Source organism: Peromyscus eremicus, chromosome 8b (genome assembly GCF_949786415.1).
Source record: "Peromyscus eremicus chromosome 8b, PerEre_H2_v1, whole genome shotgun sequence".
In the NCBI taxonomy this organism is placed as follows: Eukaryota; Metazoa; Chordata; class Mammalia; order Rodentia; family Cricetidae; genus Peromyscus; species Peromyscus eremicus.
In genome coordinates, this window is record NC_081424.1 from 55,306,982 (window position 1) to 55,556,383 (window position 249,402).

The 249,402-nt window shown below is 45.8% G+C and overlaps 2 protein-coding genes across 4 annotated transcripts; one reads left to right on the plus strand and one right to left on the minus strand.

The window, feature by feature from the left end:
- Positions 1-59,462: 59,462 nt before the first annotated feature.
- Positions 59,463-154,209, plus strand: Slc22a3 (solute carrier family 22 member 3). The gene is made up of 11 exons (XM_059272841.1): positions 59,463-59,897; positions 103,347-103,450; positions 109,793-109,947; positions 111,542-111,710; positions 112,517-112,634; positions 138,800-138,897; positions 139,018-139,232; positions 146,291-146,399; positions 147,106-147,218; positions 149,378-149,477; positions 153,441-154,209. The coding sequence occupies exons 1-11, from the start codon at positions 59,484-59,486 to the stop codon at positions 153,499-153,501; spliced, it is 1,656 nt and encodes a 551-aa protein (XP_059128824.1). The 5' UTR covers positions 59,463-59,483; the 3' UTR covers positions 153,502-154,209.
- A 1,437-nt stretch (positions 154,210-155,646) lies between these two features.
- Positions 155,647-196,989, minus strand: Plg (plasminogen). 3 transcript variants are annotated; one of them, XM_059272402.1, is made up of 20 exons: positions 196,941-196,989; positions 193,211-193,346; positions 190,597-190,703; positions 186,182-186,296; positions 184,073-184,212; positions 182,585-182,705; positions 181,127-181,245; positions 178,583-178,745; positions 177,705-177,827; positions 175,662-175,862; positions 173,576-173,757; positions 172,371-172,519; positions 171,208-171,305; positions 168,275-168,279; positions 166,843-166,954; positions 165,330-165,407; positions 164,749-164,889; positions 162,165-162,271; positions 156,157-156,302; positions 155,647-156,015 (listed from the first exon to the last, which is right to left on the minus strand). In XM_059272402.1, the coding sequence occupies exons 1-20, from the start codon at positions 196,987-196,989 to the stop codon at positions 155,854-155,856; spliced, it is 2,454 nt and encodes an 817-aa protein (XP_059128385.1). In that variant the 3' UTR covers positions 155,647-155,853. The 3 variants fall into 3 exon arrangements, with proteins under 3 accessions (XP_059128385.1, XP_059128387.1, XP_059128386.1); XM_059272404.1 differs by lacking the exon at positions 168,275-168,279 and having other exon boundaries at positions 166,843-166,960; positions 171,212-171,305; positions 175,662-175,812; positions 177,682-177,827; XM_059272403.1 differs by lacking the exon at positions 168,275-168,279 and having other exon boundaries at positions 166,843-166,960; positions 171,212-171,305; positions 175,662-175,821; positions 177,682-177,827.
- Between the last annotated feature and the right edge of the window lie 52,413 nt (positions 196,990-249,402).

A 249,402-nucleotide genomic window follows, 5' to 3' on the forward strand; every position in this document is an offset into this window, starting at 1 on the left:
CATATCACAGCTGGTTAATCTTTCTCCAGCACATTAAGTGGCCAGAAAATGAATATATCCTCAAGTCACCTACACAGCCAGCCTCTTCTGCAAGGTGTAACAGAGATGGCATATGCATTTGGTTATGCACGCCAGGGTCTGGGGTCACCTCCAAGCACTTTGAATGTTCTGGATACCTCGGAAAGCAACGCACTTGAGCGCCGTGCTGGGGCAGCTTGCTTTGATCTGCCTCACACTGAATCATTCAAAGGGTTCACTCCAATTTGGCATTCTATCCTTTCAACCCTGATGTGTCCTTTCTCTTCATCCGCTTGTGAGGAAAGAATAACACGTTTGTCTCCTCTACAGGTCAGGTGCTAATGAGGGGCACGGGTGTGTTGGTTCCTTTGTCATTTTGTTGTTTTAGGTTACCCCATCTGGGTTAGGGCTAGGGGTGCTCCTTCAGGATGCTGACGAGGACCTCCAAATGCCATGGAAATAGGCAGTCTGTCTTTCCTATTGGACAGACGGATCCCAGGGCACTGTGGTGCTGCCAAGCAAAGTAGAGAAGGGTGGCCTGCTGACAAACCTGAGTGATAAAGCAGGAATGTAACCTCTGTCTGTCTGTCTGTCTGTCTCCCCCTTTCTCTTGTGCATACTCCCCCCTCACTCTCTTTCCCTCTTTTTGCTTTCCTACCTCCATTCTCTTCCTCCTCTTCCCCCTCTCCTGTTGAATAACCAGTGGGTATAACAGCTCAGTCCAAAGGCAGTGACCCACGGCAGCCCTCCTCCCCGGAGCCGCCGGCTGGACAGATGAGGATGTCTGTGACTGCCTCCCATGGCCTTGACTGGCTCCCAAGGTGCTCCACGGCCTGGGCCCCTGCAGCCCCTTGTCCATCTGCTGAGTGAGTGGGTTCAGAACCATTTAGGGATTTCCTCAGTGGTGTGCAGGCCACCCTAAGTGAGTACGTCAGAAGCGGAAGCCACGGCTATTATTCACTAGGCAGGCTGTGGGAGTGGGCTAGTTAAGAAAGCAACGATGATTGTCAAGCCTCCCTCTACATCCAGGGACCAGCTGTGGTCCTGGCTGCCTCCTACTAGGAAATTCACAAGCGCTCACACCTGTGATTGACTCATGGGTACAGTCCGTATCAGGACGCCAGATCTTCACGCCCGTGAGCGAGAGGCCTCCAGGTGAGAGTCAAGGAGAGCATTCTGTGCCAAGGAGCGATGTTGAAATCCTTCCTGAACTAGAAGGAAGGATCAGATAAGGCAAAGGCAAGTGCTCCGATCACTTACAGCATTGGCTCCGCCCGTCATTTGACACGTTCCCGTTGAGACGTTAACACAGAAAAGAAGCCCAGAGCCGAGCAACTGTAAAATCAATGATATTTGGTGACAGACAACAGAGTTGAGTCCCACAGGCAGGCAGCAGCTCCATGGTGCCCCACAGGGAAAGCTACAGCCAAGAGCTACCTCAGGGCTGGGCATTTCAATCGGGGCATCTTGTGCCCTCCTCACTATTTGTGGGCTATCTCCATATTCAGAAATGCGACCCGACAGCAATCTGGGATGTTGATCATTTAATCCATGTAAATGGATAATTTATTGTAAAATTAATGGCAGAAGTACTTCTCAAGCTTCTATCAGGTTCCTTGTAACATAAATAAAATGTTGTTCCCAGGTTTCTGTCTTCTGTTTAGTACTGCAGGAGATGGCCTGTGGTCATGCCAACCTTAATTTCCCCAGATTGTCTACACCGGAGGGCAGGGTTAGTCAAAGAAGGACATTAGAATAGAGGGGGCCTTTCCAATGGTCAGCCAAGCCACAGGCACTTCGGTGACAAAGAACAGAGCAGAGAAAGGAGGGCTTGGGGTCGTTTGTCACACAGGTTTCAGGAGATATCTGGGCATCAATGCGTCCCTTAGCCACTGGACTCAACCTGAAGCAAGAGTGCTGGGAGCAGATGGCCTCACAGAGACAGAGACTGTGTGTCATCACTGCAGTGAACAGGGTTGACAGCAGACAGCCACACAGGGTCAGGAAGGACACAACAGTCCAGCGTGGCTCTCCTATGGAGCCATGTCATCAGGCATGCTCTTGACTTCTTCGGTAAACTAGGTGATTACACCCGAGTCAGAGCTGTGTGTGTGTGTGTGACCCCACAGGACTCACCAGGTTGGTTTGCAAGTCAGTAGGCATTCAGTCCCATACTCCTCCCTTCCTCCCCTCTTTTCTTCCTCTCTTCTCCTGCCCTGCCCTTCCAAGAGTAGCACAGCCTGGTGGGACCTGCAGATGGGCACAGCTTCTTTGATTCAGAACTATGGACTTAATACGCTACTGGATGTGACTGGTTGCTTGAGAAAGCTTCTTTGTGGTATATCAGGATTCATCCTCTAGAACTTTCCACTCATTGGGACATTATTCTCCCAATGTAGGCTGAGTAAAAAGTTGTAAAAATTCCTGTAGCTGAAGACCTCAGAATCTTGCCTTTCCAAAGCAGGTGTTGCTGCTTCTCCGCAGCTGTGGGGCAGCTGTGGGGCAGCTATGAGGCTGGAATCTGCCTGTCTCCACCTCTCCAGCATTGGGATTATGAGTGTGCGCCACCACATCTGACTTTTTGTGTGTGTTCTGAAGTTTTACCTCGGGTCTTCTTGCTTGTACAGTAAGCATGTTGCTTGGCTGTCTCCCAAGTCCCTAACACACATTTTACAACGTAGATCTAGATTGAATTAGATTGACAAATTGAAAACTTCTAACCTACAGCTATCTACGAACCATCTAGGGCTTCCTGCCTCTCATGCTTCTGGCAGTGTCCTTGGCTATCTTTCAGTGGCTTTTTATTAATTTCAAGAGATAAATCTAGCCAGCTCTCTTTATTATCATTTTTTTAAAATGGTTTCTCGAAACAGGGTTTCTCTGTGTAGCTTTGCGCCTTTCCTGGAACTCACTCTGTAGCCCAGGCTGGCCTCGAACTCACAGAGATCCACCTGGCTCTGCCTCCCGAGTGCTGGGATTAAAGGCGTGCGCCACCACCGCCCGGCTATTATCATCTTTTTATAGCCTGACCTGTCCTATGATATGAGTTAGCACACATGAAGTAGGGTTTGCTACTTCTTCCTTGTAGTTTGGGAAAGGAAAGGACAAAAGGATGGGAACGAAGGACTTCTGATTCACTGTTAGCTACAGGGTCCACTCACGTACAGAACTTCAGCTATGCTAAGTATGGTGACAATTGCCAGGGAACTTCCATATGGACCAAGTCCCTGGAAACATGTTTCCTAGATTCATAAGCACAAGGAAACTAATAAAGAAGAGGTGAAATATTCAGTCCACTGGTTATTGATATCTACAAGAGTCAAGGAAATTAAAGAGCATGCTGAGTCCATCCCTGATGCTAGACCAAGCTCTGATTTCAGTGAGTCTGAGCTTTGGTACCACTGGTGTTGTGACTTAAATGTGAAATGTCCCCCACAGGCTCACATGTTTGAATGCTTCATACCAGCTGGTGGTACTGTCTGGGAAGGTAATGGAACCTTTAGGAAGGGAGCCTCAGTAGAGGGTGTGACTCACAGGGAGTGAGCCTTAGTGCCCACTTTTCAATTAATTAATTAACTAATTTAGAGGCAGGCTGTAGCCCTGTGTAGCCCTGGCTGTCTTTTGCTTTGTAGACCAGGCTGGCCTGGAACTCACAGAGATCTGCCTGCCTCTGCCTCCCGAGTGCTGGGATTAAAGGGAGCATCATCACACCTGCCCTCCACTTCTTGTTTAGATCATTTTCTGTATTTGGGGCTTATGTTAGCCGCCAGCTTCCTACCCCTCCATCAAGCCTTTTCCGCCATGATGGACATATCCACAGCCGAAAGAAGCCCTTTCTCCTCTGAGTTGCGTTTGTCGCCGTATTTCCCTCCAGCAATAGGTAAAGAAATGAAGACAATAACCAGTTTCGCTTATAGCAAAACAAATTCAGTGACGTTTGTTAAACACAGAAAGGAAGCCTTTTTCAAAATCGTCTTCGTGGATGGACCAGAGAAATGGAGTTTTGCAACTCTGAATACAATATGTTCAGGTGGGAACTTTCCCGCCCATCTAAAAAAATTATTTTTTTGCAATTTAAAAAAATTAAAAAATAACTACATCATTCCTTTCCTCCCTCTTCTCTCTCCAGTCCTTCTCATACTCCCCCCTTCTCCTCAAATCCATGTTCTCTTTTCTTTAATTATTATTGTCACACATACATACATACACACATGTATATATACATAAATACATAAATACAACCTTACTGAGTCTGGTTAGTGTTGCTTGTATGTATGTGAATTCAGGGCTGACCACTGGTATTGGATAACCAATTAGGTTATCCCCGGAGAAGCCTAATTCTCCCTCTCAGCCTCCCCTAGTTGCCTGTAGTTCTTTGTCTATGGGTGGGGTCCCTTGACTTCCCCTCCTCACAGTAGCACATCCATTGGTGTTGCCACTGCTCAGATCTTGTTTAGGCAGCCACATTGTTGAGGTATCATGGGTGTAGCTTACCTGTCATTTCTAGGAGACACAATCTTGCTTCAGACTTCCTGGTCCTCTGGTTCTTACAATCTTTCTGCCCCCCCCCCTTCCATGATGTTCCCCGAGTTTGGGGCTTAAGGGTTGTGTTGTAGATTATCAGCTGGGGCCGGGCACCCCACAGTCAGTTGTTCTCGGCATCTTGACCAGTTGTGGTGTTTTGGAATGGTCTCCATCTGCTGCAAAGAGAAGAGTCTTTGATGAGGGAGGGAAAGCCACACTTATCTGTGGTTATAAGGATAGGTCTTTAGAATATGGTTAGGAGTGATGCTGGCCTACCAAAGTGATGGTAGTAGGTCATGGTCTAAGATCCATGACCTCACTAGCCCCAGAGAGCTGACTAGGTTTACATTGCGAGGCATTACACCCTTCCTATTGAGTGGGCCTGAAGTCCAATTAGACCGTTGTTGGTTACCATCAGGATAGAAAAGCCAGTGTTGTATGTTTAGGGACATCTTACCATGCTGGTCACAGCTGGGTAGGGTTAGGATTCCTCCTTTCTTGGCAGTTTATGTTGCACCTTTTTGGTACTTTGAAAGAAGCAGGGTGGGGGGAATGGATAGGACATTACTGAGCCATGACATCAAGCATTAGAGGCTCAGCACTGTGGTTTAGCACTGTGGCTAAAGTGATTTAATGGGCTTCATGTTGAGGACAGATCAGGGTGGCCAGATCTCACCAGCTAAGCTAAGATTGACAGGAGGGCCAGAGTCCACTGCCTAGACCCTTCTCTCTGGACCTAAAGCTTTATACTTGCTAGTATAAAATGGCCAAGGGCTAGTAAAGGTCCCAAGACTCCTTGATACATGATTCCATACTCACTGAGGTATTAGTACCCTTGATATGTGATCTCTACTCACTGAGGTATTAGTATCCTTGATACATGATCCCTACTCACTGGGGTACCAGTACCCTTGATACATGATTCCATACTCACTGAGGTATTAGTACCCTTGATATGTGATCCCTACTCACTGAGGTATTAGTATCCTTGATACATGATCCCTACTCACTGTGGTACCAGTACCCTTGATACATGATTCCATACTCACTGAGGTATTAGTATCCTTGATATGTGATTCCCTACTTACTGAGGTACCAGTAACCCTTGGTATGTGATCCCTATTTGTGGGAGTCCAGCTCCCACCTTTTAGAGGGTTCTTATGAGGAGGAGAGAGGGATAAGAAAATAGTAGATAGAAAGAGAGACCTAGCTGACAAGAAGAAAGACAGAGACACAAGACAGCTTCGGGAGGGCCTGGATCAATACCCAGTAGCCTCAAAGGTTTATTCAAAAGGCTTTTTATAACATGCCAAGGGGAGAGGCAAAAGACCTTCCCCTTGCTAGATCAAAGCACACTGCAGAGCCAAGTGTAGACCTTTCTAAACACCTGGTAAACACACCCATGACCAAATCACCTCCTTACGCAGCCTTGTTGGGTAAAGCAAGCTCAGATTCTCTGACCCTGAGTAAGTTCTTACTAGATAGCCTCTATGGGCCTCCACACCTATTCACTGAGGTACCAGTACCCCTTGATGAAGACCAGACTTGGGCTAAAATGCGATAGAACCATTTTGTGCCTTATGAAAGTTAGGCTGTTTAAGCAAGATTTGTGTAAAGAAGCTGTGTTTCCTTTGTCCAGATGGTTTTATGGAGATGGATACATGTCTGTCTGCAGGAGCATTCATCCTACTTGGTACTGGAAATGCAGACCCAATGACAAACTCCTAATAGAACTCATAGTTTGTCAGGTAAGGGAGATGGAATCCAGTGAGATTTTAGGAAAATGGAGATGTTTGAGCAGGCCCTGTGTGAAGCAGCTGTATCCCCTTTACCTGATTTTGTTATAGAGTGGGCATCACATCTGACTGGGAGCTTGAGTCTATCATCCTTACTATGTTAATTGGACATGCCTGAGCTCCACGGTACTGACTTGAAGCTAGGGTGCTGGTATAGACGAACTCTGTGTGGTGACCCTTTGTGGGGTATAGTCAGGGGCTTAGGGCCAAACCCTGTGAGTGTCTCCCAGCAATGAAGACTGGACTTTTTCTGCTGGAGAGGCATTGGCTAGCTTCCCATGAGACATTAATTAAAGCTACTTCGAGGATTGAAGACTCATAAACGGAAACACCCACGATGTCTTGGGTGGTGTCAGAGAAATTTTCTAGTGGGGTGGAGGTACCCAGGGGAGCTCCATAGGGAGAAGTGGCCTATGGAACTTCATGAAGGCAAAAGGGGGAAATAGAAGCAGGGGAAACCCCCACCCCAGGACCGACTCTAGGACTACAAGAGCTGCTTCTGTACCCAGTCATCACTCTGACAATGCTCTGTACACAACTGTCAATCAACCACTCGGTTCATGAGTGACTAACAGTTCCAGGGTGAACATATGACATTTGGTATCACTCTAAAAACAAAGGAGAAAAAAATTAAGAAAATAAGCTATCCTGGTGGCTGCATTGTATGTTTGAGAATTCAGCAATGGTAACACTCCTGTGTTTGGGTTTTATGGCCTCATGGGCAGTGACCAGTGGGCCAATGGGAAATCTAATAAGAGCCAATCATATGAAACACAACCTTATGGGAATTATCATGGGAATAGTGGGTGTATGTTAAAACAGAACATTTTGGTACCCATCAGAAGAACCTCCTTCCAGCCTCAAAAGGTACCTGTGATCCACAAGCAGATGTCACTGTGTGTTCACTGTGGTACTCACCGAGGCCCCTGAGATGAGTGGACACAGGCAGCTCCAGCAGGGCTGAGATAGACTGATAGGATCACATTGCTCTTGTATCCTCTGAGGCACAAAATGCGAACAAGAACTAGACTGTCTGCCACCAAAAGACAGGGACTTTTGATGACTCTGTGACATGGTCCCTGCAGGTAAGACACTGGACTGTGGTGGTATTGTGTTCCCCAAAATACTGTGTACCCTAATAAACTTATCTGGGGTCAGAGAACAGAACAGCCACTAGATATAGAGGCCAGAAAATGGTGGCACACACACCTTTAATCCTATCACTTGGGAGGCAGAAATCCATTCAGATCTCTGTGAGTTTAAAGCCACACTGGAAACAGCTAGGCATGGTGACTCATGCCTTTAATCCCAGGAAGTGAGCCTTTAATCCCAGGAAGTGAGGGCAGAAAGCAGAAAGGTATATAAGGTGTGAAAACCAGGAACTAGGCTGGTTAAGCTTTCAGGCTTTTGAGCAGCAGTTCAGCTGAGAGGCATCCAGTCTGAGGAAACGAGATCAGCTGAGGAATTGGCAAGGTGAGGTAGCTGTGGCTTGTCCTGCCTCTCTGATCTTCCAGTGTTCACCCCAATATCTGGCTCAGGTTTGATTTTATTAATAAGGCCTTTTAAGATTCCTGCTACACTGGACAGACTTAGCAAGTCAGAGCGATGCCGGTAGAGGCTACAAACGGGCCTTGTCGGGAGTGAGCCCTGACTCTGGACTGAACTTCCTTGAAGAAGATACAAGGACTCAGAATGTCATTGAAAGCCCACAATGGGGATCAATGCACCAATCTGAGACGTTAGTCATTTATTTAGACCAAGAAATGCAACCCACAGTGCCCCACAGTGGGCAAAAGGCTATCCTCCTGTGAGTGATAATTTGATAAAGAAGCCAAATAGGCACTTGAGACATTGATTTTTTTTTAAATAGGGAGCTAAAACATGAAGGGCTGGCTCACACCTTCGCAAGTGTGTGTTCACACACAGCGTGAGCGGCACCGAAGGACAGTCCCCACTAGCTCGTCCTCTGTTTCTCTGGAGGACCGAGGCGGGGCTGAGGAGGATGCTGGTATGATTACTGTTGCTCAGGAAGGAGTATGCTGATGGAATGACCATACTGTTGTTTTCCTTTCTTCCTCCCATCACATCAACTGTTTTCTGTGTGAAACAGTAGTCTTAAAATGAAGGCTATGATTATAAGTGCTGAAAGCAAACATGAATCCTAAGCAAGAAACCACTGTTTAGGGCAGAATTCCTCAGAGCCCAGTGAGGTGGGCTGTGCTGTGCCTTCAACCCCATCTGGCAAAGTCTGAGCCAATGCTGAACATGACTTGGGGTCTGTGGTGCACACAGGTTGCTAATTATCTGCTCATGCTGACCCTCACATCAGAATGGGAGTGGACAGATGGGAAGCCCCTGCTAGACGACAGTCCAGATCAGCACACATCCTAATGGTCCCTTCACAGGTGGAAAAGTTTGGGTATTTAAAAAGTGATATCTGGGGTGGTTGTTCAGGAGTACTGTTTCCTAGTATATAGAGCCCTAGATTACATCACAAGTTCTGAAAATGAAATGAAGAATGAAAAAGAGAAATGTCCATAGCAACTGCAGGCAAAGGAATAAGTGAATAGATTATGTAAAGGAGAAGCCATGCTCTATTAACACCTTAAAAATGGCCCAGGGTGGGAATTAAGGGGCTCAGTGGTTAAGAGCACTGGCTACTCTTCCAGAGGACCCAGGTTCGATTCTCAGCACCCACACGGTGGCTGACTTGCTGACAACCATCTGTAACTCCAGTTACAGGGGACCCTATGCCCTCTTCGGACCCCTATAGGCACTTCAATCACATAGTACACGTACATACAGGCAGGCAAAACACCCAGACATAAAAAGTGTCAGAGCCAGAGGTGGTACTGTCTCTTAGCTCCATCACACTAGACACCTGAGAGGGGGACATTCTGCTGAGGTCACATCTGTTATGGGAGCATGGCAAGATAGAGCAAAGGTCTGCAAACCTGTCTTACTCCAGTAGACATTTACACTTGTTGTGATGGACGGACTATAGAGCAAGAATGGTATGAGGTCCTCATAATGCGTCTGTCTTTCTTGAGTTGTGGATCGCTTTACCATAAAGACCCAGTGGTCTAAGATCAAGGGTGGACTCTGATATTCTAACACATAAAGAAATATCACACTGGGAGATGGCTCCGTGGGTAGGAGGACCTGAGTTTGACTTTCTGGAACCTATGTAGGCAGGATCACAGCACTACACCCTTCATCTGCTAGATCTGAGGTTGACTCCATCATTGTCAGAACCACTCTGTGGAAAGTGCTCTGGGATCAGAAGGTGAAGCAGGAGAAACCAGCGTGTCCTCTACCACCCACCTTGTATTGGGGATTCCTCTCTTGCAAATCTGATGGGCAAAGAGTACTCCATTTCCTGGAGTGCTCCATTTCCCTCGGTGCTCCCTTCTACAGAATGCTTTCTGTTAGAAAGCTTTTAAACATAACTACCATTAAAAAAAAAAGAAAGGATAGAGGGTTACTGTTACATTCCCTCCAAATATTTGTTGAAGTTCTAACCTCCAGCACTTCAGGATGTGACCTCATTTAGAAACAAGGATGGCACAGACCTACCTAATTGTTAAGATGAACTCATGCTAGAGTAGGTGGGCCCTGTCCAACGGGACTGGCATCCCTCCCGGAAGAGGTGAAGACTCACGGATGGAGGCCGAGACTACGTGCTGTGGCTACAAGCCAAGGAAAACCAGGAGAGTACAGCCACTACCAGCAGTTGGCAGAAGTCATGAAGGATCCCCCTGCAGGTGTGAGGGGTGGGGATGGCCTGCCAACCATGACCTCAGCCTGCCTGTAGAACTGCACTAAGGCGCTTCTGTTGGTTTAGGCTGCCCAGCTGTGGCGTTTTGTTACAGCAGCCACAGGAAACTAATGCACCCACTAATGCACCCACTGGAAGGGAGTGAGTGGGTCCATCACACTTAGTCTTGGGTCTATGTTGCGTAAATGAAGGGAGCTCCTTCCTGATGGTCTTCCTGTGAGAGTTTCCTGGAGGTTCACAGTCTCAGCTCTCTACTTCTGAGGGTAGAGCCTGCCACGGTCGGAATGTTGGTATTGTCCAAAACTTCACCTGTCGGAAGTCATTGGCACTCCTTGACTTGGCATGGGGTTACACCCTGGGATGGTAAATTTCTATTCCATATAACTGTAACCTTGCCGAGCCTGTCTAGTGTTAGGTTAAAAGTGCGTTTAAAGGACTGGAGAGGTAGCTCGGCCAGTAAAGAGCTTGTGGCGCAGTCATGAAGACCTGACTTTGATCCCCAGTGCCACATAAAGTGTCCGATATAGGGGCTTGTAATCACAGGGTCCCTGCGGCTTCCGGGCCAGTCAGCCTAAGTGAATCAATGACTCCAGGTCTTAGGGATAGACTCTGACTCAAAACAACAACAAACTGAAGCAGTCCCCTACCCCCAACAAGTTGGATGGTGCCTAAGGAGGAGTGACTCCTGAAGCTGTCCTCTGGTCTGCATGCCATGGGCACACACATGTGACCACCCGCCTTCCCCCTCCTAAAGTGCATTTAATACTCTGATAAACCCATCATAAAACTGGAACACTGTATGTTGGGTTGAGATCATCTTAAGTCAGGGGCTGTTCAGTTTGAGATTCGAGAGCTTCGGGAATCTGCTAAGTTCTGAGGACTCCGCTCTTGTGACTAGTAATATAATAACAACTGTACCATGGAGGTTCCCGTGTGTGTCCTTGCTCCTGCTGTGTGAGGCACACAGCAAGACAGTTCACCTGTGAAGCCTCCTGATGATGACTCTGCTAGCACCTTGAACTCTGGCATCTTGGCCTCTAGACCCGTAGGGGATAGATTTTATTTCATTTGTTTTATAATTGACCTGACCTTGGACATCTTGTTATAGGAGTTGAAAGTGGGCTTCTACTTCCTTACCTTCTCCTCTGTGTTTTTCTGTCTCCTTATTTCTGTGCTGAAGGCTGTGCATGTTCTCTTGTTTGTGTGCTCAGCCTGCAGGCTCACTTGCCCAGGGCATTTTATTTAGTGACTGAATTGGTATTTGGAGACTTTCCCATTCTCATTATCTTTTTGTTTTCTCTTTAATTTTGCATTCTTGGATTACACATTGAAAACCTTCCTTCAGACTTCGGAAACATCCCTGTGGTGGTATATTGTGTGCCCCAATAAACTTGCCTGAGGATCAGAGGACAGATGCAGCCACTAGATTAGACACAGAAGCCAGACAGTGGTGGCACACACCCTTAATCCCTATCACTCAGGAGGCAAAGATCTTCTGGATCTCTGTGAGTTCAAGGCCACACTGGAAACAGAGTCGGGCAGTGGTAGCACACACCTTTAATCCCAGTACTGGTAAGCATACACACCTTTAATCCAGGAAATGACAGCAGGGTGGAGAATGGTATATAAGGTGTGAGGAAACAGGAACTAAGGCAGCTGAGACCCCTTTGGGTGAGGACTCAGAGGCTTTCAGTCTGAGGATTTGTGGAAACAGGATCGGCTGAGGAGTTGTTGAGGTGAAGTTGGCTGTAGCTTGCTCTGCTTCTCTGATCTTTCAGCTTTTACCCCAATATCTGGTACCAGGTTTTTTCATTAGACCATTTAAGATTCGAACAACACTTCCCCATTGTGTTAGTCAACAGCCTTGTCAACGCACCAGAATACATGACGAAAGCAACTTAAATAAGGAAAGACTGGTTTTGTCAAGGTTGGAGGGGGTAGCCAGTCATGGGGGTCAAGTCACCGTGGCAGGAGCTTGAGATGGTCATAGTGTCTGCAGAAGCAGAGAGAGAGAGACGAATGTGGCGCTCAGTGAGCTTTCCTTTTTCATTCAGTTTGGGACCCCCCCCCCATATGTATGTCACCACCCACATTTAGAGTGGATTGTCCCATCTCAGCTAACCCAGTCTAGAGACTCCTCACTGGACAAGCCCACAAGTATGCCATCTGGTGATTCCTAATCCTGTCAAGATGACAGTTGAGGTGAACAGTCACACTCATGAAGTTATTTTCAAATCCCCTTACTTCTGCATTCATGGGTCGAGAGGGGAGATCATTTTGTTCCTTGATTTTTTTTTCTGGGGATTCAGTTTCAGCTACTCATGTCCTATATACAGGCTTGAGGGTACATATTTGTTCCCCCCTTGGTCATTAAACTCCAGCACCAAGAGGCCACCACACTCATGAGCCTGGAAAACCAAAAGCCATCTATCCAATCCCAAGTTCTTCTACGAGCCTGGCTCTTTGAGCCTTTTCTGCACTTGAGGTCTCCATCCAATGATGCTTTATCCAGCAATTTTTTTTTTTTTGCATAGAGATAGCATGGTCTGTCTGCCATAGACACCAGTGTCAGCTGGCATTGATAATGCATCTACTGTATGTTCTCTGTGGCTAGAGTTCACTTCATGAAAATGTCCCAGAAAGCTAGAGACGTGAAGTAGTATGTGTGATAAAACATAAGCATGCTGAGGTCCCGAGGAAGCCTGGGGGAGGAGCTTCCCACTCAGGCTTTGGGAGAGGTAGAGGATGAGATGTGGGGAGGTTGGAGGAGAAAACACATACTCTTTCAGGCGAAGCTACTGGGAAAGACACAAGAACGTTTTGTAGGGAACCCATTCCACCTTGGCTTTCTTTTTAAGGAGTGTGTATGGCGACCAAGACCTCACACAGCCATTCTTGCTGCCTCCCTCCCACTGGATGGGGCTTTAGTGAGCTGAGTGCTTACTTTCAGCACCAAAGAAATTATTATTTGATGAGTCATTTCTTGGGAAAACGTCATCCCAACAACTATAAAGGAAGCTCCCCAAAGACTAATGCTCCCGTCAGGTATGGGTTATACCCCAAAGGCGGAAAGGAGGCACCTGCATTGCAAAAGTTTCTTAGAGGTCTGCTCCCAAAGTCTTAAGATGTTTTATTAAAACTGAGTGTTTAAGCCACATATTTTTGGTAAGGTATAAAAATTATTATTTATATGAAAAGAAATAATTTGGGACAATTTCAAACCAAGAGACTTAGAAGAGAAGACATACATACACTGGGTAGTCTGTAGGGCTGTCAGACATCTGGATTGGATGTCACCTTGTTGGAACATCATCTGATGTAGTTGAAACTAGAGCTTCCTAACGTCAGTGAGATTTGAGTTCGTGGCTGGGACACTCTGCCCTGTAGAGTGCTTTATAGTTTCTCTGCTTCCAGCTGATAGGTACTAGAAGCCTCTTCCCTTGAGTCAGAACACATGTATGCCTTTGTATGAGGCTAAGTCCTTACTATAGAGAAAACAAATAAAGACCCAGAGAGGGCAGGTCATGTGACTAAAATGGCACAGGACCTCCATCCCTGTCCTGATAAGCAATCTGCTAGGTAGTGTTTAGTCCTCTTTGAATGGCGTCCTGGGCTCAGACTTCCAGAGTAACAGAGTAAGAAAACCTGTCTTGGAAAGCTGAATGCAGCCAGCCTGTGCTGGTTGCCTTTGTCTCTAGTTTGCTGAAGAACTGAGATTTCTTGACATTTCACATTTTTTTTTTTTGAGTTGATTCAAAGACACCAGCCTATTCCTCCAGGCTCACTCCTCACTCTTTCTTTCAGGACAGTGTCTGCTTACCTTGCCGTCTTGTGAAAACACAATCCCTTGGGCGGGACCCACAGGGTTTTCATGCACTGGATCGGTCTCTGTGGTACTGGTGATCGGGTGACCAGATGCTGGCCAAGCAGTAAGTAGATCCGTACGCCGCCTCTCTCTTTTGATAACAGGGAGTAATCCGTGTAAGGCCAGAGTTCACTTCGTGAAAACGTCTACTTTTATTTGAGGTTTTTTTCTTCTGGTCAGTATATCAGGTGTCTAGGGGGTTAAAAGAATGATTTCCCTCATTTGAAACTCTGTGCTCCCTGTCATTTGCCTCTGAATCATCGTCTTGACAGACAAGTGACAGCAGAGAGAGAATGAAACCAGCCTCTAGAGTGTTCTTTTGAGGCTCGCCCTGCCGAGCCCTAGGAGACTGTCTCATCTACAGGTTCTTCAGGGTCACCGGGGAGGCTTGGACTCTGACCCTACAGACCCGTTGCCACTTCATCTGGAGGCTTGTGTCCCAGAAAGACCACCCAGCCAGCGCACAGCCAGTGACATTCAAGCTCTGCTCAATTTATGTCAGTAGACCAGTGACGAAATTCACAGCTCCGTCGTCCCTTGGGGCTGCCAGTGTTGTCTGCTGGGATGGATTCTGGAGGTGGCCTGTGCCAGGGGCCACGGCAAGTCCTTCTCCCTGCCTGTCGCTGTTGATGGCCAGCAGCTCCGAGAGATAACTCGGGAGTGCTGCTGACGCCATGAGCCGCCTCAACACCCTGACCCACCTGTGCTAAGACCCCTACAGGCATCAGCGGCTGCCACTCAGGAGGAGGAACCGAGTCCCCATAGTGTGAGCTGCCTGTTTGTAGCCAGAGGATGAATACACCATCAAGTTTGGGCAGAAGCCAGAAATACCCACAGGGCAGCTGAAGATGTCGTAGAAGTGAAATCAAGCCATGGATATCTGGTGCCTGCACAGAGTTCAGACCTTTGCTCTGAAACACTGTCTTCTGCAGCCTTACCGGAATTGTGTTCCTGCAGAAGCTGGACATGCCCGCCTACTTACATACTGACTCCACAAAGGCAGCCTGGCCTTCTGGCCCTCATGTGTGGTGCCAAGAGGGTTGTCACAGGAGCGCAGAAGAGCCGTTAGACTGTGTTCAAAGCTCTTGGTTCCAGGCATGGCTCTGACATTTTTTTTTTTGAGCTGGGACAAGTAGCTTGGTGTCTGGGGGGGGGGGATCCTTATTCTCCTTGTGACTTCTGAGAAGTAATTCAGGGGGTTCACCACATGTATGTGCTGTGGCTGCTCCCAGGGGCATGGATGTAAGATGGGGACACTCAGCATGCACACACACCCCTTCCCCAGAGCTCTGTTTCCTTCTGAAAATCTGGCCAGCATCTCAAGCCACTCCCTCAGCTTCCAGGACTCTGGTAGATCAGGTGGCATTCTAGCCCCCCCCCCTCCAGTTGTGATTCAGCTGCTTTCTTTATGGAGGAAGGAGCTGCTGCCCTAAGTAAGAGCTTGCAAGTTGGTGTGGTTGAACTCTAAGTTAATGGCCATTCCACTCCTCCAGTGCTCAGAAGAAAAACACCCAGGTGCCTTTGAATCCTGTTTATCTCATACACCACTTCAGCAGACACGCAAAGCTGGACACCTCGCCCTCTTCCACCACGGTCCTCTGGTCTAAGCCATCACAGGCTCTCGTGGGGTAGCACAGAGGATGCTCACCTGGCCTCCCCATTTAATTTTATGTGCCTCCAAGATCTGTTTCCTACCCAGCAGCCAAAGGGACCAGCCCTGCTTCCTGCTTCTCCTCCTTGGCTCTCTCTCTCTCCTCTCTCTCTCTCTCTCTCTCTCTCTCTCTCTCTCTCTCTCTCTCTCGTTTTTTTGAGATGGGGTTTCTCTGTGTAGCTTTGGAGCCTGTCCCAGAACTCACTCTGTAGATCATGCTGGTCTCGAACTCACAGAGATTCCCCCTGCCTCTGCCTCCCGAGTGCTGGGATTAAAGGCATGTGCCACCACTGCCCGGTGGCTCTCCTTTTCATTCAAGTACAAGATGTGGGCCAGCAAGATAAAAATGCTTGTTGTGCACAAAGGATGGAGCCAAGTGTGTGGTGGTATTTTACTTGTACTGAAATGTGATTTTAATTGTATGTTAATAAATAAAGTTGCCTGGGGGTCAGAGTTTTAGAGCCATAGCAAGTGCGTGGCGGTGGTGGTGCACGCCTTTAAGGACCTGGAGGGCGGTACATACAGGCAGTGACAAGGTAGTCACGTGTTTAGGTTTACAACCAATGAGAAGGCAGAACAGCTAGACTATATAAAGACATACACACAGGAAGTAGGCCCCTTTTCGAAGAGCTCTCTTGGCTGAAGCAGGAAGGGCAAGGCTCTTAGTTCTGACCTCTTGGCTTTCTTCTCTGAATCGGCTCTGTGTTTCTTATTTAATAAGACGGTTGGTTACATCTACACAAGTGACTAATGAAACGTGTCCTCTTAATCTAGACCTGAACTGTGGCACAAATGTACATACACACACACACTTATGCATACATGTTTTGTTGGTTGCTTCTGTTCTTTGACTCTTTTTTGGGGGGTCCATCACCCAGCTCCCAAATAAATCACACACAGGGGCTTATTCTTAATCATAAATGCCCAGCCTTAGCTTGGCTTGTTTCTTGCCAGCTTTCCTTAACTTAAGTTATCCCATCTACCTTTTGCCTCTGGGCTTTTCCCATTCTCTTACTTCTATAAATCTTACTCTTACTCCATGGCTTGCTGTGTAGCTGGGTGGCTGGCCCCTGATGTCTTCCTTCTTCTCTGGCTCCTAGATCTCTCTCCTTCCTCCTCCCAGATTTCTCCTACTATTTATCCTCTCTGTCTGCCAGCTCAGCCTATTTCTCTCTCCTGCCTCACTATTGGCCGTTATGTGTTTTAGACAGGCACAGTAACACAGCTTCACGGAATTAAACAAATGCAACAAAAACGAAAGTCACATACCTTAAAATAGTATTTTACTGCATACATGTGCACACACATACATGCACATATGCACACTTATGTACACATACCGACACAGCATCCAAATCCCCATACACACATGCACACATACACACCTCACACACACACACAAAAGCATATGCACACCATACATACATAATCACGATAAAATGTAAAGAGTTAAGGCTTGTAAAAATAGAATTAAAGAAGAAGATTTTTGTGGCCAGCCTCCTTCCACACCTCTGCTCCTTCAGACACTCATCCTCCCATCCTTTCCCTGGTGAGGGCCCTGCTCTTCCCTCTTTCCCTAGCTCCCTCAAAGCCTTTGTCCTCACTGTTTCCTCTACCAGAATGCTTCTCTCTGGCCTCAGCATCTCCTCAGCTCTCCCCTCCTTCCTCAGACCCTCAGTCACTCTTTCAGGCACTTCTTAGTTACCCTGTTCATTTTCAGTTTTCCTCCATTAAAATGTAGATTCTCCAGAACATGGGTGTGGGCTCCTTTGTTCACTGCCCAGAGAACCCAGCACTCAGTAGGCGCTGTAAATATTTAAATGACTCCATGAATAAGTCTCCTCCAGGGCGGGACCCATATCCACGTTTTTGGTGTGGATCTTGGCTTCCTTGGCCATGCCCACTCTCTCTAAGGTGATATGGATGCACCATGGAGACGGAGGTCTCAAATTCTGTACTAAGTTTAAGAAAAACACCACCACCACCACCACCACCACCACCACCACCAACAACAACAACCTTTTGATGTGTAAATGATGTAAAACAAATAGTGTATGTTTCAAGTGTGAAATGTGTTATTTTAAATCGTATTATTTAATTTCTAGCTCTGTGGGGACTTTGCAGTGATCTATTGTTGATTTATAACCCACCTGCACTGCGGTCAGAAGCCACACATTGTGTGAACAGAATACTTTTGAACTTAGTGAGACTGACTTTCCGGAATATGACTATCTTGGTAAGCGTTTTTGACTGTACTAGAAAAGGGGTGTCTTTTTCTCTTTGGGGGAAGAGTGGGAAGAAACGGCCAATCGGTTGTCTGTCTAGCCCCGCTGTCCGTGTGTCCCAGCTCCTTGAGCTTCTGCACGCCTGCTCGTCACTGGTCTCTCACTATAACCCCGGGGCCTCGTTCCTCCTTTCACATTGGCTCATGGTTTCTGCAGCTCTGTTGTTAGGTACACAGACTTTCAGGATTATTTTATCCACTGTATTGAAGCTAGGGGAAGTCTTTTGACACATGTTTCTTACTTGGTCTATGTTTTTCTTTGTTGGACAGAGACTCCAGGTTTTTTTGTCTCGTGTTAGCATGTCACAACCTTTTGCCATCCTTTGCCTTGTAACCTGGTTTTTCTTTCTTTGTGTTTATTTATCTTTTTCTGAGAAGCAGCATTTACTTGGATGTTACCGTGTTTATATGCTGACAGTTTGCGCCTTTTCTTCCTTCTAACTGGGACCTTTGGACTCACTGTCTTAGTTTCTGTCCCCATCGCTGCAACAAAATACTGTGAAAAAAGTGACTTAGGGGAGAAAGGCTTTATTCTCACAGTTCCGGGGGTACAGTCCATCCTGGCGGGGAAGTGGGGTGGGAGGAGCTAGCAGCATCTGGCCGCAGCATGTGCTTTCTCGGGGAGCAGAGGATGGTAAATGCCCTCGGCTGCTCAACTCCCCTTCTTCGCTTATACAGTTTGCTAATGATTTATCTTAATGTTTAAAAGGCTTTATTTATCTTTAATAAATGTGTCTGTGTCTGTGTGAATGTATGTGCACGTGTGTGTGTGTGTGTGTGTGTGTGTGTGTGTGTGTACATACAACAGACATTTCTTGATTTCTTGTGAGCAAAAGAGACTCTAGGTTTTATGTTGGAACTGACCAGATGAGTTTGTTGTGGGTTTTGTTCACCAGGGAATAGATGCCAAATATTGGGCAGATGTAGGGAATTGTTCCCTCGTCGATCTCTCACTAGCTAGCATTCAGGCACCCCTTGTTCTGTGTCAGGAGAGGCTCCCCCATCAGCTGGGGTTTTGTGGTTCCTGTGAAGAATCCCTTGAAAGTTGGCAAAGTTCATTTCTTTAAATCCTGTCTTTTGTTCCCCTGAGAATTTTATGACCCAAGCCCCCACGGTGTTGAAAGTTGAAGGAATACAGCATCTGAAAACACCCCTAATGTGATGTGGTCTTTAGACAATGGAATATTTTGATTTTTCCCTAGTCGTTCAGTAATGGTTCTGAGTCTGTGGTAGAATTTCCATACACGGTCTTCTCATGTCTCTAGTTCATGGGTTCACAGAGGCCAGAAAGACAGAAATGGGCACAGGCAGGCCCCCAGCCACCCAGAAATAGCCTGTCCTTTAACAGAGCTGAGAACAGCACAACACTGGTGCATTTAGGAACCTGGAAATTTGGACCAGCGCTCCCTCCCCCTCCCATTTATTTTTGGTCTTTGGCATTGTAAGAGCTTTGATCTACAAATGTGGCCAACATTTTAATAGTTTTTAAAAAAATTCTATTGCTCTTATAATTTGTGATAAGATTGAATTTTAATATAGACTATAATTACTGTTGTATGGGGGTATTTTTGATTAACTAGTCAGCATACGAAGTAACAGACTGTGGGTTCTCAATCATGTTTTCCCTTTTGCTGATCTTTTTCCTCCAAAAGATTCCATTTCTCTCATGTCACATGGGGTCCATCATGCTCTCTTGGTCCCCTGTCATTCCATTTAGATCTCCTCTCTCTAAGGATGACATTTCTATTTCTCCGTTCATGTCACACACACATACACACACAGACACACACACACACACACACACAAACACGCATGCACGTGCACACATACACATACACACACACACCCACCCACCCATGTTTTAATCCAGATTCTACATATGAGAGAAAAATGTGACGTTTGTCTTTCTAAGTCCGGCTTATTTTGCCTAACAGTTAATTCCACTGCTGCCCATTTTCCCGAGAATGCCTTAATTGATGATATTCCATTTTCTATATGTGCCACACTCTCTTTATTTACCAGTTGCTGGAGCTCTGGGCTGGTTTCCCACCTTGGCTGCTGTGAATGCTGCAGCAGTAAGAGTGGCTGTGAGGGTTTGCTGTGTAAGAATCCTTCAGGTGTACACCTTGGCATGGCATACCTGGGTTATATGGCTTTCTGTAATAGCTTTTTTCAGAACTTCTGCAATGGCATTCCTTAGTATTCCAGCGTGGAAACTGGCGCCTGAGTTTACATTCTCTCCAGCACTATATAAGTGTTCCTCTTTCTCCAACTCCTTGCCAGCATTTTTGTCTTTTTGTGAAGATTTATTTGTATTTTATATGTACCCATATTTTGCCTGCATGTACATATGAGCACCATTGTATGGGCATGCTGCCCAGGGAAGTCAGAAGAAAGTGCCAGACTCCCCTGAAATGGGAGTCCTGGATGGTTGTGGGCCACCACGTGGGTGCTGAGAACTGAACCCAGGTCCTCTGTAAGAACAAGTGCTCTCCACCCTGAGCCAGCTCTCCAGCCCCATGTTTCCTTCCTTTGTAACCCCCCTTGGATATAGCCATTCTGACTGGGGTCGGATGAAATCTCAATGACATTTCCCCAATAGCAAAGGTTGTTGACCACTTTTCAGTTTTTTGTTGACCACTTTTATTTCTTCCATTGAGAATGGTCTATCTAATTCATGAGCTCACTTACTGATTAGATCTTTTGAATTTAAAATTTCAAGTTCTTTACAGGTTCTGGAGATTGATCCCCAGTTGGATGTCTACCCGGCATGGTCTTTCTCCGGTTCCGCAGGCAGGCTGCCTCTTGGCTTTGATAATGTGTTCCTTTGCTGTGCAGAACTTTTAAAAAAATTTCAAATGATCCACGTACAAATTCTTGGGCTTATTTTCTGTGCTCTTGCTTTTCCAGAAATTCAAGAGTTTTAGGTATTGTGTTAAGATGTTTTATTTATTTACTTGTGATTGATTTTTGTGTCTGGTAAGACGTGTAGACCTAGTTTTGTTCTTTCACATAGTTTTACTCTTTCGCAACACATTCTCAGCAGCATTTGTTGACGAGGCTTCTTCCCCCCATGTATGTATTTTTTTACGTCTTTGTCAAACTTTATACAGCTATAAGCTACGACTGCTCCTGTGTCCTCTAGTGCATCCCACTGGTCTTTGTATCTGTTCAGTGTCAGGGCCATGCTGTTTTTGTCACAGTAGCTCTGCAGTATAGTTTGGGATCTGGTGCTGTGTTATCTCTGGTGTTGTTCTCACAGCTTAGAATTACTTTGTTTGGGGTCTTTTGTGCTTTCATGTTGATTTTCAGAACTCCTTTTCTATTTTTGTATAGAACATCACTGGAATTTTAAAGGGAATTGTGTTTTATCTATAGACTATATTCAGCAATACAGTAATTGTTGCAACGTTAAATTGGCCAGTCTGTGAGAACAGGAGGTCTCTGTCTTCTGATGTCTTTAATTGCTTCAGTGTTTTAAGGTTTTCGTTGTAGAGGTCTCTCTCATCCTTCCTCACCTTATTTAAGGATCACATCATCTGCTGAACAGTACTTGATGTCTTCCTTTCCTCTGGGTATCTCTTTGCTTTATTTTTCTTATCCTATTGCTCTATCTAAGACTCAGAGCACAATATTGAGTAAGAGATGTGACAGAGGGCTCTTTGTCTTGTTCCTGCCCTTAGAGGAAATGCTCTCAGTTTTCCATTTAGTACGATGTTATCTATTGGTTTGTTGTATATAGCCTTTATTGTATGGAGGTACGCTCATTATATTCCTAGTTTCTTCATGGATTTTTATGATGAATGGATGATAAACTTTGTCAAAAGTGCTTCCTGGGGTCTGGAGAGATGTCTCAGCAGTTAAGAGCACTTATTCTTACGGAGGACCTGGGTTTGATTCCCAGCACACACTTGACAGCTGAGAACAGTCCATAACTCCAGTTCCAGAGGATCCAGTGCCTTTTTCTGATCTCTTCAGGCACCAGACATGCACATGATGCACAGACATACATGTAAGCAAAATCTCATAAATACAAAATTATTTTAGGTGCTTCTGTATCAACTACAATGACTACAAAATTTCTGCCTTTAAGTTTATTTATATGTTTTATTATATTTACTGATTTGTGTATGTTGAACCATCCTGGTGTCCCTGGAATGACAGCAACTTGATCATTACCTTAATATACATTCTTGAATTTGTTTTGTAAAAATTTTATTGAGAAAATTTGAGTTTATGTTTTATTCCACTATAATCTGATAAAATATAAGACTTGGTTTGTTAAGATTTCCTGGACATGGAGAGACAGCTCCACAGTTAAGAGCGCTGTCTGCTCTTCCAGAGGACCAGGGTATGATTCCCTGCATCCACACGGCAGTTCATAACCATCTGTAACTTCAGTCCCAGGGTAGCTGATGCCGTCTTCTGGCTTCCTCAGGTACCAGGCGTGCACATGGTGCACAGATACACATGCAGATGAAACATCCATACATAAAAAATAAACAAATGTAAAGAAGACTTCCTTTGTGAGCTAGAATGTGATCTATTTCAGAGAAGTTTGCATGGGCTGCTGAGAAGAACGCATTCTTATTTGTTGGGTGGAATATTCTGCAGATCTCTGATGTGGTTATACCCTTAAGTTTCTTTGTTGATTTTTAGTTTGCATGACCTGTATAAAGACAAGATTAGAATATTGAAATTGCCTACTGCTGTGGGATGTCTTTCTGTATGCTGGGGATATGTATGGCTCCCACTGGATAATAAATAAAGCTGCTTTGGCCTATGGCAAGGCAGCTTAGAGGCAGGTGGGAAATCCAAGCAGAGAAAGAAGAAGGGTGGAGTCAGGAAGACACCAACCTGCCATCCAAGGAACAACATGTAATAGGACACAGGTGAAGCCACAGAACACACGGTGATACATAGATTAATAGTAATGGGTTGAGTTAAGTTATATGAGCTGGCTAGCAAGAGGCTATAGGCCATACAGTTTGTAATTAATATTAAGCCTCTGAGTGGTTTTTTTTTTTTATAAGTGGCTGCGGGACTGTGGGCCCAGGTAGGACTGGAGAAACTTCTGGCTACAGCCTACTTTTATTTTATCAGGACCGTGTGACCTTTTGTGTCCATTTGTGTCTGTTTTTTATAAAATTAGGAAGCACAAGTTTTGGTGCTTATATATTTACAGTAGTTGTGTTTTCTTGATGAAGCATTCCCTTTATGAATTTGTAGTGGCTTTCTTTATCACTACTGACTAATTTTGGCTTCAAGTCTACTCTGATATCTACTTTGTTAGACATCAGAATAGCTATGCCAGTTAATGGTAATTTTGTCAGTTTAACAAAATCTAGGATTACCCAGCAGTTGGGTCTCTGGGAGGCGGATTTACTTGATTGCTTTAATTGAGGCAGGAAGACCTGTACTCTGTACGTGGCGCAATTCCCTGGATGAGATTTTAGACCACTTCAGTGGAGAGTGAGCCAAGCAGGACGCCTGCACTGGTTGTTCTCTCCTGCTGACGGCAGATGCTGTGTGATGAGCTGCCTCCAGCTCCTGCTGCTTTCAGGTCCCCACCATGATGGACCGGACCTTGACCTTCGAGCTAAAACACTTCCTTTCGTAAGCTGCTTTGTCAGGACATTTTATCACAAAGAAACTAAGACAGATGCCTTCTCTTTTGGCTTCCGTTTGCCTAGTTAGTGGACTCTAGACTTGGACTCCCAGTCTCTGGATGTCCTTGCTAGTCAGATATATTTCTTGGGGGACAATAGAGAGCTGCATCTTCCTTTTTAATCTAGCTAGCCAGTCTGCATCTCTCCCGGTGAACTGAGTCCCTGCATGTTTAAGGGGATTACTATGAGACTTATTAATTCTTGTAATTTAGTTGGTTCTTTCTCTGGTTGGTTGGATCATACCACACAGCTCTCCCCCTGCTCACTAGAGTCTATTTTCCTTGTCCTGACTGCTCTTCTTCACTGGGCCATATAGAAGTTTCTAGTCAGCCATATAGAAGTAACTTCCAGTCTCTAGTCGTCCATCTTACCCAGAAGTTGATATGTTCTTATTTCAAGGGATTGTTTTTTATATGTTATCTCTTAATCCATCAGGAATTCATGGAGGTATAAGACATTAATATTATTCATTCCAAAATTAAAATAACTTTTCTTACAACACTTATCTAAGACATCCATCTCCAGTAACTTGTGACATCACTTTCACTGAAACATTTACTACTGCTGTGTCATAAGATCTGGTTCTGGGCCCTCTGCTCTGCTTTATTTATCTTTCTGTTCCACATAACCTCTGCCATGCAGCTCTAAATCATTCTAACAGTGTGTATGTTTATGTGTATGCAGAAGCATGTGTGGGCACGCACATGTGGGGTTTATTTATCTTTCTGTTCCACATAACCTCTGCCATGCAGCTCTAAATCATTCTAACAGTGTGTATGTTTATGTGTATGCAGAAGCATATGTGGGCACGCACATGTGGGGTCCAGAAGACAGCCCTGGCTGTTATTCTCAGTAGCTAGCCACTTTCTTTTAGGAAACAGTTTCTTTTACTGGTCTGGATCACACCATGTAGGCAAGGCTGGCCCACCGCAGGCCAGGCTGGCCCACTGCAGGCAAGGCTGGCTGGCCATTGAGGCCTAAGGAGCCCTGTCATCTCCCTGGTGCTTGGAATACAAGTGTGTTGCCATCAGGCCCAGCTTTTCTAAGAGACGAGACTCAGTCTCCACACTTGTGCAGTATTTTTTTTTACCCCTGGGCTATCCATTGTCAGGGTGCCAAATCATTTTAACTTTAAAATAGCTTTCAAATCTGACAGAAAAACTCTTTTGTAGAGAAGATCAATATTTTCCTTATCATTGTTTATGCTTGATCATACAACTTTCCAGATAAATATTATGTGAACTTCGTTGAGTTAAAAAACCCAGCTGTAGGGGCTTGAGAGGTGGCTCATTGTACTTCAGAGGACCTGGGCGGTCCACAGCATCCTTTAACTCCAGCTCCAGGGAGAGGAGCCTCTGGTCTCTGCAGGCACCTGTACTCATGTGCACAAATCCACAGAGACAGATTTAAAAATAAAATATTTTTTTCAAAACCTAGCATTAAACTTTGTGTGGGATTAGTAGAAACTCACAATCATTTAGGGAAAAAACATTTTTAGAGTACTTTAATACTCTCATTATTTCCACTCATGAGTGTCTTATTTCTCAATTTAGACTGCTCAGTTACGTCATTCAATGAACATATGCATATATAAAGTTTATGTATGTGCATACATATTTATGTATATTATGTGTGTGTTCTAGGCAATTTTTGTTATATTTTTGCCAGTCACCAATTTTTTAAATTAGGTTTATTTAGTTTGTGCGTGTGGGTGCACATGTGTCTGGGCATGTACATGCCATAGCACGCATGTGGAGGTCAGAGGACGACTTGCAGGAACTGTTTCTTTCCTTCCGCTGCGAGGACCCTGGGAATTGAACTCAGTTTGTCAGGCTTTGGCAAGGACCTTTAACCACTGAGCAAGCCCACCAGACCCCAGGTTTTTTTTTTCTATTGTAGCTGGGAACTTGAAGCATTGTTACTGATCTTTGCTGGTTACTAGAACAAGGAGTAATGTCTAAGAATCTCCGGCTGGATCACCGTTCATCATGATAGGTCCCTGTCATGTCTACTCAGTTTTGAATGTTTTCCTAAATGAACAGTCATGGGATAGTCCCAGTCTCTTGATTTATAATTCTACTCCAGGAGTCTCAGGATGTCCTACGAGATGCCACACTGTACAGAGGCAGAACATAGAACCCGAACTTCCAAAACACCTATACCTTGTGATTATATTTTTGCTTTAATGATGGTTAGGCAACTGAGTAGAACCTCAAATACACCACAGCTCTCATTTCAGAGAATGAAACAGCCACTGCCATGCCCTCACTGAGGGAGAAATGAGCATTAGTACCACATTGTAACATGCAGTCATCAAAATTCCAACATCATAGCAATACTACTCTTCTGTGATCTGTAATTCACCCTGTAAGTGATCTCCCCAGAGCCTCCTTTTGCCATATAAGGACATAACTTATTTCAAAGTAAGGCAGGAGCAGAGGGTTGACCTCCTGAGCTGTTTTTCTAAGCTGTTTTCAGTGCTGGGCCATGCTGCAGCAATGGCCCTCACCTCAGGAGAGTCTATGAGGGCAATACCGACGTGCATGAGCTCCATTATGGGAGCTCTCTACTCTTGAGTCACCTTTGTCTGAAGGGGCACCGGCAGGGAGGTGGAACGAGTGGCCTTGCACAGCAACGCCCCCGGCAAGAACTTGTGTTTTTAAGCGAACTATCTTTGAAGTATTCTGCAAACATATGGAAAGGTGGGGCTTCCATCTGATCTCCTGTGGGGAGTCAGCTTTACAGAGTATGTGCTCTGAGTCCAGAGGTCAGAGACCAATGACACAGACTCCTCTGCCATCAGCTTGAAAAGCTTTTCTGCTCCTCAGCTGTTTGCACTGGTGGTGTAACTTAAAAGCTCTCTAGGGGTAGTGCTTTGAGGTAGGAAAGCAGCTGAGTTCCCAGGTGCCCGTGCAACCAGCCCACTGTACCCCAAGACTGAGAACAGTCTGCTCTTTTCCATTACCTCCAGAAATCTCATCTGGGTGATGGGGGATACAGCTCCATCTTTATTTAAAAATTAATAATTAAATAAAAAATGTGTAATGAGCTTGCTCCTCCCTTCCATGGAATGCTTCAGACTTACAAGGACAGGATGCTTTATGAAGTGCTGTCATCTCCTGGGCCCCCATCCACATGCATGTGTATACATACACATGGTATACATACACGTGCGTATACACACACACACACACACACACACACACACACACACACACACACTGGGGGGGGGATGACTTTATTAGAATAAGGACAGTATTTAAAGATAATCTTGCTTACAGGAGTGCCTGAATGCAACATTGTCTAGAAGGACGAACCTGGGAACAGGGCCAGGAATGCTTCTCAGTGCCATGTCCTTTTCTCCATGAAGACTCTTCTCTCCTTTCCTTTTTTCTTCCACAAAATCCCTCAGGGCTCACTGATGGAGGGGGAAGGGAAGGTTTCAGAAAAATAAACCAGAGCAGTATAAACAAGCTGGAAAGCAGACAGCGGAGTAAGAGCGATGAAGAGAATGGTCCAGGAGGCACCAAACGCAACACAGCACCACGGGATGCAAGAGTTCGAGGACCCCACTCCACTGCTGCAGCGCAGGGAGGGGCTTCTGCCCACGTGACTCACCCATGTGGAGCCTCGCGTGCCTGTCCCAGCAGGCAGGGTTCAGAGCACAGTGGGCAGCATGAACTGTTCATGTTTGTCCAGAGAGGCCTGCACGAAACAGAATCTGAACTCAAGAAACTAGATGTCAAGAAAACAAATAACCCAATTAAATAACAGGGCTACAGGTCTAAACAGAAAATTCTCAAAAGAGGAAGCTCAAATGGCTGAGAAACACTTAGAGAAATGTTCAACATCCCGATCCATCAGGGGAATGCAAGTCAAAACTATTTTGAGATTCCATCTTTCATCTCTCAGAATGGCTAAGATCAATAACACAAGTGACAGCTTATGCTGGCAAGGATGTGGAACAAGGGGAATACTCCTCCATTGCTGGTGGGAGTGCAAACTTGTACAGCCACTATGGAAATCAATATGGCGGTTCACCAGAAAACTGGTAATTGATCTACCTCAAGACCCAGCTATACCAATATTGGGCATGCTCCATCCTACCACAAGGACACTTGCTCAATTATGTTCATAGCAGCTTTATTCATAGTAGCCAGAAACTGGAAACAACTTAGATGTCCCTCAACTGAAGGGTGGATAAAGAGAATGTGGTACATTTATACAATGGAGTATTATTCAGCTGTTAAAAAATGACATCATGAAATTTTTGAGCAAATGGATGGAACTACAAAAAGTAACCCTGAGTGAGGTAACTCAGAACCAGAAAGACAAATACAATATGTACTCACTTATAAGTGGATATTATACATCAAGTAAATGACAATCAAGCTACAGTCTGTAGACTCAGAGGGGTCAGGTAAAGAAGAGAGCTCTAGGGGGAGTGCATGAATCTTCCTGAGAAGGGGGAATAGAATATACTTTGTGGGTGGACTGGGACCACGAAGGATCAAATGAAGAGGGAGATGGGATGGAGGCAAAGCGAGCAGGGAGAGATGACTGGAATTGGGAGGGGCATTTTGGGGTCAGTGTGGAAACCTAGTGCAATGGAAACTTCCTGAAATTTATGGGGGTGATCCTAGTGAGGACTCCTAGTAATGGGAGATAGGGAATCTGGATATCTAAACTGGCCATTTCTTGCAGCCAGGTGAGGCACCCAGTGGTAGGACTGGGTTTCATTTGGTTGAGTTGTTGGTGGAGGGGGTCCCATGGAGCTAGGACAGAGGGCTGCTCTCTGCAAACTGACAGGGGGGCCCATTGCTGAGGACAACATCCACACAGCTCAGTGAACATGGACAGGCTGAGCTGGTGCCTGCATGGAGCCTTCACCCCTACGTTCTAGTCTCTTTGGTGCAGGAAGGTACTCTGCAGGCTATGGAAAGAGAAACCTGGACACCAACCCAGCCACAAAACCTTTGACCTACAACCTGTCCTACCTGGCAGCACATAACTTGGGGAGTGGCCACACGATTTCTGATTTAACTTGAGGCTCCTTCCGAGAGAGGGAACCCATGCCTGACACTGAGGAACCTGAACTGCATAGACCAGAGACCCAGGATAGACACAAATACAACTTGTCAAAAACAAAAAACAAACAAAAAACCTCCCAAAAAACCAAAACCAAAAACCAAAAAACCAATATAATGATTCCTAGTGACATCCTGCTATTCTCATAGATCGGTGCCTTGTGCAGTCGTCATCAGAGAGGCTTCCTTCTGCAGCAGATGGGAGCGGATGCAGAGACCCACAGCTAGACGTGCAGAGAGAAGGTCTAAATTGGAAGTCTCCATTGGGTTCCTCCCCTTGGAGCTATGTGGGCTCACAGAGCCTGAAGCAGCAAGCACAGGGCCTGCAGGGGTCTGCACCAGGTCCTCTGAGTACGTGTTGTCGCTGTTAGCTTGGTGTTTTTGTGGGACTCCTAACTGTGGGAGCAGATGTGTCTTTGACTCTTTTGCCTGCTCTTGGGGATCTTTTCCTCCTGTCCTGCTGCCTTGTCCAGCCTTGGTGGGAGGGCTTTTGCCTTGTCTTAATGTATTTTGTTGTGTTTGGTTGTCTCTTGGGGAGGGGAAGTGGATCCGAGGGAGAGGGGAGATGGAAGGAGAGGAGGGAGGGAACCTGTGTTGGGGTGTATTGTATGAGAGGAGACTATTTTCAATAAAAAAAAGAAAAGAAGAAAAAAAAGAAATAAAATCTGATGGTTCATTTTGAAAAATGCCTAGAGTCAACTTAGGTCCAGCTACAAACGAACAGAAAACGCTAGACCCCTGCTAATGCCTGCTAGTCCAGCTTCCTCCTGCTAATTCTGCTAAGATGCCTTTCCCACCCAAAACAGAAGAATAGAGTGGAAAATCACTAACAGCCCAGCTTGCCTTCCAAGTCATAGCTGATAATCTTTAAAATAAGTTGTGTAAAATGTACAAGTAAGCCCATGTGTGTTTTCTGTTGAGAAAAAGAAAAACAAAAGCAATAGAAAGGTAAGACTCAGATGATGTGTAGAACACACACACGTTAATAATAATAATTTTAAATTAAGAATTGGTTTTTAAGACAACTGAGAGTCACAGAGTTGGGGATCTCTCTGTCTCTCTGTCTCTCTTTCTCTCTCTCTTTCTCTCTCTGTGTGTCTCTGTCTCTGTCTCTCTCTCTCTGTTTCTCTCTTTTGATGAAAGACTCAAACCAAGATGAAAATTCTAAACAACAGCAAGAAATAGGTCCTGCCCTGGGTCAGCAGCTCTTGCAAGTTTTGTCAGAAAGCAAGACATGTGTGTACAGAGCCAGGGGAGAGATGCTGTCCCGCTGCCACCTAACCTGGGTGTCACGAGGACCCCACTGGGGACTGAGCCCAGGGATTCCTCCACTCCTTGTCCCCGCTCCCTTCGCTATCAACCCTATCAACTCCTGGGAGGCAGAGGAGACAGGGCCTTGAGGGAGGCCAAGCTACAGAGCTGGGCATCCTGTTCCAAGAGGGTCCTTCTGGCTGCTGCCCCCAGCCTGGCTGCTGTGCTGTGTGTGCAGGGGAGGGGGTGACAGCCTTTGGCTGAGCTCCTGGTGGGGAAACCATCCTCCCCCAGCTGTCCCCCACATCAGACTCCCCAAGGAAAAGCTGCTGGAAACTCCTGAACTCATGGACATAGGTAAGATCTGTCTAGACCGTATATCTAGATTAGCCTGAATTAATTACAGCGATGACAAGCTTTTCTTGTAATTGGATTTTTATCCCTTATGAGGCAATCTCCCAGAATAACCTCTGAAGTAATGAGGAGCTATTAAAGACCATAAAAGTCGGTACTGTTAAACCTGGCCAAGAACCTGGGGTTGGCACGGTCATGGGCCCTGGGGGAGAACTCATTGTTATTGGTTTCGCTAAGTGGGCGCAGAATCACACTCACCTCTAATACTTATATTTACAACCATAGATTGGTTTGGCTCTCAGCCTCTCCCGGAGAAGCTTTTTGTCACAGTAGACAGTGGTTAATTCAGAAACTCACGGTCGGCGAAGGTGCAGAGAAGAGGGGAATGTGGAGCTTTGGGCCCTTGAAGGGATATCTATGGCACATGTGCCTCCATATGCACAAAACTGCTCAGGGGATAAGGAGGAAGAGGTTGGGGGCACTGCTGTGAAAGGGGTCTTCGGGTCATCACACAGCAGTTGAAGCCATGAGCTCACAGCTGGGGTTACCTACACAAGATTAGGCCCATCAACATTGCATCATGGGAAGGGGAAGGCCTCAGAAAGCTCCACCCCTTTCTGAAGGACTGTTAATGGTTAGTGGTGGCTGGGAGAAGGGCTGTCGCTGTTTTGAGTGGTGTAGGTACGGATGAGTTGCCCATGCTCCGGTAAATAACCTCCCACCTGTGCTCATGAGGCAGCCCTATTGTACTCTTGGAGTCACACACACACACACACACACACACACACACACACACACACACAAAGCACATGAAAGGGGGAGGGTGACTTTTCACTGCAACTCTCTAATCTGGGAACTGGAAGGGACCAAGTTAGTCTGGCAGACAGACAGACTCTCGGCACCTGACCATTGCTCTATCATTGGCATTTTGAAAACCATATCTGGGACATTTTATCTGCTAGGAATTTTCTTCAGATAAATACAATGCACTACTGGATGGCTTTGTGAGTTCTGAGATGTCATGGACTGTGTGAGAAAAAGCCCAGAGCTGGGTGTGATGGCCCACACCTGTGATGGCCCACGCCTGTAATCCCAGCACTCAAGAGGCAGGATGGGGACATCATCTAAGTGTTCAAGGTTAGCCTGAATTACATAGCAAGTTCCAGGCCAACCAGAGCTATATAACAAGATCCTATTGCAATAAACAGCAGCAAACAGACAGAAAGACCAAAGGGGACTGGAGAGATAGTTTGTTTAGTAAAAGGCTTGCTGTTCGAGCACAAGGACCCTAGTCCAAGCTCCAGAAGTCATGAAAAAACAAATGTCAGATATGATGGTGTACACTTGTTCCCCACAACTGAGAAGCAAAGAAAAGTGGGTTCCTGTGGATCTCTGGTGGTCAGCCATGCTTACTCAGTGAATTACAGGTCAGTGAGAGACTCTGCCTCAAAAATGAAGTGAGTGGTTTCTCAGGAACAATGGCTGTGATTGACCTCTGGCCTCCATGCAGGTTCACCTGCACACACACATATGCACCCACATGAACATATATCTACCCCTCATACACACACCAAAATAAAATTGAAACGTGAATTTTTTTTTTAGAGATTTATTGCATGGATTATTGAACCCTGGCCTCATGGGATCAGCGTCAAAGATTGTCTTCTCAAGCAGGTCTCTTAGACTGAATTGTTTGAGAGTCACAGTCTAGACCTCTGGATGATTTGCTTTTCTAGATGGTCTGGCCAGCACATGGTGAAAAACTCAGTATTCTACACGAGTGTGGAGGGGGCATCAACATGAGGGCCATGATCCTACTTACATGCCACACGTGGAGTACCCACCCCATGTCCCTGATGCTTTCTATGTGTCCACCTCTTGCTGGACCATGAGCTGTTCTGTTCATATGTGTGCTCATCCCCAACACTGTGCCTGCAATAAAATCTGTCTGTAGTATCTCCAACTTTCATGCTTAAGACCTACCCACAGCAAGTTAACTACAGCATAATTAACTAGATGCATCATGAACACATTCACCCTACATGGTTATCATGTGGTACCCTTTACATAGCTCTAGCCCACCCCTGCTGGAGTCCCAGATAACCAGAATTCTCTACGTTTGACATCTGTAGATTCTTCATATAAGTGAGATTGTGCTGTGTTTTTATTTCTTTACCTACTTACTGTAGTGTTCTCCTGGTTCACCCATGTTTTCCCACTTGTCAGGATCGCATCCTTTTTGAGGACTGGGTAATACTCTATTAGACCTGTGTGTATGCACCATATTTCATTTGTTCATTATTTGTGGACTGGTAGATTGGCTCCATGTTGGTGAGAGTAATGTTACAATGCCTGTGCTAACTCTCTGAGATGCCCATCTCATTTCCTTTGGATAAACACCCAAAAGTGGCATTGCTGTATTAAGCTGCCTCTGAAGATCTGATGATGTGAGATACTCAGCGGCTGCCTCTTTATCTAGAGTGTGTGTCAAGAGGGAAGCATACTTCTCAGTTTGAAGTTGGATCAGGAACCATCTCAAAAGAGACCATGATCTCTCAGGGAGGCTGAGTCACTGCCTCCCCCTTGTGGTGGCTACTGAGTCCTGGCAAACCGGACAAGGCAGCCTGAGGTCACCTGGGAAGGTGTTCTAAGAAGAGCAAGACTTGAGAATCCCTTTTCTCTCTCTTCAACTGGATTCCTGGAGCTCCGCCTGGTGCTGGGCTGTGGATCTCTTCATCTGCTTCCATCAGTTACTGGATGAAGGTTCTATGATGACAGTTAGGGTAGTCACCAATCTGATTACTGGGGTAGGCTAGCTCAGGCACCCTTTCCACTATTTTTAGTAGTCTAAGCTACAGTCATCCTTGTGGATTCCTGGGAACTTACCTAGCATGGGTTTTCTCTCTATCCCCATGATATCTTCCTCTATCATGGTATCTCTTTCATTGCTCTCCTACTCCGTCCCTTTTCTAGGTCAACCATCCTGCTCCCTTATGTTCTCATCCCCCATCCCCTCCTACCCTCTATTGTCCTCCCACCCTCAATTTACTTATGGAGATCTCATCTATTTTCCCTTCCCAGGGTAATCTATGCATCCCTCTTAGGGTCCTCCTTGTTAGCTACCTTCTCTGGAGCTGTGGGTTGTAGTCTGGTTATCCTTTGCTTTACATCTAGTATCCACTTATGAGTGAGTACATACCAAGGGGCATCAGGATCATGATAGGGAAACCTACAGGGACAACCAAACCAAGCTAGTGGGAACTCATAAACTTTAGACCAATAGCTGTGGAGCCTCCATGAGACTGGACTAGGCCCTCTACATAAGCAAGACAGTTGTGTAGCTTGATCTACTTAAGGGACCCTCTGGTAGTAGGCTCAGGATCCACCCCTGGTGCATGAGCAGCTTTTTTGAGCCCACTACCTATGGTGTGATACCTCGCACAGCCTTGATGCAGGGAGAGGGGCTTGAACCTGCCTCAACTGAGTGTACCAGGCTCTGCTGACTCCCCATGGGAGGCCTTACCTTGTTGGAGGAGGGAATGAAGGGTGGGTTGGTGGGGGGGGAGGCTGGAGGGCGGAATAAGAGAAGAGAGGGGGATCTATGGTTGACATGTAAAATGAACAAAAAATTTCTTAATTAAAAAAAGAAAAAAATTAGAAGAATAAGAGGAGGAGGAGGAGGAGGAGGAGCAAGATTCCCAAGGAAGGGCTGGTCTCCAAAAAGTCAGGACACCAGCCTCCCTGGTACTGATTTCCCATGAGGTCACACTAAGGAGCAGAGTCCCTAGGGAGTCAGGCCTCCGTATGCTCTGGAGCTGATTGCTGCAGGGCACTGGGCTGTGGAGTGTCCTGTGACAGCTGGGGATTCGCCGCTGCTATTCCTGCTTTCCAGTGACAAGTCAGGCTCAGAGCAAGTCCTAAGTGTCACCCAGGCCAGCTGCCTTCAAGTTAGCCTGCTTATCACTTCCACAGATTCAGGGCTCTGCCATTTATGTAACACAAGAGGCAGAGACTCCCCAGTCATCAGCGTGGACCTAGCGAAAGCACCCTGAATATTTGGGTGGAAGTGTTCTCCCAATCTTGACCAAGCATTCGCTCTGCACAGTGGCAGTGACTTCCGTAGTTTGGGGTGTGACAGAAAACAGCATTGATTTCTCTTTGCTTCTCTGTTTTCATACACAGGTCTGCTCTTGCTGGAGATCTTAGTAACTTCAGCATATTTTCCTCTGTTAAACAGAGAACTTTTCACTTCATGGCTACTCATTGGTGTACCCCACTGCCCAGTAGCAGTGCTCTGGTGTTCTAGAATCATTAGGAAATTGGGGGCGATGTGAACACCATTCAATACCATCACAGTTGACATGATACTGGAGACGGCTATTGAATAACTAGCAGGCTGGAGGGACATACAGCATGGAAACACTTGCCGAAGGAATGAGTCACATCCCAGGGGGGATTAGCAGGGTCACGTGAGATTCCACCACCATGCGGTTCAGAACAGCGTGCAGTTTAAAACTTATGGGTTGTTTCTGGAGTTTTCCATCTAATATTCTTGGTCTACAGATGGCTGCAGGGACCTGAGATGGTGGAGAGTGAAACAGGCAAGGAGAGATGATTGTGTGCAGTGATTGGAAATGTACAGCCCCATCAGAGTGCATCCTAAGACCCGAGCCAGGCTGCTTCTCTTCCAGGACGTCTGGCATCTGTACCAAGGAGCCCCTGTGAGCAGGACCCTCACTCCTTGGGTGGATATCCATTTGGCCATCCTCTATTGTTCACGTCCGCAGTCACCACTTAGTTCCCCACAAGTGCAGACACCTTGGTGCCCTCTTCAGGATGCTATAAGGAAGTCTTCCTCAGCCCGATCAAACTCAGCATCTCCCACAGGCGGACTCCTACCTGCTCAGCCCTTCAGTAGCTCTGGGACTGTTACTCAGAAAGGAAGATGGAGGACAGGGAAGAAAGAAGGCGATGGGAATGGAGGGAGGGGAAGGGAGAGGAGAGAAGGGAGAGGAAGAGAAGGAAGGGAGGGGGAAGGCAGGGAGAGAAAGAGGAAGGAAGGAAGGGCCATGTTATTTTATTATTCTCATTTATCAACAGCTCCGACACATCTCTCCAAGTCATTTCACCTGGGCAACAGCAGTGCCTTTCCCTGGTGTGGGTGTGTTAGATGGACGCCCTCAGCTTCCTTTGGAGGAGCATCGCTTTTGTTTCCGGTGTCTTGCTACCATTACTATCCCTCTGTGTGCCCTCATATGCCAGGGTATACTTTGACTTGTTTACAGGACCAATCCCCAGAGGTGGGTGGACCGCCGGATCTAAATTAAATACACTAATAGCACCTGGGCAGCCATGCCATCTCTGAGGAACAGGTGTTTCTTCTGGTGGGCCAACTGAGGCACTAAGAGGCATCTGATTACCACAGCAGCCATGGAGTTTTGGTAGCCTCTAGTTGGGTTGGGGGAGGGTGTAGGAGTTGTGTTCAGGTGAGTCCAACAAGTAGACTCTTGGCGGTCCCTTCTGTATCTAAGCATCCCTCCCATTCCCGAGGTTCCCCGCTAGGGGGCACATCACACTCCACTCTCAATCTTCAGAAGTCACAGCTAGGGCCCTGGGTTCAGCCACAGGTGCTCACAGCCTGCAGGCTGCAGACCAACAGACCGTCCATACCTATGTTGCAGCGTGGTTCCGTGCTCTGGAACCTCAGAACAAGCCACCTTGACGCTGGAGCAGGGTGCAACCGGGGCTTCCCAGAGGGTGACTGTTCCTGAAGGGCAGGCAGGTGCTACTCTGGCAAAAGCAGGTGTGTGTGACTGGGAAAACAGGTGGGGAGGTGTGGCTTGTGCGGGAAAAGCCTCTTTCTCTCCCCCAGCTTCCAGGTACTGGGTGCAGTCTGCCTCTGCCCGGGTCTGACTCAGCTTCATGGGTCTCCAACAGAAGCAAGTGCCCGCTTTGGGCCTGTGTTGGTTAGTTTTTGTCAACGGGACACAAGAAGAGGGAAGGAAACTCAACCTAGGAATTGCCCCATTAGATTGGCCTGTGGGCGTGTCCGTGGGGCGTTTTCTTGATTGCTAATTGATGGAGGAGAGCCCAGCCCACTGTGGACGATGCACCCTGGTGGACATTATAAGAAAGGTAGCTGAGCGAACCAGGGGCGTCTAGCTAGTAAGCTGCGTTCCTTCAGGGTTTCTGCTTCAGTTCCTGCCTTCGGGTTCCTGCCCGGGCTTTCCTTGATGATGGACTGTGACCTGTAAGCCAGAGAAACCCTTACCCCGCCCCCATGTTGTTTTTGTTCCGTGTTTTATCACATCAACAGAAACCAAACTATCAGGAGCTCTCTCTCTCGAAAAACCCATTTCCTGCCTCATCCGGGAAGTCTTTCCTGGCTGCGGATACTTACTGCTGAGCCCTAAAACATACTTTGTCAGCATTTACAAGACAGGCCCTTGGGCAGGCTGGTTGTCCTTTCCTAGAGTGTCTGCTTCCCTGTGCTCACAGAGTTCCTTCCTAGGCATGCATCTTGGATTTGGGCTTAGTTCCATGCTAGAGACTTGAGCTTTATGCTGGCCTGGGCATCCCACAGGCCTCAGCCATTGAAAATCTCTGGCACCATTCTGAGGCTTAGCTAGGAATGTGGATGCACAAGAAACACCCTTTTCCTAGTTTTGTTATTGGGTAAGACTTCCAGTTTGCAGTTTTCCCATGGTGGGGGTGGGTAAAGAATTATCCTGCTCATAGAGAGAGGAAAGAAAGGAGGTTTTCTCTGCCCACCAGTGTTGGCAAGCTGGACAACTTCTGCAAGGACTTCCTTGGGAAAATTTGGCTCAGGGACCTTTGAGTGTGTCTTACCTTAAGTGTTTTTGCTTATTTATTTTTATGTGTATGGGTGTTTTGCTTATGTGTAAGTGTGTGTACCGTGTGTGCGTACCTGGTGTTTGAAGAGACCCGAAGAGGGCATCAGATCCCCTGGAACTGGAGTTACAGGTGGTTATGTGCTGCCAGGGCCTCTGGAATAGCAGCCAGGGCTCTTAACAATTGAGCCATCTCCCAGCCCCTGTGTCTCACTTTAAACGGACCTTGTAGAGTTAGCACAGGAGGAGTAGGGAGTTCCCGTGCTGCTAGTCCCTCTGAGTTCCAGAGCCTTCCTTGCGCTGAGTGATAGTGGCTGGACATCTCAACCACATTGGTAACACAAGTCTGTGGCAGCCACCACTTGCCCAGGACCAATGACATACTCTTGGCGACATTTCTGAGGTCTGACCTACTAAATTTGTCATTGAAGCTGATCATTTTCTTTGATTCCTATTTTGCAGTCTAAAGAAAAGTTCCATTTTTTTATTTCAAATTAAAACAGCTGTTTTTGGAAGTTTTGATTAATTAAGGCATAAGATGCCTGAGCTAAGGTGTTTCCTGGGGCCCTAGCCTTGAGACCATTAGCTACCTAAGTATCCTTCTGCCCCTGCTTATAACTTCAAGGTCCAGACTTAGAAAAGGACTCACTCTGAGGATCTGATCAATGCCAGGCTAACATTATTTCTAGGCAATTAATTGTTCCTGCTGGTAGCCAATCTTGAAAGTGTCCTTGACACCAGAGCCGAGTGTCAGCTGGCTAGATTCTGAAAGTTGCTGTATGAAATCAGCCCAAGTTCTCCCAGGACACACACCAAGAGAGCCACGTGGCCAGTGTCACCTACTCCAGCAGGAAGAGACTGGTGAGGTTCCTGTTCTTCCCAGAACTTCTCTTTTGACCTTGGCCTTGTTGGAGGTACCTGTGTAGCACAAGGCGCAGACAGACACGGCTGTGAGCAGGAGAGACAAATATCGCCCTTGGAGACCCTTTCTGGCACAAGTTGGTCCCATTTCTCCTGTGAATGGGGCAGGTCACACTTACTTCAGTGCCAGTGTCTGGGTCAGGTTGGGACAACTCTGGGAAGGTGTGTGAGCGAGGCAAGTCTTCACTTGAAGAAAGGAGCTGAGTCTAGCCAGGAGGCAGGGGGTTGTGGGAAGGAGAGGGTCATTGTCTGGTGCCTTGAGGGCACCAGGCTGGGATGGGAGTGTGTGCTGAGGTCTGGGTAAGAAGAGAGGTTGAGAGGCAGAAGTCACACTACTGATGTTTTCATTCACTGCTGACAGACAGGGCACAGGCTTGTTGGACAGGAGGGTAGTGAATGCAAATGAGATTTCTCCTAACCGGTCAGTTCCAGTTGAGTTGACTTCCTGGGCCAGGAAAGGACATTTCAAGAATGTCACTGGTGACATGGAGTTGCTGTGAGATAATTAAATATAAACACAAATCAAAGCAACAGTGGCCCAAACCCCAAACTCTATTTTCCCTGACTGAAAAGATAAGATTTCACTGACGGTTGTGGGAGGGCCCTCAGAGCTTAGTGTAGAAGAGTGTATGTTATAGCAATTGGGTGGCACAGATCAGACAGCACTAACACAGAGCAGCACTGTGGTAGAAACAACCCATTGTACAGACAGAGAAACTGAGCCTTAGAATCACAGAAGGGCAGATTTGAAGATACAAGGATACATCTTGCTAGTATTTGCGGGAAGAGACATGAAGCAGAATTCCTTACAAGTTTTCAATACTATAAATTCTAGAAACTCAACACTGAAAAAACCTTGGAATTGAAGTTATGGAATCAGAGGCTAAACCAGCCTCGTTTTCTTATCTATCACGTGAGCCAGTGAAGATCCTTCACAGCTTTGTCATCTTGGTGCCTGATGTGTGACACATGGCATGTGCGGAGGGATCAAAGGCATGTGCTGCCCCCACAGGCCGGATAAGTGGCTGAGATGTGCAGCTATGGGACTAAAGAAGGCTGGCTGGGAGCTTTCTGTGGAGGAAGAACAGGGCGTGATGACTCTAAACTGAGCCTGTCCTAGATTTCAGGAAACTATGACCTTGACCTAGTCTCCTGCCTGCTCTTTACAAACTACTGGGGAGGTTGAACTGGGCATGGTAGGCTGGGAAGCCAGATGCCAGGCTGGACCTGTGCCCGTTTACAGAACCAGCAAGACAGCAGAGGGGCCCCATCAGGCTTTTACCAGAGCAGAATGAAGGATTGTTTGGGAGGCTGGCGTGAAGGCAGGTAGCAGTCAACACTGTCTGCTGCTCAGGGAAGCTGTGCCTTTAACACAGGACTGAGTGGAGGATAGCTGTCACTTCCCATGCCTGGCAAGATCCTTCTTCCCAGAATTCACCCCAGGAGTTACCAGGCTAGGGTTAAATGCTTATAATCAAAGGGTAGTTTAGATGTTTCTGCAGAAGAATAAAACCACCAAAACCAACCACGGTGGCTGCATCTGGTTCCCTCACGTCTAGGAACGTACAGTCCCGGCACTTGGGAGGTTGTGGCATAAAGAGTCTGAGCTTGGAGCCAGCCTGGGCTACTGTAGTAAGACCCTGTCTCAAAACAAGTGTTAAACAAAGGATAGTGAATAACTTTTAAAACAACAGGAAAAAATCCAAATAAAAGGTTAATTGGATGTAAGCTTCTATTGATGTAAATATGCTTTATCACAATGGGGCTATTTCTCTCCTTGTGGCCATCGTTTTTGGGAGGTTGAATACCGAGGCTCTGTATTTTGATCCAGTCTGAACGGAGAGTGTCTCTTTAACTCAGAAATCTAACACATGCTCTTTAACTGGAGTACAAACTGCAATTGAATGTAAGCAAGAATAAGCTGTTTTCTGTCCAGAAGACGACTGTGTGGTTACAACAGCCTGAGAGTCAATCGTCCCCACTGATGAGACCAAGTCCCTTCAGCGTTAGCAGAGAGCCGGAGGACAGCTGGTTTTCTGAGCTGCCAGCCTCTTCCTCCGCGAGCTCCTCCTCTCTGTCTGTCCTTCCACCTTCCTCTGTCTGTCCTTCCACCTTCCTGGCTTTCAGAGCGTTCCTGCGTAGTTTCCCATCACGATGGTGTTCCCCGGGGAGAGATGGCACTTCCAGCTAAGTTGCTTCCAGTGTGACCAGCAGAGCCGCCATGCTCCTGGAGGAGAAGGGGGCGGGGCACGGGTTGTGTTGAAAACTTGCAGGGAATTATGCAAGGGAACGGAACGGTTGCTGTCAAATGCAGAATTTCACAATCAAGTAAGAGCTACTTTGGAAACCAAGCCATACCTACAATTTCGTATATTAAAAAAAATACGAGTATTTTCATGTTCTTTTTTAAAAAAGATTTTATGTTTTAACTATGTGTATGTGAGCTTAGTTGGGGGGAGTGTGCATGCATGAGTTCCAAAGAGGGCCTCAGATTCTCTAGAGCTGGAGTTACAGGTGGTTGTGAGTCACCTGGTGTGGGTTCTGGGAACTGAACTCCAGTCCTTTAGAAGAGCAGCAAGCCCTCTTAATGTGTGAACCCTCTCTCCAGCCCCAAATACATATTCCTTGAGTATTGACTACTTAGCATAGATAAACTAATAAACTCATAAACATATTAATAAGCAGTCTTTGGCTAACTAGAATGTCAATCCAGTCTTACTTCCCCATCCACAACGGACATCTGAGGAGCAGGGCTCTCACTTTACAAGTGTCTTCCAGGGCCTGCGCTATTAAAATACCAGCAGGGACTCAAGCTTCCTGCCCAGGTCCCTCAGCGAGACCCCGTCATGGCAGTTAGCAAGAAGAGTCCCTTTTGGCTACTTTTTAGCTGAGTGGAATTCCTGACAGCCAGAACCCAGTTTCTTTGGAGCTGGCAAAGACTGGGTACAGACTGAGATGGGGGGGTCTTCATTTTGGCTAGATCCCTCTGCCAGGTTAGGGTCAGAGCAAACTATACAAGCTTCCCTTGAATGGTTCAGATCATTGGCAATGCTGGAATTAAAAAAAAAAAAATCCGCAAAACATAAGCAGCAACCGAACCTTTACGCTGTCTGGCGTAGCAGAAAGTTATCAAAATGGATGGCCCCCAAAGCTGGCAACCACAAGTGAAGAAGAAAACAGCAGGCAGGTGCTACAGATGGTCCTTGGAGCTTCCTGGTGGGCACATGGCCTGTGTGGATGCACTGATGTCCGTGTTAAGTAGCCATGGGTTACAGGAACTGGTGTTCTTAACTAAAGGTTGGGGTCACCCTATTCTTTGTGGTTCTCTCGTGGGTCTGGGCATCTCCAACTGCAAAACCTGTTGTTAAGAGCCTCCTGGCTGGCAATGGGAGAAAACAAATGTTTAGGATGTTTTGAGACACATTCCCGAGAGAAATGTGAAATGCCTGGAGTTGGAAGGGACTCCTGGAGAGAATTATTTTTGAAGCTTTCTTGGAGCCGAAGAGGGAGAAGTCGTGCCCACTTTCAGGCTTAACGGTTTTGTAAAACGGGGAAGGAGACTCGGGGGAGTTGCTGTGCACACTAGGTCAGCCCTGAAGGGTAGAGCTGTGTTGGCAGCTAAGCATAGAACCCTGGTGGTCCTTTCCAGTCCTCCCCAGATCGGGATGCCTAGAGGGATCCCGGGTGGGTGGGTTTTATTTACAGGCATAGAGAGGAGGATGCCGAGGTGCTTGTTTGTTTATTTTGTTTTGTTTGAGATAGGTTCTCATATAGCTAAGGCCAGCCTGGGACTTGTTACATACCTGTGAATGACCTTGAATTTATGATCTTCCTGCCACTGACTCTTGAGTGTTGGGATTATAGGCCTGCACCACCCTGCCTGTTTTATGTGGTGTTGGGGGTTGATCCAAGGGCCTCCTGCATGCTGAGCAAGCATTCTGTCAACTGAGCCCAGAGAATGTAATGTAGTGCCTCCGAGGGTGTTAGTCACGAATGATGATGCTAGTGAGTGAGGAGAGCCTTGCCTTGTCCTGTGGTTGGAGAACCTCTGAAGGAACCAAAGATTCTATCTCCCTCTCCCTTCCTCTTCCTCCCCCTCTCTCTCCTTCCCCCTTTTCTCCCTCTTCCCCTCCCCCTTCCTTTCCCTCCCTCCCCCCAATCTCTCTCTGTGTGTAATTTTTTTTCTGAGGTGTATTGTCATGTGTCTCAGGCTGGCCTTGAATTCAGCACGGAGCTGAGGATGACTGTGGACCTCTGCTCCTCCTGCTGATGAACCAGCCTGCCTCCATCTTAGGCTCGAAAGCCATCTTATAGTGAAGACAAACTAGGTTCATTCCTGTTTATGATTAAATCTCTGTTTCTCAAGGATTAGGCTTTGCCTCGGTATGTTGAAAGCGTAGTGAAGACTTGCAGGGAGAAGAAGGGATGTGAAGGGTCGACTATCAGCAACACAGGGTATCGATCTCCTCATCTTCCATGATGATGGCAGAGGTAAGGTTTCTAGAATAAGAAGTAGAGACTTATTAGCTGTCATATATAAAACTCAAAAATTAATCTATGGTCTGAAAATACCCACTAGGCATGGTGGATCATACCCATAGTCCCAGCACTTAGAACCCTAACAAGGCAAGATAATTGCCAAGAGTTTAAGTCTAGCCTGGGTTACACATTAAGTTCTAGGCCAGCCTGGGCTATACAGAGTGAGACCATTAGAAGATTAGAGAATTATGGGAGAGAACAAAGTGACAGCTTATCCTTTGGTCCCTTGAAGTCACTGCCTGGGCTACCAAACAGGAAAGGGAAGTGTGGCCCAGTGCTCATAGTCCAGCATCAACTAACTGCCAGGGGACTGGACACAGAGATCCTGAGAGAATTTCCTGTCCTAGGAAGGGACAGCAGTATGGAAAGGGCTTTAGGGGAGATGATTTTTATTTTGTCTGTATTTTTTCATATTTTTATTAAATATTTTAAAATAAAACAACCCAACACTGCAGTGTATTCTCAAAGAAGAGGCTGAATGAGAGAATGGAGGAAGCTTTAGTCTACCATAGACCAGGCCCATCTGGCCTCCGTCCTCATCCCAGATGTCAGGTGTCAGGGCCCAAAGGGAGCAACCTGTAATAGACTGAAAAGTTCTTGGAAGGGTCTTGGGTCCACTGAGCCCCTGGTCGTCCTTAGCTTTAGGATTTATGCTTTGTAGGGTTACCTCTGGCTGCACCACGGAGCCTCTGTGCCAAGCTGGGTGTGGATCTCCAGACTGTGAAGGGAAAGCAGGAGGGGGTTTAGAGGTGGATCTAACTCAGTGGTTCTCAGTCTGTGGTCATGACCCATGACTTAGAGCTTGGATTTGGGGTATCTGAACCTCAGCGTTGCCTCCAACTGGTGCTTATTTGTCCTGGTGTTAACATCAGTCTCTGAAAGAGAAAAAGCAGACTGACTGAGCGCAAACCCCCTTGCTTTAGCATTTGTTTTGTTTTCCTTTTTTAATTCAGAATATTTGTCCGTACAATATGTTCTGATCATAGTTTACTCTCCTACATCTCTTTTAAGGTCCCTCCCACCCATCCAACTTCGTGTCTTCTTTCTCTGTCTCTTTAGAAAACCAGCAAATAAAAAAACAAAAAAGCAGAATAATTAAAAAGACAAAAAACAAAGAAGCATGGGAAACACACATGTAGACACATACACACTAAAAAAAAACCCCAAAAAACAAAACTTATAAAACTGCAGAGCCAGAAACAATAACATCCAAACAAAGAATAAGTTAGATTTAGAAACAAAGAAATAGGAGACAAAAAAAGAAAGAAAGAAAGAAAGAAAGAAAGAAAGAAAGAAAGAAAGAAAGAAAGAAAGAAAAAGAAAGAAAAAGAAACCTCAAAAAATACCCTTGAGTTCATCTTGTGTTGCCAATCTACTGCTGGGCATGGGGCCTGCCCTTAAGTGTGATTTGTATACCCAGTGAGACTCCATAGGAGAAAACTAAACTAATTTTTCCTTTGCAAGCAGTTATTAATGTGGGATAGCTTCTTGGTTAGGGATGGGGCTTGTGCCTATTCCCCTCTCAGCCTTGGGACTCCATCTGGCTTAAACCCGTCCAGGCCCTGTGCATACTGCCACAGTCTCTGTGAGTTCCTGTGTACATCATTGTGTCTGGAAGGCACCATTTCCTTGGTGTCTTCCGTTTCCACTGGTTCTCCCAATCTTTCTGCCTTCTCTTCCACAGAGTTCCCTGAGTCCTGAGGTGAGGGGTTTAATGAAGACTTCCCATTAGGACTGAACGTTTCAAAGTCTCTCATTCTCTGCACATTTTCCAGCTGTGGGTCCGTATATTAGCTCCTATCTATTGCAGGAAGAAGCTTCTCTGATGCTGGCTGAGCAAGGCATTAATCAGTGAGTACAGCAGAATGTTGTCAGGAGTCGTTGCATTGTTATATTCCTTTAGTAGAGCAGTAGTATTTGGTTTCCTCCGAGGCCCACGGCATATCTAGTCTCAATTTCTTGCCTCCCTGAGCAGTGTCAAGTGTTAGTTCCATCTAAGGAGTGGGCCTTAAATCCAGTCAGATAGTGGTTGGTTACTCCTGTAGCCTTACTACCACCATTGCAGCAGCCTATCATTCAGGCAGGCCACCACTGTAGACCTCAGGGTGTATAGCTGAGGTGGTGTTGACCTTTCCCTCTGGTGGTATACAGAGTGCCTTTTAGTACCAGGAACACTAGTCAATAGGTGTGAAGTCTCTAGTCAGGCACCAGCTCAGCTTCCCCTGTGGCAATGAGGTATGTGAGTTGTTGTCTTCAGCAACAGGGCCTCACCATCAGTTTGTGGAGAGCAGCCAATATCCTTGGCAATGAACTGCTTGAGTTGTTTGGGGTTTTCCCGGGACCCCTTTGGCTAACAACTCAATTAGGTGTAACCCATTCCTGGCATTGGAGTTTTCACTTATGTTGAGAGATGTCTCCCCGTTATTTGGTGCCTCCATTTAGGTTTTGTTTGTATATGTATACATTGTGAGAAGCTTCCACAGTGGTGGGTTTCCATATGGCCCCTCCAATGGCTCTTAGTGTTAGCTATTCCTCCCTGTCTTCCCTCCCTTGCCTTTCTCTCCCCCACCCCCTGTTTAATCCTTCTGTTCCGGTCTCCCCTCTGTCATGCAGACTTGTGTTTGGATTCCTGCCTTCCTGAACACATAGATCTGACAGAATAAATGAGATGAAAAGTGTGAGACTGCTTGGGGCATTGCAGTGGTGTTTCTCCTGAAGAGGGGAGAACTGAGGAAGTAAAATACGATACGATATGATATGATACAATACAATATGATAAATACAATACAATACAGTCGATACAATACAATCAATACAATCCAATCAATATAATACAATACAATACAAATACAATACAGTACAGTCAATACAATACAATACAATCAATACAATATAATACAATCAATATAATACAATACAAATACAATATAATCAATACAATACAATACAAATACAATACAATACAATCAATACAATACAATATAATACAATCAATACAGTACAAATACAATACAATACAGTCAATACAATACAATAAATACAATACAATACAATGCAATACAAATACAATACAATACAGTACAATTAATACAATACAGTACAATCAGTACAATACAGTACAATGCAATCATTACAATACAGTACAATGCAATCAATTCAACACAGCACAACACAATACAATTCAATACAAAGCCGTGGAAATGAGGTAGATGAAAGGGGGAGGGGTGTGGAGCAGGGCAGAGTAACAGGGTTCTAATCCATGGGGTGTGGCTGTTGAGAGGCCTCCGGGCAGCTCTCTCCTTGTTTGCACATCGTCTTTGAGCCCTTCCATACTGGGGGGGGGGGGCAGTTGCTCCTTCAACCACAACTGTGCCATTGTCCATGATGACTGTCCAAAATTTCATAGCTGTGGAGGGTGTCCTGGATAGGACCCCAGGGAGAGTCACGTGAAGAGTGGACAGAGTGAGGCACCCGCTGAGAAGTCTGCGGAATGGACTTTGACAAGCAGGTGTCATGGATGCTGAGAAGAAAGCCCACAGTCAAGGAGAACAGGACATATCGGGGGCTGTTGGCGCATTCTGAACTGAGTTCTTCTGGACCCAAACCTGTGTGAGTTCTTGATGCTAGAGAACCCAACTGATAAGTGGGTAAAGGAGGTCAACACTTTCCTAACAAAATAATATAAATGGTCATCAAATGCATGAAAAACTGTTCAATGCCTTTAGCCATCAAGAAAAATGATGGAAACAGGCACACTGAAGACACGGAAGGACAGAATCCTTAGACACTGCAGCCACCGTGGAAACCAGTGTGGAGGTTCCTCAAAAAGCAGAATATAGAGCTGATTGTATGTCCCAGCTACACCACTCCTGATTATACACCCGAAGGAAGCCTTCCGCAGAGATACCGCACACCATGTTCGCACTGCTCATGGTAGCCAACTGTGGATCAGCCTAGGTATCTGTCAGCACGAATATGGATAAAGATAATGTGGCATGTGTACATGACAGCATATTCCTCAACTGCTAAGAAAAATGAAATCATGTCATTTGATGGAAAATGGACAAAACTGGAGATCATTGTGTTAATGATAATAATCCACAGTCAGAAAGGAAAAAGAAAGTATGCTTTTTGTTGTATGCACAACCTAAAAAAACAAAACAAAACAAAACAAAACAAACCATGAACATAGAAGTGGGACTTTGAGGAAATAGGAAGGAAACCGGGAGGGGCGGTGAACAGGAGAGAAATGTGGGTAATAGGCTGTTACATTGTAACCTTACATATACAAAAACAGAACAAAACCTGTGTTGTACAATTCATGTGCACGACTAAACATTAGTAATTAAAAAACGAGCCGAGTCTTAGTGCCTGGATGCGTTCGGCCTAGGAGAGCTCTATCACAATCCTGTGAGAGGGGAAGGGTGAGTCCGTGCCGAGAACTGCTAGAAGGAGAGAGAAGATAGCCTTTGGCTGAGCAGGGGTGGGGAGTGCCTGGAGGACAAAGGTGACTGGGGGAAGATCTGACTTCTTCTGTCTTCCCCTCTCCTTCTCAGCTCTCTTTGTCTTCATTCCATTCTTTAAACTTCGGGTTTTGGTGTTGTGAGGAAGGTCTTGGCAACACAGCCCCCCGGGAAGCCTGGAGCTCATCCTTCCAAATGCTGGCGTTACTGGTGTGTGCCCTTCCTTCTTTGAAGCCTCCTTAAATTCTAAGAAAAAGGAAAACCGAGGGCACGGGCACATGATTTCTCACTCATTGCCCACGTGGCTTTATTACACAACCACTGAATTGCCAGCCAGCGGCCCCCTGGGTGCTTGGAGTCCCACTGTTTAAAATCCACCCGTCTGCCTCGCCAGTCTCTCACTTCTTTGTCCTCCTGTGTCATCCCCGTGGCCAAGTCTGACACCGGTGGGCCAGCCTGGGAGCTGTCCACTCCTTCCACCTCCAGCCGGTTCCTTCTCCCCTGCCCCTCCTGGTGCGGGACCTCACTCTCTCTCTGCCGGCCGCTGCCAGGGGCTCCGAGAGGCCACTTTGCCTCAGGTCTCCTTTGCTCTCCCTCAATCTCATCTTCAAGGATGTTCATCCCGAGTTCCAGCTCTTTGAACGATTTGCACCCTGGCTAATTCACGTTTTTAAATCTGAACTTCTAGGGAGGGACCTCGTGTGTGTCTATCCGTGCACCCTGGACTGAAACACGCCCCTTCTGTTTAAGAGCTGCGTTTAAAGACCCTTGGAAACACACAGCTCCACTTGGTTTCTGCCAGCGGGCTAGAGTCCATTTCATGTCATCATCTTTTTTCTCATCTGTTCCCTGAAGCGACAGAGGCCACTGCGTGAGTCAGAGCTTGGGCCTGTTCTTGCATCAGGAACACCTTCCCATCATGGCTCCAGTAACCGGTATTGCTCCCCCTGAAAGGAAGAGTAATTTCAAAATCTACCCTAGAAGTGGTGTGGAAAAGCCCAGCTCCACGGCTCTTCTGACTCCAGCTCCCTAAGTATGTGGATTGAGTCACACTGTCAATAACCATGCCGAGCAACTTGGGAAACCGTTCCTAGGGCTGTGATTTGCAGGACGTCTATGTCACCTCACAGCTAAGTGAGGCTGAGGCTGACGGCCCCTGACATCTTCATGTCTTGTGGAAATGGTTTGATGTCTTCAAGTGGCAACTTCCCAGCCGTGAAATATCCATGGAAAGATTTCCCCAATTAGTTTTTCTGCCACCATATCTGCAGAGAGAAATGTAGTCTCTCAAGCCAATGCCTGCCTTTCAGATCATGTTTGTGGAACACCTGTGAGGGCAAATCAGAAGCCACTCTGCCAAGTTTCCTTTGGGAACTGTCGTGTTGGCATCACCCCGCTCACGATAGGCTGGTTAGAGGCACAGTGGAAAACGTCCGTTGGGCAATAATTAGCAACTGCGTCAGACATCTGGGCCCATTTTGATAAGGTGAGATCATGGGTTTCTTGCTCTTGGATGAATAGGAAAGAGCATTTTCTGGAAGCCACGGAAGACCTATTTTATTTTTCCTGTTTTGGTATGGGGAAGGTATTAGTAAGCGGATGCATCAGAAAACAAAGAGGCCCAGGAAGTATGAGTCTTCTGAGGCGGTAGGTGATAAGCAAGTGAGTCATTGTGTTTCCTTCAGAAGGACCCGGAGAACAAGAGAAGCATTTGCAACATTCCTAGCGATCTGCCCAACACTGTCCTAGGCACTTCGCAGTAAGAGCGATGTGTAGTGCCGTCCCTGTCACACTAGGGAGAGGGTGACAACATCAACAGCGTGAATCACTAGGAGGAAAGCACACCACTGCTCAGTGGGATGTGGGACACCAAGTGTGCATCGGCGTGATACGGGCATCTGTGCTTCAGAGGGAAGAGAAAAAAAGCAGATTTTAGGGAAGAAGCGTGAGAAAATGACTTGGAAATGCAAAATTGTTTTTTAAAAATAGCTAATATTAAGTGTTTCGCTCCAGGGTTTCATTTCTTTCTCCCTAGAGCACTAACAGTGAATTCTGTTCTCTGTCCCCAGCTTCATCCTCAGCCTCTAAGACGGTGGTTCTCAACCTGGGGGTTGAACAACCCTTTCACAGGCATCTCCTAAGACCATTAGAAAACACAGGTATTTACATTACGACTCATAACCATAGCCAGATTATAGTTACGAAGTAATAACAACAATAATTTTATAATTGGGCATCACCACAGCATGAGGAACTGTATGAGGTTCGCAGCATTAGGAAGATTTTGAGCCTCTGCTCTAAGAGAAGTGATATGTCTCAGACATGGGAAATGAGTGATAGAGGTGGAATTCCAGAGCAGAGCCTGGGAGCTGAGTGAATAACCATCTTGCTGCAATAACTAATTCGGTTGCTATCAAAGGTACAGGAGCAGACTTGAATAGAGGGGGCAGTGCAGGGTGAACATTAGACATCAATAAGAGAGGATTCCAGAACTGAATGGGGGATTGAACTTCAGTAGGACAGTGGGAACTGGCCTGAGCTTGGGTGGTAGCAGTAAGGAAATCTGATTGGTTGATGGAGAAAATGTATCTGGTCAGGCCAGGTGGTCAGGGCCAGGTGATCAGGGCCAAGTGATCAGGCCATGTGGTCAGGGCCAGGTGATCAGGGCCAAGTGATCAGGCCAGGTGGTCAGGGCCAGGTGGTCAGGGCCAAGTGATCAGGCCAGGTGGTCAGGGCCAGGTGGTCAGGGCCAAGTGATCAGGCCAGGTGGTTAGTCCAGGTGGTCAGGGCCAAGTGGTCAGACTCAGAGGCTGGGTTATATAAAGCCTTGGTGGGCAGGTAGTCTTGACATACAGCAGAGGTGGGACTTGTCTGGAGTTTGGATTCGAATGTGTACTGGCTGGTCAAATAGATGACTACCATAGTCTCAGAAGGAGGTTATGCCTGGGCACAGAGGGTGTTGGGTAGAACAATACAGATGCTCAGGGGTATCCCTGATTTGATCAGAGCTCAGGAATGTGTGGGAAAGAACTTGGCCTCAGACTGTACTCGGGATTCAGGTATATGTAGACTTAGGGTGAACTGGAAGTAGGGGTCACTGGAAGCCATTGGTCACACAGCAGAGGAGCAGGAGGAACACAAAACCTCTGCCCAGGCGTAACCTCCTTCGGAGACTTGGTGTGGGGAGATATGGTTGATCACTATATTGGCAGGATCCGCTCCTCTACGTAAAGACAAATTCCAATAGAAGAAATCCACAGCCTGTGGCTCTTTTTGCCCTATAAGCTAAATGTCCTCCAAGCCAAGGCGGCTCTCATGACCGTAAGCACACAGACAAACCCCAGCAGAAAAGAGGTTTGGCGACAAGGATACTCTTGTAAACTGGTTTTCTGGAACACTGAAGCATTTCCTACGGAAATAGTGGTCAGAAGGAGTCAGAATTCAGGCTCTCCTGTAAAACTGAGCTCTGGAGTGACCCAGGAGCCATTGAGCAACTCTGAGGATGGGCAACTCTGGGGGCTGGATTTGGTGTTCTCCTGGGGGTTTTGTCACGCCCTTCCGAGGAAGAACTCAATGGCACGATCGTTTTGTCAGGGCCCCTTGTCCTGGCAGTGTATCAGTGCTCGTAAATACCTTTTGTTTCTAAATAGTTTAAGACTCAAATTCGTTGTAAAAATAGCACGGTGAGTTCCCATGAGCTCTTGATGGGTTTATTGTCGGTCTCAGAGATGGGGCTGGTTTAGAACTGAGTTGAGGGTGATCCTGGATTTCTGGTTCTCTGGATTACAGATGTGTGCCACTGCCCTGGGTTTCATCCAGCACTGGAGACTGGATCCAGGGCTTCATGCACGCTATGCAGGCCCTCTATCCGCTGAGCTATGTCCCCAGACCCCCAGTGATTCTTTTATGTAATTAAAGATTTCGTCAGCAGAATTAGGAAATCGATGTTGGTGCAATCCTCTGCAGTAAAGAGCTCATTCTGACCTCACAAGCCATCTTTACTTCGTGCTAAACAAATACAGTACTTAGAAATTGTTAGATTGTGTTCATTTTCAAGTGATACAAATACTCAAAATCTTTACTTTTGCAACATAAAGCTTCCATTATTTTCTTTAAAAAATACTGTTTTTACTGACAATGTGCTTTTGGCTGAAGACTGAGTAAGTTTTCTTATATTCACACAAATTAATTTTAGCAACTACTTAAAAAAGTTTTCTACAGTGTATTACATTTTTAACCCAAAGAATGACCTGTAAATGAGAGATTCTAAGAATTAGCGTGAGCCGGGGAATTTACAGTTGTGTGTAAATCTGGCTTCATGCCCCACTGCTACTCTAAACAGAGCAAAGCCATGTCAATTGAGTCTCTTACACTCTGGCCCTTCGCTGGCTGACTGACCGTAAAATAAGGAAATTAGATGGATGGGGCTTTGAAATTTTCTTTCAGTTTTGAAAATGAAAAGTTCTTGATAGTCCAATGCCCAAAACAGTATCTATTGAAAGCATAAAATGGTTTTATTTAAAAAATAAAACAAACAAAACCAGGGGCTAGAGATATGGCTCAGTAGTTAAGATCTCTTACTGTTCTACCAGAGGACTGGAGTTGGGATCCTTGCATCCATATTGGGTGGCTCACAAATACCTGTAATTTAAACTCCAGGTCTAGTGCCCCCTCCTGGCTCTCTCAGGCACTTCGTGCATGAGCATGGATAAAATAAACATTATTATTATTATTATTATTATTATTATTATTATTATTTTAAGACAGAACACAAGTGAAGGTTTATATTTACGAAAAAGTCATAGAAGAGGGAACGGAAGACCATTTCACAGGTATGGAGGTGACAAGGATGCCCACAGGTGCTGAGGATGGGGAGGAGGGCACCAAGGTCTGAGTTCCCTGAGCCTGCCTTAGAGAGTGACCTCTGGGCAATGACTCTACCCTTCCCTGGAGGGACCTGGTTAATGTGGCTCTAAGGGTGAAAGGTTATGCGACCTAGAAAGCGCACAGCAGCACCGGTGGGGAGGGCCTCATGCTGTGAATGCTAAGAGACAAGGCAATGCTGTGCTCTGATCTGGAATGTTCTCCGAAAGCCCACGCATGAAAAGTTGAGTCCTCAGCCCGGCACTGTGGAAGTGTGTAGGAAACCTTTAGGAAGAGAGTCTAGTAGGAGGTCGTAGGCCCCTGGAGGAGACTTGAGGCAAGATGTGCAACATACGGGGACTTTTCCTCTCTTTAGGGAGCATAGACCATGAGGTGACAACTTCTCTGGCTACATGTTCGTCCATGATGTGTTGCCATTCCACAGATCCACAGCAGTTCATTTGATCAAACAACAATGAATGAAGAAAACCTGTAAAACTGCGCCTCTTCCTCTCTTTAAGTTGATGGCCTCAGGTACTGGGTCGCAGTTGCAGAAATCTGACTTCCACAAGCTTGGGAGTGAAATGAAGTAAAACCGTGGGGGTTTTGATTGAATCAGCTGGCTTCTATTGAAAGTGGGGACCTCCTGATTTCAGTGGATACTCGAGGAGGAGAGAGTGCTACAGTGTCCTGAGCAGCTGCCTGGACTGAACCCAGAAATGTGGCTGGGTTTTCTCACAAAGGGGGCGAGTGAGATGGGCAGTTGTAGCGCACTCTGGATTGGCAGAGAGGCAGTGTTGATGACCCCGAAGGAAAAACGGAAACAAAAATGAGAGTTGGTTCTGAGCTTCAGGAGGGACACGGGTTCAGGCTGCTCTGAGTGACTTGCTCCTCTGGGGAAGAGGTTACGTGAACATTCTTTGTTAGTCACAGAAGAACAGAAAGTCAGAAATCAGGGCATGCGTTTACAGGATGCTTCGGTAGGACATTCTGCCGAGTAGATGACCTCAGAGCAGGGAGGTGACTGCCATAGTTCTCGGGTGCTTTTGATGGTTAATGGGAACGGCTGAGTAATACTGTCCGAGAGTTTGCTCTAATAATTACAAAGGTGTCATGCTGGAGATAGAGATTGGCAGTAAAAGGCTGTTAGGGAAATAAAGACAGGCCCACGGTCACTTTGGCTCTCAAGTTGCAACATTCTGTCTCTCCACAATCATGATTCCAGTCAGTCAAGGCTTCTTCTGGATCTTCACCACAGAAGTGGCTTCCTCAGAGAACATCAGTCCACAGCAAAAAGCTGAACAATGGGGTCCTCAAATCTGTCTTTAGGAAAAGTAGCATGTCCCACATCACTCTCACTGTAGATTTGAGATCAGTATTTGGATTGTGGATTCCAGTCTGTCTGAAATTTGGACTGTCTATCTGAGACATCATAATCTGAAAACAAGACAATGATGTGCTACTGTCTCACACATCATGGCTCCTATGAGATGCGCATGCATGAGCATCTTCTCCCCTGGCTTTCCTCTCTTGCTAGTGCTCTCCGATGTGGCCTACACTTGCTGTCAGTCAGGACCATTGAATATGGACTCTGCCAGCATTCTTTGTTCTGTATTAGTTAACCTGTCTCAATAAATTTGAGAAAGTTGCATTAGAAATGACCTGAGTTACCCCATTGTCTACATTTTCTTTGTATTTAAAGGAAAAGACAATTTGAACCCATGGCATGTCAGAAACAGAAAATAGTCTTGTGTTAGTTACTTTTCTTGGTACTGTAGCCAAATAACCAGACAATAAACAACCTGAGGGGGGAAGGGCTTATTTGGCTCACAGTTTGAGGGGATACAGGCCATTGTGGTGGGGAGGACATGCTGCCAGGAGAAGGAGAACAACTGGTCACATTGTGTCTGTGATCAGGATGCAGAGAGGGGGAAGAACAGGAAGTAGATTTCAGCCATTTAAACCTTAGAGCCCGCCCCCAGTGACTCACTTCCTCTAGTGAGGCTCCACCTCCTAAAGGTTTCACAACCTTCCCAAATAATCCCACCAGCTGGGGACCAACAGTTCAGGAAGATTAGTAGCTCCTGGGCTGGGACCACGGACTTCGAATAGACAGACACTGTGCAGCTCAGGGCAGAAAATGGAAGACTGGTCACTCCCAGAAGAAAGCCAGTTTCCTCCAAGTGTGACTCAAGTCCTCAAGATGATGGCACACTCTGACAGTGCCCTACCGAGCCCAGAGGAGAGACTCCATCTTGCACTCTGTGATTTTTATTATTTTTATTGCAACACAAATTAGCACATAGGCTTTTAAACTATTATAAACTTGGTCTCTTTTGCCCGTGGCTGATAAAAGCCTAACTGAGAAGGATTTTTTTTTCCTGCTAATATCATCATTTCCTATTTGAGGGCATTTACACCTTTGTAGGCTTTATACCGTGAAGGTAGGTCTTGGTTGTCCTCCTCAGCCTCTCTCTAATTGCTCAGTGTTTTTGCTGGAAGCAACTAGATGTCAGCTGTCTCCATCTGCTTGACTACTGACATGGAACACCGTGGATGGGGACCCTGAATGACAGACACTGATTTTCCCAGGGTTCTACAGCTGGAAGTCCAAACTGTAGTGACAGCTTGGCTGGAGTGGCTTTCTTCTCTCACTCTGTTCCTTTTAAGGAATACATATCCTTTAAAGAAGGACAATTATCTCATCATGAGGGCCCCGTTCTCATGACCTCACCTTACCTAATTATCTACCAAAGGTCATCTCTGTGGCGGCTAAGACTTCAAGATATCTTGAAGATAGGAACTTAGTGGGGCACACTTATGTCTAAATCATCAACGTTGGCTAAAAGAAGGATTATACCAAGAGGGAACAGACAATGGAAGAGCTGCAGAACTGGGGCCAGAAGGTATCTCTCCTGTACAGAAGAGCAGCCAAGCAGCAGGAGTCGCTACCCAGGGTGCATCTAGAGCTGGTCCCAGGAGGACTAACTGTAGAAAGCATTCATTTGAAAAGGATAAAGTATTGGCCACATTTCCCCTCAGAACCAACATTTTCTTCAAGGGAAGTAACTAAAATCAATTGACAAGTGAAAGATGGTAATGGCTGTTGTCAAGGTCAGTCAAGTTGGGGTTGGCATCGGGCAATTATAGCCATAGAGTAACAGTAGTGCCAAGGAGGAGTTCCTGCTGCATTAACACGGGAAGGTGGAAAGAGCTATTCCATGGTGCCAAATATGGAAAGAGCAAGTCTCTGGGGCATTCTTATCCACTCCTTGAAAACAGGGAAGGAAGATAGGAGTCCTTTTGATCTCTACCCTGAGCATGTGTTGGTACCAGTTTACCTGCCAAGTTCACTTCAATGCATTTCAAAAAATAGGTTGTATTTTAACATTTATCATACTTTTCCAAGACAAATAAATTGTGGTGTGTGTGTGTGTGTGTGAATGCACACTTGGGTATGTGTGTGTACAAGCATGTGCTTTACTTTGTCCAAACAGAATAAATGAGAGTTACTTACTTTGGTAACTCAGGATATGGTGAGTATATTATGGTACCTTATATTTATTTACCAGTCTACAACTCTCAAAATGACATCTGTAATTTTCAGATAAATAAACTGAAACAGTCATGTTTCTAGAGCTGGAGAGACGGCTTAGTGGTTATGAGTGTAACTTTCTCCCAGAGGTGCTGTTTGATCTACAGTACCTGGGTCAGAAGGCTCACAACTGCCTGGAGCTCCAGCTCCACTGATCCTATGCCCCCTTCTGGCCTCTGCAGGTACTTGCACTCATGTGCACATAGCCACATACAGACAAACATTCATAATTAAAAGTGATCACACACATAATTAAAAGTGATCTTTAAAACAGTTATATTAGTATGCTTTACAAAAGTTGAAGGCAGAGGGCAATGAATTTTTATTCAATTAGCATTTTATCTTTCAAATGAACACGTATTACTTATACATGTTGTGGAGTATGGTATACTATGTTATGACCAAATCAGGCTAATTAGTCTCTCAATCTCTTTAAACACTGATCATTTCTTTGGGTTGTGAACCTTTGGACTTTTCTAATTGTTTTGAAATGCGTCCTAATTGTGGTGTCCTGTGGTTACCTTATTGTATCAGATAACACTGGGACTAATTCCTCCTTCTGTTGCATTTTGGTAACTGAACTATAACCTCCATCTCTACCCCTCCTCTTCTCCTGGACTTTAGCAACCACTAACCCCCCTCTTCTTGGAATCCAGACAGTCTTGTAAGCTTCTACATGTGAGTGAGAGCATCTGGGTTTGACTTTCTGTGTCCAGTTTATTTCGTTTAACATGGTATGTTCCAGTTCCATCCAGTTCTGCAAGTGACTGGGTTTCATTCTTTTACTCTGGCTGAATAACATCCACTCGTATATACATACACACATCATCTACATATACATGTATTTTCTTCTTCATCCCTTCATCCACTGACACACTTTTTCTTCATTCACCTATGCATGGATGTCATGGTTGGTTCCATACCTTGTTTATTAGCATGGTAATACAATAGACGTGGGAGTGAAAGTGTCTTCATTGTATCGTTTTATTTCTGCTGTAGCTTTGTAATGGGAAGCCTGGGGGTTCTATTTCCGGTTGTCTTTGGAAGCTCCAACCAGAATTAGTTGGTCACAGCATCTAGGTCAATAATATGCCCCAGAATGTCCTCTGGTAAAGGAACAAACATTCTTTTTTTCTGCAGAGAGCACATGTTAAACACTAAACACACGTGGCCACGAGGAACACAGTCTGTCAAGGTTTCCTTTCTATCAATGAGAGTTTAAAGACTTGTGTGTGGCTGTACCACATTGGATGGTGCAAGGGCGGAGCCGTGTGCAATGGGTTTGTTTTTGTTGTTGAGACAGGGTCTTACTATATACCTGTGGCCGGTCAAAACTCACTATATAGAAGAGGCTGGCCTTAAACGTGTGCTATCTTCCTGCCTCTGCCTCTCAAGTGCTGGGATTACAGGTGTGCTGCAGCATACCCAACTGCTTTTAGTGTTTGGAGATAAAAAGATCAAGGGCTGGCCATGTGGCTCAGTGGTAGAGCTCTTGCCTAACACAACTGAGGCCTAGGTCTCCATTCTAGCACTATAATATATGTATATTGTATATATGTACATGTATATATGTGTGTGCACACATGTGTACATGTGTGTGTGAGAGAAAGAGATTTGTTTTCTTTTTCTCAAACTCCCTTCAAAGCAGAAGGAAAAATAAAGTGCACATATGACTTTAAATAAAAGTCCCAGTCAAATATGTATGGAATTTATCAAAATGTGAAGTGTATGTAGAAGATAAGAGCCTCAGGAATGGCCCAGTTCATTCTGAAGAGGGATGAGATGAGTGGGGGATGAGAGGCAGACTTGCTCTACTAGATACTAAGATTGTGATAGATAGTTATGAACAGTGACAGCAGCTTGGGGAAAGACAGACAGACACAGGACAGGGTGAAGGGCACAGGTCAGGTTCTTCCAGCATAGCTAGGAGTCTCATAAAGACAGAGGCAGAGCTGTAATCCAGGCAAGGTGAAGTGCATTCAGAGAGCTGCTTGATCATATGGAAGACATCAGTAAATTAGATTCTACCGTGCTCTGCACAGAATTAACTCCAGAGATATTAAAATTCAATGTGAAAAACACAATTTAATAAGGCTATATAAAGACCTTGGGTGAGGGTGTAGCTCAGTGCAGACTAGCACCGAGTGCTAGGCAGTATATATGTGTGTATGTGAATATGAGAAAGCATTTGAGATCTTAGGAAAACACGATTTTGATGACAAGACACACAAAGTAGGAGCTATGAAAAATGTATACTTTGTTTCATCCACATTGAGATTTCTTAGTGCCAGAGAAACAGATGTTAATCGACAGACTAAGATGATGGCGCTCATGTCATCCTGCAGGTTTATCAGTGAGCAAAGCACACAAATATGCAAGTAATGCCCCCATCCCAACCCAACAAGTCCAAGGCCCAGAAACACAAGCAGGGGACAGAAAGAGAACTAGGTTAGGACTTGGAAAGAACATTGAGACTTGAGGCTTTCATTTGGAGAGCAAGGTGAACCACTTTTTCTCAAACTCCCTTCAAAGCAGAGGGAAAAAATAAATTACAGTTACAAATGGGACCAGAGAAGTGACCGGGAAGTAGGTGGTGTGTGTGTGTGTGTGTGTGTGTGTGTGTGTGTGTGAGAGAGAGAGAGAGAGAGAGAGAGAGAGAGACAGAGACAGAGACAGAGACAGAGACAGAGAGACAGAGAGTGAGACAGAGAGAGACAGAGGGAGAGACAGAGAGACAGAGACAGAGAGCCTTTCTATCTTGTATGATTTTAGCAATTCTTGGACCCACCCATGGTTGATGCTTGCTCAGCAGCAAAGAGCTGTGGTAATGATTCCTGAGTGAAAACGCTGGGCACTTTTCTGGTACTTTCCTCTTGTTAATCCACTCAGGACCCTACAAAGTAGGTATGTTGTTAGACTCTTTTAAAAGATGGGAAAACCAGAGCTGGTCAGCTGGTCAATTAAATTTCTCAGGGTCACAAGTCGTATGGGGATGAGGTAGGCTGGAACATGGCAGCCTGGCTCCGGAGTTCTCGCTGTAGGGAAGAGAGCTACATCTACATTCTTTGGATCGCTTGAGAAAGTTAGCTAATGGCTGGATGATGGCATGAGGGTGGGGGACCAGGACAAGAGCTGCCTGGAGAAGTTAGAATACGGAGGTAGAGCGTGCTAACACCGACGCTCCGTGGTCGTCACTGGTGAATTTGCAGCCTGGCAGCTGATTACGCTAGCCCAGTGAGCCCGGCGATGGGGTAATGGTGTGTGGACCCCCTGTGCATCCTATAGGATCTGTAGATCTTTGAGGGGCAGCAAAGACGCTATGATGGAATCAAACGGACTAAGCATCACTATTTCCCAGAGATCCAGGATGCGAATATATGCAAAGGACTTTTCCTTAAGGCGGTCCTTTCTCCTATTGAACTTTAGGATTAAGCAAATCTCTTAGCCCTGTGGGCTGTCCCTCTGTCCTGCTGGTATAGTTAGCCAATATCTGCTGTGTCGCCAACATCCCACCCAGGGCTCTAGGCACGTGATGAGGCAGGGGCAGGTGTGAAGCCCTGTTCCTGGAGCTGGCTGACAGTCACCTTGGGAGTTCAGAAGCTTCGGCTCCAGCAGCCTCAGAGCACTGAAAGCTATTCCTGGAGTCTGCAGAGTCCGAGGTTGGGTGATCCTGCAACTCAGGGAACTCCAACCGGGCATGTCATTTTAGGGCAGGCTACAGGTCCGGGCCTTGGTGCACAGTGACACTGCCACAAACCCACCCCAACCTGCTCTCCAGGTCTATGCCAGCCCAGGGCGCGAACGGGCGGGAGGCCGGGAGCCTGGAGCGGGAGGAGCGGCCCGGGGCGGGCTGCCAGGGCGAGAGAGCGAGCGAGGCGGGGGCGGCGGGTACAGAGCTGCGGGCGGCGGCGGCGCCCGCGGGTCACTTGCTGGCGGAGCAGCGGGCGGCAGAACGCGGGGTGCCGGCGCGCACCATGCCCACCTTCGACCAGGCGCTGAGGAAGGCGGGCGAGTTCGGGCGCTTCCAGCGGCGCGTGTTCCTGCTGCTGTGCCTGACCGGTATCACCTTCGCCTTCCTCTTCGTTGGCGTGGTCTTCCTGGGCATCCAGCCGGACTACTATTGGTGTCGTGGGCCGCGTGCCACCCAGCTGGCCGAGCGCTGCGCCTGGAGCCCAGAGGAGGAGTGGAACCTCACGGCGCCTGAGCTCCGCACCCCGGCCGAACGCCGTGGCCAAGGCCACTGCCACCGCTACCTGCTGGAAGCCACCAATGCCAGCACCGATCTCAGCTGTGACCCACTCTCTGCCTTTCCCAACCGCTCCGCGCCCCTGGTGCCTTGCAGCGGCAACTGGCGCTATGTGGAGACCCACTCTACCATCGTCAGCCAGGTAAGCGTGCCTCCGGGCTTCATCTCACCGCCACACTGCAAGTGTGAGCAGGTTAGGTCTCTGGAGTCTTTGTGACTTAGGGACCCACACCCCGGGTGACCACCTTTGGGGACCCACCAGGTTCCAGCCCATGCTTGCAAGTGCCGCCTTGCAAATACCTGGGAAAACCTTTTGTTGATGTCCCTGTCCCAAAGAGTGGGCTAAGAGATGATCTGGCTCCAGGTAAAAAGGAAAACTTTCCTAGAAGCCAACTCGGAGAAGCTTCACACACACACCTGCCTCCGCACTTGTCACTGAGATGTGTTTGCACAGTGATTGGAGATTATGGGTCCCCTCTTGGCTGAGGATTCCGCCTTCAGGCGAGGTAGCACTGTGTTGACACATCTAGGTTGGCTTATCTCCAGCGGGGCGCAGGAGAATGAGAAATCAACTTAGAAGACTTGAAGACGGCACAACTTTTTTCCAGTGCCCAAATGATTATCTGAAATGCAGGGGACAAAGGTCGAGACTCTCCCGGGCAATAATTTTGGTAAAACTGCTTTGGGGACAAAGAGCAGCAATGTAAGAGAAGTTGGGAAAGCTGGGGTAGTGGACAAGAGTTTACGGTATTTTCTGCTAGTAAATTAGAGGAAGACAGCGGGAGGACCATCTCCATGCACTGTGGTGGCTGCTGGAGCCCGGGAGGAGGCAATCCCCACACTTGTGGGGTCTCTCTCTCTCTCCCTCCCCCCCTCTCCCTCTCTCCCTCTCCCTCCCTCCCTCCCTCCCTCTCTCTCTCTCTCTCTCTCTCTCTCTCTCTCTCTCTCTCCCTCCCTCCCTCCCCTCCCTCCTCTCCATCCCTCCTTTCCCTCCCTCCCCTCCATCCCTCCCTCCCTCCCTCTCTCTCTCTCTCTCCCTAACTCAAGTCTGATTCTGCACCCTCTAGCACTGTGGGCTGTGAGGCTATGGGCTCTCACGTTTTAAGGCTGGGCGGTGGTGGAGCATGCCTTTAATCCCAGAACTCGGGAGGCAGAGGCAGGCGGATCTTTTTGAGTTTGAGGCCAGACTGGTCTACAGAGCGAGATCCAGGAAAGGCACAAAGCTACACAGAGAAACCCTGTCTCGAAAAACCAAAAAAGAAAAAAAAAAAAAGTGCTTCAGAGGTACCGGGTCCACAGGGATGAAACAAAAGTCCTATTGGATTTTGCCTAAGTCATAGCTCGACTTAATCTTTGTAAGATGATTGCGTATACATAGGGAAGTGGAGGAAAATTTTCATCTCTTAGTTCTTGTCCAAAACACTTGCTTAGACAAAAAGTGAGACACCAGCAGGCAGGACTGCTTTTTCTGTACTTTCTCTCTCCTTGGTGATCATGTCTAAGTTGGGATACAGCTCTACGAAGCTATTCTTTCCCGCAAGGCCATCTGTGGGTATGGTAGCTTACTCAGTGAAGTTCTGGAGACCCTTCCTCAAAACACAAGATGCTATCCCCTGACTTCTTCATGTACACACATACATGAACACACTGGGATATTTGTGAATCCTCCTCCAGTGTGCATGCATGCTCATGTGCACACATACACATTCTATTAAAAAGGTGACCATAAAAAGTCTTCCAAAACAAAATGCACAGCCCCTCTAGAAAGGTTGACATGAATTAATGTGATCCTTGGGCAAGAAGGATCACCAAGAAGAAGGTCATACAAATCTGTGAGCAAATACTCTGACTGGTACTTCAGGAATGTGCTGGGGTTCTGGGGTTGATAGGATGTTGTCAAGTGATTGACAGTTCTTAAACACGGTGCAGAATGGTCCTGACACAGTCTCTAGGGGTCTATGTGGCTACAGTCTGTCAATTAACTTCTTCAGTCCCACTTTCTCATCCTGTGCATGCCATTATAGTCACTAGCAGTTGACATCTCAGTGTACACAGAGCATCGATCAGACTTCTTCAGGGGCAAACTACGATGTTATTCAGCATGCCTTCCTTAAAGCTGCAGATGAGGTTTAGAAACCTCCCAGAAAGATTTCCTTCTCAAATCCCATATAACTTTAACTTCTTGTAGCTTGTCTTTCAAGTGTTGACTCTCATGAGGGAACTCCCTGCATCTATCCTGGAAGCCTTGCCACCAAAAGTAACTCAGAGTCTCACAGAACCTCATAGGCTTCCCTGTGCTTTCCTTCATTCTGAATGTGAGCAAATTCATTTTTGTTATTGTAGACACTATCAAAGCAATGAACAAAACTATAATTCTAGCTTCAGCTGACGTTATGAACTGAGTACATTTTCAGACCTGAAGTTTAAGATCTACAAAGAGGGTACACGTTGGATGAAGTGGAAGTGGACAGGCTGCATGTGATACTTGGGGGGGGGGAGATATGATTTGTCTCAGCTTTGAAGAAGGGAGAGCTGAGGCTGGCCATGTTAGAGACCCTGCCAGGATCCCATATGGTTGTGGAGGTTGCCACGGGTCAATCTTAGTTTTCTGTTACTATGGTGGTCCTCTGAACCTGCCCCCACCTTTACCTGGGTACTCTTGAGGAGAGGGATGAGAGATTTAGATAGAAGGATAGAGGGGAGAGAAACAGATAGAAACACAGGACAGCCTCCAGAGGGCCGGGATCCTTATCCACCGGCCCAGAACTTTATTCAAAAGGGCTTTTTTATAACAATGCCAAGGGGTGAGGCAAAAGACCTCCCCCTGCTAGATACAACCAAGTGTAGACCCTTCCAAACACCTGGTACCCAGGCTTGTGGTCCAGTCATCCTCGTATGCAGCCCTGCTGGTAAAGTGAGCTCAGATCTCACTAGGAAACCTCTGTGGGCTCCCACAGGGGCATTGGGAATACAGCCAGGCTGGCTGCTGGGGAAGCTGTGACTTTATTTGGTGCAGTGGGTCCTTATCATCCTGATGGGAACAAGGTAAAGCAGTCACTTCAGAGGCATCCACCCTGGCTGTAGCTTCTTAACAACTGGAAGGAACTCCAAGGAGCTCAGTCAGGAGCAACTGTCAATTGGACGGCTGTTCCGAGCCATCTCCTTACTCAAGGGGATTTCCTACCTATGCTGAACTCCTCCATATGGACTCTTCTGTGTGTCTCAACCTCATCTGCTTCTTAGATAAGGGTCAGAATCAACCCTGATGGAATGCAAACATTGAGTCAGAGCCCTTACTCACTGGGTGTTTCAAATCACTACCTAGGGAGGGAGCCTTTAACATGGTGGGAGTTTTGAATGCTTGCTAGCTAGTATCAGGAGATCACTTTCCACTTCAGGGTGCCTTCACACAGGTAAACAGTTGCTCTTCCATGCTTTTCTTCTAAAATAAGAGGAAGGTCAGGGACATGAGTGATCTGTTGGAGAGAGTGCTGGTTGCTTTGTTCTCAGGGTTCCTCCTCATCCCCCAAGTACCTGTCCTCAGATAATAGGCCAACCGGGTAGGGTGATCCCCCACAGTGCCTGCATCCTAAGGGTCTGCTATACATGTTACTGAGCTATTGTATGTGCTGGAGAAGGGAGTTGGCCAAGCCACAATTCTGGCCCAGGCCGGGTCTCTAATTTGCTATTGGCACTTTAGAAAGAAGTACTGGGGCTGGAGAGATGACTCTGTGACTGAGAGCACTGGCTGCTTTTCCAGAGCAAGTTCAATTCCCGGGATCGCATGGACGCTTACAATAATCTGTAACTCCAGTTCCAGGGGATCCAAATTCCTCTTCTCACCTCCGTGGGTACCAGGCATGCATGTGGTATACAGACATACACACAGGCAAAATGTATATTTAAAATTTCTAGATAGACAGCATTGCTGTATTGTTTGAATGTGTCTTCCCTCTTTTTTTGCTGAATCAACTTGATCATTGGAGAACCTGTTATGTTATTTATTTAAATACCCAATTTGGGCATCATGTGTTTTCCATTTCATCATTTTCTCTTCTTTACTGTGGGTTGGTGTTTTTTTCCCAGTTTAAGTTGGATCCTCAGCTCAAATTTTCAACCTTTTTTTTTTTTTTAGTGTGAATATCTAAAGCAATGAATTTGCTTCTGTGGACTTGTTTGGCTGCACTGCAACAAGGTTTTAAATGTGTAGTTTTTAAAGTAGCACCTAGATTTAGTCTGTGAGCAAATGCAGATGTACACTGTTGTCTGAGCTGCACCTATACATAGAACAATGGAAGATCATAAAACGTGGTGTGCCTCATTGAACCCCAGCACCAATAAAAATCCATCTTTTCCTTGCTCAGCTCCTATCTGGGGCATGGAATCAAGGCTCTGTGTGGCAATAGCATCACCTTGGCAAGAGTTCAATTCAATGCTCATGACTGTTTACTGTGTGACTACCAATCCCACAGGAGAGAAGTAAGAATGCTGGGGGCCTTAAGGAATGAAATTTTATGAGCAAGGAGCTTTTTCTTGCTTGCATTAAAAATAATGATGCAACTAAGCCAGGTGAGTTAGCAATGCCTGTAATCCCAGGTACTTGGGTCTGATGAAGAGGAGTTACTTCTGCCCAAGAGTTTAGGCACAACAGCAAAGCTCCATCTCAAAACATAACATAAATTACACCGAGACATCCATACCCTTAAAGTGCCCCCACTGGAAGAATTACTCTTTTAAAACCATGTGTATCAGTTATCTCCTTCCAATATGTGGGTCCTGGGATTGGAACTCAGGCTTGGCAGCAGGTACCTTTACACACCCATCTCACTGGCCTTGAAGGAAAACCTCTTAGACTATTTCATCGAGCTGTTCAATGTCCTGGCATAAAAACATAAATGCAAGTAATTATTATGAAACAATAAAGATGGCTGTGTGTGCTGGGTGTGATAACACACGGCTGTAATCTCTGTATTTGGGGAGGCTGAGGCAGTTCAAGGATCAGGAGTTCAAGGCTAGTCTGGTTACACAGCAAGACGAGAGAGAGAGAGAGAGAGAGAGAGAGAGAGAGAGAGAGAGAGAGAGAGAGAGAGAGAGAGAGAAACACAAATTTAAAAATAAGCATTGGCCAAGGGCCTACGAAGCAGTTTGGTAAGTTACATCTATGTACAAAGGCTCCTAAATAGACACTGGTCTTTCAGTGACTCATGCACTGCCCTAGAACGCTGGCCCCGGTGGCCGCAGTCCTACACACAGGAGGTGGAAGAAGGGAGATTATTAACTGGAGACCAGCCTAGATATACAGTGAGTCTCTGCCTCAAGTCAAACAAACAAAAAATAAGAGAAAAAGAAGGGGAGAAGGAACACAAGCAGAGGGAAGGATGGGGAAGGGAAGGGGAGGGGAGGGGAGGGGAGGGGAGGGAAGAATAGGGAAAGATAGGGAAGGGGAAGAGGAGGGGAGGGGAGGGGAGTGGAGGGGAGGGAAGTTCCCTGGAGACAGGTGCCTTTAGGTACAGTAACTTCAGAGCCTCCAATGTTACTCCAGCTGATAATCAAATGAAGGAGACCAGCCTGTCATCTGGAACCTGTGTGTGAACATGGGTACTTTTCTATAGATTCTCCACATAGACAAGTTGATTGAAGGTTACAGGAGGAACTACAAATTCAGTCATCTCTCAACATATAGACTCCCACCCATGAGCATATATAGTGTACTTGGTCCAAAATGATAAGGCTGCATGAAAGGATGAAATAAAGAAAAGTTAAAACATCGAGAAAGGCCTTCTGTGCCGGCTGGGGCAATGGGAGTCTCTTCCACATGGCCCCTGTATTCCCACCAGCTCCTCTCCACTGTGGGGAAGCTCTCCATCCCTGTCATTTCCAACTCCATGTCTTCCTTCTCGATTGTCACCTGTGACATGGGCTCCTCTTCATCCTCTGGATAGTCGCCAACGGTCTCTAGCTCTCCCCTGCAGCCAGTGACCTGCTCCAGGTCCCTCAGGGGACTTCCTGCCTCCATTGCTTCCAGAGGGGTCCGTCCTGGCTGCTGTTCCTGTCACCACATCTACCCTGCTGAAATGTGTATGTTAACTGTGATTCCATTCTCAGTATTTTAAATCCTCGCTGTTCTTCCTTCTTTGACTCACAGTTTATTTTTAGAGGCTTATTATTAAACTAATTTAAGCTGACTCCTCTTTAAAATTTTGCGTTCTTTTTCATTGTGATATGGTCAGAGAACGTGGTTTTTATGATACTGATTTTTTAGTTTTTTTTTTTAACTTATATTAGCTTTGCTTTGTAGATTTGTCAGAAGTCAAGTGTTTCCTTTCATGCTTGGCAAGCATGTTGTTCTTTATCCACAAGGAGCAGCATTTTATAGGCATTCAACAGCTGAACCCAGCTAGTTCTACTGTTAAAACATCCTATGTCTGAGTTAACTTTTCGTACACTGGTGATCACTAATTACAAAAACACAGCATTTTTCAATTTCTAGATTTAGGATTTTTATATGAGATTTAATTTTACTGAATGGGTGTGCATGTGAATGTAGAGTTTAAAATTTCTTCATAGTGAATTGAAGTTTTTATTATTGTATAAAATCTGATCTGAGATCCAGGGTATGTTTCGCCTTAATATCTATATCATCTGCTATTCATATGGCAATTCCATCTTTCCTTTGCTTAGTATTTATCATTAACCTTTTGTTACCTTGAATTTTTCAAATTTCCCGCGTCCCAATATGGGGCTCATAAAATGTACATAAGATGATTTTGCTTTTATCGAATGTGCCTTAGTTGTCTGTGTGTTAGTTAGCTTCCCATTTCTGGGACAAAATACCAGAAACAATCAACTTAGAAGGAGGAAGCTGTGTCTTGGCCCACAGTTTCAGAGGATTCAGCCCTGGTCACTTGACCACATCACTTGGGTCTGTGGTGAGACAGCTCCTGGGGTGGAAGTCTGTGCGCGGCATGTACAGCTGCCGTGCTCCGTATGGTGGTCTGGAAGCAGTGTGGACTGGCATCCTAACGTTGCTTTCAAGGGTACTTCCGTGTCCCCAGGCTCCCCGCTAAAAAGGTTCCACTGTGTCCCAGTAGTACCCTGGGCTGGTGACAGGAGCACCCAAGGTCTCAGGCTTGGTGCTCCTTAAGTAGTGTGGCACTTGATCTCTTTAAATGTGTTGTGGGAATTTATTGGTGAAATTATTAAGGCCACTCCATGGAGTTAAAAGGGAGGTTTATTTAGTGGCATAACTTACAAATGAAGGGATAGGTAGGTTGCAGGGTCTGGGAAAGGCATAGCACAGTCCAGTGGTGTTCTCTGGAGAACTCTGCTTGGTCTACCTCCAGCGTCCAGGATCCAGGAACCAAGAGAGTCGGCGCATCCAGATCTCGGGTCTTCAGGGTCCTCTCTTGGCCCCGCCTTGTAGGTGTGACAGTTACCAAAGCCTCAGTGGGGGGTTGGGACTTCCAGATCAAAGCTGGAATGGCTACCCACTACAGGAATTGGTGAATTTGGGCTCATTAGATCTTTTCTTAATCTTGGCCTTTCTGTGCATTTCCTTCTATGGAAGAAAAATAGTTAGACTTGCTTTTCCTACTCCATTTTATTCCTTCTTTTATTTGTTGGAAATTTAGCTCTTTTATTCACCTCTTTTAGTGATTACTCCTGAAAATTTCACCCAGCTTATTTAACAGAGCCTAAATTTAATGCAGGGACTCCCTGCACCTTAAAAAAGGATTATTTATGCATATGTATGTGTATCTGTGTGAGTTTATGTGTGCCACTGTGTACAGGTGGCCACAAAAGAAGGTGTGAGGTCCCTTAGAACTTAAGTTATAGGCGGTTGTGAGCTGCCGTATGGATGCTGGAACAGAACCTCTGTCCTCTGCAAGAGAAGCAAGTGCTCTTAACCACTGAGCAAATCCTCTAGCCCCCTAGACCTTCTCTTAGATAATCTAAGAAACTTAGAACACTTCAATTCATCCACTGCTCCCCATCTTTTGATTGGTATTAACCAATGTCCTTTGTCTGCCTTTTTATTAGTAGTTTATATTTTTTATGTAGCTTGTGTGTGCCTTGGTTCATATCCACACTATATTCACCCATTATTCTATAGGATGTCTCCTTTCCTCCCTTCCTATTAAGTAAATCTTTCAAAAGCACCTTTAGTGCCATGGTTCTCAACATGTGGGTCATGACCCCTAGGGGTCAAATGACCTTCTCTGGGGGTCAAATATCAGATATCCTGCATATTAGATATTTACATTACTATTCATAACAGTAGCAACATTACAGTTACAAAGTAGCAGCAAAGATAATTTTATGGTTGGGGGGTCACCACACCATGAGGAACTGTATTAGAGGGTCACAGCCTTAGGAAAGTTGAGAACCACTGCTTTAGTGTATATTTGTAGATAATAAATGTGTTTTGGTTTTGTTTATATTTGTAAATCTTTATTTCATCATTAGTCTTGAAAGTCAACTTTCCAGGTGAGTGGTCCCTGTCTTAGTAGTCTTTTCCTCCGTCCTTCTGTGATGGAAGTTCTAGGGCAAAGGGCCAGCTCGACAGGTTCCAGTATGTCAGGTCCAGCCACTCGCGCTGAAGAAAGTAAACAAAGCAGTCTCGGTAAAATAACACACACGGATGACAGTGCCATAAAGGGACCTATTGCTTTGTATGATAACCAAAAACTTCAAAAAAGAAAGGAAATAACATAATGGTAAAGTGACTGGAAACGTTTAATTGACATGAAAAAATGGGGAAGATAGTCTCTCTGCCCATCGTCAGTGGACCGGCATGTTCTCTAAGTGGGAAGACTCTGGTACGGGTGAGAAGGCTACACAGCTGAGCAGTCTCCCCCAGACTGCCGATGCTCACATCTCAGGTCTGGTTCTGCAAGGGGCGGGGCTTGGAGAGGCCTTATTGTTTGACATACAAACTAGTTCCTAGGAGATGCTGCTCCTGCTTGGGGGTGATCTCATTATGGCATGATCTGTGCGGGTCCTACATCCTGAGGTGACTACGGTTTAGGACAGTGGAGACTTTGGGTCACTTTTTGGGGGTTCTGGAACAGTATACTTGTAAATGCTGACATTAAAATACCTTGGTCTTGTCTTCATATCTTCAGCCTAGAAGAGGCTGAGATAGATTTGAACATCAGGTTTGTAAATGCCAGCACCCTGAGTGCTTAACTGGACTGTACGCAGAGTTCAGCATGCAAGTGGACCAAAGTAGAGGAGGTGGATACAGGGGATGGGGTCAGGGAGGACAGGCATCCATCCTGCTTCTACACACCTTGAGGGCCCAGAAGGAAGAGCCAATGTTATTTAGTCATGGCTGTTTCTTAGTCCTCGCTCTATTTTCAAGAGTGTGGACATGTCACGCAGCTTGCGTTTTGCTCTGGAGAAGTCCATCGTCAGTCTTGTTTCCTCTCAGGGAGAGTTGCCTCCAAAACACAGCCGGCATGCGTTAAGCACTCAGTCAACGTTTCTTGAGTGAATCGTTAGGTTTTCTCTGCATTCGGCCCTTTAATCACTTCCACAGGACACCCAGCCGTTCTCTCTCCGGGGCAGCCTCTCCACCCTTTAGCCTTGCCTGCTGAGATTCTAATTAGACATGAGTTGGACTTGGTTTTTCTTTCCTTCGTGACTTCCTCTTCTTCTGTCCACTTCTGCATGTATAGGTCTAGTCCGGAGTACCAACTTTCCATTCAGCAGTGTCCAATCTTCTGTTTAACCCATCCATTGAACTTTTTATTTTAAGAATTTTTTTTTAATCAGTGATGTTTGTGTTATTTTAGAATATGCCTGGACATTTACTGGTGGCTTTCTCCTGGCTTTCTTTCTATTTTTTTTTTAAATCTCTTTAATTCATTTCTCCACAACTGCTCTTATTTCATGTGCGGTGACTACCTGATGTCCTTGGTGTTCTCGATTGTTTGTGGCTTACTGTGTGTTTAATGATTGTTGGCTATGTGTCCCCAGTCCTTGGTTGTCTCTGTGGCAGCTTGGTTCCTTCCATGCAGGATTTCTTCTCACCTCTTTGGAAGCTTGGAGACAGCCGTTGCCTGGAACTCTGCCTCCCCTCTAGGCAGCCTGGCTGGATGAAGAGTGACTAAAGCCTTTGTCTGTTTTGATTGGGAATGTGAGCTTTCTCTTTACTTCCTGAAACACTTTAGCATGAGTCCATCATAGTAACCATTTCTTTCAGCCAATGACAGACGTGGTTTAGTAGCATGTCTTTTTAATGGAGTAAAATCAGGACCCTAATGAATGGGGACACCCCATTAAATGTCTGCTCTGTGGTCTAGGTAGGAAGACCAAACAGATGCACCATCCGGTGACATTTGTGGGCCCCAGAACAACCAAGAAAGTGTTCGCAACAGGGGCTTCATTGTGGGGCTGTGAGAGAGTCCTTCCTGCTTCCTCTGACAGCTGGCGTTCTGGATTATCAACAACAGTACCACTGCCATTATTTACATTCAGTGCACGCCAGGCACGGGGCCGGGCTGGAGATACAAAGATGAGTGAGATCCTTTCTCCACCCAGCTCCAGGCCTGGCAGGGCAGAGTGTGCTGAGACAACAGGGAGATGGGGGCAGTGGAGAGGTGCGCCTTTTCACGGGTTCCAGGTGAGCCGGGGCAGGACGGATGTTGACCTTGATCTCAGCCTGGGAGGACAAGGAGGAGTCCAGGATGAAATGCCAGTGGAGTGGTGTTTGGTTTTCACACTCACTCATCCTCATCATCCTTTCTTCTGAAGTCCTTGAGGGACCCTGAACAGGGCTGGCCGTGCATTCCTAGGTCCCACCCGTAGAGTTTGGAATCCAAAGATGGGGCTGGGTTTAGGGCTTTCTTTCTTTCTTTCTTTCTTTCAAGCATCCTAGGTCCATGCAGATGGTCCATGGACCTCCCAGGGAGACACACTCTGATTCTTAATGAGGAGTGTGATGAGAACCTCATGACTGGAAGATAAACCAGAAATGGATCTTCCAAACCCACCCTGCAGACTCTGGGGTAGGTGGCCTGTCCCTTTATCACCTGGCAGAAGTCCTGCCAGAAGTCCTGATGCGATGCCTTAGTTTATTCCCCAAAATCTTTGCACTCCCCAGAGATGCACAACAAATAGGAAGATTCTTTGACTGATGGGGGGGCGAGACCTAGCTGAACCATACTGTGAGAATCTTGCCAGAGCTTGGAGAGGAGCTTTATACAAAGGCACAGCCATATGCATGTCAGACAGGTGTGGCATCTTCACAATCTATGGCTGTGTGTAATTTTTCTTCTTGTTGGGTCAAATGCCTGGCCAGAGCAAAGAAGGGTGCACTCTGGTTCCTGGTTTGGTTCCACAGACCATTGTGGTATAGAAGGCATGGAGGCAGGAGCTGGAGGCAGCTGGTCACATTGACGTACAGTCAGGAAGCAGGGAGTGAGGAACACTGGCTCAGCTCACTCTCTCCTTTTTATTCATCTTGGGTCCCTAGCTCATGCAAGGGTGCCACCTATATCCAGGATGGGTCTGAATTCATTCAATCTAGAAAATTGCTTACAGACATGCCCAAAGGTTTGTCTCCTAGGTGGTTGGAGATGCTGTTGACAGTATTCATCATCCCAACTGGTTAAAGTGTTTTGTGTAAACATCATAGTAGAATGGAAAGGGTACACACACCTTCCAGGATCAGATGGCTCTGGGCCTAAACCCCAGCTCCTTTGTCTCCCAACTTAGCAGCGAGTCCAGCAACTGCCTGACTCTGTCTTCTTAGCTCTGGAATGTTCCTTAAAGACCCATGTGTTGGAATGTCTGGCACTGAGCTGTCAGCACTCTTTGGGGAGACTGTGGAACCTTGGGGGTGTGGGGTCTGGCTGGTGGAAGTAGGTCATTAGGGGCAGGCCTTTGAAGACTAGATCTGCTGTTGGTTGTAGCCTGAATTCTCTGCCTGCTGTCTGGCACCATGGTGGGAGGGGCCATGGCTGCATGTTTTAGCTGCCGCAAACTCTACCACATTCTCTCTGCCATGATGGACTAAATCTTAAAGGACCCTGAACCAAAGCAAGTGCTTCCTTCCTTGAGTTGCTTCTGTTGGTTACTTGATTACAAGGACATAAAAGTAACTAACCAGAAACTCAAAGTAACTAACCCCTCCTTAGCGGTTGTCTTGTGTGAGCAGGGCAGTCACCATTGTATCCAGACATTGTATCTGACCATCCAGCTGCTCAGAGCAGTGACTTCATGGGACTGTGTAAGGAGTTTTGAACTAAGTGAAACCTGAGGGAAAGAAACAGAGAACAGGCTGACAGCCAGGTATGACCCTGGAACTGTAGTTTGTGGGCCTCTGGTCTAAAGTAATAGATCACTAAGAATTTTCCTTTTTTTTTTTTAAAGGGGGAGGGGCACTAATGTCTTAGGCAGTAATTCGCACTTGAGGCTGAGAATACCAGGACTTTCCCTCTGGGATGCACAGCTGGGTCACATTATCCAAGTCTCTTTGCAGCTTGTAGGATAAAGTGATCGAGTACTGGTCAGTGATGCTGGGAAGATCTCAAATGGCACTGCAGGGCCCAGAGCCAAAACAACCTCCCCTTGCATCCCACCCCTGTTCTTTCCTTTTAGCACTTGGTAGCAGTGAACCTCGAACCCCTAGAGGCAGGGGGACTCCTTAGACGGAAAAGAACCAGTTTCTGAAAGTATGTAGGAATGGCAGCACTCCCTCCCATCAATTAACTGAATGGGATGTGAGATTATGGATGAGACAAACTTAATTAATTTTTTTTCATGTATAGCAGGCTGGCTCAAACTCTGTGCAGCTCAGGCTGACCTTGAAATTCTGATACCTTTGCCTCTCCCAACCCCTCTGTCTCAGTTCTGGGATTACAAGAGTTCATCACATCTAGTTCATATGATGCTGGGGATTGAACCCAGGACTCCGTGCATGCTAGACACACACTCCACCGTCTGAACTACATCCCCAGCCCCAGGAGACCAACTTTCTGATGTAAGTCACTGTCTGTTCTAACTCTTTCAGTGAGCCGGTTCTGACTGCTGCATTTTGGTCCATTTCCTATAGATGGAGGACTGTAAGGCTATACCAGGAAGTTGGCTCCTGGCCTCTCTTGTCTGGCACACAGGGCCCTCGGTGATCCTGCCCACTCACCGGTGGCACAGCGGGGCGCCTCTCCTACTTCAGGTTGTGACCCTGGACCCAGCGAGGCACAGCTACCCTCACATGGGTCCTTGTATCTGTCCATTCCATTTCTCAAACCTTTCTTCTTTCCTCTCAGGTCATTTCAGTTTCCCCCTTAGCATGCACTTTAGAAGTACCTTGCATGGAAAGAGTGTCCTCCAGCCCTCGCCTCCACCCTGGGGCGAGGGCTGGGTTCCTTTCTCTGCCTCACATTTCCCACCAAGTGTTGATGGTGTGAACAGCTGCCTTCCTCATCAAGAAAGAGCAGGCATTCTGCTCCCTCTGCTTAACATAGCACTGAGTAAATATTTGTGAGGAAATTCACGAGTGAAAGAATAAGGGGCCCTTGTTATAACTAGAGCTAAGCTAACCCTGAAGTGGACTGCCACAGACTGTCAGAAGCCACTTTCTCCGGACACTGCAGCTTCTTAATGACACAAGACAAGTCTTTGCATCTCTCTCCTTCTTGGATCTGCGGGGTGTGTGACTACGTATGAACTCTGCAGGCAGAGAGCTCCAGTCTCACTCGACCGGTGTCTGCCTGCAGTGGGCTGTTCTCTGTGGGAGCTTCCTCTGAGGGATGTGACCTGGCACATGAAGAGAAGAGGGGGATGGAGCCGTCGGCTTCCTGAGGTCATCATTTTTATGTGCTGACGTCCATTGTGCAGAAGAGACTTTTCTCAGCTGTCCTGGCTCTCCTCAGCAGGTCTGTGTCGTCAGCAGAGCCCTCTGCGGGGGCAGCTGGGCACAGCAACAGGGCTGGGCAGAGGGAAGGGGCACGCGGGAGCTGGTGCTTGCAGTGCCAAGGTACAGCTGGACCCTCTGCCCGCTAAGGAATCGGAGCCAAAAACATGCTACCCAACCTTCACAACAAAGAGAAACTTTCCAGCGTTCATTCTATGCACCCTACCCCCTTATACAACAACCAAGAAAGGAGTTGATTTCTATTGCGCATAGGAAAGCGAACTCCTCGGTGTTCTCGGCACAGTGCTTTTAGAGAGATAAATGGCTGGCGAGGGAGCAGAAGGCTCTTTTATCTGAACCAGGGATCTGAAATGCGGCTTCTAGGAGACTGCAGTCTCTTGCTTTTCTTCTGTGCTGGTCATAAAACAAAAACCCTCTGGGGCTGGTTCCTGTGCAATAATAGAGAACTACAGTGAGGAGGGAGTGGAGGGGCTTCTAAGAAAGTGGGTAAATGCAATTTTTAATAAAAACCCATCAGCTCTGCAGTGGTTTTATTGGTGGGTGGTAAGGGCCCAGTGTGGCCTTCAAAATCAAGACAGATTTAGCATTTTTAGTCCTCAAAACTGAGCTCAGGGAGGAAAATCGAAAGGCAGGCAGGAATATTGGACTATTGTCAAATAGCTTCCAAGAAAAAAAGTTCTCTGGTGCCAACTTTTGTCTAATGGGGAAGTGGACACTGTGTGGGAAGACCGCAGATCCCCGCTGGCTGTGTGTGACTGGGGATGCTGACCTGTCTCTGAGTTAATTGGTCATTTGTCAGCTGGCCTGATGCGTCTCTCATTTCTCTGACAGCTGAGTCAGTTTCCAGGTTCCTGAGGTATTTAATTCCCAGCCCTGAATTCAGGGATACCAACCAGGTCTGTGTGCAAGTGGCAAGCTGTCTCAGGATGAAACTAACCTAAAACATGGAGGTGATGGGTTCCTGAAATCAAGATGGGGTCATCCTAGTGGGACTTTTCTTCCTGGTGGGTTTGCCGTGCCACCCATGGTGTTGACAGGAGGTCCGGTTCCTCTTTAAACATCTAGGCCCTTGTAGGTAGTCAAGGAGAGAACCAGGCACAGGCCGTGTACACAGTGGAAAATGCTACACGCTCAGGCTCAGACTTATGAAACATAGATACTTGTTCTTCTACCAAGCCCAGTCCTCAAGGATGAGGATATGGCATACACATATCACAACCAGAGCTCTGAGCTGGATCACCAGCACTGCATAGACTGAGCCGAGGGTGTACATGCAGTAGACATAGGGGATCAGAAGTTCAAGGACATCCTTTTCAATATAGGGAGTTCAAGGCCAGCCTGCAATATGAGGTCCTGCCTCAGAACCCAGCAAGCACAGAACCTCCAAACAAGCAGACAGCCCAGTCCTATGAAGTAGGTGCCCTCCTGCGTAGGTTCGCTGTAGGGCAGAGGAGACACACAGGGCTCTGGCTTTCTGTCCTCACAACAGCAGCCAATCACAAATGAATCAGAGCTTCAGAAGTCTGTCCACACCCGCAGGCTTTCACCCCAAGTGTCTGATTGTGGCAGTTGACCTTAATTACCTATTTGACTGGACCAAGAGATGCAGGAGATTAGTGAGACACACCTCTGAATGTATCTTACATAGATGTTTACAGAGTTGGTTAGGTTGTGAGACTCTGTCCTTCCTGATCGTGGATCCGTCCTTTTATGGCTTCCTACGATGGCACCATTAGGAGGTAGAGCTCAGCTGGGGGAAGGAGATTGATGCAGGTGTGCTCTCAGGAGCTCTCTCATGCCCCACCTCCCTCCCGCGTCTCCTCTCTTTACTTCTGTCTACCGTGAAGTAGTTTCTTTACCACACACTCTCACTGCCAGGTTGGTCTGCCCAAGCCCACGGGCCTAGGTGACCATGGAGTGAACACTCTACAACTGTAAGCCAAATACATAATTCCTCCTGTTAAATTATTCTGTTTGGTATCTAGTTCACAGCAAAGCAAAAACAACAACAAAACCCTAATGCTATGCTTAAATAATTAACTTCACATTTCACTTACCTGGTGTAACAGTCAATATCTTACAGTAACTTTGATAATCTCACATCTGCTTAGGGTTGACTGTAATTCTTCGGTAGGTTTTGTTGCTAACATGTCTTATTTATGAGTAATGAAACCTATAAGCATGGGGTACTGTGTTTTCTTATTGCTCAGAAATAGTGCAGGATGGAATTTGGGAGCATCAAATACCGGCTGGATGTCCCCCTCTTTCTGGGGATGATGGCTGTTCCTGTATAGGCAGACAACATGCAGGAGTCATTTTCCTCTTCCACAGACAGAACGTCAGAGTTCTGGTGCAGATCTCTTGCTGATTTCTGCTGCTTTGGCGGTGGTGTGTTGGGCTGACATTCTCCCGCCTTTCCATGCCTTCCACCTGTAGAAAGACCAGGTTTTGCACAGAGACCTCATTGAGTCATGTGAGGTGTGTCTGTCCTCCCTGCTGCAGTGGGTCCTGAGAGGGTGTTTTTATTTTTCCCAGTGATGTGGAGGTGGACTGGGTGGAACAGTGGCTCACTATGAAGTGTGCAGTGGTATCTAGAAACAGACACTCAGATGGGATTTTGAAGGTCCCCTCCTAGATGGAAGGGGACAGAAGACAAGATGGAATGCCTGGGACATCACAAATGCTGATACAGATGCTGGGCTCAGTGTGGTTCTTTGGCTCTGAGTTTGCAATGAGAGATCTGGTTGTCACAGACTGAAGGGGCTGAGGGCACTGAGGTCCTTCTGAGGGCAGCCTGGACCACATTGTCTGGACCACAGTTTGCCAGTAGCATACGAGGCATTCTGAGGCGTGTGATACCCAAGTCCAGGACAGCTGCATCCTCTGCTCCAGTGTTACCACGTCTTGGATGCCTTTCCCACTTGCTGCTCAGCCCAGTGTACGCACAGGATGGCTCTGATTTCATGGCATTTCTGCCAACTGGAAGCGATGGGCGGCCAACAGCTCAAGATGAAAGGCAGTGTGTGCGTCTCCAGCCCCAGAAGGAGACACACTGTGAGCTGATGTCTTTGAGTCATAAACAGAAGGGACCAGGTGCCAGGGCTCCTGCCTGAAAACTGATTGTAGCACATGTATGGGAGAAGGAAAAGTGAAAAAAAATTACACCTCCTTAATTCTGATTTTTTAAGTGATGCCTCCCAGATGCTATCGAAGACCGAGTTTCCTTTTGTCGCTCAGGTGAGATTTCAAATTATAGACGCATAGGAAAGTCACATGGTTTGTCCAAAGTATTAAATATCCATGATAGGAGAAAAGATTAAAAGTAAATCTAATTAATTTTGTGTCAACTTTAAAATTTTTTATTGTTTTTTAAATTATGTATATGGGTATGTGCATATGAGTGCAGGTGTCTACAGAGGCTCTGAGGGGGTGTAGGATTCCCTGGATTTGGAGTTATAGGGAGTTGTGAGCTCAGTATGGATGTTGGACATCTAACTCAGATCCTCTGCAAGAGCGGTACACGTTCTTAACCACCAAGCTACCTCCCTATCAACTTCTAAAACGTCAAATAAGGAAATAAAGTTCAGTTCTGGAGTTTAGGAAATTGCATAAAGAACCTTTCCTGTTGAGGCACCTGACTGTGTGTCTTAGTTAATAGTGACCTGGTTGTCATGTGACCAGTTTATCAGAGACCCCTTTTGTCAACATCCCTAGGGGAGTGCTAGGATCCCTATTTAGTCCTTACGTTTATAGGGCTTGTCTAGAAGAATTTAGATCTTTAAACCCAACCTAGTCCAACAGATTATTATATGCATATATACTATTATATAGATGATTATATATACTATTATATATAATATCTATTGGACTAGGTTATGTATGTATACACACATATATAACTGTTTGAATAGATTAACTGTAGATCATTGGATAATAGCTATTAGCAGGTACACATTTTGCAAAGAAGTAATGGAATTTTACATGTGAGTTGATACAATGTAGCTCATTACTGAGGCAGCTAAGTGTTCAGGCTTCCTGGCTGTGGGAACCCAAGAACGTTCTCTTGTTGGAGGTTTGGTGAGCTACAGTTTGTTCAAAATGGGAGTTGCATTGTGTGGAGTCCTTTGATTCGAGACTGGTATAAATAACTAGTGTAAAGTGCTTGTCCAGTTAGGTGGCCCAACCAAGTGCTGAGTACCTGGTGGTGACTGTCCCTGCTGGTGACAGGGTAAAGAAAGGGACTGGCAGAGGCAGCTTGAGTGTGAAGAGGGGCACAGATAGCAACCCCAGGCTTGAGAGGACATTTGCTAATCAAAGTGCCAAGATCCTAGTGTAAGAAGCTGGCACCATCTACTCTTGAACCGGGCAGACTGGAGCATAGGGATAAAGACTATAAAGAAAGACCTATGTGAGATGTCTTTCTGTACAATGTAAATATGTGTTGCTCTGATTGGTTGATTACATAATGCTATATTGGCCTATGGCAGGGCAGGATGGAGCCAGGTGGGAAAATCCAAGAGAGATAATGAGAGGAGAAAGAGAGTGGGGGGAGACACCAGCCGTCACCCAAAGAGCAGCAAGATGCCAGCAGACTGGTAATGCCACGGCCATGTGGCAACTTATGATTAATAGAAATGGGTTAAGCTATAAGAGTTAGCTAGCAAGAAGCTTGAGCCATAAGCCATCCAGTTCGTAAATAATATTAAGCCTCTGAATGATTATTTTATAAGCAGCTGCAGGACTGTGGGGCTGGGCGGGAAAGGAAAAACTTATCACTACATTACAGACCTAGGATTGGGGCTAGGGAGATGGCTAAGTTCATAAAGAGTGCTTGCTGCCCAAGCATGAGGATCTGAGTTTGAATCCTCAGGACCCATGAAAAAAAGTAGGTATAGATACATGTGTCTGTAACCTCAGCACTGCGGGGACCAAAGGAAAAAGGGTTGTGGAAGCTCTCTGCCTGCCACACTCACTGCCCCTTCTTGTTCTCTGTCACTTCATGTGGCCCCCAGGTCCTCAGTGCACCTGATCTGCTCTGGGTTTGCTGAACCCAGACCTGCTCAGAGCCCCACATGGTGCTCTGACTGTAGAGGGAATAGAAGGGAAAAGCCGGAGACATCCCAAGTGGAAAGATGCTGGAGTCAAGAGTTCGGTGGGGCTTGAAGAGTGGGCTGTGGGCTGCAGGCTGTGTGGGGAGCCTGGAGGTGGATGTAGATAGAATGAGTGTTGGCTTTCTGCTCCACAGCCACCATGGCTGGGGATAAGGGGTGGCCTCCCTGTCCCAGCAGGTGATAAGCATTTTGAGGGCAAGCCTGTGCCCTTCACAGTTGTTCTGTATGCCACCCTCACCCTCCACCCCACTGCCCTAGTACCTTGCAAATGTGACTCTCAGTCTTCCCAGAAGAACCCAGTGCTTAGCCTTCCAGAGCTCACTGGGCTGAACTGGGAGCCTGAGCCAGGACTTGGAGCTCTGTGCTGGCCCAGAGCCCTCTCACCCTCAGGACTCACTTATTGCTCCTGTCCAGTTGGAAGAACCAGTTCACTGAGGGCTGGAAGAAGGAGATGCGGAAAACGCAAACCTTAACCAGCTGCTCTCACGGTGGTGAGTCTTCAGACTCAGGAGAGGAGGACCCAGCAGGATTGTCATGTCAGTGACAAGCACCCTTATCCCAGAGCCTGTGGATGTCAGCCCACAGTGAGTGGGCTAGTCCCCTCCCATCCTGAGGCACTCCTGTGTCTGCGTATGCCTTCTAAGTTGGGGTCGGTCTCAGGTCTGCCTTGGCACAGCTGAGGCCCAGCCTGAGTGAGGAACCAGGCAGGAGAAGGATCCGTGAGTAGAATTCATAGAAAGGGAAAAGCCATAGAGACAGAGGCCTGAGCAAAGCCACCTGCCCTCAGAAGCTTCCCATCATGTCTCCATGTCCCAGGAAAGACTTGCTCTACCCTGGAGGGGAGCCTAGTCAGCTGACCCATACAAAGTGGATGTTGCTTGACTATTTCTTCTTCGGTTCCCTCCATCACCCGTTTCCCATGCTTCTACCACCATGCCCAGAACAGCTCCAAGCCCACATGAAATTGTCCTTCTCGTCTGATCCAGGAAGCCGTCCCCTCTCTCCAATCTTCCAGCACTCTGCTCTCCTTCCTCTTTGTAGCAGCTTCCAGAGGTCAGGTGCTCACTGGGGCACCAGACACCGCCCTATGTGCCCTTGGCTCTGTCTCTTCTCCAGGGTTAGAAAACCCTGAATAAGAGCGGTAGCTCAGTGTGTTCCAGATCCTGCGATAACCGAGGGAGCTGATTCAGCTGAAGTGTTTGCTCCAGCGCTCAGCCTGGTGCCCACTTTGGTGGCTCTGTGGCCTCAATTGGCTTTGCCTTCTCCATGGTGTGACAAGTACACATCACAGTATGTTGGGCAATTTGAAACTTTTGCACTTCCCCCCAAGGATGGGATAATGAGATGCCATAATACGCCTTGTCTATTCACAGTTGGTGCTTTTTTTGTTGCCGGAATTCATGGATTTGGTTCCAGGCAGGCTTTGAGCTTCTACTGGAAGTATTCTGTGTCATTAGCTGAGCCTGCTTCATGGGCAGTAAGACTTGAGTTGAATGTATGGAGCTGGAGTGTTCAGAGGCCCCACAAGAAGGGTTGCTGCCCAGCAGCTGAGTGAAGGATGGAGCCAAGATACACGCTGAAGCTCTCTGCTCCAAGGCAGAGTGTACTGCTTCTCTGAACAGTTGGGATGGTAGCTCAGTGCCAAACATCAGCCTGGTATCATCTTCCTTGGGGCTGTGAGGACCCAAGAGGGTTAATGTCCCCGGTGGCTCAGAGGTCTGCATCATACCTCACCGCCCATACTTCCTGCTCCCAGGTCCTGAGACCCTTTCAGAATAAGGATATCATTTTAACAGGAAGCTCTCTCCATTGGATAATTTTTCCACGAGTTCCCTTTTAATAACTCTGTAAAGCACAGGTACTCCAAGTATGAATGCATGCCTCCAGTCTAGTTTGTGTCATATTTCGGGGTATTTGCAGTAGCACTCAGAATATCCTATCACAGCCAGGCATGGTGATGCATGAGTGTGATTCTGGGACTTGGAAAGCAAAGGCAAGTGGATCACCAGTTTGAGACCAAAGCCCTAGGTTTGATCCCTGGCACAAAAGCAAATACCACCACCACCAAAATATGCCTACAGCAATGGTGGGCAGTGATTATGAATGCTGAGATTAGGGTAGCGCTTAGCTGAATTTGCAGGTTCCATCAGATAGATGCTAAACTTTAATCTTTGAAAGTAGCTTCATAGGGGCTGGGGAGATGGCTCAGAGGTCAAGAACACTGTCTGCTTTTCCAGAGGGCTTGGGTTTGATTCCCAGAACCTACATGGTGGCTCACAACCATCTGTAACTCCAGATCAGGGCATCCGCGGCCCTCTCCTGGTCTCTGGGCACCAGGTACACAAGTGGTGCATAGGCATATATGTACATGAGACAACCATAATAAACAAATAAACAAAAATAGCTTAATGTTCAGTAGAGACAAAAATACTATAACACACATTTAACCTTGGGGTTGAATTTCACGCCTAGAAATCTCTTTTTAAAAACATTTTTGGATGTATTTTTATCTTGTGTATATGAATGTTTTACATGCAGGTAGGTATGTATACCATGTGAGTGCCTGGTGCTAGAGGAGGGCACTGTATTGTTAAGAAAAAAAAAAAACCTATCAGAAAATGAATGCATCTTTCTATATGGATTTTGAGGTTGAAGAGAACCCCACAGTGTAATTAATGGACTGTTAATTATTAATTAACCCAACAGGCCATGTCATAGAGCAACAGAAGTAGCAATTAAATCCAGCCTGTGTGGTTTGACAAGTCATAGTCTCAAGAGAAAACGCTTGGGAAATGTTGATAAGACTGAAGCCAGCCTCACTAGTGGGGTGGACGCTGACCTCTGCCCTAGATTCTGTGTATAGACCTGTGGTGTGCATTTAAACAGCGGCCGTTTACTGCACTTGAAGATGATCCGGGAGGGACTGTGAGAACATTGGCAAACAAAGCTGAGAAAGGGTGATTCCTGGCCCTTCTGAGCTGTGCATTAGGAAGGAGTGACCTTTGGTTTTTCACATTGTGAGGCCACTTAGGAGAGTAGTAAAAATGTTTCTTACACTTTTTGAGTGTCTATAACTTTAGTGTGTTTTTTTTTTCATGTATAGTCAGCTTTCAATCCTGTTTAACAGCATGTTATGGAGACATTTCTCCTTAGGGAATTTTGCAGCCATTTTACCCATGATATCCACAGAATCTGTCAATATCAAAACGTATGCAGGCTATAAATAATTTTAAAATGTTAGGTAGCTGTAATTTTGACTGCCTTTTCTATATTCTCAGATACTCTGTAACCTCTTTGCTTAAGAAGTTAAACCACTCCAAATGCTCTGAGCCTCCAGCTTTAGTTGGTATTTGAATATTGTCCCCAGGGACACTTTCCAAGCCAGTCACAAGAACCATCACTCCCATGAGTTAATGCTAATATTAGGTATGTGGTCCATATGCCTCATTTATTCACTCATTTCCAAAAATGTAGCCTTTCTACCTTACCTGTGTGATCATGGTGCTGAGATATGTGTTCTGACTTATTGTTACTTTAAAAAGGAGGAGGAGGAGGAGGAGGAGGAGGAGGAGGAGGAGGAGGAGGAGGAGGTGGTAGTGCTGGCTAGGCATGGTGGTTCACACTTGTATTCCCAGCTTTCAGGAGACTGAGGCAGAAGGATTAGGAACTGCCAGTCAGCCTTGTTATGGGAGATTGTGTCTCATACCCACAACAATAAAGAAAAAGAACAAGAGGGAAGAGACAAATGTAGCATTGTAATATTTACATGGAGAATAAAGGTCTCCAATAAGTAAGTCACTCTGACATGGGGGAGATGGGAAGTAAAGAGAGAGGAGAGCAGCCAGGGGTCAGAGAAAGAAAAACAGAACGGGAGGAAATGACTCTGGACACTGACCCCAGTCCAAGGCCTCATCGTCCATCCTCAATGGCCCCAGTGACTCTGGAGACTGACCCCAGCTCAAGGCCTCATCATCCATCCGTGATGGCCCTGTGATTCTAAGGGGGAAAAGGATGGACTCTTGGGTAAACTGTGTTGAAGAAACCCGCAGTGATTCTTCAGATAAGGCGGACAAAACATCTACCTAACACTGCATTCCAAGGTGGGCTCAGGGTCGGTAGACTTTAAAGCCAGGTGACAGAGTTACTGAAGGAAACAGAGCAGGTGTGACAAAGTCAAGGGAAGTTTTTAACTAATTAGTTTGGTGTCTGTGTGTGTTTAGGGTATGAGCATGTTTTGGAGGCTGACATAGTGTCTTCCACTGAACCTGGAACTGCCCATTTCTTCAAGATTTGCTGGCCAATGGGCTGTAGGGAGCCTCTTGTCTCTGCCTCCCTAGCGCTGGGATTACAGGGGCGCATCACCTGACTTTTTATGTGGGTAGTGGGGATTGAACACAGGTCCTCTTGCTTGTGTGGCAAGCACTGTACCGACTGAACCATCTCCTTAGCCCCAGGGTTTTTAAACAAAAAAAATCTTAAAGTGTAGTTTATAATTCCAAAGTCAACTATCTATACTTTGACAGATTAGATTCTGTTTAATGGCAGACACTGAAGTCATTGGCTGGTGATAGAATAGCATTAGGTAGAGACAGGTACTCTACACTAGTACCATCGTGTACTATGTACTGTACACACCCAGCACTTCAGGGGTGCTAGCTGTGCTCCCCAGGGTTGTACACACCTCATGAGTGTCTATTCAGTCCCTTCCCTGTGAGGTTCAGGCTGAGACCCCCATTTTATAGGCAGAGGGGACGGTACAGGGAGATGATTTAAATCTCCTCCTGCAGCTTTGGGATTGCTGCAGGAGAACTGGAAAAAATACCTACAAGGTCTGAGCTTGTGGACACTCATGGATGATTCTAGAATAAAATGGAACTTCTGTAAATGGACAAGACAGTCTTGTGAGTAGGCAAAGGACATTGGAGGAGAGGTCACAACAGTGTCTTCCCTTCCACAGTCCCCTCTGGGCTTTGATAGACTGCAGTTGACAATGGCACACCATGTACCCTAAACCTGTAATGAAGTCAGTGTCCCATGTCCTGAAGCTGCAAAAGTCATGGTCCCTCCAAGGCCTGCTCCCTGGCTTTCCCAGGAGCTGTGTGTCAGGGGCATCCCACTGCTTCAGGACAGCATAGACCCCAGACAGGTGAGATTACCTGGGCTGCTGTTTGCCCAAATCCTGGTCACAGCTGCAGATGTCAGGAGGCGTCATTGTTTCCACCTGAAAAGCTTGATAGCAGCTTGTAGTTAACTTGTAGTTAAGTGTGCACGTGTGTGTGTGTGTGTGTGTGTGTATTTGTGTCTGTGTTTTGCTCTGTGTGTGTCTGTGTGTGTGTGTCTTTCTCTGTGTGTCTGCATCTGCACGCGCGTGTGTGTGTGTGTGTGTGTGTGTGTCTGTATGTGTGTGTGTTTTGTCACTCGTGATTTTTTTAGGCAATGCTTTGTCTAAAGAGCACAAAGTCAGTGCATAGTGTTCAAAACCTTTGCTGGACCAGATCCTCAAAGCCCTCCTGGGTAGGCAAATCCCACATCCCTGGGACAAGATGTGCTGGCTCAGCATGTCTTCTCCCTTCTCCCTTGCTCTTCTCGCCGCCTCCTCAGTCCTGCAGCCCCAGAAAGCAGGGTCTGGGACAGAGGTGGCCTGTGAGCTCACTTAGAAGGTCAGCAAGAAGCCAGCAAAGTTGAAGGGTAGGAGTCGAGAAAAGGGAGTCCTCTGCCTGCCCTGGCAGCTGCTGCTCAGGTGCAGCTCCACAGGACTCCCCGGTGAGGAGCCAGCCTCTGTGTATGAGATTGGGAGGGGCGGAGAGCAGGGATGGATGAAAAGGAAGAGCTGATCCACAGGCTGTTTTCTCCCAGGCGTTAGCTTCCCCATGCTGGCAGGTGGCCCGGGGCAACACACAGCTCAGTGTGGAAGCCAGAGGTACAGGGTGGCCAAAGGCCAGGAGCTGCCAGGTGGTGCAAGGGGAGGGGGCACAGGGTCAGGTTTGGAGACAGGTGAGGCAGCCCCGAATCCTTGCCTGCTCCCTCCAGGATAGAGAGTATGCGTATCTGTCTCATGTCATTGTAGGACTGTATCCTCAAGCTCTTGGCTTCCTACCTCCCAAACCCCTGTATGTCTTGGATTCACTGTCACTGGCTTTTATCCATATTAGGGGACAGCTTCACAAACTTCCCTCTACTCTGTGCCCCAGCCTCCTCCTGAAGGGGATGCTTTGAATGGACCTTGCAGAAGTTTCCTTTAGGATGCTGTGCCCAACATCTGGACTCCACTTCCTTCTACTTTCTCCAGCTGGGAATCTCCTAAGGTGACAGGCCAGCTACCCTGACTTTCCCATGATGGAGGGGGTTCCCTAACAAGGACCTGTCAGTGTTAAAACTAGGGAAGTCCCTGGTAACGATTGGTTACCCCTAAATACCCCACCAGTAGGAAAAAAAAAGATCGAAAAGATAGAAAATAATGAAACTGACACATGCAAACAGCATGATTGCTTTATAGAGAGGGCAGAGCTGGAGAAGGTATGAAGCAGCCCATGGCCATGCTAAACATGGATGAGCAGAATGCAGGGTGAGGCAAGGTAACAGTATTGCGGTTATGCTCAGCCTGGTGGGGTTTGAGCCATGAGTTGAAGATGACTTCCCCAAGCGTGCAGAGGCACTCAGCCCTTCTCAGAGAGGCTCAGGAGAGGAGGCTCAGATCTTAGGCTCAGAGCCTGTCAATGATCTCTGCGGCCATTACCATATCTCATGAACAAGAAGGTTTTCAGCTTGGGCAGTGGTTCAGGGAGTGCAGTCATGTGCAAGGGGCAGGACCAGGCCTCTGACAGCCACAGGCCTCACTTCGAAATTATTGCAAAGTAAATTAGAGGACACAATTTCTGATAGCAGATTAAAAAAAAAAACAAAGAAAGAAAGGAAGAAAGAAAGAAAGGAAGGAAGGAAGGAAGGAAGGAAGAAAGAAAGAAAGAAAGAAAGAAAGAAAGAAAGAAAGAAAGAAAGAAAGAAAGAAAGAAAGAAACCACAGGCACCCATGCTGTACTGAAAAGCAATCCTTACTGTGAGGTGGTGGTAGGAGGCTAGAAACAGAATCTGACTTTGGTGTTGGAAAGTGTAGTGGTCCAGATTAGGTAAGGTCAGTGTGCCTCTTGCCATGTGGTACCCTGTGTCACCTGTGGTCTCTGTTGGCAAGAAGTCCATTACCAGCTATGGTAATGAATCTACTAGAACTCTGTGTGTGTGTATGTTGGGGGTTAGTGGGGGGCCCATAGCTAACAGCAAGGGAAGGAAGTCATTATGATTTTTCCATTTTCCAAAGTGTAGACATGGAGTGGAACTTTTCTGTCCCTCCGGCCAGCTCCCAAATAACCACATGGAGACTTCTTATTAATTATCAAAGCTCGGCTGATAGCTTAGTCTTGTTCTTAACTAGCCATCATAACTTAAATTAACCCATTTCTATTAATTTGCTTTCTGCCTTGTGGCTCTATTACCTCGTCTCCATAGTGCCCATCCTGCTTGCTCTGAGTCTCGCTGGTGACTCTGTCTTTCTTCTTCCCAGAGCTCTCTCTGTCCAGAAGTCCCTGCTCTACCTCCTGCCAAGTTATTGGCCATTTAGCTTTTTATTAAGCCAATCACAGTGACACATCTTCACACAGTATAAAGGAATATTCCACAACACAGAAGTGTGGCTGGAAGCAGTTTGTGTGGCTTCCCTAAAACAGCACAGCTTGAGAACTGGTTTTCCTCTGGGGTGGTCTCTCAAATGACCATTCTGTCCACCTAACCTGACAGCGAGGCTCAGGATCACCTGAGGGGTTTTCCAACTCCGTTGGGCTTCCCTACAACTTTGTGACTCAGCAGGTCTGGGTGGGGGTTAGGAATCTGCAGATCTGGTAGCTGCTTTCTGGGTGACTATGATTGACACTTCAGATCTATTGACCTTTGCACCACTAGCCTAGAGGGAGGATTGCTTCAGACAACCAATTTTCCTTGTGATGGTGACCAGTTGGCTAACCTCACGCTTGAGTGGCTCTCCATGGTAGGGGTTCTCCTTCGGCTTCAGATGTAGACCTTTAGAGCTGGTTGAGTAAGCACCACGCACCTCAAATGGATCACTGGTCTTTTCTCCCTAAGTGGAGTCTGAATGCAGTTGATGTCTCCTCTGCTCAACAGAGAGCCCTCTGCCAACCAGGCCAAGCTACTACTCAGTATTCTGAACCCAGGGCTCCAATGAGTCACGTGGTTCTTCACACCCCTCCTTATTCCTGGTCTTCCTAGAGAAAGAAGTAGGAGCCGTGCTCCAGAGGACACTGTGGGTCACCCGCGCTGTGCGTTCACCGACCTGTTTCACCCCTCACTGTGTGCTCTTTAACATGCCTCCCTTCCCAAACATTCTACCAAACACAGACAGGTACCGCTGGCCATGCTTCAGTTGACTGGTGCCTGAGAAGGCTTCCAGGGACCACCCAGAATCTAGAGAGAGTCTGCAAAAAAAGATCCTACTTATTAAGATGTGGAAGGAATTTTTGGTAACTATTATGCATTTAATTATCTTCGACAGTGCAAAGATTTCTGAGCACAGACTTGGAACGTAGATGTTCTCTGGAGCTTCTGTTTCAATGATTTCATTTTTATGTCTTGCTCTATCATTCCAGTAACCTCCATCTATGTATGACCAAACTCAGAGCCTGACACCATGTGTCCGTAAATTATCCCGAGATGCCTGTATTTACTGTAACTTCCCACACCAGGCCAAAATCTATTAGCGTTTCTAAAACTCATATCAACAACACTGTGGCAGGATGCTAATATTCTCTAGATGATTATAAAATTTTATCTCATTTATTAGGCATCTGAAAAGTATCAGATTTTGCCACTCTATAGGCTTATATTATCACAGTGCTGCATGGTTTCTTGAGGAGACATGAACAAAAGTCTGTGCTCCCAGAGAGACCCCCAAAGACAGAACAAAGGAACAGCTCTACCCAAGTCTTGCTTGGAGAACCAGTGAGCTCAGTGGAGTTACTTACGGGGACATGGGTGACTCAAGGGTAGTTACATCACTGTGCCCAGCTCAGGACGGGCGACAGCTAGTGAAACCTGTGTCCCTGGATCTTAAATGCTGCCTCCAAAGACCTGTCCTGACCCATGCCTCCCAGCAGGGCTCACCTTTCCTCCATGCTTGAAACATAGCCTGTGATTCTCTTACAACATGTCAACACACCCAACTTCTCCATTGTATCACATCCCTAATACTTAGCCAGAAGTCGAGTCCAGTCTAGACCCCTTCTGGAAGTACAGTAGTATGTCTTCCATCCTGGAGCCATTCATGAGCCTTTTGAGTGAATGAATGAGTGAATGAGCAAAGCGTCCTTCTGTCCAATAGGGCAGGAAGTCAGTGATAGCTGAATTTCAGGTCGGATGCACGCCACTACACAGTGCATCCCATGCTCTTAATCACCTAAACACTTGAATGTGCACAGTGAGAACTTCTGGCTGCCTGAGTCCTGCTGTCTCAGTGTGTGTTGGGAAAGGCAGCTCTGGCAGCACAGAGATGGCATAAAGTACATGTGCAGTTCTTAGTAGAAGGACATGTGCAGTTCATGGTATTTATGTCTCATATTTGGCAGTGCTGAGGATCGAACCCAGGGCTCCGAGAAGGCTAAGCAGGGTTTTTTCTTCCTGTTTGCTTCAATAACTCCAAAGCATCACAACGAAAGCAATTCATGTGTGAAATGCTTTAATGAAACAAGTATTTTCCATCGAGAACCTTGTGTAAACTATTGGTCACAGGTCGCTTGTGACTGCAGGGCCTGTGACAAGCTATGGAAAGGCTGGGTGCTAAGTTAACTTTGCCCTAGGGCTTGGCAGAACCCACACGTGAGTTGGAAAAGACAAAGTCTCTCTTAATATACTTACCTCTGAACAAGGACATCTTGGGGTATCCTACAGAAAGGGAAAGACACTGCTGAGTGACCTCAGGTGTTACACACAATGCATTTCTGCATTAGGAATGATTCAGAGCTTACGCTTCGGGCTGCTTACGTTTAAGCTGGATGGTGCTTGCAAAGCTGTGACCTCTGAGGAGAGCTCACTCAACGATTCCATTGTCTCTGGCTAGCCTGGATGTCCTTGAAGCTGTCTGTCTTCAAGCCTGGCTGGTGCTGTCCTGAGATGAAATGTTTCCCTGATTGCAACCCATTGGAAATGCTATGAAAACAATTCTCTGTCAATCCTGCTTTCTCTCTCTCTCAGACGCAAACCACCACAGGAACAATAAACACAGTCAAACTGAACATAAGACCCGAGAAGGAGGAGCCGTCCACAGGCTCTGCTGAGAACACTGCAGTGTGGCTCTAGGGGTTTTTGTTTGAACCAGGGGACGGTTTTTAACCCTGTGCTCATTTGTGGAGTGATTCTAAATCCAAGGAAGAGGTTTTCGTGTCATGTTGTGTTTCTTCTCCAACTCTTCACTGTGTCACCTCGGTGGCACAAGAACCCTTTCATCTGTGTCTAACACTCCCTCACGCTCACAGAAGAGGAGATCACTAGGCTGCAGGACTAAGCAGCATTACTCTAATTTGATGTAAAGAAGATTCTAGAATGACATGTCAAAGTAAAAACTAAGCTGGTGGACTTGGAATATCACATCTTAACATCCATGTCAAATGTGTTTGTTCTATGAAATTTTTTAAAAAACCATACCTGTTAAACTAGGAAAAGACCAAAGATTTTGACTCTGGAGACTAGTTTTCACATTCTGGAAGTCACATTTGTCTGGTAAAAGTGTCATCGGCTTGGCTTCCTGTGTCCTAAGGGTGTGTTCTTATTAGAAAATGTGACCTTTGGCAAACTTTAGAAGGTGCTAATCACCTCTGCTTCTGATAGAATTATGCAAATTGTTGGTGACTGTGCTTTCCAAGCAGAGAAAAAGCAGCTGATAGTTTTGAAAGACAGAAATGGAAATCCAGGAGATGCACTGGGTTTCATTCGGCAGCTCGGGGTTCCTTCTCGGTATGGTAGGTGGGGAGCTCATGATGGCACTTTCTAAGAGTCTGAATGTGGAAGCATCCATCTCCAGTACTTACAACAAACTCCATATCATACCCTCTTCTGGAGGTAGGGGAGGGGACAGATAGAAAAGGTCAGAGCTTTAAAAGTAAATAAAGTCACTTTGCTGTAATAACTCACCGGTAAATCATCACACATCTAGACCAAGGCAACCACTACAGAAATGCTTAAATTAGACAAGTCCCTCAGTGGTCCCCCAGAGATGGGTGGCGTCTTGTGAATCTTTCCCTGTTTGATCACAAAATGTTGACAGGTCCAGTTGCATGCAGGTCGTGTGCAGGTGACCACAGCTGGTGACCACAGCAGCAGTGAGTTCCTGAGTGTCATGGCTGTGTCCTGTCCAGAGAGACGACTGTTTCTCAGACTATACCTCTGGCTCTAACATTTTTTTCTGTTCCCTCTTCCTCAGTGTCCCCCGAGTCTTTCACACATACAAGGAGTGGTGTAGATGTCCTGTTTAGAGCCAAGGACTCCACAATCACTTCTCTGCACCTTGACCAACCATGAGTCTCTGTATTAACCACTGTCTACAGCAAAAAAGTTTCTCTGGGAGTGTCTGAGAGCTGAACCAATCTACAGTTATAGAGATGTGTTTAGAGGTGTGTGTGATACTGAGTCCACTCAGCTAAACCAATAACAACAGGTTCTTCTATAGGGCCCATGACTGCCCCAGCCACAGGTTCTTAGCCAGGTCTATGGTATTGCCTTTTAGGTCTTTTACTACTTTTTTTTTTTAAGATTTATCTATTTTATGTTATAAATGTTTTGCTTGCATGGGTGTCTGTGTACCATGTGCCTGCCTGGTACCCATGAAGGCCAGAAGAAGGCATTGGAGCCCCTGGGACTGGAGTTATGGACAGTTGTGATGTGATATGTGGGTGCTGGGAATCGAAGCCTGGTCCTCTGCAAGAACAATTAGTGCTCTTTTTTAAAGTGCTATTTAATAATTTATTTATGCTTATATTATGTGGTTGGTATTTTGCCTGCATGCATGTCTGTGTGAGGATGTGGTAACCCCTGGAACTGGAGCTACCACCGTTCTGAGTTGCCATGTGGGTTCTGGGAATTGAACTGGGTCCTCTGGAGGATTGGCCAGTGCCCTTAACCACTAAGCCAGCTCTCCAGCTCCAGTTTTTAAAGTTTTTATAGCTCCTCATTCCTCAGGGGGTTATTCTGGGAGATTGCCTCATAAGGAATTTTAAAAAATCAATTCTAAGAAAAGCTTGTCATCCCTATAATTAATTAAGGTTAATCTAGATATAGGATGTAGACAGATTTTATATCTTTTAAAAAAAGAGACTGTGGTTAAAATTTTTGTGGAGAAAACATATTACCCTCTATGCAATGTGGTCAAGTATTTATTTTGGGAGGTTTTACAGGAGAGAAATGAACGAACTACCAAGTTATGCTATATAGTATTTTAATTTTGTTTTAGAAGAATTTGGATTACAAAACAACCGAATAATTTTATTGAAATTGTAAGGTTTTTTTCACCCAATACTTTTTTTTTTGTTTGCTGTGACTTTACTACACTTCTAAATTCTTAGAGACTTGGAGTCATATTTTCAAAAGAAGGCTCTGGATGTTTCTGATTGCTATGTGTAAGAAGCCACATCATCCTTCTCCAAAATGAAGGGTTGGTTTCAGAATAGTTGTGTATGATCATTTATGGCAATGATATACAAGTGAGATTCATAAATCATACTCAGATTTTATAAAAACAGTAATGGAATATGCACAGGCATGAACAGAAACCTCAAAGACTGAAAATGAGTGGAACTGTAAGAGCTGGCAACAAGTTCTGTTGCTTTCATCTAATTTTCATATACTTATATTACAAAAAATTAAATTACAGGCAATGCATTGCAAAAAGTATTTATTTTTCCAGCTTTTTAATCTGTTGGTGTAGAATGAGGATGTAGTACAACCAAGGTTTGGAAATAAAAAAAAAAAAAAAAACCAAAACCACAGACATGTTTTTAGAAGTAAAAAGTTCAAAATAAAATTATAGAATTGTGACTTTTATGGAAAATTCAGGATGTGTGGTCAAAACTGAGCATTTATCGTCAGAGCTAAATGGCATTGGTATCTGCAAAAGCTAGGTGGGGGTCTCCACCCTGTGGCCATGTTTTACCAAGACCTTGAGCAGTGATCTGAAAAGAGATGGAGAACTGGTGTTTGGACAGAGAGAAGCAACATCAGGGACGCAGAAAGGGGAGAGGGACGTGAGCACACTGCATGTGCCTGGTGACATTGAGACAGTGAGCAGTGCTGGGCCATAGACTTGGGGACGTGTCAAGGCATTCTGGGAAGGGCCTTGAACTGAGTGTGAGAGCATGACTCTTCTGTGAGAGTGAGAGCTGACCTAGATCCTAGCAGAATGGTTCCAGTTTCTATCGTAACCTCCATAAACTCACTGGTTCACCAGGTAGACTTGTGAAGATCATTTCTTTGCTCTGGCATCCGTACCTTATCTGAGTGAACTGACATTTGTCCCTATACCACAGGAAAAGTCACAGAACAGTCACTCCTCTTGAAGATCCAGGTAGGAGCTGTTATTTTAGATGGATTATTGAGTGTCTTATGAATACAGCTCCGGTGGGCCCCCTTTCTCAACAATGGAGTAGTGTTTTTTTAAAGCATATCAGGAGACCTAGATACCTTGATCTTGAACTTTGTGTACTGTGAGGATACAGTATCACAGAAGCCAGCTCCTCTCCACTACTCAAGGTGATACTGGCTTCCAGGACTGAGAATATTGGTTAAAAACATGAGTGAACATTGTATATAATTTTAAATTAACATTATGTTAAAGAGAAGTTAGATGGAATATATTGTCTCAAACCTTAAAACTTGAGTTATTCTATATTGTCTTGAGAGTTTACACATAAACCTTTGGGGTACAGATTTAATTGGGCTTTTAAAAATGTTTTAATGTGAATTTGTCCATTTATTTTCCTAAGTTATATATTTTACAACTATAAAGAATAATAGATCCTTTATTAGCAAAAAATAGCCAAATTTATCCACCAATCTGGGGTGATGAAACCAAACCCTACTTAGTTAGTGTATTGGCTTTGGAAGCAAAGAGACTTCTGGAAAGATCTTACGTCTGGAGTCATGTCACCACTCTGGTGACAATAACATTTCATTCAGTTGTGTTTCTGATAAGTCCAGTGAAATGAAGAAAAGTTAAAATTCTCAGAGTATGTACTCATAATGGCAGGAGCTATTCTGTTTTCTTTAAAACACAAAATATTGCTTTTGAAATGATTCTGTAGTCTAAAAGTATATTTCATAGTGATTATAAAGTACGGAACAGGATAATATTATCATGTAGGTATTATTTATCAAAACCAAAGTATGTACATTTTTCCAAATTGACTTGTTCTTGAAAAAAGGAAATTTTTATTCAGATTGACACAGTTAATTCTCCTCACACATGGATGATACAGGATCAGAAAGCTGAGTGTTTGACCTAGAGGTACTAGAACAGAACCACATACTGGTGGGCCAACAGGAAATTAGCTGGTAGACCAACAGGAAATTAGCTGATAGACAACAGGAAATTAGTTGATAGACCAATAAGAAGTTAGTTGACAGACCAAAAGGAAATTACCTGGTAGACAAACAGGAAGTTAACTGGTAGACCAACAGGAAATTAGCTGATAGACAACAGGAAATTAGCTGATAGACCAACAGGATAAATTAGCCAGTAGACCAACAGGAAGTTAACTGGCAGACCAACAGGAAATTAGGTAGATGAACAGGAAGTTAGGTGGTAGATAATAGGAAATTAGCTGGTAGACCAACAGGAAGATAGCAGGTATGATTCCTTGGAAGTATGAGAATCACAGAAATGATGAAGCCCTAGATTGAAATATAAACTTCTGACAAACCTTTGACTGATCACCATTTCATGAAATCATATATGAGCCCCCCGCCCTGCCCCAATGCACACACACAGAGTAAGACCTTAGAGCACACTGAATGTACTGATACAGATATTTTTATTTAGGGTTGTTGGTGTGTGTGTGTGTGTGTGTGTGTGTGTGTATGTGTGTATGTTTTGATTTGTTCCTTTGAGACAGGTTCTCAATATGTACCCAAGGCTGTTTTAGAACTTACTATATAGCCCAAGCTGGCCTTGAACTCTCAATTCTGCTGCTTCAGCCTCCTGGGTACTGGTAAGACAGGTGTGTACCGCCATGCCAGCATTAATGCAGTTTTTTGGGGGTACATTTTACTCTCTGTGATAACTGCTTACCTTGGAGTCATCTCCAAGGGATTCAGTGGATCTGGTCTTCTGAGTCACTAAGCCTTCCTTCCATGCCCATTTCAATTTCTACTGGCATTTACAGAAGGATGTTGATTATCTGGTGTTTGCAAGGACACATAGTGCCACTTAAGTTCTTAGCTCCAAATTGCTGTCATTGTTTCTGGTTTCTGTGGCACTAGGAGGTGTCCATGAGTTCAGGAGTTGCCAGCAGCTTTTCCTTATGGAGTCTGATGTGGGGGACAGCTGGGGAAGGATGGCTTCCCCACCAGGAGCTCAGCCACAGGCTGTCACCCCCTCCCCTGCACACACAGCACAGCAACCAGGCTGGGGGCAGCAGCCAGAAGGACCCTCTTGGAACGGGATGCCCAGCTCTGTAGCTTGGCCTCCCTCAAGGCCCTGTCTCCTCTGCCTCCCAGGAAGTCCAGGGTTGACAGGGAAGGGAGCAGGGACAAGGAGTGGAGGAATCCCTGTGCTCAGTTCCCCGGTGGGGTCCTCGTGACACCCAGGTTAGGTGGCAGCGGGACAGTGTCTGTCCCCTGGCTCTGTGCACACATGTCCTGCTTTCTGATAAAACTTGCAAGAGCTGCTGACCCAGGGCGGGACCCATTTCCTGCTGTGGTTCAGAATTTTCATCATTTTGTTGATTGGGGCTTTTATCTGGAAATTGAGGAAGAGAGAACCCTATAAATTCATGATACTGTGACCCTTGGGTTTTGGGAGCTAATCTTTGTTTTGTTTTGTTTTTTTGAGACAGGGTTTCTCTGTGTCGCTTTCGAGCCTTTCCTGGAACTCACTCTGTAGATCAGGCTGGCCTCGAATTCACGGAGATCTGCCTGCCTCTGCCTCCTGAGTGCTGGGATTAAAGGCTTGTGCCACTACTGTCTGCCTTAATCTTTTTTTTTAATTAAAAGATTTTAATTTCTTCCTTTTATTGGTGGGGGGGGCACTCCTATCAAGATGCACACACAGAGGTGAGAGGACCACGCTGTGGATCTGATTCTTTCCTCCCTCCTTTACCTGGGTTCTGAGGATCCAGCTCAGGCCATCCGGCTGGCACAGCAAGTGCCTCTGCCCACTGAGCCAGCTTGCAGACCCTCTTTATTTTCTAGGATACTGTTATCAGTTACTCTTCTCTTTGCTGACACAAATGCCTGACAGAAAAACAACATGGGAGGAAGGACTTACTTTGGCTCCCAGTTTGAGAAAGGAAAGTCCATCCTGGCTGAGAAGGCCTGGTGGGGGGAGTGTGAGAGAGCTGGTCAGTTTGCATCCTGGTCCCATGGCATCTGCACTCAGGAAGCAGGGAGAGGTGAATGCTGGTGCTCAGTGAGATGTCTCCATGATTTCTCTTTATTCAGTTTGAGACCCCAGCCCATTTAGGGCACGCTTGCGCTCGTCAGTAAATACCTTCACAGACCTGTCTGGTGGTGTGTCTCCCAGGTGACTCCACATCCAGCAGAGCTGACAGGGAAGGTTAACTGCCATTGCCATCTTTCTAAATGTGTGTAGCGGTGTTTCTCAGCTCCTTAAACAGGTCCCTGTGGACACGTGTTGCAAGTTCACACTGCCCACTGTGCTCACCTGCTGGGGCCTGCCTGGGTGTCTCCGTGTGGGTACCTACATGAACAGAACACATCCTTGCAAATCAGGAGTGGAGCAAGTCTGCTCGTTTTCACACTTTCTGCCTTCTGGGCCTTTCTCTTCATCTCCTTTACCCCACCAGGTATTTTCTCTCTTTTCTGAGATCTGCCCTTCCCCCTTCAACAGTGAGCCCTGAGGGGGTCTTGAGGAAGAAAAAGGAAAGGGGAGAAGGCTTCACGAGAAGGAGAGGGCATGCTGCTAAAGGACTGTGGCTCTGTTCTCAGTCTGTCCTTCCAGCCAATGCTGGTTTTCAGGCACTCCTTTAAGCGGGGTTATCTTTAAGCCTTGTCCTTATTCTAATAAAATTGTGTGTGTGTGTGTGTGTGTGTGTGTGTGTGTGTGTGTGCACATGTGTATGTATACACATGCATATGGAGGTCATGTTTTACACCTTTGTTTGAGACACGGTCTCTCATTGACCTGTAGCTTCATCATGTAGACGAGGCTGGCTGGGCAGAGAGCTCCAGAGATCTTCCTGTCTCTGCCTCCATCTTTACTCCCCTGACATCCTGGGATCACAGGCATGTGCCACCATGCCTGGCTTTTTGGCTGAGATCTGGAGATCTGAACTCAGGTCCTCACACTTACTGGTGCTTTACTGTTGAGACTCAGAGTATCTATAGGTCCATGGTATCTATGATTATGTGTGGCCAGGATGTGTGAAGGTGTGTGCAGGGCCACACTGTTGGCAAGTATAAATAGTCATATTGTTTCTATGGGTGCATGGGGCCATGCTGTGTCTGCTGCAGGTGTGCATGGGGCCATGCTGTGTCTGCTGCAGGTGTGCAGGGCCATGCTGTGTCTGCAGGTGTGCGGGGTTATTCTGTGTCTGCAGGTGTGCAGGGCCATGCTGCTTCTGCAGGTGTGCAGGGTTATTCTACTTCTGCAGGTGTGCAGGGCCATGCTGTGTCTGCAGATGTTCATGTCCATTGTGTCCCTGAAGGAATGTTCAGTGCTCCCTGTCTGCAGCTTCCACAAAGGCTTCATTTCTAGCCTCTCTCCTGGCTCCTGTGGGTTTCCTCAGTGCTTGGCTCTTCAAAGCTGGCAGACCTATATATTGTTATTATTGTTTATAAGGACAACTGTGCCTGGATTTGGGGCAGCCGTGACCTAGTGTTACTTCATCATAATCAGTTGCATCTGCAGACTATTCCCAGAGAATGTCAGATTCTGAGAGTCCAGTTGACATGAAATTTGAGGGCAGACACTGTCGATGCAGTAAAATATGCTCCAGCCGATTGTCCCCCAGAATCACCTTCAGCAGTTGATAGCTTTGACACATCCGTTATACACTGGGCTAGATTCTGATTTAGCTGGTCTATAGTGAAGCTCATGCATTTTTTCCTGTTATTCCAGGTAATTCTAGGGCACACCCAGCATCCAAAGCTACTTTGTGAAACCATCAATTATGTCATTTATTATCAGCATCACAATGCAGTTAGCATCATTTACTGAATGAGTCTCGTGTCCCAGGCATTAGACTGAGCTCTCTGCACATCTCATCTCCTTAGTGCATGGTAGGGCACAAAGGGACAACAAGACTCACCAGAGGATGCAAAGCTGGAAGAGAGGGCAGAGCCAAGTCCTCCAGGTCATCTGACTCCAGAACCATCACTTCCCTACCCTGAATCCCTGCAGGAATAGAGAGCCTTTTATCTTTGGATCCCGATATTTAGAGGAATTACAAACACATCAAAATAAGTAACTGAATGTCTCCACTGCCAAGAAATAAAATGAGAGATGGGCGTTATGTCTTCTATGACAGGTGGGCACAGGTTAGCCTGCCAGGGCGTGCATGCCGTTAAATAGGACTAATACTAATTTCCCCCAGTGTCACAAGTTCCAACAAAAAGCCATGCATTTGAGACGTCTCTCCAGACCCTTTCAGATTTATTTTGTTAAGAATACATGGACCATGCCTATGATGAACTCTGGAGAAGGGCTTTGGGGGCAGCAGGTTCTATGAGCCTCTGTCTCTCAACGTGACTTGTCACACTGAGTTTTGTCCCTGGGTTCTGGGCAGTACCACAGGCACTTCCAGGGGCAAGTGCCCTTTGGGCTCAGCACTGATCTGCACAGCCGGGGTGTGCACACACCCTCCCCAGTGCCCATTGCTGCCTGTACCTCTCCTGCCTCAAGTGCCCTCATTGCCTTTCATTGTCATCTAAATCCAGCTTGGTGTAAGCGACGCCTTCTGTTCCCGCCAGTCATTTCTTCAGAATCTCTCCCATTTAAACACTCCGTTTAGATCTCAGTTGGTGTATTTTTGCTTCCCATCAACTGGCCTTGGCTTTCAAACTGTGTAACAAGCTGCTCTCAAAGACAGAAAGTAGATCTGAACCTCAGTGATGTTTCTCCCCAGCCTCGGATGCTTAATGCCAAGGTCGCCGACTTCCAGTTAGCTAGAAATACCTGTGACTCATTTTATACCTGCAGCTTGTCATAATGGTTCATATCTTATATAAGGAAAGCACTAACTTGCTATTATTAGATGATCTCCAAGTAGTGCCACCAGATCTTATGAAAAATGTGTTCATTGCTGGGTACTGGTGGTGCATATCTTTAATCTCAGCACTCAGAAGGCAGAAGCAGGCAGATCCGTGAGTTCAAGGCCAGCCTGGTCTACAGAGTGAATTGCAGGACAGCCAGGGCTACACAGAGAAACCCCGTCTTGAAAAAACAACAAAACAAAACACCCAAAACTTTGTCGGCCAGTTGTGATGGTACACTCCAGCAAGATTTGCTGAAGGAGGTGGAGGCAGGAGGATCATGGGTTCAAAGCCAGCCTCGGTTACTTATTTAAAAAATGTGTGTATTATGACCATAAGAATTGAAGTTCCAACCCCAATTGTTTTCCTTATTATTGTATTTTCATCGTTGCAGGGCTCTGTTTTAGTGCCCTGCTGTTGATTTAAAGTGGAACGTGTCTGTGGAAGTTGGTGAGGGATAGCTCTGGTCTGTGCCAGACCTAGGGGCACGGCACACCTGACGATGAAGCTGAAACCACCCTTATGTTCACGACGATGAAGCATTTGATGGTTCCTGTGTTCAGCCTCAGCACTGATTCAGAACGCTTCCCTTTATGACTTGTTTCCACCCTTGGTTGTCACTAGAACAACATTCCTGAGACTTGGTGCTTACGAAGAAAAGAGGTTACATAGCCCACAGATTTAGAGGTTGAAAGTCCCAGGTCAGGTGGCCCCATCTGTTTGGCTTCTGTTAAGGACCCCATGCTGGACAGCATCACAAAGGTGTGAGTGAGTGTGTGTGTGTGTGTGTGTGTGTGTGTGTGTGTGTGTGTGTGTGTGTCAAATGGCAAGAGAGGAAGCCAGAGGAATCCAGGGGTCAGCTCATTCCCTTTTATAGCAACCCTAGCAACCCACTTACGAGAACTGGGGATCATGCCTCCCCAAGCTGTGTCTTGATCACCCAACTATCTCCCAGCAGACACTGCTCTTAAAGGTCCCACCACCACACTGGAGATCAGCCTCCAAATGTACCACATCTGAAGGATAATGTAGCTCATCCCTGAATAGCTGAAGTGGAGGCAGTTGGCCTCTGTGGCTGGACTTCAGAGACCTTCCCTTCTCCCTTCAAATGCAGCTCACGAATGGGCTGTTTCTCATGGCTTACAACTCAAGTCCTCTAACCATGTGTCTCTGACATGAGACTTCAGTCCAGATGGCTAAGTTAGACCTCCATGCAAAGTCCAGCTGATGGTTAGAGGCCCATCCCCCGTGATCTGAGGATCCAGCAAGGCCTTCTGAACACTTGCATTGTTTTTAACCTTACATCTCATCTTTGACCTTTGTATACCAGAGAACTTTGGTTGCTTTAGTTTTTAGAAAATTTGGAGATTTGCAATCTTTACATACACTAAAAATTTGTGTGTTTTATCATTAAACTCAAAGCAACACAACGTCTATTTGGATTGTAACAGCTGGGAAGTTCTAAGAAAAAGGTCTTAGCTGGAAACCCTTCAGAAATACCTAGTTTCCCTAGAGTTGCCCATGCTTTCTACAGAATGAGGCACTTGTAATCCGAATTTCAGCCTCCCAGGAAAGGCTGCTTGAGTCTCTTATCAGATTGACTTTCTGCCCGTACCAAGGAGAGTCACTCTGTTTGTGTAAAGTGACTTTGAAGATTAATCAGTAACAAAATGGCCACACATAGATTTATGAGTATTAAGAATATTTAAATGTTTCTGTAAGATGAATTGCTAAATGGTCTTATTAATTAAAAAAAAAAAAAACCCGGAGGCAGATATTGGAGTGAATTCTGAAAGATCAGAGAAGCAGAACAAGCCACAGCCAACCTCACCTCGCCAACTCCTCAGCCGATCCTGTTTCCACAAATCCTCAGACTGAAAGCCTTTGAGTCCTCACCCAACTGGATCTCAGCTAAACTGCTCAAAAAGCTAAAAGCTTAAAAGCCTCTAGTTCCTGTTTCCTCATGCCTTATATACCTTTCTGCTTCCTGCCATCACTTCCTGGGATTAAAGGTGTATGTCTTTTCAAAGTAAGACATGAGCTCTCAAATCCTGGGATTAAAGGCATGTGCCACAACTGCCTGGCTCTGTTCCTAGTGTGGCCTTGAACTCACAGAGATCCAGATGACTCTCTGCCTTCCAAGTGATGGGATTAAAGGTGTGTGTGCCACCACTGTCTGGCCTCTATGTGTAGACTAGTGGCTGTTCTGTTCTCTGACCCCAGATAAGTTTTATTAGGGTGCACAATATATTGGGAGAAACAATACATCACCACATGTTTCTGATGTGTACGCTCTGAACATAGAATTGGATGTGGCTCACTTGCTCCACACGGGCTCCCTTAAGAGAAAGACATACATTGTTGTGTCCCTGGTAAAGACTTCATAAATTTGGCGATCTAAGGTGACCTACTGATCAGTGTCAGGTTTAAGTCCCCTGAGGAGCTGTCAAAGGCACCAGGTACCTGGTTGGTGGAGAGGCCTCAGCCTGTGCAGCCCCCAGATGCCACTCTCCGCTGACCTTTTTTCAAACACAGTAAGTGTACCCCAGGCTGGCTATTGAAGCAGCGTGCAGTGAATGCAGAGGATTAGGAGGCCTGGGGTGGCAACCCCAGGATGCTGAAGAGTGCTTCCTGACAGTGAGCTGTCACGCTGAGCCCCTGACCCCCTGAGTCTGAAGTGTTCCCGGTACTGGAAACCATTGACACAAAAGAAACCAGCTTTGTAGAAATGAGGCCGACCCGAGGTTACCCTTCAAATGTGCCTTATTAGAAAAGACTGTATCCTGATCGCAGGCACCCATGAGTGATCAGGTCAGGAAGTGGGAGATGATGATGATGAGAGAGAGAGAGAGAGAGAGAGAGAGAGAGAGAGAGAGAGAGAGAGAGAGAGAGAGAAAGTAGTGTGATAGGGGTCCTGAAGGGAAGCATCCTTCAGTCCCCAGAATTAGGTGAGTTCACCTACTGGGGACAGCGGGATAGGTGCTTGGAAGGAGAGAGAGCTTCAGCCCCCAGTTTTGGCAGCAGCATGTTCTAATTCACAGAACAGAGCGGGTTTGGCTGTTGAGGTGGCTCAGCAGGTAGAGATGCGTGATCCCTGAACCCATGGAAAGAGCAAATGAGAGAACTGACTGCATGGGTTTGTCCTCTGACCTCTACCTGAGCGCTGTGGCATGGACGCGCCCCCGGCATGCGTGCACACACCCCCTACACCCTAATAATATTTTAAAATATCAGAATGAAAGCAGTTCATAGAAAGGAAGGCTAAAATGAAATTGTCCCCAGAAGAACTCTATTGGGACATCTATAGGTTTGTGACCATAGACAGCCATGATGAGTCCCCGTGGGAGAGCATTTGGAGAGTGTATTAGTCTGGGTTCTTTAGAGGAACAGAACCGATAGAATGAATATAACACACACACACACACACACACACACACACACACACACACACACACCAATATATGGGATTTATTAGAAAGGCTTACAGGCTGTGGTCCAACTATTCTGACAATGTCTGTCTCTTGATGGAAAGTCCAAGAGTCCAGTCTGATGACAACTTTGACATCCCCATGCCAGTACCAGTGGGGTCACATCCCTTTGTCCACATGTGGCTAGGTCAGGGCTCAAGCACTGGATGATGGACACCTCCAGCCACCGGTCACCCTTGCCGAGGTCAGCAGGCAGTAGGAGCTGTATCAAGACCGGAAGCAGAACCCTTCCCTCTGATCATGCACCACTTCCCTAAACCCTAGCAGCTCCGCAGTGGCAAAGGAGCCTGAGAAATGCAGCAGCTATCTTTGGCCCCTGGCATGCAGGGAGTTCAGAGGAGCAGGCACTATCTGGCCCAGACATCTCTCCAAGTATTTTAGAAAGTGTTAATAGGTATCTAGTTTCAATTAACCCCATATAAATATGGGGTATAAAAAAAATCCTTTCTGATTGTTGCTCTTATGGAGGAGCAAAGAGGAAAACCAGTTTTATATTATAAAAGTTACATGGGTTTGAAGACAATTTGGGGCATTTAAACTCAAACAACATGGAATGTGGGAGCCCATTCTCGGGTTCCTCCTGGCTTTACCCAGCAGGTCCACATAGAGGATGAACAGGACCACGGGCCTGAGTGCAGGTGTCTGAGATGGTCTGCTCTTGGCTGTGCTGGGGGAGGAGGTCTTTTGCTCCACCCCTTGGTGTCTCTATAAAAACCCTGGGGCTGAGACCGTCGGAGGCCCATTGGAAAAGGTTCCAGGCCCTCTCGAGGCTATCCTTTATTTTCTATCTGTTTATCTCCACAATATTCTCCGCAATAAATCCTTCTAATATTTCCTGCTGCTTACACTCAAGAAAACTCTGGGGAGCTGTGGGGTTGGTGAGTAAATGCCCCACAATGGAAGAGCTGTTGGAGGCTCATTAGGAGGGTCGCTCCCCCCCAGGTGCGGGATGTCTGTCCCTGTTCTCCCTAACTGGGTTATTTAAAGCTCAGCTGTCTGAAGCGAATCCTGCTATGCGGGTTTTTATACTTGGTACATGCTGCTTGGTGCTTTTCTAAAGCAAAATGTTAGGTTTTCTGGTAGCAATCTGTTTGCTTTCTGAGTTTCTTTGCACATTTCTCTAGATGTGTTTGCCTCGTGTCTAACTCCAGTGGGCAATTATTCTGATAATCACACACGTGATTATAAAATTGGAATCATACCTTCGAGAACTTGAATTAATGACAAAATTCCTTTAACATTCAGGGTCATATTGCCACAGAAAGGTTTTAAAAATTAAATGTCAGTTTCTGTATAGTTCACTGTGAGTAGAATTACAAAGCTCATTATGTTGGAAGATGGCAGGGAGTCACCATAGCATTGACGTGCCATATTCACACACAATAGATTGACCTAACAACATTATTTTAAAATATCAGTATTTATAGTATACTAGGAATTCATTCCCTTGCAGTTATTTAAACTGACAAAGAAAGCACACACAGATTAATGTATATACATGCATGTGATGCATCCTCAAATTTTACATGAGGCATATATAGGCGAAACTCTTGTAAAGATGGTTGACCTATATTGGAGAGTGTTCTGAAGATGAACCTCCCCAGGTATCTTCATGTGTATTTCTCTTTCTCCAGTTTGACCTTGTCTGTGCCAATGCCTGGATGTTGGATCTCACCCAAGCCATCCTGAACCTTGGCTTCCTGGCTGGGGCGTTCACCTTGGGCTATGCAGCAGACAGGTAGGTGTGGATAAGATAATCAAGTGCTTCACTGTAACACATGACCTATGTATGGGGAGGAGAATGCTTTCTGTCCACTACATTCAATTTTTTGTTCTATTACCCAGGACATCCACACTTATTTGGTTTGACTAATTCTTCCTTTTTCAAACTTCCTCTCCTTGTTCCTTGGTAGAAAAGGTGCCCTTGTGGGTCTGAATGCATCCCAGGAAAAACACTGGCCCCAGTGATGTCATGGCTCAGGTGACAGGCGAGGGGTGGATTTAGGGTGCTTGAAACAGTCCAGTGGTTGGGGTTTGGTTAATTTAGTTATGAGGTCAGCCACTCCATTTTTTTTTTTAATTCTTGTATTTTATTCTACAAATTGTACTGAAACTTTGAAAAGATTTTTTTTTTCAAAATTATTCAGGGATTGTCATGTACATTTCAATTCTTTTCTCAATGGCTGCAGTTTGGAACTAGATTGCATTTTTCAAATTTTGATTTATGTTCACTTCACTTTCTGGTTTTTGTCTTCTTGGTTTTAGACAGGGTTTCACTATGTGTATTAGGTGAGACTTGAGCTCACAATCCTCCTGCCTCTGTCTCCTGAGTGCTGGAATTGCAGACATGCAACACCATGCCAGCTATTTTTACTGTAACTTTAATTTTTTTTTAATTGTGTTTTGCTTATGTATTTTATCCTGCATGATCGATAAACATATCTCCTAAAATAACTTCACATAGGAGAGGACCCAAGCTCTAATCAGGGCTGAGGGTCTTCCCTTACAGCTGACTTAGTTCTTCGGAGTGAATGAGCCATACTTAAGAGAGGGAGCTGTAAGTAACCCTGTCTCCTATCAGCACAGCATGAGAGGTAGTTTAATCGACGTATACCTACAAGAAGACCGTGTGGTGGGGGCTGGAATCGAGCTTAAGAATCTAGATGGGGACTTCCAAGTGAAGAGCTTTGTGTCGCCCCTTGGGCCTGACAAGTCCGAGGCTGAGCTAACTATAAAGAAAGTCAGCAGCTCCGCCCAGCTGTGAGGTCACAGGGCAAGCAGCGGCGGCTCCCCAAACTGGAAAGCTAGGCAGATTCAAGTAACTGGCACTTACTGGAACAGAGGCTGCTGGGTAATGAAAACCTGACCTGACTTGCTGGACTGCTGGAGGAGGCTTAGTGTGTGAACAGCTCTGAGAGTGAAAAGCCTTAGGAGAAGATAGTTAAGGGTAGGTCAGTCAGTTGTAGAGGAAAAGGGAGGAGGGGAGGAAGGAGGAGGCCAGGAGGGAGGAGGGAGGAGGGAGGAGGGGAGGGAGAAAGCAGAATCCAGGGAGATGTGGTCATCAGATTCCCTGGAGCTGGAGTTACAGATGGTTGTGAGCCCTCGTGCGGGTGCTGGGAACGGAGCCCAGGTCCTCTGGGAGGACAATGGGGACTCCTAACTGTTGAGTCATCTCTGCAGCCTCATGTATGTGATTTTCACCCCTGTGAGTCTGCCAGGCTTTCATGGTGACTGTCAAGAGAAGTCCCTCCATGCTTCTATTCATACATAATAAGGCCTGCTCCCAGAACACACACACACACACACACACACACACACACACACACACACACACAGAGAGAGAGAGAGAGAGAGAGAGAGAGAGAGAGAGAGAGAGAGAGAGAGAGAGAAGACAAATACTACAAAACCTCCCCAAACCAAGCCTGGTTAATTAGAACCTAACCTGCAGGTTTTTGAGTGTCAGATCTGAGGGATGAGAAACACCCATCCTAAGTCAGTATCAGCCTTCCGTGTGGGAGGAGCGAAAGAGACAGACCCAGCCCATTCTACTCACCATCTAGTCCAATTCCAATCACCATATCCCAATTAAAGTGAAAAAGAAAAAAATGTCTGCAATGTCATTGTCCACAGGCTAAAGGAACAATTGAAGTTTAGTCACAGGGCATCCTAAAAAGCAAAGCAAAGCAAAACATAAAATGCCAGCAGACAAAACCACAGCTTGAACAGGGACAGCACACATCAGAACCAGACATGGGCATGGAAAGGATGTAGGGGCTGTCAAACCAGAAAAACGTAAAGCTGTGGTTAATGTGGTAAGTGGTGAGTGGATAAAATACAGCAGGGAGAAATGGACAATGCAAACAACGATGGAAATTCTAAGAATCAAAGAGAAACGCCGAAGACCACACACTGTGAAATGGAGAATGCCATTAATGGATTTATTAGAAGACCAGACGTGGGGAGACAGCTCTGTGGGTACAGTGCTTGCTGAACAAGCACAAGGCCTCGGTTTGGATCCCCAGAACCCACATGAAAGCTGACTGTGGTGGTGCACAGCTGTAACTCCAGTTCAGGAGGGTGGGTCAGAGACAGAAAGAAGGGTTCCTGACGCTTGATGGCCAGCCAGCCTAGATGAATCGGCAGACTCTAACATCAGCGAGCGTTCCCCACCCCTGATGCAGGGTCTCATGTAGTTCAGGTTAGCCTTGACTGCTCTTTAGTCAAGGGTGACTTTGAACTTCTGATTGTTCTGTGTCTACCTACTAAGTTCCAGGTTACAGACACATACTACCATGTCCAATATAGGGTTTCCTGCATTCCAAGCAAGAACTCTATTACCTGAGCTTACACCCAGCCCATGACCCAGTCTCAACAAAATGGTTTTCAGAGTGGATCAAAAGAAGATCCAACAGTAAGTTGCCTACAAGTTATTCACTTTAAACATAAGGATGCCCACAGTGGAGGGTGAATGAGTGGGGAAACATGTACCATACTAAGAACAACCAAAACCAAGTAGAACTCATTCTATTAATACTGGGATAGCACACTAAGAACAACTAAAACAAAGTAGAACTCATTATATTAATACTAGGATACCACAATAAGAACAACCAAAACAAAGTAGTACTCGTTGTATTAATACTAGGAAGAATAAGCTTCTCCAGGGAAACACAGGGTTACTTATAATAATTTATTACTTATAACAAAATAGAACAATCTTTAACATATATGTGCCTAACAACAAAGTATCAAAATACAGGAAGCAAAGACTGAAGGAAGCACAGGGAGAAACAGATGAATCCCTCACTGTAGTTGGAGACTCGAATACTTCGTATCTGAAATGTGAAAATCCAACCAACACAATATTATAATCAAGATGTGACTGACTTCAACAATACCATCAATCGACTGCACATATTGGACATCTACAGACCATGCCATCCAACAATAGCAAAGTACAGGTTTTTCTTAAATACATGAGAGACATTAATAAAGTTATATTCTGGGCCATAAATACATTTTAACAAAATTAAAGGAATAGAAAGTCATACCACATTTAATCTTTTGTCTCCAAGGAATTAAACAATAAATCTGTAACAAGAAATTGGAAACCCCAAAATATTTTGAAATTAAGCATCCATACTTCTGCTAACGGAGAAGAAATCTCAAGAGAATTTTTAAATATCTAAACACAGTGAAGATAAAAACCATTTATCAGATTTTATGGGTGCATCAAAAATAATGCACAAGGGCATTTATAACACTGATGTATTCACTGGAGCATAAGACTGATCTACAACCCCACAATCCGAGTTTATACACTAGGTATCATCAACAGCAAAGATAACCAGGTTAAATCCAAAGTAAACAGAAGAAAGTGAATGACACAAATTAGAACCAAAAAGTCAAAGAAATTGAAAACAGTAAGTCAGTAGAGAAAATTAATAGAGTCAAAAGCTAGTTCTTTGGAAAGCCCCCAAAGAATAACCTTTTAGACAAGCCAACTAAGAGAAAAAGAGATAGGATTCAAATTAATGATCGCTTAAAATGGTTTCAAAACCCACAGACTATAAAAACATAATAAAGGGACAGTGTAATGGCTGTATGGTCCCAGATTTGCCAAGATCAAGGGGACTGTTCCTTGAAAGACATACTCATGTAAGAAGTGAATTTATTATTGTTATTATTATTGTTATTATTATTTTGTTTTCAGGATAGGGTTTCTCTGTGTAGCTTTGCGCCTTTCCTAGAACTCGCTTTGGAGACCAGGCTGGCCTCGAACTCACAGAGATCCACCTGCCTCTGCCTCCTGAGTACTGGGATTAAAGGCGTGCGCCATCACTGCCTGGCATGAATTATTTTAATAAGTCCATGTCTATTAAATAAATTGAGTCAATAGTGAATAACCTTCCTAACCAGGAAGTACCAGGTTCAGATTTGGAGCAGGTGAATTCTGCCACATAGACAATAAATTACTCGCAGTTGTCTCCATTTCTTTCAGAAGATAAAGGAGAAGAAACACTCCCTAACTTACTCTGTGATGTCAGCATTACCTTATTGCCAAAACCAGATGATCATATTGCCTTTAGCTTTCATAAACACAGATGCAAAAAAACACAGGATAAGGGTTGGAGAGATGGCTCAGTGGTCAAGAGCACTGGCTCTTCCAGAGGACCCAGGTTCAATTCTCAGTACCCACATCTAGCTCACAATCAGCTGTAATTCCAGTTCTAGGGGATCAGGTGCCCTCTTCTGGCTTCTGCAGGCACTGTACACACACGGTGCAGAGATACACGCAGACAAAACACCCATACACTTAGCAATTTTAAAACTAAACATATATTAGCAAGTGTGTGGAACCACAGAAACTGTTGTTCATTGCTGGTAGGTCACATTAATGGCACAGCAGAGGGGAAGCCGGCTTGTCAGTTTCTTGCAAAACTAAATGCATAGGACTAGAAATTATAGTATTGGTATTTACCCAACAAGGCTGAAAATGTACATTCACATGTAAAGTCTCATGTGGACCGTGCAGCAGATTTATATATAATTGCCAGCCTTTGGGGTAGCTTAGATATTTTTCAGTAGGTGAATGGATGATATATCCGGACAGTGGAGTAGTACTCCACACTGAAAAGAAACAAGTTAGGAACCCTAAAAAGATACAGAGGAAAGTTAAAAGCCCACATTGCTAACTGAGTTCAAGGAGCCAGTCTGAAAAGACTACCTACTGTACAATTCCTATAGAATCTTACAACATTCGTACAGATCTGTAGAACAGTCTAGAAAACTGCCAACTATGGGGACAGTGGAAAAGTCTGTAGTTACCTGGGATGAAGAATGACTACTAAGAACAAATAATGAGTTCCATCATTTTTGCATCCCTACTAGCAATGAGTTCAGGACACGAGACTCTTCCGTATGATGCGGAAGGGTGGATGTGTCCCACAGAATGTCCAACACAAGTGTGAACCTTGGGTGGGATGAAGCTCCGTGGTAAAGCCCCTGCTCTGCTTGTGTAAGGACCTGGGTTTGATCCTTAGTGCTGGAAAATGAACCCCGAAACCCTAGTGTGAGCTGTAGACTTGTGTAATGGTGTGCCACCTCAAGCTTATTAATTGTTACAGAGCATCACTCAGCGGGGGAATCCATGATAGGGCAAGCTGTGCATGTGTGAAAGGGAGGGGTGCATGGGAACTCTGTCTTTTGTGCTTAAATTCTGCTTGAACCTACTATTGTTTTGAAAAGTAGAGTTGACTTTTAAAACGTGTGGATAAATTAAGGCTGTTTCCATCTCTGCCCTTAATGCAAAGATGCAGAAGCAAGAATGTTGTGGAAATTTGTAAGGAAAATGAAAGCTCTCAAAGGGCATTGAGGATGAGCTCCTGTCAGCCTCTCACCTGGCGAGACTCCAGGACTCAGTTCACAGCAGACTGGGAAACTGACCACAGCACCCTGCCCGTTTGTCTGAACTATTTAGCTATAGTTCTATAAATCACACACACACACAAAAAAAAACAATAACAACACACACTGATCAGGAACTTTATAGAATCCCATTTGCTCCTCTTTACCCCTCCCTAGGGAAAAGGGGTGGATGGGAAGCAAAGAGAACCTGAGTCTGAGAGCGCTGAGGAGTTTGCCCAAGGTCATGACTGCTAACTGGATGGAACAAGATTTAAATGGAGGCTTCTGTAATGTGCCACTGCTGCTTCATTGTGTCCCTACCTCCCCGATACTCCACCCACAAAAATGACAGCAAATGTCAGGGCCAGCCAGGCCAACAGGGAAAGTGTGCAAGAGCAGCGTGGTGGAGAGGGGCACGGCTAGGAAATCTCCAGTCTCGAGGGATGTGTTGTGGGCTGTGCATTGTGTAATGTTATTCCAGAGATGGGTTCCATCTGGTTCCATCTGGTTTCATAGGTATTACTATCAGTATTGTGTACCGCGATGGTAAGTTACAGCGGATGCATATTTTTTTTCTTGCACATTTGACTTCTTTTTGCATCCTGTCTCATTCCATTTTTGTTATATTGAAGACCATGTTTAAGGTTCTCTCTCTCTCTTCTTTCTCATGAAGGTATGGCAGGATAGTCATTTACTTGATATCCTGTTTCGGTGTTGGCGTCACGGGGGTCGTGGTGGCTTTTGCACCAAACTTTTCTGTGTTTGTGATCTTCCGCTTCCTGCAAGGTGTGTTTGGAAAGGGGGCATGGATGACCTGCTTCGTGATTGGTAAGTCTTGTTCTGCTGCAACCACTCCTGTGTGAGAACTAGAGGGGAGGGGCCTAGCTCAGCACACACACACACACACACACACACACACACACACACACACACACACACACCCTCCTCCCTCATGAAACCCTGAAACCCAGAGACTGCGTGGCAGCGCTTCCCACAAGTAGAACAAGGACTTGGGGTAGGATTCCAGCTGCTACGGAGACTGGAATGCTGTTTTAAATTGGGAACCAGATATAGAATATGGACCACTGTCCCTTGCTTATGTTACTTTGGTCTGGGCTGCTCCCTTTGGCTCTGATTCTAGTCCAAACCAGCCACCTACGATAAGTGGAGGAGGATGTATAACCAAAGCAATAAGAAAGGTCATCTGATAGCATTGTCCCAGATGTTTGGCTTTCCATTCCCTCCCATGACTCCTGTGGGAGACCCTATAGGATGCTTTAGATACCGGAAGCTCTCTTGATGGGGGGGTGGGAAGGAGGGTACAGGGAAAGACTAAAAGTCACTGGCTGGAACAGGGATAACTGAAGTGTGTGGCATTTTTAACATGACCCAAGTCTATGTGGATGTTCAAAACTGAATTTAGGGCAGCCACAAGGCAGCTAGCATGCCTCAGGATGATGAAAACAAAAAAACCAGTTAGTGGGAAGGTGCAGAGGAGGTCAGGATTCCAGTGACAAAATTTCCCAGGTGGATTTTAGAGATCGGTTACATCCATGAGAAGTCAAACAACGGAATTCCTAATCTAAACTGTCTTGGATAGTAGAAAAGTACGGGCAGAGTCTAATATCCATGGCAGCTCTCCCAGAGAGACTATCATGTACACATTGCTGTGGGATGGTCTGTATGTCAAATGTGTTGCTGATTGGTCAATAAATAAATCACTGATTGGCCAGTGGCCAGGCAGGAAGTATAGGCGGGACTAAGAGAGAGGAGAATTGAGAGAACAGGAAGCTGGGGGAGAGAGACACTGCCAGCCGCAATGATGACAAGCCACATGTGAAGATGCCGGTAAGCCACGAGCCATGTGGCAAGGTATAGATTTATAGAAATGGATTAATTTAAGATATAAGAACAGTTAGCAAGAAGCCTGCCACGGCCATACAGTTTGTAAGCAATATAAGTCTCTGTGTTTACTTGGTTGGGTCTGAGCGGCTATGGGACTGGCGGGTGAGAGAGATTTGCCCTGACTGTGGGCCAGGCAGGAAAACTCTAGCTACAACACATCCTTAGAGTTACAGTGGTAAGGTTGAGCTACCTTGCTGTTTATTTTGATAATGACCATGACCTTCACAACAACCGTGTTGAGATGACCTAAAATCAGCACAGGTGTTTCTTGCATTCCTCAACCATACCCAGAGGGTGCTGGCTTGGCAGCCTGAGGATCAGGGCAGAGAATGGTGGGAGAAATGCACGTAAGGTACCCGGAGAGCCGTCGTCAGAAATCCTGCACCTATGGAAGCCTCCATGTCCTTATGTTCTAGAGTATTCCCGTAGTGCAGGTGGATTTTTGACAGGTGTCAAGTCTGTTTGTTTTGGTGTTGTCTGAGAACTCTCCTAATCACTTGTGTCTGTTTTCCTCCAGTGACGGAAATAGTAGGTTCGAAACAAAGGAGGATTGTGGGAATAGTGGTTCAGATGTTCTTCACCCTCGGAATCATCCTCCTGCCTGGAATTGCCTACTTTATCCCCAGTTGGCAGGGCATCCAGCTCGCCGTCTCACTGCCCAGCTTCCTCTTCCTCCTTTATTACTGGTAATGTGATTTTGGTCATCATTGTATTTATCCCATTGCACATGAACGTAGAGCCAAACCAACACAGAAATGAAGGCAATAGACGTGATCTCTAAACCCCCAGAATGCCGGTGGCTTAGGGAATTACTAGAGAATTTTGACAATTTACAAAGATTATTGGCTGCTTGACTGACAGTTGTCACAACCAATAGTAAAATACTCCAATACAAAATTCCAGGTTAAGTAATTGCATTATGATTTATCCCTTTGCAATGCTTTCATGGGAATTATGAGATAACAAACTCGGTTATTTCGCCTTGCAGATTAAATATGATAAAAAATCCATTAAGCAAATTAACATTCTTTGATGAATAGGAGGTTAAGAATGTCAGAGAAATAAATGATCAAGATGTTCCGAATGTGTGCATTTGACTTACTGGTGGGGAGGGTGGAATATAATTTATTCCTCTCATTGAATTTTAATGTATGGATAAATCAGGCTCCATGCATAAGGTAAAGACTTTGCCTTCTCCTAGATGTGAACTCAGCCTTAGTCCTCTTCATATTTGTAGTCAGAGACACAAAACTGTAGGGTTCCCTGTGCTTGCAAAAGCTGTGTACTGTGGAGAAACTTTTTTTTGTAGCCAAGTTAGTGTTTTTCCCATTCATTGTAAATTTGCAAAGAAAACTCATTTCTGAGAGCCTCTTTGCGAGCCTGGGAACTGTGCTAACTTGTAAGCTAATTGCTGCAAGATCCTTTTAGCTAGAAAAACTCATGAGTTTTCAGATTTCTAACCTAATTCAAGGGTCCTTTCCCTCCTCACCAGGGTAGTTCCTGAATCTCCGCGCTGGCTGATCACCCGGAAGGAAGGAGAAAAAGCTTTGCAGATCCTGAGGCACGTGGCTAAATGCAACGGGAAATACCTCTCGCCAAATTACTCAGAGGTAATGTTAGTCACCACTGGTGATAAATTGTTGAATTGAGTGAAGTAATTCTTTACGACTCCTGTGCTTCGCTCTCCTTCCTGAAACTATGCATGTACATTACTAAACATCTGACTATCCTTTTTAGTTGAGGTTAATTGATCTTTTCAGGTCACATTTTGATAGTCAGTTTGAAGTGTTTGAACTATTGTTCTTTACTGTAGATGTGTAGTGTCTCCTCAGCCACCTTGGTTATAAAAGTTAGTGGTTGTTTTTCTCGACATTTGAACCTTTCTAATGAATTGGGTTCTGTTCTACTTGTTTCTCTTATTCCCCCTCACTCCCACCCGTGCTTGGGATTGAACCTGGAGTCTTGCACACGCCAGGCAAGCTCACACTGAGCCATATCTGTAGCCTGAAGATTTGTTTTCACGGTAGCCTTAGAAATGCTATTTATTCACACGAGATTTTGAGCAATAATGCAATATTTGAGTTTTAGACTTAGCATTTCCTTCCCTTTCTTTTCCCTCTCTTTCTTCCTTTCTTTCCCCACTCCTTTACTTTCTTTCTCTCCTTTCCTTCACTAGCAAAAACTTTGGGATGACTCTGTCCCTGTCCTCACCCCTAGCCTCCCTGTCTCCCCATTCTAGAACAAAAAGGAACACAGCAAATGAGCAGCTCATTATTTGTTCTTTGGAAGGTGTGATCAACAGCACATGTTTCAAACAAACCCTGAATAATAAACATATAAAGAATCAATGGGCATGCATAGGCCAAGTGAGCCAAGAGTAAAGAAGGGTTGTCACTACAGGAAGAGTAGACAACAATTTTTAGAAGACACGAATCTTGGTTTAAACCTTGAAGAATGTTAGCCCACCCACACTTTTCATCATAGAATTCCACGTGTTTTGATGAGGACATTCTGATTAAAAAAAAAAAATCCGCTAAGAAAAACTGGGATTGGTTGGTTCATCATCCTTTCCAGAGTCTTCAGGAGCTTGATAGACATCCCCACCCCCATCCCTGCCTCGTACTCCTCCTCCTCCTCCTCCTCCTCCTCCTCCTCCTCCTCCTCCTCCCCCCTTCTTACAGGATATAGCAAGCAGTAGCCGCTGTGCTTATGAAGGTATCGATAGACCAGTTTTCGGTGTTGCACACTAGTTAAGAACAAGACTGCAGGTTTAATCATCTAAAATGTTTAGCAAAGAGGCAATGTGATCTAAAAATCGTGAACTGCTAAGATCTGCTTATTCTTGTTACCCTTTGAACATTTGAGATGAGAATTCCTTTTAGGGGAAGAAATAGTCCACCACTCTGTCAACCTCCTTCTATCTCACTGTAGGTCCTCACAGTGGGATTGAGGTTATGATTGTGTGTGTTTAGGGGGTTTGTGTGTGTGTGTGTGTGTGTGTGTGTGTGTGTGTGTGTGTGTGTGCGCGCGTGCGCGCGCACGAGTGTGTATGTGGGTGCACATTCATGTGTGGATGTATGTACGTGCATGTTGACGTGAGAGAACACACCTTAGATGTTCTTATGGCACCAGGCACCTTTCTTTTTGAGGCAGAGTCTCTTGTTGGCTTGGAAGTTTCCAAAGAGGTTAGGCTGGCTGGCCAGAAAACCCCAGGGGTCTACTGGCCTCTGCCTCCCCAAAGCTACTATTAGAGGCCTGACATTTTTCTACCTGGGTCCTGGGGATGAAACTCAGGTCCAATTGCTTACAAAGCAAGAACTTGACTGAGCCGTCTCTCCAGCCCTTAGTGTTAATGGCTGAGCAAATATGTCTGCCATCTACTTAGCAGCATGCTGAAGACTCTGCATACACAGTTCCAGGGGTGCAAAATCTAGATCAAGGTTTGTGAGAACTTAGAAACAACAACTGCCTGCTGGTGACTAATGAAATAAAATGCTACAGCCATCTAAGTGTGGACAGATGTGCTGTTCCACACACAGTGCTGTCTGGCTCAACACTGCCCTCAGAGACTCATGGTGAAGGTCATGTTAGCAGGGAAGAGCTCAGCGTTCTACATGATGGTACTTGTTGAAGATGCAGTGGCCTCTGAGTCATCGTGGTTCGTGTTTAAGGCCAAATAGGCAAGGGGTTGTCATCCACAGCCAGACTTGATTCCCTAAGGAATTTATTGTGATATCCTAGCTCTCCTGTTAGCATTTTGCTACCAAAGCTACATTTACTCTTTCTGTGTGTTTTAGTCTAATGATAATTTTCTTTACCTATTTTTTTCTTTAAAATTTGTTTTAATAAAAAGAAAGGTTTATATGTATAGGTGTTTTGCCTACAGGTATGTCTGCACACCACATGCATGTAATGCCCACAGAAGCCAGAAGGGGGCATCAGAGCCCCTGGGATTGGAGTTACACATGGTTGCCAGCTGCCTCCTGGGTGTTGGAGATTGGATCTGAGTCCTTTGGAAGAGCAGCCAGTGTTCTTAACTGCTAAGCCATCTCTCTAGCCCCTATGGGGGGAGATTAATATAGAAAATTTCAAGCATATTAAAATAGGAAAAATAGGTTAATGAATCTCTGTCCATGTATCACATAGACCCTTTAATTGCTGACTTGTGACCAAACTTGAGGTTTCTCTGCTCTACCTTCTCCTCCCCCCCTGGATGGCTATCCCATCTGCCATGGAGCCTCATCTTGGAACTTTTCTCTCTGATATAGACGCACAAACATGTAACTCTGGGGTCACAGGTGCCGTCCTTGGGACACTGACGTGTGAATAGTGAGGTCCTCATTTGTCTCAGACTCACTGCAGATTATCAGACTCACTGCAGATCCAGCTGTTGGGAATGAGAGTTATGGGGAGAGCAAATCAGAAGGGTGGTGGCATCCAAAATATAGCCTCAATATTATTATTCTAAGAATAAATGATTAAACACAGTTACCTACTGTGGCACTTAGCTTTGCCAACTGGACACCCAGGAGGCACGCCTCCAGGCACACTTGTGAGGGATTGCCTAGACCAAGGTTAGCCTCTGAGAATGCCTGTGAGGAAATGTCTTGATTGCATCAATTGATGTGGAAAGACTATCTTAACTGTGGGCAGGACTATGCCCTGGGTGGGGATCCCCGGCTGTAGATGTAGCAAATGGAAAGAATAAGTTGAGTGTTTGCATGCATTGACTCATGGATGTCTGCTCTGGACCGTGGATGTATTGCGATTGGTCCTTTTGAGCAAGCTTCAGCTGCTGTGACTTCCCTGCCATGACAGACTGCAACCTGGAACCCTTTCCTCCCTTGGGCTGCCTTTGGCCCAGGGTATTTCGTCACAGCAATGGGGAAAGAAGCTAAGATCTCTAATATCGAACAGCAAAATGGCGTTTCCCCAGTCCCTGACTGTCTTACGATGGCTGGTAGCTCTGCACTGCCCTAACAGCCTCGTGGAGTTTAGATATTGTGATGGTTGACGTGTCTCTTCGAGTTCTCTATCAGTTTGTCTTTTCTTGCTTTTCCAAACAGCTCTGAGAATGAAGAATCTTAAGCAGTTTTTATTTAAGCAAGGTTGTCTGACGTGTAGCCTGTGGGCTGCCTGTGGCCAAAGGAGAGTTATGAATGCCTCTAGTGGGAAAATTGAGAACTTGAAATATTATGAGTGTGTGTGTGATTTTTTTTTTTTTTTTGGTAACTTGATTGCCCCATTCTCTGAAGATGATAACTTCCTGTCCCAATGTCAAGAGGCTGAATGTAGCTTCTTGATTCCATTTCCAAGAACCCATTCTCATGACCTTCCGTCTTTGTAGTCCCTTTAAGTTTAGCAGTTAGAACTAGAGTTTAATCGAGTTCAGGCTAGATATTTTTGGCACGCCTACTTCTTAAGTGGCTCAGTACATTTTCATCGGAGGTATCTGCTTGCCTGCTTGTCTCTCTGGGGATGCCTGATGGAACTGACAGTCATTGTCTGGGTGGATGAACTCACCAGAAGTTGCAAATGACTTATTCTCATGCCATTGCTTATATAGCAATAATCCTTACTGCTGCATTTATTCCTGGAATATTTGTATAGATACTAAGTTCTCTTCGCAACTTTAGGCGGCCCTTGCGTGCAGTTGTCCAGGAATGGATGCTGCGTGCCTAGCTCTTCCCTTGCCAAGGAGTGAATGGTGCCCAGCGTCTTCTAACGGTGTCCAGTGAGTCGCATTCTTTAGTCTCCTTGTAAATTTGGACTTTGGCAAATTACATATGTTTCAGACCTTCGTGGTTGTTTTCGGTCATATCCTGTTCATGCTCACATTGCCTCATCTTGGGCAGCTAAGCCTTCCTGTGTTGGGCCTCCATCCCTCCTGCGTTTTCTGGGCATTTCCTTGCCTTTGAGTTTGGTGACATTTTCAGGCTCCCCTTCCAAGTTTCAGCCTCATATGTGGAACCCCCCATTCTTTTTGGTTTTAAACATGTCTTTCCAACTGAAACTATCCCCCAGACCCCTCCCTTTACATGTGCATGTGTGTGGTGTGCGTACCCGTGTATGGGTGTGTTTGCAGGTGTGTATATGTGTGTGGAAGCCAGAGTTTGATGTCAGATGTCTTCCTTGGTGGTTTTCTGTTTTACCTACTGAGGTGGGGTCTCTCTGAACCAAATGCTTGCCACCTCAGCTAATCTAGTGAGCCGGCCTGCTCAGGTTGTCCCCTGTTTCTGTCTCCCAAGAGCTGTGGTTACAGGTAGGATGCCGTGCTTGCCCAGTTTTTATGTGGTCTCCGGGGATCAGACTCCAGTCCTCAGGCTTGTGCCACAAGTGCTCTACCCACTGAGCCATCTCCCCGGCCCCCAAACCTTTTCACATCAACTCAGAGAATTAGCATTTTCAGTGCAAAACCTTGTGCTAAACTTAATTAGGTCAGGACGAACCACAATTTCCTGTGTCAAACGTTCTTCAATTCCCACGAAACATAATAAGGTACGAAATACCTTTATGATAACCCAGAAATAATGGCCAGCAGCACAGGCTGCTGAACTCTGACACCAAGATCAAAGCAGGGTCCTATCACAGTTGTTGTGCTATGATAAGCATGGCAGATATCAATTACTCACATACCAGCTGCTTAAATAAGTATTTCGGGTGTCGATGTTAGGACTGTGTTTACACAGTTACTTCAGACATCAGAGTCAGCGTTTACCTACATCTCACTCTCATATACTCTCAAGGACATTCGGGCCTAAGGTGGGATTGGACAATGCTTTCTTATTCACACACACACACACACACACACACACATACACACACACACACACACAAAACAAAAACAAAACAGACATTCAGGCCTAAGGTGGGATTGGACAATGCTTTCTTATTCACACACACACACACACACACACACACACACACACACAAAACAAAAACAAAAAACAAAACAAAAACAAAACAGACATTCGGGCCTAAGGTGGGATTGGACAATGCTTTCTTATTCACACACACACACACACACACACACACACACACACACACACACAAAGCAAAAACAAAACAAAAAAACAAACAAACAAAAAGCCCTTTTCAGTGAATCCCGACTTTTAGAAGTTATCATTTTGTGCTTGCTTTGTCCTTTGAGACCTCTCTCATTCCTGCCTCATCCTTGAGGTGCCCACCCTAGGGAGCAGAGAAGGTTAGGATGGGGGTGGGAGTCTGGCTGGATTCAGAACAGTTACCGGCTTGGGCAGCTCCGTCCTCTTGGAACCTGCCTTGGCCGCCTGCCGAGTCCAGCCAGTCCCACTGTTGACCAGCAGTGATCCTAGGAACCTTGCGTATGACTCTCCAAGCACGCTCCAGATTACAGAAGATAGCCAAAACTCAGTACAAACTAGGGTCGCCCCCTAACCAAGGCTTTAGCAAATTCAGGGAAGAAATGGGAGAAAACAGCTACTTTGGATCTGAGCCCAGCACTCAGCCAGAGGCAATATTGTGTGGGCGGGTTATTCAGGAAATATCACCTCCGTTGTTATTTCTGTTTCTGGAAGTATTCTCTCACTTGTTGTTTAATGTTTCACATATTTACTGTACCAAACAATGTGTTTCCAAATGACACTTCTGTTCAAGTGTACCGTGCAGTTTGACTCTATCCACAGGCGTGTAACTGCCTTCTGTTGTATCGCAAATGAATGGCACTCATCTCATGGCCCCAGGCTCCTGGCTGGCCCAGGCTTTGCTGAAGAAATAGCCTGCAGCACGAAAAACAGGTGCTCTAAACACCAAAGTGACTAATGTCCCCAAAACAGAGCTGAAAGCCCAAATAGGAATGTGGTTTGAGCTCACGGGAAGGTTTGTAGACATTGGGGAGAACCAGTGGGTGGGTAGGATTTTCAGTAGTGAGCAGTGTATATGAAGGATTAGCTCTGCAGCTAGACCAGCTATTCTGACTTTCAACCTTTGTGTGCTGTCATTGTTAAGGGGGACTTAGAAATAGGAATAAAATCCTTAGTACCTCTACAGTAGTTACAGTGTGGGCAGAGCTACAGCATGGTGGGTCTCACAGTGTCTTTAGGGGCACCCATTGCCCGCCATGACCACTAGATGAAAGATCTGGCCACACCTCTTGCTTTGCTCATGAGGTTCCAGCACATTCCAGTAACTGGATTTTTTCCTTGGGTACCGGTTTGAATTTACTTCCCGTCATGTATAACATGCTATTTCTTGTCTGCCACCTGGCCAGAGATGACGCAATTCAACTTTCCACTCTTACATGATGAAAGACACTCGGTAGTTTTGTGTGAGAGAACCGAATGCCATGTGTGCAGGTGGATGGTATGAATGGTCCCATTGAACACCAGCACTTCCTTGAGACTAGGGTCAGGTGCTGCACGCTTGGGGTTACAGAAGAAAGGGACAAGCGCTTTGGATGATGGCAGCCTTGGTCTATTGGTGAGTGATGGAGAGACAGGCTTATTACCTTTTTATCTTACCGTGAAAAGGTGTTATCGGGGGTAGTATTCTGCTTACACCCTCCCTGTAAAAACATACCTGCCAGCTGCGTCCGTGGCCACTTGACACACACTGATACTCTATTATGCTTCCCCACCCTGTGTCAGACACAGCTACCTGACTTGACTGGGCTCTGCTGGTTCGGGGCAAAGCTCTACCAAGCACTAGCTTGTGCTGCTCTCTTGCTGTCCCACCTACCACAAGGACAGCCCATTCTGAGCCAGTGCTGTCCTTGGATGAGAGTCTCAGGATGGGCAGAGACACTTTGGGATGAGCTGCCTTGTAGATGGTGACCTGGAGTTTCCTGTCTCCTTAGAGACCACAGCACACTCGTGTGTCTCTAGGAACTGCAGAGATGAGGGGAGGGTGTGGTCTTCCCACAGCTGAAGTTCACTGACATCACTGGCCGATCACAACGGCACTGTGTCAGTTGCCAGAGAAAGAGTCAGCACACATCTGGCTCTTCAGAGAACTTTTGATTGAGGTAGGTGAGCTCACTACTTGGAAACGCTCACATCTTCTCCCTCATTCCCATATGACAAAAACACTCCTGGCTCCGTTGATTCTGGGTGCACAGATGCAAAGGCCATGACCTCGAGGTAGGTGGGATATTCTCCTGCCCTCTGACATTGGCCTGGGCTGGCTGATGTGATGTAGCTAGTGGTAGCTTGCCAGATGCAGTGCGGCTGGGACTTGAAAATACTTATGTGGCTGGGCCTTATCTCTGTTCTTCATCCAAGGATAAGAGGAAAATGTTCCCGGGCTCAACTGATGGTCCCAGAGGATCCTGAGAGAATCTGGAGTACAGTTAACTCCAACAAAGATTGCCCAAAACTAAACCAGAAATCTCCAAATCGACCCATGAATGTGAGCTAGGCAAAAGCTGATTGGTTTGTCCGTCCTCAATCGATGGGTGTTACGCAGCCTTCTTTACCAGGAGCTGACTGAGGGAACAGCAGTCACCACTGCACTGAGCTGGACTGGAGTCTGTAGGTAGTAACTGTGGCAGCAGTTTTGACTGAGGGATCTTAAAGGCCTTTTTCCTTCTGCAATCCTGACCTCTCCCCAAATGGGGACAATTCTTAGAGGATGTAGCTGGTTACAACTCTAGGTGACAAAGCCTCTGAGACCACAGGCCTGAAGGTCCACGCTCATCAGTGACGTTGTCATGCCGTTCTGGCCCAACCATCCCACCGGCTTGATTATAATTTCCTTAGGGGCTCACTGCCGAGAGCTGATCTACAACTTATCAACACACACACACACTCTCCTAGACAAGCTCCTGGGAAGTTCCCACAGTAGTATGTTTAGGTGATATCAAGAATGGACATTTTTATGAGCTTCTTGATCCCAAAGGGGTTTCTTTGGGCTTATAATTATTATCAAAGATCCTAACAGGAGAGGTTAAAACCTCGCCATCTCAGTTACCAGACAGACTTCCAGCTCTTGAGCACTGGGCTCACTCTTTTGAGTTAGTGAACCGCTGCATAGACGGTAATGTTGCCACGGAAGGGACCTTCCAGTTTGAGAATGCTTGGGAAGTCCCTTTCTGCAGCAGTGGGGATGTGTCTCCCAAAGGGTGATTTTGTCTCCATAGCCTTTGCTCTTTACAAAGGAGAGGTGTGTAATGTTTCTGGCACCTGTAGAGCCCATGGGGGCTGTGTGGTATTTTAGTCCAATTTCTGTGCTGGTTTGTTTTGGTTAAGGTTTGTTTTATTTTTAATTTTGTGCATGTGTGGAGAGGAGTGTTTGCAGATGGTGTCTGCAGAGGCCAGGGGTGTTGGATTCCTCCAGGGACGGAGTTGCAGGCGGTTGTGAGCTGCCTGATGTGGGTGCTGGGAATCAAGTTCAAGTCCTCTGGAGAAGCGGTGTGTGCTCTAATTGCTGAGTTCTATCTCCAGCCGCAGTGCTGTGTTTTAAATTGCTGTATTTAGTTGTTGGCTCCATATTGAGATACAAATAACTCACACACAAAAGGCCAAAGGGTTTCCAAGCCTGTCCTGTTTCAGTTCCAGTATAAACTGGAGACAGTCAGGATATTAGAAAGAAACTCCTGGAAATCCAGCCAGAGCTAACTCTGCATTCCTTCCCCTCACAGAGTGAACAGTGCTAGTCCCGTGAGGGACACTATCACCCCTGCAGTGTCCTCTGATGCTGACCGCTTTAGCATGCCATCATGTTCGCTTTAACTCAGATGTTCCTGAGGGCATGAAAAAGACTGAGACACTTGATAATGCACAACACAAAACAGGTCTTTTAGCCATGGCTTTGCTCCACAGACTTCAAATTTTAGAGAATGGTCTGAGTCCTGTGAATACTTTACAGGATCTTTGGGTATTTCCACGGTTTCTTTAGTTCCAGCGTCTTTAACTTTCTGAAACTAAGACACTGCTGCATCAGGTAGGAAAGCTGACCAAAAGCATGATGGAATAGCCATGAAAACTCATCCACTGTGATGTCCAGAGCAAAACAGGACGTCTTTGCTCCTTTCCCAAGCTTGACAAGCAATAACTTTCTTTCACTCAAAGAAATCCTGCCCAACAGCTTCCAGAATAATGGACTCCTTGAGGATAGTCTAGAGCGTCCTGTGGCTTTTAGAAATGCAAATGGCCTGGGCCTGAAGGAGCCAGCCAGGCTTTCAGGATGCCTCCCCAAGGAGGGGTGTTCTGTGCCAGCAGTCATGCTGCAGGGGCCTCTCTATAACTCAAACTCATTTTCCATTTGGAAGTAACTGGATCCTGTCTCTGTCAACGTTTAGTGATTCCTTCTTAATACAAGTTAAAGTTTGAAAAGTACCCACGAGAGCTGTGGACAGAAAGCTCTCGGCATTACCATTCAAGGAGCTTCATGTGCGTGGTTGTAGCGCCCACTCTGACCTCAGAGGATGCTTGCTGAAGTGCAGTTTTATTTTTATCTTTTTTTTTTTTTTTTTTTTTTGGTTTTTCGAGACAGGGTTTCTCTGTGTAGCTTTGCGCCTTTCCTGGATCTCACTCTGTAGACCAGGCTGGCCTCGAACTCACAGAGATCCGCCTGGCTCTGCCTCCCAAGTGCTGGGATTAAAGGCGAAGTGCAGTTTTATTAACAGAGCCCAGAACAGGTAATATTTGGGGAGGGTACAGTGAGGTGACCATGTGTCCCCATTTGCCAAGGACTGGGCTATTCTTGGAGCTGGGTACTGAGAAGGTCTTAGACAGCTGTGGGGGAGTCATTCACATCCATTGTGGGTCCTTGTGTGTGTGTATGCATATGGAGGTCAGAGAGCCATCTTGGGTATCATGCCTCAGATGCTGGACCTTCTTAGTTTTTTGTTTTTGGGGTTTTGTTTGTTTGTTTGTTTGTTTTGTCTTTTGTTTGCCCCCTCCCAGCCCCCAACAGAATTTCTCACTGGCCCAGAGTCGGCTACTCAGACTTGTGGTCAGCAAGTCCTAGGGGTCCTCTTGGTTCCTCTTGCCTGGCAATGGGTTACAAATGGGTGCCACCATGCCTGGCTTTGTACCCAGGTCCTGGGGGTGTAGCTCAGATCCTCATCCTTGTGTGGTAAGCTCTTCACCTGTGCTGCCTCCCCACCCCACATCTGCCCTTTCTAGAGACGACTATTGTTGAATGCTGTCTTAGTTACTATTGTCTTGCTGTGAGGAGACACCACGACCAAGGAAGGCACTCTACAAAGAGGAGCTTGCTTGTAGTCCATTATCAGCCAGGCAGGAAATGAACAGGCGTGGCGCTGGAGCCAAGATCTTTCCATCCTGATCCACAGGCCGCAGGCAGAGAGTAGAGCCTGGGCCAGATTTTTTTGAAACCTCAGGCCCTGTTCCAGTGTATGAACCTATGGGAGCCATTTTCATTGAAAGCACCACAAATCTTCCCTCTCCAGAGGAGTTCTGGCCGCAGACGTCAGTTTCCACTTGGAAGAACTAGGGAATGAAGTTTTTTCCCCTCTCGCTTCCTCTGCTCTCAGAGTCTGGCAAAGCTCACCGGCAGATGTGTGGGTTGAGTTCCAAGCTCCACGTGGTGACAGTACACTTGGTGGTCATTCATCAGTTATGTAATCTGGGAGTTAGGGGCTGCCCTGTGTTCCTCCCCAATAGCTGACCTTGCTTTTGTCCTTCAGGGGCAGGAGTCCCTTCTCCTCCCAACATCCCTGTGTATGCAGTGATGCTTCTGCCTGTTTCTGGCCCACTCCAGTCCCTTCTGACACAACCAACAAACTAAAATACAAAACAAAATGAACGAAGGCCACAGGATTGCTTTATTCTGTTTGGTTTGGTTGCTCTATTTTTCTGGTAATTGCAAAAGTTCCTAATTCAACGCTTTTAGTTCTGGGTCTCTGCCTGATGGGATAGAGAGGGTATGCTTGCCTTTCCTTTTACTGGTTCTGAGCACTCTAATTTTGTCTTTGAGTCTTCATAACTCATACTGTGATAGAGAAAGACAGTTGACTCTCTCAAGTGTCTTGTTCCTGTGCCATTTGGCCAGCCTCGTGTTCTCTGCAAAATCCATTTCTGTAGTCCAAATCCCTGTGCTTCCTGCTGTGAGGCCGTGAGAGACGGCGCCTCTCTGTGAACGCACTGTCCCGTGGAGGTGAGGGATGAACACAGTCTCCCGTCTCCACAACACGGTACTGCCTTGTCTCTGGTGGGTGTTCCACAGTGGTTCACCACGCCAAGCTTCGGTACCATGACAGCACTGCTCCCTCACTCTCTGACCCACCACAACGACCGCCTTTTTCCATGAACTCATCCTCAGATGTGTGTACGGGTGAGCATGTGAAATCTACTGTACTTCACAGAGTTAGAAGGAACATTGGTGCATGAAGTTAGTCTTCACCATGTAGACACAGCAGGAGGGTGATAGATTCACAACACGGCCCCATGGTTGGGTATGTCCGGAGGACCTAGACACTTCCGCCTAGCCAGTTCTGGGTCAAAATAGCCATTTCCGGGCCAAGGCATCTCGCGTGATCAGGACCCCGTGGCTTTGTATGGTTGTGTAAGAGCACGCAAAGCAACCATGTGATCTACACGCATGCATGGAGTAGCCACATGGACCTGTGTAAGCCTGCGCCACCCAGCATTGATAAGCTGGCGCCATATTCCTGGCTTCCTTCTTCTTCTCCACATACACATGTCTCTTCCGCAGGCCTGAGCACTTGTCTGTCTCTCTTATCTTAATAAAACTCTTGTTAGTGGATTCTGTCGTGTTTCGTGACATTTCCTCGCAGGGTAAGAGCACCGCTAAATAACAGAGGGTGTAGTCGAATTTCTAAGTGGTCTTATTAAATAAAAAATATGGAGCCAAATATAGGGGTGAAAGCCTTAGAGAAAGATCAGGGAAATAGGGAGAGCCACAGCTAACCTTACCTCCCCAGGAGGGAATTAGACTACACACTGCAGAAACAAGCCCACTAAAATCTAATCTCTTGGGGTTCACCAGGAGCATAGCTCGAGCAAGGTATCAGATGTTGGGTTTTCTGAGATAAAATCCTCTCTTTGAGAATTGAGTTCAAGAGTCCAGTAATAAGTGACTGAATTGTTTGGAACTGCAGCATGTGGGCACTAATCATGGTCCTTCCTGCTCATGACAACAGGACCTGATTCAATACTTGGTTGAGAACCGGGCACAAGTAATATGGGCCACATTATGTGTTCATTTGAATTCAGTGTTAGTGGAAGGAGGGAAATACAATTTACACACGCGTAGAAAAGGAGACTGAGAGCCTTCCTTTCCTTGTGATAAACTTGCCTCTTTCAAGGGTCTGAATAAAGAAAAGCTTAAGAGAAGAGACCTTTAAATCCTTTGTCAGAAAAAAGACTTAGGGACTCTTAAGAAACTGGCCAGAACCAAGGGCTTTTTTCCTATTTAGAGAAATCATTCATGTAATAGTAAATCTTTGTCACAGGGACAGCCATGGAGAGTAGGCAAAGAGGACCCCCTGGGTGAGTGGTTGTAGCACTTTTGTTCACATGCCTGTCTCCTAGCTGCTGTAAACTCAGCACCAGGGCTCTAGAAGGGTCACGTGGCTGGACCTGTGGACCAGCTCCCTAGATGGTGTGGACACACTGCATGGGTTCACAAGCCATTTGCATCCATGCCTTGTCTGAATGATGGATTGGTATTTAACATAAATGTGTGTTTCTTCAGGTGAAGGTAAATGCCATTGGAGTGAATAATTCCAGGGAACAGGGTGTGATTCAAGCACGTGTATATTTACATGACCGCAGTAACCAGAAATTAGAGCATAACTCTTGTCAACCTTTAAATGTTTGGACATTCAGTCCTCATACTCAGGATTGAATTTGCTGGCCTGGAAGCACACACAGAGCACATGGGAGCACACACAGGGCACATGGGAGCACACAGGGCACATGGGAGCATACAGGGCACATGGGAGCACATACAGGGCACATGGGAGCACATACAGGGCACATAGGAGCACACAGGGCACATAGGAGCACACACATGCATTCTCCTGAACTGCTGAACTTTGTCTCAAAGTTCAAGGGAGACCCTGTACTTAGAAAAAGCTGAAGTCAGACTCCATGAACTTGATTAGCTTAGAGTCCTTGATAGGCTCTAAGAACCCTTGATTAACTCCCACGTTCATCATATTCTGATCCTTTACTGGCCTTACGGATGATTTCTCCACGCTAATCAGGCAACTGAGTTCATAAGTGCTTCGTCGGCTCTCAAAGGAGAATCTCGATTTCCATTTCCTGCCTGTATTTCAAGGTCAACACAACTCAGAAGGCTTACATTTTGAAGGAGGCTGGGGAAGGCTGATTGGATGGATATTAGCAGGATAATTTTTACCAGATGGAGTGAAGTAGAGATTAAGCTCTTACTCATATGTTTCCAAGAGCATATGGAACCCTCACGGCTTAAACATGTCTCTGGGACCTGACCTAGACAGCTCACTAAAAGCTGGTTTATGTATCCACTCTGCAGTTCAGAACAGGCTGCTAAATTGTCATTTGGGTGAAATACAGAACTGCCTCATGCAAGATCGCTTACAGTCTCCTGTCTTGGTACACTCCATGGTCTAAAGATAACTAAGCTCTCACGTTCAACAAGCCAATTACTAATTGTTGTAGTGAGAATCTTTTTCACATTAAAAGCTGAATCACAGAGCTTTCTGTGATTAGCACACATCTGAAAACTCCAGGTGGACAGAGCTTCCAGGAGGCTGTCTCAGAAACAAAGATGTACTGAAACACGTACTGTATGATCAGTTCATTTGCATATTCGACAGAGAGTTACAAGACTCTCTACTAGATGCTACTTTTTAAAATAACCGGCATAATATTTGCTCTCAAGACTGTCTCCCCACATACACCCAGCATCCTTGTATTTTCTCTAGTACTGTATTGTTGCATTTGTTCATTTATTATTATTTTTATCCTCTTTGTGATCTGTTTTCTGTCTCATCAACACTTACACTTTTTCTGTTCTTTAAAGATTTGTTCTTTTCTGTACTGTGAGTGTGTATGTGTATATGATGTGTATGTGTATGTATGTACATGGGAGGGATGCACCCACCTGTGCACATGGAGACCAGATGAAGGGCATCTGGTGCAGTCCTCCATCACTGTCCTCTTTCTCCTTTGGGACAAGGTTTCTCCTCGAACCTGAGCTTGGGTTTTATTGGCTAGGCTGAAAGCCAGCGAGCCTCCGTGACTGTCCTGTCCCAACTCCCTTTGGAATAATGTGTGGGCAAAGACCCAGCTTGTTACATGGATACTGGGACCTGGGCTCCAGGCTTCGTGATTGAGCAGCAAGCTCCCCTAACCACTGAGCCATCTCTCCTCTCTCCTAAAACTGTTCCTTACCCCACTCTACTTTCTTTCCTCTTGTAGACATGTTTAAAGGAACCAAATGGAAGCATTCCCTTCACGTGTTGACAAAGTGGAGCCCTGGCATGCTTTCGTTTCGATTGTTTTGCAAATGAACAGAGAAGCACTTGAGGGGTCGGGGCGGTGGCTCAGTCAGTCATGTGCTTGCCATACAAGCATGAGGACCTGAGTTCAGATCCCCAGCGCCAAGTAACATCCAGGTGTGGCACACACATCTATAACCTCAACACTGGAGGCTTGGAGACAGGCTGATCCCTGGGATCTACTGGGCCGCCAGTCTCAGTGAACTGCAGATTCAGTGAGAGGTTCTGTCTCAGAAAATAAGGTGGAGAACAATCTAGAAAGATAGCTGCCATCAAACACTGACCTCCACCTGCATGCATATGCGCATACACATGCACACACACATATGCATACACACATACACACACACACACACACACACACACACACACACACACACACACACGGCATTCAAATTGAAACCTTGGCCAGTACAATTGTTAATTATGAAAACTAATCTACATATTTATTGGAATGCAATAAATCAAGTCACAGCTCATAAAGGCAGAAATGGGTACAGCGTAACGTCAACACAGATCACGATGGTGCAGATCCTAGCCAAATGGTTGCTGCGCTCCGCTTTCAGCACAGTTCTAACCTGGAATCCCGAGGGTGGTGTGTACTACCTGCTCGTGGCTTACACATTCAAGTGTCTCCTCTTCCCCTAGAAAAGGTTCTGATCTGAGCAACAAGAACACACCAGCAAACAGTAAGTTACTGTATTCAGAGTCATCTGAATGCTGAGATCAAGAAAGAGGAGCAGCTGGCCAGTCCCAGACCCCATCAAAGGATTAGGACATTCATTGTGGGGCATGTAAACTGATCTCCACACTCCTCGATCATTCCCGAATTTCTTGGGTAATTTCTCAGCACTCCCAAAGGAAACATTGAAAAAAGGGGGTGATTCTGAAGAGACCTGGGGGTGGGGGGTTGTGAGAGTATTTGGTGACTGTTGCTTATTCTCAGGTAGAGTGGAGTTAGATATCACCTGTCTGTGCTGGTACCGTTATGAGTCCAGGATGAGGCTGAAGAATGGCTCCTCCAATCTGTTCCATAACTGAGCCGATTTGAGGACCAGTTAACGAGCAGACATAGGATTGTATCTTTTCCGTCTCCAAGTCTAACACAATTTATAAATAGAATCTGCCACCTGATCTTCTGGGTTCTAACTCTCAATGGCTTTAGCACACACGTCTGTGCAGCTTCAGCTAGGGCACAGGCAGGCTGCAGCTAGGGTCACCAGGGAGCGGAGCCTGTCTTGGCTTGTTTTCCCGTCGCAGTGGTGCAAGGCCTGAATGAAAGCCCCTTCAGAGGAAGGGTCTGGATCACAAGTCCCGACTGCCGTCCACCATTGCACAGAAGTGACGGCAGAGTGAGAGCACTGGTCACGTGACACCCGCAGTTAAGAGCAGAGAACGATGAACTGAGGCATGGATGCCTGAGCTTGGGTCACTTTTGTGACTGTCACTGCTATAGTCTCACAGACTCCTTATGAGCCAGGAGAGGCTAGGCTTTATCTGTAATGAACACTACCTAAGGTTCCAGAGTTTAAAACAACCCAGGCTTAATTCCCGCTTGTGCCCTGCAGGGTCACAGAGAAGGGTGGAGGCTATCCTTTCCTGTAGTTCTGGAAGCCACCGTGTAGAGCGTTGAAGGAAAAGATCAGTTCTAGAGGGCCGGGCCACAGTCGTTTCATGTCACAACCCATTGGCAGATTTGCAGAACTGGCCCCACCCTGTCACAAGGGGCGAGCAGGCTTATTGTGCCATGGAATGGGGTGGAGAAGAGGAAGGGGCTCAAAAATATTTGGCAAGACACTGGGGATGATTAGCTAGCACTTACCAAAGAGAAAGAAAAGAGAAACAAAACAAAGGAAAAAACAAAGGAAATCAAACCTACCGAGAGCATGGGAGGATTCCATTAGGAAACAATGACCTGAAGATAAACTCTTCTATTTCATTACAGCGGAGGAGATTTGTGCTTCTAACTGTTAAATGTAACTGTGACAGAGCACAGACACAACTTCAAAGTTCCCACAGGAGCAAATATGAAGACCCCTTTCCTAGGTGGAGAATCCCCCGGTTTTCCCAGCACACACTGAGGACAGAGGGGAAGGCTGAGCCCTGAGGAATGGGGTTCCCTGGGATGAGAAATTCAAGGGACGCAGCTCAGATCCGGGGTGCAGGGGATGACACCCCAGCTGTAGGACCGGAGGAGATGACAGGGAACCAAGGGATGAGAATATGGTGGCAGCAGTGGTTGGGGAACGTAGGGTCTCCTGTCTGTAAGAGCGGCAGGAAGGAAGAGAAGAGGGGAATCCTGCCCCGTCCTGTGAGGAGATCACTGCCCTCAGCATCCCCCGCCTCTGCTCCTAGAGAACACCATCCTGGACTGGCTCTTACCACCGTTGCCCTGAGGGATGTGAGATCAGCACCCGTCGTCACCCTGGCTGCCCTCATCCTGCAGTGCTGTACCCAGCACAGGGGTGAGAGAACCCTGGTGCTGGAGTGGACACCCCAGCTGGTGAGCAGAGTTTGTGTGTTACCTAGCAAGTTGTCAAAGGCAAAATTCTTAGGACATTGACTCCTGATACATCGGGAGACCAAGAAGCAGGGACGATAGGAATCGTGATGGGGTGGGTTTGGGCTGTTGAATTTTGTATGTGGTACTTGGCTTGCTTGAACTGGTTCACGGTACCTTTTTTCCTCTGCCCGCACCAAATGGCACTCCCTTGTCTTGCGTCTTACCCAATTTTCCTATTCAGAACTGAAGTCTGTGTGTAGCCATGCAGGCTACTGTGGTTAAAGACATTGGGCATTCTTGAGCTTTGACACTGAGAACTTTTCTGTTTCCATGGTGATTGTGGGCATCTCTGGGTGCTCCTGGCAAGTTCAGTAGCATGTCTAATTCGGTCCCCTGTCATCAACCCCCTGTGTTTCCCACACATCCTGTGTCTCTTGGGCACTGGAGTTTTAGAAGCGAGTGCGGTCTCCTGTTCCCTGGAAGACAGTTCTTACAGTAATGTGCCTAGTAAAGAATAAAAATAAAAACAGTCCCAGCTTTGTTTCTAAGAAATGAAAAAATATGCCCACATGTGACTCATAACCACAGCTCTGGGCCCTCACTGGGGCTGCGGCTGCGGCTGCAGCTGGTCTTGGAGGCCTCAGATGGGAGGCACCATGGTGGTTCTGTGGCATTGTGCAGAATGCCAAGTCACATGGGTGGAGACAAGGAAGGAGTCCCTCAGGGCCGAAGAGCTCTCGGAGTAGATCTGAGAGCCACAGAGGACCTGTGGAAGAGCCCCAGGATTAGGGTGTTGGTACCCATTGTCCAGAACCACAGCCCCTGGCCTCACATGCATTAGGGGGAAAAAATTCAGTTGGTTCATACTGAGATTTACGACGAGAGAAAACTACACAGTGAATTGTAGAGATGTGTTCCAAAAGCAGAACACAAATGCCTCATGAATGACCTCATATGGAAACGATAATGTTTGAATGGATTGGGGTCAATAAAACATATCATTTTGATTAATTTCACCTATTATTTTTAGCATCTGTGTCTCCACCATGAGGCAATATCGACTCACCCATGAGGCTCACACTTGCTTTTTATCATGCAGCCCTGGTCTGGGGGACTGGGTCATCTTTCATTTTGATAAGCGCTGGTCCTCCCTAGACATCTTGACATAGATATTTCTTTCTTGTGGTTGATTGGAAAAAAAACAAAACTGTAGGTTTGATGAAAGGGATGAAAGTCATGTATTTGTATCATTTCCCCACCATCCCTCTTCCTTACTCCTTCCGAACCCCTTCACACACACACACACACACACACACACACACACACGCACACGCACACGCACACGCACACGCACACGCACACACACACACACACACACAGCATTTAGTGCTGTTCATATGTGTGCGGACTTAGCGCTGACGGCTCGGATTGGTTAACCTCCCAGGGCTCACCGCTGGAGCGGCCTCCTTTTTCTTCCCTCCCAGCACTGTGTAGCTCTTCTTCTGGTGGTGGGGTTTTGTGAGATTTCCCTATCCAAGCTGGTGTGTCAAATGTGGTTGTCATTTCTCAGGTCTTGTTTAGGCAGCCACACTGTTGTTTCATGGGCATGACTTCCCTGCCACATACGGAAAACACTATCTTCAGCTGGTGCTCCGAGCTCTGCCTCATATTACAGTTTTAATAGTTTTTTTTTTTTTTCTAAGTTTCCCAAAGTACTGCAGGTAGCTTGGCGACTCTTCTTCGTGGAGAGCAAGCAGTATGTACTTCGGGTAGCTTGGCATACTGTTTTCTTCCTGGAAATCAGGCGGTTTGGATTGCGCGTACCTTAGTATACCATTCTCTTCATGGAGAGCAGGCGGTGTGGACTGTGGATAGCTCAGCCCACTGCTGTCTTCATGGAGAGCAGGCGGTGTGGACTGTGGATAGCTCGGCTCACTGCTCTCTTCATGGAGAGCAGGCGGTGTGGACTGTGGATAGCTCGGCTCACTGCTCTCTTCATGGAGAGCAGGCGGTGTGGACTGTAGATAGCTCGGCTCACTGCTGTCTTCATGGAGAGCAGGCGGTGTGGACTATAGATAGCTCGGCTCACTGCTGTCTTCATGGAGAGCAGGCGATGTGGACTGTGGATAGCTTGGCCCACTGCTGTCTTCATGGAGAGCAGGCGGTGTGGACTGTGGATAGCTCGGCTCACTGCTGTCTTCATGGGGAGCATGCGGTGCTCTTCTGCACAGGAGTTAGCTGAAGCTCTTTCATGTCACATCCCAGAACCTCTGATGCTTCTGGGGCTGGCCTTTGTTTGAATAATGGGGTCACCCACTAGACAGTGGATGAAAGGCCCTGAGTATCCCCCGGCAGTCACTGGCCACCCTTCTGGCACCCCCAAGCCCTCTTCCTCTGGGTACTTGTCTGTAAGACTTGGGAGTTTAGCTTGAGGTAGTTCCTGACTGTTCAAATAAGTAAGCCTCAAATCTTCAAACAATCATTGATTCACACTGACTTGGAGAATAGAAGCTTCTAGAGGGTGGAGCCTGTAGTCAACTTATGATGACATCATCACTGAATATATCATGATGGTGAAGGGCTGATGGCCATCTCAGCTGATAAATCACCCACTGAGAACCACCAAATGGATTCTCCAAGGCTACAGATGCAGCCACTGGCCCTTTGCCCACTCATGCCTGGGGCAGATCCTCCATGTAAGAGGTGTTTTTCCCTCCTGAGCCTGGGGGACCAACACCTCTTCTAAACCCAGAGCTCTGGGAAGAACTAAGGCTTAGGAGTCAGCAGATGAACTGGGACTATTCATTGACTCAGTTTCTTCTACTAGTTCCCTGAGGAACCTGAAATACAGATTGAGATCTGAGGCCTAGGGCAGGTTGTATTAGTGAGCTGCTGGGTATGGCAAGCTGCTGATTGACTCCATGTACCAAGTCTCTTGAACACACTAGCTTCCGTGTGCATTTTAAAATAATCACACCCACTTTATTTTAGTGTGGGATGTCAACGGTGACAAACTGATATGAAATGTAGTTGTTATGTTCAAAATATCACATAGAATGCAAGTTTTAAGAATGAATAGTGACAGTTCGCATTGGGAAGAGCTTCATGTTACAGTACGTTTTGGAATATCTCTGTAACAGCAGTAGCTATGAGTAAGTGGTGAGTGAATTATCCCCTATAGGTAAACGCCTCTTAAACGTCATTAAAAAAAATAACTCTAACACTAACAGCATCTGGCTTACATGTGCATGTATCTACATGTATATAACATCTAACTGAATCTTCAGAATCAGAGTATTAGCATCCTTGCGCTACTGAAGAGGAAACCAAGCTCATGGTACTTCAATAACACATTAAGTGAAAAAAAAAATTATATTGTGAGCAAAATATCACATCACTAACCTAATCCATCTGGGTGCTGTTTTCTGACCTGAAACTTGCTCTCCATTTGGGGAGCTCTTGGATCATTTTTTTTTTTTTATAACATGGTTATTTGTAAAGCTTTTCTCTTTCTTGGCAACTTAAATTAAAAATTCATGCTGAAGAAATATATCAGAAAGTTACCGGGAAGAATTATAAAGGCAACTGAGTTGATCAGAGGGTACTCTTTTAACATAGCCTGCCTCCCTGCTGATGGTCTACGAGGCCTCGGCAGAATGGGAAGACAGTTGGAGGAATGGTTAGAGCAAGTAGCGCTTCAGTTTGGTGAGAGGCAAGGAGGGCAGCATCTGTCGTTGAAACCTTGGGTGATACCCTCTGATGAGAGCATTGCTGGGAACCGAGCCTCTAAACAGACAAATATTACACAGGCGGCCCCCTGCCCTTCTGCTGCAAATCCAGGATCGTCCCACTTGGAACCCATAGAAATGTGACAAGGTAGAGTGGTAACCATCACGGCGTAAAAGAAGGGGTCACTCCAGATTCTGTGTCTATTGAGGTTCTAAAGAAAGAAAAGCTGTTCCAACAGGGAGAAGATGAGGCATACCCTCAACAGACTGAATAGAATTTGGGGAAACCGTGAAGGAACTTGGGAGTCGTGGGCATGTGCCGTGTCGTAGGCACAGTAATTGTTATACGATTACAGATGTATCAAAACTCATAGAGGGCTTCATTTTAAATGGCTGGGTTTTATTGTATAGAGACCTCATCTTATTAAAATGCATTTTTAAAAATGTGTAACAATCTGGAATAGCATTTCAGGTCTTTTGTTTCTGACCCAGACTAGGCAAAAGTCTGGTAACCTTTGGCATTGGAAGAGAAACATGGCCACAGAATGAGAAGTTATGTAAAAGAACAGTAGCCCCAGACACCGCATGCCTGAGTTGGCAGGACTTGATTAGATACGTTCCATCCATGATACGGCTCTTAGTCTCTCGAGGTCTTTGGACATCCAGAAAGTGGGTCATCTTTCAGAATATCTGCGTCACTGCAGGGACGATGCTAATAAATCAAAGACCAGCTGGGTTCGCTCTGCACTGTAACAAAATACTTACCTGCCTGACAGTACTATTAATCCCCTCATTCACTGTGCAGGGAAGGGCTGTGTGGTGCTTCTGATTACTTTCCCTTGTTACCAGCAGTTCGTAGTTTATATTGATTATATGGCTACATGCTAAACTTGTGCTTTGGAAAAGCAGAGTTGAGTCCCCGCTTTGTCCCAAATCTCATGAATTTTACACTGAAAGAAGTATGTTTACAGGGAATTGGAACTGGAGTGAATTAGAATATGGAAGCAGTTATTTTAACAATAAAATCAATCTGCCTAAAGTATTCAGTGGTCAAAGCAAGAGATTGTTCTGGATTGGAGTCTTTGGATAATTCTGCTTTTGGCGTCAAGTGACAGAAAGCCAACTTAAATGCACTTGGACAGTAAGGACTCTCACTGGCTCATGTATCTGGAATTCGAGACCCTACAGGGTTCAGAGGTGTCCTAGCCAGGGTCTGGGTAACTCATTAAACCTGCTTTCCCCTCTCTCCACCCTGACCAGGCAGCTGCATTCTCAGACTGGTTCCCTGTGGATGTAGGGTGTCTGCCAAGATCTAGTTGGGCTGCTATTTTGTCATTAATTTTTTGAGGTGAGGGAGAGAGGAGATTCCTTTGGGTATCTCTGAATTAAGGGAAGAAAAGGATTTTTTCCAGAATGTTTTGTTCGTTGGCCCAAACTGAGCCACGGGCTTATTTTCTCATCGGCTCAGACTGGGATACATGTCCAGTCAGAGGATAGTATTACCATTTCTAATTTGTCCAAGTAAAGACTTATGTTTCTCATGGGCCCAGGTTGAGAAACATGCCCATTTCTCATTGGCTCAAGTGGGATACATGTCCAGTCAGAGGATAGTATTACCGTGAGATAATCAGGCCTTCCCATAACCAGATGCAAAGATTGCTCCACTGAGAACATGAATTGATTGAGTGTGTGTGTGTGTGTGTGTGTGTGTGTGTGTGTGTGTGCGCGCGCGCATGCATACAGGGGAAAAGGCCTGTTAAAAGACCATCGGTACATTGATATTTAATTTAAATTCATCACTTAGAAATATTATCTCTTGTTACAAAAATAATTTATTTTTATTCTTGTTATGTATGTGAATAGGTATGCACATGTTTCTAAAGTCCAAAAGTCAACCCTGGGTGTTGTTCCTCGGGAACCATTCACCCCATTTTTTGGAGACAGGGTTTCTCATTGCCCTGGAGCTCAAGCATAGGCCTCCCAACACTAAAGTCCCAAGCATACAGCACCACATCCAGCTTTTGTATGTGGGTCCTGGGGAGTGGAGTTCATGTTCTCATGCTCACATGATAAAGACCTAGCTGTTTTTTAAAAAGGATATTTACAGTAAAAAAAGAAGAGCAAAAAAAAAAAATCTTCATAGTCCCACTAACTCATAAAAACTATGAACGAGATGATCAAACTACACTTTTAATCAGTGAAATCAAAGTATTCTATATACTGCAGAATATAGCAGTTAAAATGCAGAGTTGGACTTCAGCGTCCAGATTCATGTACTGACTGTCTAGGTATCCTCCTGGGGTCAGATTCTCAACTGTTCCTTCTCTAGTGGTAGTTACAGTTGGTCTGTGCGAATTCCTCCAGCATTAACCCTACACCTCCCAGGCCAGCAAACGATGGCTCACAGGCCAGACCAGCTTGCTGTGTCTCTGTAAATAAAGGTTTATTAGAATCTGTGTGTATATGGTCTATGCTGTTTTCATGCCACAGTGGCAAAGTCAGTCACTTCAAGAGAGAATTCGAAGATTGCAAATTCAAAAGCATCCACCATGTGGCCCTTTGCTCGGGACCACTTGTGGACCCTACTGTCCTTCAGCATCTGATGTTACCATTCTTTGCTCCGATGCTGACTGGATGTCTGTCAAAAGGAAATACATATCTACAGAGCTAAGGACATCAAGTAGGGCGAGGCCCCACTGTCACCACTTAGAGACAATTATAGAGTGTGGGTGGGGGCTCCGATATTTGGCTGTGTGTGTAATCTGCAGTGCATGGTTTTCCTTTAATTCTGAGATGCTGGGCTTGGGCCTGAGGGAAAAGGCGTTGCTCAAAGTCTTACCTAGTGGACAGGAATCATAGCTGTGGGTAGAATATAAGAAGGCTGAAGAGGAAATAGAAAGGGCCTATGAAAATAGATTGCCTTTGAAAAGACGGTCTTTTGTGTGTGTGCTGGGTGGCCAGTGTGTGGATGTGGAAGCAGTGATGTCAGTGGCTCCCGGGGGTGAAGAGAGAGGAGAAGCACACCACCGAGCAGAGCCAAGGCTGACTCGTGGAAAAAGCTAGTCATGATGGTCTCCAGGAACCACCCTAATAGTATGTTTTCATTTTGAATTTCAAGACCCTTCTTTAAAAATCTAAATGATTTGACTCAAATCTAATTTTATATAAATCACTTTAGTCCAAAATTAACTTTTTCATGTTTGAACTGGAAGATTCCATTTTAGTTTTTGGTGTCCTTTAAAATGCATGTGGAAATAGCCACCAACTGTAGAATGCTTGTGGGTAGAAGATTCCTCCATACCCTGTAGCAGTGTGGGAGGGTCAACAATGGAGGAGTTCCTAGACACAGATGTCAAATATTGACCCTATACCCTCCTGCTGTTTAATCCATGTGGTCCTGGCCTTGCTCTTTTCATCGATCAATTTGAATTCATAAAAATACTTCGATGATAATTAAGTAAAATAGTCCGTGTATTTAGTCCAGAATTTAACAGATATGAATCCCTCCATACACATTGATCATTTTAATGTGGATAATGCTTCTGGTTGTCAGGATTTGGGCTGGGTGTTTCTTATTCTTCTGGCCTCTTATCCAGATAATTAAACACAGGGGCTCACATAGATTCACAGAAGAAGAAGCACGATAATATTACTTGGAGCAGAGAGCTGGCGCAGGTTAAAGATCTGTCAGATTGACAGCAAACTACATGAGGAAAGATGCTCAGGGCCCTGATTATTGTTTGGGACTCTGTTTATGGGGTTCAAAAAAGGGAGGAGTTGGTTACTAAGGGGTGTAGCTTGGGTGGTTCCCTAGTTTGATTGATAGATTATATGATCATCTTCCCATAACGTATCTGATTTTAATCATGTGCATGCCAAATCATGCACAGGCATAAGATGGTAAATAGAACCTAAAAGGTTACTTGAAGACATAGCTTAGCCTTCCTGAGCAATGAACCCCAAATCAGTTCAGGCCAGACCAAGCCTTCCGTTCTTCAAACCGGGCTATATTGGGAATATATTTAAACAGCAACTGTCTAAATTCCATCAATGATAGGCATGGGGGACCTTCTGCCAGATTGTTCGGAGATGGGAGTATATGCATCTAGTACAGGTGGGAGGCCGAGGGTCCTGGGGTTACTCAGTGCATTGTATATGCATAGTATGTGAGGTGGGGGAGCAAGGCTGCCAAGTGCATTATTACAAGAGGCAAGCATACATGGACCAGAACCAAACGGGAGTCCCAACATACTGAACTGCCTCCTGTGCTTGCCTGCCTCAGACAATGCATAGAAACTCCATGGGAAAAGCTTGGTTTATCAACCATGGAAAAATATATTGCTGTCATCTGTGCCTCTTCTGCTTGATGTCCTCATCTCACTCTGAAGCAGTAAAGATGAAAACATGAACAGTGGTGCCTGTTCTGGAGTCATTTCTGTTGCTGGGATAAAATGCCCCAACATACACCACTTAGATGGGAACGGCTTTCTCTGGCCCACAATTCCTGGTTACAGTCCATCAATCCAGGGAAGCCAGACCTCAAGCAGCTGGCCACATCATATCCATAGTCAATAGAACATAGACTATACGCATCCTCGCTTGGTCCTGGGCTTCCTTTCTGTTCTCTTCATAGCCCAGGGTCCAGCCCATGAAACGGCACCACCAACATTCAGAGTGAATCTTCCCACCTTGATTAACCATGAAAATAGTCCTGCACAGGTGTGTCTACAAGCCAACATGATCTAGACGGTTAAACAGCATAATACTGTTACGTTTAGAAGTGTTTCCAGGGAACAAGTGTTGTATTAGCCAGGATGCTGAAAGGAAAGATACATAGTAATGTAAAGGGAATTTGATCTGAAGCAGTTTAGCATTGGTTTATCTTCAGATGTTTTTCTGAGTTAAATGCATCTCTGTGGATACGACCTATTGAAAATACTGAACAAACTCCCTATGGCCAGTTTTGAAGATGGAATTGTGAAAGGCCCAGAAGTTCAGGAACATCATTTTAATTTTGTACCATTAACAACAAGTTTACACTATGCATGTGTATCTTGCTGTAAACTGCTACTGACATCTGTCTTTCTCATCTAGATCACTGTTACAGATGAAGAAGTGAGTAACCCATCCTTTTTAGACCTTGTGAGAACGCCCCAAATGAGGAAATGCACACTTATTCTTATGTATGCTTGGTAAGTTGACTTGGGCTGGGTTTCAAGGCCGGGATCAAGTACATAGTTCATCATTTCCTTCTGTTCACAGGTCTTGTTCTCTCTTACTTTGCTTCCCTGGTGTCTTCTGATGTTTTTCAGGTTCACAAGTGCTGTGGTCTATCAAGGACTTGTCATGCGCCTGGGAATTGTCGGAGGCAACCTCTACATAGACTTCTTCATCTCTGGGCTTGTGGAGCTGCCTGGAGGTCTCTTGATCCTGCTGACCATTGAGCGTCTTGGACGACGCCTTCCCTTTGCAGCAAGCAATATAGTGGCTGGCGTGGCATGCCTGGTCACTGCATTCTTACCAGAAGGTAGTCTTCCTTCACATTTAGTTGACAGTTCCCAAAGAACTTGACAAAAATGTAATGATTACATATGGCGGAGTGAGGGGTTGGGGACTTAGCTCAGTGGTAGAGCGCTTGCCTAGCAAGTGCAAGGCCCTGGGTTCAGTCCTCAGCTCCGGAAAAAAAAAAAAAAAAAAAAAAAGGGAATACATATGGCGGAGTGGTTGGGGGTCACTCGTCTTTGGCACCAGGCAAGCTTGGGCGGTACCACTCTATTTTCTGTTTCATGAATGCAAAGACTGATACGTCGATACCTCTCTTTACTGAAATGTTAGGTTTGTTTATTGATGAAAAGGGGATGATACTAGATCTAGGTCATAGGGATGTGATGTCGCCGATACTGTTTAATGTATTTCCCAAGCATCTACCATACAGCAGACACCAAGCTGCGCCCCAGGTTAGGGACAGAAGGAAGAAGTGGCTTTATATGGCTCATAGCCTATTAAGAGACATAGACATTTTAATAACGTCACAACGAGAATGTGGTCAATGAATAGAATTGACAAAGGTGTGGGAAGAGGAGGGGGAGAGAGAGGAGGGAGTAAGGGAGAAGTTCTGTGTAGGCCCAAGGGAGGAGTCATAACTCTTTACTAACAGCCATTTCTTCCTGTTATTTTTCCCAAAACCATGAAAAGTTTTGTGAGTTCAGGAACTCAGGCTCCTTTGTTATTGCTGGAAACTGTCTCGAGGAAGGCAAAGGCTGGTCAGCCCCCAGCACGACTGTCCCCATAGGACATGGCGGGAGCTTGGTGCTACCTATGAACTTCTGGAGAAGGGACTGTGAGCTGCTCGCACCTGTAGCAGTTTGGGACATGGTGGGAGGGAGAGATGCCAGAGTGTCACTTGCACCTGGGGAAGTCTGGCTGGGATGGAGGGGATGGTTCCTTTTAGAGAAGTTCCAGAGGTCAATATTCTAGGGCTTGGGGGATGGTGGGTAGGGGTCAGGAGGAGGAGGAAAAAAGGATTGCAAAAGACTCCAGATGCTCAGTCAGCAGCCCAGGTGACCTCTGCCACAGAACACAGCTGGAGCTACAAAGAGAAAGCCACGCACAAGGTGTGAACTGGAGCACAGGATGTATTTCTATATACTGGGTGTACAATGGAAGCTGTGCAGGAAGCCAGGTTCTCCACAGTCCTGTGAAGGAAGCAGTCTGTCTTTGAGAATACTGAAGGCCAGGAAAGAGGGCACTGCTAGAGTTGAAGAGATCAGAGCAGACACACACAAAGGAGACTTCATATTAGACAGTGGTTCTCAAATTCCCAAGATAGCAGTTAGACCTTACTTGGATAACACTACAGAAATGCCAATCCTCAGAACGGAAAAGGTAAATGATGTGCAATTCCATCCTGCTGCAATGGCTGATGAAAAGCAAAAATTCACATTTCTCTCTTTTTCTCAAGTGCATCCGACTCCCAGGGCTGCAGCAATGAATCTCCACCAGCTGGGTGGCTGGACAGCAGACTCCCACACACAAGGGTGACCTCTAAAAGCACAGGCAGGGCGGTTCCTCCCAGGGCCTCTGAGCTAGCAGCGTCTCTAGCCTCTCTCTGGTCACCCTCATCATTTCTTGGTGTCTCTCCAACCGCTGTCTATCTTCATGTGACACTCTCCCTCTTGGTCTCTATTCCCAAATATGATCACATTCCAAGCTTCCAAGTAAAGACGAATTTGAAGAAACACAAATAGCCCATTGCATAGTCAGCGTATCTTAAGAGCTACAGAAGCTGGGGCTGGAGAGATGGCTCAGTGGTTAAGAGTACTGGCTGCTCTTCCAGAGGTCACAGGTTTGGTTCCCAGCCCCCATGTCAGGTGGCTCCCAACCACCTGTAACTCCAGGTCCAAGGTATCTGATGTCTTTGCCCGACCTTGAGAGACAGACAGGTGTATCTGATGCCCTCTTCCGACCTCCCACAGATTGACAGACAGACAGACAGACAGACAGACAGACACACACACACACACACTACACACAAATAATAAAAATAGATCTTTAAAAAAGAGCCCCCGAAGCTAAATAATAATCATCCATCTGTGTGTTGGTGCCTATCTATTTAATATTGATTAACTGATGGCCACTAAACAGGACAAAAGAAACATGATTTCCTCAGAGGTACACAATTTCAATTAAAGGGTGAAAACTTAAGAAATAGGTATAGAATTCTCTGCTTGGAAATTCTTTCTCTCCCCTTCCCTTCCTCCTTCCCTGTCTCCCTCTCTCCTTCCCTTCCTCCTTCCCTCTCTCTCTCACTCTGTATGTGTTCATGTGTGTGCAAGTGCTCATGCTGGTGTGGGTGTTTACAGCCACGTGTAGACCTGAGGTCAGCATGGGTGTCCTTGCTCAGCACCGTCTGCTCTGTCTCTCGGGACGGGGTCTCTAACTGGCCTGCAGTTTACTAAGAAGGCAAGGCTGCTTGGCCAGTGAGCCCTGGGGCTCCTTGTCTCTACTCGCCTAGCACTGGGATGTCAAGTGATCACCACCCCTCTTGACCTTTTCATGTGGCTTCTGGGAATCAAACCGTGGTCCTCATAAGTGCTTTTATAATCCTGAGTCTGCTACGATTGACGGGCCAGAATAAGCTATGAATTCCATGTATGAACAGAAGCCCTCCCTTCAGCAAGCACCCCTTCTAACTTAAAGGGCTTTTGGCCTTGACTCCTAGGACAGACTGTGAAATTAGCATTAGGAATGCCTTTCTAAGCCTTTCTTCTTAGCGGGACTTGACATCAGCTCTGAAAATCACTTCTCTGAAACCTTTCTTTTTATGGTCTGAGAATGAACTTGAGAAAAAGAAATGATCTTCCCGGCTAACTGTTAAGATTCACTGGCTAGAAAGCACACCTCTGAAGTCTGAAAAGTCAACACTTTCTGTAGACACAGGCAGCTGTCCTCTTCAGTTCTACTCAGTGTGGCTACAGACCTGGAGGTAGAGACAAGTCCCCCTCCCAGAACGAGGCTCTTTTACTTATTTAAGTAAAAAGTGCATCTGTCTACCCAATTTACATATCTTTGTTAGGACTTTTCTCTAGACTTTATTTCTGGACTCAGCAGATGGTACATCCAGAGGAGAGTGAAAGTTATGTGTCTTTAAATTCTTTATCTTTTCTTCCAAAGCTGAGCTTCGAGACTCTAGCTGCCTGAGCAAGGCCCTCATCCATAGAGGAAGATCATTTCTCTGTGTTCTCTCGTGACTACAGAAAGTGACTTTAGATGTTATGGTCATTTTTCATCTATGTGAGCATGTGTGGGAAGAAGGAAAGAGAGGTGAGAGAGACAGAGAGACAGTCAGAGAGAGAGAGAGAGAGAGAGAGAGAGAGAGAGAGAGAGAGAGAGAGAGAGAGAGAGAGATTGTGCATTTTTTGTAGCCCAGGTTGACTTCAAACTTGCTATATAGCTGAATATGACCTTAACTGTAGTCAGACTTTCTTTCTTTTGGGACCCCCAGCCTCCAAATAATGGCATGGAGACTATTGTTATTATTAATTATTAAAGCATGGCCTTTATCTTAGGCTTGTTCCCAACTAGTTCTTATAACTTAAATTAACCTGCTTCTATTGATCTCCAGTCTGTCATGTGGCTTTTTACCTCTCCTCCATTGTATGTCTGACTCCCTCTCTGTCTCTCTGGCATCTCTCTCACACACCTAGATTCATCCCAAGTTCCTCTCTCTGCCCAGAAGTCCCGCCTAACCTCTCCTGCCTGGCTATTGGCCCTTCATCTCTTTATTAAACCAATCGGGTGCCTTAGGCAGGCAAAGTAAAACAGTGACACATTTTTACATGGTTTGCTCAAATGTCTCACAACATGTAACTTTTAATCCTCCTGCCTCTCCCTCCTGAGTGCTGGGACTCCAGATGCCACCATTGCCCAGTTTATATGTGTTAGGGATGGAACCCAGGACTTTGTGCATACTGGGTAGACACTCTGCTAGCTGAGCTACATCCTCCATCCCTGATTTCTTTTGATTTGCCTTCACTATCAAAAAAATGTCTATTATTAGAATGATCAATGGTATTCATTTCCATACATAATTACACATAATTTACATCTGTTAGTGAACTGTTTTCAAGTTAATGTAGTGTAGTATCTTTGGAACCTCCCCCCCCCCCGCCCCCGCTCCCAACAAAAGCTCTGTGCCAGTGTACTGCTTGGGAATGAGTTGAAAGTCTTTTTTTTTAATGAATAACAATGAAAAATGATACAGTGGTTTAATGCTTATCTTCCACAAATCTATCATACTCTACATACAGTTCAATGTTTACCATAAACCACAAACCTTTACAGAGAATTTATTATGTGTAATATCTTGAATGAATAATGGAGAACAGATAGATGATTATGGGTGCAAAACCTAATTGAGAATAAAGAGTACCAGTGTCTAAATTAGTGACAGAAACCATTAAAAAAGAACAGTGGAACTCAATAGGGCACAACAGATAGGAAAAAGTATCGGCAAGATATGCAGCACTGAAATTGAATAATTTCTTTAAATTTGAAGCTTATTAGAAAACCTGTCACCTCAAAATGATCCGTAATAGTGCTGATGTTTTGAGAGCTCATGGTTTATGAAAATATCAGAGCAGCTAGTAGACATGCCCTTACATGAATTAAACTTGAAAATGTATGGTAGTATTAAGAGTTGAAAGTCTTTAGCTCAAGGTCTTGTAGGACAGACCGCTTCTCCTTCAAGGGTGTCAGACTGATACCACTTCCTGTTCTATTGAATTGACTAGTTATTTGTGAATTAACCAAATATTTTTTTATGATGGTAGTGGTGGTGGTGTGTGTATATGTAGAAAGAACATGGATATGTTTTAATTTGGTTTCTTAGTCTTAATTTTTTTCCATTGAACAATTTAAGCCTTAGTTATAAACCTAAACAGACATTGAAGTTATTGGTGGGACTCACAACAGCCATCTTGCTATTAGTAAGGAGACTCGGACTGATGCACCTACTTTGGACAGTGATTTTTATGGAAGCAGACAGACTCCTCCATGGCCGCCCTTATCACACCATCGGCTGTAACCTAGGGCATCTGGGTGAGCTTCCACTTTCCAACTCCTGCAGCAACTGCTCACTGACGGACAAGGGTGGAATGCATTTTCTAGTCCCCTCCTGGCTCTCATGAGAAAGCAAAGCCTAAATAAAACACATGTTTACAGTTGTTCTGTGTCCGAGCAGGTGGCAGCCCAGTGCATGAGCTCAGCTCTGACCTAACTACTTAACTACTTAACTCCCCGACTTAACTACTGTGGCGACAGCTGCAGGTGTCCCATCCCCAAATACATCAAGTGCACTGGAATGTCCTTGGCCAGCTTGCAACTAAATCTTAATTAACTGGGGCTTCCCAGCAACGATCTGGGCTTTTGAAACCTCTATCTCTGCTTGCCTTTCTGACAGTTGTTTGTAGTTTGGTTTTTTAATCTGTTGAATATTCTCTAGAGTGAGCACACATTGCTGAGCTTAATGCTTTTGTTCATCATCCTTATTTGTGGCCACTCTTCTAAAAAAAAAATATGGGGTCAGGAGGTGGTGGCACACATCTTTAATCCCAGCACTTGGGAGGCAGAGGCAGGCTGATCTCTGTGAATTCGAGGCCAGCCTGGGCTACAGAGCAAGTTCCAGGATAGCCAGGGCTATGCAAAGAAACACTGTCTCAGAAAAAAATATGCCTTGTGTGGTGGTGTATGCTTAGAATGCCTAGAATCTAGCACTCAGGAGGATGACACAGGAGGACTGAGAGTTCAAGACCAGCTTGAGCTTGACTTTGTCTCAAAAAAAATGAGGGTTGCTATCTAACTCAGTGGTGAGCACTTAGCTGCCATGCATAAGGTCCTGGGTTCAAGCCTCAGCACAAGAAGATAATAATGCCTAATTAGACCTTCAAGAAGATGCAATGTTTGTCTAAGAGAGAAGAGAATGATCTGGTGTGAACCTCTGTGCCCAGAGATGCTGGTACCCCAGCTGTGCCTTGACCAGCAGATACGGTCTTTATTCAGTCCCCTGCCCTCATACCGGTCCTCTAGGATAGGACGACATACATTGTATAACTTGTAAGATGTTCAGAGGCCTGACTTTTTAGAATTAAAATGTTGAGTTCCATCTGCCCTTAAAGCAAAAGAAAGGAAATATTTCCTGGAGAATATTTGCTATGTCCCATTATTGCGGAAGAAGACAGTGGGGGGTGTTCTTCACCCAATAAAAAGAGCTGGTCCTAAAGCAGTCTACGTTTCAAGGTTAGCCAGTTTGTGTGCATGCATCTGGCTCTTTCTAGAGAAGTTCCTGGAGGAGGAAGCATGGTTGGGGATGAAGGCAATAAAGGAAACACACCGTGGGGATAACATGAAACCAAAATCCCTTTCCAAGGATCCCAGTTCTCAGAGCCTTCTTCCTTCTCCCTGGAAACCAGCTTAGCTGAGGAGAACAGCTTTCAGCTTTCTGGTTCTGTGCAGAGTGAAGATAGACACCTGACTGTAGCATGGTTTTTAAGGGGACAGAGAGAGACTTCCTTTCAGATCAAGGCCAGTGTGCTGGGCTCTCGAGGACAGCACTACCTGGAACATTATTTCAATGCAGTGACTGCTCAACAGATAGTTCTTAACTGTATTTCTACAGTCTCTCCCCACTCAGAAAAGCATCTTCTGCCGGGCAGTGGTGGTGCACGCCTTTAATCCCAGCACTCGGGAGGCAGAGGCAGGTGGATCTCTGTGAGTTCGAGGCCAGCCTGGTCTACAGAGTGAGATCCAGGAAAGGCACAAAGCTACACAGAGAAACCCTGTCTCAAAAAAACGAAACAAAACAAACAAACAAAAAAAAAGAAAGAGAAGCATCTTCCATACACTGAATGTTAGCTGTCAAGTTGGTATTATTGAAATTTGTCTAAAATATAAAAAGTTTTACCATTTATGCTTAAATTATCAAGGATTTAGGTTGGGAGGACCAATGAATACTTTTTGTTGTTTTGTATAATGTTGATGAGATTGTCAGACCCTCTAACTCTTCCCTTTTAAACATTCTGTTCACAGGGATAACATGGCTGAGGACTCTAGTTGCTACTCTGGGAAGACTAGGCATAACCATGGCCTTTGAAATTGTTTATTTGGTAAATTCGGAGTTGTACCCAACAACATTACGGTAATTCTGGCATATATGTTGCCATTTCTTCTAAGTAACTATAGCCAAATGTTTCCAAGGTTGATGATATGTTAACCTGGGCTCAGTTCAGCCCCATAAGACAGCAGACTTTGAGTTGTAGCTTCTGTTTTCCACCTGCTGCATTTGGTGACAGAAGTATGTCTTGTGACAGTAGCTTGAGACGGAGCTGTGAACTGTGAAAAAGGCACTAACCTGGGGACAGAAAGCCAGCTAGCATGCCTGCTTAGACTGTAGGTTAGGTCTGCATTCGCCAGCAGCACCCTGAATCGAGGCTAAGCCTTTTCTGACATCATTGCCTGTCTTGCTCTGTGAGCAGCTGGTTATGAAAGGAGCATTCATGGGCTTGTGCAGGTTGGCTTTCTTGCCTGATGCTATATTCCTACAGGCGTACCTTGCAGGGTACCAAAGTGACATTTGAGCGTCAGGGACTGGCAGGCTATGGAGCTGCTGATGGAGAAACATCTTTTCACCAGCGCTGGAGACACACTCCCTCCCTAGCCTCACTGCCGAACAGTACAGAAGGGGAAGAAAGGCTTGTTTAGAGCAGGAGACAGTAGTAGCTGTCAAAGCTGGAAACAATAGAAATAGTACTGACACAACTCCTGTAATTTAGTATGTCAGAATATTTTTATTATTCTGAATTTGTCTTAAAAACTTCCATCTGAAAGTATGCTTTAATCTTCAGGAACTTTGGGGTTTCGCTCTGCTCAGGCTTGTGTGACTTTGGGGGGATCATAGCTCCGTTTCTACTCTTTCGACTAGCAGCTGTGTGGCTAGAACTACCTCTGATCATCTTTGGTAAGAATTCGTTTGTGTAGGAGTGAGTGTGTGTGTGGAGGGGTGGTGCACATGTGTATGTAGGTGCAAAGGCACATGTGTGCACAGGCTTGCAGAGGCCAGAGGTCAACCTCTGGGGCTGTTTCTCAGGAGCAATCCACCTTGTTATCAAGACAAGGTATTCTCATGAGGCTCACCAACTGGACCAGGCTAGCCAGCCGGTGAGTCTCAGGGATCCATTCACAACACTAGAATTACAAGTTCATGCTACCACTGTGCCACCATGCCACCACACCACTATGCCACCACGCCACTATGCTACCATGCCACTATGCTACCATGCCACCACACCACCATGCTACCACTATGCCACCATGCCACCATGCCAACATGCCACCACATCATCATGCTACCATGCCACTAAGCCACCATGCCACCACACCACCATGCCACCACACCACTATGCCACCACACCACTATGCCACCATGCTACCATGCCAGCATGCTATCATGCTACTATGCCACCATGCCACCACACCACCATGCTAACATGCCACTATGCTACCATGCCACCATGCTACCATACCATCATGCCACCATGCCCCAATGCCACCATGCCGCCACACCACCATGCTACCATGCCACTATGCCACTTTGTCACCATACTACCACACCACCATGCCACTATGCCACCATGCCACTATGCCACCATGCTACCATGCCACTATGCTACCATGCTACCATGCTCAGCTTTTGACTTTTCTTCTGCAGCTAGAACACAGGTTCTCATGCTGTGTGGCAGACATTGACTGACTCATGTACATGCTAGTCTCAAGTCCTCTCACTTATTCATGCATGGCAGAATCTGTCATGGTCACTGAGTTGCTAATGACGACATCCATCCCATCTTTGTATGACTGTTCTGGCGTTAAAGGGCCAATCTGGTTACCATCACATTCCAAGTGTTAAATGGCTTAAAGTCACTCTACATTAACAGGTGGTAAACAGTGTTCATGTCAGCTTCCGTTGTTAGGTTCTGAGTTAAAATCAGACACTGTGAAATTCTTCTATGATATTGGAAAATTAAAACATCAGTTTCCAGAGACCAAATTTTAGCTTCATTTTCTTATGTATAAAGATGGGCCTAAAAGCTAATTGTATCTCCTAAAATATTCAATATCTAAATTTGCTGTGATACTAAAAATGCTTTGTTAAAAAAAATAGAGGACACAAAATTACTTGTACATGTACCCTGATCACCCATGTCCCTCAGGCGTCCTGTGTGGGGATACTGTAGACTGGAGGCCCACAGCCCATCTTGTTCTAGTACATTGTGCAATGAGGTCAGGCTGGCGGGTTGACATGCGCACACAGGCGTGTTGACACCATGGGAATGGGCAAAGCAGAAAGCCAGCTCTTTATTGTCAGGAGCCAGTTGTTAAAGCCCACCAGCACATCACTCAGTCTCTGACGATGGGAAAGGAATAGTAGAGAACGCATTTTCCACAAATTTGCAAAGCCCTAAAGAACAGCAAAGGGAAGTGGTAACCAGGGGTTGGTATGGGGTCAGTAGCTCATGGAAGAAGAGGGTTAGTATGTTTGAACACTCTGACAACAGACTGAAGATGTCTGGGTAGTGGATTAAAGACTGCGGTGAGGAATCCCCAAAGACGGGCATAGACGAGGCTTTGCCCGGAAGGAGAGTGTCCTTAGACTATAACGTGACAGGAGACTCACAGGAAGACAGTAGGTAGAGGGAGCTCCTTCCACTGACTCTGTCTGCCCAGTGAACAGCAGAGGCCTAGAGTATCTGGAACTTGCCAGATGCACTTTAAGCATGGCCACATATCACATGCAACCTCACAGCCCACATGGTGGCACCCGTAAGACTGCATCACCTAGTGATGTCATGGCTGCGTAGTTTACTTGCATCCACTCCATGGTGGTTACACAATGAAATCACTACATTTCCCAGTGTATGTCCCTACCTTTACATGGCACCTGACTGCTAGTGTACACCCAGAGCACAGGGACCATAATCTGTGCAGAACTGAAGAAGGTGGTCAGGATGAGCAGAGGAATGTGGTTGTTGGAGGCACGTGAGGTCAGGGAGTACGTGTAGAGGTGGGAAGGGTCAATCTGTGTGTTCCTGGGTTGTCATGTCTCTCCCCATCTGGCAGGCATCCTGGCATCTATCTGTGGTGGCCTCGTGATGCTTTTGCCTGAAACCAAGGGCATCGCCTTGCCGGAGACAGTGGACGACGTAGAAAAGCTTGGCAGGTACTACATGAGATTCAACACTCCCTAAATTAAAGCATTCTGTTAAGCCATGGGGCATTGATTATCCACAAGGGAAATGGCATTAAGTCTTCATTTAATACCTTTAAACATTCAAAAGATTAAAACGGTTGATGCAAAAGAACTTAGAGCTATAAAAAGAATGTGGGCTATTTTTAAAACGTGACTGAGTAGCATTTCCTAGTAAGGTGTTAAAACTCAAGTGATTTAAACCAGGGGCTAGTGATGAGGCAGCGACAAAGCCCAAATGTGCATCAGTGAGGAACTGATGGAAAGATGGCAGTGCATCGGAACATGGACCACCCTCTGAGAGGAAAAGAAGTAGGTCTGTCTTATGGAAGTACACAGACATTCCTCAAGACCCATTACAAAGGGAAATGCAAGCAATGGGGGTAGTGTCGTTTCAAAAGAAGCCAACAATGCTACATGGGAACAATTATGACAGATAAAAGAGAGCTGGATTATTGATAGATGGGAATGAAGTAAGGTAAATGATGGTACATAGAAATTAGATAAAATATAAGACAACAGATAAAATGATTACTTGATAAATACATAAGTTAGAAATAAAGATAAGGAAGACAGTAGATATACAGATGATAAATAAGTAGATAGATAAATAGATAGGTAGACAGACAGACAGACAACAGGAAAGAGATCAAGTTTTGGAGGGAATATCTGTATTGTTTTCTGGTTATATGTTGATTAATTTCCAACCAATACGTAAATTTGAAGAATTATATCAACAAAAAATTTCCTATATACATTTTTTTACCATTTCCTCTGAAATAATCTCACAATACAAAGACAGAAATGTGAATGTGTAATAATTTTTTAAATGGTCAAACAGTAATCTTCCCCCAGTGGGAAAGTCTGTGAATGGCAAGGACATAGGAGGAGGGCCGGCCTCTTTCTGTCTACATAATTCTGTAGTGTTTAATCGGTTTCAATTAGATGGCATAGTCCGGTGTTATTTGCATACTTAACAAATAATTTAGTGCTATATTAAAGTAAAATACATTAAAGGTAAATAATCTTACTGAGGCAGAAATTAAGGGTAGACATCTACATTTTAAAAGTTACCAAATAGATGCATTTTAAAAAGACTCAATTTTATTCCTCTCAAAGTGTTTTTTTCTCTTTGTTCATAGGCTGGGAAGAATGTAGAAGTTCATGATTTTAAAATATCAACAATATTTTTTAAATACCTATATGCCCCGTGGTTTTCCATATGCTCTTTCCTTTAATACTCAAAACAATTTTGTAAAGTAGAAATTTTTTCATTCCCATTGGGAAATCAGAAAGGCTTTCCTATATGTATCTAATGATGCTGATGCAGTTGGGTGCTCTGAGGTGACTGCATTGTGTGTGGTTTTATTTTATTCTGCATTCTATTGTGATATATTCAGAAGAGTGAAGAGCACTCTGGTAAGACTGGAAAGTCCCTTCCTGAGACCTACACCCTTACCCTCTGCAGAAATAGGCAACCATTGTGAGGGTCTCATGAATATTCTACCAGGCCTTGAAAACTTTGCAAGGTGACTATTAACTTATACTGTTACCTCTTGTCCTGTTTTCTGATCCTGTTTTGAAAAACTGGTTAATTAATCAATCACCCCAAAAACTTTCCTAAGCAAAGTCTATTTTATGAGCAAAATAAAACCTTACTCAATTTCCATTGGTTGCCTATCGATGGGATGGGCCAATCAGAGGACAGGGGAGGGTCCTGTTGTCCCCCTCCCCACCAAAGGAGTCAAGCTGATTCCTGTACTGGTTTGGAATATAAATGATGGGCAGCTCCACTCCTAGCTCTTCCTGTCTGCTCTCCAACAGAGCTGTCAGAAGTTTGAGGTGGGGGAGAGTTCCTCCCACTTCATAAAACAAAACTACACTGATTAAAGTCGCACATTAAAATTATTTCAACTATAGGAAGTCCTCCTGAGCCTTCTGCCAGGAAGGCAGGGCCTTGCTCTTCCCGAATGGAGAAATGTTATCTTTGTATTATTGTAGCCAATTGCTTGGTTGGTGTCAGGGTACAGGCTCTGAGCCAGGAGTCAGGGTACAGGGGTGCTGCCCCCACCCCAAGTTACAGTCATGCTAGAGGACCAGAGGATAGGAGAATGTTCACAATGTTCACCACTATTAAGTGAAGCGAGGGGGCGCAACGAGGAAGGAAATTGGTCTGTCTTAAAATAATGAATCCAGGGGCCAAAGGGGCAGCTCAGTGGCTATGAGCACTGACTGCTCTTGCAGAGGATTGGGGTTCAGCTGCCAGCACCCACATGGTGACACACAACCACCTGTAACTGTAGTTCTAGCAGACCCAACTCCTTCTCCTGACCTCCTTGAGCACCAGGCACACACATGGTGCACATATGTACATACAGGCAAAACACATACAGAATAGAGAAATCTAATTTAAATATATATATTATAACATATTCTAGTATAAATATATACTAATATGTAATATAATATAAATAAATCTAACAGAAAGTATATTTTAAAATATTTTTAAGTTCCACTTAGTGATGGGTATTGCTCAGGGGCTTATGTGTGCCTCGCTTAGGTCAGGGTTATAGACCAACAGCAAGAAGGAACCTTGTGCTGGATGAGGACGAAGCCTGGGAATGTCTCTCTGTGACTCCCAGACTGCCAGGATCAGCAGAAGAGGTGTAGTCCCTTCACATTGCCTGCCTTACTGGTGAGCCAGCTCCAACAAGAGGCCCTGCCCAGGCTTCCCTGTGATGCATCCTACAGATGTCAATAGCCTGTGTGATAAAGAGAGCAAAGCGCTTGTTCCTGACCCCAGACCACCCGGGGCCAGGCTTTCTAACCATAGAGCTCTGGAGAAGAGCAAGAGAAAATCATTTGAGTTCCGGACTCTCCCACCAACTCATTCATCCTAACATTAGGTTAAAACACTGGACAAGAGAGTGAGATTTTTAAGAGTTAGAAGGATCTAAAAGGTTTGTGGGGGAAAATCAATTACTCAAAGTATTACAGAAATATACAGAGAAATAGACAAACAAAAAATTTTAACTGGGCACAAATTCTCACTTTTTCATGCTCACAAATTTCCATAATAGAAAATGGAGTAAATTAATTATGCCTAGTCTCTACTTTTTGGAAAACCATATTGTGGGGCTGGAGAGATGAACTCAGCTGTTAAGAGCATGTACTGTTCTTGCCGAGGACCTGGGTTTGGTTCCCAGCACCCATATGGTGACTCACAACCCCCTGTAACTCAGTTCCAATGGATCCAGCACCCTCTTCTGCCCTCCTTAGAAATACACACATTTACGTACGTGGAGACAAAACACTCGTACACACAAAACAAATCTAAATTCTTTTAAAAAAAAGAAAAGAAAAGTATAATTTACAGTTTTACAAACTAAGATGGCCCATAATTATTTACTATAAATTGAAACTACCTAATGCCAGGTTTTAAATCCTATTAGCATTCTTCCTTCGGAAATCAGACAGGATTGATCTCTTGTCCACAGCTTGGATCTAAGCCATGCCATTTTGTAGAAATATTAAGGCACTTGTGTGGCCCTTACATGGAAAGTGAACCTAGAGCCATATCTTACTTTTGCAGTGGGAAAGTTAGGGGACCACATGGGTGTGTTTGATAAAGCAAGCCAGGCTGGGGAGGAATAACTAGGCTACCTTCTAGTGGTGCTCAACCTTCCTTCCCAATGCTGCGACCTCTTAATACAGTTCCTCACGTTGTGGTGACCCCCGACCCTAAAATGATTTTCATTGTTATTCATAACTGTAATTTTGCTACCGTTATGAACTGTAAAATAAATGACCTGATATGTAGATGGTCTTCAGCAAACCCTGTGAAAGGGGTCGTGACCCCTGGGTTGAGAACCACTGTAATCTAAGTCACCGCATGATCTTTCATGAGGACTTCCCCTGTTCTTTTTGTCTTTTCAGCTCACAGTTGCCTCAGTGTGGCAAGAAAAAGAAAACCCAGGTTTCCAGTTCTAATGTCTGAGACCCCTACATCGCCTGGAGGACCGGAGCTGTGTGGGTACCCCCCATACCCAGGAGAAGCTGAGCCTGGTGGGAATATGCCTGTGTGGTGTGCTCGGCTCCTCCAGGCAGTGCCCTGCCAAGGAACCTTAAAGCCGGAGTATTTTGTATGCTATAGGATGAGTGAGGTTTATCTTGCTACCCAAGCTTCTGGGAACACATAACCTTTGACCTGTTTAGCAAAGCGCCTGTAAGTACACAGATTCTGCCTAGGTTTTCTTTGTTGGGAGCGATGTCTCTGACCAGTGGGTTAAGGAGAGATGAGAGAGCCTCAGTGGGTTCTCAGGACAGCCCCATCCCGGAGGCAGGCTGACCAACCCAAGGACTGGCATTGTGCAGAGAAATGTGCTCAGCTGATCTGATCAAGACAGCAGCGAGCTGCGCTCTGAAGAGTCTGAGGACTGCTGTGTCTGCTTCCCTTGAGCTCCGAACACACATCTTCCCAGAGCCAACCTGTCAGGTGCCACGCCCGTCCCTGTGTCCCGTGTGGTCCCCCGCCCCATCCATCCTCTGCAGCCTCTGAGGTCCCAGGCCCCAGGCTTGACACAGTTCCCTAAACAAGAACACATCACAAATCTACAACACATTTTGAGAACCTGGCTATATTATTATGAGGTCATATTGGGCTCCCGAGACCCCTGATATTTTGTGCCCTCCCTCAGTGGACCCTTGTAATTAACTAAGGAAGAGAGAACATGGATTATGATTTCTTGGGTCTTAGAATTTGAAAAGTAAAAGAATAATTACGTCCCATTTGTGAATTCAGTTCTAATGGTGCTTGTGGCTGGGAGTCAAAAGCACACACAGCCTGTTTTCATTCCATCTCAGCACTTTTGACTTGTCTTGACGGGGTGGGGAATTTATTTTCATTTAGAGGGAAAGTCAATTGTATCCACACTTAAAAGAATTAGCAGCTACTTTATAAGTGACTTAAATTAAATGTCTTTTTCCTTTTAAATTAAGGCTTTTCAAGTGTGAGACTCAAATGCGAACACAGTGTTCCCGTTGTGTGCTGTTCTCAATATATTTTCAGACTCGGTATGGTCTGAATTTTTTTGTTTGTTTGTTTTTACTTCAAACTTGGTGTGGACAGGCAAAATTTGTGCTAAAGGGAAGCCTTACCAATATGGAAGAAAAGAAACTGTGTATGTGGAGAATATATGTGTTTCTGATACCATAGAAGATGTGTGTGATGAGTGCAAAACAAACATTTTAACCCTTAAAGCACGTGAGAACCGAATGGGAGTTTTCAGGCCCTCAACAGCCTTTTGGGTGTTCGATGCCACACCCACGCCGCGTGCACGGGCATTTATATTGTGCTTTCCAATGCGTTTCATTTCTGCAGCACAGCTCATGCTCACTTTACAGTCGCCTTTGGATTGCATTTGGAGTTGACAGTTGTGTTTCATAACAATAAACAATTTTTAAACTGTTTTTAAAAATATCCCTCCCTTTCTCCTCCCTCTGAACATGTGCCACAGTAAAACACTGTCCCATGGAACAGTGTGTGTCGCTTTCTGTCTCCAGACTGGGAAATAACACTGCTTGGCTCTTGGTCTGTTGTTCCTTTATGGGCTCCTGGCACGGGTCACGCATCGGATGTGACCCGCAATAACGTTCAGGCTCTCAGCTGCTCTTGTATTAGATTTCCACTGCCTAGTCTATGCCACAACTCAGCTATACAACTCAGCTTCACATCCCGGGATCTGGACTGGAGCCCAGTTGTCGGTACCAGATTTCAATCCCCAGAATAGAACTCATTCTCCTGACTGCTCGTACATGTGGCAGCATTGAAAACAATGTTCTCGGTGCCAGAAAGGGAGACATTGAAGATGTGTGTCAGGCTGTCGTTAGCTGATGAGGTCAGTGTACAAGTGACTTATTGAGACCTTCAGTTCTCTTTTTGGTGACCTTACCGTCTGCTTAGTCCTATGGGCAGCTGGCCCTTAGGAAAACAAACTAAGTCACTGCAGTCAGTTGTTTTTACATTGTTAGGGTGAATGAAGAGTGTGAAAATATTGAAGACTCCCCTTACCCCCAAAACTAACTCAAAGCAAAGTAAGTAGAGAGTTTATTTTCCACAAATGCCATAGCAGTGTTGGTCTATTATCACAAAACCCAGAAGTCCATAGACAGGAAGAAATTTACCCAGAACAATACAAAAAAGGGGCCAAGCGGTGACGGGGTTGGGGGTTTGGTGTAGTGTCTCAGTTTGATTACTGTCAATTATTTCCAAGAAACCTAAGTCCTCACCCCACATTTCAGCTTCTAGGAAGTTTTAGTAAGTGGATGTTGTGCTCTGCCTCCCGTCCCATTAATTATTTTTCATCACTTCTTCTATCCAATTAACGAAGCGTGAGACACGAACGTAGACACCGGGCTTATTGGGGCGAGCACAGCCAAGACCCCACGAAGTGACTCCTTGTAAAATATACTTGTCCTTCTCGAAGCAAACCAGAGGTCCTCCACTGTCACCCTAGACGGAGGAGGAAAGAGTACATATGAGGATTGAGCTACGCCTTTCTATTACGGGATGTCATCTTTGTGTTGGTTTCCTCTACTGGCCCTGGGCCGTCAAGACGGGTCAACCCAAGTCCATGTCGGTCTCTTTTCTTACCTGGCAGCTGTCGGTGCCACCAGACAAGTTCCCGGCACAGAGCTCGGTGGATTTGACTCTGCCGTTGAGATACTCGTAACGGTTGCATACCTTGTTTTCAATCACAGGCAGCTGGGCCTCCTTGAGAAGGCCAGCCCCGAAAGTCCCTGTGAGGAACAGTAAAGACGTGGTTAAAAGTCTAATACGGGGTCCCCAGGAAACGTCCAGAGGACAGAGTGGCAGTTCTAGAGCTCTTGTTTGTGCGGTTGGGTAACTCAAGGACGCACCGCTAACACCTTTTAGCCTTTTCGGTTGTAAACGTTATACAAGATGTTACGTTCCCAAGACCTGCCGTGGCATTGCCGACTTCTTCATGGTGTCGGGGCTTTGCCGTTCATCCACATTTTACTTCTAGTTTAAAACAAAAAACCAAATACGTTTACTATACAGAGAGCTTTAAAAATGCAGTTGCTACTATTGTTCTTTTTCAGGCTCTCTGCGCTTTGTTCACCACCTATATAATACTGCTCCAGTTCAAATCCTGCCTCCCTCCTCATTAGAGCATAAGGATGGGGGGGCGGGGCAGAGGCCAGAGAACATCCTTAGGTGCCGTTCCTCAGGCACTGTCCACTTCCCTTTTGAGACAAGTTCTCTCTCTGGCCTAGAACTCACCACGGAGGCTAGGCTGACTGGCCAGTAAGCCCTAGGGACTGTCCCTGTCTTTACCTCCCCAGCACTGGGATTACATGTGGGCCGCCATACCCAGATTCTTTGACACGGGTTCTGGGAATCAAATGCTGTTTTCCAGATGGACATACTGAAACTTCTCCATGTTCTCATAGATAATCCTGTTTTCCAGATGGACATACTGAGACTTCTCCATGTTCTCATAGATGATCCTGTTTTCCAGATGGACATACTGAGACTTCTCCATGTTCTCATAGATAATCCTGTTTTCCAGATGGACATACTGAGACTTCTCCATGTTCTCATAGATAATCCTGTTTTCCAGATGGACATACTGAGACTTCTCCATGTTTTCATAGATAATCCTGTTTTCCAGATGGACATACTGAGACTTCTCCATGTTTTCATAGATAATCCTGTTTTCCAGATGGACATACTGAGACTTCTCCATGTTTTCATAGATAATCCTGTTTTCCAGATGGACATACTGAGACTTCTCCATGTTTTCATAGATAATCCTGTTTTCCAACTGGGCAAGCCCCTTGCCAGGTAAGCACTTTACCAATTGAGTTATCTCTTCAGCGCCATAGGAATTTGTGTGTGTGTGTGTGTGTGTGTGTGTGGTGTGGGGGGATATGTGTGTGGCGTGGGGGGATGTGTATGTGTGTGCATGTGTGGTGTGAGGGATGTGTGTGTGTACATGTGTGATGTGTGTGTGTGTGTGTGTATGGTGTGGGGGGATGTGTATGTGTGTGCATGTGTGGTGTGGGGGGATGTGTGTGTGTGCATGTGTAGTGTGTGGGGGATGTGTGGGAGGATGTGTGTGTGTACACATGTGGTGTGTGTGTGCATGCATGGGTGTGGGTGTGTGTATGTGCATGTGTAGTGTGGGGGAGATGTGTGGGAGGGTGTGTGTGTGTACACGTGGTGTGTGTGTGTGTGTGTGTGTGTGTGGTGTGGGGGAAGTGTGAGAGGATGTATGTGTGTACACATGTGGTGTGTGTATGTGTGTGTATGTGCATGTGTAGTGGGGGGAGATGTGTGGGAGGATGTGTGTGTGTACACGTGGTATGTGTGTGTGCGTGTGCATGCATGGGTGTGTGTGTGTGTGTGTGTGTGTGTGTGTGTGTGTGTGTGTGTATGTGTGGTGTGTAGGCCAGAGGTCAATCTCTGGTGTCATTCCTTTGGATGTTAGCTACCTTACATTATTTTTGAGACAGAGTCTCTCACTGGCCTGGAAATTGCTCAGTGGGCTATTCTGGATGGCTAGTGAGTCTAGGAATCCACATGTTTCAACCTCCCTAGAACTGGTATTACAAATACAAACCACCAGGTCTGTATTCATGGTTCTGGGATCCAAACCAGGTCTTCATGCCTGCATGGCAAACACTGACCGACTGAGCCGTTTCCCCAGCCCCAGGCCATTTTAACGAGGCCACCATCTCTCTAATGGCTTAATGGAGAGTAGCTGCCTAATGACCACGGGTTTCCTCTTGCCATGAGGGAAATGTTCTGGAAACACGACGATGGTTGCACAACATCATGGATGAACTACGGGCATTTCAAACAGTCCACTTTATGTAGCATATGTTTATGGCCTTCCCAAACCATAAAAAATAACTATCTTTTACTAAGAATGAACTGTTCTAGGAACAAGCTGGTGGTATAGTATAATTTCATTTAATTCTTGCTCTAGTTCCAGGAAGCGGGTACTTCTATGATTCTTGATATGCAGTGAGGGAAATGGGGCTTAATGTGGTCGTAGTGTTTACCTGGAACTTGGGCTATGAGGTCAGTGCCCACGTACTTCTTTACTGGGTTCTTTGCCTCCTCCTGCTCACAAAGGCTCTACATCTCTATCCCTACAGTTTATTATCACTCCATCATATTTTCATATCTCAGTCCTCAGATGTGATATACACATATTTATGGTCAGATTATTTTCTAGACTGCTATGACAGTTAAAAAAAACCCACTAAAAAACATCAGCCCTTAACAACCTTATGAGTGTCCACATTGCACTATTATTAAAATACTGTAACTTTTAAAAAGTGAGCTAATGTGGTAGGTCATAAATCGTTCTGTTCATTCTCTAATTTCTATTTCTTTGGTAATTAAGGGGAGGAGGAGTTCGTTCCCTTACTTGTTTTATGAGTTGTATTTCTTCTTTGTATGAAAGCTGCTGCTTTTGTGTGCCAGACTGAAACTGAACCCTTGCAGATCCACCAGAAGTGCTGCTGTCCGGATGGACCCACCCAGCCAGGACTTCTCAGCGATTCTGCCCAGGACCCAGCTTTCCAGTTTGCAAGAGTTTTGTAGCATACCTTTGTTTTGCTAGCATGGAGCAGCCGAGAAATAATGGACAGTCCCTTCCCCAGACACTGTGACTAGACTTGTCTTGCGTTCAGAAAATGTGTAATCTGTCTGATGATTGAAGGAGCTAGAAGAGACTTAAGGGCATGGGACCAGATGGGACACTGCTTGAACTAAGTGCAGGAATGGAGGCAGTACCTCTCTCATAATACCTGGCTGAATGTGAATCTGTTGAGGAGTCACTACTCTTGTTCACTTTTTGAACCCTGAGAAATCCACCGCCGGGTGACAGGAAGTTTATGTGGTCCGTGAAGATATGCTGCCATCAGGTGGCCAACGTCAAGAAGGCATCTTGTAAGTGGCCTAGGGCAGAAGCTCTGTTGGGAGAGACCACTAGGCTAAGTCTAGCAGTAGCAGGACCTCTGAAAATCGGAAGGACATCAGAGGGGCCAACCTGGATGAGTCCTCAGCCTCAACACCAAGTCAGCATTGAAATATAAAAACCTGATCAAGTCCAGGACACGAAGTGAAGAGAGGGAGAATTCCGATCTGAGAAACTAAGAACACTGATTGACTTGATGTCATTATTGATATGGAGAGAAATTGGTGAGCGAGCTGGAGTCACGTGACTCATCTCAGTCCGGTTACTCTCCTAAGAATCATTTTCTCAGTAGATGTGTTATAGGACCAGAAATGATGGAGAGCTTAGTACGGGATGGTGTCAGAAATCTGCGGTGGGGTAGGAAGAAAAGTGAATGGGCTTGGGGAATCAGGCGCGGCTGAGTTCAACGCTCTGGGGATGTGATGATGATAATAGTGATGGTGGAGGTGATAATGGTGACAAGGATGACTGTGATGGTGGTACTGATGGTGAGGTGGACATGTTGACGGTGATAGAGATGATTGTGATGGCGGGGATGTCAATGATGTTGGTGACGTGACGGAGACCCGGATGGTGAAGGAGTAGTGTTGATAGTAATGAGGATACTGATGATGAAGTGGGAATGTTGATGGTGGTGTTGTTATGGTGATGATTTGTGGTGAGGGTGGAGACAGTGATGATGGTGACGGTGAAGTAGAAATGTTGCCGATGATGGTGACAGTAGTAATTGTAACGGTGATACTGACGTGGAGGTGGGGATGTTGACGATAGCTATGGCGGTGGTAATAGTGATGGTGATGAAGGTGATAACGATGCTGAGCCAAAGATACTGATGACAGTGATGGTAACGATGACAATGGAGATTATGGTACTAGTGGTGATGATGATAGTGATGATGGTGTATTAATTATACCATAATATTAGTAACCACAATGACCTTATAAAGTAGTACACATGGGGACACGGATGCTTACAGAAGTTAGCTAACTTCCCAGTGTCACAGGGACACTGAGCTAGAACTTACTACCAGATACTTGGGAGTTTGGGTCCATCTCTAACCAAGATACTTTCCTGTCGCCATGCCGAAACAGACCACACTGAAACCATAAACCAAAAGAAACATTCCTTCCTTTTGATCACTGCGCTACCCCTCCCTTACCCTTCCATGGGCCTGTGGAGGGACCTACTCTTTCTTCCTTCTGGGCATGAGTGGGCCTTACTCCCAGCTCTAGAGCAGACCATGTAGCATAGATCTGAGCCAGGCAGGCATAACTGGTTCAGAAGTGGCTCATGACTGGAGTCTGAACTTTTCAAGCTAGGCAGGCTATTGTTGCCACTGAGAAAAGTGGCATCCTTTATTCCCAGTGACAGAGTCACAATAACTCAACAAGGAAGGCATTCCCGTGTGGCCAGAGTCTGAGGCCTGGTCCATCACAAGAGTCAACCAACTTTCTAGATCACTAGGAATTTCCTTCAGTTTGCCTAATTCAATTTAAGTTGGATTTTCTGTCACCTTGTGGAGAAGAGTCGCATTGGATACAACTGTGCTCCATCTTCAAGAGTGGCATCTATGACACACGGAACACGAGTGACACTTTACTCACTTCCTCACTGGTTCCCCCACCACAGTCCTCCAGCATGTTCTCAGCCTAGGAGACCGTGAGTGGGATGTCCCTGATTATCCGCAACTGTGATAGGGAACCTGGGCTCCTCTCCAGGTCTCTGCAGCCAGGAACAGGCCTGTGTCCCTGCTGTGTGACCACTTGTCTCTGAACATTGCAAGACACTAAGAGCAACCTAGCGCTTCCCTGGGAGGCACATCAGTTACCCAGACTCCCCTTCCTCGACCTCAGCGCTGCAGAATCAGAAGTGTGGTATGGGAGACTGGAAATCAGTGAAATAGGGGAAGTCAAGTTTGGAATGATCTAGACTAGTAGTTCTGCTTGTGTGCATGTTTGTTTTCAAGCCACAAAATCTTTCTTTGAAAGAAAGACTTCTCCAGAGGACAGAGCCAGCACACTCCTCAATACTCCTGAGAGGGAGACCCTGTTTGTAAGGTGTTCTTACTGTTCCCACAGTTGAGGCAGCTTGCTGTATCTAGTTATCATTAGGCATATGTAAAGAGAGAAGGAGGAGTCCCCCAAGGAAGTACAGATTCTGATAGCCGAGCCTGCATGGAGGTTGCTTTCCAGCTCTGACCCCATCAGCTGTATCTAGACATCTAGGGCCTTTCTCTTCTCCCCAAAATGCCAGGCTGTCCCCACCCCAACTACCTCTCACACAAATAAGTATGTGAGTATTTGGGGAGACAACTAGTTTAGCTACAATTTTTGTTGTTATTGTGTTACAACATATTTGAGAACTCAAAATAGTAAAGCCACATGAAAAGTGCAGGCTAATTGGCTGATTGTGCCAAAGCCCTCTCTCCCCAGGAAGGGACATTTGTATTGCAGCTGTAGGTTAAAGGTCTGAGGGGCAGTCCTTCTCCTCCTCACATCTTGGTGACTGATTATGGAGATGTAGCAAGTGCCCAGACAAATCCAGAAGGGGACTGGACCACACACATTCCCATGCAGGACTTGGTACAACTCGCTCCAAATTGTTCCCTTTGTCATACAGTCTGTAGGTCAAAGCCAGTTTATCTTACCTTGAGTTTCTCCCCAGCCAGTGATGTAGCAAAGTGTCCGGTCAGCAACCACATAATTTGCAGATGGCAGACAAGCTGGAATGACTTTATCGGTGATGATGGCGGGACTGAAAGGTAAGCACCGAATGTTCCATCAACTGCTCTGCTGGAGGCCTCCACCCTTCACTTGCAGATCACCCACAGCCTAGTGTCACCTGACTCAATGTCCCCACATTCTCTGAGCTGATATGTCTTTACTTCATCGACGCAGAACAATAGAAAATCCTTCATTCTCACACTGCCCTACAGTGTATTCTGAGCTAAATGATCAGTTGTGGGAGAGTATCTATGTTTATGCACATGTGTCCACGCAGGTACCAGACACACACTTGTGCATTTGCAGATAGAGGCCAGAGGTTGATGTTGGGAGTCTTCCTCAACTGCTCATCATCTCGTTTTTTTGAGACAGGGTCTTCCACTGAACCTGATGGTCACTGAGCTAGTGGGAATGGCTGCAGTGAGCTCTAGGGATCCATCCTCCTGCCTCTGCCTCCCCAGTGCTGGGTTGACAGGTGCACACCTTCATGCCAAGCTTTTGACACGATGCCGGAGATTTGAGTGTGGGCCCCATGCTTGTGTGGCCAGCACTTTGCCGACTGGTCAGCCCTGTCCTATGTTTCATGACTTACAATTTTAGATGGTGCCATCCTGTGGATGGCCCATCTAGATGCCACCCAGCTACACTAACACCGAGAGGTATTTGGCCAGAACAAGTTGCTCCCTCTCCTCCTCAGTTAAAAATGATTAAAATGGTTGTAGGAATCCAGGCAAATGGTACACAGCAAGCGAGAAAGGAAGCAAAATGGCTCTGTTTTCAAGGAACCTGCACCTGCATAGAGTTCCATGGATCCACAAGCGTTCTAACTTTGGTTTCTTCAGAGCTTAGTGAGTTCAAGAGGAAAAATGACTGGGAATGAGAAATGCTGTTTTCATAGAGAATCCACCTTGTCTCCAGCTTTTCCCGGCCCCCAGAATGATCAAAACAGACTCAACCTCTCTAAGGGATGTCAGTCACAGGCTCCTTTACAGGACACCAAAGACCTTAGGCCCTCAGGCTGTGAGGTGTGGTGAGAACACAGTAAAACCCAAACATGCCTCGGGCTGTCAGAGAACAGGATCCTCCCATTTGTTGAATTACTTGTCAAGCCATCGAATGGCCCTGAATATCTGAGAGGGCCACCAGGACAGGACAGGTCATGTGTTTGCTCATTTGGTGGGGTGCAATGGAAGGTTCTGGGGCACGTGAGGGAGATGAGCTGCTTTATAGAGTCATGCCCCTTCTTTCCTTCTCGCGCATCAAAATGCCCCAAGACATCACCTCTCAGTTTACAGCCCAGAAACGTTGCCCTGTGTTTGAGACCAGACCTCCCTCAGGAGCTTGCACTGGCTGGACCAGCCTCTGTCTTTTCCAGAATCATCTCCCTGTCATCTGGAACCCATCGGGCACAGCTAATGTGCTCCGCATGCCTGCTGCCTGTCCCAATTGAGTACTTCTCAAAATAGCGGTTTGTGAGCTGTGTCCACGGGGACCTGTTTCCAAACATTCCTAACTCTATGGCACAAGCCTGATCACCCAGTGTCAGGCTTTTTAAAAAAAAAAAGACACATTTCAGTAGGAGAAATAGGGCCAAAGGAAAGAACAGTGGTAGAACTTGTGTTTGTGAATTGTGTCTTGTTCCATTCTGCTCTTTCCTATGTGGGCCTGTTTGTTTGAATGTGTGTGTGTGTGTGTGTGTGTGTGTGTGTGTGTGCGTGCGCGTGCGCGCGCGTGCGTGCATGGGATGCAAGCTGAGACCAGAAGAGGGTGTTCGACTCAGGTGCTTAGATTCAGAAGAGGGTGAAGTTTTGGGTGGTTGCGATCTACTTGATGCTGGGAACCAACCTCTAGGCCTCTGAAAAGGCAGCAAGCCCTCTTAAGTGTTGAGCCATCTCTCCAGACCCACAACATTTGTGGGGTTTTATTTTGTTGTTGTTTTGGCTTTGGTTTCTGGTTTATTGGGATAAGGTCTCTTTTCATAGCCCTGGCTGTCCTGGAACTCACTCTGGAGACCAGGTTGGCCTCAAACCCATAGAGATCCACCTGCCTCAGCCTCCCAAGTGCTGGGATCAAAGGTGTGCGACACCATGCCAGGCATGTGATTATAGTTTTTTATAAAGTGCTTTAAGATACATAATCTCATTTGATTCTCTCAGCACATTATGTCAAGAGGACCTTTGTCAGCCTAGGGTAACTGATGGTGAATGCGTATTAGCTGGTGAGCATTAGGTGAGGGAGACGCCTAGGTGATAGGACACTTTGCATTTTAACTCTTTCTTCACGTGGGGAAACCGAGTCCCAATTCCCCTTTCAAGAATGGACCTGTAGGTGTGCAGAGTTAGGCTGGATCCTTGTTTTCTGATTAAGTTTACCCCTGTTTGTCCTAAACCCCATGCTTTTTACATCCTAGACAGCACTTCTCTAACCCCGTACATGGTTGTGGCTCATAAAACCCAGCATGAACCCCTGCCTTCACTCAGCTTGGGTGCAAACCCCAGGGAAGCTAACCTGGTTAGCTTCAGCAGGGCCATGTCAGCTCGGTTGGGTTCCAAGAACAGTTTGTTTACTTGTATTTGCTGAACATCTGACCCACGAATGTCTTCTTCATGTGCACCCAGGACAACCTTGTAGAATGACGGTCTTGAAGATCTAGAAAAGACGGTGACATCAGAAACAGAACATAGTCCACACCCTTCCCTGGTGCCTTCCTGTGCCACACACTTCGCAAGGCCTCCCAACACATACAGCCACCAGAACCTGTGACTCCTGGTTGGCAAGAAACAGGGTCCCAGGTTTGTTTGAACCTGTGATGTTCTTGACCTTGGCAGGACCAGTGCCTGCCACTGAGCAGATCTGTTTCTCCAGGCCCAGGCTCTGCTCTGGGTCCTTTGCAGATTTCTTTAGAACTATTTCCCACTTGCCGGGTTGTTGTGGTGACTGCTGTGGACTTCTGCACATACACACTCCTGGGTCCCTTTATATACTACCATGGAAGGCAGGAAGGCAGGGTGGGAAGAAAGGAGGGAAGGAGGGAAGGGGGGACTCAGTCTTTAGGAGGAGACCTCATGCCAGCTACCCATGGAACGTACTTCTCCAAGCAGTGTGCAGCGGTCAACACCCACTCCGGGGAGATTAAAGTTCCTCCGCAGAAGTGCTGTCCAGTGAGTCTAGGGGGGGAAAGCAAGAGCTTCCATTTAGGCCAAATGTTTTGTTTCATTCAATGGCACAGAAGATCAGAAAGACAAGTTCATTCCCAGAAGAAAGGGCTGCCAGCCCATGCACAGAATGGTGGGAAAGTGCACCATCTATCTACCCCACTCTTAAGATACCTGGGAAAGTATTGGGTGCCACCTCTCCCCATGGAGCAGAGGCAGGGGCTCCATTGTGAAGTCCTGGGCCTGCGCTTTGACCTATTAGCCCTCGACCCCAACGTAAACCACCAGTCAAAACTTTATTTCTTATTAGCTAGAGTTTTACAAAAGTCTTCATGACTCATCCTTCGAGGACCCCAAGAGCAATGATTCAGGATAACGAGATCCCTAACTCCCAACCAGGGCGTAACGGCTAGAATGCAAATAGCTTGGTATGTAGGCTCAGGTCAACAAAAAACAAACAAACAAAGTCTGTGGCTGGAGAGACGGCTCAGAGGTTAAGAATATTGGCTGTTCTTCCAGAAGAGCCGAGTTTGGCTCCCAGCACTCACAGCCCTCTGTAGTTCCAGTTCCAAGAGATCTGCTGCCCTCTTCTGGTCTCCAAGGGAACCAGGCACACACATGGTTTACATTCTTACAAGCAGGTGAACACTCATATAAATAAAATTTTTAAAAAATCTTAAAAAAAAAATGTCAGTAACAGACAGAGTGCAGCCAACCATGCCCACATCTGTCAGTGGCATTCTGCAAGTTCACAGAGGGGACTGTGGACAACAGTTGAGCGTGCACACAGGTATGGAAGTGGTCCAGGCAAGCCAGCAAGCCTGTGATGAGCCTGATACACATGTATACTTTAGACGCCACGCCCAGGAAAAGTGAATGAAGGATTACAGATGTTTTCTGCCACGGACAGCCCTGCTCCCATGGGCTCAGAGGTATCACCCTTAAACCAGGGCATTCACAAGCTGGCTTGCTCATACATTTGTGAATGCATAAGCAGCCTCTATGTTAAATTCAAGGGCGTCACAAAAAGGCACAGAGTCTTGTCAAATGCCAGCATCTCTGAGAGGCAAGCTCCTTCGTGCGCCTCCACCTGTACAGTGCCACTTTTGTGAAGATATTCCTTTTTTTTTTACAGCAGCCAGTGAGCATATGAACCCCTAAAACAGCTTTCATGTTCTCTGGGAATGTCATCATTCCACATCGTTTATTGTATTTACAGAACTTAATGACAGCAGCCCAGAGTTGTTTTTTTTTTTCCTTAAATACCCTTTTTTTTGTCATTTTCAAAGCAGGGAACCTAAGAAGACAGCTTTTTAAACTTTCTGTGGCTGTGTTTACTCCTTAGGAGGATGTAGAGCAAGGTGGGAAAGCTCAGCAGTGTTGGTTTGGCGTGGCAGCTTTGTGAGGCTCACATAAGCAGGTGGGGAAAAGTTCTGCAAATTCTTACCTTGTTCTAAGACTGATTTGCCAGGGCCAGGAGTGCGGATGGGCCACACAGCCACCCACCACCCTCCCAGAGCATTTCTTCGGCTCCACCTGAGGCTTCCCACACTCAAATGCTGATGCTGTGAAAGGATGTGGGAGAAGAAGATCACAGTGAGGCAAATGTATTAGTTCTATCAAACAGTCCTAATAAATTCATGCCCTGTGGCCGGGTGCCAAGTCTGTGACATTCCCAGAGTCATAAGCAACCTTTGGAACAGTTCCCCTGAAAAGTGGTGGCAGACAGCACAGAACCCTATCCTCTGAAGGAGCTATAAACTCTATTTCATTAAATTGGTGTAGCATAGAATTAAAATAAGAGCTTTTCTTGGTGGACTTTGCTAGACCAACATAGTTATCTGTAATATACCTGATATATTATATTTGGAACACCAAGCTTTGCTTGTCAACACCATCTATGTGGCATGCCCAGCCTGCTACCTGCAGCCCACAAGAATCTCAGGACATCTCCAAATGTGACCCAACACATCTGTAGATGACAGCATCCTGTTGCAATGTCAAAATTCCTGAACCATGGAAGATTTCCTGAAGGTCATAGCTCTTATCCCCATTGAAAGACAGGATGGTATTTTTTCCTTGTGAATCTGTGTGAGTTATATGTCTGTGTATATCTGTGTCTGTATGTGTAGACAGCAAGTACACTATCCTCAGTTCAATTTTACCTCCACTGTTCTAGAATATTTTAAGATGTGTTACATTTGTTTATGCTGTAGAACATTTGTTTTAATGATGTAAAGATGTGTTGCATGCTTTTATGTTGCATTTGTTTAACTCTGTGAAGCTGTGTTACTGTGCTTGTCTAAAACACCTGATGGTCTAATAGAGTGCTGAATGGCCAATAGTGAGGCAGGAGAAAGGATAGATGGGGCTGGTAGGCAGAGAGAATAAATAGAAGGAAAAAACTGGGAGAAGAAGAAAGAGCAAGATCAAGGAGCGAGAAAAGAAGGGTCCAGCGACCCAGCCACAGAGCCAGCTACAGAATAAGAGTGAAAGTAAGATTTACAGAAGTAAGAAAAGGAAAAAGTTCAGAGGAAAAAGGTAGACGGGCTCATTTAAGTTAAGAAAAGGTGGCAAGAAATAAGCCAAGCTAAGGCCAGGAATTTATAATTAAGAATAAGCCTCTGTGTGATTTATTGGAAGCTGGGTGGTGGGCTCCCCAAAAGAGCAAAAACAACCAACAAACTTATTTCTGCTGGTTTAAGCACAGACCCAATCCTCCCTCTCCCACCCCACTCTACCCCACCCTGCACATTGCCCCAAACAGCATAGATAACCAACCACTAACAATCAACCCTCATGCCCCCATCTGCTTTTCCTCTGTTAACCTCCTGTATGTGCCCGCTCTCATCACCCAGACTGCCAGTTAACTAGAGAACAGGGTCTGCATCCCACCTTCAGTAACTCCCGCTAACAGGGATATAGGGGATATTCAAAAACACTTCTTGGTGGCCTGCAGCCCCAGAGTCTTCAGAAAGGTAACTGTAAGCATTGTTCATAGCATTCCCCAGAAGAAATTTCTCTGTCTTAGTCCACACTCTCGGGTAGCTGGAACCTGAATTTTCCACTTTCTCTTTGCCATGGCCTGTTCTGAGAATCTATGTGGAGAAGGCTTTTCAAAAATAGCAGTGCTGTGATGCGAGCGCCCTCTCTGAAGCTCAGTGACAACCACTGTGTCTTGCACTTTACACACGTGCACACGCTGGTTAGTGTTTGTCAGCTTGACCCAAACTACAGTCACCTGGGGAGAGGGAATCTCAGCTGAGGGATTGCCTCCATCGGAGAAGCCTTTGGACAAGTCTGGGGGGTGGGGTGGGGCATTTCCTTGATTAACGATTGATGTGATAGGGCTCGGCCCACTGTGGGTGGTGCCATCCTCTGGGCAGGTACAAGTAGGATGATCCAATTATCAGGAGCAAGCTGGTAAACAGTGTTCTCCCTCGGTCTCTGCTTCAGTCCCCATCTTCAGATTCCTGCCTTGAGCTCCTGCCTGGCTTCCCTCAGAGATGGACTGTGATGTGAAAGGGTAAGCCAAAAGCATCCCTTTTCTTCGAGTTGCTTTGGGTCATAGTGTTTTATCACAGCAACAGAGAAACTAACTAGAACGGACATTGGTACCAGTGAGTAGGCTATCACTGTGACAGACCTCATTTTGTCATTTTGGGGAGGATTGTGGGAGGATTTTGGAGAGGATTGTGGGAGGATTTTGGAGATTTGTGCTGGCGCTTAAGGAGCTATTCTGTGAGAGCTTAGAAGACAAGAATGTTGAGAAAAATGACGGCCTGGCTTGTGACATTTCAGACGGGAGTTTGAGAGTCCCTCAAAAACATTACTGTCCCTATTTATGTGGTATTAAGAATTAGGAATCTGTGAAGTGAAACCTTTGCTTTGCTAGTATAATTGATGCCAGTCAGCTGGGGCCAAACAACCAGCTGTGGTTAACAACAGACCAGCATCACGGAGCTGGAATCTCCTGGAGACTCTCCCCTCAGGTTAGCACACAGGAGATAACAGGAGTCTGGTGGGGGTGGGGGTGGGGTGGAGCTGCACATCAGGCTGGCAGCGGAACTTGGCAAATCGTGTCTAAGTATCTCCCATGTGGTACTGGTTTTGGAGGCATGGAGGAGTTACAGAGAGCAGCTGAGGCTTGGCATCGTGGGATGTGGCTTTGGGTACCAAGGCCTGTCTCTTGACTCATACTGAGGAAGATCCTCTGGTACCGAAGGCTATTCCAGAGGGGATCAGAGGTGAGAGGATCTGTGAAGCCAGGACACAGAGTCCGGGGTTGGAATGCCATGCCAGGTACCACTTAGAGGCAGCCTGTGCAGGGAAGGAAAAAACAGTGGAGGAGGGAGGTCAAGGGATAGAAACTGAGAGCAAAGACTGAGAGACACCGAGACCCCAGGAACTTCCAGGTAAAGAGGCCACCAAGACAGTTTCTTCAGAATAAACACAAGCCCCCACTAGAGAAAAAGGTCGCCATCCACTTCCCTCTAACTCTGGAGGCCTCAGCGTTATCTTACAGTAACACTGACAAGCAAGCCCTGACCATCACCTTCCCCTCTCCTTCCACTCCCTGTTCCACCCAAAAGCCACCTACATGCTCCTAACTACTGCCCCCAAATACCGGGGACACACCCCGGGAGAGCTTTGCAAGCTAAGTCCCTCCTTCCAGTCCCAGCCACCCCCTCCCCCAGGCTAGCACACTGGGTGAAAGAGGAGTCCACAGTGACAGGTGCTGACTGCAGAGTTGGTACGCACAGAGCGAAGCAGCTTCGCCTGCAGACACATCCCAATCTCAAGAACTTAGGTCAACGCCCCTTTCCCAGGTCCCAGCCTCTTCCTCCCCAAAGGAGTCTCAAATCCCCAAGGATGGGACCCAACGTGCCATCTCTAAGTTGGTGGTTAGTGACTCGAAAATCGGGACGCAGGGAGGAGGAGTGGGGTTAACAGAAAGATCTGCATCCTTTTCCATGAAATTGTAGGAAGATGTCTTGTGGGCTTTCAATATACATATGTGTGTGTGTTCTCCCATCTCTGATGCTGAAGAGGAAAATATCTGTGGTGCTTTGGATGAGAAACGTCCCTCAAGGGCTCATGAATGTGAATACTTGGTCCCCAGGTGATGGACTTGTTTGGATAGGTCAAGGAACTTTTGAGATGCGGAGTCTTGGAGAAGTAAGTACATCACTAGGGGCGGGCCTTGAGAGTTTGTTACCTCATCCAACCTCCAGTTCACTCTGCTTCCTTGGGTGCAGTTGATGTGGTCCCTAAGCCACACTCCTGCCGTCATAATGCAGTCTCTGCCGTTGTGAATGTCTAGTTCCTTGGAACAGTAAGCCCTGAGTGCGTCCTTAAGTTGCTTTGCGACATGGTATTTTATCATAGCAGCAGCAAAATCGCTAATGCACGTCCTAGCCCACAGCACCTCTGAACTTGTTCTGTGTGCATCTCAAGTCAGAGGTGGAAGAGTTCACGGGAAGCCTCCTGGAGCCCATTAGTTCGTTCCCTTCTACACTTGGAGGATTTAGCATTAAGTCTAGTTGATATGGGGCCAGGACAATAATAGGCCAGGTTTGAGATGCTCGTATGAAAGAGGGCTCAGGGTAAGAGGCGGCTTTTTCTTCCTCAGGGACACCTGGCTCAGAGCCTGTCCAGAGTGGGTGGTGGTTTTGTGGTGTAGGACCTCATGAAGAAGATGGCTATTCAGTGTGTTGGAAAGTAGTTTCCTTACAGAAAAAGGAAAGAAGAGAAGAGGGGAGAGAGGAGAGAGGAAGGGAAAGGAAGGGAAAGGAAGGGGAGGCGGAGAAACTTACCACACAATGGGACGTCACAGTAATCGTAAAGTTTTCTGGGGTTCGTTGTATAGCACCAAGGACCATTGACATCGCCATCTGGGTTTCGGCAGTACTGAAAAGAGACAGGCATTTGAGGGGAGTCTCTCCTAGGGTGAAGGGGATCCAGATGCAGAGACCTAAACCTTCTTACAGGATGGAAGGGAGTGTCCCTCTGCTTTCTTCCCTTCTTTCTTTTGGATAAAGTTGGTTTAGGGTGTTTATAAAGGCCCAGTCTCAGACTGTCACTGATCATGTCTCTGCTCAAACCAAGGTCCAGCTAGGAAGCTACTCCCTGAGCCAGATGTGAGAGAGCCAGCCATCAGGGACAGTGGGGCATTACTGGCTGTCTTGTCATTGGTTAGCTCCAATAATCCTGTGCCTCATGAAGCCTTGTTGTTGATTAAAAATGTCTGTACCCTTCATGGGTCAAGACAGAAGGGCAATGCTTTCTCTGATAGTGTGAAACAATAAATACAATGTGGTCTCTGCTCCATGGTTTCTGACTCCTATGACCTATGCTATATCCAGAGGGGCATCAGACACAGCTCCTAAAGCTTTTGTGACTTCCTTGATTGACAAGAGCATCTTTTGTTCTAATGAAGTAACCAAAAAAGCCTCTAGAGGTGCTCGGGATGTGGGGGTGGAGGGGATTCTACAGAACCAACTGTAAGCTAAGCATTGGGACTTCTAGCCATACACTCTGACCCCTGACAGGGGGAAAGGGCCTGATGGTTGCTTTGATCACCAAAGGTCAGTACTGTGAACAACCATGTCAACATAACAAAGCGTCCATTTAAAAAAAAAAAAAGGCACATATTCAAAGAGATTCCCAGGAGTTGTGGGGTTCTGGAGAATGATGTGCCCAGTGAGGTCAAGACTCTTCCTCTCTCCACACCCCTCCCCATGCAGTGTCTACCACACCTCTTCACAGCAGTTTCCCAGGAGCCATGTGATCTGGCTGTTCCCAGACAGTATCAGAACGGAGTCAAACTGTAGGATGCCCAGATGTGGCCTCGGCTTTGTCCTCCCGACCCCCCGACCCCCGACCTACTCCAATTTGGTGTAACCCCAAACTCAATCTGTTCAAAGGTTGGTCAGGAAAATGCAGACAGAACTCGAACCAGGGTGGCTTGCTTACATTCTTTTCGAGACCTGCCCGTGGGTTTGTCTGTGGGGTGAAGATGCTGTGCCTGTGGGGCTCCTGGGCAGCCCATTCCTGGCAGGGAATGCCAGCGGCAGTCACGGCCGTTTTGCCCCGATAGTCTTTACCATTCCCGTTCATGCAGTCTGTAGGAAGGGAAGAGGGAGATTATGTACCCCTGGGTAGTCCAAGCGTGACACAGCATGAGTGTGTTAGTGCTGGCTTGCTCTAATACAGTGGTGTTCAACCTTCCTAAGACTTTAATCCAATTCCTCATGTTATGGTGAGCCCCACCATAAAATTATTTTCATTGCTTCTTCATAACTCATTTTACTACAGTTATGAATCATAATGTAAATATCTGTTTTCTGATGATCTCAGGTGACCCCTGTGAAAGGGTCATTAGATCTTCAAAGGGGTCTGGACCCACAGGTTTGAGAACCGCTGCTCTAATATGTTAGATTGCTCTCCAGTGGCAAACCCAGTGTCTCGGCAAACACTGACATGCTGGCAATGAACAAGACTTGCTACTTAGTTTAAGGGGCTGGAGAGATGGCTCAGGGGTTAAGAGCACTGACTGCTCTTCCAGAGGTCCTGAGTTCAATTCCCAGCAACCACATGGTGGCTCACAACCATCTGTAATGAGATCTGGCGCCCTCTTCTGGCCTGCAGTCATACATGCTGTATACAGAATAAATAAATAAATCTTTAAAAAAAAAAAAAGAAAGGAAGAAAGAAATTGCCGGCGGCGGTGGCACACGCCTTTATTCCCAGCACTTGGGAGGCAGAGCCAGGCGCATCTCTGTGAGTTCAAGATCCAGGACAAGCACCAAAACTACACAGAGAAGCCCTGTCTGGGGCGGGGGGGTGGGATGGGGGGGGAGTTGTCAGAAATGTTTGTAGGCACAGGCTTGGAAACCATCTCAACATTGGTAGGATGTTTTAGAAGAACATAGGAAAGCCCAACTTTACAACAGTATGAATAGTTAGAACACCTGGAGGGCTCACAGAGTGCCTTAGGAAACTGTCCGCCCACCTTATACCAAAGATTGCCTCCCCACCTGCCCTACAATGGAACTGAGGCTCATTCCACACAGCGGACCCTCAGCCCATACTGGTGTCCCACACAATGTGGGAGCATCCACATCAGTAACACTTCCTCCTCTGTGTCGTCCACAGACGTCTGGCCACTGGCTCCTTACCTGGCTCAGGGGTGGCCTGCATGTCTGGAATTTGGGGAACCACGGGTGATTCTGCAGCGCCCCCTCCGGTCTCAGAGCATCTCCTCAGGTTGCAGTATTCCCACCTGACTCTCGGGTCAGTGGTGTAGCACCAAGGGCCCTTGTCGGCATCTGGGTTCCTGCAGTAGTTCATTTCTAAGCCGCTGCAAATCCCAAGACAGTGTGGTCAGCAGTGGTGGAAGAATCTAGGTCCTTCTCAATTACGTTACAACAACAGTGTTAGCAAGGTACCTTTGAAACATCCCATTGAAGATACTAACATGCATAATCACAAATGGTCCTCTTAACCAAAACTGAGATGAAGTAAATATAATGTATTTATATTGTATACATTTATAATATATTTACATTGATGCAATTATATCAATGTAAAATATATAATAATGTACAATATAATATATTTACATTGTATCAATGGAAAAACAGGCATCATAATAATCTCCTTTGACACTCTGCTAAATACTTTTCCCCAATGTAGATCTAGAAATGTAATTTTAGATTAAAAAAAAAACACAAATATATCGATATCTTGCTTTGTTTGGGGTTTGAGTTGGGGACATTGTTTTTCTACACAGCATTTGTTACTCCCGGACCATTCTGGAAAAAGATGCCCTTTATGCACTAAGCTGCTTTGCTGCCTGCCCTGGAGAATCATTTGCCCCTATGAGCCAGAGTTTGTTTCTGGACTGTCCCCATTTCCTTGGCCTGTGTCCCTTCCTGCCAACACCATGACACTACCGTGTCTTGATCACTACGCTTCTGTGGACTTGAGTGTCAACCCTCCAGAGCTGTTCATTTAAACATTATCTTGATGATGCTGAAATGTTGGCCTGTAAATGTTGCCACTTTCTCCAAAAACAGACTGCTAGGATTTGTGGGCTGACTCCAAATCCTGACTTGGTAAGGGACTGATAATCTATTTAATCTTTTGATCGATAAACAGGATCTCTCTCTCTATTGAGCTTTTAATTTCTCCTTAACAATGTTTAAGCTATTCAGTACGCAGTTCTTAGGTATGCTATATTAAAAATTTCGCTAAGTATTTTGTGGTTTTCTTATATAGACCTGCTGCTCTTTGAACATGCAAATCCCTCAGTCATTAGGACTGTCTGCGTTCATTAGTCATGCGCCCTGTGCATAAAGATGGCTGTGCTTCATTTCAAACCCCGAGGTCCTTCCTTTTCTTCTGTCCTTTGCTCTCCTCCTCCCTCCCCTCTGTCCCTTTCTCCTCCTGTCACACCCTTCCTTCTTTCTTTCCTCTTCTCTCACATCCTGTCCCTTCCTTTCTCCTCCATTCTTTATTTCCTTTCTTCCTCCATTCTTCCCTCCCTTTCTTCTTTCCTTCCTAACTTGCTTTTTTCCTTCATTCCCTCTGTCCCCACTTCCTTCGTTCCTTCTTTTTCTCCCTTCTTCACTCTCTCCATTCCTTTCTCCCTCTCTCCCTCCCTTCGTCCCTCCCTCCCTTCTCTGTCCCTCTCTCCCTTCCTTCCTGTCTCCCTCCCTCTCCTCCTCCCTTCCTAACTCCCTTGCTTCTTCCATTGTCTTACTGCCTTCGCTACCAACATTGGTACTCTCTGGCAACGCATCCCCCTTCAGAGCACTGTGCTCTGGGCCTGGTGAGGGGACTAAAAGACATAGAGATGCAGATGCAGCTAGAAAGGTTGGCCTGGAAGCCAAGCACAAAGGCAAACTCCAACTCCACTCCAGTTAGAGTGACATACCCCCGTGCTGAGAGACGACAGCATGATCTTTAGCACAGGTTGGGTGATGGTACTGTTTCTAAGCTTTATGGTGACTTGTTCTCACAAGGTTTCCACCAATGGAACCTTACTACTCCTTGCTTCCACAAAATTTCTCAAGAAAGGGAGCCAGTCAATGGCTTCTCTTCTCTCAGGCTCTTTTTGTGAAAGCCAAGTTCCTGATGTTGTCTGCCCCATGTGCCGGTCTCATAGAAGTTTGGTCCCAAGGAGTTAGCTTAGAGCATGGGTCACTTAAGGGAAACCTAAGTCAGCTATTGGTCCTTTCATGGTTCAAATCAAAGACATACGCATTTGGGAAATTCTCTGGGGTCTTCTGATGCCGGTGCGGGGTCATAGATGCCCAGGACTGGCACTTTTTCCCTGTGATGGTGGTGGACGAGGTACCCCGGTAGCTCTGCCCGTTGCCTTGGTAGCATTCCTGGACCACAGGAGTTTGCTCTGGTAGAAGCAGAAGAAATGGAGCCAAATAAGATGTGGAGCAGACAGACCTGGGCACTGATTTATGACACACGCAGTAAGGCACTGTGGGAATTCCCACTGCTGCTTTTCCATATTAACAGGTAGAGAAACATCAAGGACACTCATGCACACACAATGCACTCACACACACAAGATTTATAGTGTTGTAGAACATATCATAAGAACAAAACAAAACCCTTGGAAGAGGAACAGAAGAGGTCAGAGTACTGTTAACTGGAAATGTCATTGTGTACAAGTTATTTTTATGAATTACTGCCAGGTGTTCATGAGAACAAGAGGACAGACAGGATGCTCCATGATGAGGGCAGCAGGTGGGACCGGGTGAAGGACAGACCTGAAGTGCTTGCATACTTCCCTAGATCCTCTCTTTGCTCATAGCACACTAAAGCCTGGAGCTTCTGGAGTTGGGGTGGAAGGTGGCCCTGCATCAAGGCCACATAAAAAGCTGTTGCTTCTCAAAGATGACCACAGTCAGACACAGTCAGATGGGGATTGTGAAATAGTCTTAGTTAGTTGTTAATGGATTTTTCTGGTGAAGATGACCAATATGTGTGGTGATATTTTATTTGTGCTGAAATGTGATGTTTTATTTGTGTGCTAATAAAGTTTGTCTGGAGATCAGAGGTCATAGCCATAAACAGAAGTCAGGTGGTGGTAGCACATGCCCTTAATCTGATCACATGGCAGGCAGTCTCTGTGTTCAAGGACACAGCCAAGCGTGGTGACACACGCCTTTAATCCCAGTACCAACCATAGAGACCTGGAGGTCTGTATAGACAGGCAGTGGTGAGGAAGTGAGGTGGCTGTGTTAAGAGCCAATGAGAAGGCAGAACAGGAAGGCAATAAAGGCACAGGTTAGACAGGAAGAGGCTCTCTTGGGAAGCGATGGTGAGGTGGTGAGCTAAGATTGGTTGGTGGCTATTGCTCTGATCTCTACGGCTTGCACCCCTGTATTTGGCTCAGTGTTTTCTATTCAATAAGACTGTTTAGAAATTCATCTACAAATATGTGTGGATAAAAAGGAGAACTTCAGCAGAGGTAGAAGCTTCTAAAACTAGTAACAAAATAGAAATTCAAGAGCAAAGTCCACTGCATCGGAGGTGGTGAATTCCTTTAATGGCTTGATCAGCAGGTGAGACAGCTAAGACAGGTGAACTAAAGTGTGACACAAAAAAGAAAAAAGACGGATGGTGGAAATGAAATGGACAGAACAACTACCTTAACGATGGACTTAAAGCCAACCACACACAACCAATATGAGTGCAAGCATTCCAGTCAGAAGGTGAGTAAGTCACACCAACACGAGTGTGGGCAAAAGTTTCACACCAGTAAGATAAAATCGGAATGAGGAATATTTTCAGAAGCAAGGGAAGACGTTATACCATAACAAAGGAGACAGTTCATCAAGAAGATAAAGACATTTTCAATGTGTATGTGCCTACCAACAGAGCTTCCCAATACAGAAGGCTAACAGCAACGAAAGAACTATAGACTAATCTATCGTTAAAGTTGGACATGTAAGCAATACAATAGGAATACAGAACCCTAATAAGATTTGTTACGTTGACTTTTAGAAAAAAACAAAAACAACAGAAAGTCAAATTTCCCAGAACTCGGGAAACACTCACCAAGGCTGTGTCCTGAGCCACTAGACAACAACAGATTGAAAACACCGTAATTGAAATCTTACAAGCAGCACTCTGACCCACAGCACCAGATCAAGTGGAGCAAAGGTCCCACACACTGATAAGCCGTGAAGAGGCCACTGGAGCACAAACGTGAACAGAGCAATAGGGCCCTGAGCGAGCTCTCGTGACCCACTCATACCTGAGGAATCGGAAAGTTCTGGCAATGATGCAGAGGAATCACAGGACGGAATGTCACAGTATTCCCACTTCACTTCGCTGTCGGTGGTATAGCACCAGGGAGCAGTCTTTCCATCAGGGTTACGACAGTAGTTTTCTTCCAAATTTCTAGAACAGAAGTATGAGTTTTGCTCTTCAAAGAGTTAAATAAGCAAGGTGTATACATGCTTGTTAGAGGGAGTGCTGCACATGTCTAATACTCTAAAATTACATACTGAATGACTGACAGGTACCAGAATGAAGCTTAAGTCAAGCTTAGGCCTCACATAGGGTGTCATGGACTCTGGCCCAGAAGAATGGATGGCTAAAATCTATTCCTTGTCTTCATGTGAGGGGCTAGGTCTTTAGTTCTCTGTTGGGCACTGTGTTGTATGCTGGAGTATTGAGTATTTTACATACTGTTCTTAGAGTCTCAAACTTACTATCTCTAGAGCCCAAGAATTTGCATTTCTGGGGGCTGGAGAGATGGCTCAGAGGTTAAGAGCACTGACTGCTCTTCCCAAGGTCCTGAGTTCAATTCCCAGCAACCACATGGTAGCTCACAGCCACCTGTAATGAGATCTGGTGCCCTCTTCTGGCCTGCAGACATACATGCAGACAGAACATTGTATACACAACAAATAAATCTTTAAAAAGAAAAAACTTAAAAAAAAGAATTTTCATTTCTGGTAAGTTCCTGATGGTATTGGTGGGGCACACTTTGAGAAAGACTTGGAACAGGAAAAACATTACTGAACGTCAACCTTCCTTGCATGTGACCTGATCAGTCTTCATTTTGAGTTCTTTATAGTACAACCAAGGTGGAGTCAATGGACTTCACAGCCCACAAGGACAGGGTAGGGAAGGAGTTGGGAGGGACATACTTGCAGGGGAAATTTTCTGGTGTCCTGTTGTGCTTCTGAGGAGTCTGCTCACTCCAGCGCTGACAGGTTTTCCCGGACACAGTGACAGCCACGGTCCCTCTGTAGTTCTCTCCTCTTCCCTTCAGACATTGATAGGTTGGACCAGGAGGGGGTGGGGGTGTTGCTTGAAGAGGGGAAAGGATTGGTCATGAATGGTTTTCTATGAAGAACTCACCGACAGATGTTATGGGAGGGGGTGGATGCAAGATGCTCTGCCATGCCCTCTGACTCCCCTCCTGGGATTTTACACTTGGGAACAGCTTAGTGTTTTCAGTTTGGTAGAATCTGTATCTATAAGGCCATTTCATCGGCAGCTTCTCTAAAAGTGGACCCTTGAATCAGATGTTTCTGTCTCTGGTCTTTTGTGTTCATCAAGCATGGCAAGAGTCAGTGTTAAGTCCTCTCTCCCCATCCCCAAGCCCTTACACATGCCAGTGATCCAGGCCCTTTGGTGAAGAACATGTGATTCACTGGGTAAACACAACTGAGCAGTACCCACCTCCCATACAGGCGCACAACTGAGAAAGAGCCCATGGGAAAAGGTAAATGTCTTTGATACGTATGCATCTTAACAATAGAGCTTCAAAATACAGAGGGCAAACAGAAATCCACCATGAAAGCTGGATATGTAACCACCCATAGAATAAAAATACAGAGGAGCAGTACTAGCCACGTATCTTAAAGGAAAAGCGTACAACCAGAAATTAAGATATTGTTGAGAGGACGAAAGAAAGAGAAACTGGCATAAGGAGACAGACTGTCTGAGGAGCTCTGCTACTCAGTGATGGCCAAGCCAAGGAGGGAGGCTGTCCCGGCATTCTTCTCTAGCATTTGCTCATGATTTTTCTACAGTTTCAGACTCTCCATTATTCCCGTTATCCCAGAAGGAGCAGTGTGACGTAGCTTCCCACAGGTGTCACTTTTATGAGCTCTAGTTCCCCTGAGCACCCCCAAGTTAGACGTCTGAAACATCTAGGTTCTCACAGACCCCTGTGCTGACAAAGCAGCAGGTAGAAAAAACAAAACAAAGCTCTGGCTGGTCATGAAGTTCATGAAACAGCTATGATGGCGGACTCCCTTCAGCTCGGGGAAGACTGGAATGGCAGAGGGAGGCATCACCCTGCATTTGAGCGTGATTAGGAAGAAGGGCGCTGACCTGACTAACGCCATTTCTTTTTGTCTCTATTTTTACCTCTTTAACTCTTTCTTGGTTCCGTAGTCACCTTGGATTTGAGGAATGACTGGGCTGATGTATAAAGCTGTGTGTGTGTGTGTGTGTGTGTGTGTGTGTGTGTGTGTGTGTGTGTGTGTGTGAGATGTTCACAGGGGTGCAAGTGGAGGCCAGATGACTTCCCTAACTGTCATTTCCTAGACATTTTCACTTTTTTTTGAGACAGGGCCTTTTACTTGGAAGTACCAAGTAGTCTAGACTGGTCAGCTGGTCAGCAAGACCCAGGGATTGGCTTGTCTATACCTGCCTCTGCCTGCCTCCACCTCCCCAGGACTATGATTATAAACTACTACCACCGTGCTCAGTAGTTGTTGTTTTCATGTGGGTTCTAGAGACTGAACTCAGGCCACCAGGCTTGTGGGGCAAGTACTTTACCTACTGAACGATCTCATCAGCCTCTGGATCATGACAAGAGTGAAATTACCCTTAAGAGACTCTGAACCTCTCGGGACAGATTGTCCCTAAGTAAGGGCAGCTGTACACGATGGTGAGCGTGCATCCCAGAGAACCATCATCTCCTGGGAACCAGACCATTCCTCAAGTGATGATGAAAACAGCTTGTCCAGCAGAAGCCGAGCTGAGATGATAATCAACAGCCCAGTTGTGACCGAGAGCACACGCTCCATCAGCTATATGAACCCCAAGCCCCTCTTCCTTTGTTTCTCCCTTTCTAGAAAGTCTCAGAGCTCCTGTCCACCCCTTACAGAAGAACTGGGCATCGCTGAACCCCTTTATCTGTACTTCTCAATGTGGCCACACGGATGACATCTTTTTCTGCTTATGTGTCTGTCTGTCACCATTCCTGCATTTTTTTTTTGTTTGTTTTTTCGAGACAGGGTTTCTCTGTGTAGCTTTGCTCCTTTCCTGGATCTCGCTCTGTAGACCAGGCTGGCCTCGAACTCAACCAAGATCCACCTGCCTCTACCTCCCGAGTACTGGATTTAAAGGCGTACTCCACCACCGCCCCGGCCATTCCTGCATCTTTAACAGGCGAACTGGAGTGGGTGTTGAGTCCAGTCGGTTAGGGCTGCTAGAGCTGGAGTTTTGTCTTAAAACTGATAATATTCACAAAAGGCAGAAGTCTCTGAGTGAGGAGAAAATCAACAAATGGGTATTCCTATCAGCTACCTAACTAGCTAATAAACCGGATGAAAGGGGACAACAGCATCCTGCAGATCTGTGGGCCACTCCTTAGGACCTGCACTCAGCACCAACACACTTCCAGAACAGGACAGTAGGGGGCGCCCAGTGTATTGGGTATGAACTGAACTTACTGCAGCGGGGGATGTCGCAGTATTCCCAGCGTTTGTTGAGGTCTGTGGTGAAACACCAGGGGCGAGGCTCCCCATCAGGATTACGACAGTAATTCATCTTTAGGTTCTTGCTTGGAAATCTGGGTGGACAAGAAGGATTTTTTTAAATAGTAATAATAAACACTCATGCACGAGAATCTTTGAGAGTGAGCAACCATTTAGCAACCTGCAATTAGAGGAAGGTGGTCCTCTGCTGGCAATCCAGGAAGAAAGGTAGGCTCAGTCTTCCAAGGACTGTATTTCTAGAATTTTCCACGTGCAAGACTTACAGAAGAGGGTGAGAAACTGTATCTTTCTAACCATCCCGAATTTCAAAGTAAGCAAACTCTGGTTATCTAGCTACAAATAACAGCAATCTTCAAAGTGCTCACTATCTGAAGACAGTGATGTAGTGTAGGTGGGAAGTTGATGCCTGGTCCTACTGGTCTACCAGGCTCCCGACCCACTACAGGAAGCTTAGAGAATCCACGGTGAGGGAGCTGTGTTTCTGCAAGCACCTGGTGAGACCTCCTTGGCAGGGACCCAGGGGTTTAACTGGGAGATTGTCTCTGTTCCTGGTTCCTCTCTGAGACTGAGTGCTTAGGACAAAGAAAAAAGCCAGCAATGGTCGATTCATTCCCCCTCTTCTGGTTTTCTACAGGAGACTTGACTTAGAGTCACGCTTTGAGGACAGACACTACCATGCTTGCCTTTGAAAGGCAATGGCAGGAACCATATTTTAAGCTATATAGCATAAGAGATGCAAAAACTCAATGATGTCATCTCCCACAGGACAGCTGTGGCTTAGCCACATTACCTTGAGTCTTAGAGTCCTTATTAACGGTACTGGTGTCATCACAGAGGGAGGGGGACGAGGATGGCATCTGTGGGGAGATGTTTTCCTGTGCAAAATGTGAGCTTGAATCCTTGCAAGCACTTGCTGTGAAAACCACCATTGCTGTCTGGAACAGGGACCCCCCTTGGCACTGTTCTTAAATTCACAGTCAATTTTGAGAACTGAGTCAGTGTAAATACACACAAAATATCAGAGATTTGTAAGACCCTTGCTATTCATTCACCCATAGAGCACAGTCAGAAATTGACACTGTAACTGGTGTGAAAAAGGAAAGGAAGGGAGTGAAGGGGGAATACACAAGCTAAGTGTGTTTCTCAGTTTTAACAGAAACACAAATTGGCTGTGGATTCTGTTATAACCCAAATTCTATTCAGAGGGAATGGGATGCTGCATTTCTAACAAGCACCCATGATGCCCCTGGGCCATGTGATGAGTAGTAAGAACATACACTTCATATGCAGCCTACGAGGGAGGATGCCAGCTTTGGAACTCAAAGCCACCCAGCCTTCCATTCCTGAAGCCAGCAGAAACATCTAAAGAGCAGTGCATGTCTAAAGAGCCTCAGCCTTGGCTGCAAGACTTACTTGGCAGGAATATATCCATGGGTGTGTGGGCTCTGTGAGTCCCAGGCCTGGCACTCAAGTCCAGACATGGTCTTGGAGATTTTTCCCTCATAATTTTCTCCACTGCAGTGCATACATTCCTCTGTACAGCATGGGGAGGGAGGGAGGGAGGGAGGGGAGAGAGAAGGAAGAAACTGAGATGAAGCCCATGAAGCATAGACTGGAATCCCTCTAGAGAGGTCTCCAATGCTCCCAGCCACCCATTCACACCTGACTTCTGTTAACCACTTGGCAGTAGAAGACTCGGAATGTTCTGATGCAGTCAGTGCCCTGTTCGCTTTCTGAGGTGGCATATTTGGGTCTGTGGCCCCTTAACTATGGTGACCATGGTCAAATTCAGAAACTGCCCCACACATCCTTGAACTTGGAGGCACACATGGAGAAGCCACATATTCTCAGAAGCCTGTACAGTCTCCATTTTAATTTTTAAATAGTGGACGTCATCATTTCTAGAATGATCTTTTAAAATTCTGTGAATTTATTCTTATCACTTGATGACTGATAAATATATAGGAACCATCTTGGAATGTTTCTGCTGGACTTTCTGTTTGTCCCCAGTGACCTCACTGGAGGATGCGACTCGCCTCAATCACCCAAGTGTCTGTGTATTGCTGAGAAATGTGACTGATGGGGGTAGGCTGAGTGTTACCATGTTTTTCTTTTTTTGCTCTCTAATTTATTTAAAAACTAAGACTTGGACTTGGACTTGTTAAAATCCCATGTTGAGGAGGAATAACACATAACTGGAATTTTTATGGGGTCATAAAAAACAGCTGTGAAATTGACATAAAAAGCATGTGTTCATGGGATTTAAAGGCCGAATGGCCTGTGACCATCCATATCCAAATACAAGCGCTCCTCTGTCCGTATAGGTAAAGGAATGAGAAATGCGAGTTGGCACCTGAAACATGCCCACATTGCCTCATAGCCCCCACTTGGCTCTTCTTTCTTGCTCTAATAAACACACATAGAAATAGGGAATGAAGACATTTTTCCAGTCTGATGTCTTAATGCTGTGAGCATTGGGCGTTGAAGTTCTCTGTGAATCTGATTAGCCCACTAGAACGCAGGCATGCTGACATAAAAATGGGTGTGTTGCCTAACTTCAAACCCAACAGCAGGATCGCCCACATCAAATCAATACTCTCCTGTGCTCGAACTGCATTGATTTTTGTGGGTTTAATTTCACTATTTAATTCCAACCGTGTTTGGGGTTTCACACTGCCTGTGGGTTTTAACCAAAGAAGTTTGTACCCATGTTTTGGATCTGGCTATACATGTGCACATGTTGCGATAACATTTTAATAAAGATGGCTAAGGTCTGAACTGGGCTTCTTTACAAGAGGTGAGTCCATTACTCCATTCTATGATGTAAAACGTGAATCAGTTTTTAAATGACATCTCTGTATAGCATATGCCAGGTGACAAGCAGGTAGAAGCCACACCTACCTTCACATTCAGGGATGTCACAGTAGTCATATCTCTTGTCTGGGTCCGTCGTGTAGCACCAGGGTCCCCGCTCATCGCTGTCTGGGTTTCTGCAGTAGTTCTCCTCCAGTCCCTCCCTGGGGTGTGTACTGGGGGAATAGCTGGAGGGGTGGGAACGGATTGTGGTGACCGAGTCCCCAAGAACAGCATGTGTGAGCGAGGCAGGAGATGCTATGCTTCCTATCTAGGGCTTCCATTAAGTCATCTAAACGTGTTTTAGCTGTTGGTTGTCACATCTTGATTTCTCTGTGGACTCCTGGGATGACCGGGTCACACGGCTCATCTTACCATCATTGCCCCATGGCCAGCTAACTCTTAGAAGTCTAGTCAAAGCATGTGTACTGAGTAGGCAGTAGAGCACCAAGGCTTCAAATGCCTGCGGAATCCTTAGCTCATTCCAAGCCTGGGCTTTCTCTGGGTGTCTTTCTCCCCATGCATCTATGGCAATGATTATTCTTTTGTTTGTGTGAACTCTGCCCCTGGCATTCCACTGAAACCTCCTTCTACATTCTGTCACTTGCCCTTAGTGAGAAAAAACAAAAAACAAAATAACCTACTAAAAAGGGATCATTACCCCATGTTACTGCTGGGAAAACTGAGTGTGGAGAAATAAGCCAAGCAGATGGTGTCTAGGCTTGACTAACCAGCAAGGGGCAGGTGAAGACTGTGATGTCTATTGCCTGATCACACAGACCAAGTTTTCTTTGATGCAGCCTGGGTGATGGGGTGGGGAGAAAGCTGAACTCATCTTCTGTTCTAGAGAGTTACTGCAAAGATAACTAGATAAAACATGTAAGCACTTGCAGTCTAAGGAAGCAAGCTTGATTTCTGGTTCCTCTGTGTACCTGTTTCGGGGAACTCCTACCTGATTAGAAGCTCATCTGCCTCATAAATGAGCCTGGACTATGGCTATGGCCCCTGGAGTCATAACAGAGAACTTAATGCCACCTAATGCTACACTGGGGGGGCAGGGGACACAAACAGAATGACCTCGAAATAACAAGCAAGCTGCAGACTTTCTGTTTTTCATGTTTTTGTGTTTTTGTTTTTTTGGTTTTTTTTTTTTTTTTTTTTTTTTTTTGGTTTTTCGAGACAGGGTTTCTCTGTGTAGCTTTGCATCTTTCCTGGAACTCACTCTGTAGCCCAGGCTGGCCTCAAACTCATGGAGATCCTCCTGGCTCTGCCTTCCGAGTGCTGGGATTAAAGGCGTGCACCACCACCGCCCCGCTGTTTTTCATGTTTTATGTCCTTGTTGGGTCCTCGTGTTGAGGTGGGCGTGTCATGCAAGCTCTAACTTAATGTCTAACTGAAATACTCTCATCTCTAAACTTCATTTTCTCATACTCGGCCTCTGTGATAGCTGGTTTAATTGTCAACTTGATACGAACTAGATTAACCTGAGAAAAGAGTCTCCAGGAGAAAATCTCTAGATAACTCTGTGTGTGTATGTGTGTGTGTGTGTGTGTGTGTGTGTGTGTGTGTGTGTGAGTGAGGGTATTGTCTTCTTACATTAGTTGATATGGGACAATCCAGCCCACAATGGGCAGTGCCATTCCCTAGGCAGGAGGTCCTGGACGGTATAAGTAGAGAGAGGAAGCTGAGCACCAACAAGCCTGTCTGCATTTATTTCCCTGTTCTTGACTGTGGGTGTGATGTGACTAGCCACCTCAAGCTTTTGCTGCTGTGACTTCCCCATAATGGTGGAATTACTATAATCTGTAATTGTCATCTAAAATAAAACTCCCTCCCCCATGAATTACTTTTTTTGCCACAATATTTTTATCACAACAACAGAATGGAAACTAGGACAGCCTCGAATTCAGTTGTATGCTTCTTTTAACATGCCTCCTCCTATGTCTTGGGACTTCTGGGATATGATAGAACAAGATGAATAGAAAGCAATCTCTTTCTCCTTTGACATTGTGAAGAGTTCAGCTGTTCTGCACCAAACGCTTCTCTATCTGCTCACACTCAACATTCAGGTTTAACTTAGAAACAATGGAATCCTTATAAATACATCCATGAGCACCAGCATGAAAGAGCAGGGTATGGAGAGTGAAAAGAGCTTACTTGGGTACGTGGGGGGATGTGGAGGCCCACTTTTGACAGGTAACACCATTCTTCGTCTTGGACATGGTTCCTCTGTAGCTCTTCCCAATGCCAGTCTTACATTCCGACAAATACACTGAAAGAGACAGTGGTTCCAAGTCCAAACAAACAACCTGGGGACGTGACTGGCACAGTCCCACCACAGGAGAGACCTCTACCCTAGCCTGTCTTCCTCCTCTGAAAGGTGGACCCTGTGAAGGACTGCTGTAAATGCTGTTTGACATTGACCCTGTGATAGTTCTGACCGTTGCCTTGGCACACCTAGAACCTTGGGAAGAGTGTTAATTGAGGAACTGTCTAGATCAGGAAAGACCTCTACCCTAGTGTGTCTTCCTACTATGAAAAGTGGACCTTGTGAAGGACTGCTGTAAATGCTGTTTGACATTGACCCTGTGATAGTTCTGACTGTTGCCTTGGCACACCTAGAACCTTGGGAAGAGTGTTAATTGAGGAATTGTCTAGATCAGGAAAGACCTCTACCCTAGTGTGTCTTTCTCCTCTGAAAGGTGGACCCTATGAAGGACTGCTGTAAATGCTGTTTGACATTGACCCTGTGATAGTTCTGACTGTTGCCTTGACACACCTAGAACCTTCTGGGAAGAGTGTTAATTGAGGAATCATCTAGATCAGATTGGCCTGGGGGTGTGTCTGTGAGAGGATTTCTTTTTTTTTAATAATCTATTTAATTTTATGTGCATTGGTGTGAGTGTGTCAGATCCCCTGGAACTGGAGTTACAGACTGTTGTGAACTGCCATATGGGTGCTGGGAATTGAATTAGGGTCATCTGAAAGAGCAGCCAGTGTTCTTAACCACTGAGCCATCTCTCCAGCCCCATGGGAGGGTTTCTTAATTGAGTTAAATGAGATGGGAAGACCTACCCTGAATGTGAACAGAGTTTGTCCCTGAACTCTGTTAGAGTGAAGAACGCTGGCTGAGCATAAGCAGCGAGTAAGCAAGGATAAACATATTGTATCTCTGCTCTTGATTATGGATGTGATATGACCAGCTGCTTGAGTTCTTGCCTTGATCTCCCCTCAGTGATGGATTGTGACCTAGAATTAATTGTGAGTCAAAAAAAAAAACCAAACCCTTAGCTGCCCTATATTGCTCTGAGCAGAGGATTTTACCACGGCATCAGAATGAAACCAGAACAGATACATTTATTCAAAAGTTCTTTCCTTGGGCCCTCTGTGCCTAATCCATGCCAGGGCTGGACCACAGGAGAACAACAAACAGGCACAGACCACTCTCCTGGAGCAAAAATCCTAGTGGAGTTGGTAGACTGACAAGAGGAATTCAGAGAAACAGTTTGAAATGAGCTAACTTCACCACTTCATGTGAAGGGGCATAATGATGCGCAGAGCATCAGAAAGAGAAGGGGGTGGTTCTCAGGCAGGGAAGAGAGCAGGCTATTCGAGGCCCAAGAGAGTCCAACCAGTCTGTGTATTTTGTTTTTGTATAACTCTCAATATATAAAGAACCGAGCAGGACAATCAAAATGTTTATGAAAAACACTCCCAACCAGCCTCCACTTACCCAAATCACCAGCTGTCCAGTGGGTCCCATCCTATCTCTGAAACACAGTCAGATGCTACTATGGTTCACAAGTGACAGGTCAGCTCCCTAAGGGCCCTTTCTAGTGTGAACCTACTTCTGTCTCCACCAAACAGCAGTAAGGGTCCTAGGATCATTTGTATGTAATATCTAATTACCTCATTTGGTGATGCTTTGTTATAATCAAAGCTGAGGCATGAATGTGGAAAGAACACTGTTCATATTTCATTTTTTAAAACAAGTTAAATACCTTTTGGTTGGTTTGTTTGTGACAGTCTCACTATGTAGCATTAGGGATAGCCTTGAACTCTCCATGTAGACCAGGCTGGCCTTGAACTCACAGAGATCCGCCTGCCTTTGCCTCTTGAGTGCCGAGATTAAAGACAAGTGCCTCCACCACCAGCCAGTTGAATACCTTTTTATGTGTGTTTGTGTTGTATGTGTATATGTGGGTGCACTTGGAAACCAGAGGTTGACAAGAGGTGTCTTGATCCCTCTCTACCAGATTTTCTCAGTAACCCTGAAGCTCATTGATTTGGCTACACTAGTTGGTCAATGTAACTGTCTCTGCCTCCCCACTGGTGCCAGAGTTACAGGCACATACCACTGCCAGCATTTTATGTGAGTTCTGAAGATCTGAACTCAGGCCCTTAGGCTTGGGCTACAGGCATTTTACAGACTGAACCATCTCCTAGTCCCAAACTGAACACTTTTAAGGCTGTAAAAGAGTTGAATCATTTTTAAATTGCTGTCAGATTTAATGAGGACAACACACTCATAGAACTGACCTCATGAGCTTAGGGGAAAGTCATAAAGACCTAAAGATGTTGCAGAATCAGTGTGTTGCCAAGACTGCAAAGATCAGGGGCACACTGGAGCCCACTGTAGAGAGCCCCTAGTGGGGCCCCACATCCCAAGCAAAAGGTCTTCACTCTACATCACAAGTCAGCTTGAATTTTCAGTGAAAGCACACAATAGTGTTTCTAGTGTATTTGTGCCATTATTCCCCACTAAGGCCTGGTTTCGGGTTCATCAACCTCCAGGAAGTATTTCTAGCAAACCAACAACTTCAAAACACTGTAAACAAGAGGCAAACTGTAGCATCATTGGTATGCTCCATAACAGGAGTGATACCCCACACATCAAAGGTATAAACTTAAAGTATGCTGAGCAAGGGAGGCCCAGGAAAGACTGAAAAACAGCACTTTATCACAGCAGGGTGAAGATACCTTAAAAAGGTTTATTCTATTTTTAAAAGAGCTAAAAGAGACAAATTTGAAATTATTGTATGTTTGAGGAGATGCAATTGTAACCACTCTGATTAGACCCCCCCCTCTCTCTCTAAATTATTACTATGTACCCTATAAATATGTAAAATTATACCCGGAATGGTTTTAAGCTAGGAAGGTCCATTTCTTAGAGGTCACATGTACAGCTACAACCAGGGGACCAGTGACTGCAGAGGCACCCGCCAGCCACACTTGGCGGCTTGAATCTAGGGTTGGCAGTGGAGAGTGTGTCAAAGCAGCTGGTATAATGTCACCTGACAGCGATGGATCCTAGCAAAACCCTGGCTGATACATTAGCGGCCAGTCCAGATTCACAGGAGAGGAACCAGGCCCCCAGACTGACTGTCTTCTGACTCTTCTCCTCCCTTATTTGTTTGTACCCGGCATGGTGGATATAACCTTTTGACCCACTGAAAACAAGCAAAACCAGCCTTCAAACTTCAGACTTCAGCCTTGCGACACAACCCTCGTGTCCTCCTGGTTAACGATTTACAAGTGTCACATTTAAATGTTAGCAGTCCGTAGAAAGCATCCTGCTCCATCCCCTCTTCATAAAAACCTAGGCACTGGTAGGCAAGCCTATGTATCCTAGTCTTTCCTCACTATGTAAGAGCTAAGTCTTCTCTCGATGAGGTTTAAATTCAGTTGACACTTTAATCTCAAGAATTAAAGACACACGAAGGCAAGGAAGGGGAACCAGGGATGCCTCTCATTAAATCTAGGAAGGTGGGCTAGTTGGAGAAATAATCCCAACCTAAAGGAAGAGTTTACCACTGTGGCTTTGTAATGTGAAACATTATCAAAAGTGCGGGAAATCAGATGTTTCTCATACCCTTCAGCACTCCTGATACAAAATATCTGGAGAGCTAAATTGTTTCTATCAGCAGTCCTATTGCACTACCTAACCAGTGGCAAAGCAAAGAAGAAGCTTTCTAAATGGCATAAATTATATAGTTGTGTACATTTAATAACACTTCTGCCTTCCTAAAAAGATACTCCATTGGAGTCCAGGCCACTCCAGGCTCTAAACCATGAGGTTTCTGGCTTGTTGCAAAGGAAACTGGAAAAGAAATCACAACTTGTATGCATCTTCAAAATGTAAAGAAAGTGAGAGAAACATAGCCCCTGAACAAAGGAAGTGGAAAGTCAAATAGAAGTAAGGAGTTTTGTCCATCCCTAAATGTTACTGAGGATTGAAAATATTAGTGTCTATTGTGCCAAGGGGTTAGTTCAAATGTGGGAGCCCAAGGGGACAGACATCCTATAGAATTAGAAGCCAAGATCCTAAGGAGCATTTAGACTCTGTGTCTCCCCTTTCAAACAAAACCAAGCTTCTTATTTCTCAGGCCACAGACAGAAATGATTTTGTAAACCAAGTCCTTGGATGTGAAGAAACAGGTTCACATTGACATTATTGGTCAAATACTAAATCCTGTTCTAACTCAGAACTCAGTGTCTCTGTGATACTCTCTGGTGTCATAAATTGAGGACAGAAGAGAAAAGGGGGAGGGGAAGGAGGGACATGGACATACCTCTCTTTTCAAATAAGATGACATCTCTCATGCGGATGATGGGGGAAGCCTTGCTGTTCTCGGCCATGATCACACATTGCTGCTCTTTGCTGTGGTACTGGAATGACCTGCGGGAGATGGGTGCCTTAATTACACTAGTGAGTGCATTAATTACCGAGGAAGACACTAGTGAGTGCATCTCTTGCTGGACCCCAGAGCTCAGAATGGTCACCCCTTGTCAGCTGCCCCTTACGGCAGTGTCTGTGTGACACAGTCCTAAGGGTAAGGATGTCAACATGGCAGTCGCTCTCCTGTTCTTAAACTTCCACACTCTCCCTTGCCAACCTGTTTCAATCACTGCGGGCTCTCTTCACCTCTTTCTTCCTTATTTCCCCTTTCTTCTCTCTCTCTCCTTTCCTTTCTCCATTCTTTTTGAGACAGAGTACCTATTGGGCCCGATATTTCTGTCTATCCCAGGCCAGCCTCAAACTTTCAACCCTCCTACCCCAGGAATATGCCACCATGTCTGACTGCTCCGCTTTCTTTCCCAAGTGACAGGGATTCATTTTGTGGTGGGAAGAAGTGATTCTGTGTTGAGCCCTTTCCTGAGATGGTCTGCCTATGGGACTTCTGTAATTCCCTGTCTAGTTTTTGCCTCTCTGTTCCACCCCTCCTCCCCCACCCCTCTGGTGGTTTGATCCCAGCCAAGTTCAGAGTGATGTCTGGTCTTCACTGTAACCGTGCTGAGAGGTGATGAGGCCTTTAGGAGCTGATGGAGTTAAGAAGGACTCACAGATCCTGAAAGGATGGCTCGATCCTCCTGGTAGTGAGAACTCACTCCTGTGGGACCGACTTGTTTACTCCCAGTTTGATAAGCACGGCGTGGCTCCTGCCCTCTGCATCGCATCTGCCTGCTCTCCTGGTTTTCTGCCGTGTTCCCACTGACCACCAGGCCCTTGATGGATACAGCTGCCTGGCTTTAACTTCAGCCTCCAGAACCATGCATTTGACAAACTTCTTTCTTTTATCAATTGCCCAGTCTTGGAATTCTGGTACAGCCATAGAAAATAACTGAAACTTCCTACTTCTCTTCCCCTATGTGATCCTGCCATACAGGCTCAGCTTGGCCTTGGTGGCCATCTTTCAGCCTGATCCCCTGCCTGAAGAATTTGCTTGAATCAAGTTGGTCTTGTGATTCTCTCACAGGCCAGCGCTGTGCCTCTCTCCCTGCCTAGAGTGCCTCTCCACCTTCCTGCAGCCTTGTCAAAATCCCTCTGCCCAAAGCCCAGCTCACCTCCCTCCTCTCCCTGACCCTGATGATACTTTCTCAACTCTCTCAACTCCTCACAATGTTTTCCTCTGAACCGCTATAGAACATGCATTGATTTTGCACTAAGCAATGCCTCAGGATAGCTGTCTTTTAACATGATTAGTGGTTCCTTTGATTATTGCATAAATACAAATACACCAGATCGTGTAGGTATGATTTTTTGCTCCTCTGATCTGTTTCTGTATTCTCATTCTTTCTGTCTCCCCCCTTCCCTCCCCCTCCTCTCTCTCTCTCTCTCTCTCTCTCTCTCTCTCTCTCTCTCTCTCTGTAGGCCCAATGTCAGCATCAAGTGTCCTCCTCCACCTCTCCGTTTTGTGCAGGGTCTCTCACTGAACCTGGAGCTCCCTCATCAGATAGATTGGGTGGCCAATGAGCTGCAGGGATCTACAGTGCTAAGATGACAGTCACTTCCTGTTGCTTTTACAGGTGTGCCAGGACTCAAACCCAGGTCCTTAGGTTTACAAGGCAAGCATTTTACTAACTGAGCTATCTCTGTAGCCTCTTCTGAGGGATTTTCTTTTTAATGGAACACTAATAAGCTTTAATCAGAGCCGGGTGGTGGTGGCGCACACCTTTAATCCCAGCACTCAGGAGAGTTAGAGAACCAGGCAGATCTCTGTGAGTTCTAGGCTAGCCTGGTCTACAAAGCGAGTTCCAGGAAAGGCACAAAGCTACACAGAGAAACCCTGTCTCGGAAAACAAAACAAAACTTTAATCAGATCTTGTTACTGTGAGCCTTAAATGCCATAAGCAAACTCTAGGCCTATAAATTCCTCTTTCTTCATTTCTTAAAAGAATAATTTGACTTTATTTTATGTGCATTGATGTGAAGGTGTCAGATTCCCTAGAACTGAAGTTACAGACAGTTGTGAGCTGCCATGTGGGTGCTGGGAATCGAACCCAGGTCTTCTGGAAGAGCAACCAGTGTTCTTAACTGCTGAGCCATTTCTCCACCCCCACCCACCTTTCCTCGGTTTCGTTTTTAAATTTCCTTTAATTTTGATTTTTTAAATTATTATTAGTATGTGTATAATGTGTGAGTACAGATATACTTGTACCGCAGCATATATGTGGAGGTCAGGGGACAACTTTGTGGCTCTCTTCCCACCTTTATGTGGGCTCTAGGGATGAAAGTCCAGTCCTTAGGATTATGGGGACAAAGACTTTTGCCCATTGAGCCATCTCGCCAGCCCCCGTTTCCCTCCTGGATTCTGCTTTTGTTAATAAATGGATGAATAGATTTATTTTCCTCAGACCCGTCTCGGGCAGCCAGAGTTCTGCTGGAGACAGAGGCAATGCTGATACCTGCAGACGAATTCGGTTTCCGCTTCACATTTAGCTGTGCAGTCCCTTATGCTCCCTGCCTCTACCTGCTTCTTGGTGAGGCTGAACAGTGAAGCCCCTTGTGTGCTTACATAGCCATCCAGGGGGTCCCCTTGGCCTGAAAGGAGGAAAAGATAAAAAGAAGAAGACCGAGGAGGTCAGACGACAACATTGTTTATTATCATGGCTGTTTATGTGTGTACAAACACATGCACGTGCATGTCTCATGGCTTATTTGTTTAAATTAAATTAATTTAATGTAATTACAATAATAATTTATTTTTATTCCGGTAGGTTGCAATGTATTGAAAGAACAGCTAGACTGACAGATTAGTAAATGACAGATTAGTAAACGAGGTCCATGTAGCCACCTCTCTAGCCATATGAATATGAAACTTGAAATAAAGAATAAAAGATATGGCTCACCATTATGCCAGTGATAAGCCAGTAGGGTGCCATCAGTGGCAATTTGGTTTTCATTTGGTCTTCCCAGAGTGAGAGTGGCATGTGGAAGCTGCTGCCTGATTGCCAGTGATGTATGCTTCCCAATAAAATATGATTTTTTTTCTTGATGAAAGTATCTGGCATTTCAGAGGAAGTTATTAAAAATAAAAGTAGAGCCTGGTACAAATACTCGACTTCACTTTTTTCTTGGAGACAATATCTTTCTATGTAGCCCTAGCTGGCCTGGAACTCAAGGCAATCCTCCTGCTTCAGCCTCCCAAGTACTGGATTACGAGGGTGTGTTACCATGTGCGGCCTGCCTCTGATTTTTGTGTGCAATGAAATCTGAGGCAGAGTTGGTTTATTCCCTTCTTATCACCATAGAGTGTGGTCACAGCTGTTGAGTGTCCCCTGGGCTAAGGTGCTGGCATGAGCTTAGACAACTTTGTTCAAGCCTGAGCCCCTGCAACCATCCGTTCATTGTAAACACTCCTGGTTTCCATAGGGGTGAGAGTACAGAGAGGTTAATGAACATAGTCTTCATGGAATTAGGCAACATGGCAACCTTGACCTCTTGAGGGGACCAAAGCCAGATCCAGCAGGTTAAAGAGTGACCAGAATTGGAAGTGGGGAAACTTGAGAAGACAATTGATAAATACAGACTCATCTTTGGATGTCTACCCTCTTCCTCCTTGGTGACTTCATCCCTCCTCAGTGCCCCAAACTGGATGGCTGATTAAAGAGCAGAAGGTTGGCTGACACATTTTAAATTGTCAAAGCACTTGAGCTCTAGGCACAAGAGATGATGGAGACGTGGACATTTTAGGCTTGTGTTTATTCTAATTCACACTTCTCGTTTTGAGAAGAGCTGTGCTTTGGAAATCTATAGAGCTGTGTGTGATCTGGATGACACATAGTCACTCTTGGCCATGCATCTAGACAGGGTTGGGCTAACCTGTGCAAAGAGTTTTGGGGAGTGTGCAAAGTAGGTTTCTGATAATGAAAAAGATGAGAGAGCTCTCTGGGTCATCAGCTCTGTATCTTGCTTCATGTTTCATGGTGAACAGTGGCTGAGATCCAACCAAGGAGCTGATGTTCCAAAGACATGTCCCCAAGGAGGACTGAATTTTTCCTTTTATATTTGAAATTTCTCTCCAAGTCTTCATCTCTTCTATTTACCTCCAGGGCTCATGTAGAAATAAGGTTTAATATAATGTATTGATATGGAAACTTTAAACAAATACTTTAGTAGGAAAACTATTTCTGTATTACAGCCTAAATATAGACGTGTATTACCGTCAAATTGAGGTGTCCTTTTCCATCACTATAGTATGTGTGTGTGTGTGTGTGTGTGTGTGTGTGTGTGTGTGTGTGTATGTGTGTATGTAATGGTGTGTGTAAAAATAAATCTTAGTTGAGCTTGGTGGCTGACACCTTTAATCCCAGTACTTGGGAGGCAGAGGTAGGCCTCTGAGAGTTGAAGGCTGGCCTCATCTACATAGCAAGTTCCAGGCTGGCCAGGGCTACATAATACAACTTTAACTCCAAAAAAAAAAAAAACAAAAAAAAACAAAAAAAACAGTAGTTTTGTACACAGCTGTGGAAGAAGTGCCCACCCCGCCCCCACTCTCCCACGATATTTTTGTGCAATAAGAAAATGAAAGTCAAGTTATTTCTGCAGAAAATGAGAGAGAATACTTTCACAAAGAGCTTATGAAAGAATCCCCCTCATTTGACTGAGATGTATGTTAACCCGCTGCACAGAAGTTAGTTCTAGCCTTTGGGTGTGACCTCTGAGCCCCTAGCATTCCCAATCCTAGATTCTATGGGCTGAAGTGGGATATTCACACACACACAAACCACACACACACACACACACACACACACACACACACACACGGAAAGGAAGGAGAAAGAGAGACAGACAGACAGACAGACACACACACACACACACACCACACACACACACACACGCACACACACACACACACACACACACACACACACACCCGTCTGGATTTTTTCTGTCTCTAAGTTGTTTCTACTAAATTCACATGTATTTAACCATAAAGTGCAATGTATAAAACTGTAGTGATCTACAGATTGTCTCAAGCCCCTCAACATGGTTAGCATGAAGGCGGCTGGCAGGAAATATGGTTGCTGTGCTACAAAACAGCCCAGACAGCAGATCTGTAAAGACAGAAGCCAGATGAATGGGGCTTAGGACTGGCACATTGAGGGGAGCAGAGTTTCTCTGGGGGCAATGAAAACATTCTAATTTTTATTGTGATGTCTGAGCACCCCTGCATGTTACTGAAAAGCACCAGGCTGTGTGCCTGGACGGAGTGCATTCTACAGCACATGAATCACTTCAGTGAAACTACTTTAGAGAAAACAAATTACTGACCATGTTTAGAATGAGAATTTCAAAAAGCTCTTAAACAAAATTGAAAAATAGAGAACACTGCATTCCTTCTTGGGAAGCACTAATTTAAATTCAATTTTTTTTTTTTTTTTTTTAACTTTCTTGATCTGGCATGGGCCATAGTCATGATTTTCCTAAGTCTAGATTCTTTCATCTACATAATGAGGAAACCATGCTACCACCTCTGCCACCAGCTCTGTAAGCTAGTATCAGTACACACACACACACACACACACACACACACACACACAGAAGCACATATGTGTCTAGCACACCCTAATCTCTAAATAGGTATTTGTTCAACTACTGAATACACTTGTCCTTTTAAAACTGACTCATAGAGGCATAAGAGACAGATGTGTACCTATGCAAAGCCTTCCTTAACCCAAACAGAAAATCCCAGTTCGGACAGAAGAGCTCAACAAAAACTCTTTTAATCAGTCACACTGGGAACTAGGCAAAGAGGTTAACCATCTAACCCCACTACCACCACCAGGGATTGAACCCAGGACCTCACATATGCTGGTCAAGTACTCTACCACTCGGCCGCATCCCCCTTTCATGGCCTTTAGAGTTGTTAGTCAGATCCCCCCACCATCACTGTTAAATCTCCCATTATGTAGATTTGAAAAGCCACCTGTGGCTTGCTCTGCCTGCTCATCCCCACTCCAACAGTACTCACAAGGAAATTAAATTTGTATGTCAAACTCCCCAGTCTGAGATTTTGAACTGAAAATCCCATAAACCCAATAGCTCAGTTAAATGAGCTGTGCATAAAGACATAGCGAATCTATTCTTAATATATGGCTAGAATTTTTTTTTTAAGTTGAAACAAAACCTTACCTGGTTTCAGAAACAAGAGAAATAGAAGGACTACTTCCTTATGGCCCATGTTGGGACTGGCCAGCAGCACCTGGAAAGCTGTGTCCCAGTCGCAGATGTTGCCTTAAAGGTGATCAAAGGCATCCACCAGCAAGCTAGTCCAATGGGGTTAATGATTCTCTGAGGCCCCTGCCACCGTCCGCAGAAGAAGCAAACATTACCTCGAATAGGGAGCTTACCAAACGCTGGAGTGTGGAGTCTGCAGTAGATGCTGGAGGTGGTGAAAGTGACTCTTCCCCACTCCATGCCTCTTCACTGACTTTCTCCTCCTTCTCTCCTCACCTCCCCCAGCCACCATGTTTCCCATTTCCTCTCATTTCTTTCCCTCATCTTCAACTCCCTTGTCTTGGGGTCCAAAAGGGAAATTGTGAAAATGGCTTATGTTTGCTGAGGGCCTTCCATACGCCAGTCTGCCAAATGGTCCATACTCAGCCTCATTTGACCTTCCCGGCAACCAACTGGACACTGTTCCCGTTTTCAGACGAGGGACTGGGATAGTGTGTGATGTCTCAATGCATGTATTACCTAATATTCATGAGCTTGTTTGTCAGTTTCCATGTTGTGAGGAATGGTTGGTTTTGTTTCGGGGATCCCTCACCTCTCTTCCAACCCTGCTGTTGACTTAATCAGTTGATTAAGTTATATCATTTTTACAAAGTTGCCATATTCCCATCCCTTTAAAATCTAAGCACTATATGACCTCTCTCCTGATGTGTTTCATTCCTTGACTGGTCTGTAGATTGAGATTCAGCATGCCAGGCAAGAACTGTACCATGGAGAGGTACCACTAACCTACTGTGCAGTGTTGGGTCGGTTTGAGGGTTGGAGAGATGGCTCCGAGATTAGGAGCATTTACTTCCTGCTGCTCCACAGGACCTGAGTTCAGTTCCCAGCACCCACATCAGACAGTTCAACCATCTGCATCTCCAGCTTCCAGGGGATCTAGTATCCTCTTCCGGCTTTTGGGGACACTTACGCGCACACACACACGTATCTTGAAGTCATCTCTCGCTTCCCATCCATTTCATCATATCCTTCCGATGTGGACCTTTCCTCCATCTGAACTCACAGTACCATGGAAACCTCATGGCACGAAGTGAAAGTGGTGGGATTCAGTTGCCAAAGTAGCTTTTTGTTCATTTGTTCTTGTTGCTTTGAAATCGTCTCCTACTGTAGCCCAGGCTAGCCTGAAACTCACAGTAATCCTCCTGTCTCTGCTGTCTGAATGCTAGGACGATGGGGGGGGGTTGCGGGGGGTGTGGGGTGTGGGGTGTGGGGTGTGGGGTGTGTTACTCCCTGGAGGTCATCTCAACTGTAAATTGTAGAGTCTACCTTTTTCTTGGCCTTGAGGCTAGAATGCTTTAAAACTCCTGTTTTAGTGTTTGAAAATATTTAGAAATAAGCTGACTTCTATTTCAGTGTGATATAAAGACAAAAGGCAGCTACCATTCTTTCCTGCCCACAAAAGCCTTCCCATGACAGTTAGTGCAGGACCAGGTGCCAGGATGCCTCGGGTAGAACCTTCTACAGAACCCCATGAGGCAAAAGCTTGTGAAAAAAACAAACAAACAAACAAAAAAAAAAAAAACAAGGAAAAAAGCATGGAGAGGGAGAGGTGGGCACCACGCTGGGGTGCTGTGCACCACTTCTCCTTGAGGGAGGAAGGAGGTTCATCAGACTCAGGAAGCTAACACACTTAGGAGGCTCGGTCAACTACAAGATCCACAAGCCCCCGCGCCCCTCAGTTTTATACAAGGAGAGAACTGGCATGGGAGATTCTCCTCCTCAGTGGAGCTGCCTGCGACTGGGGTGAGCACTCTAGGTGGTTCCCTGTGACGCGGCTGCCTTTGGGTTACCCATGTTCTGGTAAAGCAGCCTGTTTAAGTTCATTGCTTCTCCCAGCTGGATTCACTTGGAACTGTGTTCTTTGGCCTGTCACGTGTGCCCTATGAGGGTGAGTAGACCATTGATCACGCCTCCCCGGGGTACAGCTTTCTCTCTCCTCATACCTGTCGGCCCAGTTTAATTAGACATTAGAAGCAATTTGAAAAGTCAGTAACAAGTCGATCTTTTTTCCTCCTTCCAAACGTTCTTTGGTGAAAATAAAAACAGACTCCACTAATATATAACGGCTTTCCTCCTCGACCAATTACCCTAAGAATGTTATCAGAAATGTATGCCCAAGAAACTTCTTGTCTGTTGTTTTGGGTTTTTTATTTGAGTGACATTAAAGGTTTAAATGTGAAATATCTCCCACCAGCTCATGAATTTAAACCCTAGCCTGCACTTGCTGATGCTGTTTGGGAATGGTAGACCCTTTTGGAGTTCCTATGGGGCAGGCTTTAAAGGTTATAGTCCCTCCCTACTTCCGGCCCAGTCTCTCTGTTTCTAGTAGGCTGGTGCTTTTGCTGCCAGAGACAGGAGCCTGCCTCTCTAGCAAAGGACCGTTAAGTGGAAACAAATCTTTCTTCCAAGCTGCTTCTGCCACATATTTTGTCCAGTGATGACAAAAATAATACAGGTAGCATTGGTATGTGCCTGTTTTATGTGACTGTCCTCCAAGCCCAGCCACAGTCACCTTGGGGCATTCTGCTGTGTCCCCTTGCAAAAAGATTATCCCAGCTGGGCTTGTCAAGTATTTATATTCCCTTATGGAAGATCAGAAAGGGTCTTGAGACCTCACCTCAGTATCTAGTCGCTCTCAACTATGTACTGTATGAAACTCTGTCCTAACCCAACCTGGCCTTTGGGAGGGGCTCTCATAGGCTGAGGAAGACAAGGGAAGAGTGGACTCCATCTATGTGACTGTGGGAAAGCCACCATCCTGCTGGGCAAAGACTTTCTGGACTTTAGGAGGAGGAGCACCCACACCCTGTAACCCCTCACCAATGCTCTGTAAGAAAGCCCAACAAACTCACTCATTCCCCAGGGGGAACTTTAGTAGAATCATGCCTCAGTTTGCTGTTGGGACGCCGGAAGGAGGAGGAGACATTGTTTATGTCTCCCCTAGGAAGGAATTTTGACTAAAGTGCACCCCCAACATAATTCTAGAATGTATTCAATTCTACTATGTTATTTTGTAAATCGGGGCATCTCCTGCAGTCCCTGGGACTCTGCTGTTTTCTACCTGTGTAACAGCCATGCGTGGCAGCACACAGCGCTGCTGTGGTGCCACCGGGCTCTGTATCCTGAGAGGAGGAGAGCAAGGTGCAGGAGGGTGCTGCTCAGCTCTCAGTGTGGCTGAACGCATACAGACTGCCACATAGTGAGTCCTACTTTAGCCTCACAAATGCAGGGTGAGCATAATGCAATAGAATGCACTAGATCGTGTACAGAAACCTCTCGTTCAATTCCTGGGGAGACTTCTGCCCATGGTTTTAAGGAGAAGTCATTCAAAATAAGCCATTTCCCTCCTAAAAGAATACAGAAACTAAGGAGGGGGTGGAACGGCCTCACCATGCTATGATCAGGGTGCGTACACATACGTTCTGAGATGTCTGTGTCCTTATTTAGTTAACTCATGAAGTATTGCTCACTTGCGGCATACAAGAGTGTGTTACACTGTTCTGAAGTGTGTAAAAGGTGCATCTTCAGCTGTCTCCACTTCCCACCCTGAAAGAGCTCTGCACTTAAGCTGTATGCCATCTGCTGCTCTCCTCCGAGCTGGGAGAGAGGACATCTAAACAAGGTGGAAGACAAACCGAATCGCCTTAGCTCTGGCCAGTGTGGGCTCAGGCAAGAATCATGCATGTTTTCTGAGAGGGGAAAGAAATCTCTGGTCTCTCCTCATACTGGGGTAGAATATTCCATACAAAGAATGTCTTAAACACAAGGAGTCAACCCAACCTCACAGGAACAGTGTACTGGTTTTTGTTTTGTGTTTTGTCAATTTGGCACACATCTACACATATCTGGGAAGAGGGAATCTTTTTTGGTTTGAGGTGGTTGTTTGGTTGATTGGTTTTGTTTTTTGAAATAGTCTCCCTACATAGCTCTAGCTGGCCTGGAAACTACATAACCCAAGCTGGTCTCGAACTCACAAAGCCCTATCTGCCTCTGCCTCGGCTTCCTGCGTGCTGAGATTAAAGGTGTGCACCACCACACCCAGCTAGAAGAAAGAATCTTAACTGGGGAAAAAAAAAATGCCTCCATAACATTGGCCTATATGCAAATCTGTGGGTCATTTTCTTGATGAATGATTGACGTAGGTAGGCCCAGCCCACTGGGAGGCGGAGCCAACCCTCGGCGGGTGGTCCTAAGGTATACAAGAAAGCAGGCTAAGCAAGCCGTAGGGAGCAAGCCCGTTGGCAGCACTCCTCCATGGCCCCTGCTTCAGTTCCTGCCTGGAGTTCCTGTCTGACTTCCTCTCAGTGATGGGCTGTGGCCTGGAAGATTAAGGTGAAATAAACCCTTTCCTCCCCAAATTACTTTTGGTCATGGCATTTATCACAGCAATAGAAATTCTAACTCACACAGATAGGGAGGTAGGGTTTGCAGTCTCACCTGAGGTGCAGCTGTGGCCAGGCCCTCGTGACTCCTGAGGTAATGCGGTGTCACCGATCTGAGGTTCACACCTGCCAGCAGTCTACCTTCCTCCTGCTCCAGGCCCTGCCAAGTGGGAGCTGTCATCCTAAGACACTTCCCTCCCAGGAGGTCTCAGAAGAGCCCCAGTGAGACATGTCCTTTTAAAGTGAAAACACCAGGGCTGGGAGATAGCTTGCTACCCAAGTGCAAACCCTGCGTGTGTTTGGATCACCAGAACCCACACCAAGCCAGAAACAGTGGGATGCCAAGACAGAATCCTCAGAAGCTCAGTGGGCGAGCTAGCCTGATGCATGCAGCAGCCAACAGAAAAGTCTCAAAGAAGGTGGAAGGAGACACAGTGCCCAAGGTTGTGATTTCCACGTATGCACCCTGGCATACACATGGCTGCACTCTCACCAACACAGACAGACAGTGTAAAGAAGGCAAGTGATGCCCACCAATCTGGTCAGGACTCACACAACATCCCTTTGCAGCCTTCAGGGTCTCGGCCAGTTCGGCCTGTTCTGGTGCCCACTTTCACCGGGTTGCTTTATCACGGCAAATGCCCTAGGAACCTGTTCTAGTTCATCTGGAGGCAGCTGTGTGTCAGCCTTTGCTCCCCAGCCCCCAAAACCATATAATGAAAGAGAATCTTATCAGCCCTCAGCTCCCAGAAAGAGATTACAGGCTGCCCAGTTAGCACAGTGGTTAAAATATAATCTATGTGGGGGACACTTTCTGAGCCCGCCCAGAGGATTCCTTGTGTCCAGTGGGGTGGTGTTTCCCTAACTAGGTTATTCTGGAAGAAATCCATATATCAACTCACCTTTGAAAGACCTTAGTCTTCTCTGGTCACCTCCCCAAACAGACTTGTCATGTGTTTGTGAATAACCCTGATGAGGAGGAAGAATGAAGCCATGGAAGCCTCCGCAGCTGGGATGGGGCTAGGAAGCGGGCACTTGCAGCTCCCAGGACCAGAACTGCCGTGGAGACAGCAGAGACAAGCCGTCTCTCTTTCATTGTTCTTCAGACTCACTAAGACAAAATGAAATCTTACGTCACAGTATTTGGGGGGACCCAGACAAGACGAAACCCTGGAAGTCTTTTAAGAGAACTGAGTACATGTTAACCCTGGTGCCTAGTTCATGATGTTGTGGCTTCCTGGCTGTGATAACGAATATAGTATGAAATGTTAACTTCTGTGGGAGGTGGGATGATGGGTACCAGGGACCTCGTAGTGCTGTATTTATAAAATCTAATGTGCTCACAATTAATTCAAAGGAAAATACGTATGATTTGGATACAAGTGTGTACATTTTAGGGGCACCCAGGAGTGCTTCTATCAGAGGACATTCTGTAATTACAAGGCTGGGGGAGGGGCGTGTAAAGTTACGTAATTCCTCGCTCAACTGATGGCCATGGGCTCAGGGGATAAGGAGAAGAGAGGCCCCTGCCACCTCTCCATTCCCCTGGCTGGAAGCTAGATGACCATTATTAAGAACTGGTCTGTGTGACCTCAGCAGCAGCTTCCACAACCACATCCAGAACTGTGTGCCTGGGAAGAGCCTAGGCTGCTTCCACCTTGGGGGGTCTTTCAGGCACCCATCCGTGTCCGCACCCAGCTGGGACACACTGAAATACACTCCCACCCTGCGACTGGATCCCAGGTTATGGCTCTTCCTCTCCCCTCAGCCCTGCCAGGCCCCAGGCTCCGCAGTCCACACCAGTGTCTGAGTGTGAAGGTGAGGTGGGGGAGTGAGTGCAGGGAGCCTGTGACAACAGCCATCATTGCGAGTACGTGTCCCCTCAGTATAAGGTTCTTCAATGGGCACAATGTGCATCAGGGTGCTGAGTCTGGGGTACCAGGGGCGCCAGACGGGAGTCCAGCCCTTGGAGGGTTTCTCTAAGGCAAGACTCACATGGAGGATGAGAATACACCAGGAGGCAGAGAAAGGAGATGGTGTGCGCCCTGTTCTAGGCAATGGAGGGATTTAGGTTGGTGTAAGGAGTGGTCCCACCACCAGGCTGCCTGCACCACATCAAGGAGGTCAGACTTGAACAAAAATGCAGCAGTTAGATCAAAGGCCTTTGAAATCCAAGGACAGCTACACTGCCAGATAGGAGGGTGTGGTGAATATTCAGACTATTCAAAGACTTTTCAGTGCTGTGGCAGTTAACACTGTCACCCCACAGTACATAAGCACAGCTCACGGAGTCCGACTAAACGAGTATCAGTTCCATTTCTCTTGAAAACTTGCTGCACCGCTCCCAACATCACCCAACACAGAGACAGGGATGAAAAGAAACATTGTAGTGAATGGGAGCTAAAAAAAATTTCCAGATTTTACATACTTACAAAAGTATATGATCAAATAAACACAGTACTCTAGAGCCCCTCTGGAGGCTGGGAGGGACCTGCTCAAGTCACTTATTGCTGTGGGGCGGATCACCCCAAAGCTCACGGGTTTAGAACCAGAGTGGCCCTCTTACTATCTCCCGGTCACAGCGGCTGACTGGGCTCCATGGGGCAGTTCTGTTGTTTGGGGTCTTCTGAGGTTGCGGTCAGACGGTGGCAACATGGCTTCCATGCTCATCTGACCTACGTTGACCCCGGCTGTCCCTGGGACCTCAGAAGGAACTGTCCACCTGGACAGACCCAGTTACACCCAGTAGGTCACAAAAGACAAGGTAAGACAAGGGACTCGTGGGTGTAGGTGGAGGGTAAGAGGGACAAGTGTGACCAGAATGTACTATACATATATACGAAATGGCGAAGGGATGGTTCTTTTTAACGGCTCCCTTAAAACTCTTCCTCCCTCACCTTGCTCCACAGCTTCAAATCCTTGGAATTCTTGGTCTCAATGGCTTCAAGCACATTTAAAGTCAAGCCTCATACTATGTCTCCTCCTCCCAGCAGAGGGCGCCAGTGCAGTGAAAGCCCCTCAAGGCTACTGTCTTTAATGGGGGAAACGGCTTAGATACGGATTTCATTAGTGGCTAATGTAAGCATTGCATTATCTTGAAAATAGCTGTCATACCCTGGTATAGTAGAGCATGCCTTTAACCCCAGCACTCAGGAGGCAGAGGAAGGCAAATCTCAGTGAGTTCAAGGCCAGCCTGGTCTATATAATGAGTTCTAGGCTAGCTAGGGCGATCCAGTGAGACCTTGTCTCAAAAATAAATAAACCGTGTGTGTGTGTGTGTGTGTGTGTGTGTGTGTGTGTGTGTGTGTGTGTGTGTGTGTTATATAACTACTAGGTGTGGGGTGCTTGTTGGCTGTCTGTCAGCACAAGCCAGACTGAAGACAGCCTTCTGCAAACCTGTGCTCCGTGCTGCACATAACCACGTTATGGTTATATCATGCTATACTCACCAGTGTTTTCTCCTTACTGGTACTGCCCTTTTGGAGATCTAGGCATGGAAGTCATGCCAATGGAAACCAACAGAACCGCATTCTGAGCCGAATACCCAGGTTCCAAGGGATTTAGCCATGGCACTGCACTTTCCTACTGGGACGGGGCAGTGATAACACTGAACCCTGTGCTGTAGGTGATTTTAATTTACTCACCATCCTGAAACTATGAGGGAGGTACTAAGCCTATGATTCACAATTACAGACTGAGAGTCTGTAACTTGTCTGAGGTGGCACAGCCAGCGAGACCAGCCGGAGCAGGGATTATTATTAGCACCAATGCCATGCCCTTCAGCCCCATGCCTTGCTGCCGCAGACCACTCCAGCCACGTCGCTGCCACAGCCATCAGTGGCAGGACTCAGACAAGCACTTATCAGGTACCTACACTGTTAGCAGAACCCTTGGAAGTCCAGCGAGACAAAGCCAGGCAAAGAATGGAAAGCAGAATTCAAGCCGGCGTCCATGGCTTGCTATGCTCATCACGAACCACCAGGGGGCACGTGTCCTACTCTAGGCCACAGATGACAGGACTTGCCTGAGCGTGTGCCTTCCAATGTTCGCTCTCAGCTTGCAGGGATTTTGTTAGGTTGGTTTGGGTGGGTTTTCTTGCTTTCTGGTGTTAACAGGAATATCATCCAATGGGAGCTAAGTCCTAGGGGGAGCCATTCCATTGTATGTCCCCAAATCTGTACAGGGCATGCAATATGCCTGTAAATGCCTGTCAAAATGAGCGCTCCTCTTTGGGTTTTTCTTTTCTTTTTTCATTATCTATCACTCGTGCCTTTAGGAGTGTCCATTTCATAGGCAAAATCAATCAGATCACCCAACATTCCTTAGTGGGCCTCCTTTTGCAAAACGGGAAAATCACGAGAGAAAAAGCTTAGGCCACACAATGTGCAAAGGTTGCCTCACCCAAGGGCTTGGCTTTGCAGAACATCATCCCGAAACCATGTCCTCTGCGGGATCACAGGGCCTGGAGGCAATTCCTCTGACGCACTCGGAATTAAATCCAGCCCACAGAGGTGCTGGCTGAGCTAGGAAGACCTATTGCTACATCAAAGAACTCTTTTTTTCCCCCCTTTTCTTTCATGTTATTTACAAACTTTATCCTCAGCAGCCGTCGTCTGGAAATGTTATGCTTCTGGAACATGGTTGAGAGATTTTTTTTAAACAAAAGCATATAACCGCAATGGCCGGCAGAGGGCGGCAAACCACACATTTTTCTGCAGCCCGGGCTACTGGAAACTCCAGGTTACGAGAGTCAGCTGCTCGGTGATCCCCAGCGATTTCAGGCAGCCGATGGGTTCAAGTCCTTCTAAAACTGCAAAACTTGAGTGGATGCGGGCTGGGAGAACAGTCCAAAGGCCGGGGACGGGAGCTGGTGCAAGCACGTGATCAGTTCTCCTCTTGTTTATGCTCCTGCTGGCGAGAGGGAAGCTGCTGGCCAAAGCCGCAGCTGTCTGCATTCCTGCAGAGTCACGGAGACACGTGCAGGTGGCCTTCCTCCTTCCACCCCTCCCTCCCACGCCTCTGCCCCGGGCAGCCAGCGTCCACACCCTGCAGGGCAAGTAGGAGCAGGACAGTCGCCCACTATACCAGGAGGCTTGACTGTTCTCTTCCAGAGCCTGCCCTGTGTGTCGGGTGCTGGGTGAGTTCACCCCACCAGAGGCCCTGGACTGGACACCAACAGGTGGATTGCCTACCGTCTGCCAGAAAAGAGAGCCTCACCTCCTAGCTGTTGATGAGGAGGCTTGACACTCCAAATTCTTGAAAAAGTGACTGGAAGGTTTGGAGAAGAGCTTCATGTTTGGGTCCTTTGGGATTAGGTCTAGTGCTGAGAATAATGGCTGGGTTAAGAAAAGGCAAAATAAAAAAACAAGAAACACCAGGAAGCCAGGATCATAGTTCTGTCGCACCAGCCTACCCTATCTTAGGCGGTAGGTTTCCTCTTGCAGGCTCTACTTCAGGCTGTGCATTCGTTCTTGGAAAGCTTCCCAAGTCAATGTGTGTTAAGGGGTCTGATGACAAGGGCAAGCAGCGGCTTACCTCAGGAAGGCTGCAGATGCTGTTCTAGCTAACTTTAAGTGTCACTCAACAGTCTAGCATCACCCAAGAGGGGAGTCTCAATTGAGGGGTTGCCTAGATCAGACTGGCCAGTGGCTGTGTCAGTGGGGGCTGCCTTGATTATTAATAGATATGGGAGGGTCCAGACCAACCGTGGGTGGCACCATTTCCTAGGCAAATGGTCCTATGAGCAAACCACCAAGCAACTTCCTCTCAAGTTGCTGTTGTGTTTTCTTGGCTGTGGGATCCCTGGTGAGAGGTAAAACAGCAAGCAGACCTGTCTTCCAGGTCCTGCTGAGTCCGGACTTCCTTCAGTGATGGACTGTAACCTGGAAGCATAAGCCCCATAAACCCTTTCCTCCCCGAAGCCGCCTCTGAGCAAAGTATTTTGTCACAGCAACAGAACAAAACCAAAGCAGAGCTCCTTAAACCCGGACAGTGGTCAGCCCTGTCTGAATCCGGTTCTGCAGCATGGGCGAGAGAGGGACCTGCACTCACCTTCAGAACAGTGGAGAATGCACTCAGGGGAAAGGTGTTCACTCCGATGGGAACCTGACACAGCACTCTAGCGTACCGTGGTAGAGGCGGCGCTCTTAGTATTTTGAGTCGTAGACTTGATGTGCTTCCTCTACACTGTGGCCAACTAGCTGGTTACTTAAGAAGCGATGTGGGGGAGGGCTTCCTGTGCTTGCCCCCTTAAACCGCTTGTTTCTAGTTAAACAAGAGAGGAGAAACTTCACTGCTGACTAATTTCACATTTTCCCTCCGATATTCTGAAGTTCAAGCTTCAGCAATTAAAATGAAAGTATGGTAAGAATCAGTACTTTTGCTGGTGTACTTAATAACTGCAAACATTCTAATTTTTAAAGATTTTGTTTTCAAATTGTGTGTGTGTGTGTGTGTGTGTGTGTGTGTGTGTGTGTGTGTGTATGTAGGTGCTTGTAGAAGCTAGAAGAGAGTGTTGGGTTCCCTGGAGCGGGAGTTAAAAGTGGTTGTGGCTGCTGTACCTGGGTGCTGGGAACCAAACTTGGGTCCTCTGCAAGAGCAGCGCATGCTCTTAACTGCTGAGCGATTTCTCCAGCCCCACATAATAATTTTTAAAACTTTGATAATCTGACCCATATGACACATATGGGTATGCTTGTAAAATTATTTTTCCTTACATATGAGAGAGTAATATTTTGTACCATATACTGTTGTGTATCATTAAGATTTCTCTCTCTCTCTCTCTCTCTCTCTCTCTCTCTCTCTCTCTCTCTCTCTCTCTCTCTCTCTTGGTTTTTCGAGACAAGGATTCTCTGTGTAGCTTTGGAGTCTATCCTGGATCTCGCTCTGTAGACCAGGCTGGCCTCGAACTCACAGAGATCCACCTGCCTCTACCCCTAGTGCTTGGATTAAAGGTGTGCCCACTGCCGCCCAGCTTCATTAAGACCTCCTAAAAAATAAATATCAATATGTGTTTAATCATCTAACACATTACACTATATATTAGAATAACTACTTCGATGGGATAAGTCAGCATATGCATCATCTCACATAGTTGCCTGTTTTTCTCACCTATGGCAAGAGCAGCAGTAAGAATCCCATCCGATCCCTTAATGAACCGCCATTTTAGTGCTATACATTGGCTCCTCCCACGTGCCTAAGATGCCTGTTAATTTAAAAATGGCCTAGGAAAACCCGTGAAATAGCCAGCAAAGACAAAAACAGTGAAATCTGGTCAAGCAACAAGTTTCTCTTATCAGTAAACATTCTAGCCTACTGCTGAGAGAATTTTTGTCCTGAGGGAATAGGGAATAGGCAATATCTACCTTTCTCGGTAGCCTTCCCCCACACTCCTAAGGTCCCAGTGACAAACCAAACTTTAATTCCTCAAAGTTGCACCTAGGGAACCAATGAGTTTAGCAGGCTTTCTCACAGAGCATGGGTGACTCCAAGTCTGTACCCAGCAAGAACGATGGCTTCCACACAGCTGTGCAGATGAAGCCCTGTCCCCTGCCTTCCCAGCCTGTATACTTTAGACTCTCCCCGTCCCAAAGACCTTGAGGCCACATTCAGTTAGTGTAGAATTACATGAAACTGGCTGGGAGGGTTGGTTGGATACCCAGGTGAGGGTCCCGTGACTCCTCATCCCCTCTGTGAGGGAACATGGACTGTCAGAAAGCCCAGCACAGATGATCTTTCACAAACAAGAACAGCTAAACTCTGATGGTGGCGGATTGGCTTGAAGGATAATCTATATCCGCTAAGCGCTGGCACACAGGGAAGGCCTGGTCTGATGTGACCTTTGGTCCGGATCACTGGTTTGTTGTTAGTTTTTCTTCCAGAAGTAGAGAAAGCATACAACATCTGATGTAGCTGAGTAGAAATTCATTGCCGCCCTTGTGGTCCACTCAAAAGCAGTGACCACCACCAGCAGTCCTGGGCAGGTCGAAATCCTCCTTCCTCTTCAATATCTGCTGTCAGGTCCTGAATCTGACCTCAGTCCATGAAAGGTCTCAAACCTGGGGTTTTCCTGTCTTGACCTTCAGAATGGAAATTCAGGTGTGTACTACCATATCAGGGTTGGTTATTCATTTTTAATTTCTCTTTAACTCAGTTGTTGTTAAGAAGTTTTAGTTGTTAGGTCTCTGGGAGTTTTTCTGATTTCTTACTGCCATTGATTTCTAGCTCCATTCCTTGGTCATTAGAAAAGATGCTTGGAAGGGTTGGATTTGTCAAGATTTCTTTTGTAAGCTACGGTTTCATCTGTCCTTGGGAAAGTGCTATGGACATTTGAGAATCAGTGATGTCCTTTAGCATTGAGTGACATATTCATTCACACGTCTGTTAGGTCCATTTGTCCACAGGGTCATTGGTTGTTCTATTTTCTTTTTTTCTTTTTTTTTTTTTTTTTTTTGGTTTTTCGAGACAGGGTTTCTCTGTGTAGCTTTGCGCCTTTCCTGGAACTCACTTGGTAGCCCAGGCTGGCCTCGAACTCACAGAGATCCGCCTGGCTCTGCCTCCCGAGTGCTGGGATTAAAGGCGTGCGCCACCAACGCCCGGCCCTGTTCTATTTTCTTAACTGATGTTCTGTCTAGGTGATGTATGGAGAGTGGTGAGTTCAAATTTTCTCCTGTTACTGGGTTGCCTGTTCATCCCTCCATACCTGTCCAGTGTTCTGTATTCAGGGGCTTTACTGTCTACTATCAGGTGCATATAAGTTACCATTTATTATATTTTTGATAAGTGACACTTTAATTATAGGATAATCTATGTCTTTCAGTTTCTGCCTCTTTACTATATACATACGATGTAGTGGATAGCTGTTCTGTCTATGACCTTGAAGCAACGGCCTGCCCCTAGAGCTGTGGCAAGTAGCTGCCCTAAGTACCTGCCCCTGGGACAATGCTCGGGGCTACCCTTAAGACCTGAGATGCAGTAGGCTGCTTTCTTAGCTCCCTTAGTGGGACTTGGATGCTGGGACAGTTTCAGGCAGAACAGCAGTGTGGGACTGTGCTTCACCTTTTCCAGGACCCTGTGACAATTCCTCTGTTCTGTCTTGTGAGTTTTCCTTTCTTAATAAATCCCTTTGCCCTTTAAGCAGACTCTGTGGATTTTTTGCTTTAATATATATACACACAAAAATTTATATAATTCATAGATACAAATATGTCAGCTCAGTAACATATATATATATGTTCTGTATAGAACATATTTTGACATTGTCTCATAAAAATCTGAATTTTCTTTTATGTAACCACAATATCTCAATGTGCTTTCTAAAGTTAAAAACAATTCAGGGCTGAGGCTGGAGAGACGGCTCAGCAATTAAGAGAACTTATTGCTCCTGCCGAGGACCTGGGTTCAGTTCCTGGCATCCACATGGCAGCTCATAACTGTCCATTTCACGGCACTCAGTGCCCTTCTGAAGCATCTGTGGGATCCTGGCACACACCTGACACACATGCATGCATGCAGGCCAAATACTCATGTACATAAATATTTTATTATAATATAATAATAACAATAAAAAAAGTGGGGCCAGAGACATGGCTGAATGGCTAAAAGGACTCACCTTCCAGAGGACATGAGTTTCATTCTCAGCACTCACACTGGGTGGCTCACAGCGACCTGTAACTTGGGCCTTGGTGATTAGACACCCTCTTCTGGCCTTTGCAAGTACCTGAACACACACACATACATTTTAAAAAATAAAACAAATCTTTTTTAAAAAAGGGAAAAAACCCTTAATATCATGTAATGTCCTGGCTATATGTTAATATCCATAATTGATCTCAGAATGCCTTTTATAGTTATTGCTCCTGTTTCTTTAGCCAGGATCCAATCAGAGATTGACATTGTATTTGATTATTATGTCTCTCAATTCTTTCATCATCTGGAATCGTTCTATGCAACGCATTTTTTTCCTCATTGTTATTTGCATTCTATTTTTCCCAGTCATCAGAGATTTTACTTTATCTGCTAGCTTTCTCCTCAGTAGTGTGTTATGAACTTTCACGTTCTGACATGCTTTTTAAAAAAGGCTCTAGCCCTCCCCGTGTTCCTCTCCCAAGTCACCAGTGTGAGGACTAAATGGAACCAAGCCTAAAGAATACGCCACCCGGGAAGGACTTGCTCCTGGAACGGCCACAGTTCTGCTCCTCTCTTTGTTTTCTGGGAGACGCCAGCATGAGCATCTCTCTGCAGTGCCTCAGGGACAAGTCAGTGTGCAGTGTACCTGCTGACTTCTCAGACTCGAGAGAAAACAGCAGATGCCACCAACTGCGCAGCCGCCAGACACCACGCCTTTTCACACAAGAATTCTGTCTAACGCCCACACCATTCACTGAGCACAGTGTGGCTACCACGGTTTCAGAAACAGGCAAAAAGAAGCTGAGAGAGCAGAGGGGGCACGTTTCATGGCAGTCTTGTCTGCCTGTAAACATCTGTCTTTCTACTATAGCTGCTGCCCTACCTAGGACGGGGTTACACTGCCCTAGCCCACAGTCGGCTGGACATAGCATGAACTGACAATGCATTCACTCACCTCACCTCAGCATCCTCACTCAGGAGCACAGCGGAGTACTGACCGTTTGCCCCCATGATCCATTGACGCTGTCCAGCGTGTGAGAAGTGTAGGGGTGCCACGTGTCATCAGCCCAGGAAATGATCATGATTCAAAAGGTCGTTTCTACTGAATGAGTATCCATTTCACACCATCATAAAGCAGCAAAATTGAAAGTGGAATGGTTATGGTCAGGGAGTGCCTAGTGCCTGCCCTTCTTCCTGCTACTCACACCCACCTGTCCAGTCTGTTCCCTAAGCAAGAGTTCTCAGCGGATCATTCAACAGCCAAGTCTTTATTTTGTCATTGTTAACAAGCTGAACCATCAGCACAGCTGGTGAATGATTTCCACTTAGCTAAACTTAGGGAAATTCTGTCCTGTGATCTACATTGGACTCCAACTTCAGTCCCTGGGCTCGAGTAAGGATCGGTAAGAGTGAAGAAGCCTCAGGCTGGGGAGAGGACTTGACAGTTGAGGGCTTGCTGCACAAGCAAGGAGACCAGCATTCAGATCGAGGACCCGCGTAAACAACACGTGGGCATGGTGGGTCACCTCCAGCTCCGGCCTCAGAAGCCAGAGGCAGGAGATCGCGGAGGCAAGATAGCTAGCCAGACTAGCCGTAACAGCAAGCTCTGGGTTTTAGTGAGAGATCTTGACCAAAGAATAAGGTAGAGAGCAGTTGAGGAAGACTCCCATCCTCAACCTTGGGCCTCCACACATGTGTGTAACCAGAAGTTTCTGTGTCCCTCCTGGACCCGCAGCTGTTTATAAAACAATTACTCAGAGGCTTGTAATAATTACAAACTGCATGGCCTGTGGCTTCAGCGTCTTGCTAGCTAGCTCTTTCATCTTAAATAAACCCATTCCTATTAATGTCTGCTGGCATCTTGTTGCTCCTTTGGCCGTGGCTGCTGGCATCTCCTGACTCCACCCTTCTTCTCTCTGTGTCTCTGCTTGGATTTCCCACCTGGCAGTAAGCTTTCTTGCCATAGGCTAAAACAGCTTTATTTATTATCCAATGGGAGCCACACATATTCACAGCGTAAAGACATCCCACAGCACATGTGCATTGCTTACATATGTGTGCCCCCACTAACATGCAACACATTCACACATAAACACAAATGCACATTGAAAAGTTTATATATATATATGTATATATATATGTATGTATAGGCAGTAGGCAAATATATATATATATATATATATATATATATATATATGTATGTATGTATAGAAACCTCCATAGTAGACTGTCTAGAGAAAGTAACCTGAGGAGGCAGGGACTTCTCTCCTGTGATGTCTTCTTGGGACATCATGAATTAAGGTAGTTCTTTTCATTGATGCAATCGCACGAGGAATGAGTTGGACATCTTGAATGAATATATAAGCTTCTAGTGTTTTCAAAGAACATTATTTAACCTTGGGGACTACTTTTCCTATGAAAATTTTACATTAAAAGGCAGAAAAAAAAGATTAAAAGCCATGTTAGTTAATTTTTCATTGCTCTAACAGAATATGTGAGAAAAGCAACTTGAAGGATTTGTTCCGGCTCATGGCTTCTGAGGTTCGAATCCTTGGCCAGCTGGCTCCACTTATTTCAGCTTGAGGGGGAAAGAGAATCACAGTGGAGAGGCTAGATTGGAGCAGAGGTGTGCATCTGAGGGCAGTCGGGAAGGGGAGAGAGGGTGGGGGTGGGAGCTCACTGCAGTACGGCCAGGAAGCAGAGAGAGACAGATGACAAGGCTGGGGACAATCATACCTTTCAAAGGTATGTCCCTAGTGACCAACTTCTTCCAGTCAGACTTTATTTTCTGGTCTCTACAGCCTCCCGATAGTCTGTTCAATTGCAAATCTGTCAGTGGGTTGATCCGTTGACTTCTCACCTCTGAACATGGCCTTGGGTAATCAAACCTTAAATGCAGGAGCCTTCTGGGAGAGTGGGACACTATGGCCAAAGCCTAAAACAGAGATTAACATGAAAAGCAATACAATATTGATATGCCTTTAGGTATTCAGACAACAAACATGGATGCATCATTTCATGGGGCGGGGTCTGGGATGAACTTTAGACAGTGACAATCATGAATGGCCATTGTAAGTGGGGGGCACCGTATCACACTTCCATGTGATAAAATCCACAATGGGGAAATACAGAATGTAAGATAGTCATAAGAAGCATGGAAACATTGGTGAGAACAGGATTATTGGGAGACTTCTGGTGTTGTTTGTAGACTGAGATGTGAGAGCAGGATTATTGGGAGACTTTCTGGTGGTGGTTGTAGACTGAGATGTGAAGAAAGACTGAGCTAGAGATGATGGATTGAGGGCATGAGGATGGGGTGATCTAAGTAGACTGAACAGCGTTAGCCAAGACCCAAAGCTCACAGACAGTCATGTGAAAGGAAGGTAAACACAACGATAATGACTATAATAAAACCATTGTCAAAACTAATGAGGGTAAAAGGTAAGCCAAGATTCAATCATGCAGGTCTTTACAAAACACCAAGGAATGGCGTATTAGATCTGCATATGAGCAGGTAATACCGTGGGCAAGAGGCTGTTGAAATGATACAAGTCCATAGTAGTGGTTACCTTTGGAAGGAGGTGACTTAGGTAGAATTGAGCTGGGGAGGCAATAGGCAAGGAGTGGGGAGAGGTAGAGTACAGCCCCTGGGGTTCTGACTGTAAAAAGGTGCTGATGCCTAAGTACACAAGAAGGGCGACAGGTGGAGGGCATGGAGAAATGGAGTGCAGGGACATCCAAGAAGATGCAGTTGCTGATCCAGCCTGCGTGGAAGTGTTTTAGTTCAGGGTTTCTACTGTTGTAATAAAACATCAGGACCAAAAACAACTAGGGGAGGAAAAGGTTTATTTCACCTTACAGATTATAACTGTCCATCATCCAGGGAAGTCAGGGCAGGAACTAGAGACAGGAACTGATGCAGAGGCCATGGAGGAGTGCTGCTTGCTGGCTTGCTCCCCATGGCTCGCCCATCAGCAGTCTTATACAACTCAAGACCATTTGCCCAGGGTTGACACTGTCCGTGGTAGGCTGAGCCTTCCCACATTAATCAAGAAAAGGTTTGATAGACTTGGCTGTAGGCCAAGGCATTTTCTCAACTGAGACTCCCTCTTCCCAAATGGCTCCAGCTTGTGTCAGGTTGATATAAAATTAGCCAGCATGAGAAGGATGGGAGACATTGGACACAGGTTTCTTGAAGCCGCAAGAATTGGAAGTGTGACCATGCTTACAAGAAGATTTTTGTGAGTTATGCCATGAAAGGAAGATACGGTTAGAGAAGAAGTTAGTGTAGTATGATGTTACAGGTCTAAACGTGAACAGGTTCCCTTGCCCTCCACTGTGAACAAAGGTTTGGTCGTATAAACGTCATCACTCAGAAAACTCATTTTCTCTTTTGAGATAAAAAATATGCCAAGTGGTTTTTTACCATGCTACACTACATCTAGCAACTGTGGGTAGATAAGCCTATAAATACCTTGGCCTACGAACTTAAAATATCTTCAATAAAGCAAGTCACTGAAATATTAGCATTCATGACCAAATCCCTGTACTCATCATGGAAGCCAAAAATTATCCATGGCCTTGTGAAACTTTTCCCTAGCAAGTCTGATTATTCACATCCACTAGTCCTCCCTGTAGAAAGCCCACACAAGGAAAATGGAGACATCAGAGCCCTTCATCTCGAAAGGCAGAGAGAGCGAGAGAGGGAGGGAGGGAGGGAGGGAGAGAGAGAGGGGGGGGAGGGAGGGGGGGAGGGAGCGAGGGAGGGAGGGAGAGAGAGAGAGGGGGGAGGGAGGGGGGGAGGGAGCGAGGGAGGGAGGGAGAGAGAGAGAGAGAGAGAGAGAGAGAGAGAGAGAGAGAGAGAGAGAGAGAGAAGAGAGAAAGAGAAAGAGAAGAGAGAGAGGTTCAGCGTTGGTGAAGACAGACTGGGAGTCCAGACCATGGTTGCTGATAGAAGGAAACCCATCCCAGATGCCCTGGAGGAGAAGACACTGAAAAAAGAGGGGAGCCCTGGAATTCTGGAGGGGCTTCACATTCTGTTACAACACAGGTTGGCTGAGGACAAGAGAATAATTGAAAGTCCCACAGAAAACTGGCCCCTCCCTTCCCCAGCTTGCCTTGGTCTCTCCGACAATATAAGGGCTCCCTTGGGCTCCCCAAAAGGCAGCGCTGTAGTTTCATTTTCAAAGAAAAGCAATCTAAAGTCAGCTGGTATTACCCCAGAAGAAGCAGCTTCTCAAAGGACCTCAGTGGTACCTTGAGTGAGTGTAATGCAAGCCTACCAGGTCCATTCTGCCTGGGTGGCACCATACTCCAGTGGCCACCCAGCAAGTCACATGACCCACAGGAAGCAGGTGCTTAGGGCTGAAGTCTGTTAACCAGGATTTGGGGGCAGTCATTCTCTTAGAAAAGCCGAGGAGAGCATCTTGCCTAAACTGAAGCAACCATGTGGCAGTGAAGTTCAATACTTTATAAGCAATTCTTGAACTGAAACAAGCCAACTGTGGAGACCTGCTAATGTTCCTCCGACGGTGAGGTGGAAGAGCCTAGCTATTTACCTTTGCTTGGTTGGTTATTTTATGGGGATAGACAATGTTTACAGTTATCTGTCTTAGTCTTGTTTGTTTGAGACAGGGTTTCTCTGTGTAGTTTTGGTGCCTGTCCTGGATATCACTCTGTAGACCAGGCTGAGATCCGCCTGGCTCTGCCTCCCTAGTGCTGGGATTAAAGGCGTGCACCACCACCGCCAGGCTGGTTATATGTGGTTATCTGTCTCATTGCATGTAGCCATCTGCTCTGACCCAGACTTCCAAAAATTAAATCAAAGTCTTCTTCATCTTCAGTTATCGCAGACCCATTTTTAAATTTCTCCAAGCTCCTCCTCCATCATCTAGTTCTTCCCGATGTATCTCTTCAGCAACGTAACTTTTTTTTTTTTTCCATTAAGAGGTAAAGAGGTTGGGAATGTGGATTGATTGGTAGAGTGCTTGCCTAGCATGCATGGAGCACTGGATTGTGTGCCTAGCACCACATAAACAAAGTGCAAAATGGTGCAGTCTGTAATCTAAGCCCTCAGGAGGAAGAGACAGGAGAATCAGAAGTTCAGCCTTGGTTCCGTAGTAAACTGGACGTCAGCCAGAGCTCCATGATCTCTGGCTGGGCAAAGAAATGGCTGAAGCCCTGGGGACAGTCAGAGGAGGGCCCTGTTGGCTAGGAATGGAACTTGTCTCCTGGAGAAAGACTTAGCACTTTGCAGGGGAGACTTGGAGCTGACATGGTGATGAGCAGGGGACCACACCTTGGCTGGACTCTTCGGTTCTGCATAAGTTGTCCCTCTTCCTAATGTGGCCACACTGAATAAATCTCCTCTTTCTGCTGTTCACTATTTAAAAAAAAAATTAGAAGGTATAACAAATTATGTTTTTTTTCTTTCCCTAATTCTTAGAAAGCCACCCCTTTTATTTTAAAATCCCTTATGAGCGATTGCTTTCCTCCTCCTCTCTGACTGCTCTTTTCATCCATTCTTTCCCACTGGCCGATGGGACTGCTCTCCCTTTGGCTCTTTATTCTTATGATTCATCTTCACCTGACTGTTTTCACTGTGGCTTTCCAGCAGACACTCTGTGGAGATTGTCTTTGAACATGTGCACAGTGCAGGCTCCTGTTTCTTTGTAGACTTTTTATTTAGTACCCCTGTTTTGACATAGTTTCTTTTTGCTCCCCCCCCTACCTTTTTAAATTAAAGGGTGAGTTTTGATAATGGATAGAAAGACACTCTAAAGTACAGTTAGTAGCAGGCTGCTGGGGCTTCTGCCTTTCAGAAGAAAATCTAGGGCAACAAATTCTCTGGATGTCTAGAAAACACCACTGAGAACTGTTTCATGTAGTTCTGATAAAAACCGATTTGAGGTCCCTTGCCATAAATTGTTTCAGCTGGCCACTTTGCACGTGGGGGGAAATGTAACCATGAGTTTGTTTTGAATAGCAGAATCGTCTGCAATCTTACAGATGCATTTGTACAACTATGAAAGCTATACATAATCTATCAGCTGTCTATCAAGTGCTTTTCCCAAAGCAAAAGAATATTGTCTGACGAGGCTATGTTCAAACTATGGTAGCTTACATATACCTAGAAACAAGATTATGTACTGTACTCATTCCTATCCAAGCACTCATGTCCAGAAGGAAGGTGAAAAATATTTATCCACATTAGTAACACATGCATTGTAAATTTTTATTGTTTATTTTATGTGCATTGGCATTTTGCCTGCATGTATGTCTGTATGAAGGTGTCAGATCCCCTGGAAATGGAGTTACAGACAGTTGTGAGCTGTCATGTGGGTGCTGGGAATTGAACCTGAGTCCTCTGGAAGAGCAGCCAGTGCTCTTAACCACAGAGCCATCTCTCCAGGCACATAAATTTTTATTTTTAATTCATATTTTAATGAAACACTTCCCCCTGCATCCTCTAGTTAGAAAAAAATAGGGGAGGAGGGATTCAATATCATATATGGAAACTGGGAATTTCCCTTGTCTTATTGATTCTTTAGAACCTGACACTTTAAAATGTCATAATATCCCCAGTTTCCGCCTTAATGTATTCAACACTGATTGGCTAATAATTACTAGTATACATAAATACAGTTTTTATGTGCTTGCTTACTAGGGTGGGAAATAATTGGCTAAATCCAGGCAATGCTGTCACAGTTGGTCTTCCTCAGTCATCTGGACAATCAATCATCATGAAGTGAGATCTTAGCTCAGGAACAGGTCTAAGCCAGGGAGAACTGTCCACGCGTTCCCACCGACTCTTCCGTTTCCGAGACTTAGGAGGAGAACGGCTTAGTTACTCATCTGGTTGGTGTAACAAAATCCCCACAAAAGCAGCGGCAGGGAGAGAGGGTTTACTGTGGCCCACAGTTCAGGAGTACAGACCCTTATGGTTGGGGAGGACATGGCGGCGGCAGCTGGAGGTAACTGGTCTCATGGCATCAAGGGAACGCTTCTCATCAGCTCGCTTTCTCCCTTTTATTCAGTCCCGGATTCAAAAGGAATGGGGCCTCCCACCTCTAGAGTGGGTCTCCTGTCTCAGTCAGTGTAATCTGGAAACTTCCTCACTGAACTGCCCAGAGGTTTGTCTCCACCGTCAGCCTAGATCCTCTCATCTTGACGATCCATTTAAACCATCACATAGTTTAGATTTATGTTGTCATTAAACATATGGTGGCATATCCACAAACCTTCTGTGAATAATTTTTTGTCTCTTAGCTACTTTCGTATATTGTTTGAAAGAAAAATACTAACAAGTCATGTAATGGATTTATTTTCATAATGCAAAATATCTAATCAACCCAATGGAGCTCAAAAGCACCAAAAGTACCTCTTCACATACTCGCCTCACATAGGGATGCTTTGTGTTTACCTGGGTTCGTTTCCCTACACTTTTCTTAAAGTGAAAAGTCTCCCCAAAGTAAAACATTATCTAGGCAGAAACTAAACAAGGCATAACCCAGGGATCTCTAAATTAATGTCACACATGGTGAGCACTTATGAAAAGAAACACATTCCACACAGCATTCTTTTAATCTTTTCTTTTTCTTTTGATTTTCTAAGACGGGAGGATCTCAGACTGGCTTCTAACTCAGAAGTAACTGAGTACAACCTTGGACTTTTGCTCCTTTGCCTCTACCACAGAGTGCTAGGGTTACAGGCTTATGCCACCATGCCTGACATGAGCGCGCGTGCGCGCGCACACACACACACACACACACACACACACACACACAGAGATAATGATGACAAATTAAAATTTAAATAATTTGAATCTTCTTCTGAGCTAGTTAGTGTTTCCAGCAGTGTGGTGTATGTAGCACCGGGCACCTACGGGGGTGTGTGTGTGCATACAGCCTCAGTGTTTGGGGTAGAAGGTTGTTCACCAAACACCTATTTTTAGATATATTCTGCACCGAACTATACTGTTTCCTTTTTTTAAAGGTAGCAGCAGTATTTCATCTTAAGATGTTTCTAAAACTGTGTCGGAGGCTTCTTGGGACGAATCCAGCTGTTTTGCGGAGGCTCTCTTCTTTCAAGGTTAGAGAGATACAAAGAGTTGATTCAGTTTGTTACACAGAGGAGTTGCTGAAGGGGGAACCGGAGCTATGTCTGCTTACTTAGCCAGTTCTTTGCCACCCCAGTGACAATTTATCACAATGTGACAAGATGTACTTTTCAAAGTCAAGGCTGAGAAGAAACATGGAATTAGTTCGGGGCAGAGAAGAAAGGCTCCTGTGGAAGTATCTAGTGTGTTGCAATACAGCATTTTGTCCCATACCCACACCTAGGTTATAAATAAACACAACTGAAGTATGCAAATGTTCCTGATGGGCACTGGGCGAAGCTTAAAGTATGTGAGCTGTTAAGGGACGTGGCACACATGATATTTTCTGTCATAGGATTTCTTTCTCCCTTCAAAAAATATTTACAAATTAAAAGTCTTTGTGAACTCCATAGCGATTACACGGTTTGCAGATCCAGAGTATAAGATTCTGTGAGATCAGACGGGAGTCTGTTTGCCTTTGCAAACTCCGTGGATTGTTTGTAGGCAGTTGGCTATCTCTGTGTAATCTTTTTCAAAGCTTGCTTGCTTCTGCTTCCCCTCTGGGCACTTTCTGGGCTCGCTTTGCTTCCAGAGATCTCTTGCAACTAGTTGTATGTGCAGAATGGGGCTTGCTTCTAAAGCTAGAAAATGTGCTTAGGAGAGAGGAGCATGTGGCCATGGCATGTGGAGGTAAACGCATGTCCCTTGGGTGATCTTGCTGTAAATCCTTTGAATGATGACATAACCAGGTAGTGTCTCACTCACAGAACCAGCCCAGGTGCCGTCCCCTCCCAGTTTGTTTACCTCAGACTATTCTAGAAAGGAGTGAAGGGATGACTCAGAGCCAGGGCTGTGCCGTTCGCTTAGCTCTTAAAATAATTTAGCAGTGTACGTGCTGATTTCATATTTCTTTGGTAATGAGGCAAGGAGAGCTACTGTATTTTGAAAATGCAGAACAACTTTAGGTATCATTATATATCAGTCACAATAAGCACTTTCAGGGAACTGAGTAATTCTCTCTCAGGAAGCCAAAATCCCATATTTGACTTGCCCATATCCTTGTCCAGTGGTTGGTATGAGAATTATTACATTTTATGTTATTGTCCATCTTCTTTTACAAAACAAATGTAAGCTGATAGCCTTTTATACGAGGACTTGCTACGCTTGCAAGGATGAGGAAATCTTTGTCTTCTATAAGGCCAAAAATTGAGAGAGAGAAACTGAGTCATAGACAAATTATTAAAATTACTGCAATATGAAAATCATCCTATACACCCAGGGTTTTCCTGAGAACACAGGGGGAGGCCATGGAACTCTGCCCGTTGGGGGTAGGAGCATTTGGGGAAAGATGCATGAAGTGAATGAAGGGTTAACAGCAGCATGCAGCCAAAGAAAGGGCAGGCGTAGATGAGGGGCAAGCCCACACGGCAATACGTGATATACCCGGATGAGCTACAGTAGTTGTGGATTGGGGAAGTAGACAGGAAAGTTGGGGACTGGCAGGGAGAGGGTTGCAAAGGAAGACAGGGCTGAGGTTAGAGCTATGTCGGTACGGTGGTTTAAATAAGAATGACCCCCATATGTATCCTAAGTGTTCCTGTGTCCTGCCCGGCCCGCAGTCAGGACAAATCTCTCTCACCCGCAGCCCTGTAGCCGCTTATAAAATAATTGCTCAGAAGCTTATATTATTTACAAACTGTATGGCATACGGCAGGCCTCTTGCTAGCTAGCTCATATCTTAAGTTAACCCATTTCTATTCACCTATGTTTTGCCACGTGTTCCGTGGCTTACCAGTCTGCTGGCATCTCTCTCCTTCCCTTCTTCTCTTTGTATCTCTGCTTGGATTTTCCCCCGCCTGCCTCTAAGCTGCCTTGCCATAGGCCAATGCAGCTTTATTTATCAACCAATCAGAGCAACACATATGCACAGCATACAGAAAGACATCCCACAGCACCCATAGACACATGTATTTGAATACTTGGTGGGCATTAGTGGAACTGTTTGGGAAGGATTAGGAAGTGTGGTCTTGTTGGTGGAGTATGCCACTGGGGGTGGGCTTTGGGATTCCAAAAGCCTGTGCCATTCCCTGTTCCCTCCCCTCTCTGCCTCATGCTTGTAGATCAAGACATGATAGCTTATAGATCAGCTATTGCTCCAACACGGGTGGTTTGAGTGAGCATGCCCCCATTAAGCTTGTGTATTTTCTTCCTTCCTTTCTTTCTTTCTTTCTTTCTTTCTTTCTTTCTTTCTTTCTTTCTTTTATTTTATTTTCTTTTTTTTTGTCAAGACAAAGTTTTTCTGTGAATACCTGGTTGTCCTGGATCTTGCTCTGTAGACCAGTCTGGACTTGAACTCAGAGCTCCACCTGCCCTTGCCTCCCAAGCACTGGGACTAAAGGTCTGCTGCCATGCTCTTCACCAAGGTGACCATGGACTCTCCTTCTGAAACTGTGCGCCCAAATAAGCTCTTCCTTCTACGGGTTGCTGAACAACAACAACAAAAGAAGTAAAAGGAGGACAAGACTGCTCCTAAGGGTGAGGATTTTATTATAGATACAAGGGAGAATACAGGCAGAGGCAAAGACATCTGGGAGAGTCCAGAGTGGACTTGGCTGACAGACTGAGCCGAGCCATGTAGGGAGAGGGGAGAAAGGAGAGCCAGGGGACCAGGAGACCAAGAGGCCAAAAGGGCCATGTAATCAAATGGCTGGGTTATATAGAAATCAGAGAAGCTAGGGGGAAGAAAAGCCCAGCCCAATCCTTGGGCTGAAGAAGTTTGGGGGGTGAGGTATGCCAGCCAGGTACACCCTGTAACAGGTAGGGACTGAAGGATGCTGGGAGAACCTGGTGGTTAGTGTCAAGTTTGACATATTAGTAGGCACCTCAGTTAGCCTTTTGTCTCGGGTTTGAGACCTAATAGTTGCCTTGGTCATAGTGTCTTAACACAGCAATAGAAAAGTAACCAAGATAGTAAGCTTGGACATTTGCCTTGGCTGATGGAGAACCATCCATCATGTTGAACAGGGGACCCCATGGCTGGAGTAGCATTTCAGGAGAGCTAGAACTGAAGAGAGTAAGAATCAAAAGATGGAGAGCGTAAGCTGCGTAGCAGCAGCCCTTGGTGACTGGTTAAGTATGAGAGGCAAGGGAATGAGGAAGCAGAGTGATGCCACCACCCTAGTGTGACAGACTGTTGAGATGGGAAGATGAGAACAAAGGGGTGCGGTCTATTCTGATGGAAGGTAACAGTGAAGGCTTTCTCTGCACCTGCCACCAAATGCACACACTCCCATCACACGACACACTGCCCAGAGCGTTAATGCATTCCTTAATTGTCTACCTTCGCTACCAGGTGGGCAGCCATGGAGTCAGGGATGGCGTTTACCCTCTGTATGACAAGCTTCAGCAGACGCCCTGGCTCTGTAGGTATCCGTAGATACAAATGAAAGGCATGATCTCAGTTTTCAGATCGTAAGATTCAGCATGTGTGTATGCGAGTGCATGCAAGTGTGTGTGTGTGTGTGTGTGTGTGTGTGTGTGTGTGTAAAATGATAGCTGAAGTTACTTAATAGACTAGAGTTCTACATGACAATGAGTCTGAGTCTACCTCTGTCCTTGCCAGATTTATGATCTTGAGCAAGGGTTTTGTTACTCTTGCATTATGAGCACAGTTAGGGCTTTGGACAGCTCTAACTGCTGAGGTCTTGCTCAGTTCTAACACTTTATGAGAAGGGAATGTGTTTTACAGGACTAGTCAAAAACAGATAAACAGTAGTCTGTTGCTACCATTATTGACTATTTCATGAAACCAAAGAGCCCAGAACCTGCATAACCCTGCTGCAAAGCTGCTTTCTGACTGCTTGGATGTGGGTAGACTCATTAAATCAAAGAGAATCCATGGTATTTGCTGTGCACATTCTGTGTACTCTTGCCCTTGTCCTGCAGTCTTAACGGTTCCCCGGGGGAAAGGATCCAAAGTAGGCTCTGGCACTCATGGTACATTTGGTGTCTCCTGAGCCCACCCCCACCCAGCAGCTCAGTGTGCACTGCCAATTCTCTCACCACCAAGACTTGTCTGTCCCTAAGAAGCCCTGCACTGACTCAGCTCGGAAATGTTTCCTCTTTTTGCAAAACATCATTATACCCCAGAGAAAAGAATGTGAGCTCAGACGTGCCTTTGTCTAAAAGGATGCTGAAGGCAAATTCTTTGCGCTGTCAGGACATTCTGCACACAGTAGTCCCTTTTCTCTTGGAGGCCTGAGCTTCTCTTTGACGTATTCTTCCCATGGTTCCATCTATTGTGACTTCCTAGGGATGTTTCACTCCTGACAACTGAACTAGGGAAGAGCATATGTGTTGTTGTCTCTAGGCTTGAAACAAGCTTGAGAAACTCTTGTTTACAGTATTGGGTTACGACTGTAGCTGCTGTTGTGGTTGTGGTAACTCCATTACTAATGCACTTGTGCTCCAGACAATTAGTGTGGATCAGAGCAGGGAAGATGAGCAGGCATCTGAGAGATGCTGTTGTAAGGATAGGAGGACTGGTCATAAAGACTGCAGCTCACTGTTGATGTCAACATAAATCAAGGAAACATATGCTTGGCTCATGATCCTGGCTGTCCCGGTGACCTAAGACATCTAAGACAACACATAAGCAAGCAGACACACAGTGTTCATGTCCTGCATCCTATTAGAAGGCCTTTGTCCTCCTTGCTTGGGCTTATTCTGCAGTGGTGGCTCCATAGACCTGCACTCGGGCACAGGACGTTTCCTTCTGCACAACCAGCAGGGCTCACACTTCACATATGGGTGCTTTAGACTGTTCGTGTCTTGCCCTTCTGTCATGGCCTCTCTGATGTCCCATAAAACAGGTCCAACACCTGCAAACATTCTCAGTCCTAGGCTCCAGGTAATCTGCTTTGACTACAAGTATCTTGAACTCCAGATGAGCATTCGGAGCCTTTGTTATTCATGTGACAAATACCAGAGGGCTTATAGTGTGCCTGGTTCTAGGCAATGCCTGGTCCTCATGGCATATACGCTATCCGAGCAGGAACACAGACAAGAAGCGAGCACCACAAGTCAGGTCGCAGGAAGATGAAGCAGGGTCTTGGACATGGCAGGGTTGTTCTTTGGCACAGGGAGTTCAGGTAAAGCCTTGCTGACACTGTGATATGCAGCAAGAGACTGAGGTAAGTCTTGCAGACGTCTGGAGTGTTGCAATGGGCACAGCAAAGGCCCTGAAGCGGGACAAGGAGGCCACCGTGAATGAAGAAAGTAGGTGAGAGTGTAGGCAGGAGGCTCGAGAGCACCAAGGCGCACATCTCTCCCAGCGTTCCGAGCTACCGGGGGCCTTTGGTTTTACCGACGGAGGAGGAGAAGGCTAGGGGGAGTTGGAGAAAAGAAATGGCAGTTGTTGGCTGACCTCTGTCAGACTCATCAGGCCGAGGTGTGAACAGCCCAGAGGGAGAACTGGGGAGCTGGGCCAGTGGCCTCTGCAGAAGGTGTCACTGGAATGATCCTGGTAGCTGAACCCAGGCTGAGGCGGCGAGGTAGCTGAGAAGCGCTTCCGAGGCAGCTGTGTTACTAGGTGAAGGTTCCTTCTTGGTTCTCGTCTTCCAAAGGGAAGCAGTAAATGGAGAGACACAGTTCAAGCAGAAGTTTACTCAGCAAAGCAAATTGGATAGGTAGTACATGCCAAAGGGAGAGACTGGGTTCTGAGAGCTTTCAAGATGGCTTATGGATATTTATGAGGCGGTGGCATATTCATGAGATAAGATGACCCTTTTTTCCCCTTCCAAATCATAGTGGATCCAATATCCTTTTTTAGAATATTTCTTCCCATGATCCTCTGGAAAAGCTCACAAAGAAAGGGTGGGGCACAAAATGAATTATTATAATGAGGCTGAGGTCTTTTGAGGATGCAGGCCCTTCAACAGCAAGGATGAGTTGTGCCTCAGAAAGTAGCTGGTGGCTTAGTTTCTGATGCAGCAGCAATTACCTGACTGCAGCTCATGAGGGGCATTGGGACAGTGAGGCGCCTCAACCAGCCCGGAGCAGGTGGCGCTTTCCTTAGTTCCCTCAGGCCAAACTCCTTGCCTGCTCAGCCTCAAAGACGTCTTGTGGAAGATTGTGATCAAAGATGACTCTAGAGCTTGAGACACAGATGTTGACAATCTCTGAGTTTGGGGCTGAAGGAACTGGGGGATGATGCTGGTACGGGGGCAAAAGACGATGGAGCGCGTTTTCATCGACTCTCAGGGTGTGCTGTGAAATCGGGGGCACAGTCAGCGACATTTACTAGGCATCACAGAGGTATCATCTCAAGCATGTAGGGAGCCTTCTGGTAGGAGCCGGAGCCCAGGCTGGGAGGAGACAGGTGCTCAAAATACATCAGCGGACAAAGACTGTTAAATTCATGGAAGCCAATGAAAGCATCTCCAAAGATTGATGAAGAGGGAAGCAGCTGAGAATAGAGACCCACAGCACTGTAGAAAGTGTCAACCATGGCGAGGAGCCAGTGCAGGGGCCTATGGGATGGGGTGACTGAGGTCATGGGGAAAGTCAAGGAGGATGTGGTTTGGATGAGATGTACTACCGTCTCCCAGATATTTGACTATTTGGTCCCCAACTGATGGTGCTGTTTGAGAGGTTTAGGAGGTGTGGCCTTGTTGGAGGAAGTGTGTCACTGTGGGGGGCGGGGTCTCTTTTGCTCAAGCTTCCCTCAATGTGACAGTCAGTCAACTTCCTGTTGCCTGCAAGATGTAGGAGTCTCAGCTACTTCTCCAATACCACATCTGCCTGCATGCTGCCATGCTCCCCTCCATGATGATAATGGACTGAGCCTCTGAAACTGTATGTGAGCCACCCTAATTAAATGTTTTCTTTATAAGAGTTGCCGTGGTCATGGTGTCTCTTCACAGCAAGAAAAACCCTAACTAAGACACTAGGAAAACAGCACCATCAAATGAGGATGGTTGTGACTATCATTGGTGTTTTTGACGCAGAAAGAGGAAGAAAAAAGGACTTCCTAGAGCCTCACTCTACCTCCTCCAATAGTTTTTAAAACAGAAACACAAGCCTTCCTTAAACCAAATGATTTTGCTTCCTTGCCACACACACACACACACACACACACACACACACACGCACACACACAGAGGCAGATGGCTGCCAGATGCCCTAGGAGTGTCCACTGGGCTAGACTTTTTGGGTCCACCTAAAAAAAAATTAGAATTGTTGACTCTTGAGAATGTTTATAGAGCAATAATGTCAACTCCCATATTACTCCATTTTCTATGCCTTGCTTTTGGGCAAATCTATCCAAATGCTACATAGGAGTACTTGTACTTTATGATCTGTGATAAGTACTATATTAAAAACTCTGTATGAGAGGGCTCACGAGATGGCTCAGTGGGTAAAGATGCTTGCTGCCAAACCACAATGACCTGAGTTCGATCCCTGGGACCCACGTGGTGGAATAAGAAAACTGACTCCGACAATCCATCTTCTGACCTCCATATGTACGCTGTGGCATGTGCAGGTCTCCCCAAATAAAATGTGGAAAAAAAAATCTGTGTGGGAGCCGGTTGCTATGTGTATATTAAATCCCCTGTCTTCACCCAATCGTGTGGGTTTTTTACGTGTTGCCGTCCTCAGGTGAGAACCGTGGGTCTCAGCCAGTGAAAACTGTTAAGTACACAGTCAATTTGGCAGCTGCATAGCTGCTAGCTGGGCCTCCTGCTAGCCGAGCCACAGAACGCGGTAGGAAGAAGAAGGAGACAGAAGCTCTGCCTCCAAGGTTGGAACACTGGAAGCTGATGAAATGGAAAGTGAAAACCATTTCAGGAGGCCAAGCCGAGGCTCGCATCGGCCTTTTAACCTGATATTTTTCAAGTCTGCGGGGCCCCACCCTGCTCTCCTGACTCTCCGCTATTGTGACTGAATACCAGTTCTGTTTTTCAAAGGCATCAGAGTGCCACAAAGCCTCCTGATGCCAGTCAAATGAGATGCAGGTTGACGGGCAGCGCCTTCGATGCGCACCTCAGCTCACTCATCTTCAAAGCTCTACAGTTCTGCGTGCTGCCCTGGGGCGATTCTCAAACAGTATTTCCAAAGTGCTTTTTTTTTCACCATTCCTAGTAATGTGAGTAGGCCTAGCAATTAACTAATTTCCAGCCAAGTCTGAAATATCAAAGGTTAGTCCCCAGAGATGACAGCTAGCAAAAGAATGGGTGCTCTTATCTGAAAACTCAGCTGTGTTGATTCTGTAACCCAAGGCTGGAAAATGGCCAGCGGACTTAGTAACCTTTTCAGTCTTCTCTAAGATTCCTCTCATGGCTAGGATGCCACTTATGCCCAAGAATTCAGGCGTCTGCTGTGCCTAGGGGGAAGGCCTGTTGCTGTGAGTAGAGTTTACTGTCACGGGCAGGGGCTTGGGATCAACCGAGTGCAAGGTTAAGTTTGTAACCGAAGTCTAGGTGTCTGTCTCACTTGGCATCTCTGTCAAGTTCAGGACCACCAAGGGCATACCGAAGGCCACAGAAGAGGGAGGATGTCCCAACACGTCTCTAGTGAGGGCTTCATCCTGACTGTAGCTTGCTTTACAGCCTGTTTCTCTCTATCTTGCCTTCATTTTCTATAATGGTGACCTCTGACTTTTCTGACCTTTCAAATGTAGTTTTGTACCAGAGTTCCAGGTAACTTGGGTTAGCCTCAGACTCACTGGAGAAGACCTTGAACTTCTGACCCTCCTGTTTCCCCTCCCAGGTGCTGGGATCATAGGTGTGCACCACCACACTCAGTTGGTGTAGTCCTGAAGATCAAGCCTGGGGCTGCGTGCATGCTGAGAAAGCATTCTACCAACTGAACTCTGCCTAAAGTGGTTTTGCTTTCCTGTTTCTCACTCCTATTTCTTTTTCTAGCCTCAATCCCTAATACACTCCCTGGAGGTCTGCCCCAGCTTCAAGGTTGAGGTCTGCAGAGCTGTGTACCTCAAGGCTAAGATAGCTACTTTCACCAATGAGGAACACTGCAGAAAATGTAGACACATACAAGCCGTGTATAGTGTGATTTAACTAGTTTAAATATGCATCAAGAAAAGCAGCATATATTGATTCAAGTACAAAAATTGGAATTTATTCAGAAATAGGTAAGTCAGCAAGCTTTTACAGGCAAATTCTCATCACATGACTAGGGGACTAGAGTTTTCTAACAGCAGTGTCTCCCACTCCATGGCAGCACAGTGATAAGCCTGGATTTCAAATCTATGGGAGGCTGGAAACATAACATACAAACCTGTAAGTCTTGAAAGAATAGCTCATTGCGCTGGGCGGTGGTGGTGCACACCTTTAGTCCCAGCACTCAGGAGGCAGAGCCAGGCGGATCTCTGTGAGTTCAAGGCCAGCCTGGTCTACACAGCAAGATCCACGACAGGCACTAAAACGAATAGCTCATTGCATCCTCTCTGCTAAGGGAATATTTGAGTATTCATTTCTCTTTCAGCATTAATTCTGGTAAAGATTGTGTTCATGTCATCATAATTAAAATTTTATAAGTTGCGTGCCTTCCGTAAAAGCCAGCTATCAAATGTTTGAAATAGCTGAAATACTGGTATAATCAAACCCACTCGGGAGGTTGCTAAGTGCCTGTGCCCTCCCTTGACATCAAGCACCCAGTCATAAACTGCACTTGGGTGCAGATTCAAGACGTCACAGGAAGTAGGGCATGCTGGTGCACGCCTGTAATCCTAGCACTTGGGAGGTGGACTCACAGAGAATCAGGAGTTCAAGGTTACCTTTTGCTCTGCTACAGAGTTCAAAGCCAACCTGGGCCATGAGAGACCCTGTCTCAAAAAAACCAAAACCAAACAGTCATGGAGGGGAACAGCAACAACAGCAATTTACTACAGGAAAGTGATCAGTTCCGCACTTTGGGGTCATGGCGTATTATAGAAAGAAATAGCTACACGTGTGGCCTTCTTAAAAAGATCAGAACACGGTGTCAGATTGACTGTTTATTTGGAACACAAAACTCAGTGAGGTAGAAGATATTTTTTTTAAAAAAAAATGGGTACAAAGCTCTAGTTCTGTAAAGTCCCAAATAACTTAGCTACTTTCCACCTCAAGGAGATGGTGCGTACAACCTCACTCTTTCCAAAGAGCTCACATCAGAAGAGGGTCACTTTACAAACTATGCAGGCAGATGGCCAAGGTTAATGCCAACGAGTTGCCTGCCCTTTACAGGGGATGACGAGGACATTTCAACTCTTGTTCTTCTTCCTCAAACCTACAATCCTAGTCTAAACAGGAGAAAAACACCCGACAGACTTCAGGGACTGTTGTACTTTCTACGGAATCCTTGGCCACTATTCCTTAAAATGGTTACCACAAAGCAAAACAAAACAGGGAAGCTTTGAGAAGCCAAGACAGACAAGAAGTTCCCAAGGAGACATGGTGACGAGATGTAGCATGAATCTGGGATGGGATCCCAGAATAGAAAAAAAAGAATGTTAGGAATCTGAACAAGGTATGTGCTTCAATTACTAATGAGGCATCCATGGTGGCTGACTGAACCAAGACATTTTCAAGAGAGGAGAGGCTGACTGTGGGGTAGGGGACTCTCTCCATCAGTTTTACAGCAGTTCTGTGAATCCAAACTCATGCTACGTTTGCGTGGGGAGTGGTTGCAATGGACCATTCTCATGGTCCAATATGGCTTCCTCCACTACCCTGCATGCCTGTCAGCAGCCAGCAGATCTCCTTTGCTGCTGTGCTCTGACTTAGACCCAGTCACTGTCTCTAGACCTTTTCAAAGACAAATACTTCTCTGGTAGCATCTTCTAAGTTACTCTGCACACCTAGAACTAGGTATAAGTTCACAAGAGTCAGATGAACGAGATCCCAGCCCCATGGCTGTGGTGGAAGACATTTGCCCTTGGCTACTTGCTGAGATCCTGACCTTCTGTGTAGTTTCCTAATATAGGAATCAAAAATGCAGGACACCGGCCCAAAGACTATCTTCTGCCACACAGTTGTACATACCTACGTCAGAATTAGAATCAGTGGGTGATGCTGTGTTGAGGATGGAGGCAGTGTGTTATGAGAGTGAAATGGGCCTGTGAGCTCTGGTGACTAGTGATGGATAGCAGACTCCTCACAGGACATTCTTGTGGGTGTAGTTCTATTTAGAAACCCCCAGCCTTGCTTTTACACAAAAACACAGTACTTGTTTTCAAAAGAATATTTTTGAGAATTTCATATATAAATGCTATATGTACAGCATTCCCTCCAACTTCTCCCATGCACCCCTACTCCCTCTCAAATTCATAGTCTCTTTTTCTTTGTTATTGTTACACACATCTGTACACATCTGTAACAACCTGCTGAATCCATTTAGTGTTGCTTGTATTATATATTTTTAGGGCTGACTGTTGGATATTGAATGAGATTGGGTGTGTTCAGGATAGTATGGTCATATACATAGGATCCATTTGATATTGGATAATCAGTTACGGGCTTATCCCTGGGGAAAACTAATTCTCCCGTTCTCATGCATCATTAATCTCCTATAGCTCTTCATCTGGGGTCAGGCTTTGTGAGATTTCCTCATCCATGTGGACATGTTGGCTATTGTTGTCCTTGTTCAGGTCTTAGCTAGGCAGCCACATTGTTGAGATTTCATGGGTGTAGCTTTCATGACTGGGCAGTACTCTTTCTATGAAACAGAACATTCATAAGACTGCACAGATTGTAAGCATGTAGCTTGACAAGTTTTTACAAAAATAACAAGTCCTTCTTAGGACATCAAGGAACCAGACCCTGGAAACTCTCTTCATGCCCAGCACCAGTCAGTACTGCCCCAAAGTAATGCCTGCTCTGGCTTCCTCAGAAGCCCTCTCCTAGCTGTGTTTTGCCTGCACCGTGAGGTTTAAACCATGGGATGATGAGGCAGGTGCCTTGATTGCTGAGGTCCTTTGCCTGAACATTGGCAGGAAGGAGCCTCCTTGTGCATGTTGTTCTGTGAGCTCCATTCTCCTTGAGATGCAGTCATGCGCAGACGATCATCCCTACCAGGATGATCGTCCCTACTACAGGAATCATCTGTCCCACTCTCATGCTCATTCGGCTTGGGGTTGCATGTGGCTCTTCTGCGTACTGATGCCATCATACACTCTTGTGCATAACTGGTGCACACACACACACACACATACACACACTCCATTTTAACTGAGTCACTCAGATTAGCTTTCGTGATTTTAACTAAGAACACTTTCTGCAACCCAAGTCATTAGCACCTGGAACACCTCCAGCTTGCAGCCTGAAACAGCTGAAGTCCAAAGATGCTTTGAACACTGAAGGTGGACTCCTAGGAAGGAGTGACGGCCCTCGTCAGGGTGACAGCTCTGTTCCTGGACCTAGCCTCTCAGACTGATACTTATTTTCGAGTTGCCTCTGTGTGTGCAGTTTCCTTCTGAATTTTGCAAAGGTACTTGGCTGACAGTAATATGTTTCTACCTCAATCTGATAATGTTAGTTTTTAATGGGATGAAAAAATGATAAGCAGTTACGTCTCTTCCTATTGCTACTCAAGAAGTAGGACTTCCTCCTATTACAGTGAGCACCAGCAGGTGGACACTGGGCTTATTACCTTTTTTTTTTTTAACCTGCTCTTCTGAATCTTTTTTTCTTTATAATAAAAAATTAATTATTATTTTTAATTTATGTTTGTTCATGTCATATACCCATTATGCTTTATTCCAGGTTTTACAGAAACAATTTCTTTTAAGTACTTAATGTACTTCAGCTATGTCCATCCCTCCACACACACTTTCTCTTTCCCTCCTTTCTCTGGTCTCCCTCTCTCTTCCAGCTTCCTCCTTTTCTCTCCTGTCATATATAAAAATGATTTTTGTTTTGTTTTGTTTTTTGTTTTTCAAGACAGGGTTTCTCTGTGTAGTTTTGGTGTCTGTCCTGAATCTTGCTCTGTAGACCAGACTGGCCTCGAACTCACAGAGATCCACTTGCCTCTGCCCCCCCCCCCCAAGTGCTGGGATTAAAGGCATGCACCGCTATCATCCAGCTAAAAATGGTTTTATGTATCTAAAATCTAAGACTCACAAGTGAGTGAAAATGTGGTATTTGTCTTTCTGAGTACGGCTTATTTCACTTGACATTATGATCTCTTATACCCGTTTTCCACCAAAATGACAGTTTCCTTTTTCTCCGTGACTGAAGAAAAATGCCATGGTGCATTTATGCCACATTTTCTTCATCCCTTCAGATGTTGATGGGCATTGTGATAATCCCATTGGCTACATCTTCTGAGCTCTTTAAAGGTTAAGTCAGAGTGTTCCTTCCTGTAGTGCTTAATACGGCATTTAATAATGTGATCCATTAAATATTATGATGATATAAACTTCTGAGAGCACCTTTGAAAGAAAGTGTAATGAGGTCAGCACTTTCATTTCCTTAAGCTCAGCGTGAAAGACACCAGCGACGGGAGTTACAGTGACAAGCTGGTTCGGTTGGTTGCTGCGTTAACCTGTATTTGTGCTAAAAGAATCATCTCTATGACAAGTTAGGATGAGTTGACTTTAAGAGCTTGGTCCCTCTCCAAGGAGCAAGTACACACATTGTTATAATCCAGTGACTTGTGTTAATGATTTTATAACAGTCCCAAAGTCACCTCTGGGGCTTTATTCATTCTTGTGACTCTGGGCAAAGTCCAGCTATAGCCAGGGGTGTGCAGGGAACTAGATCTATGTTCTCATTTCCTAGTAGGCAGATTAGAGGGATGTCAATATTTATCCTTCTGATTTTTCATGGTTTATAGTGGAAAAGCGCATGCAGTAGAGTCAAATGTGTGTGGGTTCAGATCTTGACTCCACCATTCCTTGGCTATGTGACTCTGGGCCATACAGCAATGTAGGAAATATCCCAAAACCTGAGAGGCTATAAATAAAACAGTGGCAATGGCACTTGCAGAAATTTGGAATTGGAAGACTTAGATAAAAACTGTTCATATAAAATGCTAACATGGGCCAGGCGGCCATGGCGCACGCCTTTAATCCCAGCACTCGGGAGGCAGAGCCAGGCAGATCTCTGTGAGTTCGAGGCCAGCCTGGTCTACAGAGTGAGATCCAGGACAGGCACCAAAACTACACAGAGAAACCCTGTCTCAAAAAACCAAAAAAAAAAAAAAAATGCTAACATGGTAGTTGGTGCATATGTATCACATATGTATCTAATATATGTGAATTTTTTCCTTCTGAATTTATTTTCTTTATCATGTCTTTATTCCAGACATGACATCTGGTTTCTAGATGTGTCTTTGTTGATTTTCATGCCATGGGGTTTTACTTCTGTCCCTGTGTAGTGCAAGGCAGGCCTTTAAGTATCAGCAATAGCAAGACTTCAAGAGTAATTTCCCTCTCAGCCTCTCCTTTGGGTAGGAAGACATGTATGGTACATCACTCCCACTTCCCCCAGCCCTCAAGCCATCCACAGTTGTTCAGAGTTGTGCATCTGCCTCTAGGGAGACAGATACAAAGTCTGACTAGGGACATAGGATGCTAAAAGTGCAGTTGGACCCATTGAGTGAACTTTGTTGGGAATGGGGATTAGTAAATCCTAGGGTGGCAGCTGAGCAGATGTCACAAGTTAGAGTCAAGGGCATTTAATTCGACTGACTGTGGGGCAGAGGCTGGAGACCTGCTTTCTAGCTCAGGTTGCTTTTCCACCTGAACTGAGTCCTGTGAGGAGCCCCACTTTTTCTGAGTTGTAGGAGCATGCCTCCACTCTTTGCAACCAAAGAGCATGCATAGAAAATCATCACTACTGAGCACACAGAGAACACATACTCCTCCAGGAAAACTGACTCTCCTGTCCAAATCTCTTGGAAATGGACACTTTCCAGATCATCGGCCTAAGAAGGATGATTAGGAACACACTTGAATGACAAATGAGATGTTATTCAAAGGTTAGGCTGCAGACTGTGATATTTATAGAGTTAGAGCTAATACTGGCGTGGAGAATAGAGAACTGGGGGACCAACAACACTCTGCCGAGTTCAGATGGATGGTCCTTTGTAAATCATTTCTCTATCTTCTTGCTTGTTTCTCCTGTGTACGTAGGAAGATAGCATTACCAGCCTGGGGTAAAAGATGTCGGATGAGTAAAAGTGTAATGATTATGTGGGCAACATTTAATTTGCTATCAAAGTCAGCCACGCTCAGATGTTGGGGAGTAAAACCAAGATTACAGCACCGGGCAAAGCAAGACCAACTTTTGCTCATGCATAGGAATGCAAGCGTGTCATATTTGATGGCATGCATTTGTAAGCCCCCATAGACATTGAAGTGGTCACCTGCAGATTCTCCTTCATGAACTGTATAAGCCACTGGGACAATTTAGCCAATGGAACTGAGGCTCAGTTTGTACTGAGACAGTGAGGCTGTCTTCTCTCCAGGCATTTTGTGCAGCGAATGGGATTGCACACAGACATTGTAGAGACAGTTGCTCCCATTTGAGGATGAACCATCCCAGTGGCAGCGGGTGTCAGCCCGTTTGGCTGCACACTCAGAGTTCTAATTGCTCTGCTCTATTTCTCCTAGTTTATATTACGAGATACGTTTATTTGAAATTATTTGATTAGCACCTGCAACACACAACCTCATAATTTCCAAGTTACGCGAGCAGTTTTTTTTTCTTTTTCTTTTTCTCTTTCTTCCACTGCGAGCTCCCAGAGCTCAGAAGTTCTTTTTCTACCTGCCCCTCCTCAGCATTGAAGGCAGGGGCTAGCTCACAAAGAAAGCTTAGAGGATAGTGAGTGAATTCGTAACATTGTAACACATTAATCTCCAAAGGAGATTTCATCTTTTAAAACTGATTGAAACACAGTGTGCAGAGTGGAGACTGGGCTTAGCAGCTGAGTCCGCGTGCCAGCTCTGATGTTATTATCTATACCTTGATTAAGCAACATGCCCTCTGACCTGTGCAGTGGGAGTGATAGATATCTCTGCATTGCAGGTGTCCTCTGAGGCTGACCAGATGGAGAGGAAGTGAAGATCCTGGGATAAAGTGATACCCAGGGTCTTCAGAAGTCTTAGGAGGCAGGAATGGCTGCAAACCAGGGCTGTGGAATCCGACCTGAGCTCTAGTTTAAGTTCTGGTCTTTATGTGGGATACACAGAAATCACACAGCACTGTGCCTGGCACCAAGTGAGTGATGGACAGCTCACTATTGCCAACTGAAGGCAATTGTTGGCATTATCTTTCAAAGGGAGCAAAGAAGTTCAAATCCACTTAGGAGGGAGAGCAAGCAATTTTTAAAGACACTCAGGATAGAAAATTTCTGTAGTTGAACACCAAATCCAGCTGTGGGTTTCAGGGTAACCAGGGCAATAGAAATAACCACAATGGTTTACATAATTGTCAATTTCAGTCATAATTAGTCAACTTCAGCTGTGTTGTACAATATGGGAATCAGTAGCCACATGTGGCTAGTGCACATTTGAAATGGAGCAGACCAGAACCAAAATGTTCTTAAAAAAGAAGAAGAAGAAGAAGAAGAAGAAGAAGAAGAAGAAGAAGAAGAAGAATCCAGGTGGTAGAGTCTCCAGCTCCCACTCTTCTGTAAGAGTGCTGGGATTACAGATGCGTGCAGCTTGTTTATGTGGGCTTGGTGAGGGAACTCAGATCACCAGGCCCATGAGGCAGGCACTTGCCCCCACTGTGCTGTTTTACTGCTCCTAACAGCACTTCAGAGGCAGAGCCAGGTGGATCTCTATGAGTTTGAGGCCAGCCTGGTCTACAAAGCTACAAAACAAAAACAAAAACAAACAATAACAACAAAATCCTGCTTTTAAAAGACAATATAAAAGTCAAAATGTCATTAATAACTTTGTATATTGACTACACATTGAACTTGTGGTATTTTTTAGTTACTTTGACTAACTAAAAGATAAAGTTGATTTAAAAAAAAGTAATTTAACCTATTTTTACCTACTTATTATGGTTCCTAGGGGAAAAATGTAATTCTGGAAAAATATTTTTTTAATTATTATTTTATGCTGTTTGTAGTGGTACATACCTTTAATCCCAGAACTTTGGAGGCAGAAGTAGGCTGATCTCTGTTAGTTTAAGGACAGCCTGGTCTACAGAGTGAGTTCCAGGACAGCCAACATTACAAAAGTGTTCTTTTACTATTTAAAAATTTAAATTACTTATTTATTTATCTAGCATGTATATGCATGTGGGTATGTATATACGTGGGTATGTATATATGTGTGTATATGTGTGGGTGTGAGTGTGTGTATGTATGTGACGTGGACAGTTGTGTGCCGCTGCTTATTTTTGGAGTTCAGAGGACAACTGGAAGTCGGTTCTGTCCTTCCACCTTGCTGAGGGAGGGAGGGTCTCTTAGTTCTCCTGTGCTGTATAATAAGAGCCAGCTGGTCCATGAGCTTCCAGCTGATCCTCTTGTCTCCAGCTCCCACTCTTCTGTAAGAGTGCTGGGATTACAGATGCGTGCAGCTTGTTTATGTGGGCTTGGTGAGGGAACTCAGATCACCAGGCCCATGAGGCAGGCACTTGCCCCCACTGTGCTGTTTTACTGCTCCTAACAGTTTTTAATTGTCTGTGTGGGGGCCGGAGAGAAGGCTCAGCCCTTAAGAGCATGGGCTGCTCTTCCAGAGAACTTGGGTTCTGTTCTCAGCACCCATGTGGCAGCTCACAACCATTTGTAATTCCAGGGGTTCCAACACCTCTTTTAGCCTCCTTGAACACCAGGAACACACATGGTATGCTTAGATACATTCAGGCAAAACACTCATACACATAAAATAAATAGATCTAATTTTAATTTCCTTGTAGCTCATGTTTTTAGCTTACATCAGATGTTTATTAGATAACACTGAAAAAAGCCCTTTTTTCCTCATTAAATGGATTTATATTATTTATTATATATGGCATAATCATAATTATACAATAATATAGCAGAAATTATTTAGCTAGAATAAATAATAGAACTGCATTGAACTATAATAAAATGTTAGTGTAAAGATCAGGTGTTATAGATAAATATACTATTCTATATGTTATTTACAAAAGTGGCATTGGATGAACAATATCCTCACCAAAATATCCTGGGGATTTTGATAAATGTCTGGGTGAGAGAAAAGTAGTAAAAACAACAGGTCCCACTGCTTGGATGTTTGCTGTGGTCATCATCATAACTGCCAACCGTTGAATGCTGTCTGGTGTACCAGGTATAATTTCTTTATACATATCCTGTCTTGGATGATTGCTCCCACACCGAACCGGAAACTCCAACTACCAGATGCTAAGATCTACAAACAACTGTCTTCTCTTCCCCACATCGTTGGTGGTACCCACAACTTTTAGTGAGGGGCCAGCCAACAAGATGGGAGATCTAGGAAGTGTTGATTTAGACTGTGTCTGTATCTTCACTCCCTTGTTGCTCCGCTGTCCCATGCCTCTCTTCAGTCTCGACAGTGCCCAAGCCCAAGCATTTCAAAGTCGGTGCACATTGAAGGTAACTGGCAGCTGCAGGCAGGACACAGTGCTGGAGGGAGTCGCAGGCAACCCTTGTCTCTCTTGGGTTTCCTGTGACATTCTGGGCCAAGGTAAACTGAGCTCGAATAACTAAAGATACAGCTTTTGCTGTGGCTAAAAATGGCCTTAAAAATGCTCAAGAAGTTTGTAGAAACACATTACATCTTGTCTTGGACCTGATTATATTTTTTAAAATGGTTATAAAGAATAAAAGTTTTTTTTTATAAGCTATACATGTGCAAAATGGAGTAAGAAAAACTGATCCTCTTGCTCCTGGCCCTTTATTCCCATCTGAGATCAGGAGAAAGAAACTGGAATTTAGGGAAAGGTTTAATCCTTAGCCAAGAGTTTAAAAAACAAATGATCATGTGTCTTGTTCTAAATGCAAGTTACTAGAGTGGCCAGGAACATCCCAGCTTGATTTTAGGGTTCAAGAGCAGAGAGCAGAAGGGAGGATGGTAACTATTGAGGGATGATGTAATGGTTTGAATCTGAACTGTCACCCGGGCTCATGCTCCCTGGCTGATGGCACTATTTTGGTAGGATGTCGGAATCTTTAGGAGATGGGGTCTGACTACTGAAAATAGGTTATTGGGAGCTGGTCTTAGATAATTAGGACCCTCCCTGGTTCTAGCCAGTCTCTCTCTATTTCCTCGTCCACTGCTCTGTAAGGAGTCTACACCACACACTCCCTCTGACACAAACTCTTCCATATCCTCCTTGATAGGATACTATCTGAAATCCTGAACCAAATTCATCTTGAGCTATTTCTGCTACAGTGATGTAAAAGTAAATAAAAAAAAAGATGGAGGAAGTGAGTATGGATTTAAATACATGTGTGCTATTACCCAGGATACCAGTACACAATGGGATTCCATCTCCACCAAGACTCGACAGAATTAATGGTCCTAACAACTTAAAAGTAGGCTTCAATCCTAGGCTGAAGGTAATTCCTCTCAACCCAAGGTGTCACACACTGGGGTGCAGCAGGGAGGCAACATCTCTGCAAGCCATTCATTAGGCTATGCTTGTAGAAGCCTGGGATAGTCTGAGGTTGTTCCAGTTAAGGGAAACTGAGTACCTAGGGATGCTGATTGAATAGCAGTGTGTTAAACATGGCTCTGTTCCTGGAAATAGTGGTCAGCACAGGGCATTTAGATACCAGATTTCTAGAATTCAATACATTCCTTCCACGTCTTACTCAACTCAAAACATGTACAAAGCTAAGCATGGCTGCACACACTTGTAATCCTAGCACTCAGGAGACTGAGGCAGGAGGATTTCTATGAGTTTGAAGCAAGCTTGGGTTTTATATACTATAGCTTAGCAAGCTATAGTATGAAAGCCTGTCTCAAAATACTAAACTAAACTACATGTAAGAGGCAAGGGAGGTAGAGTTGCTCTTCTTTGTGTAGGATTTGGTTTGGGAAATTGAGCTAGTGGGTCAGAGTCTTGCTCTTGGCTGCACAAACAGGCCCAGGACCACAAAGCAAATGGTTCCAGTAGAGCTAAGACCTTCCCCAGGCACTCATGACACCTGTAGGAATAAGAGTTTTGAATGTTAAGCTTTTGGATAGCACTGGTTATCTTCTAATTCAACACGGCTGTCTTGGATTTCCAAAAGACCCCCCCCCAGTAGTTAATGGAGGCACAGAGATATGGTATGTTATTAGTAAACTCTGGAGACCTGGGGGACGTGGGACCCTCCATAATGACAGTTCTCTGATCTTGTTGGCGAGAATCTGAAGCTTGAAAGACAATTGCAGTTGATTCATTTAGACAAACCACAAACATCTCAGTAAAACTTACTGCTGCTCAGAACCTAAACCCTGGGAGGGTGAAGGTTCTCACCACGCTGATGTGCTGGTTTCTCACAGCTGCTTATGTGAAGACACTTGGGACAATTTACAGATCCATTTCCATCAGCCCTTAAAGGATGCCACTCACACCTACCCACATGATTGTGACTCATTTTGATACATAAATGTGGATGTGGTTCTTAGGTGCCTCAGACTGAGATGGGCATTGATTTTTAAAAGAGTACTTATTTAGGATTATAGAAAGGGTGTTTATAACATCAGAGCTGGCTGGCTTGTATAGGGCCTCCTTCTGGAAAGTGAAGAAGTAGCCTCTGCTTCTGTCTAAACTCCTGGAGGGCCAAACAGGTACTGTGTATAAGGTTCGAAGTAAATGCAAATCTCGTGGTCTAAGCCCTGGGCATTATCCGTGGACTGTTGAATCCTTTCCATGTGCTACTTGTATGAGAGAATGCAAAGGCAAGAGATTGCCTTCCTACCCCTCAACGGCCTCAGAAAAAAAAACCACATCCCAGCTGAAGGGATGAATACAATACTGACCGGTCCATCAAGTCATCAGTGAAGGCTGTGCACAAGGAAGTGGATTCCTGGGATGTTGAAACTGGTGTTTAGAAAAAGAACAAGCTACCTGGAGAGGCTAAGACCTTGTCATAGAGCAGGGGACTGGAGCTAGGTTGCCATGGGTGGAGAGTTTGGTGGCACAGAGAGTAGAAGACACTGACTGACTGAGACTATCACTGAACATGTAAGTATGTCTGCTTGTCTCCAGCTAGATTGCATACTGCCTGGTGACCTTTCCCTCCATGACCAGCACACAGCCATGCATACAGCAAATGAGCAACACACATCTGACAAACGAGGTTGTGAAATAGTCAGAAATAAAGAGGGGAGGTGCACTCACTGCAATTGGTAATATTAGTGAAAACATATTTAAATCCACTGTTAGCATCACCTAAATACCCCCGTGCATATACATAAGGTGAAGAAAGAGAATCCTAATGGCTCCTTATCCTATGCTCTTACCTTGACAACGGGTTTGTTTCGTGGCTACTGGGAATCAACCCAGGACCTTATGTACACTAAACACCACTCTACCCCTGAGCCACAACCCTGACCCAGACAGTGTTCTTCCTTACACCCAGCAGGTTTTTTTTTTTAAACAACAACTTTGATTCTATTTAAAAAGGCACTTCCAAAAGGGGGGAGTCTGCTTTGCAAGGTGCATTCTAGAGGGATTGGCTATTGGGGGATGAGGTCACTGATTTGGAGGCCTGATGGCAATAGGTGGCTGACTCCGTGCCCAGGGAGGGATTTATCTCTGTGAACATGTGCACTGGGAAAGAAGAATGGGTGGCAGGGCTCCCTTTTGGACTCAAACTAAGGAAGGAATTAGAGACCAGGGACTATCGTCACACAGATGTGTCATTTCTATTTTCATAACCAACAGCAACTACTGCTTCATGTTAAGAGCCTTCGTTTCTTGTTTTCCAAGAGGAAAAGGGAGAAGAGCCAGAACCCAGGCTGAGGAATCTTCTTGGTCTCTCACACAGCTGCACTCCTGTGGTCCAGGCATTTTGCCAGCTCATAAACACCTTGATGGCTTACTCTGATAGACTTGCAAGCCTCACAGGCGATAGGGGACCTTGGGAAGTTTGGTCTGAAATACTGATAATACCCCACACCCCTGGGGCTCACATGACCCTGAGCATCTAAAGAGGACATGGGTATATTTTTGTCTGGATGAATGAATAGGGATGAAATGGCTGAGGGAGAGAAAAAAAAATCGCCTATAGCCTGAGATCTTATGGCTTTCAGATGTGCAAGGGGCCGGGACTCTCTGGGCATCAGCCTAGGTGGACAGCCTCATTCTAGGGAACACTTATAACTTTGGAATCACCAAAATCTGCCCTCTTGTTATGATAGATTGCCTTTTACTGAACATCTACCATTAGGGTTCTAAACAGTATAACTTGAGGATGGTTGGGGATCAAAGTGCAGACAGGCTATGAGGAGTCTTCCGTGTCCAACCTTCACCCTGATCTCCACCCTGTCATCCAGAGAATCTGAGTTTCCATCCTCTGAATTTTTGCTTTCTGTTCCCCCTCTCTCTCAGTTCACTTCTACCCTCTCAGCTTAGTGACACCTTTTTGTCCTGCCCAAATGTCACCTGGAGCCAGCTCCCCATCCCCACCCCAAGTGGTCTTTCCTTCTCTGTTTCTTTTGAACAGATGTGGTAGTCCACTGGTTGTCGTGATGTATTATGCCCACCTTCCTGCACCAGGTACAGAATTAGACACTGTGAGCAAGGCTACAGAGAGAGGCTAAGCGTTAACATGACACTGGGCTCTGCTTTGCACATGGATGTGGAGATTTCTACAAGCATATCATGGGTAGTATCTATATAGCAAATATAATTATTTGCTTTTGTATAGAAATGTATTGTGTATGTTTACTAAGTACGTCTGCACTAGATTCACTTAGGAAATTATTATGTGTACACTAATAATTTTTAAATATAACAGAAGGAATTGATTTGTTACATAGAAGCCTCAGTTATACCCAGATTTACTGATTTCTGATGGGGTCTGATGATCTGTGTCTCCATGGAAACCTCTAGGGCTAGACTCCCAGCTTTATGAAATTGAAAGAAGGGTTTCATCTCTCCTGCCTCTTGCTCTCCTCAAACTGGGTCTCTTCCAGTGCCAGATTTTGTGAGAGTTCACATGATGGGTGATTTGGTGTGTGAGTGTGGCTGGGTCATGGTATCCAGATACATGGTCAAACACTATTCAGGAGGCTTCTGGAATGTTTTTGCATGAGATTGACATTAGAACTGGTAGGTTTTGAGTAAAGCAAATTGATGTCTTCCATTGTGTATGCATGTGTGTTGGGAGGCTGGGGGTCATCTCGGTAGTTGAAGTCCAGACTAGAACAGGAGGCAGATCTCTGCCCCCTCCCCTGAGGATCAGAGCAGTCTCTGGATCATCTGCCTTCCACCTGCGCCTGTAGCCCGGAGTCTTCCCTGGTCTCCAGCCCGCTTTGAAGATTTTGAATTAGTCAACCTCTCTGTCATCACTTAAACCAGTCCCATCAAGTAAATCTCTTTCTGGTCTTCTTACATGTGATTAGTTCTGTTTCTTTGGAGAGCTCTGACTTACTATCTCCCTTAAGAACTGAATTCAGCTCCTCACGGCAAAATACCGGAGACTCTTGTGCAATGCGGTGCCCCAGGTGGACGTTTACTGGGACAGTCCGAAGAGCCCTCAACAATTCAGGTTCCTAGTCTGCAGCTTCTGAGGCTGTGTCCTCTCAGGGTTTGTGTGGGGCCTGGAACCTGCACTTACAGGATACTGGGCTATTTTTTTGTTTTTACTATGTGACCCTAATTCATCTGAAACTGTTAAATTGCTCTGGTTTAGAGTACTGTGAGAAAGAAAAAAAAAAGCTCTCAAAATAAATTAAAAAACCAACCCTCTGGCCTGGAGTGTGCAGTTCAAGTGAAAATGCTATTTTGGAGTAACAGCATCATAGTGACCCACTGTCCTGGATGCAATGTCACCCTAGAACCCTAAAACACACGTCTTTCCTGGAAATCCAGAATGTGACCATATTTAGAAGTAAGGTTGTTGCAGATGCAATTAGCTTAGATGAGGTCATTCTGAAAGAGGATGGGCCCTTAATCCAGTCGGACTGGTGTCCGTTGATGAAGAGGAAAAGAGACACAGGGACAGATCCAGAGGGAAGGTGACCATGTCACAGCAGAGGCAGAGCTCGGAGTTTGAAGTTGGAATGCCAAGGAGCTACTATCAGAACCCAGGGGAGAGGTGTGGACTCAGGCTGTGCCTCAGATTCCTTGGGAAGGAACCCCCTTCCTCATATCTTGACTTTGTACTCTGGCCTTTAGAACTGTGAGAGAAAGAATGTCCATTGCCCTAAGCCACCTCATTTGTGTTACTTTGTCCGGACTGTCCTAGTAAACTTGTCCCCCTGCTGTAAGCAGGCCAATGGTTGGATACCGTAAACACAGCTGTTTTCAGGCATTGGACAATTGGCAGCGCAGGTCTATGAACCTTAAAGCAGGCAGACAAATCGATGGGGCTGCCTCCATGTGAACCACCATCACTATCAGAACTAACTATGGAAACTCTGCCCTTACAGGGTGGGGGTTCCTATTGAGAGGACCTTTCCATAAGGGCTGGTACTAGCAATCTAGACATCAGAACTTCCAACCTCAACCTGCACGATGTTGCTTACTTCAGGCACTAAGCACATGATTAAGGAACACTCGTGAATGATGGCTCCTAGGTGATCCTGCCTCTGAAGGTTTAGATCTTTAACAGTGATTCTCAGCCCCAGCTGGACATTGGATCGCCTGAGGAATGTTCACAGCCTATGGATGCTTACTGCATTTCAGACCAGCTAAATGCAGATGTAGGGGGAGAGGGAGAGGCAAGCATCCATGTTTGTTCAAACCTTTGCCTGGGATCCTGAAGATGCTGAAGGAGGTATTGCTTGGTCCGTTGGTTACTTGATAAACCACTCATCAGCCTCTTTTACTAATTCCTGTCCAGACTTAACGTGAATAGATTTTTGTAGTGAGATGTGGACATCTTCTAAACTACTCCTCCACTGTTGTGCGTGAGTGCATGTGCATTTGCACATACAACCTCCCAAACAAGAAGTCATTCTGTGTCATGTGACATGGCTGGCCTGATGTCCTCCCCATTTCTAGGGATGTTTTTCTTAGAGGGCCATTCACAGCTCCCTCCGCTCATGCTCCATATCCCGGGCAGCTGATGCTATTCCTATCCTCTGTGTGAACCCCAAGGCTTGTATAAAAAAAAAGCTACAGACCAAGGAAGCAGCTGAGGATAGCAGTGTCTACTGTCTCGGTTCTGGAAGCGAGACTGGGAAGCAAAGGCACCCGAGGAGCCAGCTGCCTGTGAAGGTTCTCCTCCTTGGTCTCTCTTCCTTAGCCTCTAGCATCTGCCACTGAAGCTTGTGCCCGCGTCACTTCCGCCTGTGTCTCATGGTCACACCTTGTCTTCCCCCATGTGCTGTGTCTTTCTGCACCCCCAGTCTCTTCTGAGAAGAATGCCACTTTCCGAATTCAGTCCTGAGGAGTACAGTAAGGATGTAGAATTAAGAAGTATCACAAGTAGAAGCATTAGAACAAACCATATTGTGGTTCATTCAAAAGAACAAAATAACCAAAACATCAACAATAAAAAATGGTGCCAATTAGGTTGAGAGAAGGGCCCACCCATCTCCAGTATGACCTTAGCTTAACTTAGTTACGTCTCCAGAGGCCAGGTTTCCAAATGAGGTCCCATTCACAGGTAGGTACTAGGGTTACATATAGCTTTATTATGACTTGAATGTTTATGTCCCCTCCGAAATCCATGTGGCGTACTAAGAGGCAAAGTCTCTAAGTGGTAAACTCTGAGGCCAGAGCCTTCACAGTGATGCTAGTGACCTAATGAAGGGGATGAGAGAGTGGCCGAGGGTGTAGCTCCGTTGGTAGAGTGCTTTGATTAGTATGTATGAAGCCTTAGGCTCTATCCCTAGCACCACAGAAAGCTGGCATGGTGGCAGATGTCTGTCATCCTAGCATTTGGGAAGTGGAGGCAGGAGGATTATAAGTTCAAGGACATCCTCCCTATACTAGAGTCTATCTCAAAACCAAGTGGGGGTGGCACTTAGGGACCTAGCCAGACCCTTTCTCTCTCTTCTTTCTCTTCTGCCATGCACAGGTTCACTGCCCCTTTCCTACTGAGACATCATATTGGAAACAAACACCAGACCCTTTACTGCCTCTGAACCAGCCAGAACTTTGCTCTTAGACTCCCTGGCCTCCATACCATGAACAGTGACTTTACACTAATTACATATCACCCTATTTCAGAGCAGCACAGACAGACCCAGATGGACTTCAGCATCTCTCTTTGAGGGACACATCTTCAATGTCAACTTGAGTGGATTTGGAATCACTAGGAGACACATCCCTGAGCATGTCTATAAGGGTGTTTCCAGAGCAATTTAGCTGGGGAGGAAGAGCCACCCCGAGCGTGGGAAGCAGCACTCCTATGGGCTGAGAACCCAGACTGCATAAAAATGGACGAAGGAGGAAGCGAGCTGAGCATCGGTGTTCATCTTTCTTCTTCCTGACTGTTGATGCCATGCAACCGTCTGCCTCATGCCCACTGTCTCCCCTGCCATGAGGACCCCGAATAAGCCCTTTTTCCTGCATTTTCCAGGCCTTCTGTCACAAAAAAGTAAGTCTTTTCTGGTTTTACTCAGTTGCAGGGGTGCTTAGTTAGCTTGGTTATCCTTGACTAACAGGGCGACCTCTTCTTCTGGCTCTTTAGAGCAAAGGCCTGTGGTCTGTCCAAGGAGAGTTCTGTACCCTTGCTTCACAAAGCATAATGAGTCCTCCTGCTTCTTCTACACGACCCACGTCACCTAGGAGCATCGTCACCTAGGAGCGTATTAGACATGCAGACTCTGGTCCCACCCAAGCCTATTAAACTGGTCCCCTGCAGTTCACCAGGCTCTCCAGGCAATCCAGGTACACTGCAGGTTTTGAAAAGCAGTGGTCCCAATAATAAAGGGGCATTTTCCTTTTGAATACACATAATACATTTTGTTTAAATGGGAAAAAGTAACCACTGATCATTCCTTTCTCAAATATTCTCCAAATATCCCTCTAATTATCAAGGTAAGTTTAAGGAGAGAAGTTTTGAAGTCTATGCATGGTGGAATAGGTTTGTAATCCCAACATTCAGGAGGAGACAAGGCAAGAGGATTGCAAATTCAAAGCTATCCTGGGATACATAGTGAGTCCCTGACTCAAGTTAATAATCTCAAATCCTTCTAACTGGAATGACTCCAGTGTTGGATACACCATGTTAACAGAAAACTTGACAGAATTATCAAGTTTATCAAGTAGTTCAAGTCTGAAGGGAGGTTGGGTGGTTGTTGGTGATGGGGCTTGGAGAGTCTTCCTAGTGGGGACCACTCAAATCATATTTCTAAGGACAAATGGCTTCAAGTGGAGAAGCCAGGGGTGGATGGATGGCCCTGACAAGGGCATGGACCTCTTCGCTGTTTAGTCTTCTGGGCTCTGCACCTGGCTTCCATATGCACAGACACTGTTGATTTCGAGGGATCTGAAAGGTAACTGAGGCACTGCAAGCTGCAGCTTCTCAGTCTTCTAAACCTTTGACCTGAGCATCAAGGGGGGCAATTCAATGAGAGAAACAGGCGAAAATCTCCTAGTGTTTGGTGGGATGCGTTGGAGACTCTCGGCTCACAAGGAGTGGGCCACTTAGAGTGTTCGGTTTTTAAAGCTGCTTTTCACCATGGCAGGATCTTGGAGATGTGGATGAAGCAGTCATTCCAGAAGTGGAGAATTGTGGGCTTGCCATCTTGACTCACACTGCCCATCCTTTCAGAAGGAAAAAGGACTGTGCTTCACACTGGGGCTGACTCCCCCCTCCACCTGCTGCGTTCTCACTCTGGCCACTTTCTGTCTCTTTAAATTTTATTTCCTTGAATAAGACATACTGTTCTAACTTTTAAAACAAGATTTGTTCGTTTATTTGATAATTTTATGTGTATATGTGTACACCTGCATGAGTTTATGTGCACTACATACATGTAGGAGAGGGCCAGAAGAGAGCTCTGCATCATGCGAAACTGGAATTACTCCAGCTCCCTAAGCTTTTTTTGAAAGTATGCAACTTTTAATCTTATGTTTAATTAGGATAGAAACTCGGCTTATACTTTGTGCAGAGACTAATGTCTAAAATGTGTTCTGGTGGAGAAATAACAAAAATAAACAAATGTCCTCTCAGGTAAACAACAACAAATAAACAAACAAGAAAACCACCACCACCACAACACCCCCCCCAAAAAAAAAGACCCAAACAAAAATTGAAGAGGTTTCATCTAGTTTTTCACTGTTCAGAAGTATGAGACTCAGTGTTATAAGAGACTACTTAAAGCCAAGTAAATACATTTTACATGTACCCAGTGTTTGAGTGTTTAGTAGCAGGTAGAGATAGAAATGTCCTTGTTTCAATCAAGAGGGGAAAAATCACTCTGCATATGTAAGGTTCAGCTTACCTTGACCCTACCACCTGGCATGAGGCTTCTCTCTCTCTCTCTCTCTCTCTCTCTCTCTCTCTCTCTCTCTCTCTCTCTCTCTCTCAAAATCTGCCTTTCTCTGTGATCATTGAAATGACCATGAATGAGCCTCCTCAGACCAGGAGCAGTCTGGACTGTTCTTGCCTTTGCAGAGCTGGGCAGAGTTGTAAGGAGCCACTGAGGTCTCTGAAAGGTCACACAGGAAGTGGTTGGCAGAGCTCACAAATACTACCAGGAAGGGAGAAAGTTATTTTAAGTAAAATGCATCACCACACTAACAATGATGTTAAAACCTACAGCTTTGAAGCTTGGTCCTTTGAAACAGTAAGTTATTATATAGTTTGACACAAACTTCTTTTTGGATCATTTTGAAAACTTTTGGCTAGTATAGTACTGTAAAAGGGATTCTAAGGTGCTACCATAATACCCCCTGCTCCATTTTTCTCGTGTGTGTGTGTGTGTGTGTGTGTGTGTGCGTGCGCGTGTGTATAATACACACACAGACACAACAGTTTGAAGTTCATAAGCATGCTGACATGTCCATAGTTTGTTAATTTTATATGGAAAGCAGAAATCTTTGCACATGAATGTACTGGTTTGTGTGTACATCATATTTGGGATTGAGATTACTGGTAAATAAAGGTGTGAGTGTTATGGACCTTAGCCTAAACTGGGTCCTTACTAGAAGTTTAACTTTTAATTTATTTTTAA

What these genes read in the sequence shown, in the direction of transcription:
- Slc22a3 (XM_059272841.1), top strand. Translation starts at nt 59,484, where the DNA reads ATGCCCACCTTCGACCAGGCGCTGAGGAAGGCGGGCGAGTTCGGGCGC. An exon ending in GATGACCTGCTTCGTGATTG is followed by an intron (nt 109,948 to 111,541) that starts GTAAGTCTTGTT and finishes GTTTTCCTCCAG; the next exon opens with TGACGGAAATAGTAGGTTCG. An exon ending in GACGTAGAAAAGCTTGGCAG is followed by an intron (nt 149,478 to 153,440) that starts GTACTACATGAG and finishes TTGTCTTTTCAG; the next exon opens with CTCACAGTTGCCTCAGTGTG.
- Plg (XM_059272402.1), bottom strand. Translation starts at nt 196,989, where the DNA reads ATGGGCCATAAGGAAGTAGTCCTTCTATTTCTCTTGTTTCTGAAACCA. An exon ending in ACATCCCCCCACGTACCCAA is followed by an intron (nt 184,213 to 186,181) that starts GTAAGCTCTTTT and finishes CCACCCCTCCAG; the next exon opens with CTATTCCCCCAGTACACACC. An exon ending in TGACATCCCTGAATGTGAAG is followed by an intron (nt 182,706 to 184,072) that starts GTAGGTGTGGCT and finishes CATGCTGTACAG; the next exon opens with AGGAATGTATGCACTGCAGT.